Here is a 243,793-nt window from a genome sequence, read left to right as displayed (position 1 = left end):
CTGATCTTCAATTAGTTACTGTCAGTTAGTAAGGGGTGGGAATAATCACATCAATAAATCAAAATAACTATTTGCATAGAACCACCAATATATGAAAATTTTAAAAATTAAGACACTCTGATATTGATAATGCTTATTGTCATACTAACCTACTTACGCAATGACCTTTTGACTTGCTTTGGTCAATTGGGTTCTTGTAAACAAAAACTCCAGTAATATGAAATTAATGCATGGAAAATGATAATAAATGTAATAGATAATTAGTTTATAATAGTGCAAGAATAGTTTCAACTTTGCAGACGGGTCTTTTTGTGGTGCTGGTCTAGTTTATAAATAAGGGGGAGTTTCAAGAGCTTGATAACTGCTGGAACAAAATTGTTCTTGAACCTAGAGGTACTGGATGCAAGGCTTTTGTACTTTCTCAATGAGAGCAGCAAGAGGTTGAGGCCAGGGTGAAGGGTCTTTGACCTGAAATGTTACTACTTGAGAAGTAGAGATACATTAAGGAATCAAGCCATTTGATTCACTGATTCAATATTGACCATCAACCACCCATTGTTACACTTTTGCCATCCTAACACATTTCATTCACCTATTCTCATCAATTGCCTCTGGATTCTATCAGTCACCTACAAACCTGGGTGCTTCAGTTTCCTCCCACCCTCAAACGTACACACATATCTTTGGGGTGTTGGAGGAAACCATAGCACCCAAAGGGAAACTTGTGTTCACAGGGAGTCCAAGCAAACTCCACATAATCCACACTCCAAGTCACCATCAAATTTGCTCAGTGAAGCAAAATAAAATAAGCAGTTTTAGTTGCTAAGTTCATGTGCTACTCTTGTTCATCATTTCTCTCTGCAAATGTTGCCTGACCTATTCAACCTTTACAGCACTTCTGTTTTTATTTCTATAATCATTGCTGAGAAAATGGCAATTGTGGAAATTTAATAAGGCTCACACTATATGAACTCTATACACTGAGAAGGAAACCTCAGAGATGCAAAAAAGACTGATAGCCTGGAAAAAAAAAACTCATTTATCAGTAAAGCAAATTGAACATCTTGATGAAATAATTTTTACTCAATGTTAAGACATTTTTCCATAAGTGATAAATGAGGCAAGAACTTTTAACATTAACCCAGTAAAAAAAAACTTGCTCTAAATTGTTCTTTAATTGGAGCAAAATAGCAAGGCAATTGAAAGTTTTAAATAAGCAGTTAATATTTAATAGTGATTCAAAATGTATTTCGAACATTCTGTTGATATAAGTAAACATGAACAATATATGAATGCGCAAAACCCAGTGTTTAGAATAAAATACCAAACATACCATAATTCATTATGTACTTTCTCATCTTTACAATGTTAATCTATATATAATAAAATGATACTGTCTAATTACTATTAATAACAACATATCAGGAATAAAAACAATTGGTCTGAATGATATTGCTGTTCACATGGAGTCACCAGCAATCAAGGAATGTGATTTACCTGAAATTCAACATAAAGTGGTCTTATAGTGGTGAGAATAATCAAGTTAACTTGTAAACAACAATGTATGAAAAGCCAGTAAGCAGTAAAAGTAAAAATTGGGCACTTTGGACTTACCCAATATATTCATTTGTCTCAATAATATGCAAGATATGACTTGCTTTACCATATTTATTAATGAAAAATTCCATTACAGCTGGTGTTAATACTCAAAACAATTTATTTCAGAATATGGACCAGGATTATATAAAATGAAGTAACATACCTATGATGTTAATCAGTCTACAAAACAAATATAATAAAACTTAACAATCACATTTATCTCAACCCAATTTGGGTTTGCAATTTCAAATATTACATTTGCCATCATATTGACATGCCATCATTAAATGTGATGTATGCAAATATCCTTAAATCAAACTGTTTAAAATACGTCTTCATTTTTCTTGGCGTCTAGCTGAAACCCAGAAAGTGATCTTTTTCTCCACTTGAGACAACAGTTGACGAGGTAACCATGGAAGATGGTTCTGTAAAACTGTAGAATTTTTAGCAATGCAGTCTAAGCACAGCCTATCAAGGGAAATAAAACACAGATCAGCATAATGCATGTACTCGTGTAAAAATTATGCAACTATATTTCAGAATAACTCTTCCTTTATGGGTTTGCACCACCCTTGTTCAAAGTAAGTACTTTCAAATTGTAAATCAAAATAAAAATCCACACGTTAGGAAACATTAAATGCTGGGAATACTCAGCCCGTCAGGTGACATATGGTACTTTTACTTTAGAAGAGTGAATGCTGTTGCAGCATAGAAATTGTGATAGTCAGTGTCCAAACTTAGAACATTTTTGGAAAGAGATTTCCCAAACTTTTATCAATGACTCTTAAGACCAAATTAGAACCATGTCCTTTGATTGCTTTATTTGGTTTATATATCTCTGTCCTAAATCCAGAAGAGAATCTTTGCTTTTGTTTCATTGATAGCAAAACTAGCAATTTTGCTAAAGTGGAAGACAATGTTTCACCCACTCATATTCAATGGTTACACGATATGTCTTCTTTAAGTTTGGAAAAAAAGATATATTAAAGATTCACCGTCTGAATTTGATAAGATGTGGGGCCCATTCATGGATTATTATCATAATCTGAGGATTTAAATGGTGTGGATGCTTCAGGGATTTCCTGTATGGTGTCTGGGAGCTGTTATTCGATTCATATTTCCAATATATACAGATAACCTTGTTTGAGGGAGAGGGTAGATTAATAGGGAAAATTTGTTTTTTTTTTCCATTTTATCATTTAGGAAAGGGGTGGTGGTTTTAACTACAGATTACGGAACATATTACAGAAAAACATGATTACATCAGAGAAGGGAATTTTACGTGCATTATTTGTATAATTTTTGTATTCAATATTTTTTCGACATAATGAGTTATGATTTAATGGTTTAAATATTATAATTGTAGAATTTGATGCCCTGACAAAATAATGTAATAATTATGGTCATGCTTCTAATTTTCAATTGATATGTGACATATTTACGATTTGATTTGTTATCATTAATATATAATATATCTCATGTAAAGGGTTTTTGTTAAAATCAATAAAAATATTTTAAAGAAATAGTGATAGTCAAGGTGTGTGCACAAGATTTCCATAATAAGCAAAAATATAATGACCAATTAATTTATTTTGTGACCTAAATGTTGAATAGAAAATAAATACAACTAGATTTGATAAGATCTGTTTGTATTTGATCTTGTGTCCATTTGAGAAAACAGTCAGAATTTAATGTCTTGTCCAAAAGAGTGCACTGAACCCCAAACTTATAATTCAAGAAAGAGCATTAATAAGCCTTGGTTAACATTATATTAATCACAAACGTGACAGACAATTTTACTCTAAAATGTCTGATCTTTGTTTGATGGCCATCAGCTCTGGTTTCCAGCTGCTGGAGAAAAAAAGTCAGGTTAACCTCCTGATTTTTAATCAAGTGACTCTCATGCAAGACTCAACTATGAAAGCAACAAGAGTAAATTAACTAGGTTTACATATATTATGTTCACAGCAAGGAGTGGGCTGAAAAATCTTCCCTATTTATCACTGTGAGAACCTTCCTTCAGATTAAAATATCTATTCTTGTTAGATATTCAGAAGTCCCTTCCAACAGTCCCCTTTCTGGGCATTTTATTAGTGCAAGGTCTTTTGTTTTCGAGGTCTGAGTGTGGTGGTATCTGTGCTGCTCTTTACTTGAATGAGCTGGAAAGTATTTTGAGAAATGCACGACTGCACTTTATAACCACTTTATGGTCATTTTTATCAGTCTCGTCTGCAGAAAGTGTTCCTATTACATCATTATAACTTAACTGTGTGCAGTGAACTGGAATTCACTGTCTATGGGTAGACTTGACGACCGGCCCATTCTCTTGGCTCCGCCCCCATCGGTCCCAATATAAACAGTTTTCCCGCCTTACCTCCAATTTACCTGGAACATTGTAGATACCGGCTATTAACTGCAAGCTAATAAAAGCATGTTTGTGCTCCACACAAGTCTCCGAGTACCATTAATCATGTAACAATTTTATTAGCTTACTTTTGGAAACGAGATGGAAGCCCTTTTGAAGCCAGGCATGCTCTAGGTCGATCCCCTGTCCCCAGAAGAATTCACCTACTGGTTGAAGGGCTTTCAGTCTTATCTAACGGCCACCCTAGAAGTCTTCCACTCCGACAGCCTCCAGAGATTGGCCCTCATCTCCTGAGTTGAGGGCCAATACGCAGTTATCAGGGACTGCATGATGTATGAGATGGCCATCGAAAGCCTGAAGACACACTACAGGCCTCAGAATGACGTGCTGGTGAGAGACTCCCATTCTCTCAACGTTGGCAACAACCAGGTGAATCACTAGACGACTATGTTCTGGAACTATGGACACTGATGAGAAAGTGCCACTACGAAGTGGTCTCAGACCGGGTGAGAAAAGATGAGCAAGTCCAGGATACACTCGTGGCAGGAGTGAGATTGAGTTACGTGAGGCAGCGACTGTTAAGAGTTGGGGAAGAAGATCCTTACCTCGATCTGGCAAAATCTCTTGAACTGGCCCAACTGGGAGTGGACGACATCTCTAATGAAAGCAACGCCTTCTCGGAGTGCAGCCATCCCTGGTACTGACTACTGCGGGCGCACGCAACCAGGGATGCTATTTCTGTGAACAGGCCAAACACTCCTGCGCCAGATGCCCCGTGAAAGATTCTGTATGTTCAGGATACGGTAAGAAGGGACACTGGACGAAAGTCTGTCGAACCAAGGAGAACCCCAGGAAGGCGACTGCGTGCACGACCCCCGAACCGTCATATGCCCCATGCTAAGGCCCAGAAGTGCAGGACCCTGGCTCTCCATGCTGCTCATCATCGCCATCTTGCTGTGCCTCGTGGCAGGAACCGCTATCGGAATTGAAGCATTGGGAAATCCCGAAGTGAAGCAATGGCAGCCATCTCACCATTTCTCATGGTCGACGCCATCTTCCCAGCCCTCGGATCAAAACGACGTAGACAGGGAAAGCAATGCAGCCTTTGAAGCGCTGGCATCAGTTATCCTCGACCAGGCAAAACTCCACCAGCTGAACCACTTGACGATGGAGGTGAGGGTAAACAGGCATCTGACAGATTGCTTAATAGACAATGTCTCAACTGAAAGTTTTATAAACTCTGCGACTGCTCGGCAGTACAACTTAAAGGTTTACACAATGGACTACCTGTAGTGAACAGGTGTGATGTTCTAAGGACTGGCTCCTCCCCTGACTCCGCCCCCACATTATCTCGATGTAAACCTTGGATCCTCGCCAAAACCCCATTTCAGTCTAAAGACCAAGTGTGGTATTCTTACTGATTAAAAGCATGTTGTACTCTCTCTGGTCTTGAGTGCTCTCAGTTGCGCTACAACTTTATTCAGTAAAATAAAGGATGGAAGTCCTGTTGAAGTCAGCAGTGCTCCTAATTGACCCTCTGTTCCCAGAGCAATTCGAATACTGGCTGGAGTGCTTCCAAATGTACTTGTCGGGCACACAAACGGTCTACTCAACGGATGAGCTCAAGAGGTTGGCACTCCTCTCCTTCCTTGGGCCTAAAGGATTCCTGATCACCAGGGACTGTAAAACTTGCACGGCAGCAGTCGAAAAGCTGAAGGCTCATTACATGAGGCCCCAGAATGTGGTCATAGTGAAGCATCAGCTCTCGCAACGGAAGCAGCGGCTTGGTGAGTCCATTGAAGGTTTTGACTCATCCTACAAGGACTCGTGAGGAACTATGAGTATGAGGACGGCATAGCCCGAGAGTACATAAGGCTGCAGTTGCTAAAGCAAGGCAGTGTGGTACTGTCTGACAATGTAATGCTGGCCCAGTCACTGGAGATGGCCCAATTGGGAGCTGCTAACTTGGAAGGCGGCAGCAACCTCCAGGAGGATCTGGTCCCTGGAATGGCTCCACACACTACATCAGCCCTGATGGTGGCGGACTCCAGCACTAAGGGATGCTTCTTCTGTGGTCGGCAGCAGCACCCATGAACTCAATATCCTGCTAAAGACTCTATCTGCTCTGGTTGAGGTAAGAAGGGGCAGGGGGTGAAGGTCTGCAGGGCGAGGGGGAGCACTGAGAGGTCCAATGCGTGTGCAACCCCAACAGGCTGACTGAGGTGTGCCCAAAACCCAAACCCACGGCCTCTCAGTGTCAGTGTTTTATGCCATGGCCTTCCTGTGAGGCCACGCAGCGGAGGAGTGATATGAGAAACCCCAGCGGCCATCCTGCCGCATTTCAAAACTGCCACCATCTTCATCAGAGGAGGAGGGAGGGCAGCCATCTTGCTGCACCATGTGGCCTCCGCCATCCAGCCAATTTTCAAAAGTGGTGCCATCTACGACGGAGGGAGGAGGAGGATGAGGGCAGCCATCTTGCTGCGCCTTATGGTCCCCGCCATCTTACCTGCACGAGGATCCAAAAGAGGGGGAGGAGCGACTACAGCGAGGGGAATAAAATGGTGTCTTTGGAGTCCTGGCTGTGATGATGTTGGACCAGGAGATACCATAACAACTGAACAATTCCATGATGAAGGTGTGGGTTAATGGGCATCAACTGAAGTATTTAATTGACTCTGGCTCGACTGAGAGGTTTATAGACGCAGAGACAGTCCAAAAACTCAATATTTAATTGTATCCCTCTAATTATCATATTTGTTTAGCATCCCACACGAAGTCTGTAAATATTCAAAAACATTGAATTGAGGTGGCACACATCCTCATGGCAAACTGGCCCCGCATGTATCGTAACGTGGTGGGACAGCCATGGGGAAATGGTGTCGCCAGAGGTTTCCTCTCTGACTCCAGCATCCCTTCCAGCACGTGCCCTGGGCAACGACTATGATGTCATAATGCACCAGGTGACTGAGCTCCTGGTGCCCTTAAAGGGGTGTGCTGAATTGGAATAAAAACAGTCGGTAACGACCCTCAACGTGGTGACTGTATTTCTTCCACTACTCACACCGCCACAGTGGTGACCCTGACGAGCCCAGATATTTTTCTGGACTCAAAACACCATGGATTCAGCAGAGGTTAATGCTGTCTCCATCAAGCTTCCCCCCTTTTGGACCCACCGACCAAGAACTTCAATCCGCAACATCTCCTCAGACGCCACGATGTTCTATCATGTTGTGAGCACTCTGGACCAAGATACAGCAGCAAGGGTGGACGACATCATCCACCACCCCCCGGTTACGGGCAAGTACACCACCCTCAAAGATCTGCTGCTCTGAACTTTTGGGCTAACTCCCCAGCAACGGGTTTCCAGGCTCCTTCATCTAGATGGGCTTGGGGACCGTAGTCCGTCAGCGCTGATGGACAGAATGCTGGCCCTGGCGGAAGACCACAAGCCTTGTTTTCTCTTCCGCCAGATATTCCTGGAACAGATGCCGGAGGACATCCAGCTGCTCCTCACAGATGAAGACTTCTCGAACCCAAGGAGAGCAGTAGCCCATGCAGATGCCCTCTGGCACACGAAGAGTGAGAACGAGGCAGCCCTCAACCAGGTGACACGACCAGGAGCCAGCCGACTGCAAGCCGCTGCCAAGACCAAGGAGAAGGGCCAGTCGACCTGGTGTTTCTACCACCAGCGCTGGGGAGCACAAGCCCGTAAGTGCCACCAGCCCTGCAGGTTTTAAAGAAATGACCAAGCCAGCCGCCGTTGATGGCTGGAACGGCTGGCCACACAAACAGCCTCCTTCATGTGACAGACAGATCCACCGGCCGCCGATTCCTGGTGGACACGGTCTGAGTTCAGCGTCCTTCCCCCCACAGCATTAGAGACTAACATCCGATCTCGAGGTCCAACCCTGCGGGTGACTAACGGCTCCACCATCAGGACCTACGGCACCCGTAGGGCACAGATCCAGATTAGGAAGGTGAAGTTCCACTGGAGGTTCGTCCTAGACTACGTGGGCACTGCGCTGTTAGGGGCCGACTTCTTCAGAGCTCACGGCGTATGATATGAAGGGCAAAAGGCTGGTCCACGCCCGAACATTCCACTCCATCCGATTCGACACAGCAGAAGCCCGCAGGTCTGAAATCGCCACCGTAACCGCCGCCAGGGATGAGTTCGACGAGATCCTCCACGAATTCCCTGCCATCTTAGAGCCACGGTTCAACGCCCCCCGTCCCAGCATGGGGTCTTCCACCACATCACCACACGGCCTCCCACTCCATATGGTCCCGAAATCGTCCGGGGGCTGGAGACCGTTTGGGGACTACCGTCAGTTGAACGACGCAACCAACCCCGACAGATACCCGGTGCCCCACATACAGGACTTCTCCACCAACCTCCACAGCGCACGGGTCTTCTCCAAAGTAGACCTCGTGCGGGGATACCATCAGATCCTGGTGCATCCAGATGACGTGGGTAAGACGGCTATTATCACCCCTTTCGGCCTCTTCGAGTTCCCACGTATGCCCTTCAATCTAAAGAACGCGGCCCAAACATACCGCCTCATGGACGCGGTTGGAAAAGAGCTGGACGATATTCTCATTGCCAGTCGCAACTGTGACGAACACAAAGTCCACCTCCGCACACTCTTTGCTCAGCTGGCGGACTTTGGCCTCATGGTCAACACGGACAAATGCCAGTTCGGCAAGGAGTCGCTCCAGTTCCCGGGACACACCATTTTGGAGGCTGGCGCTACGACAGCGCCGGAGAAGGTAGCGGCTGTTCAACAATTCACCAAACCCTCCACCCTGAAAGGTCTTCAAGAGTTCATGGGAATGGTGAACTTTTACCATCGTTTCATCCCCGGAGCTGCGTGCACCATGCACTTATTGTTCGCGCTCATGGCCACCAAAGAAAAGACTTTACCGTGGTCAGAGGAGGCGGACAGGGGTTTCATCGTGACAAAGGAGGCTCTAGCCAGCGCTACACTGCTGGTGCACCTGCGGCCACACACACAGTGCTCTCCGTGGATGACCCAGCTACGGTAGTGGTGGTGGTGGGATTCTGGAACAGTGGCTCGATGGACAATGGCCCCCCTCTGGCCTTTTTCAGCAAGCAGCTGCGCCCGCCAGAGCTCAAATACAGTGCCTTCGACTGGGAACTCCTGGCGCTGTATTTGGCCAACCGCCATTTCCGCTACTTCCTCGAGGGCAGGCCGTTCACAGCCCTCACGGATCACAAACCCCTCACTCAAGCACTGGCAATGGCCAAGGATCCGTGGTCCGCCAGACAGCAGCACCACCTCTTGTATGTGTCTGAGTTCATGTCCGACATCTGACACAGGGCCGGCAAGGACAATGTAGTGGCGGATGCGCTCTCCCGTAAAGTCATCAACCCTCTCGCACCCGGCCTGGATTACGAGCAACTGGCTCAGGAACAGAGGAACGATGAGGAGACACAGGCCTTGCAGACCACCATCTTGGGCCTCAAACTCAAGGATGTCTGGGTGCACAGCAGCCTGGACACATTGCTCTGCGACGTCTCAACAGGTACGTCGCGCCCGGTGGCCCCGCCGGTCTGGTGGGTGAAAGCCTTCAGTCTGATCCACGACCTCGCTCACCTAGCAGCAAAGACAACCGTGTGGATGGTCGTGGAGCGTTTTGTGTAGCACAGGCTGAAGGAGGTGGTGGCAGAACTGGCCAGGAACTATACCAGGTGCCAGACCTCCAAGATCCAGCGACACACGCAAGCCCCTATCCAGAACTTCAACCCGGCGGTTTGCAGATTCTGACACATCCACGTTGATGTCGTTGGGCCTCTGCCGGTGTCCAAGGAGGCTTGTTACCTCCTCACGGTGGTGGATCAGACCACAAGGTGGCCAGAGGCCGTCCTGATTAAGGAGGCCTCTGCGGAGATATGCGCCAGGATCAGGTCAGCCAAAGGATTGCCCGTTTCGGAGTCCCGGCACTCATCACTAGCGACAAAGGGGCGCAGTTCACATCTGCCCTATGGACTCAGATGGCGAAGCTCCTGGGGGTCAAGCTCCACCACACCATAGCATACCACCCACAGTCCAACGGGTTGGTGGAGAGGTTCCACAGGCACCTGCAGCCATTACTTATGGCCAGGCTCTCCGGACCAAACTGGGCAGACAAAGTACCCTGGGTCCTCCTCGGGATTAGGATGGCACCCAAGGAGGACCTGCAGGCTTCAGCAGCAGAGATGGTCTGTGGTGCACCGCTTTCCCTGCCGGGTGAGTTTTTCGGCCCAGACCCTTGACACCACGGCCACCGACAAAAACCTGCTGGCGGACCTATGCAGGCAAATGGCCCCCGAAGCTCCCCACCCCTGGCACCAGGCCGTTTCATCTCCCCAAAGAGCTCGACTTGGCCCAGTTCATTTTCATGTGGAGGGGACCACAAGGTGCACTACTACAGCAGCCATATGAGGGGCCATACAAAGTCTTGCACCGGTCCAGCAGAACCTTCACCCTGGACGCTGGGGGGGTGGGGGGGAGAGAGGAACATTTTACGGTGGACTGCCTGAAGGCGGCCCATCTGAACTTATCACAGCCGGTGCAGACAGCTGCGCCCAAGCGCCCGGGACAGCCGTCAAAGCAACATGACGTAGCCGGTTCTGGGGGGGGGGTTGTGTGGTGGCACACGTCCTCATGGCGAACCCGCCCCGCTTGTATCACCACGTGGCAGGGCAGCCATGGGGAAATGGCATCGTCAGAGGTTTCTCTCTGACTCCAGCATTTCTTCCAGCGTGCACCCTGGGCAGTGATTATGATATCACAATGCACCAAGTGACTGAGCTCATGCTGCCCTTAAAGGGGCGTGCTGAATTTGAATAAAAAGTCAGTAACAACCCTCAACGTGGTGGCTGTGTTTCTTCCACTACTCACACCGCCACAGTATAGTCCATTTATCTTTGCCAGAGGGGAAATTCTGTAAGTTCAGAGTGTATGTACTTGAGAATTTGTGTGTGCTGGTTTTGTTGGGTCTTGACTTCTTGTGTCACTTTAAAAACGTGACCCTGTAGTATTCTGGTCCTCTTCCTCCCATTAACGTTTGGAATGGAAGGTCCCAAAACTCTGATGCCATTTGCTGTCTCTCCACACTGAATATAGATCCTCCTCTCTGTTCCTGGATCTGAGCAACAATTGCAGACTAATTGCTACAAAAGGCAGGTGCTATAGTGCAGAGGACCAGGCATTCATCAAGGCTAAGACACAGTGACTGCTCAATGAGAACATTATCAAGCACAGTACTAGCCCATGGAGTGCAGGTGGTTGTGGAAAAAGGGGGTAGTCCAGGCTAGTAATTGACTATAGCCAAACTATTAATCGTTTTACTCTCCTAGACGCATACCCCCTCCCTCGTATTTCAGACATGGTGAACGAAATTGCACTCTATAAAGTTTATTCGATCATTGACCTTAAAGCTGCTTACCACCAGTTGCCAATCCATTTAGAGGACTGTCCCTACACAGCTTTTGAGGCTAACAGGAGACTATCAGTTCTGGAGGGTTCCCCTTCGGTATCACAAATGGGGACTCAATTTTACAGAGACAAATGGACCAAATGGTGGACAAATTTAAGTTGAAGGTCACCTTCCCCTACCTCACCAATGTTATCATTTGTGATCACTCTCTGGAGGACCATGATACCAATCTCCAGAATTTCCTCCACACAGCTAAGGCCTGGAATTTCACTTACAACACAAGTGTGTGATCAGGGCTAAACACTTAGCCATCTTGGGCTACGTGGTGGAGAATAGCATCATCGACCCAGACTCCGATAGGATGCGCCTCCTGTTAGAATTCCCAATGTTGAGGACCATGAAAGCTTTGAGGAGGTGCCTGGGTTTCTTCTCATATTACGCCTTGAGGGTCCCTCAATATACAGACAAGGTTCGTCCCCTCTTAAAAACCACTTCCTTCCCACAGATAGCTGAAGCTCAAACTGCTTTCAACTACGTTTGAAGCCACATTGTGAAGGCCACAATGCATGTGGTGGACGAGAATATACCTTTCCAGGTGGAAAGTGACAGCTCAGACATAGTCCTGGCTGTGACTCTTATCAGGTGGATTGGCCGATTGCATTTTTTTCCAGGATCCTACAAGGCCACGAGTTTCAGAATCCATCAGTGGAGAAAGAGGCCTAAGCCACTATGGAGGCCATCAGGCACTGGAGGCACTACCCTGTGGGCAGGAAATTCACACATCCCACAGACCAGCAATCAGTGGCATTTATATTCAACGATACAAAACATGGTTAAATTTAAAAATGATAAAATCGCTGTGGAAGATCGGACTCTCCATCTACAACTACAATATAGTCTACCGACCTGGTTCCCTCCATGAGCCTCCAGATGCCCTGTCCAAAGAAAACTTGCCTCTGCACACAACGGCCAGTTGTGGTCACTGCACAATGAGCTCTGCAACCCAGGCATCACTCGAATGGTTCATTTTGTCAAGCCATGCAATTTACCCTACTCAATTGAGGATGTCAGGGAAATGACCAGGTCCTGCCAGATCTGCACTTCTACCGCCCAGCAAGACACACCTAATAAAGGCATCCCGGCCTTCTGAACGGCTCAGTGTTGATTTCAAAGGACCCCTCCCCTCCACAAACAGGAACGTGCATCTTTTCACAGTCATTGACGAGTACTCTCGTTTCCCATTTGCAATTCCCTGCCCAGATATGTCCACGCTGTCCGTCCTTAAGGCCCTACACTCCATTTTCACCCTGTTCGGGTATCCTGGCTATAACCATAGTGACCAGGGCTCATCATTTATGAATGAGGAGCTATGTCAGTTCCTACTGGTAAAGGGCATTGTATCCAGCAGGATTACCAGCTAGAAATCCAAGGGAATGAACAGGTTGATAAAGAAAACACTATGGTTTGAAAGGCTGTAAAATTGGCTCTCCGGTCCAAAGGATTTCCAGACTCACGTTGGCAGGATGTCCTAACCATGGTGCTCCACTCCATTAGGTTGCTACTCTGCACTGTGACCAATGCGACTCCACATGAAATGTTTTCATTTGAGAGAAAGTCAATGTCAGGGACCACCCTTCCGGCTTGGCTTACAGCACCAGGACCAGTGCTGCTTTGAAAGCACATGAGGAGCAAAACTGACCCCCTGGTTGAGAAGGTGCACCTACTCCATGCCAATCCCACTTACACCTAGATGGCATACCCAGATGGCAGGGAGGACGCTGTCTGGATCAGAGACCTGGCACCCACCAGAACTGAGGGTCCACCACCCCAAGGGAGTCAGGACCTACTCAAGGTTCCCTGGGGAATACCAAAGGCCTCAGGTGAGATGTCTCACCAAGTGGCTCCAGCTACCCATCAACCAGAGCCAGATCACCCATGGCCCAAGGTCTCGGAACTACAGGAGGATCGGGAAGTCCAGTACCCACCTACACTACGGCGATCTGCCCGCATCTCCAGACCTCCTGACAAGTTGAATTTGTAAATATTGTAATATTTTTTGACTATTCTATGTTTCACCTGCAGGCCTCATTCTGAAGGAAAGGGTGAATGTAGTGAACTGGGAATTCACTGCTTTTGTGATTTTCTAAGGACTGGCTCCTCCCTTGACTCTGGCCCCATATAATCCTGATATAAACCCTGGATCCCCACCAGAACCCCAGTTCAGTCCAAAGACCATGTATGTTATTCTTACTGAATAAAAGCGTGTTGTACTCACTTTGGTCTTGAGTGCTCTCAGTCACGCTACACTACTGCATTTATCTAGCTTCGCAATTGTATTTGGCAGCTATTCAGAGGTATTGTACAGTACACTTAACTGTAAAGGTGGGGGGGGGGGGGTGGAATTTTGTAAGTTCCGATTGTATGTATTGAAGGATTTGTGTGCTTCTGTGTTGCTGGGCTAAGACTTCCTGTGTCACCTTAAAAGCATGACCATGGAGTATTCAGGCCCACTCCCCCCCAACCACGGTGCAAAACGGAAGGTCCCAAAAGCCAGACAGTACTTGTGGTCTCTCCCTTGTTTCAGAACATAACCCCCGAACGTAAGCCAATAGCCACAAAGAGCAGGCGATACAGTGCAGGGGACCGAGAATTTATTAGAGCTGAAACACAGCATATGCTTATAGAAAAAAAAATCATTGAATCTAACAACAGCACGTGGAGAGCCCTGGTGGTAGTTATGAGAGGGTTGTGGGTGGGGTTGGGGAGAGAAAAGCCCATGCTAGTGATGGACTATAGCCAAACTATTAATCGCTTGACACTCCTGGACACATACCCCCTCCCCTGAATCTCTGACATGGTGAATGAAATTGCGCAGTACCGGGCCTATTCGACTGTTGACTTGAAAACTGCACAGCCACCGATCCAATCCGAGAACCATCCCTACATAGCATTCAAGGCAGATGGATGGCTTTATCAGTTTCTGAGGGTCCATTTTGGTATTACGAACGGGGTCTTGGTCTTCCAGAGACAGATGGATGAAATGGCAAATAAATATGAGTTAAGTGCTATCTTCCCCTATTTCGACAACATCACCATTTACGGACAGAACCTGGAGGACCACGACACCAATCTTCAGAAGTTTCTCCACATAGCCAAATACCTGAATCTCACATACAATGTCAGTGTGTGTTCTGGACTAATTGTCCAGCTATCTGGGGTTACGTGGTGGAGAGTGGCAGCAATGACCCAGAGCCCGAGTAAATGCGCCCCCTCTTAGACCTCCCAATCCCAAGGACCATGAAAGCTTTAAGGAGGTGCCTAGGATTCTTCTCATACTACGCCCAGTAGGTACTTCATTACACTGACAAGGTCCACCCGCTTTTAAAATCCACCTCCTTCCCATTATCGGCCGAAGCCCAGGTGGCTTTTAGCTATGTCAAGAGCTATATTGCAATGGCCACCATGAATGCAATGGACAAAGACGCGCCATTCCAGGTGGAGAGAAATGCCTCCGACATAGTTCTGGCTGCACCCCTTAACCAGATGGGCAGGCCAGTAGCTTTCTTTTCTTGCACCCTACAAGACCACGAGCTCCAAAAGCCTTCAGTGAAGAAAAAGGCTCAAGCCTTGTGGAGGCCATCATGGAGGCCATCAGACACTGGAGGCACTACCTGGCCAGCAGGAAATTTACACTGATCAGCGATCTGTAGTATTCATGTTCAATAACACAAAAAGGGGTAAAATAAAGAATGACAAGATCGGGAGGTGGAGGATCGAACTCTCCACCTATAACTATGAGATAGTGTACAGGCCAGGTCCATTCAATGAGCCTCCTGATGCTCTATCCCGAGGAAGCTGTGCTGCTGCACACATCAGCACGTTGCAGTCAATCCACAACAAGCTCTGCCACCAGGGCATCACCCGCATGGCCCACTTCGTCAAGGCACACAACCTGCCCTTCTCTATCGAAGGTATCAGGGAAATGACCAGGTCATGCCAGGTCTGCGCTGAGTGCAAACCGCACTTCTACCGCCCTGACAAAGCGCCCCTGATAAAAGCTTCCTGCCCCTTCGAATGACTCAGCATCGATTTCAAGGGGCCCCTTCCTTCCACCAATGGAAACATATACTTTCTTAATGTTATTGATGAGTACTCGCGTTTTCCATTTCTCATCCCCTGCCCAGACACAACCACCATTACTACAGTCATCAGAGCTCTGCACTCCATTTTCACCATGTTCTGGTATCATAGCGACTGGGGCTCATCATTTATGAGTGAAGAGCTACACCAATACCTGCTCATAAGAGGCATTGATTCAAGCAGGACGATTAGCTACAAACCCCAAGGGAACGGACAAGTTGAAAAAGAGAATACAATGGTTTGGAAAGCTGTGAAATTAGCTCTCCGGTCTAAAGGCCTTCCAGTCTCACGCTGACAAGAGGTTCTGCCCACCACGCTCCACTCCATTAAGATCGCTTCTCTGCACTGTGACCAATGCAACTCGTCACAAACTAATGTTTGCATTTCCGAGGAAATCTACGTTGGGGTTCACATCAGAATTCCCAGATATACTAAACAGCGTGACGAATTTGAAAAAATGTTTCATGTATGCCCATCTCCAGCCTCAATTCAAAATCCTGCTCTTGTATTTTGAACTCCTTGGAAAAAGTTTGACCCATTATGTTCCCATTCCCAGGCTTATCCTTTCCATCTCATTATTGCCACAAAAGCAAAAATGTATATTTAGCAGTGGAAATCATGACCACATTCATTTCAAAGGTCCTTGCAAGTGGATACATTTGTCGATTTTGGTGGATAGAAATATAAACCATGCCGTTACGCTCCGCAGCAGCAATTGAAAAGCACATAAACGAATTGGTTTCACACAAAATTTATCAACAAACTAACAATAATAGAATCAACCCGATAAACTTAACATCCGAACACCAGCCTTAATGGCAACTCTATACGAACAACAGATTATTTTATGGTGTATGTGGAAAGAACCCCCAGATTATTACAGTCCAAGCTGAAATGCCCCGAAAATCATCAAAATTCCCAAAACAAAATCCCCCACGTCAGTCACATCAAGTCAGTCAAGAAGGAGCAGCTCACGGATCTGGTCTCCAGGCTTGGAATTATTTGTTTCCTTGCCCACTGGTCTTTTAGTTTGAGGCTGTGTCCAGATGACTGTGGTCCATGTGGACTTTCAACTTTGTCAGGAACACAAGACTGGCTTGAGTTTCGAAAGTGACAACAACCACCTTTACTTTCTTCACCTGGGAATTTCACAGTAACCTCCTGGTCACCATATGAGGTTCACTCTTTAGAGTTAACAAGTGACCTTCTGAAATGCGAGTCTTTCTGAAACCCTCTTTAGGGTTAACAAGTGACCTTCTGTCACACAAGTCCTCTCCTTTTGACACCCTGGCTTGTGTGGTCCTGTGACTTCTGTCACATCAAATCCTCCTCTTGAAAGGGGACAAGAAAGACACTGGTCAGTCCCACCCACACACTGGGTAGAGTTTCCCAAACTGCTGTCCAGTCAACAATGCTGACACCTGTGGACAAAGTAGCTCAGTCTTCCTTTTCCCAATGAAACTACTGGGTGAGCACACTGACATAAAGCTCCAGATGGCAGTGCTAGCACCCATGAACAAAGCAACTCAGCGTGTGGCTTGCTGAAGCTGTCAGGTGAGCAAGCACAGTCTGACTGCTTGCAGTCCAATTCACTGACTATCCTCTTCAAAACCAGTGGGCTGGGCTTTTTAAACTGCCTGGTTCATGCCCCCAGCTCTCCCCATTGGTGGAGAGGGGTTAACAGCTGCAGACTTACTCTCCTGCGAGCCCACGGACTTCCAGCGCATGTTGTCAAAGTTCCCTAGTACTAGCCCAGCACTACCACAGCACCTAGTAGCTGTCAAATCCCCCACAGTAGGTTTAGTCCTGTTCTCAGTCAAAAATAAAATTGCCCAAGGTCCTTAACAACGCAAATATTCACGGGAGAAACAGGAAAGTGTTCTTCTTGAAACAGATAATGTTAAAAAGAAAATGCTCGTACCAATTCAACATTCTGGTGACCCCGAGGGGAAGCAAGACAAAGTTTCATTTCATATTCCAAACTTTTTAAAAATCACCATCAGGTCAGAGAAAATCCCAAGCAATGGAGAAAATTAGATGGCAGGAAAAGAAAAGGAATTTATGCTTGCTGCAGCAGCCTTCCACCAGTATTCAGACACTTTCATGCAGAACTGCAATGGCTTAGGAGGATATACTCCAACATAAGGAGGTTCACAAAACTCCACAAGATTATTCACTATGATGGAATATTTGGGAATGTTTTTGGGAGATAAATTGGTAAAATTAGAGAAGGTTACATACATACACACTTTAAAACAGATCTTATTTGAAATACTGGAGATTTCTTATTCACAGTGACTTTACAGAAGTTATGAAGAATGCTGTGGAGATTTCACAAGTAGCTGTTAATTACTTGTGAATGAATGGACTTTTGTCTTTAAAGCAACAACAAGAGACAGGCTGTCTCCTAATACCTCTTCACAGAAAGGTCACTGAGAGGTTATTGTTTAAGAACTATTGTTTGCTGGAGAAGGTCATGGGTTTGCGAGTGAGAAAGGACAAGTTGCCTGGCAGTTTGAAGTCTCAGAGAGAGAGAGAGAGAGAGAGAGAGAGAGAAAAGGGAGTCTTGGACTGTGTGACACAGAAAGCTGTAACAAGCCAGGAGAAGCTTGTTGGAACTGAAACAGATGCTCCAGAGTGGCGGATGGCTGGAAGTGCTATCTGTCTGATGTTTCTCTTGGAATAAGTGGAACAGAAAGAAACTCTGTAGTAGCCTGAAAGAAAGAGGTTATCATCTGGAGAACCCTGATGGGGCAAGTTTCATCACTAAGACATTGAGGAGACTAATGGTAGCTCAGATGTGGAAATCCTGGAACAACACATCTCTCTCTGCAAACCTACAAGAACCTTCCTGAGCGGTAACCATTTACCTTTCGAGCACCAAAGCCTGGTGAACTTTATACATGTTAAATTCTGTGCACAGTATAAGAATTGCCTGCAACCAGTGAACTTGGAAGAATGAGAAGTGAGATTGAACTATGAACCAAATAACTTTTCTTAAATTTATACACACATTACATACACATGCACTTAGAATTTGAAGGGGGTTAAGTTAGGTTAGTAAAGTTAAAGTTTGATTCTGTTTAAGATAATTAAAAACATCTTTTGTTTAAGTAACCATTTGTCTTGGTGAATCTTTTGCTGCTGGATTGTGGGGTCCTTTGGGCTCATAACATTACTGCCAAATGTAGTGATAAAGTGCTGGCACTAGGAGGAGTCGGAGTGTGTGACATCCAGGGAATGCTGTCTGAGGCAGATTCAAGATAGATGCCTCCACATGAGGTCTTGTCTGTGTGTGCTCTGTTCTTGGTGCTGTTGGCTTAGTTAATAAATCTAGCTGTTTAAAAAGAACCCAAGTTTCTTTATTGTAATAAAAGAAACATCACATGATACCAGGAGTGGAAGAAACAGCCAGGAGTGAAATAAACACCACAGTGTACATAGTGAGTGACAGTCAAAATCAGCAGAGAAAAAACGGTGAGTTTAAAAATTCCTGATGTTGTAAAATGGACTGGAAGTGTCAACCTTGAGTGCAGGATGTTTAAACAAAGATTTATGTGGTACCTGCAAGCGATTGAAATCGATAGCAAGCCTGATGCATGGAAGATTGCCATGCAACTTACTGTGAGGTTTTCAACACATTTCTTTTTGTCGAGGCATAAGACCAGAGCAAATTTGACAAGGTTAACGAGATGTTTGATGAGCATTGTTCCCCAAAGAAAAATGAAATCTTTGAGAGGTACGTGTTTCCTTGTGCACACAGGTTTGATACTTTTTTTAACAACTTAAAATTAAAAAGCAAGAACATGCAATTTTGGATCACTGCAAGATTCAATGATCTGTAATCAATGAGAATTAATAATAAGAAAGTGAAAGAGAGGTTGCTGCGAGAGACATAGCTTACCTTAGCTGGAACTGTGAAGAATTAGCACTGCAGCATGCAAAAAAGTTCAATGATAGTGTAAAAACCAGTGAAAATAAAGGCATAGTAGTAGTCAAAGTGACTAGACATACAAACAAAATGAGATACAGGAAACAACAAAAAGATGGAGAGACATTCAACTGTAAACGATGTGACACTAAACATGCAACAAGCAATGTCCATCTTATAGGAAAGTCTGTAATAAGAGTATAGTCACTATGTAGAGCAATGTTTTTCCAATGGGAAACAAGACAGAAATATAAGTGTACATACTATAGAAGAAATTGCTCTCAGTGATACACTTTTTGTGGGCTTGATGGTGCCCGAAGTGAACAGTGTCAAACAGGCTAAGTGGACTGTGTCAATGCATACAAATGGTATTAATATTCCTTTCAAGGGGGACACAGGGGTAAAGGTTGATTTGATCTGTGAGTGCAATGTCAGGGTAATGAAGATAAAGCCATAAATCTATGCAAATCCTGTACTGCTCAAAGCCTACAATGGACAGAGCATCGACACAAAAGGTACATGTAAATTGATGCACCATCAATTACCACAAAAGACTGAGGTTGTGAAACTGATAGGCTTTTATTGACTATATATAGACTGATCTTGGCAGAAAGGGTGGGGAGCATGCAAAGGAGTAATGGGTAGGATTGGTCTCAGGAGGCATGTCCAGCCGGCAGTAGCCAATAACAGTATAAATGGTTTACCCCTCCTTTTTAAGAAGAGTCCTGCAGGGTGAAGAAAAAAAATGAAGCAAATATATACACAAATACATATTTTATAGGTCAAGTCCATTAGGGGTTCTCCTCTGCTGCAGCAAACGACATGGTAATGGTTGGGGCACCACCGTGGTGGTGGCTGGTCTATTATCACTGGTTAGTTTACCAGGGGGAAGGGACAGGGGAAGGGAAGGTGGTATGTGGTGCTAGTGCATCATGGGTGACAACAGTTGCTGGGAGTGGAGTGTGGAGAGCAGCAGGTTCAGGTACCCCAAGATGGCAGTGGGGGCTGGGTGGGGGGAGGGGAAGAAAGAGTGTCTGTTGGTGGTCGATCGTGGTCGGGGGACACCCAATGGTGCCAAATCCCAGATGGAGACCGTGTCCTCACACCCATCGGGGAAGGCTACGTAGGCTACTGGGGATTTGCATGGAGGAGGTGGACCATCTTGACCAGTGGGTCAGTCTTAGATTGCCTGGTGTGCTTCCAAAGCAGGACTGTTCCCATGGAGGTCAGCCAGGCAGACAGTGTAGTCCCTGATGTAGATTTCCTAGGGAAGGCAAACATACATTCATGAGGTGTATTGTTAGTGGCCGTACACGAGCGATCATACGGAGTGGAGTGCGTCTGGGAGGCCCACTTACCAGTGGGTGACAGGGAAGCCCCATGACCTCTGATCTGAGAGGATGGTTTTTCAGATCGTGGCATTCTCCCTTTCCACCTACCCATTCCCACTGGGATTGTAACTAGTGGCCCCTGGCCAGCAGGAACTGCCACAGCTCGTCGCTCATGAATAAGGTCCCCTGGTTGTTGTGAATGAAGCAGGGGTACCCAAAGAGCATGAAGATATTGCAAAGGGCCTTGATGACTGCAGCCGTGGTCATGTCTGGGCAGGAACTGGCGAAAGGGAAGCAAGAATACTCATTGACTATGGTGAGGAAGAATATATTTTGAAATGAGGAAGGGAGAGGCCCCTTGAAGTCAATGCTCAGGTACTCGAAGGGCTAAGTAGTTTTGAATAAGTGCGCCTTGTCCAGAAAGTAGAAGTGCAGTTTGCATTTGGCTCATACCTGGCAGTTTTTGGTAATTGTTCTGACTTCCTCAATGAAATACGGTAGGTTAATGAAGAGGGAGAACCTGGTCACTCCAGGGTGGCAGAGGTTGTTGTGGAGGGTTTGAAATCTCTCCATTTGGATACTGGCACAAGTCCTATAGGAGAGGGCTTCTGGGGGCTCGTTAAGTTTGCAGGATTTCATTGTTATAGGTGGACAGTTCAACTCTCCACCTCAGGATTTTATCATTCTTGATTTTGCCCCTTTGCCTGCTGTTGAACATGAAGGTGACTGCCTGCTGGTCCGTGAGGAGGGTGAAGCGTTTGCCAGTGAGTTAGTGCCTCTAGTGTCATACCGTCTCCATGATGGCCTGGGCATACTTTTCGATTGAGGGGTGGCAGATTTCAGGGCCTTGGAGGGTGTGTGAGAAAAAGGTGATGGTCTTCCCAGTTGGTTGACTGTGGCAGCCAGAGCAAAGTCAGATGCATCACTATCCACCTGGAAAGGTGTGGACTCATCTATTGCAAGCATTGCCATCTTGGCGATGTCGTCCTTGATACAGCTGAAGGCTACGTGGTCCTCTGCCCACAGGGGAAAAGGTGGGTTTAACCAATGGGCGAGCCTTGTCCACTTAGTTTGGGACCCATTGAGCGTAGTATGAGTTGAAACCCAAGCTCTGAGGGTGTGGGGAAGGGGTAGCTCCAGTAGAGGGTTCATGCAGTCAGGGTTGGGACCAATGATGTTGTTTTCAACCAGCAGCTGAGAATACCTTTCAGGTTGTCTGGAACACACTTTTTTTTCTTGTTATAAGTAAAGTTCAGGAGCTTCATGGACCGGAGGAATTTTTGAAGGTTTGCATCATGGTCCTGCAGGTCGTGACCACAGATGGTCACATTGTCAAGATATGGAAAAGTGGCCTGCAGCTTATAGTGGCCCACCATGCAGTCCATCTCCCACTGGATAATGGAGACCCCATTGGTGATGCTGAAGGGGATCCGGAGGAAGTGGTAAAGACGGCCATCTGCCTTGAATGCAGTATACTGGCGGTCCTCTGGGCTGATTGGGAACTGGTGATAGGCCAACTTGAGGTTGATCATGGAGAATACCCGATTTTGTGAAATCTGGTTAACCATATCAGATATGTGGGGTGGGGGTACACATTGAGCTGCATTGTCTGGCTGTAGTCTATGACCATCCTGTTCTTCACCCTTTTCTTTTCTACGTCCACCTGGGTTCTCCAGGAACTAGTGCTAGCCCCAATGATGCTTTTGCCCAATAAACGCTGCACATCTGATGTGATGAATGCTCTGTCTGAGGCACAGTATTGCCTACTCCTGGTGGCCACTAGCTTGGAGTCGGGATGAGGTTCGCGAACAGCAGTGAAGAGATGACTTGAGGGTTGACAGCCCACAGGTCATGCGCAGAGAGCCCTCTAGGAACTGTTCTTTACAAGTGAAGGGGGGGGAATGAGGCCCATCGAACTCCAATGTAATGCTCTTAAGTTGGCACTGGAAGTCCAGCCCCAGTTGCAAGGGAGTGCAGAGCTGCGACATGACGAGGAGCCTGAAGTGTTTGTAAACTGTGCCTCCAACTGTCAAAGTCACTGTACAGGACCTATGGACATCTGCAGTATGGGATTTGGACGCGAGTGATATCTTATGGTTAACTGGCCGCACTTCGAGGGATAGGCACTTGCTGTATCAGGGTGAATAAATCTTTCTGTCTCCTGCTAGCCATCAAACAGTTCATTATGTGCACATTTACCTGAACGTCCATCATGGACCTGGCGAGTTCGTGTGGTCCCTCTTGGTTCAGGGTGATGAGGTCAATATGAACTCACTGTCTGAGTCCGATGAGGGCCCAAGTTCCCAAGATGGCTGCCTTCGCTGTTCCCTCGTGGCCCAGAGAAGATGACGTGACCACACAGTCCAAAATGGTGGCCCCATGACTTGTACGTGGCGTCACTGGTCCACAGAGGGGATGGTGTTGATCGCACTGTCTGGGGTGGCGGCTGTCCACACATGGCACTGCTAGGTTTTGCAGGCGGGTTAGACTGGCAGACTTTTGTGTAATGTCCCCTTTCTTGCATCTAATGCATACCACCTTCTTGGCAAGGCAGCGTTTCCTCAAGGGCTGCACCTGCTGAGGTCAGATCACTAGAGGAGTGCGATGATACCTGAAACCATTCGCTCATGGTGCAAGACGGTCACCTGTCCCAAGATCGCAGCACCCGCAGCAGCCAAGAGATGGCCAAGTAGTCATCCAAATTTTGGTGGGCCACCTTCAGTGTCGCTGTTAATTCAATTGCCCTTTACAGGTCAAGTATCTTCTGCTCTATGAGTTGCTGTCTTACATATCCGGACCGGATGCCAGGCACATAGGCATCCCGGATGAGGTCCTCTGCGTTCTGAGAAGCTATCATGGCTTTGCAGTTGCACACCCTTCAAAGAGCCCGGAGGGCCCATGAGAACTTGACGCTCAAATCACTGGATCACTGGATCTTCAGTGTATCCATGGCCTCTGCATATGATTTGGCATTATTGATCAAAGGTCCGACTCTTGAGGAGTTTCAGTCTGTCCTTGTCCATGCTAACAATGTTTGCAGTTGCCGTCAGGAAGTCCTCAAAGCAACATAGCCAGAGTTCGAACGTGATCACGGCATTAGAAGATCGAGGGTCTATGTTGAGTCTCTCTGGTTTCAGGTACTGCAATTTTCTTTGAAAAAATATAGTCAATAAAATTGATGCACCATTAATTACCACAAAAGACTAAGGTTGTGAAACTGATAGCTTTTATTGACTATAGGCAGGAGCACCAACTTCATTGACTGATTATAGCAGGAAGAGTGGGGAACATGCAAAGGGATAATGGGAAGGATTGGTCTCGGGAGGCGTGTCCAGCCAGTAGTAGCCAATCACAGTGTAACAGTGGTTTACCGCATAAACTCAAGGTGAAAGATCACCACTTCAGGTTCACAATAGTTCCAGATAGACATTATTTACTGCTTGGTGACAAGGCATGTGAAAACTTAGGCCTAGTCAAGAGGGTGTACCACATTAACAGTGACCATGCACAGAACAGTGTAGAGGAAATACTGGATCAATTTCCAGGCATCTTGAGGAGTTTGGAGTTCTACCATTCACCTACAAGATACAGCTAAAAGAGCCAGTAGTACACACCCTAAGGCTAGTTCCAGTGCCACTAAAAGAAAAGCTCAAGCGGCAACTTGACCGAATGAACGGCACTAGGTGTCATAAAGAAAGTGGAGGAGCCCACAGAATGGTGAATTCGATGGTGTGTGTCAAAAAGAAGAATGGTGACCAACATGTGTGCATGGACGCAAAAGACTTGAATGTCAGTACAAAGAGGGAACATTATCAGATTCTGACCATGGATGAAATTACAAGTGAGATGGCTGGTCCAGTTTTTTTTTACTAAATTGGATGCATCCCAGGGCTTCTAACAAATAAAACTGCATGATGATGGCACAAAATACTGCACATTTAACACACTGTTTGGCCGATATTCCTGTCTGAGGATAGAAACAAAGAAATATAGGTGCAGGATTAGGCCATTTTGCCCTTCAAACCTATACTGCCATTCAATATGATCATGGCTGATCAGTACCCGGTTCCTGCCTTCTCCCTATACCCCTTGATCCCCTTAGCCACAAGAGCCAAATCTAACCTACACTTAGATATTGACGAAGAACCGGCCTCAACTACTTCCTTTGGCAAACAATTCCACAGATCCACCACCCTTTGAGAGAAGAAATTTTTCCTCATCTCAGTCCTAAAAAATTTCCCCCTTATCCTTAAACTGTGACCCCTGGTTCTGGTTTTTCCCAGCATTGGAAACAACCTACCTGCATCTAGTCTGTCTAAACCCTTAAGAATTTTATATGTTTCAATAAGATCTCCCCCCCCCTCCCCCCCCAATCTTCTAAATTCCAGAGAATACAAGCCTAGTCTATCCAAAATTTCTTCATATGCTAGTCCTTCCATCCCTGGCATCAGTCTAGTGAATCTTCCCTGCACCCCCTCCATGGTGAGGATGTTCCTCCTCCGATAAGGAGACAAAAACTGCTCACAGTACTCCAGATGTGGTCTCACCAAGGCCCTGTACAGCCGTAGGAGGATCTCTGTACTCAAATCCTCTTGCTATGAATGCCAACAGAGCATTCGCCTTCCTCACCACCTGCTGCACCTGCATGCCCACTTTTGGAATTTGCTCAGCTCCAGAACTGTTCCACAGGGCAATTGGGTACGTGTGTACATGGATGACATGCTCTTATGGGGATCCACACAAAAGCAACACAACAAGAGGCTCATCAAAATGCTACAACGCACACCAGGAGAGGATGGACTCCCAATAGAATTCTACAAAACATTTAAAGACCTAATAATACCGCCCCTCCTGGATGTAATCAACCAGATTGATGAGACACAAAACTTACCAGATTCATGTAAAACAGCAATAATTACAGTGATACTAAAACAAGGGAAAGATCCACTCTCACCAGCGTCATATAGACCAATATCTCTGCTAAACACAGATTATAAGATAATAGCTAAACTATTAGCGAACAGATTAGCAGAACAGGTACCGAAAATGGTAAATTTAGACCAAACTGGATTTATCAAAAAAAGATGCACAACAGACAATATTTGTAAATTTATTAACTTAATTCATGCAGTAGAAGGAAATAAAGCACCGGCAGTAGCAGTTGCTTTAGACGCAGAGAAGGCCTTCGACAGAGTAGAATGGAATTACTTGTTCAAAGTATTGCAAAAATTCAGTTTACCGGAGAAGTATATTAATTGGATTAAAGCATTATATAAGGGACCGTTAGCGAAAGTGACAGTAAATGGACATGTATCAAAGCAATTTAACTTAAGCAGGTCAACGCGGCAGGGATGCCCACTATCACCATTATTGTTTGCGCTAGCTATAGAACCACTAGCAGAATCGATAAGAAGAGATAATAATATAAAAGGAATAAAAATAAAAGACAGGGAATATAAAATCAGTCTGTTTGCGGATGATGTGATAGTGTACTTAACAGAACCAGAACTATCAATAAAAGAACTATATAAGAAATTGAAGGAATATGGAGAAGTGTCGGGATACAAGATAAACGTAAATAAAAGTGAAGCAATGCCTATGAATAACGCGGATTTCTCAAAATTTAAGGAGGAATCCCCATTCAGATGGCAAACGCAGGCAATAAGATACCTAGGTGTGCAAATAAACAAAAATCTAGGCCAATTATATAAACTCAATTACAATCCACTAATGAAAAAATTACAGGACGATTTAGAGCATTGGAAAGAGCTACCACTAACACTGATAGGAAGGATAAACTGTATTAAAATGAACATTTTTCCAAGGATACTATACTTATTTCAGGCATTGCCAATACAACTGACAGAAAAATTCTTCAAAGAGTTAAAGAAAATAATAAGGAGATTTTTATGGAGAGGGGGGAAACCGAGGATAGCACTAGACAAATTAACAGAATGGTATAAACAAGGAGGCTTACAATTGCCAAACTTCAAAAATTATTATAGAGCCGCACAATTAAGGTACCTATCAGATTTTTATCAAACAAGGGAAAAACCAGACTGGACGAGACTAGAATTAGATAAAATAGGGGAAAAGATACCTGAACACATATTATATAAATGGGACGAAAAATTGGTACAACATAGAACTTCTCCAGTATTACACCATCTCCTCAATATATGGAAGAAGATTCATGTAGAAAGAAATAAAATAAATTACCAAATACCAAAACTAATATTGACGCAAAATAAGCTACTCCCTTTTACAATAGACAACCTTGCCTTTAGAAAATGGGAAAAAAAAGGGATTAAAAGAATAGAAAATTGTTTTTCAGGAGGTAGATTCTTATCCTTTGAACAAATGAGAGATAAGTACAATATAACGGGAGATACAGCGCTGGCATATTACCAACTGAGATCCTACTTGAAAGATAAATTAGGAAGCAACTTGAGTTTACCAGAGGGAAGTAACCTTGAATATGTGATTACAGATACAATGTTAATCAAAAGATTTATAAAAAATATGTATATTAAACTGCAAGAAAAGGAAAATGAGGAAACAAATGGTAAAACTAAACAAAAATGGGAACAAGATTTAAATATAAAGATAAAAAAGGAAACATGGGAGAAGTTATGCTCTGGAACGATGAGAAATACAATAAATACGAGGCTGCGTATGATACAATATAATTGGTTACACAGACTATACATTACACTGCAAAAGTTAAATAAATGGGACCCAACAGTATCTGATAGATGTTTTCGATGTAAAAAAGAAAGGGGAACAACAATTCATGCAATCTGGACATGTGAGAGAGTAGAAAAATTTTGGGATGATCTCAATCAGATATTAAATAAAATAACAGAAAACAATATACCAAAGAATCCAGAGATCTTTCTCCTAAGTAACATAAAAAATAAAGAATTTGGAATTGACTTGGAGGATGCACAAAAAAGATTTGTTAAGATAGCCCTAGCTGTAGCAAAAAAATGTATTATGTCAACCTGGAAATTGGAAGATAATTTGAAAATACAACAATGAATAAAAGAAATGAATAAATGTATTCCATTAGAAAAAATAACATATAGTTTAAGAAATAATATTGAAATATTCGAACAAGTATGGGAGCCTTACATTAAATACAATAGCGAAAACCTACCGGGAACAAACATTACCTAAGTTGATGGAAGGAGAAGAAAAGAAAAGAATGGACTCAGTAGAATTTCTGGTGTATTTTTGTTGAATGACAACATTGTCTAACTGAATTAATGCAACCTAGATTGTATAACTAAAATGGATGAGAGGGGGGGGGATGGGGGGGTGGCTTGGGAGGAGGGAGGGGGGAGGGAGAAAAAGTCACTGTAAATGTGTGGAAAAGAAAAAGTGTATATCATGGCTATTGTGATTTATGGTGTGAAAAATAAAAAATTAAAAAAAAAAAAAAAAATGCTACAACGCATCCAAAAGTATGGATTAAGGTTAAACAAAGAAAAATGCCAGTTTGGTGTGAAGAAAATCACCTTTCTGGGAGATAAACTGTCAGAAGCAGGTGTGGAACCAGACAGAGCAAGGTGAAAGCAATTTTAGAGGTGCCCAGGCCCACTAACATAAAAAGGATATTGAAAGTGCTGGAAATGATCAATTTCATTGGTAAGTTCATACCAAACCTGTTTTCCAAAACAAATGTCACAGGACAAATGTGAATACAAGTGGACAGACAGCCAGAGGAAGAATGGGGACAACTGAAGATCATTCTAACTACAGAACCAGTACTTTTGATGTTCTTTGACACATCCAAAAGAACAAAGATATCTACGGATGCTTCAAAAGATGGAATAGGTGCCGTATTACTTCAGGCTGTGGGAGAAGATTGGAGGCCAGTAGCATACGCATCAAGGACAATGATAACATCTGAATGCAATATGCACAGATCGAGTGTCTGGTCTACAGAGTCGATAAATTTCAGTAATGTGTATGGTCTACCAACATTCGTGACAGACAGACCACAAGCCACTAATAGCAATAATCAAGAAAAATCTCAGTGAAATGTTGCCAAGAATCTCAACACTGATGAAGCTACAACGTTATGACTTTGAATTGGTTTACACATAAGGGAAACTTATTGTGTTAGCTGATGCGTTATCCAGGGCAATGACACAAGAAGGAAGCAATCAAGGAGAGTTCCAGAGACAAATGTGAATCTCCATGTGAATCTGATCACTGAATCTCTTCCCATATCTTACATGAAATCCAAGCAGATCGCAGTTGAAACAGAAAAGGACAAAGTTCTACAGAAGGTCATCAAGAATCTGAATGAAGGATGGCCTAGAGGTGAATGTCAACCATAATACACCAGAGCTGAGCTGAATGTTGTCAATGGGCTTCTACTCAGACAAAGCAGAATTGTCATTCCTCAATCACTGCAACAAGAGATGCTGAAAAGGGTGCATGAGGGGCACCTTGGAATGGAAAAGTGCAAAAGGAGGGACAAAACTGCTGTTTATTGGCCAGGGATAAACACTGACATTGGCAGGATGGTTTCTAGCTGTAAGACCTGTTTGAAGAACTGCAAACTTAAAAGTATGTGTTGCTGATGTTTGCATTATGTTTGTGTTGAACTTTAAATTGAATGAATACTGTATTAGTGTGTCATGTTAAATTAAACATCTCAAAGAAAGGGATACAGTGATAAAATGCTACCACCAGGAAGAGTTGGAGACGGAGTGTGTGGCATCTGGGGAATGTTGCATCTTGGGCAGATTCAATGGATGCCTCCACATGAGGTCTTGTCTGTGTGTGTTCTGTTTTTAGTGCTGTTAGCTTAATTAATAAACCTAGTTGTTTAAAAAGAACCCAATGTGATAGTACAGACCTATCACCAATGTATATAGTTACAGTATCTAGAGGGTAATGACTGTGCCTACAGCGATTGGCTGAGAGCTTAGCCACGCCTACTGTCTGGGCCTTAAAGGGTTGTGTCCCTAGCCAGGTCAGATCATTCTGGACTGGTCGGCCACCTGTGAAGAGCTCCTGTCTTTTGCTAATAAAAGCCTTGGTTTGGATCAACAAGTCTTTGGTTCTTTCGACGAGCTCTACACCCATGTTTATTTATTGTAATAAAAGAAACATCACACCAACTACACAACTTTCAACAATGATGTAAAATTCTAGAGTGCAGTTCATAAAGGAGGTTGAAAACCCACAAGCCACTTCTATTTATTGTCATTACCTGATGAAGTAGCCAGCATTCTACGATTATCACCACTCCTTCGTACAAGCATGTTAACATTAACAATTAAACAATGAGAGGTTAATGTATGTTTCAGTTAATCCTAGTAGAGCTGTGACCTCACATATCAGCAACCAAGGTTCAATCCTGATCTTGGCTGCTATGTAATGAACTTACAGGTTCTTTCTGTGACTACATGGGTTTCCTCTGGGTGCTCCAAATTTTCTCCCACATCTCAAAGGTTATTAAATTAACTGGCTCCTGTAAAATGCCCCCATCATATGGCAAAGTGATAGAATCTGGGAAGGCGTGAGGGGATTATGAGAGAATAAGATGAGATAAATGTAGAATTAGTGTTAATGGGCACTCAATGGTCTACATGGACTCTGTGGATCGAATGGCCTGTTCCTGTGCTGTAGGCCTTGATGAATTTAGTTTTAATTTTTATTTGTACTAAGTCAAAATGTCCCATGCTTATTTCATTTTCCTGAAAAATACTGTATTCGAGCAGTGCATAGAAATCATCAGATAGGATCCTACTACCACCAAAGCATAAAATAAAGTGAATTTGTGAATGGGTCCAATGAAATCAAATTTATGTAAAATTTGTCTCATGAATGGCTTCCAGAATCATATCTTTTGCAATTCTGCGACCTTCTCATAAATATTTTTGCTTTGAGCTGTCTTCGAAGACAATCAACTGTGAATTAGTATATTAAAATTAGAGATGTCACAGTAGGAACTCAAGGTAGATCTCAAATTAATCACAGATACAAATTATTGCATTCACAAAAGATCCACAATTTCCATGCATCATGAACTCCAGTGTGCTGAATGGTCACAATGATGACTCTGAACAAAACTCGATGGATGATGAATGAACATATTTTAGACTGATGGCAAAGCACCTTTTGCACAAATTCAAATATTTTAGGGAGAGGAGGATTTATATTATAGCTAATCTGGAATGTTAGTCAAAATCCAAGGTCCCAGAAATATAAAATCATATTTCTACAAACAACTGATCCACAGAGAGCAAGATTCTTTTTTAAAAATGGCCCATCTCCAGCAGGATCTCAGATCCTTATTCACTTTTAAGTCAGTACTAGGCTCCATTATAGATATAATTCTATGATCACAAAACTTCATTGTCGTACTTCTTGAACCTGATATTAGGTAACCCCAACACAAAATAAGAAAAAGTTAAGGGAAGTGAAATTCTCCAAAATGTCAGAATTTTAAGTTCAATGTTTACAACAAAGAAAATTGTGAGTGAAAGTTATCCTGTTTTTTCACAGGTACTTTGAAAAATAAATAAAAAAACATTTTATTTATAATTTAAACTGTTATGACCAGTTCTAAATCAAAAGAAAAATTTAAAACAGTTACCTGAATAATGAATATGGCTGCGTTTGAAAGATCAACACATCATTACAGTGACCCTAATTTAAAAAAGCAGGAGACAAAATGTGTTAATATTTGAAAATGAGATCCCTCTCCACTGCTAGGCAATAATCAATTCTCCAAGTGTAGTTTAATTTGGTGAGCTGCCTCTGATCAGAATTTATTGTGGTTCCTTAAGAGATAAATAAATGAAGCTTCAGTTTTATTGAGACAATGCAATTCTGTATGAACATCTAAAAATATTTGTTAAGTAAGAAAAGCAGCACAAAATAAAAATCACAGGGTGATAAATTCAAAGGCAGAAGCTCAGTGTTGTCATTTCATTAATATTTATTCACGATTTCTAGATGTCAACACCAACTATTGCATTTCTTTATTTAACCTTGGCAAAATACTCCATGGCGACTTCAACCAACATAAAATTTGGTTATTTTCCAGTTTCAGAATGTTTTTCAAAAAATATTTACAAGAAACATTGGTACATTTGGCCTTCAATTATCTTCACAGGTTTTTGTTTTCTTTCTTTCTGCTTTTTTCTGTCCTACCAAAGGTCTTGAATCCAACTATTTTGATCCTTTCTGATTCTGAGACCCACTTAGCATCTGATTTAAGGTTTGCCTCAAGATCAGGCTTTTATTAAGGCAGCTGTGAAATATTTTGGCATTTGTCCCATTTATTCAAAATATATATATTGTCCCTCTGTCTTATCAGTAGCTCCATCAATAAAGTCAGCCTCACGTCTTAACACGCTGATGATCTTAATAAATTGAAGCCCGATGTAATGGGTCTACACTCGACAATGAGATCATTTACTTGTCTTTTCTCCATATGAAATAGACTGTTCTACACTCATTCAGCTTTCACGTTCAATTTCCATGCTTGGTAACATTTTAAAAAAATGTAGGTTCACTTTTGTTTTACAATGGTTAAATATCCCATTCCCAAATTCTTTACAGAAGGGAGAAATTATGGAAATCAAAAGATGAAAAAAAATTTGCTTTCCTCTTTATTCATCCTTAAAAAAAAGCAATAAAATGAACAGCTAGGTTTGAAAGTTGCAAAGTACTCAAATGTTATGAGATTTTTAGAGAATCAAACCTCTATGAATGATAGATTTTTAGGGTCATCAATAATTAAAGTTGTAGTACCTTAGAATACAAATGTACAATTATATTAATGCAAGTTTTCTTTAAGTACTTAGGTGGTTAAGAAGTTGTAAAAGCTCATCATATCTGGAACAAATTTTGATGAAGGATGCATACAACCACCTTTAGCTCACTTTAACTGGTGTATGCATTTCTAATCAATTACATGTTCCCTTAAAACCTTTGACATATATTTTTTTCATTTCATCTTTAAATTCTATTTCATTTTTTCACCTTAAGGTGGAAATAATTAGTTATTATCAATCAAAAATATCTAGTGTACAAGTACCAGTTTAAAGCATCTCTGCAGCAAAACTAACTAATGTAAAAAAAAACTAATGCACTTGTTCTTCCATCTTGATTAGCATCAAGAAGAGACACACCAGTCAATCATTTCAATATACTTACAGAATCAAAGGAAAGTAGATCATCTTTGCTCCCACCAAACACCATCACTTCATATTCCTTTCCCAAACAGGCTGTATGCCACAACCTGCAGATGTTTCCAATTTTTGATAGGTTACTGTTTTAATACGCATGTTGAAGTTTTTTTTCCCATTAATGCTAATTCAGTATATCAAAGTAAAATATACACATTTGATTAATTTTCTTAAATTGTGTCATTGTAGGTACTTCAATGTTGAGAACTGGCAGTAATTTTTCCAGATTGACTGAAATGATAATAAATGCCAAATTTTTTTGTAACTACTTTCTCAGAAAGTATTATATGCCCTCTTCTTTATTTTTTCCTAATCATTATTTTGATTCAACAATATGGACCTCACATGTATCCTACTGAAATGTTAAAATTTGCATTCAAGGTATCTTAATTGTTTTTTCACCTTTATTATTCAACATTAAATTTCATAGTATTTTTCTTGTGAATATTTTGATGTTTTGTGAGAAGAAACTCGCTTTTGAAGAAATATTGCTTATTCATCTTCAAGGGTCATGTAAAAGCTATTCACCACACACCACAGCTTTACATCAAATCTAATAATCAGAGATGTCTAGACTTTGAAAGATTTTTAATTCAATCATTTGTTACTAATCCCTCCCAAATCCTATGCCAAAACCCTCTTGGGTGGCAGGCAGTACCTTCAACTAAACAAGATGGAAACTGGCACAAATCAAGTATGAGTATGAAGAAGGAAAACCACAAAAATGGAATGGAGTGGGGCCATATGTCTATCGCAGATATGCATCCTACAAGAGATGATTACTGAGTGATCACCAAAAGGTGAACAACCAGTCAGGAGAATCTGGAATTTCTGTTGCTTCCTTTGGCCAGTTTCACTCATGTTTTCTTACACAAGAAATCTTATTGAAAAAAAAATAAAGGAAATGGTGGTAAGGAGATGTCCCTTCTGTGTGGAGTTTGAATATTCATTCCATGATTGAATAGTTTCTGCTGTAAGCGCCAGTTCCCTCTTGCATCGCAAAGACACGTTGAGATGTTAATTGGCTACTGAAAATTACCCCCATTCTAGGTAAGCGGAAAACAAATCAAATGTGAACATTATGGGGCAGAAGAGAAATAAGGCAGCACAAATGGGATTAGTCTGTTGGGAGCTAGCAAACCCAGAAGGCTGAATGGCCTTTTCTGCTCCTGGTGGAAAATCAAAAAAGTATCTGGTCTCCATGAGCATATTCAAGTGCTCTCCAGCACAAACTTTAAGATATAATCCACACATGATTTTGTAAAATAAGTTTTCATCCTCTAATGTCAAGAAAGAAATGCAATTCAATGTTCTGACAGACACTTAGAGTTCAGATTTCTTGTCACAGTACATATGTGACATCACATACAACCTTGAGATTCTTTTTCCCACGAGCAGGGCAGAATTACCACTTATTGGCATTGCAAAATAAAGCTGTATGCAACATACACATGTAAACAAATAAAGAAGTGTAAACATAACGAATGTAAATAAGCTAAATGTGCAATACAGAGAGAATTTAAAAAACCCAAATTAAACAGTAACGTTAAGGATGTGGGCCCTTGTTCCTATTATTTGTTGCAGATTTCACAAGGTCTAGCTTAAGACTATTTGAAGCAAATAGCATCCTATGCTTATGGCCTTAATCAGAATAGAAATTAGAAGAAATGTCCTCATTCTCTTTCCAAGAGGGCAATAGCGGCTTTTGTTTACATCAAGGATATTAAAGACTCAATGGATATGGAATTAGTGCAGGAAAATGATGCAGAGTTATGAGATCAACCACAAGCCGATTGAAAGGCAAAGCAAGCACAAGAGATCCAACAGCATAGTCCTGCTTTTATTTCTTGAAAGACAAGTCAATTATCAGCTCAGATGAGAGCATTTCTGAGCAACCATTTGCTGAGTCAGGTAAATCCCATTCAAGATATTCGAGCTGGCAAATATAGCTAGACACTCCAAGTCGAGAATGCCACAGATCAGAAAGGGGAGGGGCATGAGGGGGTTTGGAGAGAAAGATGGGCAGAAAGAGGGGAGTGGGGGAAGAAGCCATTTTTCCCCCAAGGGTGTCCCACCGCTTCTCTCATCAGCCTATTTTATCTGCTTCCATATCATCATTTTATCACAATTGAGCAAGTGCACCTCTTCTCACCCTCCAGTCGCTTAACTTCGACCGCCCCTCATCTGGCTCCTTCTGCCCTTTTTTCCCTTCATTGTCTGTTTGCACCAATCACCTTCATCCACTTCCAACCCCACCTTCCCCAATCTGGCTCCATCTCCCAATCATCCAGCTAGGTGCACCTGGCTCACTTCTATGACTCAAAATATTCACATGGAACACTGATGTAAAATTTCAGTTTGGTTCTATCATTAACCTAATGTTGCTTTTTCTGAGCATTTTCCTTGAAGACAAATGTGAAAAAACACTCCTTGAATGTATTTAGTTCACTTAAGCCCACTGCCTTGATGGCAATTTGTCAAAATATGAAATCACAAAAATCTGATTCAAGGCATTGTTTGTTCCATTACAATCCAAAGGGAGACAAGTGTTTCTGTATGCCTAATTGACCACAGCCTCTGAACCCCATTGTCATTCTCAGCACTTAAGATGTAACAGAACAATCCAGTGCAGATTGCAGGGTCAAACGTCAGCTGGAAAACCCCATTTGTGCAATATTCTAAAGCTAAGTTGCTTAAGAAAATTTTAGGCAGATATAGATTTGGTCAGAAAGCAGTCCTACAGCACAAATTAGATACATGTGGTGCAATGGATCTGATATGATGCAATCACGCTAAGACAAGTAAACTGGGAAAAGGATGTGCATTCTTTTCTTCTTCTAATCTGTATTTGATTCTGAATAGTATTGGATTACATCCTATTAATTAAAATAGATAGGATTTCAGAAAGGTCTTGTTCATTACAATTAGAACTTTATTTAAAATTACAGCTGATTTTTAAAAAAGTGATAAAAAGACAAATTGGGTGATGATTTAAAAAACCTCTGATGAATTCTAAGTTTTAACCATGGATCTGCAAGATATAGTAGTGCAGGAAGAAACTCGAAGATACATGACTAAACCAGCAGTAAAAATTAATGCATTGCAATGTTTCTCTCAGTGGTAAGTAACAGTAATACTATATTACCATCATACCATCACTAACCGAGAATGTGGCTATTTCAAGATATCATAAATATGAGATGGAAAAGATTCTGTTGCTATGGTTTAAAAATTCTTTAAAATGATGCATATTATTGCTAAACACATCCGTAATTTGTTCAGTATAAACAAATTATGGAGTTGACTCTTGAATCTTTAAATATTCTGAAGCACAAGTCTACATATAAATAGGTTAAACAGTTAAATTTGCACATTTTACTGCCACCCAAGAGGAATAAATCTCAGTTTTAGATTTACATGTATTTTTAAATGAAAGGGAGGTCAGGCAGAAAATGTTTGGTTCATGCCTTTTTTCTTACAAACTATTTCTAGTTTATGAAGCTTTCCCTCTATATTCAGAGCTGAATCTAAAGTATCCCTGTGGAATTTATTTCTAATATTCTGGCAATGAAAAGTAATATAAAAACAATATATCTAATTTGTAAAATCTGAAACACACATACACTCTTAACTGATCTGCTATAATAATCACCCTACTTTAACTAGACAATATTACAATAATAATTTTCCCACCTTGTATTGAACTAAGAAGCAGTCTACATTTCCTTGCTCTGCTCTTTGCATCTGCCTTTGCTTTCCTCACCTCATCAAAACCTTTGTCTCATGACTTGTTGTTGGTAAACTCCTGCCTGGTCTGCTTCACCGTGGAACATGGATTTCCTGACTCGAACATGTTGAAATCCTAGCTTGCAACCTGACGCTTTTTTTGTACAGACTGTAACAGTGCTCTATTACGCTTGGTTGCTGCTAATCTAAAACGGTGCAAAATGTCACTGCCGTAACGAGTATAAATTCTATTACAGGATGTTTCAATTATTTACTCATATATACACACATAATGAAAATGGGAGTTATTTTTAAAGATAGGAAGAAAAATAACAATTTAAAAATACTTTAATTACAATGTGAAAAGTACTAGATTTAATTTACAACAGTAATTATTAAAACTAGAAAAGTAAACAATTTCCCCTTATCTATATTAAAGAGCAATATAGAAACTATTCAAACTGCAGAAATAGGTACCATTTATCATTCTTATATAAAATTTAAAAGTCTAATTGACAAATATTTGGTTGGCGCAAATGTTTTTTGGAGAACACAAGTTTGAAGTGTAATACTTACTTATTAAACTACAATATGCATTTGTACCAGTGCTAAGCATTTGGATTTTTGCATGATCGAATCTTCAATAACATTAAATAGATATAAAAAAAACTTAAATGAAAGTTTAAATAGGACCATTAGGACTCATTTAAGTAATAACAAATCCACAATTCATTAAAATTAAGTTGTATGATTTTAGTAATGGGTCCCAAATAGGGAAAATAAATTTCCCATTAGTACCAAAATAGAATCAATTTTTAAAAAGATTATGGAATTATGCATAAATTTAGTTCTAAGCTTATGCAACACCCATCATTTAATGAAGCTTATAAGTATTTAAATATAATTAATTTTGGTTAATAATTTTGACAGTAACTTTGTTCCCCTCCAATGTTTTTGGAATATTTTCTGAACCATTTTGTGCTCCCCTTAAATATAAAGAAGATAGATCTATAACCACAAAGTAAACCTTGTGAGAAATAGCTTCTATTTTCACAAAGCACTGAAAAATCTTCATGATATAAATTTCTTCTGTATCAATTTTCTATAGTTCATGCAGAAAATTTTAACACAATGTTTTGCTAATGGCTTGATTAGCTACAAAACTACATCTTCAGTATTAAAGTAGTTCATGTTACCAATCTAAATCTTCACTTTTGAAATGTAGTCAACAGATGAGATTGAAATTGCAGTTTGAGGAAGCCTTACTAGCAAACTCTTACGTTCATGAAATAAACACATAGAAAAAGTTAAAATGTCTAAACTGTTGCAAATATTTTATACTTGAGCATGTGACATGTGCATGTGACACTACACCACTTCTTCACAATGCCATTTTTCACATATACTGAGCCAATGTCCATTGACTATTTTAGGGATAATGACAGTTTACATAAAATAAAATTTATTTAGAGAAGTTGTTTCAATTAATCTGTGTTTAATTAATGTTTTGAAACTGGAATATAGAAAGAACCAACTAGTCAAAACAAAATTACATTTTTGAAAATATTTCTCAATTTGCTCACTTAAACTTGAATCGTGCATAGCTTGGAGCTATGGGTACAACCTAGCAATCGGTACCAGGCTTTAAAATTTCTATTATGTACGTGATGGATTTGGTCACATTATAGCTTCAATTTTGGTTTTTCAATGTGGAAGAAACTGTTCATTAGTTTATCATAGCAGGGTAGTAAGTTTTAAAAAAAACATGGCAAGTAGCTCGAGATTCTAATGCATGTAACAACTAAGAAAATTAATTTATCTGAATAAGGCTTTTAATCTAAACATAAGTGTCATGACTAGAAAGTTTGTGGTTCACACCAATAAAGGAGGAGTTGTGGACAATGAAAAGCATCGTCTAAGATTATAAAAGGACCTGGGTCAACTGGAAAAGTGATTTAAGAAATGGCAGATGGAATTTAACTCAGACAAGCGTGAAATTAACAAGAGCAAGGCATATACAGTAATCACAGGGATCTGGGGAGAGCTGTAGCACATATAGAGGTACAAGTACATAGTTCCCTGAAAACAGGGACACAATTAATTGGAGGGTACATGGCCTTTATCAGTTTGGATATTGAATACAAAAGTCAGGATTGTCATTTTACAGTTGTATAATGCGTTAGTGAGACAACAATTGGAGTATTAAGTGCAATTTTAAACACCATACGAAAGAATAAATGTGATTCGGTTAGAGAGGGTGCAGAAAAGAATGACAAGTTTGTTGCCATGTCTGACAGGCTTGAGTTATAAAGAAGATACTGGAAGGTTGGGACTGTTTTTAAATTATATTTTTAAAATTTAGACATATAGCACAGTAACAGGCCAATTCTAGCTCAATTACACCCAATTAACCTATAACCCCTGGCACATTTTGAACCATGGGAGGAAACTGGAGCCCCCGGGGAAAACCCACGCAGACAGAAGAAGTACAAACTTCTTACAGACAGCACGGGATTTTAACCCCAATTCCAATAGCTGGCACTGTAATAGTTAAAGTGTACTGTAAGCTAGTAAAATCATACAGCATTTAAACAGCCTTTTCAGCCAACTAGTGGATACCTTTTTGTATGAACTCTATTACCCAGCAGTTGGTTCATCGCCCTCCAGAAGGTCTAAGTACTCATCTATACTCTTCTTAAAGGCTGTCGAAGACCCAACTTCAGTCTCTCAGGCATTGCATTCCATGTACTTAGCATCTGTTCTGCGACTTGGCTGAAATGCAGTATGAAATCTTGGATCCCAACTACCACGTTCTAACGAGGTTTTACTATATTCCCTATAACTGATGTTAGTTACCAGACTTTAACCAGTTTTGTTAATACACATTATTTTATTGAAACATTTTTATTTTTTAAAAATGGATAGTTTTAAATTTAGAAAGCATGGTAATTATTTAATTAATAAGGAATATTTATTCTAAACTAATTGTTTAGAACTGGACAATGCAACTTTGGTGTTTGAAATTTTGCATATGCTCAATGATTAAAACAGTGCAATTTTTTACAACAGACACATTCACTTAAAGATTACCTTCATCATCTTCTTTTACCTAAAAACTGAAATATGGCTAAATCTAAAATTCCTATTAAATAATAAAAATTACTAATCTTTCATCACTATAAAAATTGCATTCTTCAGCAGCTTTGCCTTATATATACCTGGGTCTGTTCTTAGGACAATGTTCCAGTTGCCTCCATTCACTAATTCCAACACTGTATATCCATGCATCACCTGGAAGAAATGAAAAAAAAACACTACTGACAAATTTAAGCCTCCAATTAACCAAAGCCACTATTATAATTAACAATGCTCAAAAGTTGAAGAGAGACATTTTTACACCTGGTTGTAACAGGTTATCATTTAGATTTAGTTAGACTTAATATATTATTTTCAAGACAGGAAAACCAGTACTTGGAGTCAGAGATTAACAGCAGGAAAACAGGCCATTTAGTCCAACTTGCCAATGCCAACCAAATTATCTACCAAAGTTAGTTCCATTTACCTTAATCAGCCATATCTCTTAAAACCTTTCCTATCCATGTACTAGTCTAAATGTATTTTAAATATTACAACTGTACCTGCCCCATAACATTTCCTCTTGCAATTCTGGTCATTTAAAAATATCTCCTCTCTCACCTTAAGTCTAATACCATTTAGTTCCACAACCTGAGGCACGACAAAACTATGACCATTTACCTTATCTATTCCTTTCATGATTTTATAAGCCTAAGATCCCCCTTCATTCTCCTATCATAAAGGTAAAGGTTCTATTATGATCACATATGCTTGAAGCCATCATTAAAGATGAAATAGTGAAACGTTTGCAACGTAAGGGTTCAATCAGGCAGACGCAGCATGGTTTTAGAAAGGGAAGATCAAGTTTGACAAATTTGTTAGCATTCTTTGAGGATATAATGGGTGCGGTGGATAGAGGGGAACAGGTTGATGTTGTATATTTGGATTTCCAGAAAGCGTTTGATAAGGTGCCACACAAGAGACTTATCAGTAAGTTACAGGAAAGTGGAGTCCGGGGAAATATATTGGCCTGGATTGAAAACTGGTTGTCTGACAGGAGGCAGAGAGTCGGGATAAGTGGGAGTTTTTCAGGTTGGCAGAGAGTGGTAAGTGGGGTGCCGCAGGGGTCAGTGTTAGGCCCACGACTGTTCATCATTTACATTGATGACTTGGAGGAGGGGACAAAATGTGGTGTAGCCAAGTTTGCGGATGACACCAAATTGAGTGGAAGAGCAAATTGTAATGAGGATGTGGAGAGTCTGCAGAGGGATATAGTTAAACTGGATGAGTGGGCAAAGGTCTGTCAGATGGAGTACAATGTTATTAAATGTGAGGTTATCCATTTTGGCAAGAAAAATAAAAGAGCTGAATATTATTTAAAGGGTGAAAAACTACAGCATGCTGTTGTGCAGAGGGACTTGGGAGTGCTTGTGCATGAATCGCAAAAAGTTAGGTTGCAGGTGCAGCAGGTTATTAAGAAGGCAAATGGAACGTTTGCCTTCATCGCTAGAGGAATTGAATTCAGGAGTAGGGAGGTAATGTTGCAACTGTATAAGGTACTGGTGAGACCGCACCTGGAGTACTGTGTCCAGTTCTGGTCTCCATATTTGAGGAAGGATATACTAGCTTTGGAGACGGTCCAGAGGAGGTTTACTAGGTTGATCCCTGGGATGAAGGGGTTGACTTATGATGAAAGATTAAATCGTCTAGGATTGTATTCGCTCGAGTTCAGAAGAATGAGAGGAGATCTTATAGAAACATATAGGATTATGAAGGGTATGGATAGGATAGATGTAGGAAGGTTTTTTGAGCTGGCTGGGGAAACTAAAACGAGAGGACACAGTCTCAAGATTCGGGGGAGTAGATTTAGGACAGAGATGAGGAAAAATAGTTTTTCCCAGAGAGTACTGAATGTTTGGAATTCTCTAACCAGGGAAGTGGTTGAGGCTGCCTCATTAAACATATTTAAAATTCAGTTAGATAAATTTTTACATGATAGAGGAATTAGGGGATATGGGGAGAAGGCAGGTAGGTGGAGTTAGGTCATAAATTAGATCAGCCATGATCGTATTGAATGGCGGAGCAGGCTCAATGGGCCATTTTTGGCCTACTCCTGTTCCTACTTCCTATGTTCCTATGTTCCATAGTACTGCATTTAGAATGTAACATACATGAAATCTTTAACTTCTGTCGACTGTAAGAAAGACAGAGAGTCGCCACTTTGTCCAGCGCCCCTCAAGAAACCTTCAGCACTTGGTGTTTCTAGACAGTCTCCCCTCCAAGTATTGACCAGTCCTGTGCCTGCTTAACTTCTGAGATCAGACAATCCCAGGTGTATTTAGACTATTAGATACTGTGAAGGAGAGAAGTCTCAGCCAATCCAGCAGCTCTTTATAATTCAAGCCTACTGGCCAGGATAAAATTCTCATGAATATTTTCTGCATCCTTTTCAGCTTAATGATAGCTTTCCTATAGCTGGATGACAAGACAATGGTGAGATCACATTTGGAAACATTATTTTCAGTTCTGGTCATTGAGGTTTAATTGGAAAATATGCACTAAATTCAGAAGAATCTTACTTGGATTGGCAGGTTTGAATTAGTGGTAAAGATTGGTTAGGATGTAAATTTTCTCTAGGGAGTAAAGGAGGTTAAGGGGAAACTTTACAGAGGTTTATAAAATCATGAGGGACATAGATATAATAGTCATATCCTTTTTCCAGGATAGGGGAATCTAAATCTAAAGGGCAAAGATTTAAGGCAAGAGGGAAAAGATTTAATAGGGTTCCAAGGAGCACCTTTTTCCATAGAGGATGGTGGCATATGAAATGAACTACCACAGGAAGAGGTAGAGGGAGATACAATTATAACATTTAAATGACATTTAGAGAGGTATAAGGATAAGAAAAGAGTTGGGTATAAGCTGAATGCAGATAAATGAAACTAGCTTGAGTAGACAGCTTTGTAGTATGGACAAATTGGCTAAAGATCCTGTTTCCATGTTGTATAACTTTATTCAGATTTCAAATAACTTTCTGACATAAAAAAAACTGTGAGAATGATGTATGGTTTTGTTTCTCCTCGAGAAATGTGAGAGCAGGACTTTGAATGAGGAGTGTTTAATTAGCTGTAGCCAAAAAAAGGGAAGAGGAGCTGAAATAGATTCACCAATGTGGGAGTTTGAAGTTTGGCTTTAGAACAGAGGCAAGGACAGGACAACACAACCCTGTTGAGGAATAAAAGAATTTAGCAAGGTAAGGACAGGTTTTTGTCATTTTTTTTCCTCTCTATTAACAATGGGAATGACAACCAGAACAGGGACATGCCTCTCTTGCAGAATGTGGATAGTCAGGGAAGCCAACAGTATCCCTGATGACTTCATCTGTGAGAAGTGCGTCCAAATGCAACTATTTACAAACTGTGTTAGGGAATTGGAGCTGGTGTTACAGGGATGCAATCACACCTAGGAGGCAGGAGGTAGCTGAGTGACAGTCAGGAGAGGGAAAGGGAACAGACAGACAATGCAGGGTACTCCTGTGGCTGTTCCCCTCAAATACATGAATATCATTGAGGAAAATATCCTACTGGGGAAAGTCATGGCAGTTAGGTCTCTGTCACAAAGTCAATAGTGAGGGGAAAAGATTGAGAATCCTGGATAGCACGTTGCCTCCCAGATGCCAGGTTTTGGGATAATTCGGATTGGGTTCATGGCATTTTCAAGGGGGAGAGTGAGCAGCTGGATGTTGTGGTTCATGTAGAAATAATGCAGCTTAATAGCTGGCTAAAGAGAAGGTGCAGGAGGGAAAGCTTCACATTTCTGGATCATTGGGTTCTCTTCCAGGAAAGGTGGGACCTGTACCAGCAGGTTACTTTGCATCTGAAATTAAAGGGGACTAATATCCTTGCAGAAAGGTTTGCATGTGTTGCTCTGGGGGATTGAAACTAGATTTGCAGGGGGATGTGAACCAGAATGCCAGAGCAGATAGCGTCAGAAAAAATGTTAAGACTGCATACAAAGACAGAAATGAAAGGGCTGTGCATAGTGGTGCATCTATTTCAATGCAAGGGCAGACAAGCTTGGGTTGTGGATTGCTATGTATGATTAGGACTATGGCCATTAGTGAAACTTGGTTGGGTTGTAGGACTGGCAGCTTAATGTTCTGGGGATCCATCAGTCGTGATGGAGTGAGAGGGATGAAAGGGGGAGAAGTAGCATTGCTCATCAGATAAACTTGTAGCTGTGCTCAGATAGGACAGACCAGAGGGCTCGCCCACTGAGGCTATATGGGTGAAGCTGACGAAAGGGAAAGGTATGACCACATTAATAGAGTTGTATTAAAGACTGCCCAATAGTTAGTGAGAATTTGAAGAGCAGAGCGATAACAGACAGCTGTAGGAAATAAAGTTCTGACAATTGATCATTTTAAAATTCCACAAATTGACTGGGACCCCCCATACTGTAAAAGGGCTAGATGGCTTGGAGTTTGTCAAATATGTTCAGGACAGGTGACAGAAGTATGTGTAGGGGAGTATTTTGGGCCCAGTGATCATAATGCTATTTGGTATGGTCCTTGGATTAAGATTCTAAATTGTAAAAAAGCCAATTTTAAGGATCTAGAATGTATGGATTGGGCGAGGTTGTTTTCTGTTAAGGATGTACTCAGTAAGTGAAAGGCTTGCAAAGCTAACATTTTGAGAGTACAGAGATTGTCTGTTCTTGTCAGTATTAAAGGCAAACCAAGGAATAAAGAACCTTGGTTTTTGGGGATATTGGGGGATCTGGTTAAGAAGAGAATGGTATATACCAGGTATGGGCAAGAAGGAGTAAAATGAGGTTCTTTAGGAGTATACAGAATGCAAGAAAGTACAAGAGGGAAATCAGGAGGACTAAAAAAAGACATGAGGTTGTTTTGGTAGACAAGGAAAAGGAAAATTATAGACTTCTACAGATATATTAAAAGCAAAAGTTAGTAAGGAACAAAATTTGTTTTCTTGAAGATCAAGGGTGATTGGCTATGTATGGAGCCAGAAGAGATGAGGAGATCTGCATCTGCATTTACTCAGGAAAATGGCAGAGCCTAGGGAAGAGAGTTTTGCATGTGATGTACTGGGCTCTGACTGTCATATTTTGCAGGGATTTTCACTCAGAGATATTTGTGAAGCAGTGGTCAGCACACTTTCCAAGGTTTTCAATGTCATACCAAACCTCCACAAACTCCTGAGAGAGGTGCTAACATGCTTTTTTCATGATGACCTTCATGCATTGGGTCCAGGAAAGGTGCTCTGAAATAGTGACTCCAGAAATTTAAATTTGCTGACTCTCTCCACCTGATCCCCTAATGATCACTGGATCGCACTTCTCATTTCCCCTTTGTTTAGGTGACATTGAATGAGAGGTGATAGTACACCATTCAGCCAGGTTTTCAAACTCCTTCCTATATGCTGACTCATTTCCCCTTTCTATACAACCCAGTGTTTCCATTTTATCATCCACAAACTTCTTTATGGTGTTGTACCAATCCACACAGTCATGGGTGTAAAGTAAGTGGAGCAGGGGTCCAAGAACATAGCCCATTAATGCTCCGGTAATAATGGAGATTGTGGAGATGTTCTTGCCCATCCTCACTGATTGTGCACTTGAGGTGAGGAAATCCAGGATCCAATTACACAATGGGATATTAAGGCCTAGGTTTTGGAGTATGCTGATTAGTTTTGAGAGGATGATGGCATTGAATGCTGAACTGCAGTTGATAAAGAGGATCCTGATGTATGTATCTTCGCTGTCCAGTTGTTCCAGGGCTTTGGGTAGAGCCACTGAGATGGCATCTGCTGTAGACCTGTGACTGCAGTAGGCAAACTAGAATGGATCCATGTTGGCAGGAGCTGATACGCTTCAAAACCTCTGTGCCTCTGTTCAGTAGTCATTTACGCAGGCTACCACACTCTTCTTAAGCACAGATCCATTCATGTTATAAGCCCAGAATACCCCAAAATCCAACAGCAAGATATTCACCAAAACAAATGGTTATTTAAACAAAATTTGCTTTTAATTATCTTTAAACATGAAAACAGGATCACACTATTAACTTAACTAACCTAACTTAACCCCCCTCATAATTCTAAGCGCACATGTATGTAACATGTATTTAAGTTCAGAAAAGTTATTTGATTCACTGTCCAATCTTACTTCTTATTCCTCCAAGCTTACTGGTTGCATGTAATTCTTATACTGTGCACAGAATTTAACATTTATGAAGTTCACCATGCTTTGGTGCTTGAAGGTTCTTGTCGGTTTTCAGAGAGATATTTGTTGTTCACTGGACACAAACTGATCCCTTGGAATCAGCCACATCAGTGTCTTGCTGAAGAAACTTGCGCCATCAGGGTTTTCCAGATGATAACCTCTTTCTTTAAGGTCACCACAGAGTTCCTTTCTGTTTCTCTTATTTCAAGTGAAACATTAGGCAGCCAGTCCTCTCCTCTTGTATGAGCCACAAGGACTTTGACCAGGCTGAACTAAGCATTCACATCCCATCTTCAAAATGGGGTTTTTCCACAAGCTTGCCAGGTTGTCCTGTTCCAGTCCCAGCTGTTGTTGCTGACTGTAAAACTGCTCTCTTTCTCTCTCTCTCTCTCTCTCTGAGAAAAAAACCTATTTGATTCTCTCTGCTTGCAAAACCACATGACCCTCTTACAACAGCAAGCTGCACTCCAGGCAGCCTGTGGCTCTGAACTACTCCTCCTCCAATCTCTTTCATCTGTTGCTTTTCAAAACAACAATCCATTAGTGAAGTCTCTTGGGCACTCCCCAAAGATTTTGCAAAGGTCCCCAGGAGCCGCCCTAGTCTGGCCTGAACAGAGCGCCAATATTTTAAATGAGATCTGTTTTTAAGTGTTTGTAAGTGACTTACACTAAAAAACCTGCCTCAATTTATCTCCCAAAAAACATATCTATATACAATACAAACACAACATAATCTGACACACCTGTGTGAAACTCAGCCAAGTACTCCATTCAGACTGGATAATTTCCTCGGATTAACTCTCCTGAAGGTAGCCCGATCGTCGTCCTCTGATAGAAATCCGGGTTTTCTACTTTAACATTTAAGAAATATTTGGACAGATATATGGATGAGAGGTGTGGGGAGGCTTATGGTATGGGTGTAGGCCAGTGGGACAAGGTAGAATAATAGTTCAACACAGATGAGAGGGCTGAAAGGCCTGTTTTCTGTGCTGCAATGTTCTATGATTCTAACATAAGAAATAGGGCTTCTGGTCTGTCAAGCCTGCTTTGCCATTCAATGAAATCACTGCTGATCTAGCCACACTTGGCAACCTTTTCCTCATAACCCTTAAATCCCTTACTGTGCAAAAATTTGTGTCTTAAATATATTTAATGAGAGAGCATTCACAGCTTCTTTGGACACAGAATTTCACAGATTCACTACTTTTTGGGAGAAGGAGTTCCTCCTCATTTCTTTTCCAAATCTACTCTCCCAAATCCTGAAGCCATGTGCTCCAAATCTAGTCTTACCTACCAGTGTAAACAACTTTCTTGCCTCTTAGCTGTTCCTTTCATGATTTTGTATGTTTCTATAAGATTCCCAACTCTAAAGGTTGTCATAGTTGAAGAGTGGTAGTGGGGACAAGCTCCCACCGCTACACAAATGCTCTTCATGGCACGTGTCTCAAACAACCTCTGAAAATCAAGTCCAACTCCTGGCCTCCTATGCCCGACAGAGCTGTTCTCACTGACAGGAAAAGGGGCAAAGGCAAGCCACTGGTGCCTTTAAAACAGTTGCTCTGGGCAGATGAGGCTCATTAACCACAGATGGTGACTCATCTAGAAGATGGAAAACTGATTTCGCTGCCTTGTTGATATATACACTCAAGGGAAAGTCTTTGGGGGTAAACCCCAAGGAAATATCTAGAGTCGGAGTCCCGAAGGCAGCTGAGTTCTGTATCCAGCACTGGCAAAGCAACTCCTGCGATGCTGCTGGCACCAAACTGTATCAACTTTAGTCATTCACGGACCTGTCATAAGCATGGAGAGGGGGTAGATCACACTGCATGGGCAACAGACGAATCTCCATATCAACTCTGCCCTGGCTTGTGCCTGGGAGAGGCCACTCCAGCTTTGATCACGACTGATGGAGATCACAAATAAGATTACCTCTCATTCTCAACTCCATGAATCTAGTCCCATGATCTCTCCTCATAGGCTAATCCTGTTATCTCTGGAATCAACTTGGTGAACCTCCACTGCATTGCCTGCAAAGCCAGAATATCTTTTCAAGTAAAGAGATGAGAACTGAACAACAGGTACATCATCACCAGTACCCTGTACAGTTGCCACAGAGCACCCCACTTTTAAATTAAATCTCTCACAATAAATGGCAACATTTCATTCATTTTATTGATTACCTGTTGCACCTGCAAACCAACCTTTGCGATTCATGCACAAGCGCTCCCACAAGTCTCTCTGCATGACAGCATGCTGCAATTTATCACAAGTTAAATATAACACCATTAACCTTTTTCTTCCAAAATGGATCTATTGATTAATCTTTTCCCACTCACTTAATCTATCTATATGTCTTTGCAGACAGTCTGCACAATTTGCTTTTCCACTCAATTTAGCCTCATCAACAAACTTGTAGGCACCATATTGGTCCTCTTCTCCAAATCATTTGTGTATATTGTGAACAGTTGCAGGCTTGGCACTGTTCCCTGTAGCACCCCACTCACCACTCACTGTTACCCAGAGAAACACACATTTACCAAACTCTGCCTTCTATCCGTTATGCCAAATTCCATGCATCCTTACCTCATCCAGAAGTCTTTTATGCAGAAGCACTTTATCAAACACCTTCTGGAAATCCAAGTATTATATATAACATCCACCTATTCTCCCTTATCCACTGTGCTCATGTATCCTCAAAAAAAAAACCTCTAGTACATTTGTTAAACATGATCTGACCTTCCAGAATCTGTTACATCTGCCTGATAGAAGAATTTCTACCCAGATATCTCACTATTTCTCCTTAATGATAGCTTCAAGCATTTTCCTGACCAAACATTGTGAGCTGGCCCATAATTAGCTGCCTTTTTCCTACTTCCTCTCTTTACAGTGGCAAGGCATTTGCTGTCTTATACTCCACTGGGATGTCCAAATTCTAGAAAATTGGCAGTAAATCATACCCCTTTGCACTGATTTGTGCCATAACCATATTGACCTTTATTCCAGTGCTACAACATTCAGATAAAGTGGCTTTACTCTCAGTCCTTTTATAATCTAGTAATCTTTTGCATTTTTTTTGTCTGCCACTTTTACTTTTCTCTTTTTGTAATTTTGCTCTGGTATCTGCAATGATACAGATGTACTCTCTTGAAGAATGCCTGACAACCCCCCTCCCCGCACCAGCCGACCCTGTCCCAACGCCCTATGCCTGGGGGGAAGGGGCAGTGAGGAGGGGGGCTGTCAGTCAGCGGGGAGCTGGGTTGCTGGCTGATTGTCATCATCCCACCCCTTAGCAGCTGCTTAAAGGTGGCTGCATTCAGGTGCCTAAGGGAGACTTCAGTGCTCCAGCAATTATCCCTCCCAGAGGAGGGTTAGAAAGTGCGCCTCAGAGGCACCTCCTGCTCTTTCAGGTGGGTACCACGAGAGCCACATAGAGGTAGAATATGCAGCTTTACATTGTGGTATTCTGGCCACCTGAAAGAGTCTATAGAATAAGCTGCCAGAAATGGGTTACAATTGCTAATTTAAAATGCATTTAGACAGGTACGTGGGTAGAACAAGTTGAGGATGTGTGCCAAATGCAGGCATATGGGACCTGCCCAGTAAGGCAACTTGATCAGTGTGTTGTATAATGAACGAATGATGACAGAAATTGTAAAAAAAATTTCTCCCCCCACAAAGTATCTGATAATTGAAGCATGAGCTTTTGAATGTTACAACAAATTCTGTAACATTCACAATCTAGTAAAATGCACCTGCTAAGATGGTCAAGCCTCCTGAGTTTCCTATGGTGTCCCGAATAGTGCATGAATCAGAGGTTGTTAAGGAAATTTTGTTTTCTTGAGCTCCAGTGCTAGTTCAGGGAGGGTGGGGAAGGGAGCAGATGACATCTGGAGAGAGGTGATATAGATAATGAACAATCTCAGACATCACTAGATGAGATTAGAGAAGATGAAGACTAGGGAAAATGAGTGTTTGAGAGAGATTTTGATTTTGACAGGGGTATCACTGTTCATTAAGTGTGCAAGGGGTAATTACCCAATTACAAACTGAATCTGCCAGCATAAACTGCAACAGAATTGTGCATACACTTACTAAGTGGTTGGCTTTCTGCACTTAGTCCTCCAAAAAGGAAAAGCTGATCGTCTGTCACAGAGGTCAGTGTGTGCCATGATCGTCCTTGTGGACGTATTCCTTTAACAGTAATTCTAAGGGAGTAAAAAAAAATAAAAAATATAATCCTAGTGCAGCTGTGTACCAATAAAAACATACCTATTAATTAAATGAACCACTCAAGTTTATGCTCAATGTGAATGGTTTATATTGGTGTGCTACACACGATTATAACTTAGTACAGTACTTGTGGTGCTACATTTAAACCAGCAACCTGGGTCTGAATCTGGCACGGTCTGTAAGGAATTTGCATGTTCTCCCCATGTCTGCATGGGATTCCTCTGGTTGAATCTCAGTTTCCTCCCTCAGTCCAAAGACCTGTGGGGTTAGTAGGTTAATTGGTCACATGGATTTAAAAAGGTGGCACAGGCTTGTGTACCGAAGGGCCTATTACCATGCTTCATCTCTAAATTTAAAAAAAATTAATAGATTAGCAACCAGTTCTGAACCCAAGAAGGAAATTAAACTGTCGATGCCGGAAATGTGAAATAAAAAGAGAAAATGCTGGAAATACTCAAATAACATTTATGAAGGAGAAATAGAAATTAACAGTTCAGATTAATGAATTCTACAGGTGTACTATGGAAAGTATACAGACAGGTAAGATCAATGCCTGGTTTGGGAATTTGATTGCTCAAGAATGCAGAAGCCTCCAGAAGATAACAAACATAGCCTGGTCCATACTCAAATGCATCTAATGTGAAGTGTTGCCTTAAGAATGCAGTCAACATAATAAAGGACCCTCATCACGCTGCCTCTTTGCATCCTCCTTCAATGGCAAGGTCTGAGCATTAACTGGGTTCCAGACAATGTGGTTTGGAAGATCCACCCCTGAAAACCTTTCATAGCTAAAATAAGGAGTGGGGCTTTTTTAATTGTAAAAGGTGTGAGATATTTGAATAGCTTAAATGCCCCAACATCAAGGACATTTAAAGATATTCAAGTAAACTATTCAAGCTGAAAAGAAAAACTACAACTCAATAATTGCACACATTAAGTTAAAGGGAACTTATTAAAACATATTTTGCCTTTCCTTTTGCTTCCCAAACAAATCGAAGTCAATTAAGTCTGATTCTGTGTTGGCCGCTCTGCTGTGCAATCTGAGTGGCAATTCCTCAGTGGGACTGTGTGTCCCAATGCTGGAATCTATCACTCACCAAAGCATTGGGTGCAATTTACAATGTCCAATTAACACACAAACTTGTGAGGTGGAAGAAACTGGAACACTCAGAAGAAACCCCAATTGCCATTAGGAGACACCACTTGAAATCTGAATTAAACCAGGATCTCTGGTGCTGTGAGACAGTAGCTCTACTAGTTGTTCAAGAAGCCAAGAGTGGGAGCAAAGGGTACATCATATCAGAAGTTGCTGTGGTGCTATTCATAATTTTCATTAGTGATCTGGAAACTAAAAAAAACCTATTATTAAATTTGTAGTTGATACTTTTTGGTTTAGGCGGAGAGGGAAGATCTTTGTAATCTCTTTTATCAAACAATACTTTTTTAAAAAAATCCATAATTAACATCAATCTTCAATGGAGCTAATAACACACTTTCTCCTGTATTGGGTAACTGCCTTGATTCAAAAAACACTTGGTGATAATATTTTCCAAAATGATACAGGACAAAAATTTCTATATCAGAACTAAGTACACAGTGTACAACTTGACATAGTATCACAAAGATAAAATGTGACGTTACAGAGAACTGTACGCTTAGGCAAGAGATGAAGTCTGACAAAGTTCATCTCATGAACACCAGTTTTAACAATGCAGATTAGTATGCACTTCAAAAGAAAGCCCAACTTAATTCAGATAGTAGGAACTAATTTCATATTTGGATAGTAGGAACTAATTTCCTATTTGGATATTCAAGTTACTTACCTTCAATATAATTTCTGCAAGCATGTCACTACTTAACATGTAGTGCGATGCCAAGCAATTAATTAAAAGTGCAACCCATCCTCAGCAACTGTACAGCGGCATTTCAGTTCAAAGCACAGATATGCCAGAATTGGAGACTGAATCAAGAAAATTAAGTAAATAGGTGTACCTCAGAAAAATTCTCATTTCAAGTTTCGATTTCACAAATTCCTAAAAATTGTACTAAAAGTTAAGGACATTCTAGATTTATTGTTTTAGCATTATTTAGGACTATGAAAAGGTCTTGAAGTTTGTGACTTTTTGTGAACAGCTAAGTGGTCTGTTTGTTAAACAAATTAGTACATATTTGGAAAAACCTGGCTAATTCCAAGAAAATTCTCTTTTTGCTTGATTATGTGTGGCAAAAAAGGCAATTTTTGAAGAATTGAATCAGAAGCCTAAAGAATATTAAATCTGTGACACTTAGATACTTCTTGCAAAAAACTGAAACCTGGACTAAAAAAGTGTCTAATTTCAATTAAAAGCAGGTGCCACAGAAAAGGCACATCAAACAATTTTTGCCCAAAGATGTGTGAACACAAGAACATAATTTAAGAAATAGGCATAGGAGCATTTTATAGAACTACTTACTCTCCAGACCAAGTCCACGTGTCTAAGTCAAGGCAATGCAAATCATTGATTCTTGTTTCCTGAAAGTCAAAAATTAAGATACATTTTATACATCACCTCAAATGCAGGAGAGATATAAACTTCACCTCAAATTGTCTATCACAGCAATAAGATAAAGATGGAGTACAACCATGTAAATTCATTCTGGAGAGTGAACCTGCAGAAAGTGATAGCCCAAATAGAGCCCCAGGACATGTCCTAAGAATCTGCTCAGATTAAATGGTGAGTATAGCTACAGATATCCTTATTCGCTCCCTACAGTAGGCCATTTTTCACTCCTTTCCAAATGGCAACCACCATACCAAAGTACAATAATATACCTAAATAGCTACCGACTGGCAGCTCTGCCATCCTCTATCACAAAGTTGCTCATGGTTCACATCAATGCTAGCCCCAGCCTAGCAGGGGAGAGGGAAAGGATTTTTGAATGTAATCTACTCAACATCAATATTGGCAAGTCTGATTTCTCATCTGCTTGGACCATATTGCCTTTGGGTAACTGACAGTAGTAAAGCACAGCATCAACTGACAGACTTTGTAAGAATATAGGTTTTGGTTTATGGGTTATTCAAGTTTGGTTACATAACTTTTATATATAATTATGAGCACAAACTCAAAATAGTGGTAAATGTTGATGCTACCACTCCATACTGGTCACATTTATAGTTTATTTAAAGAATACTACCAATTGTATAATTTGTGGTAGTCAGAGTAGGAACTTGGTTAAAATGGGCCAAGCAACACTAAGGGTTCTTTCAAAAGGCAGAAACCAGAAGAAGCTTAATCAACTAATAGATGAACTTGGATGCTAATCACAATGTGGTTGTATGCAAATTTACATTGTTAATGAGCATTTTCTTTTGTGAATATCAATATTGTAACACACCACCAAAAGAAGATTTGTCTATTCTGATGTGATTTTGGTGCATTTTAGGCTTTAACATTATAGACATATAATTAATTTTAATTATGATTTGCTTTAATTTGCACACAGGAGTTTCACAAAATGGCTTCACGAAGATATCAAGATTTAAGATACCTCAGAAATTTGAAAACCCACAAGCCACTCACCAGTATCCTTCCTCCAAATAAATAACCCTTATTCCCTAGGGTGGCACATGCATGAGCTGCTCGAGGTCGTGGAGATATGCCCTATTAAACAACAAAGTGTTCAGGATATACCATATTCATTAAGATCAAATCCACAAAGCCATTCTTCCTTGTGATTAAATTGCATCAGCTTGCTTTCACTTGGGTTAGTTAACATGAATTTAGAGAAATGGGAAAATGAGGAAATAAACTGTATTGAACAAAATTATTTATGCACAAATTTTTTTTTGGAAAATGTTATTTAAGATTTTTACAAAATATTACCAAAAAAAAAGAAAATACCAGATACAAATACAGATATATAAAAAGGAAAAGCATAAAAAATAATCTTCTTCTTTCTTTGGCTTGGCTTGGCGGACGAAGATTTATGGAGGGGGTAAATGTCCACGTCAGCTGCAGGCTCGTTTGTGGCTGACAAGTCCGATGTGGGACAGGCAGACACGGTTGCAGCGGAAAATTGGTTGGTTGGAGTTGGGTGTTGGGTTTTTCCTCCTTTGTCTTTTGTCAGTGAGGTGGGCTCTGCGGTCTTCTTCAAAGGTGGTTGCTGCCCGCCGAACTGTGAGGCGCCAAGATGCACGGTTTGAGGCGGTATCAACCCACTGGCGGTGGTCAATGTGGCAGGCACCAAGAGATTTCTTTAGGCAGTCCTTGTTCCTCTTCTTTGGTGCACCTCTGTCACGGTGGCCAGTGGAGAGCTCGCCATATAACACAATCTTGGGAAGGCGATGGTCCTCCATTCTGGAGACGTGACCCACCCAGTGCAGCTGGATCTTCAGCAGTGTGGACTCGATGCTGTCGGCCTCTGCCATCTCGAGTACTTCGACGTTAGGGATGAAGGCGCTCCAATGAATGTTGAGGATGGAGCGGAGACAACGCTGGTGGAAGCGTTCTAGGAGCCGTAGGTGATGCCGGTAGAGGACCCATGATTCGGAGCCGAACAGGAGTGTGGGTATGACAACCGCTCTGTATACGCTTATCTTTGTGAGGTTTTTCAGTTGGTTGTTTTTCCAGACTCTTTTGTGTAGTCTTCCAAAGGCGCCATTTGCCTTGGCGAGTCTGTTGTCTATCTCGCTGTCGATCCTTGCATCTGATGAAATGGTGCAGCCGAGATAGGTAAACTGGTTGACCGTTTTGAGTTTTGTGTGCCCAAAATGTTTGGCCTGGAAGTCAGCCTGAAGAAAACTGAGGTCCTCCATCAGCCAGCTCCCCACCATAAAAAATAATACTGATAATGATAATAACCCCCCATCCCCCTCTAACTACTACATCTTAACTCCCTCCCTCACCCCTCGACACCTTAAAAAAATATACATTTAAAATTAATTAATCAACGTGCCAACTCTTTACTTAACTCCTACTTAAGATCAATACTCATACAATCCAAATACAAACTCCACATTTTAAGAAAGAATAATTATTTTGCAAATTATATGATATTTTTTCCATTAAACATGATTGTAATTCATTATGCCATCTTTGTATATTCAATTCCACATCATTTTTCCAAGTTATCGCTATGCATTTTCTTGCAACCGCTAACTCTAACTGCAGAAATGCCAAATGTGGCTTATCAACCAATCCCAAAGTAATAGCATTTATATATCCCAGTAAACACATCATTGAATCCATTTGCAAATCAATTGTAAATAAATCTCTCAGAAATTTAATAACTTTTTCCCAAAAAATTTAACTTTCTTACATGTCCATACACAATGTACAAAAGTACCTGTCTTCTCTCTGTATCTAAAACACAAGTCTGTTGGTCTAAATCCATATTTCTTCAGTTTCTCAGGAGTCAAATATAACTGATGAATAAAATTATAATTAACCATACTATATCTCACATTAATTAATTTTGTAACATTGTCTGTACACATATTTGACCATTCCTCCCAAGATCATTTAATATCTAAATCTTTCTCCCATTTCTCTTTTATTCGATCTATCCCAACTTTATCCATCTTTTCTTTCAACAATCTATACATATCTGATATAAATCCTTTTCTGTCCTTGCCAACCATTATAATCTCAAACTTAAATTGACTTGGTAAAATTAATTCCTTACCAAATTGTATTCGCAAAAAATCTCGAACTTGATGATAGGCTAAAATAGAATTTGAAGAAATACCAAATTTCTCTTGTAATCTATTAAATGTAGAAAATTTACCTACCTCAAAATAATCCTGTATAATACTAATTCCTTTCAATTTCCAATTTTTCAAATAAGGATTATTTAAAGAAAATGGAATTAATTTATTCTGGTACAACGGTGATTTAATCGAAATTTTCCCTTTAGAACCTATAAGCTGATCCTGGTTATACCAAATATCCAATATATGTCTTAATACTGGTAAATTATATTTTTGTAACAACAAAGGATTCCATTTGTAAATAAATTGACTCATTTCTTTTTCAAAAATTTGATCCAACTCAACTTTAGCCCAAACCGGTGATTGTTGAACATCAAACAACCTACTAATAAATTTCAACTGAGCCACCTCATAATAATTTTGAAAATTTGGTAACTGAAGTCCTCCCCATTCATACCGCCACGTTAATTTATGCATAGAGTCATAGATAATTTACCTTTCCATAAAAATAATCAAATTGCTTTATTTAATTCTTTTAAAAATTTCTTCGGAATCCCACATGGAATAGATTCAAAAAGATATTGTATACGAGGATAAATATTCATTTTTATGCAATTTACTCTCCCAATTAAAGTTAATGGCAAATCTTTCCATTTCTGTAAATCAATTTTAATCTTATTCAACAAAGGCATATAATTCAAAATATATAAGTCGTGGTAATCTTTATTAACTATAACTCCTAAATATTTAATCTTATCAGACCATTTAACTTTAGTAATCTGTCTCTTCTTCTTTCTTTCTTTGGCTTGGCTTCGCGGACGAAGATTTATGGAGGGGGTAAAAAGTCCACGTCAGCTGCAGGCTCGTTTGTGGCTGACAAGTCCGATGCGGGACAGGCAGACACGGTTGCAGCGGTTGCAGGGGAAAATTGGTTGGTTGGGGTTGGGTGTTGGGTTTGTAATCTGTCTACAATCTAAATAATCCTCATTTAATATCGGCAATATTTCGCTCTTCTCCGAGTTAACGTTACAACCTGACAATATACCGTATTGATGTAATAAATTTTTCAGCATCCTCAAGGATTCTTTCGGTTATGTTAAATATATTAAAACATCATTGGTAAACAAATTAATCTTATATTATTGTTCATCTACTTTAATACCTTTAATATCCAAATTTTGCTTAACAGGAGCTAAAGGTTCTATTACCAATGCAAACAATGCTGGTGAAAGAGGACACCCTTGTTGATAGATATAGTATAAAAGCTGATGAAATCAGACCATTCGTCATTATTTGTGCTGTAGGATTAATATATAAAGCTTTAACCCAAGTAGTGAAAATCGGTCCAAATTGAAATTTTTCTAAAACCTTAAATAAAAATTCCCACTCAACCCTATCAAAAGCCTTTTCCACATTTAACGTCACTATCATTGGTTGATTAGCTTGTTTTCTAGCAGCATTAATTATAGAAATCAATTTAGTGACATTATCAACTGAGTATCGACCCTTTATAAATCCAGCTTGATCAACATGTATTAATTTTGTCAAATAATTAGTCAGTCTGTTAGCTAATACTTATACAACAATTTTATAATCTACATTTAATAATGAAATTGGTCGGTAAGAAGACACTTTTAATGGATCTCTATCTTCCTTTGGATTAACAGTAATCAACACCCTTGAAAACGATTCTGGAAATGAACCCACCTCAGTTGCCTTCTTCAAAACTTCCATATAAACCGGAAACAACAAATCATTAAATTCTTTATAAAATTCCACTGTGAACCCATCTTCACCAGGGGACTTTCCTCCTGACATTAATTGCAATGCTTCCTTTAATTCCAATTCCATAAAAGGACAATCTAAATCATTAATATCCTTCCGAGTCAATAATGGCAAATTTAAATTAGCAAATCAATTTGCTCAGTATTTTGTCTACTTTCAGATGTATACAGTTTGTTATAAAATCTAAAAAAATTCCTCATTAATTTTCTGAGATTTATAAGCAAGCACCAAATCTTTCCTAATAGCATTAATTGTTCCTTATGCTTGTTTCATTTTTAATTGCCAAGCTAAAACCTTATGTGCTCTTTCGCCTAGCTCATAATAATGCTGTTTTGATCTTTGAATCATTTTTTCATATTTATATGATTGCAATATATAATCGTAATTTTAATTTAGATAAATGGATCTTGTTATCTTAAGTAGAATTCTTCTGAAATTCTCTTGTTAATTTTTCTATTTCTTTTTCCAAATTTTGACTTTCAATCAAATATTGTCTTTTAACTCTAGCTGTATAACTAATGATCTGACCTCTCAAATATGCTTTTAAAGCATCCCATAAAACAAATTTACTTTGTACTGAATCCTGATTCATTTGTAAATAAAAAGTAATTTGTTCCCTAATATATTTAATAAACTCAGGTCTTTTTAATAACATCTCATTAAATCTCCAACGGTAAGTATTTACTACCTTCTCAGTACCTAAACAAGAGGCCAACAACAACGAGTGGTCAGTCAAAATTCTACTTTTATACTCTGCTTGCATAAATCTACCCTGCAATTGAGCTGAAACTAAAAATAAATCAATTGTAGAAAAAGAATTGTGCTGTGCCGAGTGAAAAGAGTAGGGTTCAATTTTCTCCATATGTCCACTAAATTTAAATCCTTCATTACCTCGATAATTCTTTTTGCCATTTTAGTTCTCTTCACAGTCTTTGGAGATTTATTCAATAAAGGATCTAGAGAACAATTAAAGTCCCCTCCCACTAAAATATTTCCAGTCGATTGGTTCAAATTAAAAAAAGTATCTGTAATAAATGCTTCATCATCCTCATTTGGTGCATAGACATTCATCAAAGTCCAGGCTTCAGAAAATTTTTTACAATTCACCACCAAAATCCTACCCTCATTAACAAAAAAAAATCCAAAATAAACAGTACTTTCTTATTTACCAAAATGGCTACTCCTCTGGCCTTAGAATTAAAAGATGAAGCAATCACATGTCCTACCCAATCTCTTTTCAATTTCAAATATTCCTTCTCAGTTAAATGAGTTTCTTGCAAAAATGCTATATCCACCTTCAGTTTTTTAATATAATCCAGAACACGTTTCCGTTTTATCGGATGATTTAACCCCCGAACATTAAACGTCGCAAAAGTCAAATTATTCATTATCACCTATAGAGTAAACAAAATTTACTCTTACAATTAAACCGGCTCCCCCTCTAAACTAATAAAAATCCCCGATAAAGAAAAAAAAGCAGAAGCTCCCCCCTACTTACTAACTTAACAATCAAATGCAATCACAAAAATTCCGCTCCTCCCTCCCAAACTGCAAAGCAGTACCCCCCTTGTCGACCGGGTGTGGTCGATACCACTAGTAGTAGATGACTTTGAATTCATCGGGTCATCTGCCTCTCCCAGCAGGACTTCTAAAAAAATTTAAAAATCATAAACTTATTGTCCAGTCTGCTTTATAATATCTTCCGCCACATCGATCAACTATAACATCTCCATCTTCTGCAATTCACTCTAATTTCCATTCTTGTCTTTAGGAATGTTGATTGCTGGCTTCTTGGAAAGATCAAAACTTAGCTTGTTATCTGGTAAAGAATTAGCAAAGGTTAAAGCATCTTGAGCTTTCTCAAAAAATTGAATTGAGATGGCCCATAAAACACTTTCAAAACCGCAGGATATCTAAATGTCGACCTGTAACCCTTCTTCCACAACACTGACTTAGCTTGATTAAACTCCTTTCGTCGCTGTATAACCTCCTGACTTAAATTCATGTAAAAGAAAACTCTACTACCTTGAACCATTATTGGATTCTGATCAACTTGGGCTTTTTGCACCGCAAGATGCAAAATAGTCTCTCAGTCTTGATATCTTAAACACATCAGGTCCAGGTGAAGGATTAGAAGTAGGTGAAATAACAGATTTAAAAGGAGAAGCCATTTTTGTAGTTCTTGGCCTACCTTCCATTGCTTCAGCTGCCATCAATAATAACTCTTGATCTTCTTCCTCATCTTCAGGAACCAGAATATCCTCTCCGGTTGCCATACTGCGCGTCTGAACCCTATCCAACGTCGGGCCGACTTCTTCAGCTCGACTTGGAGCGGGTCCCCCTGCAGTCCGAAATCAATCCAGGACTTAACGGAAGCGCGACATCGGGCGCATGCCCATTGGGCCTGTTGCCTAGTAACGGGTGCTCGCAGCGCTACCCTGCTCAACTCGCCCCTCTCCCAGACTACGCTGACGGCGCTGCTTCCATGGGCATCCTGGCTGACATCGGTGCCATCTTTGGTCGATCGAATCCCCAGAGACAGCGATCTTTTTTCAGGTTGATCCAAGGACATCCTCTGCAGCTTAGGTTCCATACCTAATTGATCCTGGTGCTTCTCCTGGCCAGTAGGCCCAGATTTTTCACTTTTACCATCAACTTTAATAACCAATTTCTTCTGCTTCTGACCTTTCCCTTTTTTCATTTCTTGCAGCCCCAATACTTAATAAGTTTAATGAACTTTTTAACTTTTAACAATTTATATAACTCGGGTATTAATCAATCCTTCCAGGGAGAGACAGAACCCACGTCTTGGTTCTACGCCATCTTGCTACGCCCCCCTTTATGCACAAATATATAGCTAAAATTTGAGTTGGTAGATATTTTTTATAAGCAGATGAAATTTATAACAAGTTGCACTTAAGAAGTACAAAAATTAAAACTAAAACAGGAATATTTCAGCACACATTTTAACTTTTAAAAAAATCTAAGATTAGTCATTCATTATGCAGCATAAAACTTGAGAATCTTAATGGTGTGATTTCAGTTTCAATGTACTGTACCTTGATTATTGGCTGGTACCAGATATTCATATTTGGATCAAAGACATGGATGTCATAATTCCAACCCCAGAACATTTCTTCTTCCTGAAAAGAAAACTAAAAGCTTAAAGATTTTTTTCCCCTAAACATTATCTAGATACAAAGGATCCTTCTAGTTATTTCATTAGATTTAACATCACTGAGATCAAGTATATGCTAATATACTTGTATAATGGTCAAATATTTTGGACCGCATTTTCGGACTTAAAAGGTGGGGGGTGGACAGGTCAAACTTTTAATCCCCCATGAAGTACTTGTACCTGGATTACTCAAGGAGTTGGAAACTCAGATAGCCGGGGCAAAGTATTAAGTGACCCCTGGTTCTTGATACTTAGCAGGTCCAGTAGCATCAGGTTGAAGGAAGCTGATGACTTTCTCCATCCAAGAATGCTGGTTGACCAGCTGAACATTTTCAACAATTTCAGGTTTCCATCATATGCAACATAGCTGACAGCAATTTGATTAGTTGTTCCACTGATCAACTTTCAATTCATGAGATGGGAGTAGCAGGAGGAAATAAGAGGGGTAATATATTCAAGTTTGGTGATGATATTAAGATGCACAGCAATGTGATCTGTGTGGAGAATGCAGGAAAGCTTCATGGGACATAGAATTGCAAAATGATTGTGAGGAGATGGGAAATAACATACAAATGTGGATACATATGACATTCCATTTTGGTGGAAAGTAATCCCTACCTTGGAACAGATATTCTTGTAATAAATGGTGTACAACAGACTTTCACCATATACACATTGTGTTTGTTGAGGGCAATGAGGAAAAGAGTTAATTGTCCCATAAAATGGCATTAAGCAAACAAGCATTCATAAATGTTTATGTTTATAAGAATAAGACAAAGAAATATCCACATTTTTTGTGGGTCTGCTCAGTAGAGTTTTTTCCATCCATAATTGCTACAGCAAGCAACATTCAGATAGAAATCAAGGATGGATCTGCTGCTCATCTCATTTAATAAAGTCAAACTCCACCTTGAAACTGCTGGTTAAAAATTAGGACATTCAATGTCAGATAGATTCAAACTGCTACACCAAACTTTGATGAAATTGAAAGGCTGCAAAGCTTTGCAATGGCAGATAATGTATTTGAAATATTTTCTATTTTGATTCCAAAGCAACTTTCATAATAAATTAACTAAAAAGTGTTGCTGTGACGACATCTATGATAACAGTAATTCCTACTGAATAACAACAGTTCACAAAAAATCTCCAGAAATGATAATTTAAGAAGATCATACCCAGGATGCTTCATTCACATCAAATGAATCATTTAGTTCATTTATTTTCTTGCATCCATAGCCTCCAAAGTAAATCAACCTATCACAATAAAAAAAAGCAGGAAAAATGCACTCATATTAATTTGCAATAATATATCGTTGATACATTTTACTAAGTTCCATTCAACTCATTAATGATAAACCACATAAAAAAATGTATTACATAATCCCTGATGGGTTTTTTTAAGTTCAAAATATTCTTCAAAGGAAACTAAACTAGTTTTTAAACAAATGTATAGTTTATTTTAACTAGAACAAAAGTTATAAAGCTTATTTATCACTTTAAAAAGGTTAATTTGATCACAAATCAAGATAGCCTACAGATTGATCCATTGTTCAGCACACATGCCTTTAAGCCACTTCATCAGAGGTTAGTGAATTGATATCCCACCAAAGACAATTACAAGCGAATGGGTGGAGTTGGAGTTAGTGTGTTCCGAGAAAATGGTCTATAATCGCAATTCTCCATAACATGCTGCTGCTTTATCTGCATGTGCATTACAAAATGATATTGAAAGAAATTTAATTTTGTGTTATTTACTTTTTCACAAATTCTGCGAGAATTAATTTTATTTTGTATCTTGAATAGCGCAAAATTTAGCATAACACTCTATTACAGTGCCAGTGGCCGGGATTTGAATCCTGCGCTGTCTGCAAGGAGTTTGTACGTTCTCCCCATGTCTACATGTGTTTCCTCTGAGTGCTCCAGTTTTCTCCCACCATTCAAAAATGTACTGGGATCGTTGATCAATTGGGTGTTATTGGGCAGCACAGGCATGTGGGCTACAACAACCTGTTACCGTGCTGTATGTGTACATTTACTGATATGTCAATTCTGTACGGGCTAACTTCAAACACAGGGGCCATCTGTACATAATTTGAACCGAAACTTCAATGCAGTAATGAGATAATTGTACCAGTAACTTCCCATTGCTTTCTGGATAATATTTTAATAAAAGATCCAGTCTTTTATCTCAATTTGATATATGGGATCCATTGCATAAAACTTATATATTTTGAGAAAGTAACTACAGAGAAAGCATCAATTATGACAATACACCTGCTTTAGTGACTTACTTGTCTTTATGTACCCAACAAGAAAGTTTATCTCTTGGTGTAGGAGGACTTCCTTCATAATTACAGATCTTCTTCCAAGTAAACACATCATTCTTTACTTGCAAGTTAACAGAATACAGCTGTATCAAACATAAAAATATGCATCAGATCAAATAGAAAATCATGGCAATTTACTAATACAATTCTTTTCATTTTCCCTGCTACTTTAATGTCAATTGTTTCCCATGTTCTCCCTCCCCCTTTTTGAAATGGCATGGCCACAAGTTATACCCTAAAAACCACCAGAATTTTAGAAGATAACTGGAATATGCACCTTCTCCAAAGATACCTGCTTCAAAACTGTCATCAGATCTTTGAGATTTATCAGCTTTCAAGCTCGTCAGCTAATTTTTTTAACTAATAGACAGTTTCTCATTCCTGTTGGGAGGTTTAGAGTTGTGTGCAATTAACTCGTATGCAAAATTATCAGTAAACTCCCTGCCATTTCTTTATTTTCTGTTGTGAATATCCCCATCTGTTTGTAGGATTGCCTTTGCTAGTCAATGTACATATAATAGCTTTTATAGTCAGTTTTTATGTTTCTTACCAGCCAATTTTCGTATTGTTTTACTTTCCTTTAAAAATCTCTTAGGTATTTACAAGTTAGGCATTTTGCTAATCTTTAGTGGTACTAACTGCAGAGCAAAGAAACACAGCTACCAGAGAAGAATCAACTACCAACTGTTTTTTATTTTAAACAATTGCGTGCTTCACAAAGGGGAGTGATGTCAGCGCGCCTCACAAAGGGAAGCGAGGTAGCACACTGCAGTCAATGACTTTCTAGCAACATGTCCAGCAGGAAAGCAATGCGTTCCATCAACCCATGCGGTTCTGTAAACGCGAGCTTCTCCTGGGCAAAGATGGGAGCCCACACCATTCTGTGCCACCCACTCAGTGCAGCGATTCTGCCTGTCCAGCTGTGTGGCCACTTGGTCTGCCACATTAACCCCCCTCCCCAGAATCACTGTACAGCTGCAATGTCCCAACTTTGGGTATTTTAGCACTTCGGAGGTGGGACATGCACAGGTTCAGCAACGTCCATGTGTGCAGGTTTCAGTCTGTCTTGTGTTATAAAGTTCTGGTTGACCACCCATGTCCAATAGCACCGTAGATCCATCGTACTGCAGCACTTTATAAGGCCCCTCGTAAGATTGCTGCAGGAATGTAGTGAGGGATGGATGTTGAACAAAGATGAGAGCAGCAGGAACATGTGTAGGTGGTGATCCATGACGAGTTGCTGGAACCGGAGCCAGGGAACCTATCTTGTTTCTTGTAATTCCTCTGTAACTGAGGATCTATCTTTGGCTGGAGAAGGAGTGATGTCATCCGGTACGAGGAGTGGAGCACGATAGACTAATTCTGCTGAAGAAGTCTCCAGGTCATCCTTAGGTGCCGTTCTAATACCCAACAGCACCCACGGTAACTCATCTTCCCACTGAGGCCTGTTAAATCTCACCTACAAGGCTGGTTTCAGATGCCAGTGGAAACGTTCCACTAGCCCATTAGTCTGCGGGTGGTAGTATGGTGTAAGCTGTAGTATGGTGCAATTTCATACCGCAAATTCTCACCAGGTTTTCCCAAAAGGTTGAAGTAAACTGAGTTCCCCTGTCAGAGGTTAGATGGACTGGTACTCAGAATTGAGCAACCCAGGTCGAGAGAAAAGTCTAAGTACATTTCAGCCGTAATGTCCATTATTGGTATAGCTTCCGGCCAGTGGGTAAAACTGTCAATCACTGACCGCTGGGCATGGGCAGCAGGCCCACAATATTTATGTGTACATGCTGAAACCTTTGATTTGTAGGTGGATTTTGTTGAAGCAGTGCTCGGGTGTGCCATTGGGCCTTAGCTGCCTGGCAGGAGAGGCATATTCGTGCCCAGTGAGTGACCTGCTTCCTTAAGCCATGCCAGATATACGATTGACGGTTGTGTGGACAGGTGGATGGGACAGGCCATGAATGTGGTCGAAAAGTTTCCTCTGCCAAGACAGTGGGATGATTGATCTTGGGTTGAAGTATCACAAAGTATGTTCACCTGGTCGGGGCCCAATGGAACGTCGGCTAAGAGCAGGTCCATAATAGCTGTACGGAAAACTTGGTCCTCATGTTGGACTATTGCGAGAGCCTGGAGATCCAGCCCTCCTATAATCGCATTGACCCTCTATCCTGGACAAAGCATCAGCTATAACATTGTCTCTACCGGACAAATACCACACATCAGAGGTAAATTCAGAAATATAGGCTAGATGCCTCTGTTGACGCACCGACCAGGGATTCATAATCTTGGCAAGGGCAAACGTTAGAGGCTTTTGGTCAGTAATCACAGTAAAATGCCTGCCATCAAGAAAATATTTGAAATGTTTGATGGCCAGATAAAGCGCCAACAACTCCCGGTCAAAAACATTGTACTTTAATTCAGGAAGGCATAGGTAGCGGCTGAAAAATGCCACGGGTTGCCAGTAACCACTGATTTTCTGTTCTAGGACCACCCCCACGGTGATGTCCGATGCGTCTGACATGAGCACAAGCAGGGTGTGCATATGGGGATGGGCCAACATGGTTACCTTTGGAAGCATCTCTTTTGCTTTGTGAAATGCTTCTGTGGCCTTTGTAGACCAGAGCAGTTTTTTAGGTTTGCCAGTGAGGATGTGGAACAAGGGCTTCATGATCCTGGCAGCTACTGGGATGAACCGGTTATAAAAGTTAACCATTCCCAGGAATTCTTGTAGCCCTTTAACTGTAGTGGTCTTAGGGAAGGCCCGAATGGCTGATACTTTGTCTGTAAGCAGGGTTGTGCCTGTGTTCAAAATTCTGTGTCCCAAAAAGTCAATTGTGTTTGCCAAATGCACACTTCGCAAGGTTGATAGAAAGGCTGAAATCCCAAAGCCTCTGGAACAATTGTTGCAAGTATTGTCTGTGCTCTTGTGTTGACTTGCTGGCCACTAAGATGTCATAGAGGTAGACGAAAAGGAAAGGCAAATCTCTTGTGACAGCGTCTGTTAAATGATGGAACGTCTGAGCCCCGTTCTTAAGTCCGAAAGGCATCCTCAGAAACTCAAATAGACCAAATGGAGTAATAATTGCCATTTTAGGGATGTCCTCCAGGTGGACAGGGATTTGGTGATAACCTTTTACTAGCTTCGAGAAGATATGTTTGCCATGGAGGTTGGTGGCGAATCTTGAATGTGTGATATTGGATACCTATCCAGCATAGTTGTGCTGTTGAGGCGTCGGTAATCTCCACAAAGTCTTAGGCCACTGGATGCTTTGGGCACCACCATATGGAGTGGCAATCCCCAAGGATTATCCGACCTTCAGATAATGCCTAGTTCCTCCATAGTTTTGAACTCTTTTTTGGCCTGTAGTAGCTGGTCAGGAGGAAGTCTGTGTGCCTTGGAATGTAGGAGAGGGCCAGTGGTGCTTATGTAGTGCTGAACTAGATGGAAATCTGGTGTAAGTAGTTCAGAAAACTCTGCTAATAAGTTTGCAAAATCATCAGTGGCGAGTGTTGCCAGCTGAATACCTGAATAAAATGGGCATGTGTGGAATCCCGTACACTGATCAGTGGCATATAATATGTCAGTCTGGTCGCCAACCACTGAGGCCATCAATGGTGGTTGATATTGCCATTTCCCTGGGAGGCAACCACGTAACTGCACAGTGGCACACATTCCTGCCCCAATTTCTGTGGTAGACTCATTCACTGTTCTCCAATGGCTTTTCCTTCCTTGGTAGCTTGTGGAGTGCTGTAGAACCGGCAGCTCATTGACTTGACTGTCCAAGGTGACCTGTTGAAACTTTGCCATGGGAGGTTGCGGTACCCTGTGAAGTCGGTCTGCTTCCCTCACCACATCCCTTGGTTTGGAGAAGTCAGCAGAAGAGAGCAGCAGGGCGACGTCACAAGGGAGCCATTCCAAGAAGGCTGCCTTGAACATTAAGCAGTTGAAATGGCCGCCTGCTAACGCAAGCATTTCATTCATCAGTTCTGATGGCCTTCTGTCCCCTAAATCATCAAGGTGGAGTAAGCGTGTGCCCCTTTCTAGGTTGGACATGCCAAAAGTTGTGAGGAGGTGTGCCTTAAAAGCACTGTATTGATTCTCCTCAGGCTGGTTGTTGATAAAATCATCTACCTTGGCAGCAGAATCTTCATCTAATGAATTTGGTGGCTTCATTTGTTATGGTCCTAATGTGGAACTGAGACTCAGCCTGCTGGATCCATGGATGTGGTCTGTGAGGCCAGAAGGTGGGCAGTTTCACAGCCACCGCGTGCAGTGCAGTAGTGGCATCCATTCTGCAGGCTTTCTCACTATGTTTCACGGTTAGGGGCTCAAAATACGTTGAGCACGTCGAGGTCACCAATTTACTAGTGCTAACTGCAGAGCTCAAGAAACACAGCTACCAGTGAAGAGTCAACTATCAACTGGTTTTTATTTTAAACAATCGCGCACCTCACAAAGGAGAGTGATGTCAGCGCGCTTCATAAAGGGGAGTGATGTCAGCGCACCTCACAAAGGGGAGTGATGTCAGCGCGCTTCATAAAGGGGAGTGATGTCAGCGCGCTTCATAAAGGGGAGCGATGTCAGCGCGCTTCATAAAGGGGAGTGATGTCAGCGCGCTTCATAAAGGGGAGTGATGTCAGCATGCTGCAGTCATTGTCTCTCTGGCAACGTACCTGCAGGGAAGCAATGCGCTTTGTCAACCCACGTGGGTCTGCAAACATGGGCTTCTCTTGGGCAAAGAAGGGGAGCTTGAACCATTCTGTGCCAGCTACTCAATTCGGTGATTCTGCTTATCCAGCTGTGAGGCCGTTCAGTCCATCACAAGTCTAAGCTTCCTGATTTTCTTCGAATCTCAGGAATGATATTCTTGATTTACTTTTTGATAGCAGGTCTCCCAGCGTAGATTAATACCAATTATAGTACAACTTCGATTATCCAAAATCAGATTCTCCAAAATCCTGAGTTATCCAAAATTTAAAAAAAAAAATTCAGGTAAATTAGGATATCCAAAATAAATCAGAAATCTTCATTTATCCAAAACTTTTTCAAGCCAAACTGACCAGGGACATCTGGCTCCCGGTGGTGGCAGTAAGACTTCAGGCTCCTGGTGCCGACAGCAATGGATCTCAAGCTACTGGACAGGAGCAGGACCCTCAGGCTCCCGGCACAAGTGGGGCCTTGGTGGGGAAGTGTCAGTGGTCAGCGGTGGCCAGCATTTTTTTTTTGGTGAGAATTAAATATTATTTTAATGCTTAAAAAGCCTTACAAGTGATTTGCTGTTGCTACTGGGCTGTTTATAAAAAAAAATGACCAGTTCCCCCCCCCCCTCTGAAAGAGGCCCAGTCCCAACCATTTTGGATAATCAGAGTTGTACTGTTTTATAATAACTCATTAGATTTAAGAGCAGCCTCAATGAGTGAGATTAAGAGTTATTTGGAACATGATATGAACATATCTCATTTTCAGACCAAGATTGGATTTTCACTCTTAATTTGATTAATGAATCCTCATTTTGTGCATGACTTTGTTATAATTTAAGGTGGTGCAATAGCACAGGGTGCAGCAGGATGCTGACGGTGAGTAGCATGAAGAGACTGAGGCTGGCACTTCGGGACTTGGGCACAGGTCAAATGCTGATTTAGGGGTTGCATATGCTGTTGCCCTCTTTGGGTTCCCCTTAGCCCTGCAGACCTTCACACAATACCCTTGCTTACTGCATCCTGAGCACACAAAGTCCTTCGTGGGGCATCGGACACGGGGACACTGTGCCTGTCCACAGAAGTAGCATCCCCAGTTGCGCATGGACGCAGCATTCGGCACTGGGGCTGCAGGGGTCACCGGAGCCCCAATGACCTGGTTCTCTGAAAAGGTGTCGCTTTCACCCATGAGGTCGTTAACTCCTAGTTGGGCTTGTTTGAGTGCTTTTGTCAGCTCCAGGATGCTGGCTATGTAGCCTTCTATGGCAGACTCGTAAATTGCATAGTCCTTGATAACAGCGAATCCCTTGGTGCCAACACAAGAGAGAAGTGCAGATCTCTGGAGATTATCTCACCCTGTGGTGAGATCCACAGCTGGAAGTAAAGCATTGTGGGAAGCAATGGCAGCCATCTTGCCACCTAATCCTCCTTCAGATCAAGGTCGAAGGCAGCCATCTTGCCATGCCTCATGGTCAACGGCATCTTATCTGCCCATTCCAGCCAGTAGGTGAATTCCTCTGGGGACAGAGGGTCAACCTGGAGCATGCTTGGCTTCAACAGGGCTTACATCCTGCTTCAAAGTTAAGCTATTAAAATTGTAATGCAACTGATTACACTCAGAGACTAGTGAGGAGTACAAAGAGGAGAGAGTCTACATCAGCATGGTGAGCAATGGCATTGGTTGTCCTGGATCAGGCAATACCTCACCAACTGAATAATTCGACAATGGAGGTGAGGGTAAATGGACACTTGACTGATTGCTTGGTAGACACTGGCTCCACTGAAAGCTTTATAAACTCTGCAACTGCTCTGCGGTACAACTTAAAAGTGTTCCCGATTGTCTATCGTATTTTCCTAGCATCGCACTCTGTGACGATCCAGGGATATTGTACAGTACATCTAACTGTAAAATGGGGGAATTTTGTAATTGCATGTACTAAAGGATTTGTGTGCTTCTGTGTTGCTGGGCCTGAACTTCCTTTGTCACCTTAAAAACCTTACCATGGAGTACCCTTGTCCCACTTCCTCCAATCATGGTGCTGAACTAAGGGTCCAAAAAGCCAGATGACACATGCGGTCTCTCCACTCACTGTTTCAAAACCTGACTCCTGATTGCAAACCAATAGCCACAAAGAGCAGGCAATACAGTGTGGGGGGATTGGGAATTTATTAGAACTGGGGAAATAAAAGTCCAGGCTAGTGACTGTCTATAGTCAAACAATTAATCGTTTTACACTCCTGAATGCATAACCCCCCACCCTTGAATTTCAGACAAAATTGCACAGTATTAGGTTTATTCGACCATTGGCCTATCATTTACCAATCCATTCCAAGGACTGCCCCTAAACAGAATTTGAGGTAGACAGTTTTATCAGTTCCAGAGGATCCCTTTTGGTATCACTAATAGGGTCTCTGTCTTCCAGAGACAGATGGACAAAATGGTCAACAAGTACAGAATGAAGGCCACCTTCCCTTATTTCGACAACGTTGCCATTTGTGGACACTCTGTGGAAGACCATGATGCCAACCTCCAGAAATTTCTCCACAAGGCCAAGGCCCTGAATCTCACATACAACTCCAATAAGTGCATGTTCTGGACTGAACATCTGGTGATTTCTGGGCTATGTGGTGGAGAATGGAATCATTGGTCCCGGACCCGATCGAATATGCCCCCTGTTAGACATTCTAATCACGAAGACCATGAAGGCCTGAAGGAGGTTCCTGGACTTCTTTTCTTACTAAGCCCAGTGGGCTTAGTACACTACACAGATAAAGTTCACCCCCTCTTAAAGTCAACCTCCTTCCCATTATCAGCTGAAGCCCAGGTGGCTACAATGCAAAGGGCACCATGCATAGGGTGGATGAGAATGTACCTTTCCAGGTGAAAAGCGATGCCTGTGACGTAGGCCTGGCCACTATCCTTAAGCAGGTGGGCACGCCAGTTGCTTTTTTTTTCTAGCACCCTACAAAGCCACGAGCTTTAAAACCCATCAGTGGAGAAAGGGCCCATGCTATTGTAGAGGCCATCAGGCACTGGAGGCATTACCTGGCTGGCAGAATTACCTGGCTGGCAGAAAATTTATTGTGCTTACAGACCAGCAATCGGTAGTATTCATGTTTAATAATGCAAAAAGGGGTAAAATAAAGAATGACAAGATCGCGAGGTGGAGGATCAAACTCTCCACGTATAATTATGATATAGCATACAAGCTAGGTACTCTCAATGAACCTTCAGATCCCCTGTCACCAGGAAGCTGTGTCTCTGCCCACACCAGCCAGTTGCAGTCACTGCACGATGAGCTTTGCCACCCGGGCATCACCTGCATGGTTCATTTTGTCAAGGCACACAACTTGCCCTACACCATTGAGGATATAGGGAAATGACCAGGTCCTGCCAAGTCTGCACGGAGTCCAAACTGCACTGACAAAGCGCACCTGATAAAGGCACCCCGCCCCTTCAAACGACTCAGTGTCGATTTCGAGGCTCCCCTCCCTTCCACCAACAGAAACGTGTACTTTCTTAATGTCATCGACGAGTATTCACATTTTCCGTTTGCCATCCCCTGCCCAGACATGACCACCATCATGGTCATCAGGGCCTTGCACTCTATTTTCACCCTTTTCGGGTATCCCAGCTAGATCCATAGCAACTGGGGTTCAACATTTATGAGCGAAGAGCTACGCCAGTATCTGCTCATTAAGAAGCATTAACTCAAGCAGGATGACTAGCTACAATCCACGGGGGAACGGACAAGTTGAAAAAGAGAACGCGATGGTATTGAAGGCCATGAAATTGGCTCTCCGGACCAAAGGCCTTCCAGTCTCACACTGGCAAGAAGTCCTACCCACAGCACTCCACTCCATAAAGTCGCCCCTCTGCAATATAACCAATTCAACTCCTCACTAGCTCATGTTCACTTTCCAGAGGAAATCCACGTCTGGGACCACTCTCCTGGCTTGGCTAATGGCACCGGGGCCAGTCCTGCTGAGAAAACACATGAGGAGGAACAAGACAGACTCCCTGATCGAGAAAGTGCACCTGCTGCATTCCAACCCAACGTATGCCTACATGGCATACCCTGATGGCAGAGAAGACACCATCTCGATCACAGACCTGGCACCTGCCGGACTGAGGATCCAATGCCTCAAACGAGTCAGGAACCCACCCAGAGTTCCGAAAGACTCAGTTCAAAAAGTGGTCCAATCCATTCTGCAACCAGAGCCGGAGCTCTCGAGACCCAGTATTCCTGTACCACAGGGGATCCAGGAAGCCCAAAGTCCTCCAATACTGAGGTGCTCAACCAGAATAACTACACCCCCTGACAGACTTGTAAATATTTGTAAACTTTTTGTTTTTTTTAAATATATGGTCTCTGTTTTCACCCACAGGTTCTATTCTGAAGGAAGGGGTGAATGCAATGAACTGGAATTCACTGTGTATTGTTCTGATGGCTGGCTCTTCCCTTGGCTCCATCCTCACCTACCCCAATATAAACCCTGGTTTTCCCACCTTACCTCAGATTCACCGGAGGACTATTGTATCTACCGGCCATTGATTGTTAGCTATTAAAAGCCTGTTTGTACTCCTCACTTGTCTCTGAGTGCAATCAGTTGCGTTACACTGGTGTCTGAATGTTGCTATTTGATCCATATCTTTACAATTTTACAAGTTAACCTTGCTTAGAGGGAGGGGTTAGATTAGACAGAGGATTTTTGTAGGAATAAATGGGTTCTTTTCAGAATGGCAGCCAGTGACTAGTGGGGTACCACAGGGCTCAGTGCTGGGGCCACAGTTGTTTACGATATATATCAACGACTTAGATGTGGGAATAGATAGCAGTATTTCGAAATTTGCAGATGATACGAAGTTGGGTGGCAGGGTTAGTTGTGTGGAGGATGCCAGGAGAGTGTAGGATGATTTGGACAAGTTAGGCGAGTGGGCCAGGACGTGGCAGATGCAGTTTAATGTGGATAAATGCTAAGTTATCCACTTTGGAGGCAAGAACAGGAAAGAGGATTATTATTTAAATGGTATCTGTTTAGGAAAAAGGGAGATGCAGCGAGACTTAGGTGTTGCTGTGCATCAGTTGTTGAAAGTGGGTGTGCAGGTGCAGCAGGTGGTGAGGAGGGCGAATGGTATGTTGGCGTTCAGAGCAAAAGGATTTGAGCCCAGGAGTAGGGAGATCCTGCTGCAGCTGTAGAGGGCCTTGGTGAGACCACACCTGGAGTACTGCGTGCAGTTTTGGTTGCCTTATCTGAGGAAGGATATCCTTGCCTTGGAGGGGGTGCAGAGAAGGTTCACTAGACTGATACTGGGGATGGAGGGACACACATATGAAGAAAGATTGGATAGACTAGGCTTATGGTCTCTGGAATTTAGAAGATTGAGGGGGGATCTTATAGAAACTTATAAAATTCTTAATGGTTTAGACAGACTAGACACAGGAAGGTTGTTTCCAATGCTGGGAAAAACCAGAACCAGGAGCCATAGTTTAAGGATAAGGGGGAATTTTTTTTAAAAACTGAGATGAGGAAAAATTTCTTCTCTCAGAGAGTGGTAAATGTGTGGAATTCTTTGCCACAGAAAGTCATTGAGGAAGGTTCCCTGTCAATATTTAAGTGTAAGTTAGATTTGGCCCTTGTGGCCAAGGGGATTAGGGGGTATGGGGAGAAGGCGGGAACTGGGTACTGATCAGCCATGATCATAATGAATGGCGGTGTAGGCTTGAAGGGCCAAATGGCCTACTCCTACACCTATTTTCTGTTTCCATGTTTAAAAACTGTTTTTAAGATGAATTAAACATGGGTAAAAATATGGTTTTTCATGGATCATATCATTAAGATAGAATTTATCCTTGTTTATATAAAGGGATTGTTTAATTTTATCTTATCTATTTTCTATCCAGAACTACACACTGGGATATATTATGAGAATGGCATAAACTGTTAAAAACTATACTTATAGAATTGATGTCTTAAAGAAACAAGTCAAAAACAATTATGGATAGGATTTTGATTTACATGTTTAATTTGAGATATGTATATATGACCTGTTTTTTTTTTAATTAATACATGTCTGTAGGTAGAATTTATATATTAAACTCTATACAAATATTTTAAAAAGAAAAATCTCAACTCTCCTTTCCCAAGTTCTAAACTTCTCCTAATCCTCTTGCCTATGACTATTCTCAGCAATTTTGAGTAATTTCCTGGATTTAACACTGATTTTAATTTCTCTAAACCACAGATTAATCTGTTTTTCTGTTGGATATTTTTGCCTTAATTATTTTGCAACTTCTACATTATTTCTTCAAATAACCATAACAATTCATGTTCATTTTTAAGTGTATTCTTCCAATCCACAGAACCCATCTCTAATGCACTCAACAAAACCTACCAACTCCACAATTATCTCGTCCACACCATTTCACACCCTGTTCCCTGTAAGGCTTCTATTCCTTTCTCCCAATTCCTCAGCCTCAATCACTTCTGCTTCCAGGATGAAGTCTTCCATTCCAGATCAACCAATATGTCCTCCTTCTTCAAAAAAAAATGTGGCATCCCCTCTACTTCCATCAACTCAGCTCTATTTCCTGTACATCTGCCCTACACCCCTCCCCCCAACCCCACTTCTCAAAAGCAATAAGGAGAGGACTCCTCTTTTTCTCACCTACCACCCTACCAGCTTCCACATCCAACATAATATCTTTTGCAATTTCTGCCACCTACGTGATCCCTCCAGTAGACGCATCTTACCCTTTCCTCTCTCTGCCTTCAGCAGGAACTGCTCCCTCCATGACTACCTTGTCCATGCTTTCCCTCCCATCAATTGCCCCCTTGGAACCTACCCTTGTGATCCCATGAAATGCAAGACTAATGCACACACCACCTTCCTCACCACTATTTGGGACCCCAAACATTGCTTCCAAGTGAAGCAACACTTCACTTGTTAACCTGCAGAGGTCTTTTACAACATTTGATGCTTCCATTGGGGGTCTCCTCTACATCAGAGAGACTGGATGCAGACTTGAAGATTGTTTTGTTGAGCACCTTCGCTCTGTCCACTGCAATAGCGGGGACTTCCCAGTGGCCAACCATTTCAATTCTGCGCCCTATTCTCACACAGATATATCTGTCCATGGCTTCATGCAATGCCGAATCAAGGCCATCATCTCATGTTCCATCTGGACAATTTCCTTTTTTTTTGAATATTTATTTAAAAATTTTAAACCACAAAACATTGATATACATTCGAATACAGTGATTCATATAAAGAAATACATGTGGAATATATAACAACCCCCTACCTTCCCTACCCTCTCACCCTCCTTGTAAACCCAAACCTCAAAGATAGAAAAAGAAAACTGAGAAAAGGAGATCCAAACCATTAATCACGTAACTAAATGCCATGGACTAGAGTAACATCATCACAATGCTCCATATAAAGTTCAAAATTTTAAACCCACATAATCCAAATAAGGGCTCCAAACTTTCCAGAAAAAAATTATCACGCAAATTATATGTTTTCTTTTCCACTGGAATACACTATCTCAACTCCATATGCCATCGAAGCAAATTTAAAATCAATCTCATTTTTCCAAGTAATCGCTATCGCTAAAGCTAATCTTAAAAATGCAATTTGATATCTAGCTAATCTCAATTTCGAGATCAACATTTTAGCATTACTTAATAAAAATAATGTTGGTCCCCACAGCAATTTATTCTTAAGTACCTTCTCTAAAAACTCTAAGTCATGTCCAAAAATGTTTAACCATATCACCTAACCAAGTAGAATGTAGGAAAGAACCTACTTCCTTATGACACCTAAAACACAACTATGAAGAAATTAAATTATATCTCTTTAATTTTTCATGGGTTAAATATAGCTGATTTATGAAGTTATAATGACCTAACCTATATCTTTACATATATTTCTCCAATCTTCCTGATCAATTCTTATCCCTACATCGTTTTTCCCACTTTAATCTAGACTTAAGTAAATCTAATTTAGGCATTTTATTCTGTAATAACAAATATATATCAGATACACATTTTTTCTTCCCACCTTTCATAAGCAAAATTTCAAATTTTGACTGCCATGGCAACCTTAGAGTATATCCAAAATTATCCAATAATAAAGCTCTAATTTGATAATAACAAAAAAAAGTACATTGTGGAATTTCATATTTTTCCTTCATTCTTCAAAAAGACATTAAATAACCAGCTTCATAACAATCTTGTTCAATTTTAATTCCTTCTGATCCCATATTTTCAAAGGTTGATTATTAAACGTGAAAGGTAAAAGTTTATTTTGGTATGGATGTATCTTAGATGAAATTTTCCCCTGTGTACCTATTTCCTAATTTATCATATTCCATAATTCAATTAAATGTCTCAAAATAGGTTAATTATATGTAAATAATAACTTAAAATTCCATTTATAAATAAATTGCTCCTTTTTCTTCTCACCAATTTTGACCAACTCAATATAAGCTCAAATCAAACATTCTATTTCAATTGTGCTGCTCTATAATAATTTTGAAAATTCGGAAATTGTAAACCTCTCAGTTCATACCTCCAAGTTAATATTTGTAAAGATATCCTAACCATTTTATTTTTCCAAAGAAAATTCCTAACTATATAATTCAAATCCCTAAAAAACTTGAGGAACTTTACAAGGTATAGATTGAAAAAGATAATTATTATAGGTAAATCTTTCCATCTATTTAAATCACTCTTAAAATTTTGAAATAAAGGCAAATAATTTAACTCATACAAATGATCTAAATTCTTATCCGATCTAATATCTAAATATTTATTTTGATCTGACCATTTAAATTGAACAATCTTTTTACAATGGGTATAATCAGCATCCAATCAATGGCAGAATCTCACTTTTTTCCCCAGTTAACTTTAAAGCTAGATATTTCACCAAATTGTTTCAATCTTTCACTTTACAATTTTAAAGAATTTTGAGGTTCTGTTAAATAAATCAAAACATCATCAGCGAATAAATTATTATACTCCTGTGACAGAGTATTTTGAGGTTGCTTGGGAGGAATTGCGAGACCAGCTTGCACACACACATTTCCAAACACAGAATTTTTGCAGGACTTTTGCAGAAAGAGCAACAAAGTTGCAGAATACAGCTGGCCTGGGAGAGCATGTGATCTTTGCAGGCAGACTCAGAAGAGTTTTACTCTCAGAGAGGGAGGGAGTGAAACAGAGAGAGAAGGAGTCACAGAAATCAGTTCCAGAAGGACAAAGCTGGCAAACTTATGGAAGGCTGTCTGGTCAAAGGAGTGACCTGAAAGAAAGGGGATCATCTGGAGAACCCTGAAGGTGGCAAGTTTCGTCAGCAAGACTGATTGGAAAGGAATCAGGTGCAGATGTCCTGGAACAAAAGGAATCTCTCTCTGAAAACCAGCAAGAACCCTCCTGAGTGGTAACCATTTGCCTGTTAAGCACCAAAGCCTGGTGAACTTTGTTAATGCTAACTTCTGTGCACAGTACAAGAATTGCCTGCAACCAATGAGATTAGACTGTGATCCAAAGAACTTTTCTAATCTTAAATGGACATAACATACACCTGCGCTTAGTGTTGGGGGGGGGGGGGGGGAATTAAGTAGGTTAGGTAGATTAAGTAACAAGTTAAAGTTTAATTCTGTTCCCTTGTTCAACTATAATTCTAAACTACTTTTGTTGAAGTGACCCTGTGTTGTGGTGCATATCTATTGCTGCTGGTTAATGGGGTCCTCTGGATGCCGTAACACCTCAGATTTCACTTTAATACCTTCAATATTATCTTGTCTTATCAATTGAGCCAATAGTTCAACAGCTTATGCAAACAGTGCCAGAGACACTGACTTGGTGGGTCTGCACAAGTAGCAAGCTCAAGTTTACCCTCAATATACTGAGCAGTTTTAGTTAAGGGCTTACCCTGATAAATCAGTTTCCTCCTCTTCAGTCATTGGAAGAATTCTAATTATGTCTTTCTCCTCCTCCGTCAACAAGGACGGCAATTCCGCCTGCCTGCGAGGTCTAGGCCTCTCCCTCAGCAGTCCGGGGCTGCGAGGAATCCCCCCCACACCCCGCAGGAAGTATCAGAGCCTGTGTAACTGCTCCTGAGGCTCAGGAGGAAGATGTCTCTGAGCTCCAGCGCCATCTGCCTTGGGTCTTCGGGGAGATGGCGCTGGGGTTACCTGGACTCTTGGCGGCTGCTGTCTCATCGATCCAGGAGGAAGAGAAAATGACTCCACAGGCTCCATTTCCGAAATAGGCCCAAGTTTTTAATTACTTGAGAGTCTGTTGCTTTGTTTTTCTCATAGTTGGTATTAATACTGTTGGTGATGATGCCAAAAAAAATTGTACTGTGTTTTATTAAAAAATTTTTTTTATGGTCGGGTTCTCAATAGTTCTGCCGGGAGAGGTGTCTTCTCGCATCTCCCACCTACACCATCACACCACGCCCTCTCATCTGGGCACTTTCCAACCAAATTCCATTAACATTGACGTCCAGTTTCCATTAGGACCCTCCCCTTTCTCTGTCTTCTCTATCGTGCTGTCTCCTTTCCTCCAGCTCCTCACCCCTTCCCTCTCCATTCAGAGCTACCCCCTCCCCTGGTCCCCCCAGCATTTTTTTTCCTGCCCTCCTATCCATATCCTCCTAGGATCTTTTGCTTGTTGGCATGTAATCCTCCCCCCTGTCCCCTTTTCCCTTCTGCCCCACCTTTTTATTCAGGAGTCTGTCTACTTTTTGTCCACATCTTAATGAAGGGCTCAGGCCTGAAATAATGGTTATATATCTTAGCTTCCTATGGATGCTACATGAACTGCCAAGATTTTCCTGCACTTCTATGTATTGAACTACGATCACGATTCCTTTGTTTAGATTTAAGACCCTTAAATTAAGATGTGTATTTTTCTCTCCTTTAATCAATATTAAAGGTTTTTAGGTATGTATTACCCAAATGTTCTCAAATAAATTATTAATAATCTAAATATATTTCATTGCTCATCAGGCACAGTTAGAGAGTGAAAAATGCTTCTGGCAGCATTAATTGGCAGGCCATGTGATCAATCTGGGGATAGGCCTCGGTTTCCTTTACCATATCATTTTAAGTTTCAAAAGGTAAATATAACATCAGGCCTGGGGAAGTGAAATGCTAAAACATTGCCAGGTGTACGATTCAAGACAGTTATTTCAGCAACCAGTCGAGCTTGAAAAACAATTCAGCGACGGAGAACATGCTGGTCATTGAAGGTAGGAGGCAACAATCAGGGGAAGGATAGGAGAAATTAAAATTAATAAGAGTTTAGCACTACGACATTGGATAAAATAAATAACTCTGCGATTACAACTTTATAATTAAAATTCGTTTTGTTATAGGTAGAATTATAAACCATTTAGTGTTTAATCACTTAGACCTTTGAGCCTATGACTATTGAACATTATTGTAATATGGTCACTTTCAAAAAAAACCTGTTCTCTACCTTTATAATTTAAATGCAGCAGAAATCTTGTCAAACAAGGTAAAAGCACAAGACCTACCTCATTACTATATCCCAGGTCATCATATCCTCCAAAAATGTACATTACTCCATTTAGACAAGCAGCACAGCTCCCTGACATTGGACGAGGAAGATCTCCCTTCATTGGTTGTCGCTGCCTATATTGTAAGAATAAAGGTAAAAGGTCACATGGTAATATTACTTTTGTGGTAATTTTGTTGCGGTCACATACTTACATGGGTCATGAGTAAAGCCCGTCGCTGCTGGTGACGTATCTGGAGCGACGTGTGTATTGGAGGATTTAAACCATGCTTTTTGCTTCAGCTTTAAACCATGTTTTTTACTTTTGCAACCTTTGCTTCTGCAAGGCTGAGAACCTGCTTGTTTTTAAGAATCAGCAGACACAAGCTAAATTCCACCGAGGGGCCAGAGATGCAGTTATCTGACGAAAGGACATCTGTGTACCAAGAACACTTCCTGTTTTGGTCACAGACTGTCAGAGGCCTAGCCTTGATGCAAAATAAACCATTTATTCAAAGTGATAAGTTATGAGTAAGCAATTTTTGGGTCCCGCTGCTGAAGTTTGAGACTCTCCGAGAGGTGGCAACATCTCTCAGCAAGAAGAATAACTTCTAGAGTTCAGCTAACGTCCCGGTCGGGGGAGGTGGGGAAGCTGCTACCGGCGCCCCGACAACCTACTACAAGTGTGCAGTCGTTGCCTCCCTTTGGCAGTTGGGACCAGTCCAGGCGTTGATAAGTATAATTGGAAAGGGCTTGCATATTGTAGTTTGATATCAGCTTTAGAATTTGTAATAAAGATTTGTATAAACTGAAGTGCTCTCGGCGTGTCTGTCTATTTTGTTTCGGTAGCTCAAACCCTGTGACCAATCTAAAACGAACAAAGTGAGAGGCACAAGTTTACCCAGGACAACGTATGAGAGAAGTAACGCACATCTGTGGGAGAGTGTGAATAGCATGGTGGACCACATGCATGCATGGGGGTCACAAAGGGAGAAGATTAGGAGTGTTGTGGTCAACTGCGGCAGGGGGCTTTGGTGAGAGGCGTTTCATAGGAAATGTGTGGTTGTGGTGAAGAATAAAGGTGGCTGATGCCATTTTTGTGCTGAATAAAGTGTGTGTTCTTTTAATGTGTATATATACTTTAACTTAAAGACATTACAAGTGATAACCCTGTTGGTTCACAGCACCTTCTAAGTAAAAATGGAAAGTTATGAAGATAAAACCGTTACAGAGGCAGTTGGGGAGGTCAAGCTTAAGGTCCTCCCTTTTTTAAAAACCATCAATGCGCAGGCTTGGTTCTCAAATCTTGAGGCACATTTCTCCTCACTAAATGTGACGAGTCAGAATACAAAATTCGATTTGCTTCTGGCACAACTCCTAGAGCAGATTGCATATGAAGTGGAGGACGTTCTAGTCAAGCTAATCCAGCTGACAACTTCCCATATGACATCCTGAAGACTGCTACTTTGGAGCAAACTCAGCCGTCCCAGAAACCTTGCATTGTTGAACTGCTAGGCAAGAGAAGGCCATGACAGGTGCTGAGAAGATGGCACAGGCTGGCTGGAGAAGAGCCTATTGAACGGGAAGCATGGAACCTGAGATTCCTCCACTGTTTGTCTCCTCACATTCAAGGACACCCATTTGTGTCTTTGGGATGATCACCCTTGAAGAATTAGCTAGACACGACCTCTGCAATACAGCTAGAGGCATTATCAACTCCCCCAGTCAGCAGGAGAAAACTGAGCTGAACAACAGGCTATACCACCCAGTCAAAAGAAAACGGAGCTGGAGTAGCAAATGGCAGCACTCAGTGCACAAGACCAGGCTTTAACCACCCAACGGAATTACCCCCATTTCTGGCCTAGTTGGAATCATGCGGGGTCGGGGGCACAGCAGAAGCAACAGACAGTGTCATTGTTGTAAACAACAGAGATTTGGCACTGTAGCCTGGTTGTGCTGTAGCCACCTTCCGACATCTACAAATTGCAAGGTCTGGCAATGGAGGCAACTGCTGCTTATGGGTGATTCAGCCAATGTCTTTTCCTCAAGGACCGTTTCTTGGCAGTCAATTTCTTGTGGATTCCGGTGCAGAAATTTCTGTGGTTTCTCCAACTGCTCAAGAGCACACAGATACCCTAATATGTCATGTGTTGTCTGCCACAAAAAATTCTGACATTCAGAGATCACTCACACTGGATTTTGGTCTCAGTGAGCCATTTTGATATGTAGTGAATTACATCCTGGGAGTGGATTTTCTATCTCATTTTTCCCTGATGGAGGACTTGAAGAATCTCTATGTTGTGGCCAAGCACTTGTATGCCAATGAGCTGCATTTGTAGTTCCTTGAGGGTTGTCACATACCGGACAAGTTTCCAACCTAGCTCCTGCCTGTTCAGAGGATTGCTGAAGCATTTCCTTGCCTTGGTAACACCGTCATATCGACATGGGGACATCAAAGGTGCAGTAACCCACCGCATTGAGACCTGGGGTCCTCTGGTTGCAGTGAGTGCTCATAGATTGCCCCTGGATCATCTTAAGTGCACAAAAGCTGAGTTTGAGGACATGCAGGAACTGGGAATAACTCATAGATCTGGCAGCTGATGGACACTGCTGCTGCAGATGCTCTCAAAGAAGTCGCCAAGGGATTGGCACCCAGCTGTTGATTATTACCATGCACTAAACAATTCCATCCCTGACTGACACAACATTCCAAATTCACAGAATTTCTCAGCAAACCTGAGAAATGGTTATTTGCAAAAATAGACATGGTGCACACCAACCATCTGATTATGGAAGAACTTTTTGATATTGCTGTGGTGATACAACCACTGGACTGTCTGTGACTGCCTGCACCTGTCTGCATTTCTACCTGCCTACTGCAGGGAGGTAACCTGGGAGGCTGGCTCCACCTACTCCATGCCAATCACCGGCCCCAATATAAAGGCTCATGCCAGCCCTTGTGTAAGTAGTAGAGTACATGGAGCCAGAAAGGATACTGAACTTTGTGTATGTTTTAAGCTAATTAAAGCCTGTAGTTTGTTCACACTGCAACATATCACAATTGCCAAAACAGCTGTAATTATTCCTTTTGGAACATTCGCATTTCTTCGATTTTCCACCCCATTTGTAGAACACAGCGCAAACATTCCACATTCTCCAGCCTCGATTTTGTGTATACATACATTGATTATATTCTTGTGGCAAGCATCGATGAAAAGGAACACAAGGAACATCTTATGACTCTGTTCCAGAGAATCGATGAGTTTGGCATTGTAATCAATCCAACTAAATGTCTTTTTGGTGCTGCCGTGCTTACATTTTTAGAGCATAAAGTTACAAAGGATGGTAACTTGCCAGAGGAATCAAAGATATGAGAAATTTGCCACTTTCTTTCTCACATTTTGTTGTTTTTTTTGGGATGATGAATTTCTACTGACATTTCATGCAGAATACAGTCACTTACTGACCAATTTAAAGGGTCAAATAAATTATCTTCTAAAGACCACCGTGTTTGCCTCCGTCAGTGTTGTGGGAACTGTGTTAGAACAAAGAGGTGGGAAGTTGGAGCCTGTGACATTCTTTTCAACCAAGCTGTCACCGACTCAGGCAAGATCCAGTAAACTCAGATGAGAACTCCTAGCCATCCACCTTGCAGTTAGGCACTTCAATTTTTGGTGGAAGGTCACCCTTTACCATTTATACAGACCACCAACCTCTTACGCATACTGTGCAAACAAGTGTGTACCACTACTCACCATATGAGTTTTGGCATTTGGATTTCATCTTACGACTTTCCTTGGATATATGGCACATCCAAGGGAAGGCGAATGCGGTGGTCGAAGCCCTATCCAGGTGGGACATGGAGGCCTTAAATTCGACCACTACCATAGATTTCATTGTTATAGCTCGCACACAACACATTGATCCTGATCTCATCTGGTACCACCAAAACAACACTGGTCAACACTTAAAAAAACATAAGCCTGGATGATTCAGGTGAAACACTTGCTCAAGAATTTTCCACAGAGAGAGACCCAGGCCTTCTGTACCCACAAGAATACAGTGGGAGATTTTTAGTAACCCCCATAATCTGTCTCATCTAGGCAGGAGAGTGTCGGCCAAGCTAGTTATGGAACAATTTACCTGGCCTCACGTTAAACAGGATGTTGGATTATGGGCAAGGACCTGCTTCCAGTGTCAGCGTTCTAAATTCTCCAGACACACAAACTCCAAACTTGGAGATTTTCCTGTTTCATGCTCTCGCTTCCATCACATGCACCTAGACATGGTTGGTCTGCTTCCACCATAAAGGGGATACACTTATCTACTCACGTGTGAGGATCGAGCTACAAGATGGCAGGAGGCCATTCCTGTCACCAACATCTCTGTGGAGCCTGTGGGTCGGGCCTTCGTTGATGGTTGGATTCCAGCTTTCGATGTTCCAGGCACCATTCCAGCAGACCAGTGGGCTCATTTTGAATTGGTGCTGTTCTGAACTTTCACTGATCTTTTGGACACCACTCACATTCGGACTATGGCTTATCATCCAAAGGCCAATGGTTTCATTGAGTATTTCCATCACCAAGTGAATCCAGCACTGAGAATAAATGTCTCCATGGAGTGAACATTTGCCCTTGGCATGCACACTGCCTTAAAAGCAGACCTTGGTTGTTCAGCTGCAGAACTGGTATATGGCACCACAATGACTTTGCTTGGTGAATTTATTGATCTATGTACAGTGACTGCACTGTATGAATCGTCCAATTATGTAAAACACCTACAGGAAAGCTCAGACCAACACCTATGCGACATGTGTTAACTGCAGTGTATATGTGATGATTTACAACACTGCACATGTATTCATTCGACATGACTCTGTTCGCCGACCACGACAGTCCTTACGAGGTCATTGGTAAAATGGTTTGTGATCCGGAGGAATGGAAAGGCTGACCATCTCCATTGAGGGTATGCAGCCGGCATATATCGACAATCCGTTTTCTTTGTCACTACCAACACCGAAGAAACAGCTGGAACCCTGCCAGTCAGATCATTGTCAATGATGTTTTGGGCTATGACCCTTTATTGCTCTTAGAAGGATCTAGATGTATTCCTCCTTTAAATAGATTGCTGGCAAGCAGATACAGTAAGCAATAAGGAAGACTAAAAAACATTGTTGTTGATTACAAGAGAGACGGAGTAAAAAAAATAAGGGAATTTTACTACAACTTTTCTCCATTTTGGCAAGACATTATGGACTTGCATTTTGGTCTCCTTGTTTAAGAGATATACTTGCACTAAAGTCATGTTGGAGAAGATTCATCAAGATGATAATGGGCAACAAAAATTATTTATTTTGATGAATGACAGAAAATGATTCTGAGTAAAACACAAAAATCTGTAGACACCGTGGCTGAAGTAAAAACACACAATGCTGGAGAAACTCAGCAGGTTTTGATGAAGGGCTCAAACCTGAAACATTTTTTTTAATCTTTGCTATATAAAAGACACTGTTTGACCTGCTGAGTTTCTCCCAGCATTATGTGTTTTTATGATTGTTGAGGGCACTTAATCATAATTGTATCTAGAAACTACCTATTTAAATATGAGATGTAATTTCTTTTGACTTGCAAATCTTTGGAATTTTTTTGCCCGATAATTACAGAGGCTGAATCATTCAATAATTTTTTTTTAAATTATGGTAATAAAATTGTCAATATACCCCAAAATTCTAACTTGCTGCAGACAAAGAGGACTTCAGTAAAATTTAAAAAATACAACTCAAATAATATACATAAAATTACTCCTGTCTGGAAAGAGATAATATGAAAGATAGATAATATATAGTCACAGTTTGTCCAAGAAAAGTCATTTTTCGAAAGTGCAGCAGGTCTTTTTGTGGTGCCGAAGTGGTTTATGATTAGGGTAACAAGGGAAGGCTCAAGAGATCAAGCAAAAAGTGTTGAGACCAAGAACAGATAATCTATTGAATGTCAGGGTAGATTTAAGTGGTCACAAGGCCAACTTCTATTCCAATTTTTCCCATGGTGAAGATTATTGCACTGGCCACTCCAGCAAGAGATTTTCACCGAGAAGACTGCTGTGCCACTGCACAAAGTCTTTATAGTTAGCAGTTTATAGGAAGCTGGAATTGAGAGATTAGCACAAGGAAAGATCTTTTCTCGAAAGATCAGGAATGGCCAGCTATAAACTACAAAATCCAATTTGGAGTCAACTTTAGAGGAAATATTCAGCATTTACAAAACAAATAAAATGTCAGACCTGATTTTGCGTAAATTTCACAACTTTTCAATAAGTTATTGCATGCATAGTTTGAAATGCAACTAAATTGTCCAATAATTTTAAAAAATTAAGGAAAAAATGTTCATTTAAATTTTTTTTTACTATATTGCATTTAGGTGTTTTCGATTTACCAAGTTTTTTTTTAAAACAAAACTGAATAATAACTGATTAATGTTAGAGAATAAAGAGACAGATTATACCAACATTAATAATAAACTACAATTGAAATCCTAGGTGAGCTGTGTCAACCAAAATTATTAGCCAATAGAAAACCAAAATTAAGGAGTTATTTACACAGACTCTTGGTGTATGTAACTATTGTAACAAACTATTACTTATTGGCATAAACTGTGGTTATTATTAAAAGACCTCAGTTGATTGCATCAGAATAGTGCCTCTAGATATTATAATGGAAAGAATTTAAATTTTGGGCAGGTGGTTAGAATATCATTACCATTTAATTTTTTTTTGTTAAGTGGGTTATTACGCAGCAAAAAAGTTGATAAATGAATCAAAAACACCCAAGTCATAGACTGAAAAGAATACGAAGGTGATGAATCTTCTAAAAGTGCTGAAGATGTCAAGGACAGCCATGACTGGTTTGAATGTTTCAAGACACCAGCAAACATGCATATATTGATGGGGAAGAACTATCGATCGCATGACAGCAAAAACTTTTCCAAAGGAGAAGCCTAAATAAATCATCAAGGGAGATGGCTACTGTCTTAAAAACGTGTTTAAAATCAAAGATGCCTTTATGCAAGTTCATTTTAAGGAATGAGAAAACTTGGATTCAGAGTAGCCAAAAATCATTTCTGTTTGGAAGTCATGTGGAGGGTGATGCAATCTTAAACCTCTCTCAATCTTATCTATCTGAATATCCCTTTTAAGTTTTCCCCAAGGCCAATCTAACAGTTATTTGAAAATTTCACAAAGATCTTGAATGACTGCACTGCTCATCCACGATAAGACCATTTTATTCTTCTGCCTTCTGCTCCACCAGTTATCAAACAATATTGTGCAAATAAAGTTCAACAGAACAAGCCTTACTCATCATCAACGATACCCTTGAATCTCCAGTTACCACAGTAGTGTGGATGACAACATTCAATTAAGCTTTTCACCTTTAACTCCACTTTATTCTTTCAGCCTATTATTGAGAACACGATGACTATATTCAAGGTTTACTGTAGCACCTGCAGTGGCCCCAATAAACCCAAAACTTACCATACATAATATTTAACAAAATGTTTTCCAAGAATCTAATTCTTTCATAAATCAAAGAACATTTAATGTTAATTTTCATGACCAAAGGGGTTATTTGTCAACCATTAAAATGCTACTAAAATGGCACTGGAAAAATAATATTTTTTTTTAGTGGTGAGGTTTTAAAAAAGTCACCAAACATGCACATTGTTCAATATGTTTGAATTTGGAGTGGCAATAAAATAGGTCATATTTGTAATATTTATAAATGAGTGACACCAATCAAGACAACTTCTGCATCTGTGTAACTTTCCAATATATGCATTAATGGCGATTAATACCTATCACTATCGATTCTGTAACAAATTCTCGCTGATTGCACTTTCAATGCCTGGTGTTACTAGCTGGAGGCAACATTTTTACTTCAGTCATGAGACATTCAGCTACAGTGAATTTTTGGCATTACACAATAGATAATCTGGTGTCATGAGAAACATTAGGAATAGTACTCGAACAAAGTAATGAAATATAAAATCTGGAGGATATTGCTTACCATATACCACTTTCAATTTCGTAAACCCAGATTTCATCATTGGGTAAGTAAACTTCATTATTTTCATATGTCTGCAATTAAAAAAAAGTTACTCCTTCCTATAATCGTGGTGATAACATAACCTTTCATTATTAGATTGGTATTTTAAGAAATATTTAATTTTTCACAAAAGTTATTGAATTATACATTTGCAACATTAAAGACTACCACACAAAAATAAAGTGAAAAGCACTAAGGCATAGGGGGGGAAAAAAAAATCAGCTTATTATTGGGCAACTTTGCTAAGCCAAAGTAGTGAATTGCAGATTACAACCCTGATTCTTTTTTTCTCTCTAACTGGTAATAAACTGTACACAGCGTAAACATGTAAATAAAAGAACTGTAAACAGATAACAATGTAAACAAACTGTGCAATACAGAGAGAACAGAAAAAAAATCAAGAAACTGCACAAGAGTAGTTAAATGAGACCCTGACTGAGTTTGTTGTTGAGGAGTCTGATGGTGGAGGGGGAGCAGCTGTTCCTGAACCAGGTGGTGCGAGTCTTGTGGCACCTCGACCTCTTTCCTGATGGCAGCAGCGATAAAAACGCATGTGCTGGGTGGAGTGAGTCTTTGACCATTGCTGTTGCCCTCCGATGCCAGCGTTCCCTGTAGATGTACTCAATAGTAGGAGGATTTTGCCTGTGATGTCCTAGGCTGTATCTACTACATTTTGGAGGGCTTTACGCTCAGGGTATTGGTGTTCACATACCAGACCATGACGCAGCCGGTCAGAACACTTTCCACCACACATTTGTAGAAATTTTCCAGGGCTTCTGGCGTCATATCAAACCTCTGCAAACTCCTGAGGAAGTAGAGGGGCTGATGTGCTTTCTTCATAAGATCCTCCAAGATACTGACTAAATTTGAACCTAAATTTGCTCACCCTTTCCACCTATAATCCCCCAATGATTACTGCATTGTAAACCTCAGACTCTCCTTTACAGAAGTCAACAATTAGCTCCTTAGTTTTGGTGACATTCAGTGCAAGGTCGTTATTGGTGCACCATTCAACCAAGTTTTCAATCTCCATCCTGTGTGCTGATTTATCCTCTTTCTTTACACAACTCACTACCAAGGTATCATCGACAAATTTGTACTTATCTACAAAGCACTGGGATGAAGAGTAGTTCTCTTAATAAAAAAGATTAAAAATTAAATATTTGGTTCTTATTGTTGGTTCTATGCTCCACCAAATACAGGACAGCAATTTCAGAGTATATATTTAAATTACAGGCAGTGCCCAAATTACACAAGGGTTCTGCCCGTAAACCAATTTCTCCCCAAGTTAGAAATGTGGCCACCCAAGTTATATTGCTCACAATGCACTTGCCATAATTCTTTCATTTTGTTGAATAATCACCCACAACTATTCAATAATTACCAACAAGTAAACTACTGTAATGATATATGAAATCATTAATGAATATTGTGAAACATTTAGGGACAGCAATGGTTGGCGTAGCAGTTAGAGCAATGCCTTTACAGTGCTAGCGATTGGGATCAGGGTTCGAATCCTGAACTGTAAGGAGTTTTTATGTTCTCCCATGTTTGCATGGATTTTCCTTGGAGGCTCTGGTTTCATCCCACTGTTCAAAATGTACTGGGGTTTGTAGGTTGATTGGGTGTACTGCTACCCTTTACATGCTTTAAAATATATGGGAAAATCATTATTTGTTCAGATGGATGAATTGGTCTGATAAATACAGTAAGTACATTTATCAGACTTCCAGAGCATCATATTAAGGACAATTAAAAAGACTCTACTCTGATACTGTATACCGAGCTTCCATTTTATGACATTGCACACAACTACCTGTTCGGCTTCTGGTTTTCTGTTAAAAATATGGTGTAAGTGCAATATGTACAAATTCATTCCTTAGTAACACAGTGAAGAAATAGATTTCAAAGTACATTTTACAAAGCTGGGATTTAAATTACTATAGAGTTTTCCCTCGATAAACCACAAAGATAGGTTATATGCTACTTAAAATTATTGTACAAAAGTATCTACGAAGTAACTTGTATACAGTAGATGGGTAACCTCATCATTAACATTATCAACATTTGCTTTTTCAACCCTGTCAGAGCTGACCAAAGAGAATTCTCATTCGAGTTAAAAGAAGAAACTGTGGCGGTGTGAGCAGTGGAAGAAACACAGCCACCACATTGAGGGTCGTTAATGACTGTTTTTATTCAAATTCAGCATTCCCCTTTAAGGGCAGCATAAGCTCAGTCACCTGGTGCATTGTGACATTATAATCGCTGCCCAGGGTGTCTGCTGGAAGGGATGCTGGAGTCAGAGAGAAACCTCTGGATGCTGGAGTCAGAGAGAAACCTCTGATGACGCCATTTTCCCATGGCTGCCCTGCCATGTGGCAATACAAGCGGGTCTGGTTCGCCATGAGGATGTGCGCCACCACACAAACCACCCCCCCACCCCCAAACCAGCTACGCGACCTGTCGCTTTGGCGGCCAGCCCCGTTAAGTCCAGATGTGCTGCCTTCAGGCGGTCCACCGTAAAAAGTTCCTCTCTCCCAGCAACGTCCAAGGTGAAGGTTCCGCCGGACAGCTGCAAGACTTTGTATGGCCCCTCGTACAGTTGCTGTAGTGGTGCACCTTGTGGTCCCCTCCACATGAAAACGAAGTGGGCAGAGTTGAGCTCTTTAGGGAGATGAAACGGCCAGGTGCTGTGGCGTGCTGGGGGTGGGGGAGCTAGGGAGGCTAGTCGCCTGCATAGGTCAGCCAGCAGGTTTTTGATGGTGACGTGGTGTCAGGGTCTGGGCCGAAAAACTCACCCGGCAGGGAAAGCAGTACGCCATCGACCATCACTGCTGCTGAAGCCTACAGGTCCTCGGGTGCCTTTCTAATCCCGAGGAGAACCCAGGGTAGTTCGTCCACCCAGTCTAGTCCAGAGAGCCTGGCCACAAGCGATGCCCAGGCATTGTCCGAGCGCTGGACGATTCCCAGTTCTTGGAGCCTGGAGAACTCCTCCTTTCCCTACTGGAGCATCTTGGGCGGCAGCTGTCTGGATCTAGCGTGCAGCAGAGGGCCCTGTGTGGCGATGTGGTGGAAGATCCCATGCTGGGGCAGGGCAGCGTTGAACCATGGCTCTAAGATGGCGGGGAATTAGTGTGGGATCTCATCAAATTCGTCCCTGGCGGTGGATACGGTGGCGATTTCGGGCCTGTGGACTGGAATGTTTGGGCATTGACCAGCCTTTTGCCCTTCACGTCAACCAGTAGGCCGTGAGCACTGAGGAAGTCGGCCCCTAAGAGCGCAGTGCCCACGGAGGCTAGGAGAACCTCCAGTGGAACTTCTCCTTCCCAATCTGGATCTGTGCCCCGTGGGTGCTGTAGGTACTGATGGTGGAGCCGTTGGCCGCCCACAGGGTTGGACCTCGAGATCGGGTGCGAGTCTCTAATGCTGTGGGGGGGGGGGGGGGGGGGGGCGGGGGGTGGGAAGGCCGCTGAGCTCAGCCCGTGTCCACCAGGAAACGGCAGCTGATGGATCTGTCCATCACATGAAGGAGGCCATTTGGCCAGCTGTCGCAGCCATCAACGGTGGCTGGCCTGGTCATTTTCCTGAAACCCGCAGGGCTAGCGGTACTTACTGGCTTGTGCTCCCCAGGGCTGGTGGTAGAAACACTGGGTCGACTGGCCCTTATCTGTCTTGGCCTTGGGAGCAGCTTGCAGTAGGCTGGCTCCTGGTCGTGCCACCTGGTTGAGGGCTGCCTCATTCTCCCTCTTCATGCACCAGAGGGTATCCGCACGGGCTGCTGCTCTCCTCGGGTTCGAGGTCTTCATCTGTGAGGAGCAGCTGGATGTCCTCCGGCATCTGTTCCAGGAATATCTGGTGGAAGAGAAAACAAGGCTTGTGGTCTTCTGCCAGGGCCAGCATTTCATCCATCAGTGCCAACGGACTACGGTCCCCAAGCCCATCTAGGTGAAGGAGCCTGGAAGCCCGTTGCAAGAGAGTTAGCCCGAAAGTTCTGAGCAGCAGGTTTTTGAGGGCAGTGTACTTGCCCGTAGCCGGGGGGTGGTGGATGATGTCGTCCACCCTCGCTGCTGATTCTTGGTCCAGAGTGCTCACGACATGATAGAACATCGTGGCGTTTGAGGAGATGTTGCGGATTGAAATTGTGCTTCCGCCTGCCCAAACCAGGTTTTCGATCGGTGGGTCCAAAAGGCGGGAGGCTTGATGGAGACAGCGTTAACCTCTGCTGCATCCATGGTGTTTCGTCCAGAAAAAATGTCTGGGCTCGTCAGGGTCACCATTGTGGCGGTGTGAGCAGTGAAAGAAACGCAGCCACCACATTGAGGGTCGTTACCGACTGTTTTTATTCCAATTCAGCACGCCCCTCTAAGGGCAGCAGGAGCTCAGTCACCTGGTGCATTGTGACATCATAATCGCTGCCCAGGGTGGGCGCTGGAAGGGATGCTGGAGTCGGAGTGAAACCTCTGATGACGCCATTTCCCCATGGCTGCCCCGCCACGTGGCAACACAAGCAGGACCAGTTCACCATGAGGATATGCGCTGCCACAATACATAATCTTGAGAGACAGTTCTGTTTATTAGAGTTTGGAATTAGTGAAACAAATGTAGCTGTTTTAACTTACAAACATAATTTTGCCATTAAAGAATTCTGATGTTTTTACATTACTTATATTATTTGTAAGGACAGCTCTGTGCAGGTTTTGCTAACACTTGTAAGGTGAACATGTTAAGGATTAAAAAAAGATTATGGGCAAATGTTGTTCAAGAGATTGAGGAAAAAATGGTAGCACTACCGGATCTGTGGTAAAGACAGCGCTGCTGCAGATGTGAGAGAGCGGAGTGCAGAAATTTTGCGTTGCTCTGCAATATTCTACCACCTGGTCTTAATACCAATAGTTCCATGCAGGATATAAACATCCTGTTAAAGGAGCAAATGGTGTTTTATTTTAAAATCCTGCAACCACAAAGATCTGTGCCCAAGATGGTGGCATCTATGCCGGGAAGTGTATCATGCATGAGAGGTTGAAGACTCCAGGGAAGCAGTGCATGGCATCAGATACAGGGAGAACACCCACCTCCTCCACCCCTTGTTAGAAGGGGAAGCATGGGAGATGATCCTACAGGATGGTGACCATGGCAGCAGACCAGTGAGAGGCTCAGCAGCTGAAGGACTTGCACAGGCTGCTGGAAACAACCTCATAGGAGCCAAGTATTGTTTTGGAACCGGGGTTCAAGAGGGTGCTGAGGGCAAGGGTCCCAGAAGGGAATCAGATTTTCGTGCTTTGGATTTGGAGCTCAGGTTGCCAATGGTTTGAAAAGGAGTCTTGTGAGGTTGCAAGTGCCTCTGAAGGGACACTCTTTTGCCTCTTGTTGTTAGGTGAGCCAGGCAATGCTCATAGTGACTTTTTGCCTCAAGGCAGACAACAATTGAAGTATATCACTTGTATTATATTTTTATGTATTTTTATGTGTTAAAAGCTTCAAGAGCAATGAAAGGTTCAGGAATTTAAATTTATAGTTAGAGATCAATTCCATTAACTTTCAAAATCAGGTAGAAATAGTAGCAAGTTTGAAAATTCACTTGGTTTTCAAAACATGACTAGAGAAATACATACCAACCTAATAAACTCTTGTAAGTAGATGCACTGTGCGGGAGTGGGGGAAAGAGTGTGTTTTGCTCTTGTCATCTGGCACGGAGCAAGGCACATTCCCATCCTCATCTTGGATCCATCAGTCTTTTTTATACTTAACATCTCCTTTTCCACCTACAACTCATTTGCCTGTCTCTCAAACTAACTCCTCACCCTTTCAGTTCCATCTGCTCAGTCATCCTTCACACCTTAGTCCAACAAAAACCATCTGGCTAACTTCCCTCTCCACTTTCAGTCCCAATGTGCTTTTTGAAGTGAAACGTCAACAATTCCTTTTACCACCCACTCCCACCTCCAGATGTTTGTCAACCAGGAGAATTCCTAAGACTCTTGCAAATTTCAACAGATGTCCCATGGAGAACATTCTGACTGGCTGAATCACTGTTTGGTGTGGAGATTCCAATGCACGGGAAAGGAAAAGACTACAGAGTTGTGAACTTGGCCAATCTCATCATGGGCATCAGTCTTCACTCCATCAAGGATATCTAAAGAGTTAGTGTCTTAAGAAAGCAATTTCCAGCCTCAAGGATCTTCATCACCCAGGCCATGTCCTCTTCAGACTGATACCATCTGGAAAGAGGTACAGGAGCATGAAAATGAACACCCAACAGTAGGTACAAAAATAACTTTTCCCCCTCTGCCATCAGATTTCTAAATGAACAAGGATCACAGGCACTACCTCGCTTTCTCTTCTTTTGCACTTATGTATTTTTTAAATGTAGCTAAATACACCGGTGATGCTGCCACAAAACAAGAAATTTTTTTCACGACATTCAATGCAATAAATTCTGATTTTCTGTCAGCAGTTTTTAAAAAAAAAATCACCAATGGAAAACAGTTTGAGAAACAATTCTCCATACAAGTTTTGTATTACATTTTCATCATATATTAAGGCAGGGGTGGCCAAACATTTTTTAGTTGGGGGCCACATACAGAAAAATTCAAGGAGTCACGGGCCAAACATTAAGCCTGGCTATATTACAAAAAAGACTGTTTTTAGTCCAGAAATCCCCAGTGCTGTGGCAAGGTTGAGTCACGCTGAGACTGCCTCACTGGAGATGTCAAAGGGCTGCCAGACTACTGCGAAGTTGCCTATCTCTGCAATTGGGCAGGGTGTCTCATATGACATCATGTGGCAAAGTTGCTCTGTCCTGCCTAGTATCTACCTTCATTATAGCCAGAAAGCCATTTGGTCATGTAGTCTTGGCATCTTGCTGTGCAGTCAGCCGCAGGAGGCAGGAGGGACTGTAATGCAGAGTGACCTGCACTGGTTGGGAGATGATGGGACCCTCACAAGAGATGCTGCAGAAATTCAGGTGCCTTCTCGATTAGCAGCCATCAGTATGTTGAGTACAAAGATGGAGGCTTCGCAAGATGAGCCCAATATGACACCCCCAAAACTCAGATGGAACAGTGTTCAAACTATGAATGGAGCAGAGAGTGCACCCTGGGATGGCCCATCACCCTCCACCACCCAAGTTAAAATTAAATTTAAAATTTTTACATTTAGACATACAGCACAGTAACAGGGCCTTTCAGCCCACAAGCCTGTGCCGTCCAAGTGAACTACAACCCCAATATGTTTTGAAGTGTGGAAGGAAACTGGAGCACTTGGTGGAAACCCACACAAACACAGGGAGAATGTACAAACTCCTTAAAGTACCAGATTCAACCCCAGTCACTGGTACTACAACAGCCTTGCACTAACCACTATGCTAACCATGCCAGTCTAACTGTGCCATTCTGGTAATGGCCCGAATGCACATAGCAAGGTCCCCCAGGCCCAACACCTTTTGGCCTCATGGCACCCTACAGCTGTGTGTGGCGTCACACACCTTTACTCTTCCCCACGCCTGAAAGATACAGATTACAGGGCACCCTGGGGGATTCCTCTCACACATTTGCTGTCTCAAGCGCACATACAAATGATCCAGCTAGAGCCTCCCAGCTCATCATGTCCACGTCTGGCATTGCACAACTGCAATGTCATAATCTCTGGTTTCACCACACTGATCTCTTGGAAGGGCAAGCTTGCAACAGGAGCAGATCGGTTGACTGCAGGAATGGGAGTTGGACCAGTGCAGCAGAGGATAACCCTCCCATCTCACCCTTCTTGTCCCCACCCCTTTCACATCCAGCACCCAACACAAAGCAGTTCCTCTCTGTGTGAGAGCCCAGGCTCTCAGTGAGCTGTTCATTTGGGTAAGACATCGCAATTGCCTTTGATCTGGCTCCCATCCAGCATCAGGTCAGCACACAGCAAGTTAAGCCCTGTCCTCTCCCGAGCTGGGTAACCCCACCAGAGCTCAAGGGGAACTGAAGAGCTGTGGCGAGCTCAAGATTCAGCCCATTTAAAAAGAGCAGAACAGAAGATTTCCACCCCCAATCCTCTTGCACAGAAAGAGGAAATAGGAAAGAGTGTAGACTCAAAATGGCTTGGGCAATTAGTGTTGAAAAGAGCAATGTACATATAGTGCAATTTAATATTAGAGACCATGTTCTAACGAGCCATTTAAAAATGGGCAACAGGCCACAATTCAGCCACCCTGCATCAAGGTATTCAAAAGCACTTAATTGCTTGTGAAGAATTTTTGGAAATCCTAATATCCTAAAAGGCATTAATTATTTTTGTTTTGGCCCCTATTGCAAACACCTTTGACATAAAAATAAGCATCCTTCAACTTGACCCTTTTGATTCTCAATAATTTACATTTATGCTAAAACAATGGTATTTGTAAAATTTCTTTGGTGTTACAGAGTAAGAATGAAATAATTTTAGGCTGAGAGGCTGTAACGAGCCATATGCCACAATGATCTGTGCCAGGGCGCCAGCTGTTCAGTTTAAAGATCTGGATGAGGGGAGCAAGTGGAAGACACCCGTTTCCTGATTACCATCAGGATGGGTTGCAGTGTGGGTTGTATACAAATTACCAAACAGCCTCTGACAACCAAGTCCAACTCCTGGCCTTCACATGTGTCCGACAGCGCTGTTCTCACTGACAGGAGAAGGGGCAAAGGCGGGCTACTGGCGTCTTGAAACTAGCTTCTCCAGGCAGATAGGACTTGTTAGCCACGGAAAAGGAAAATCTAGGAGAGGAAAAACTCCAATTTCAAACCTTCGCTGCCTTGTGGCTATACTCACTCACAGGAAAGGCTTTGGGAGTAAACCCCCGAGGAAAAATCTGGAGTCAGAGTCCAAAGGTGGCCGACACCTGTACTCAACTCCAGATCAGCAACTCCTGCGATGCTGCTGGTGCCAAACTATAATCACTCTTTTTCGTTCCTTTAGACCTTTCATTAGCTTGGAGAGGGGAGTCCTATTGCATGGGCAACAGACAGATCTCCATATCAACTCTGCCCTGGCTTGCATCCTGGAGAGACCACTCCACAGTGACTACCAGAGGCACAGTACCCATGGTTGACCACAACCGAAGGAGGCCAAAGAAGAACATCAATCCACATTTTTAATTCTTCCCATATTCTCCCAGACACTACCACTCATCTACACATCAGAAGCAATTTAGACACCAATTCACTTATCAACCCTGAATATCTTCGGGATGTAGGAGGAAACTGAAGCAACTAAGACACCCAGAGTTAGAAGCAAAACATGCAAACTCAGCAAGACTGGACCAGAGACCAGGTTTGAACCTTGGACCCAGGTTACACTCCAGGTCGACTAGTTGCATCACAATTAGTGCTGCTTGAATTCTCACTATGATTATACAGGGCCATATAAACATAACAATGTTGAGAACTGGTTGCCCAAGATGCATTCTTGCAATTTAAAGTGCAGCAAAGATGCACAAGATTGATTTTGGGCTGGAGAGAATTTCCTGAGAAAGAGAAGTCAAGCTAATTGGGCTTGGGCTAGAGTTCTGAAGAACACAAAGTGATTATAAACAAATGCACAGAATTCTTAAAGGACTTGTTGGAATAGATGGCAGAATCTTTCCCCTCACTGTTGTTTCTAGAACCAGTTTCTGATTCAGTTTCAGAATATGAGCTCTGTCTTTCAGGTCCAGGTCAAGAATAAATTCTTCATGCAAAGGGATAGAGATTAATTCAGAAAAAATGAGCTATTATCTAATAGGCTTGTTGCCTATGTTATTATTAAGTGAATTGCAACATCTAACTGCACAATCCAAGTTGCTATTTCCCATCATTGTTTTAACTATATAATTTTGTTTAAATTTGTTTTAAATTAACTTTTTCTTTTGCATGACTTTTCGTCTGAGTTTTACCCAAATTAATTGCTAGATTTTCAGGAAAATCCTGAAGGATTAGCACATTTAAGTTGACGTGATTGCTAAAAAAATTGACAAGGAAGCCCAAATTGTGATCCTTTATTTAGACATAACAGTGGCAGCAAGACCACAAGATAAACAAGCAGAAGTAGGCCCATCAAGTCTGATCTGCCATTCCATCATAAAATGATCCATTCTCCCACTCCCTTGCTTTCTTCCCATAACCTTTGATACCCTGACTATTCAAATACCCATCAATCTCTGCCTTAAATACACCCAATAACCTGGTATCCACAGCCACCCATAGTAACAGGTTCACCGCTCATTGGCTGAAGAAATTCCTCTGCATCTCTGTTTTAAATGGGCTCCCTTCAATCATGAAGTTGAGCCCTCTTGTCCTGGACTCCCCTACCATGGGAAACAACTTTGCCACATTTACTCTGTCCAGGCCTTTAAACATTCAAAATGCTTCTATGAAGTCCCCCCTCATTCTTCTGAGCTGCAAGGAGTACAACCCAAAGTTGCCAAATGTGACTTGTATACTCATCCTTTCATTCCAGGAATCATTCACGTGAATCTTCTCTGAGCCCTCTCCAATGCCAGCATATACTTTCTTAAATAAGGAGCACAAAGCAGTACTCCATACTCCAAGTTAGGCCAAACCAGTGCCTTCTAAAGCCAAAACATCACATCCCTGTTCTTGTATCCTATTCCTCTCGATACAAATGCCAACATTGCACTTGCCTTCTTCACCACTAACTCAACTTGGAGTTAAACCTTTATGGTATCCTCCACAAAAACTCTCAAGTCTCTTTGCACCTCCGAATTTTGAATTTACTGCCCAACCAAATAATAACTTCTACCAAAGTGCATTGTAAGAGTCAAAGGCTAGTTTCCATACCTGTTGTGGTCACGGGTGTCAGTAGTGCTCCAGGGTTGTAGGCCTCTTCCACGAGGGCCAACACTGTTTACTGAGCTGGCACAGTTGGCTCAGCCCTAGCAGTGGTGGCTTCAGCCGAGGCCGCCATACCACAGAGCATGGAGACATATGCGCACTTGGCTCGGGCCTGGCAGTGAGCAGTTGGAGCCAGGGTCTCCCTGTGGGGGTACACCACCGGCCTACTGCAAGGGGAAACCTCTGTAGCTGCAGGAGTGTAAGGGGACAGGACAACACCTGGCCAGTTGTCAATCAGTCGGCCTGAATGGATCAAGTCCCACCCGGTCGGGTGTCAATCACCCTCCAGGATATAAGCCTGCGCCGGCCTCCTGAGGCCTCACTCGGACTTGCTGCAGCCACAGCCAGCCTGGCTCTGTGGAAGTCTTTGTGGATTAAATTGTGGTGCACTGTTAGCCTGTTGTACAGTCTTTATCTTTGTGTGTGTCTGATTCTGGCTAAAAGTCCTTCAATAAGCATGCAGAGGGGTTTTGTGTGCATAGCAAGGAGGGTGAATTAGGCATCAATAATGTTATGGAATGGGTTAATAAAATCATGATAAAATATATCTTTAAAAAGTATAGATTGTGGGGGTTTAGTTTAGGAATTAGTTTAGGTACACTTCACAAGCCGACATCTCAGTAACATTTCACAAAAGACATTTGAAATGCAAGAGCTATGCCTAAGCAGTGACTCCATGACTACAATGACTTTGAAGAATGTCTTATGAAGATTTCACAAGTAGGTGTAAATTGAACTGATGTTGTGGAATAAAATGGACTATTAACTTTAAAGAGATGTCCAGGTTCAGAAACCGATTAATCTTTTGCTGGTATCAGCGATCCTACTCTGGTTGAAGTTTGCTGTTCTAAGAGGGGTCATGAGGTTTTGCAGAGAGAGAGAGAGAAAGAGAGAGAGAGAGAGAGAGAGAGAGAGACAGAGACAAAGAGAGACAGAGAGAGACAGAGAGAGAGAAAGATTACAGCAGGGTTGGTGTTAGAAACTGCAAGTTTTACAGAATTGATACAAGACCCCTAAAGTTCTGAGTTCAACTTAATCTAAACCCATGTAGTCAATTGCAAGAGGATGTGGCTGGTTCATGTGTTTCTCCAGAAATAGGGGAAAATAAGGTAACCGGGAAAAAGATGTTATCTTTTGGAAAACCCATGAGGGGGCAAGTTTCTTCAGCAGGACACTTAAATGGTTGATTGAAGGAGGTCAGTTTACATGTGTATCCAACAAATAACGAATATCTCTTTCTGAAACCAACAAAGACCTTCCTTTGCGGTAAAAATTTAAGTTAAAGCACCAGAGCCTGAAGATCATAAATGCTAAATTCTGTGCAGTGTGAAAATTGCCTGAGAACAGTAAATTTGGAGAAGTGAAAAGTGAATGATTGGACAGGGAAACAAAGAACTTTCCTGAACACATACACATAACATACATGTGCGCTTAGAATTAGAAGGGGGTTAAGTTAATAGAAATAAGTTAAATATTTATATTATTTGAAAAAGATTTTAGATATTTTTGTTTAATTAACCCATTCTCTTAGTGAATTTTTGTTACTGCTGGTTTTTGGAATCATCTGGGCTCGTAACAATAATTTCTGTTGACCATTACATTAGGATAGACATTACACATTACATTACATGGAACATTATAAGAACATTTACACAAAAGTTTTATGATTAACAATAAATATCAGTGTAGAGTGCGTGCTACATGAGCGTGGAGAAGAATGACATGCACACCAAAGCCTTGGAAAACAAGATTGCTTTATTGCTCTGGCTTTCGCCCTTATATGGGCCCCTGGCACTGATGTCATGTTCAGCGCTCCTGCGAGAGTTCTCCATCTTTCCGTCTTGCGAAGGTCACTTGGGACGACGGCCAGTGTCACCCCCAGGTCCAGGCGGTCACCGCACTCGTTGGCCATTTTGTGGGTCAGCCTGTCTCTGCACACAGGACGCTACATGATTTTACCACCCCCCCCCCCCACCACAGAACCGGGTGACAGGGCCATTGTCTGTAGCCTTACGTGGGGGCGAAGTGGAAACTGGCTTGTTACACTACTGATACGCCAGTTTCAGGTGATCGACGGTAAAAATCTCTCCTTACATCTGGTGTAGAGGACGAAGGTGGAACCACTGTCTCCAATGACCTTGTAGGGCCCCTCATAGGGTCACTGTCAGGGTGGTCTGTGTGCACCTCTCCTCACGAACTCACATGGACATGTCTTTAGGTCCTTCGGGATGCTATGCTTGGGTTGGCCATGCAGTAGGGTCCTGTTGCCACGGGACCAAGGACTTCAGTTTTCGCCGCAAGTTCTCAAGGGTTGCCATGAGGTCATCCGGGTATTTATCAAGGGTCAGGAATTCCCCAGGGATAACTAAAGGCACACCAGAGAACATCTCTGCTGTTGAGACATTGAAGTCCTCCTTTGGCATGGTGTGAATTCTCAACAGGACCCAAGGCAATTCGTCCACCCAGTTAGGACCCTTGAGCCACGCCATCAAGGCTGCCTTAAGGTGCCTGTGGAAGCACTCCACCAACCCGTTAGCCTGCTGGTGATACGTGGTGGAGCTGCATCATCAAAATGTTAGCCAGCGCCGCCCAGAGCCCATAAGTGAATTGTGCCCCCTGTCTGAAGTGAGGTGCTCCAGGACCCTCATATGTCAATGAGTGCCCTGGCGCAGGTCTCTGTGATGATATCAACCAGTGAGTCTGCCTCCATTTAACTCTGCAGTGGTCAACCATGGTCAAGAGATATCTCGCTCCTACTATGTCAATGTGTAACTGATTGAACCTGTGCTACGCTGCTCAAAAGTCTGTGTAGACACTCTCATGTGAACCTGCACTATGGAGAACTGACAGTTCGTGCAGGTCTTGGCCCACTGGCTGACCTGTTTACAGAGGCCATGCCATACAAACCTTCTAGCCATCATTTTGACTGTGGCGTGGATGGCGGGGTGCTCCAGGTTGTGGATGGCCTCAAAAACCTGGCACCTCTATGCAGCCGGAATGAAGGAGTGGGGCTGCCAGTAGAAACGTCGCACAGCAGTGTCAGGTTACTTGGGCCAATGGGGACGTTCTCCACCCTGAGACCAGAGATGGCTGTCCTATAAGCAGGGATCTCAAGATCCTGTTGCTGTGCTTTGGCAAGAGCCATGTAATCGACCCCTTTGGACAGGGCGTGTATCAATCCGATCGCATGACGTGATAGAGCATCGGCTACCACGTTGTTTCTCCCCCACAATATGTTCAATATCTGTGGTAATCTCGGACATGTAGGACAAGTGTTTCTGTTGTCAGGCTGATTACGGGTCCAATACCTTATTGAAGGTGAAAGTAAACAGCTTATGATCAGTGAACATCCTGAAATGCCAGACTTCCAAAAAGTATCAGAAATGTCTTACCTCCAGGTACAGCATTAATAGCTCTTGGTCGAAAGTGCTGTATTTGAGTTCGGGGGGTGGGGGGGCGGAGATGTCTGCTGAAAAAAAAAGGCCCTCAATGAGTTGTTCTAGCACACCCCCTACCGCTGTGCTGGAGGTGTCGACAGTTAGAGCAGTAGGCGCCTCAGGTCTGGGATGGACCAGGAGGGTGGCATTGGCCAGCACTTCTTTGGCATTCTGGAATGCTATAGAAAACTCCTCATTCCAAGCAATGTCTTTTGCCTTGCTTACCATCAATGCAAAGATGGCGTGCATGTGCCACTGCCGGTATGAACCTGTGGTAAATGTTTATCAAACCAGTGGATTCCTGAAGCCCTTTTACTGTGCGTGGCTTAGCGAAATGCTGGACCACCTCAACCTTCTCGGGGAGGGGTTTAGCCCCATGTCTGTTAATCCTATGCCCCAGGAAATCGATGGTGTCCAGACCAAACTGGCATTTTGCAGGGTTGATCGATAGCCTGAACTCACTCAAGCAGGTGCACAGTTGTCTCAGGTGAGCAGCGTGGTCCTTGCAGCTGCAGCTGTTGATGAGGATACCGTCTAAATAGATGAACGCAAATGGGAGGTCCCAGCCCACTGCATCCATCAGGTGCTGAAATGTTTGTGCCTTGTTCTTTAGGCCGAAGGGCATGCAGAGAAATTCATAAGCCAAAGGGGGTTATGATTGCAGTCTTGGGGATGTCCTGGGGTCAACTGGGATTTGGTGGTACTCCCCTGAATGAGGTCCACGTTGGACAATATCCATGCATGTGCGGGTTGGCAGCAAATTCTTGGATGTGAGGCATGGGATATCTGTTGAGTGTGGTGTCACCCTCAGGTCTGTGCGGTTGCCACATTCATTAGCCATTTTGCTGTCTCTCTGCACCTGGGCCGCTACAATAGAATGATATTTATTGACATTTCAGAAAACGTTAAAGATTGTTCCAGGTTTTGTATTAAAATAAAGGATTTCAATACAATGGAACTTGTATTGGAAATAACTGAAAATGCTTCACAAATGCTTAGTCTCCAAGCAACTATTTATTGATCGAAGTGACTACGTGCATGATCCAACAATGTATTTAATTTGCCACTTCTTTGCCCATTCTCCTAACCTATCCAAGTCTCTCGGTTTCCTCCTCGCTTCTAACCTAGTGGTTCTCAAACTTTCTCTTTCCACTCATACCACTTTAAGTATTCCCTATGTCATAAGTGCTGTGAATTAGCAAGAGATTGCTTAAGATGGTATGTGGGTGAAAAGAAAATGTTTGAAAACCATTGTTTTAATCATACCTAATTGACTCGTTATGTGCACAGTTTCATAACTCCAAAGGAAATGAGCCAATGACAATTTTTCTCAAGCAAGATTTTTCAGTAACAATTGGGCCTAGAGCAGTGATTCTCAACCTTCCCTTTCCACTCACATACACCTGAAGCAATCCCTTACTAATCACAGAGCACCGATGGCATAGGTATTACTTAAAGATCGTGTTATATGGCGAGCTCTCCACTGGCCATCGTGTCAGAGGTGCACCAAAGAAAAGGTACAAGGACTGCCTAAAGAAATCTCTTGGTGCCTACCACATTGACCACCGCCAGTGGGCTGATATCGCCTCAAACCGTGCATCTTGGCGCCTCACAGTTCGGCGGGCAGCAACCTCCTTTGAAGAAGACCGCAGAGCCCACCTCACTGACAAAAGACAAAGGAGGAAAAACCCAACACCCAACCCCAACCAACAAATTTTACCCTGCAACTGCTACAACCATGTCTGCCTGTCCCACATTGGACTTGTCAGCCACAAACGAGCCTGCAGCTGACGTGGACATTTGACCCCCTTCATAAATCTTCGTCCGCGAAGCCAAGCCAAAGAAAAAAATGTGAGTGGAAAGAAAAAGGTTGAGAATCACTATCCTAACTTATCCAAGTCTCTCAGTTTCCTCCTCACTACCTGCTCCTCCACCTGTCTTTGTATCAGTTGCAAACTTAGCCACAAAGCCATTTATTCCACAATCCAAATTATTAACATACAAGATATAAAGAAGTGGCTCCAACATTGACTCCTGCAGAACACTATTGGTAACCTGTTGCCAAACAGAATAGGATCCATTTATTCCCACTGTTTCCTGCCGATCAGCTCTACCTATGCTAGTATCTTTCCTGTAATTTCATGGGCTTTCATCTTGTGCAGCCCTATGTGTGGCACCTTGTTGAAGGCCTTTTGAATGTTCAACATACTCTGCATGTCCTTTGTTTAGCTTGCTTTTGATTTCCTCAAAATACTGGTTTGTCAGGCAAGATTTTCCCTTAAGGAAGCCATGCTGACTGGCCTATCTTGAAATGCACCTCCAGTAACCTCATCCTTGACAATAGATTCCAACACTTCTCAACCACTGATGTTTGGCTAACATATTTATAATTTCCATTCTGCTGCCTCCCTCTCTTTTTAATAGCAGAGTGACCTTTGCAATTTTCCAGCCCTCCAGAATCTATTGGTTCTTGGAAGATTATTATTAATGTCTCCACAATCTCCATAGCTACTTCTTGCAGAACTCGAGGATATATTCCATCCAGTCCAAGAAACCTACCTATCCTTAGACCTTTCAGCTTCCCAAACATCTTTTCTCTAGTAATCGTGACTGTACTCATCTCTCTTCCCTGATACCCTTGAAAGTCCAATATACTGCTAATGTCTTCCACAGTGAAGACTGATGCAAAATATTCAATCAGTTCCTCTGCCATCTCCTGGCCTCCCATTACAATTTCTCCAGCATCATTTTCTTTCAAACCTATCTACTCTTGCTCCCCCCCCTCCTTTTTAAACTCTTCATATACTTAAAAAAAACCTTTAGTATCCTTTTTGATATTATTTGCTAGCCTCCTTTCAAAGTTCATCTTATCCTTAATGGCCTTCTTAGTTGCCTTCTGTATGCTTTTAAAAGCTTCCCAAACCTCTATCTTCCCACTACAGAATCTTTTGCTTTTACTTCTCTTGTCAGCCACAATTGTGTCATTCTTCCATTCAAATATTCCTTATTTTTTTGGAATATACCCATCCTGCATCGTCCTATTTCTCACAGTAACTCCAGCCATTGCTGCTCTCCCTGCTAGTGTACATTTCCAATTAATTTTGGCCATTTCATCCTCTCATACTCTGTAATTCTTGTTATACCACTAGTATATGTACACCTCAGACTTTAGTTTCTCTCTCTCAAACTGTATGGTGAATTCTATCATATTATGATCACTAAGGGTTCCCATTTCCCTGGTCATCTCAGCTACAAGCTGTTCTAAGAAGAAATCCTGAAGGCATTCAATAAGTTTCTTCTCTTGGGATTCTGCACCAACCTAGTTTTCCCAATCAACCTTCATATTGAAATACCCCATGGCTATTGTAACATTGCCATGTTAGCATGCCTTCTCTATCTCCCTCTGACTACTGTTTGGAGACCTGTGTAAAACTCCCATCACGGTCTTTTTACCCTCACAGTTTCTTAATTCTACTGACAGGGATTCTATATCATCTGATCCAATGTCTCCTCCCCCCCCAATGATTGAATTTAAATTTCTTCCAATACACTGTGTCTCTATGGATATTTAGCTCCCAGTTGTGGTCATCATGACTTGGTGGTGGTCACAATGTCATACATGCCAACTTCCAGTTGTGCTCCTAGATCATCAACTTTACTTCTTATACTGCAGGAATTTAAATACAAGACCTACAATACCGTATTCATCGCCCTTTTCAATTTTGTTTCCAAAGTTAAATCCTTAATCTTATACTTTTTCTCTATTGACTGCCTATTTTTCTCACAATCTTGCTACACAGTGTATCGACTTGAGCATCTTCTGGCCTATTCACTGCCCAATCATTTAGGTCCGTCCCCCTACATCAAATTAGTTAAAACCCTTCCCAACAGCTGTAGCAAATCTGCCCACTCGGATATTAGCCTGTTCAGGTTCAACCCTCAAATTGATGTGCAAATAATTATTTGCTGATCCTCTAAAATACGGATATGATGCAGTTGTTATAAGGTACTCTCATCAGGGGGGCCATCAGGAACTTAACTGGTCGTGGATGTGAAAGTCAAGCCTTTTAATAACCACTTTACACAAGGAATTGCAACGTCCAGATGAAAAGACTTCCCTGCAAACTTTACGTTAGTTAAGAAGGTCGCTGTAACAAGTGCCCTTTCATGACATCATAGAGATTCAACTGCTTTCATTGGACATGATTAAATACATTTTCCAGTTCAATGTCCAATAGAAAATAAATCCTGTTATCGTTCATGATTTATTACTGATTCAGTTATATAACAACTGAACTTATGATTCCTCGTTCAAATTGCAACTCGCTTTCTTTTCACTTTAAATGGGGTTCTTTCATTTTTCTCATCCATCAACGAATAAACTTGCTTGGTATGATTTTGCAATGGAACTTTACCCCCAAAGTTATATAACAACTGAACTTATGATTCCTCCTCGTTCAACATTGCAACTCGCTTTCTTTTCACTTTAAATGGGGTTCTTTCATTTTTCTCATCCATCAACGAATAAACTTGCTTGGTATGATTTTGCAATGGAACTTTACCCCCAAAGATATATAACAACTGAACTTATGATTCCTCCTCGTTCAACATTGCAACTCGCTTTCTTTTCACTTTAAATGGCGTTCTTTCATTTTTCTCATCCATCAACGAATAAACTTGCTTGGTATGATTTTGCAATGGAACTTTACCCCCAAAGGGTGCAAACCACACAAGCCAGCAGATAATTCGTGAATCGATGTCCATCTTTCAAGCAAAGCCTGCACAGTTCAAATGGTTTAATTTTCACCGAGACAAATCAACGCCCATGCTGATCGAGTTTCACACAATTTCGAGGACTTCATTGGTGTCACCAGGTAATTAACTCTCTTTACCTGTGCATTTCGATTGTTCAGTGTCAAAAGTGAGTGTGCAAATTTGTTTTTACAGGGTCTCAAATACCAGGGAACACACACAGCAGCAGCATTCACCGGGGCAGCAATGGCATGGTTGCAAACTGGATGGTGACATCTTTTAATAAGCGGTCCCACGCGGAGCCACTGGTATCGTTATGTGGTCATGTCATACTTACCACATAGCCTCCCCACACAAAAAGAAATCCATCGTTAAATACCGCGTGGTGATGATTTTCCTGTATCCTCCGTGACCAATATTGAGTTTCAGCCATGTTAACGTGGCCTAGTTGTTCGGTAACCTCCGCGTCGTCGTTTACTTGCGCTGCCCGAATGTCGGCCGACCTGCTCCACCAGTTCCTCCCACCTCAGCCGCCGCGCACCTCGCCCAGCCCGCGCTCAAGGTGCCGCGCAACCAATCAACGGTGTCCTTTCAGCGCCTCGCCCAATCAGCCGTCAGGAGTGTGGAGCCACGCGAGCCAACATGCAGGGAAACAGGCGACGCATGAGCCGTCGGCGACCGTTGAAATTTTGTGCGCCTGGTGAGCGTGCATCGGGTTTTGGGTTTAATGTTGCCCGAGAACTGTGGCAGCAAAAGGGACAATGGTCCTGGATGGTTCTGAGTTGGGTGTGGAAGAAACCAGGCCTCCCAATGTACATGATATGAAGAGGTTGGATCTGTATTTAATGTTGGGACAGGACAGAGCAAGGGGATGAAGATGGAACGGGACGATCAAGCAATTGATGATGGATTTGCACTTTCTACTGAGAAAGACTGGTGTTAGTAACTAACAGCTTTATACAAGACAGAGTGAGAGAGAGAAATCTCCTGCTTCCAGAGTTGCTCTTGATGCTGAGATTCCTGATTAGGAATGAATGCCTGGAAGGGGTGATATTGCACAATTTTTTTGTAATTCACTTGCTTCACCTGTCTGAACCTGAGGTGACAATTGGCAGAGCAACAAACTATAGTTAAGGGGAGGGAGGTTGGATAAAAGGGAAATGCTTCAGTTGTGGCGGCCCTCAATTGTGGAGATCGGGCCGGCACATCGCACGGCAGCAGACGCGGACGGAGATCGCCAAAGCAACTCCCAGGACAATGAACCGGCAAAGGTAGAAGCTGGGGCAGCATCAGACCAACAGCCCTAAAATGGCATTGGTCAAGCAACTCAGCAGCAACAGGCTGAGGAAGAAGGGTATTCATATGCATGGATGTTCCCGCCCGCTACTGTTGTTCATATGGCTTACTCAGTCAATCAGCAAAAATGGCGGGAACTTGAACAGTATAAAAGTAGCCTTTCCAGACCTAATAAAGTGAGCTTAATCTGCCACACTGTGTGTTTCTTTGTAGCAGTGGGCTCTACAGTCTTAATACATTGACATTAATAAAATGTAATATTACAAAGATGTAATATTACAAAGACTTAATTGTTCTTCCTCCAATCAGCTTCCAGCTGCTGCCTCACACCTTTTAAATTCTAACTGTAACTATAATTAAGTTGAGTAACGCTTGAAAAGGAGCCTTCGTTTTTCATTCTCACAACAATTTACTCAACTGTCAAGGATGGAGACGGTATGGAGGCCCAAGTACTTAGACATCGATCCCAGCTCACCAACAGCTGCCAAGGAGTGGCAACACTAGCGTAAGATTTTCATGAACTACATTGACGACTATGAGGTCAAGATATCGAGCAAGTACAGAACACTATTAGGCTGTGTGAGTTGCAACATTTTTGAATAATATAGAAGGATGTGAAAATTTTGGCTCTGCTATCTCCAAGTTAGACAGTTTATATGTGCAGGCTCTCAATGAGGTTTCTGCCAGACTGGCTACCAGGCAGAAGCCAGAAGAATTACTTCAATGGGCAGCGAATTCCACAGGTTCACCACCCTCAAGGAAAAGCAGTTCTTCCTCATCTCCATCCTAAATCTACCACCCTGAATCTTGAGACTTTGTCCCCTAGTTCTGGTCTCCCCATCAATGGAAACAACTTACCTACTTCTATCCTTTTCACATAATTTTAAATGTTTCTATACGATCCCCTCTCATTCTTCTAAATTTAAGTGATTGCAGCCCCAAATGACTCAAGCTCTCCTCATAGGCTAACCCACTCATCACTGGAATCAATTTTGTGAACTTTCTCTGCACCGCCTCCAAAGCCAGTACATCCTTCCTCAAGCATGGAGTCCAGAATTGCATGCAGTACTCCAGATGCAGCTTCACCAGTACTTTGTACAGTTGTCACATAACCTCTGGCCCTAAATTCAATCCCTCTATGCCAGAGGCGGGCAATGCGTGGGCTGGATGGTGTGTCAGTGGTTGAACAAAGGGCTGCACTAAAGAAAATAAATACTAAAACTTGTAGTGAATTGCAATACAAAAAAAACACATGATGAATAAATAAAATGTATAAATAAAAATAAAGTTTAAAACTCATTCCAGCATTGAGTGTAAATGAGAGGATGCGACTAGAGTTTCACTCGGACGATGTCTCTTAAAATGGAATATAAAACCAATACAGTACAACTCCAATTATCTGAAATGGTCGGGACCAGGCCTATGTCGGATAAACTTTTTTTTGGAGAACTGGTCATTTTAAAAAAACAGCCCAGTAGCAACAGCAAATCCCTTGTATCAATATTTAAACAACAAGGAAGACATTTTTAAAATCATTAAAATAATGTTTAATTCTCACCCAAAAAATGATGACCGCCGCCAACCCTAACATGGACCAACCGCTGCCACCGATCCCCAGGGAGACTTCACAGGTTGGTGGAACACTCACAAGTCAGCTGGCTCCTGCCTCTCCAGTCACCAGAGCTCCTGACTCTAGAGTCCAAATCCTCCCTTAAACCTACTACACATGCACACCAGGGAGTCCAACATACATGTATGGTAGTAGGCCGAAGGGAGGGTTCGGCTTCAGGAGCTCTGTTGTGCCAAGGATGGAGGGAGGGAAGGGAAGAGAGGGAAGGAAAGGGAGAGGGAGGGAGGGAGGGAGGTAACGCTGCTGAGCACCTGCCCGGGAGGCCGCTCTCCTTGATGACGTTGCTGGGAGACAGTGGCATGCAGTTTGAGAGGAAGGGTTGGAGAGAAAAATCAATAGGGGAATGTAAAAAAGAAATGCAAAGAGAGAGGAGAGGGAGTTGCCTGAAACAAGGACAATCGTTCTAATTTCATGTCAGGTGAATTTTTTTTCAACCTGTGAAGTCAATTCGGATCTGAAAAAATTTGGATAAATTAGGATTTCAGAGAATCCGATTTCGGGATAATCAGAGTTGTACAATAAAATCAAATACATAATTAACTGAATTTAAAAAAACTGATATAAACTGAGTAAACAGAAATTTAAAAACTGAAAACTAACTCACCTTGGCTCGATTTCCAGTACAACAAAAAACAAAGAGAAAACGAGTTCTGATGAAGAATAAGTACTATGCAACAATTCAGGTCCTGAAATTAACTGCTGGGCACAGCCATGATTCTGTGATTGCCTCAGGGTGACACCTATTAACTTTTTGGGTATTTGATATTTATTCATTTTTAAAAAAATATTAAGGTAGCGATATCGTTGGTGCTTTTCAGTTCCACATCTATTTTTCGACATTTAATTAAATGTTTCTATTTTGCAATTTTTTCAGGTTTTATTTTGCACTACTTGTATCTGCGGACCAGATGCATGTGGTATTTTTGCAGTGGGTTGCAGGCCGGTTAAATTTCAATCATGGGCAGTATGTTGCCCCACCTGCTCTATCCAATAAATTCTGACAACCATGCAAAAAGAACGTTTTAAACCCCTTATATAGGTAATGTGACAGATTATGTTGTGCTTGTATTGTATATAGATAGGTTTTTGGGGCTCATCCTTTTGGATTGAAAATTGTAGTTTTTGTGATTTATTAATTAACTGGGTTTTTTTCTAGCTAATTTAAAGCTTGTGTGTGGAAAAACAGCAGCAATGGGTGTTGATGCATTTTTGTCACAACCATCACCTGCAGCGCTGCAGAGCAAGAGAAAAGAGGAACTGATGGTTATTTCTAAGGCATTAAGCTGACTGAAGTCAAGCATTGGATGAGGAAAATACAAATACAGAGGATTATAGTGAAATATTATATAGGTGAGGGAAAATTTGTTGAGAAAGACTTAGATAATTTTCCAGAGGATAGATCTTTTGAATTGCAATTAGAGTTGGAGAAACTGAGGGTGGAAGAGGAAAGAGAGAAACTGAATTTTGAGTTGCAGAGACAACAATATGAGGCAGACCAAATTGAAAAACAAAGAGAAGAGGCTGAAAAACAGAGGATACACGAGGCAGAGGAAACTGAGAAACGGAGGAGAATCTTAAGAGAAAAGATGAAGGTGGGAAAAGACAGAACTTCTGGATTTGTATGTCATTTTTGTAATAAACCTGTTATTGCGAATTGTCTAGTATTGAAAAAGAGAAAAGGAGGTTTTACCAGAAGCATGTATTCCAAGAAATGAATTTAAGGAGAGCATATGTTCCAAACCTGGTAAGGGTGTCATGGATGTTTTCAAACCTTGTGTCAGAAGGCTTAGTTTCAGTAAAGGAGGGAGAATCACAGGTTCCAGTTAAAATTCTTAGAGATACTGGGGCTGCTTAGTCACTGTTGTTGGAAAATGTTTTATCTCTTGATCAGAAGACTGACACAGGAGAGACAATTTTGGTTAAAGGTGTTGGAGGTGAGGTAGAGACCATATCACTTCACAACATAGTGCTGAATTCAGAATTAAAGGACTTGTTGTAGTAGGAGTAATTTCAAAGTTACCCAAGCAGGGTGTCTCGATAGGTGTAGTAAGGTTGAAGAGAATTGTGAGATATATCCTGCATGTGCTGTTACAAGGTATTTGTCTAAGAAAATGATGAGAGCTGAGGAAGGTCTAGTTGATAGAGACTTGTCCAGTGTTTCTGAAATAGTTTTGAAAGAGCAGAGTAATTGTGAGAGTAAGGATTTCTCTTTGTCAAGGAAAGAGTTAATTCAGCAACAGATCAACAGATACAGATCTTACTGACCTGTGGATATTTCTTAAAGGGTGAATTGTTGATGAGGAAATGGAGACCTCTTGCTATTCCTGCTAATGAAGAGTGGAGGGTGATTCATCAGGTGGTCATTCCTAGAAATTACCGAAATGAAATTTTAAATCTAGCCCACAAGTACACCTTTGGGTCGTCATCTTGGTGTAAAGAAAATCATGAATAAGATTTTGAGACAATTCTTCTAGCCTGGTTTGAGGAAGGATGTTGTAAATTGGTGGCGGAGATGTCACTTTTGTCAGGTTGTGGGGAAACCTAACCAGTAGCTCCATTGAAATGGGGAACCTTTCACTCGGATTATTGTGGATTTCCCCTGCCTAAAACTGTCTGGGAATCAGTACATATTAACAATTATGTGTACAGCATCGAGATTTCCAGAGGCTATATCATTAAGGAATATTAAAGCCCAAGCGGTGGTAAAGGTTCTGGAAAGATTTTTCACAGTTTTTGGATTACCTAAAGAGATCCAGAGTGATCAAGGATCTAACTTTATGTCTGGGTTGTTTCAGCAGTTGATTTATGAGTTGGGAATAAAGCAGATCACTTCATCTGCATACCATCCTGAAATTCAGGGAGCTTTGGAAAGATTTAATTCTACTCTTAAAAATATGATGAAGATTTATTGTCTGGAGAATGGAAAAGATTGGGACGAAGGTATTCATTTACTGTTATTTGCGGCAAGGGAGGCTGTGCAGGATTCATTAGGTATCATCAGCCCTTTTGAAATTGTGGTTGAACATCAGGTTAGATGACTTTTAATGTTAATAAAAGAACAGTGGGTCAATGAGGATGTGCAGTTGGACTTGCTGATTTATGTTTCTAAATTTAAAGATGGGTAACAAAAAGTGTGGACTTTGGCTCAAGAAAATACAGAAATGGCTCAGGGTAAAATGAAGCTTTTATTTGACAGGAAAGCTCAAGTGAGAAATTTTAAGAAAGGAAGTTTTGATTTTGTTTCCAACTCATGACAATCCTTTTAAAGCTACATTTTCTGGACCATACGTAGTTAAAATTGAATGATGTTAACTAATTTGTTAACACTCCAGATCGAAGGAATAAAACTCAGGTTTGTCACATAAACATGTTGAAACTTTAGAGGATAAAGGTAGTGGAGAACAATCTGTATCAGAGGTGTTAGTTGTTGACATGGATGAGGAATTTATGGATCATAAGATTATGGAAACAGAATCTTGAGAGGGTAACTTTAAAGAAACCATGGTTCCTGTGCACATGTCTAACTCAGCAATTTTGGAAGATTTGGAGGAAAAGTTAGTCCATCTTAAGCCACAAGAACAGATGCAGTTGAAATAATTAATTTTGAAATATACAAATTTGTTTCCTGATGTACCAAAAAGGACATCAGTGATTTATTATGATGTGGATGTAGGAGAAGCAAGTCCCATAAAACACACATCTAGAATAAACATTTAGAGAAGTAAAATCATGGATCAGGAGGTGGAATATATGTTGAGGAATGATATTATTAGACCTTCAAACTCAGATTGGAGTTATCCTTGTATTCTAGTACCAAAACTAGATGGAACTGTTAGGTTCTGTACAGATTACAGGAAGGTTAATTCAGTAACTAAAACAGATACTTAACCTATTCCAAGAATAGATGACTGTATTGATAAGATTGGGAAAGCTAAATTTCTTATTAAGTTGGACTTGTTGAAGGGTTACTGGTGTGTGCCTCTAACTGAGAGAGGAAAGAATATTTCAGCTTTTGTAACTCCATCCGGTTTATAGGAGTATAATGTGTTACCTTTTGGCATGAAAAATGCCCCTGCAACATTCCAAAGGATGATTAATTTGGTAATCCAAGGTTTAACACATACAGATGCTTATATTGATGACTTGGTTATAAAAATTGACACATGGAGAGAACATCTAAGGGAATTGGACAAATTGTTTGCAAGATTATCCAAAGCTAACTTAACTGTTAATTTAGCAAAAAGTCTATTTGCAAATGCCACTGTAACATACTTGGGTCATGTAGTTGGTCATGGCAAAGTTGCACCTATTCAAGCTAAGATGAAGGCAATTTCTGAGTTTCCTATTCCCAAAGGCAATAAAGCAGAGAGAAGGTTTTTAGGAATGGCAGGATATTATAGGAAACGTTGCTGAGGTTGCACTTCCTTTAACCAATCTTTTGAAGAAAGGGAAGAAATTTGTGTGGACTAAAATTTGTCAGTCAGCTTTGGAAAATTTAAAGGAGATTACTCTGTGTTAAAATCTCCGGATTTTGAAAGACCATTTTCTTTAGCAGTGGATGCCAGTGAGAGAGCAGTTCTGCAGTTTTACAGTCAGCAGCAGCAGCTGGGACTGGAACAGGACAAGCTGGCAAGCTTGTGTAAAACCCCATTTGGAAGATGGGTTGTGAGTTCTTAGTTCAGCCTGGTCAAAGCCCTTGTGGTTCATACATGAGGAGAGGACTGGCTGTCTAATGTTTCACTTGAATTAAGAGAAACAAAAATAAACTCTGTGGTGACCTGAAAAAAAGAGGTTATCATCTGGAGAACCCTGAGGGGGCAGGTTTCTTTGGCAAGACACTGAAGTGGCTGATTAAAAAAGAAATCAGTTGTGGGTGTCTAGCGAACAACAAATCTCTTTCTGAAAACCAACAAGAACCTCCTGAGTGGCAACCATTTACCTTTCAAGCAGCAAAGTCTGGTGAACTTTATAAATGTTAAATTCTATGCACAGTCTAAGAATTGCCTGCAACCAGTGAACTTGAAGGAATGAGAAGTGAGATGGGACTGTAAAAGAACCTTTCTTAACTTACACACACACACATGCACTACATATACACGCACTCCCGCGCACGCGCTCCCGTGCCCCCACCCACCCCCGGCCCCCCCACACATGCCCCCACCCACCCCCGGCCCCCCCACACACGCACTTAGAATTAGAAGAGAGTTAAATTAAGTTAGTTAAGTCAATAGCGATAAGTTAAAGTGTGATTCTGTTTTCATGTTTAAAGATAATTAAAAACAACTTTTGTTTAAGTAACCATTTGTCTTGGAGAATATCTATTGCTGCTGGGTTTTGGGGTCCTCTGGGCTCGTAACATTTTTGGGGGCTCATCCAAGATATCTATATACATATATACAATACAAACACAACATAATCTGTCACAGTATCATCTAAATACTAGTTCTGTCAGGTTACATGAGATGCATAAGGTTGCAGGGTCTATAAGTAACATGGAAACTAAATAACAATCCCCAATCTCTCATGATAATTCTCCATATTCACTACAAATAATGAGGTAGCATTGTAAACCCCACTAAATCTAGTTTACAGTGCCAACTTAGTATGCCACGCAAGACTAGTAAAGAAAATTAAAGTGCTTATAACTATCCAATTGTTCAAAGTTGTTTAATAATAATGTTTATATTGAATCTTTAACACAATGGATCCCCACAAATTATACATTATAAAAGTGTTGTCAGATTTATTTTGCTATAAACTAGAGATAGAAAAATTAGCTCCGTGACCAGAGGCTTAATCAAATGTGACCATTTTAATTGTGCATTTTAAAAGGTGGAGATTTGGGAAGGGAATCGTACAGAGAGATTCTGGCATTAAAATCTGATGCAATTGATTAAAGTCCAATATACAGAAGAGGACCGAATTGGAGCATAGATTTGGAAATTATACTCATGGAGAAAGTTATAGAGACAGGGTGAGGCAGGACATTGTTATTTCGAAATAAGGATGATCTTTTTTTTTTAAAATTGTGCCTTTCAGCATGGCGAGTAATAGAACAATTAAGAATATGCTGTAAGATATCAATAATGACTTCAGGAGTTGAGCTAAAATATAGGCTCATTCCAAGCTTTCAACATTTCAAATTCTTCCAGATCCAAATTTTATTGATGAACTTTTTGAATTATAATTTGCTCATAAAGGTATAATATCTGCCCTATATTATAAATTATTGAATTTGAAAACAATTTTGATCATTGGAATTAAAACTGAATGGGAGAATGATCTTAATATCCCTTTTTCTGACAAAGATTGGACGACAATTTTGGGATTGATTTATGACTCATCATTGTGTGCTAGGGACATTCTGATTCAGTTCAAAGTGGTACAATGAATACATTTGCCAAAGTTAAACTTGCTTGAATTTATCCAGATATCAACAAACACAGTGATAAATATAAAATTTACAATGCTTCTTTAATACACATGTTTTGGTCATGTCCTAAATAGCGCCTTTGGAAGACTACACAAAAGAGTCTGGAAAAACAACCAACTGAAAAACCTCACAAAGATAAGCGTATACAGAGCCATTGTCATACCCACACTCCTGTTCGGCTCCGAATCATGGGTCCTCTACCGGCATCACCTACGGCTCCTAGAACGCTTCCACCAGCGTTGTCTCCGCTCCATCCTCAACATCCATTGGAGCGCTTTCATCCCTAACGTCGAAGTACTCAAGATGGCAGAGGTCGACAGCATCGAGTCCACGCTGCTGAAGATCCAGCTGCGCTGGGTGGGTCACGTCTCCAGAATGGAGGACCATCGCCTTCCCAAGATTGTGTTATATGGCGAGCTCTCCACTGGCCACCGTGACAGAGGTGCACCAAAGAAAAGGTACAAGGACTGCCTAAAGAAATCTCTTGATGCCTGCCACATTGACCACCGCCAGTGGGCTGATATCGCCTCAAACCGTGCATCTTGGCGCCTCACAGTTCAGCGGGCAGCAACCTCCTTTGAAGAAGACCGCAGAGCCCACCTCACTGACAAAAGGCAAAGGAGGAAAAACCCAACACCCAACCCCAACCAACCAATTTTCCCCTGCAGCCACTGCAACCGTGTCTGCCTGTCCCGCATCGGACTTGTCAGCCACAAACGAGCCTGCAGCTGACGTGGACTTTTACCCCCTCCATAAATCTTCGTCCGCGAAGCCAAGCCAAAGAAATTGCAAAAATATTGGTCTGATATTTTAAATAACTTTTTTGACCATTTTTGGGATTAATTTGAATCCATGTCCAGTAATTGCAATGTTTGGCTTTTCCAGAGTCATAAACATAAAACTATCCTCTAATCAAAGACAGATTTTAGCCTTCTTTACATTACTAACAAGAAGAGCAATATTGTTAAAATGGAAAGAGGAGTTCCTACCCATTCACAGACAATGGGTATTAGACATTATGTTCTTTTTAAATTTGGAGAAAATTAGGCTTAATCAGATCCAGGACATTGTTGATGAAGTTCCTCAGGGCAGAGTCTAATCTAATCATCTTTAGTTGTTTCGCAAGTGATTTTCCTCCATCTCAAGGTAAGAAATTGGAATCCATAACATAATTACACTGTGTTCATGACTGGATTCTGTTGGCAACCTCTTCAGTTCATATCATATTTTCTGCCTATATCCAAGAAAACCTCCATCATTCATGTTTAAACATAGTCTAATGAGGAAACCTATAGTCACACCAAACATTTCAAGGTATCTTCATCTCCAACCAAGTGAATAGATAACCACATCACATTTGTATTTAGTTCCAATTATCACGTGGAGGATCAATGACCGGAAATTTGACCGGATTACCTATACTAGCCATTCTCAAACTTTTTAAATCAAAGTTTATGGACCCCCTTCTCTGCAAAGTAGTCAAATTTTAGTCTCTTCTGTACTTCTCTCCTACGGACTATATAAAAAATGTCAAAAATATTTATATTACGCGAGGTGAGAAAAACAAAACTTTTACAAAAATGTGCTGTGTCCGCCAGGGGGTTGTATGGCCCCCATTGAGAATGGCTGATCTATACAAATACTCTTAACAACAGAACCACACCAGAGGCTCATAGCCATGGTGAAATAGACATTGGAAGTGTAGAAACACTACTGCCTCTCAAATGTGGGAATGAACCTAGTGGTCTGGTGCAAGATGTTCTCCCTGTTGCTGTATGGCCTTTACTCTGCTCTGGAGCAGTAACACTCACCTGAATCATTTTCCATTTAATCTAGTGAACTAAAATGGATCATGGAGGTGATGTTCAAATCTCCAGATAAAGAGAAACAAATATAACCAAAATGGCCTTGTATGTAGCTGCATAAAGTTACACAAAAGTCTGAAGACACTGTAATTGTAGTAAAAGCATACAGAAATGCTGGAGGAATTTTGCCCGTCTCACAACATCCAAAGCTCAAGCCTGAAAAGTCGGTCATATATCTTTACCACCTATAGGCGCTGTGAAACCAACCAAATTCTTTCAGCATTTCCATGTGTATTTGCACCAAGTTATATGAATAATCCAGGATACACAAACACCATTGAACGACAGGTTTCTATGTATCCTAGATGCTGATAAGGACATGAAGGTGTACAATCACAGACACAGGAAAATAGTGCCCACATGAATTTGACTACTGATCTATAAAAGTATAGTGCAAGATAAACAATGTACTTTAACCTCATCTATGCAAACAGGAAAATCAAGGAGGTCCCTGGAGGAATGTGGTCACTGGATTTAAAGAGCCTGCCCCTCTAATCATCACTATTGTAACCAAGGTCTGCTTCGAAACAGCAGATTCCAAACAGAGGCACAGCAAAGCGCACAAGATCATTCAGAAGTCACTGGTCATCTGAAATTGGTCAAGCAGTGGTAACAAAATTTCTGTGCATTGCCGAAGCTGTACAGTAGAACAATGCTATGCTTTGTTGAATCAGGGAAGGAGCCATGTTAAGTGTATGGGCCATTCTCTCCCACCTCCAGGGGAAAGATGATTGAATAAACAAGTTTTTGTTTGTGATCAAAGTGAAGTTGAAGGGATTCAGCAGGTCAGGAAGCATCCATGGAAGAAAAGAAAACTGTTCAGTCAACATTTTGAGTCCAGACACGATTAAAATGCCTTCCTACTTTAGTATATGGAATCAAGTATGGGGGGGGGGGGGCGGGGTGAAGAAGAAGGGCTGAGAGGTAATAGGTTAATGGACAAAGTGTTTATGTGTAGAGGGCATAGCCTATAGAATAGCGAAAGAAATTTTAAAGGAGATGCACAAGGCATTTTTAAAAAATTTACACAGAATGGTGGGTACCTTGAACGCTCTACCAGGGAAGATGGTCAAAGCAGAGACGATAGTGACATTTGAGATACACAAACTGGCACATTAACATGCAGGAAAAGGAGGAAAACAGAGTTTGTGGCTGCAGCTAGGATTAGGTTAACTTAGGCTTTTTGGGCCAAATGGCCTGTTCCTACCCTGCACTGTTCAATATTACTGGCCCTTGTAGAGGGAAGAAAGTTTAATATGGCTATAATGAACTGGTAAAGAAATTAAACAAATATTTTGTTCATCTTCAAGGAGGGGAAAAACTTCCAAAAATACAAAGTCTAACAAGAATGAAGAACTGAAGGAAATTAGTCATGGTTAAAAAAATGTATTGGAGCAGTTAATCATACTAAAAATAGATAAATCTCAAGTTATACAAATAGTAAATGTATTGATTATCTTTCATAAAATGCTATGAATTCTGAAATAGTTACAAAAAAAATCACTATTATTTCAGAAAGGATGGAACAGAAGAAGAAAGAAGGAACCAAATAACCAAATATCAGTAATCGGGGAATGCCAGAATCTATAATTAAGATTTTAAACAGCAGAACACCTAAAAAAAAACAGGATTGAACATTAATATGAATAAAAAAGTTAATAATTCACTGTTTAGGTGTGACATGGGACAGACAATATGTGGTGTGATTTTAGAAGGCTTTTCATAATGCCCAGAATAACCAGATTAAGTAAACAAGATCAAAGCATATGGAAGTTCAGCTAAGAAATTTGATTTTTTTCTTAGGTTAGGTTAGTAGGTTGAGAACATTGCAGATTCAGAGGAACTGACGCTTACCCACCAGTTATTCAATCTACACAAATGACCAAATGTCAAATTTCTACTATTTAAGAAAAAACCATACAGGATGGTAACTGGCCCTTTCAGCCCACAAGCTCATGCTGCCTAAATTCACCCAATAAACCTACAAACCCCAGTACGTTTTGAAGGGTGGGAGGAAACCAGAGCACCCAGTGGAAACCCACACAGACATGGGGAGAACGTACAAACTCCTTATAGTTTGTTGGCAATAAAGTGGGTCTGCAAGTCAGGAGAAGGATGTAAAAAGGCTTCAAGTGGATATGGGCAAGTTAAGTGAGCGTGTTGAGAACACAGATCTGTGGTTCTCAACCTCTTTCTTTCCACTCACATACCACTTTAAGTAATCCATATGCCATCGGTGTTCTGTGATTGGTAAGGGATTGGTTAAGGTGGTATATTCTGCTTGAGAAAAATTCTCATTGGCCCATTTCCTTTGGAGTTATGAAACTGTCCACATAACTAGTCAATTAGGTACGATTAAAACAGTGGTTTTCAAATTTTTTCTTTCCATCTACATACCACCGTAAGCAATCCCTTACTAATCACAGAGCACCGATGGCATAGGAAATACTTAAAATGAGTGGGGAAAAATAAAAGCTTGAGAACCACTGCTCTACACAAAGCCCTGGAGCACCTGGACAACAAAGATGCAAACATCAGGATACTCTTTATCAATTGCAGTTTGGCATTCAAAACCATTATCTCCTCAAATTTGATCACCAAACTCCAAGATCTGGTCCTCAATACCCCACTGTGTAATTAGATCCTTCATTTCCTCACCTTCAGACTACAATCAATGAGGATTGGTAAAAACATCGCCTCCACAGTCCCCATTGCACCACAGGGGTCTACTCACTTTACACCTATGACTCAGTATGACAATAACAGCATCTACAAATTTGCTGACGATGCAATACCACAGTAGTGAGTTGTATAAGAGGGGCAATGAGTCAGCATACTGAAAAGTTGGCAGGATGATGTACTAACAACAACCTTACACTCAATGTCACCAAGGCAAGGATCAGAAGGAGAAGACCAGAGGTGTAAGATCTTGTGATCACTGGAGGATCAGAGGTGGAGAGGGTAAGCATATTTAAATTCCAGGGGAACAGTATGGTTACAAGAGGATTTGAACACAGGGATATAATGAATTACTGCAACTGATTCAGCAGAACCAAATAATTCAGAAAAACCAAGGCACAGTGAAGTTTTGACCTCCTGACCAAATAAAAGGATCAACTTGCCATGCAGGTGGATATGTTGGGCCAAAGGGCCCATTTCATCAGAGCATTACTATGATAGGCAGTGCAAGGAAGATTTGTCAAACTTGTTCCTGAGGTGGTGAGTTTGGCATAGAAGAGATTAAGGAAACAAAGCCTGTATTTTCTTGAATTTAGAAAAATGAAAGGCAATTTCAATGATGCCCAATCTCAGAGAGCTGAAAGTACAATGAAGGATGTTTCCCAAGCTGAGGAGTCCAGAGCAGAGGATAGAGTGTCAAAATCAAGGATAGGCCATTTAGGACTGGAATGGGTATAAATTTCTTGACTCAGAGGCTGGTAAACATTTGTAATTCACTACAGGAGAGGGCTGTGAGGTTCAGTCATAAACCTTATTCAAATCAGATAAAGAGACTTCTGGATATTTTGGGAATCAACAATGGAGTGGGAGAGAAAGTTAGCCAAGATGTGGATCAACTATGGAAGAGATTCAAAAAGGATCAGATAGTCTAATCCTGCTTCCATTTCTTAATTAATATTTTAACCAGTATTAAAAGTTAATCATTTCAAAGTGCCATTAGTTATATTCCTCCTAATTTCTCAAATACATAATACAAAGAATGCTAAATTAAGCAAAACTATCAAGTTAGCGAAAATCAAATTTTAAACCTGAAAGTGCTCGACTTTCTTTTTATTGATTTCTCAACTAATTTCGCGCCGTTCTTTCGGCTTCTAAATCACTTACTTCGAACGTCCTTATTTTTCTTCTCTACACACCATTACATTCCAAATGATCCACTGCCCTCCAGGCATGTCACCGTGGGCCTCGAAATAATTATCCAGCAGCACTAATTAGATCCTATTTATCCAGCAGCACTAATTTAGGATGTCACTGGCCTCGACTGTCCAACCTGATGGAATAGTTCGGCTTCCCGCCCTGTCAAGCACTGCCTTGCTGTCAAAACTTAAGGTGGGTGAGGGTGAGGGGCCAAAGCAGGCAGGACGCGCTGGGCAAGGCTTCGGCTGGCCTCCGCCTCTCGGCTGGCCCACTTACCACGTAACCACCCCAAACATACAGAGAGCATCCGTCCAGAACGGCACAGTGGCCACTCCTCTCCTCTGCCACCCAGTTCATTTCGGCCTCTGCCATTCCCTCTCGGCCACGCGATGTGCTCCAACCTTGGGTCGGCGAATGCCAGGGATTCACTTGACCTTCTTGGCCACGCACGACAAGCAGCGACAGTGGAAGGCACCGCTACGGCAAGAGGGACGACTCAAAAGGCACCGGCGAGCGCTGCTGGGGCGAGGGGCCTGCCATTGTCGTTATTGCCCAATCAGGAATCACTCACCAAGAAATTAGTTCCCATTTATCTATCTTATTCCAGGCATAGACTTAAAATATCCAACCGGTTTGGATTTGTTCCTGTTAACACGATGCTGGAGAAACTCAGCAGGTCAAACAGTCGCAAAGATAAAAGATACAAAGCCCTGGTTTCGGGTTCATTGGGAGATCGACCCGACTTTTCTTTTTATCCTTTCGTGTCGCATCGCCTTTTGTCACACCTTCTTTTAACTTGTAAACTCTTTAAGGATCAGGAGATTCTGGATTAGTGCCGAAAATACTATCCTCAATCTGCCATACCTCAAATAATTCATTCTTCGTCAACAATTTATTCTTGAAATCATGTCAGCTGTGTGCATCTATAAGGAACAGGAATGTTAGCCCATGAGAATAGTCCAAATCCAATCAGAAGCTCAACTTCACTTTACTGCATCTCCTGGACTCCCTGAAATTTTCCAGAGTGGGTCAGAGGTGTAAATATTTTTAAAAATTTCAACCATGGCTTTCCCTCTAATTTCAAACTTTATTGACTATGTACCTATAGAGTTGACACTTTCCAAGTTCTAGTATTTCCCAATTTCAAAACGTGTCGTCTTCAAGGAAACATAAGTGATGAAATTCCATATCTTATCAATCCAATAAACCAAACTTTGTAGTTGTATCTTTAATTCATTGATAAAATAGACCAGCATTCTGCATAACTACACATTGAGGTTTTCATAATGATGAATAAACAAAACATACTGTATAATGATATATTCAATTTCAAAAAGATATAAGAAATAAGACGAATTAAGTTAAATTCAAAAAGTATCTTGAGTTTTCATCCCGTTCATAATTCTTCGAGAATGAGATGCAACCTCTCGATCTGCTCGGATATTATGACATACACATAACCATATAACCATTTACGGAGCGGAAACAGGCCTTTTGAGTCCACTCCGGTTCACTGATTTTGTGCGCCCTCTTCAGGCATTGGTCCCGGTAGATCTTCATTCAATAACGATGGACGAATTCCTTCTTCAGCTCCCTGAGCAGCGCTCTCTCCTGCTCCAGAGTCACCTCTGCACGCTGGCGGTCCCTCTCTCCTTCCTCCCACTCAAGTGTGGACATCATGCTATGCAGCTCCTTGGATATTCATTCAAATTTGGCACTAATGAAAATACACATTTAAAAAATTCTGGATTGTCAATGTTAGGAGCATAAATATTCACCAGCACAACCTTGTTACATAAGGAACAATTGACCATTAAAATCTGCAACAGTATCAAAATGTATAAATGGAGTGAAAGAATTGATAAAGATCAAAACTCCTTTAATTTTGGTTTAGGATGAAAAATAAAGTTGTTGGCCCTTCCAAAATTAAAAAAAAGTTGACTATCCTCCCTTAGAAATGACATCATAGTAACTACAGTAACACCTCAAATAATACATTTTCTTAAATGGATAGGCACAAAATTAACTACAAATCAAAAACAAAGTTTTAACCTTTAAATTTCAGTCCTTAATTTTTATAATAGACATTAATGACTAATATATAATTAATATTACACATACAAAAGTAAAATTAGAAATCAAAACTTTCTGCTTCTCATAAAAGACAGCTTTTAGTAATAAGTCAATTTAAGTAATCAGTCCATGATTTTCCCCAGCAACCAAAAATTTCTTGGTGCAGAATCGTACATGATAATTATAATGTCTCCGCATACAAAATTGCACTTCGCTTTAGACAATTTTTGTCTTTCTTGTAATAATGAAAAATATTCTTTAATCCATCTTTTCTAAATTAAATCCACGATAAACTGCACTTGTCTCCATCTGCGTCTTGCATAAATATCTTCTTTCTGAAATTGATCTGGAGACATTATAGATTTAGATTTAAAAAGTAAGAGATGATTTGGTGTAAGTGCCTCGATGTCATTTGAATTGACAAAAATTTTCATTATTGGACGACGATTTAAAATAGCTTCGATTTCACACAATACTGTCTGAAGATTGTCATTGTTCAATATTTGACTATTCAAAATGGAATTAAGAATTTTCTTGATTGATCTAATCATTCTTTCCTACACACCTCCACAATATGATCCTGTGGGTGGGTTAAATACCCAATTAATTTCCTTTTGAAGTAACACATCATGAATTTGATGTTGATTCCAATTTTGAATTGCTTTTTGTAACTTAAGTCGAGCTCCTGTAAAGTTAGATCCATTATCAGAACGTAATTCTTTTACTTGACCATGTCTGGCAAATTCTTGTAGCGTGTGATTACAACCACCATGACCTGTTTTCTCATGTATATGTCAAACAATCAAATCAGAAATATGAAATTCCTTAGCTAATATAATTGGATATTTCACTTCTTCTGGCATAATTGCTTTTTACAATCTTCCTCTTACTCTCAATACATCATTTACAAGAATAGGATTTAGCTTTAAAACATGACTTGCTTTTGTAACATTCAGATTCTTCTTCAATTTTGATATCTCATTATCAAACACCTTTGTCTGACAAAAAAGAATTATCTCCAATTCAGCATTCGCTAATTCATCAACTGTTAAGTAACAGCTATTTTGAGACTTTAGATTCTCTTTTTAGATACAATGTAAAAAGTTTTTAATCCAAGAATCGATGCTACTGCCCTTTTTAAATGAAACCATGAAGAATAATAGCAAATTAATTGAATAACTGGATCATTCTCATTAGATATTTGAATAGTATTCACATTAGTGTTTTGGATTTCTGGATCTTCCATTGAAAATTCTTTTAACTCTTCTGGATTTTGAGGCCATTCTTCTTGAGATTGTGAAAGAAATTGAGGACCGAACACCCAAGTTTTGGCTTTTTTCAGGAATGATAGAACTCTTGATCCTTGTGAACCCACGTCAGCTGGATTATCCCGTTTTAACATATCTCCATTGACCACCGCCAGTGGGCTGATATCGCCTCAAACCATGCATCTTGGCGCCTCACAGTTCGGCGGGCAGCAACCTCCTTTGAAGAAGACCGCAGAGCCCACCTCACTGACAAAAGACAAAGGAGGAAAAACCCAACCCCAACCAACCAATTTTCCCTTGCAACCGCTGCAACCGTGTCTGCCTGTCCCGCATCGGACTTGTCAGCCACAAACGAGCCTGCAGCTGACGTGGACATTACCCCTCTATAAATCTTCGTCCGCGAAGCCAAGCCAAAGAACATATCTCCATTGATTAGCAAGCAAAACCTTCTCAAACTCATTAATTCTGTTAGTCACAAAGGTATGAAACCTCATGGTTTTGTTATTAGTGTATTTAAGCACTGATGTACTATCATACCAAAATATAGAATCTGCTAACTCCATCTGTAATTCTCTTCTTAAACGGTGTCCATTTTGTTCGCCATAGTAGCAGCAGTCAATTCCATTCGAGGTATGGTGACTGGCTTTAATGGAGCCACTCTGGCTTTTCATTACAAATCCACAATGTACTTGCTTTTGGTAATTTCGCAGTATTAAATAACTGACAGTATCAAAACCACCTTCGCTTACATCAGCAAAATGGTAACTGAGCAAATGTGGCAATTCCAAACTCTGTTGGTTTAAAATATCTGTTGACTTCAAAACTTACCAACATTTCAAGACTCTCAATTCAATTCATCCAATCTTGTGTGATGGAATCTGGTATAGTTTCAAATTTTCTTCTGCACAATTCTTGCAAAATTGTTTTGGCTATTAATACTACTGGTGCCAATATTCCCAAAGGATCATATTTTGAGTTTATGCTCGAAAGAAAACCTCTTCTTGTCAAAGGTTGCTCTTTCAAAACAATTTTGAATTGGAAAACATCATTCAACACATCATTGCACTCCTAGAATTCTTTCGACAGGTAAAACATCACTATCCAAGTCAAGATGTTTTACCTACTTTGTGCTTTCTTCCTCAGGAATAGCAGCTAACACATCTCGACTGTGCTAATCCATTTCGTAAGGAAACGTCCTTTATTACATATCTCTTTTAAATCATGGTAAAGATCTATTGCTTCTTTTTCTAAAGCCACTGAAGTAAAACAATCATCAACATAAAAATTATTTCTGATGATGCTTATAGCTTGAGAATGAAATTGCTCTTCATTATCTTCAGCACATTTCCTTTTTTAGAATATTTTATTTAAAGTTTAACAACCTTGATCATACAGAATAATTAAGACAAAATACATCATCAAAAGAAACATGGTTTTTATATATATCTATAAAACAAAAAAACCCACCCCTGTACACCTTCCTAATCTCTTATAATAATCATCCCCCCCTCTCCCAACATCCCAACCCTTAAACTTCTAATAACCTTACTAACCCCTGAAAGAAAAGTAGGAGAGAAAAAAAAGGAAAGAAGAAAAAAGAGAAGTTGAGGAGAAGTAACCAGAAATAACACAATAACTAATCATCATGTGATGGGGATATCCTGGCACATCCTGGTCCAGGTCTTTAAAGTTTAAATCCATATGATCCAGAAACCTTCATTAAAAACAAAATATTTATCTCTCATATATTATGTCATTTTTCAAAAGCAATACAAGATCTCAATTCGGAATGCCATCTTTGGAAATTAAGTTCTATTGATCTTTTAACGTAATAGCAATAAACCTTCTTGCTACTTCTAATGCTAATCTAAAAAAAAGCTATTTGAAATTTGTCCAGACCTAATTTCAAACAAATTGTTTTTGTATCACTAATGTTAAAAATTTGTGGGTCCAAGAAATTCTCTTAACCTAGACCAAAAAAGTTTAATTCAGCACATTTCCTGAGAGCAAAATTTGCATAACTCACTGATGAAGTTGCTCCAAATAAATGAATTGTGATTCTGTATTCAATCATATCTTTACTGTAATTGCCATTAGGCCACCACAACAATCATAGAAAATCACGATCTTCTGATGGTACTTTCACTTGATGAAACATTGGTTCAATATCTGCAGCAATTACAATAAGCTCCTTACAAAATCTTATCAGAACACCTATTAAAGTACTGGTTAAGTCTGGACCTTGTATAAATTGAGAATTCAATGAAAATCCTTGAAATGATGCTCCACAATCAAATACTACATGTAGTTTCTCCTTGAGGTAAATACCATTTTCTACCATCTTTACATTCCAAGATATCATCCTAAATAATGGACTGTAGAATCTTGCCTACCATTGGTAATTAGCCTACAGTTTCCAGACTTTTGCCTCTATCCCACACATGTCAAACTCTGGCCCGTGGGCCAAATTTGGCCCGCGATATAATTATATTTGGCCCGCAAGATCATATTAAATATATATTAGAGTTGGCCCGCGGCCGCCGCGCAAGTATAGCCCATGCACAGCAGCAAGCACTACCATTGTAGTTTTTAGCACTTCCACAGCAGGCACTGCAGTACACCGATATAGTTAACGGGAAAGTTAATTAGATATTCACAGCGGTGCCGCCTAGCTGCAACGGACCCGCCGCCTAGCTGCAACGGACCCGCCGCCTAGCTGCAACGGACCCGCCGCCTAGCTGCAACGGACCCGCCGCCTAGCTGCAACGGACCCGCCGCCTAGCTGCAACGGACCCGCCGCCTAGCTGCAACGGACCCGCCGCCTAGCTGCAACGGACCCGCCGCCTAGCTGCAACGGACCCGCCGCCTAGCTGCAACGGACCCGCCGCCTAGCTGCAACGGACCCGCCGCCTAGCTGCAACGGACCCGCCGCCTAGCTGCAACGGACCCGCCGCCTAGCTGCAACGGACCCGCCGCCTAGCTGCAACGGACCCGCCGCCTAGCTGCAACGGACCCGCCGCCTAGCTGCAACGGACCCGCCGCCTAGCTGCAACGGACCCGCCGCCTAGCTGCAAACGGACCCGTCGCCTAGCTCCATGTGGCTGGACGTGGTGGGTCACCTCCGCGTCTCCTTGAGCTTCATCTGTGGGCGGGTGCTGCTGGGCATCGGACTTTCCGCTGGGGTGGAGGTCACGGACGAGTTCCACCACTCTCACGGTATTCCCGGTGAGATGGCAAGACCAGCGGGGACTCCTTGGGTTGTTGGCAGCGGTTGCGGCAGGCGGAGGCGGGGGCGGAGTAGGGAGAGGGGGCGGTGGGGGGAATGCCGCTTGGGTTTGCTGGCTGGGCTGGGGAAGGCTCCCTGCAGACCTCCGCTCCCTGGCATGCTTCTCGGCAACGTGCGATCCTTGGCTTAAAGGCTAGAGAGAAATATTATTTATTGAATATTTTATTTCTTATTTGTTAATGCTTCTTATGGAAAGAGTTTAACCAAAACTATTATTAAACATTTATTTTAATAAGAAAAAGTTTAACATTACATATGTTGAGAGAAAACATGCAGATGTTGTTGAAAATTTTCAATAAATATTTAGTTCGGCCCTCGACTTAGTCCAAGTTTTTAATTTTGGCCCTCGGTGAATTTGAGTTTGACACCCCTGCTCTATCCCTTCCTAAAGAATGCCAGTGACATTTGTAATTTTCCAGTTACTTGGAGCCATTCCGATTTGAGTGCTTCTTGAAAGATCACTACTAATATGTTCACAACCTCTTCATCTACCTCTTTCAAAACTCTGTGTTCTACCTCTTCTTTCTCACCATCCAAGAATTGAAATAACCCATTCAGCTGAAGCAGTGATTCACTTGCATTTATTTCACATTAACGTACAATATTTGGTATTCACAACATAGGCTTCTTAATACTGGTGAAACCAAACACAGATTAAATAGCCACTTTGTGGTGCATCTTTGTTCATTCCATATAACCATTTACAGCATTTACAGCACGGAAACAGGCCATGTCGGCCCTTCAAGTCCGTACTGGTTCACTTGAACAACTCCACTAGCTCCTCCGCAAACTCCTGAAGAAGTAGCAATTTATAGTTACGAGTTTACTGTCAAAATTCTTAATTGCTGCAGTCAAACATGTACTTCATTAAAAAAAAATCAGTATACATTACATAAATTAAAATTATGGCAGCACATTTAGCATAGTGGTTAACGCGACGCTATTATGATGCCAGCGACTCAGGTTAGAATCAGTGCTGTCTGTAAGGAGTATGCACATTCTCCCTGTAACCTGCATGGGTTTTTCTCAGGTGCTCCAGTTTCCTCTTATCCTGTAGGTTAATAGAGTGTAATTGGGCAGCATGGGCTTCAATGGCTAGAATTAGCTTCCATTGTAGTGCAAATAAAATTTAAAAGTTAAACTAGATAATAAAAAAGATATATAGATAATAAATATTCACAGTTACCATCATGCAAAAAATGGTGACATTACAATAGTGCAGACAGATCTTTTGTGGTATCAGATCAGCCCATCATTCATGTAGCAAGGGGAGGTTCAAAACCCTGACAGTCATGTGAAAGACACTGTTCTCAAACCTAGAGGTCCTGGTCTTCTTCCCAAAAGTAGCAGCAAGAAAAGGTTGTTACTAGGGTGATAGGGATCATTCATGATGTTGAGTATCTTCGTTTCTTCTTGAAGCAGGGCCTCACACAAGCTCCTTTCACACTTGCAAGTGATGGGATTGAAATGACCCAAGTGTTTGCGTGAGTGCAGGAAGAAAAAAATTAAAATGAAAGTATAAACTTTGCCATAGAAAAGTTGCAGTGGGTGGGGGGGGGGGGGGGGGGAGGTGGGAAACTAGAGAGAGAATAAATAAATAGCAATAAATAGTAATAGCGAACAATTTTTAAACAGAGCGGGAAAATTGGTAGCGCTATAGTGCATTATTTATAAAGACTGTGGGGAAAATAAAAGCAAGCAGACCTGACTTCCCAGTATGTCATGTGGCAGAGAAACCTCACTAAGACTGCTCCATGCATGAAGCCAGGCATACAGTCCTTTCTCTGCCGCATGGAATTCTGGGAGGGCAAGTCCACCATTGCTTTTCCCCCATATTTATAAATTCTATGCGATTGTGCTATCAACTTACCCACACTATATAAATTGTGCACTTTAGTGCTACCAACTTTCCCACCCAATTTAAAAATTGTCTGCTATTGCTTTTTATTGCTAGCACTTTCCCACCATCCCTTATAAAGGTTTAAATAGGTTGGCACAACAACTGGGGTTGAAGGGCTCATACTGTGCAGTACATAAAGCTGAATTATGTTATAATTAGGCATGATTCATTTTGTTTAATTATAAGAGAAAATACGTTGATCAGGATTTAGGGCAGGTCCACCATCACTTGATGCGTCATGACATCACCAGTAGAAGGTAGAGCAGTCCTAACCTCAGGGATAGCTCCTTGCAAGTGTGAAAGCGTTCAGTATCCCAGTTAGGAGTGGTCAAGTGTGAACAGCCAAACCCCCATTCCTATCCTGGGACACTGACCAGCCCATTTAATGGGATGCATGTGTGAAGGGGGCTACAGATGGATGAGAGGAGGTCAGGACACATAATGGACTTAGCTGTTTGCTACTTCTGCAGCCTTCGCATTGCAGGGCACTCGAATTACCAAACCAGGCTGTGATGCAACCAAACAGTATACTTTCCACAGCACACCTGTAGAAGATTGATAGAATATGGGACAACATGCTAATCTCCTCACATATCTTACAAAGTTGAGGCACCTTATCCACCTTCACAGTTATTTCGAGCTTGTTGAATGGCTGGTATTCTGTGAATAGTTGTTCTTGAAATAAAAAGTTTAAAAAAAATGCTGGGGACATTCACCATCTCTGGAAAGGGAAACAGATTTTACCTTTTAGGTTGAAAGCCCTCCGTCAAAAATTCCCCAATTCTTTCATCGACCTGAAAGATGAAAATCAGTTGCCAGCATTTCCATTTTATTTCAGATTTTCAGCATGTATAGTTTATTTTTTTTTTTAAAAACAGCTGTTCAACCAGGTTGATAGCATCTGGAGTTATTGGTAGTATTCATGAGTTGACTTCAATGCAGTACTGTAGAATGCACTACATTTCTTGCATACCCGGGATCTCTCATCTCAGTCATAGATCTTAAACAAGCCTATACAAATCCCCAAAATGTACGGTTACCTGCAGTCATCAAACGTCAAGGTGGGAGAGAACAGATGACGTCACAAGTCCTCCTCACAGCCTCTCTGGGTGAAGACCGGAAGCCACGGCCAAGCTGGCAATTTTATGAATGAGCAGGTTGGCGCTGTTTCCCGGCGTGCTCTCTGTTTTATGACGCAGTCTACGACTTGGCGCCAAGGCTACAAATGGCGTCTAAAGTGAGGACGAAAGTTTTAGCTGCTTTTAAAATGCATGGATTAATTCTGAGATCGTAAGTATAAACATTTTGAATCGGAAAATATTCTTCTATGTATTGGCACGTTTTTTTTTTCCAGTTTGCGTTGGGGCTCGCTGATCCTTCCAAATAGCTATTATTATTTTCCATTTCTGACAACATTCTAGTAAATTACTTCTGCAGCATTTTTTTTCCCCTCTAATGTTTTCGGTGCCAGTCATCAGTTACAAACCAGACGACATGGGTTCAGGGTGAAAGGGGAAAAGTTTAGGGGGAATCTCTTCACACAGAGTGTGGAACGAGCTGCCAGCTAAAGTGATGAACGCGGGCTCAATTTTAACGTTTAAGAAAAATTTGGACAGGTACATGGATGGGAAAAGTTTGGAGGACAATGGTCTGGGTGCAGGGTAGTGGACAAGGCAGAATAATAGCTTGGCACAGATTAAAATTGAATATTATTTGTATAGCACATTTCAAACACAACGGAATATTGCTCCAAAGTGGTTTACATCAGTTCATCAAAAAAAAAATACTCAAAGCACAAAATGAACAAAAACAAAAGACTACACACTGGACAAGAGATGTCATCTCGCAGAATAGTAATGGGTTGGAGAAACACATGGGCCCCGACATGTTGCCTAAGTGTACTGGCGTGGCCAACTCAACCCCAAACTATCTGGGCAAGCGTTGCAGCTCCCTCGATAACCATGACAAAAGTGAGGCCAAGACTTATCTGACGTCAAAGGAATCAATACAAATTTAAAGCTTATCATTTCTTAAAGCTGTGGCAATTATAATGAGCAGCAGTTTAAAAAAAAATCAGTTAACACTCTTTGAGAATGGACTAAACACAATTTAGAGAATTTAGACTCAACATTACATAAAATTACATAAATCACAAGCTAAACTAAATTTATTATACAGAAAACACTCAGTGACAATTATAAAAATCCAATTAGCACCAGAAGGTTTGAAAGACCACAGCAGACCTCGGTAGCTTAAGTAAGAAGTCTTTCTGATCATGTTCTCTGGTGACTGGGGTAATAATATAGGCTCCTCCATGCCCCACAGGCACCCACATTACCACCAGTCCCCTCAGGAGCGCCCCACCAGCTTGGAGAAACCTTAGTCCCACAAACAGTCCACAGTTCAGCTCCATAACCTCGGTGAGGCATCCCCTCCAGCACATCTGCCAACTTCACCCAGCGACAAACCCTATGCTCCACCTTGGTCATCCCAATTCCAGACTGGGTCACCCCGGCCAACACACTGGTTGCTTAGGCCACACCACTATCCTCCAAGCCTGCATGCCAACATTCCAGGCGACTGTCTCAGCCTTCAGGACTTCTGCAATGGATGCTCCTCAGACAGAGCTAGAGTCGCCGCCAGTGAATTTTTCAGGCCGCAGTAGATGCCTCAAACTTGTCTGGTGTTCGTCTGCCAGTTCCAATGCCTCAGACATTGTGCACAGCTACATACTTAAAGAATTGTGCACGGAGAAGGGCCAAAGGGCCAGTTTTCTGTGCTGTAATGTTCTGCTGTTGTTCTAAATAAATGCCTTGCACCTCCCCAAATGCAGTACCTCATAATTGTACAGACTGAATTCCACGTGCTTATTTTCTGTCCATACAACAGAATAACCTTCAGCTCCATCCACAGCTCATCTAACCTTTGTATCATCCACAAACTTACTGACCCATCCTTCCATCCAGGTCATTTATAAAAATTATAAAGAGCAGGGGTTCCAGAACAGATCCTTGCGGTAGTCCATTAGCCACTGACCTCCAGTCAGAATACTTCCACTACCTCTCTGCTTTATACATGCAATCCAGTTTTTTAATCCATGTAGCCAAGGTTCAATGGTCCAATGCCTCATTACTTTCTGAACGAGTCTCATGTGAGACCTTGTCAAATGTCTTGCTAAAATCCATATAGACCACAATTATCACCCTAACCTCATCAATTGTTACCTCCTCAAAAAACTCAATTAGGCTCATGAGGCACGACCTTCCCTTCTAAAGCCATGCTGACTATCCTTGTGTAGACTATACTTCTCCAAAAGCTCATAGATCCTATCCTTAAGAATTTCCAATAGTTTTTACACCACTGAAGTAAGACTCATTGGTCGATAATTCACAGGATTTTCCCTATTTCCTTTTTTAAATAAGGGGACCACATTTCCCATTTGCCATTCTCCAATTTTCCGGCACCTCCCCTGTGGCCAGACTCAAAGATCATAGCTACTGTTCCAGCTATCTCTTCCTTCACTTCCCACAGCAACCTGGTGTGTATTGCATCTGGCCCTGGGATCTTGTCAATCTTGATATTTTTAAGAAGATCCAACACTTCTTTCTCCTTAATCTCCACATTGTCCACATGCAAGCCTGTTCTATTCTGACTTTACCCAGATCAAGGTCTTTTATTTCCTTGTGAATACTGAAGCAAATTATTAATTTAGGACCTCCCCAGCCTCCAGGCACAAGTTGCCTCCTTTATCCTTTAGCGGCCCCACCTTCATTCCCATCATCCTTCTGTTCTTCACATATGCACAGAACATCTTGGGGTTCCCCTTAATCCTGTACATTGACTTTTATGCCTTTCTGTAATTTGAAGTCTGCACAGTTAATCACTCCCAAGTTTTGGTATTTTTGTAAATTTCCTTCTTAATCCTACACTTAAGTCTAAATCATTAATATTTGCTATCCAAGAAAAGATGTGGGTTCTGAGGACTGAAATCTCAGTGGTACCAGCCATTCAACAATATGCTTTACTTTCTGCCAATGAGTCCATTTTGATCCAGTTTCTTAACTTGCATTTGTAACAGAGAAGGAAGCATTGGGTTCATGAATGAACCTGGAGAGCAACTTTGTTAGACCTATTCCTTTTCGTATTCCTCGAAACCCAGCAACTTGTTCTATGTTGCACATTTCCATAAATTATCTTAATTCTTTTTGTGGTTAACCTACACTAAACAGTAATTTACATAGTCTGTACATCAACCAGAACATATTTTGGGATGTGGAAGGAAACTGCAGCACCCAGTGGAAATCCATGTGGTCATGGAAAGAATGTGTCAAGCCAGAACAGTTGGCACCAAGATGATCACAAACATTGGACTCGGGAACACCAGTAGCTGGACCACCATGTGACCTAATTTGCCACCATCCCAAGGAAATCCAAGGGGTTTAACTTTATGACAAGCCTGCTAACTTAAACATTATGATTCCTGGTTTTAAAGAAAAATTATTTGAGCTGGATGGGTCACGTCTCCAGAATGGAGGACCATCGCCTTCCCAAGATCGTATTATATGGCGAGCTCTCCACTGGCCACCGTGACAGAGGTGCACCAAAGAAAAGGTACAAGGACTGCCTAAAGAAATCTCTTGGTGCCTGCCACATTGACCACCGCCAGTGGGCTGATAACGCCTCAAACCGTGCATCTTGGCGCCTCACAGTTTGGCGGGCAGCAGCCTCCTTTGAAGAAGACCGCAGAGCCCACCTCACTGACAAAAGGCAAAGGAGGAAAAACCCAACACCCAACCCCAACCAACCAATTTTCCCTTGCAACCGCTGCAATCGTGTCTGCCTGTCCCGCATCGGACTGGTCAGCCACAAACGAGCCTGCAGCTGACGTGGACTTTTTACCCCCTCCATAAATCTTCGTCCGCGAAGCCAAGCCAAAGAAAAAAGAAATGCATTGCTCTCATCAACTTTACTTGTTCTCAAAAAATTCATTCAATTTGATTGTGTAAGGCGACATTTTTGGCATACTGGTTAGTGCAATGCCTTTACAGTAGCAGGTATCGGGACTGGGATTCGAATCCCATACAGTCTGAAAGGAATTTGTAATATTCGCCCTGTGTCTGCGTGGGTTTTCCCGGGCTCAGATTTCTTCTCACCATTCAAAATATACCAGAGATGAAGGTTAATTAGATGTAAATTGGGTAGCCTGGATTCGTGGGCTGAAATGACCTGGAACTATGCTGTATGTCAAAATTTAAATTTAAACCTTCCTTTAAAATCACACTAAATGGACCCTGTGGCCTTCTAAATGTTTATTGTGTTCTAAAGAATTGATTCCAACACTTCGCCTTTCACTGATTAAAAACAAATTACCATATATTACGGCATATAAGTCAACCAGCAGATAGGTCAAACCACCCCCCCCCCCCTTTCTTATCCTCATTTTAATGGTTTTATGTTATATCTGGTGTACGTCGACCCCAATTTTTCAGACTGTCTAGACCTTTTCCCCACCCCCCAACATTTTTAAAAACTCCCCAATTACAAGTAACAAAGCTGTAAATTAAGAAAGTTTAAAAAAAAACTTGGCCTTCAGACAGGACCGGTCGGTGATAGCAATCTCAGGATCCAGGTAGGAGCGATTATGGCAACGCCCAGTGATGGGGGTGTTGGGGAGTGGCGGTGCCAGCGGTGGGGAGGTGCTTCCAGCATCAACTTGTATGCCAAATCCAGTTCAATCTGTTTTTTTTTTGAGAATGAAAGGTCTCAAAAATATATGGCGGACAAGTCAACCCCCCTTAGAGAAACTTATTTTTAGGGTTTCATGACTTATTCGCTGAAATATACAGTACTTGGTTCTTCCCTTTTAAGACAACAATATAATGTAACTGGTCCTCCAGTCCATTGGCACCACTCCAGTATCTTGAGAAGATTGGTCAATTTATAAAATTGCCTCCTTTTGCATCTTTTTATCATCTGCTGTTTTATCTATTTTCAAATGTACTAAAGCTTGCTGTCTTATTAGGTTTATCCCATCAAGTAATTCACATTTTCTCCTCAACTATAATGTTGACTTCATGTCCCACTTTTTTATGAACTTTTCCCCTAAACCTTGACCTGCATGACTAGACCATATTTTGGACACTATTCACCCTACTCTTTTCTAATTCGTATTCCTCCAATAATAAACCATGATGATTAATAATTGGTAAAAACCCTCAGAAATTTCTGCTTTTATTTCTCTATAGTGGAGCTACCAAATTTCTTGTGGATGTCCTGGAGTCGGTCGACGAGTCGGAGCTTGAAGATGGAATTGAACGAATTATCGATGCAGTTGAGAAGCAGCCATGTAAGAAAATGTTGAAAGTTCTAAGTTAAGGCCTGAATTGTTCATGAACTTGATGCGGAGTGTAACAAGGTTCAGCTCGTTCGTAATCTTTTATAGTGGGAGGTAGTTGAAGTTGCAAGGTTTAGATTCTAGGGTTCAATACATTTGATCTAAAGTTACTTTTGGATGTGTGAATCAACATTGGAATTTGTGTGTTTGTGTGTGTGGTAGATTTTAATGCAGCTCGAGATTCCAAAATTCAGACTCTGCTAAACAGTATGATGGCTTTCTTTATCCTGGCTAAATGCGATGTTGCTGACAGGGAGTAAACAATACCAAATAACATGAATTTGCCAACAAGCATCATTAAAACAACATTTTACATGTCAATATCAACAAATGTTAGGGTCATGATGAAATGTTTGGCCAAAGAAGCATCATGAAGGAGAGAGCAGAGAGCTGTCGGTAGAGCTATGATTCTTGAATTGTCATATGGTGAATGAAAACATTTTGCTGTTTAAAATATTGGATGTTGAGGGACCTGAATGGGTTGAATGTCAAAAAACTCAGGGACTGCAAAAGGTTGTAGAGGGTGATGAGATTTGAAAATTTTGACCCTTGCCTTCAAGGAATTCAAATAAGTCAGATATCAGCCTATGCTGTAAAATAAATATTTTTTTTTTCAGACTGCAGCTAAGGAAAGAAAAGAGAACTCTTTAACTTGTACCTTCTATTTTTCAGTGAGCTGCAATATGATAGAGCAATCAATGGTGGAGTCGGCAGTCCAGGAGTGCAGTCAAACATGTAATGAAACAATGTATGTCAGTTAGAAGATTCATATATTATCCAACAAGAAATTGTATAAAGCAATTACACTGGTTTCCTATCAAAATTATTATGCCGAGGGAAGCAATGTTACATTTCTACTTCCATTTAAGATGTCATCTTTGTAAAAGTCTGGGGAGCAGCCATTTCTTAAAATAATTGAAGAAACATAGAAAACATAGAAACATAGAAGATAGGAGCAGGAGTAGGTCATTCGACCCTTCGAGCCTGTTCTGCCATTCAACGAGATCATGGCTGATCTTAAAGTTCAGTACCCCGTCCCCGCCTTCTCTCCGTAACCTTTAATACCCTTATACTCAAGAAATAGATCTAATTCCCTCTTAAATATATTTAATGAACCTGCCTCTACTGCCCTCTGTGGCAATGAATTCCACAGATTCACCACCCTCTGGGTCAAGAAATTCCTCCTCATCTCGGTCCTAAATGGTTTGCCTATTATCCTCAAACCATGGCCCCGGGTTCTGGATTTTCCCATCATTGGAAACATCCCATCTGCATCCATTCTGTCCAGTCCCGCCAGAATTTTATATGTCTCTATGAGATCCCCTCTCAATCTTCTAAACTCCAGCGAGTACAATCCCAATTTGCGCAATCTTTCCTCCTAAGTCATTTCTGCCATTCCAGGTATCAGCCTGGTGAATCGCCTCTGCACTCCCTCCATTGCAAGAACATTCTTCCTTAGATAAGGTGACCAAAACTGCACACAATACTCCAGGTGGGGTCTCACCAAGGCCCTGTACAGCTGCAGTAAGGTATCCTTGTACCTATACTCAAACCCTCTTGATATGAAGGCCAACATACCATTTGCCTTTTTAACCGCCTGCTGTACCTGCATGCTCGCCTTCAGAGACTGGTGTACAAGTACCCCCTAGGTCTCTCTGCACTTCCCCATCTCTTAATCTATTGCCATTCAAGGTTTTGGAATCTTTAAAATTGAGTCATGGGCTCAGTGCATCGTGTAAGAAAGAAAGGTGAATGGTGGCGGTGGAAAACAAACACTCTGTTGTTTTGTATCTTCAACAATAGTGAAGTTCCATGACAGATTAATTTGTATAGTACATGGTTTGTTCAATCTGTTCAACGTTGGAGCATCATATACCTAGTTCAGAGACTTTAAAATTGGGTGGACAAATTGCAATGGAAGGGAATAAGATAACTTTTTATCGCATTGAATATTAGTACTGATAATATTTTAATCTCACCTGACTATAATATGAATGCTTTTAAGAAAATTTAAAATTATGATTGCAGAGAACATGTTTTCAATATAATTGGTGCGTTTGATGTCCCTCGTTATATCTACAATTTGGAAAAGAAGAAGTTTTTACCGTGAGTTTTAACAATTTTATAGACAACCTGGGTTCAAAACAATTTTCTGTGAAGAGCATGATTTGCAAGGCTATAAACTAAGCTCTTAATAACAAATGAGATTTAGTGTTATCTTTTAGATTAGAAAATAGAAACACAATTCAGATCAACAAACAAAATTGGTGTATGTACTCCACTCGAGCCTCCTCTTATCTTCATTGAAATCTATCAGCAAAATCTTATTTATTTCCTCATGCTTGTCAAAGCATCTCTTAAATACATCTATACCATTTGATATAAGTACTTCCTAAATTTGTGTTCCATGTCCTCATTGTGTTGGATAAAGATGTTTCTTCTGAATTCCCAATTTGATTGCTTGACCACCATTAATGGTGGACTGCAGTTATACTCTACCAATACCACGAGAAGGAGGAGGAACAGATATGTGAGATTATGGAAATCTACAAAAGCAACAGGATTGTTGTGGTGGAAGTCTTAAATTTCCCCAATATTGACTGGGATGTTGTTAATGTCAGAGTCTTAGATAGGACAGAATTTGCTCAGTACCTGAAGCAGCATGTAGATAGCACAGCCGGAAGGGAGTGGGGGTGGGTGGGGGCGGGGGGCATACTGGACCTTGTATTGGCAAAGGAGCCCATAGGGATGATCAGAGTTTCAGTGGGGGAACATGTTGAGAATAATGATCACTCTTCTGTAACTTTCAATAAATCTATGGACAAAGATAAACTTGGGGTTTGTAGAAAAGTTGCAGATTTGGAATGGCAATTTATGACATGATTAAACAGGAATTAGTGAGCAGCTATTATCAGGCAAGCTCTCAATTAATATGTTGCAGTTGTTTAAGGTCTAACTAATTGGTCCAGGACCAGCTTATTCCAGTGTGAAGGAAGGACAATGATGGCAAGGTGAGAGAACCTTGGATAATGAGAGATGAATGGAGTCAAAAATAAAATGAGGCAAATTAAGGTTCTGGAAGCTACGATCAGACAGGGTCCTGGAGGAATGTAAAGATTCCAGGATTGAGATCAAGCAGAGCATTAGGAAATGAAAAATGACATGAAATTTCCTTTGTGAGCAAGATTAAAGAAAATCCCATGGCATTTTATACTTCCATTTGATAGAACCACGCAAGTACAAATGAGGGAATTTATCTTTGAGTTAGGGGAAATCGACAAGGTACTAAATGAGTACTTTACATCAGTGTTTAAGAAGGAGAAGTATATGGACAGCAATAGGGAACATAATGTGGAAAATGCTCATGTATTAGGGCATTTTAAGATCACGAAAGAGGTGGTGTTGGGTCCTTTTTGAGGGCCATTATGTTCCCTAGGCCTGATAGGATATATCCTCAGTTATTGAAAGGGCCAAAGTGAAGAGATTGCAGGCATCCTCACTCATAACAGGAGAGATCCCAGAGGACTGCAAAGTGGTGAATGCTGTATCTTTGTTCAAGAGGGGAAAAAGGATAATCCAGGAAATTGTAGATCAGTGAGATTCCCATCAATAGTAGGTCAACTACTGGAAAGGATACTTGGAGATAGGATTTATGCACATTTGGAAACACACTGGGGAGTCTGGTGTGCATGTGTGGTAGTAGGACGAGGGGAGGGTTCGGCTTCAGGAGCTCCAGTGTGTTGGGGTGGGGGGAGGCGGGGGAACACCACCGAGTCCAAGATCCAGCTCATGCTTGGGAGGCCACTTTCCTTGTTGATGCCAGGACAAGGGATTCTTCCGACTGCTTGTGACTGGGAGACTGTGACATGCAGTTTGAGAGGGAGAGTTGGATAGAAAAGTCAATAGGGGAAGGTAAAATGGAAAGGGAGAGGGCAGGGTCTAATTTTACGTTGAGTTATTCTTTTTCAACCTGTGAGGTCAGTTTGGCTCCGGGGAAAAAAAATCAGTTGTGAGGATTTCTGATTTGTTTTGATATTCTCATTTATCTTAAGTTTTATTTTGAATTTTCAGATAATGAGGATTTTGGAGGATCTGATTTTGGATAATCGGAGTTGTACTGTATTTGATGGAAGGAAAGAAATTAGGCTTTCACTGGTTGACTTAAGTGGTGCAGTCATTGTCAGTTTTACAAAATCTTAATATCTACTTTTAGATTTAAAATGTAAATAATATCCTTGCTTATTTGAGTTAGTTATTTTACATTGTCTAAGGCATCCCTTTGAATACCATTAGATACTGACAACTATAGAGATGTGGGGAGAACTCAGTAACAGGTCATTCAGAATGCTATTTGTGAGGTGAACAAACATTTCTAAAAGCTAAACAGATATTGAAATAACTTTAAAACCACTATTACAAAAATCTTTTGAAAGCAAGAGCAATTTAAATAATGTTTTATGGATCAGTATGGTTGTAAATGCACTAAAGTATAATAATTGTGAGTATTATTTTTATTCATGTACTGCAGCCTTTCAATGACAGATCATTGCAAACCTTGTCTGTTTGGAAGTCCCAGGAACAAAGCTGAACTTTTTTGTGAGCGCTACACTATAATGCAACAGGTAAGAGAGTCAGACGTGCACATGTTTAAATGAGCAAAATCTCACTCTACTTATTGTAAGCCAAGGGACTGAATATCATTTGGAAACAAACTCCTCCATATTGACCTTGCATTTGCAAAAGGTTGCAGTTTTGTTTGGGTAGAGGATGAGTAATAATGTATCCAATAAATGCTGCATTACTATTTTAAAATATAGCCTCACATGAGCTGGATTCAGATAGACAATCCAAATTCATCTCACAAATTACAATTAAAATAAAATCAAATTATATTTTTTGGACACAATTTCTATGTTAACAAATTAAGCATTATTGATCAAAGGAATGTACTTGGCATTAAAAATTACAGTAAATCCTACAAGAAAATAACAAATACTGAATTGAAATAAATTTGATAACGAAATGTTGAATTTTTGTAACATTTTAATTGAATTAGAATTAATGATGGATTGCCTACAACATTTGTATGAACATTTCTTAATTTTGCAGCGAACCCATCGGCATGAATTATTTACACCTCCTGTGACAGGATCACACCCTGATGAAAACACGAATAAATTTCAAGTAAGATATAAAATGTTCCTCAATTCTGACGTAAATGTTAATTGTCTTCACAAGTTGAGTCACATTTCTCCTGGATAGCTATCGAATGAGTTTAGTTTTTATTATTTCTCCGCTTTTACTCAATTGATCTTTTCTGCTGTCTTTCTTGCAGTTAAGGGGAAAAATCTGAAGGTCTTCAATTTGGCATAAATTAAATAATAGTAATCTGAATGAAATGGTGCATCACCTAACCCATCATTTGCAGTCCAACTTTGATTGCTGTCACCTTGGGCTGAAGTGGATAACCAGAAATCTTTTTTTTTCAGGCAAAATGGTGTTCCAAATATACAAATTAGTTTCCTGTCAGATAAAACAGTCAACAAAAGGATGCTCAGTATAATTTAATGTGTTTTGTCACAATTATCACGGGACAGTACAAAGAAAACTAATATTTTATTTAGTCATTCCTTTCCATTGCTCACAAATTATTTTGATAAACTAATCTGAAAGTACTTCATTATAATTTTATACATCAGTTATATTTAACTCCTGAAAAATTAAAGAGATACAATTTAATTTTTTCAGATTTATGTTTTAGGTATCATAAAGAAGTAGGTTCTTTTCTTTTTAAAACATTCTACTTGGTCATGTGATAGTATTAAACCTTTTTGGACCCGACATAAGGAGGTTTTAGAGAAAATTTTTAAGATTAAATTGTTGATGGAACCAACATTATTTTTATTAGGTTATGTTGAAATGTTGGATTTGAAATTGAGATTAATTAGGTATCAAATTGCGTTTTTGAGATTAGCCTTGGCTGTAGCGAGAAAATGTATAGCGATTACGTGGAAAAATGAGATTGATTTAAGTTTGCAATGATGGCATATGGAATTGAGATCATTATTTGGCAATGATTTTACCGAATGCATTATAGAGTTAGCGTTCTACAGCATCTATTCTCAAGGTGGGGGGTGAGTCCACCTCATATTTAAGTAAAAACCTTGTTTTCATTTCTCCTCACGTAACATTAATATTTTTTATTTTTATTTGTAGTTGGTAGGAGATAAGTACAGAAGGAACCAAAACTTGACTGTTTCACAGGAAGGGGGCCCATAAACTTTGAGCAGAATCCCAAAGAGGCCATAGCCAAAAAAGGTTGAGAATAGCTCTTCTACAGCATGCAAACAGGCTCTTCGGCCCAATGTTCATACCAACCATGCTACTCTCATTTGTGTGCATTGCTCTAAATATTTCTTATCTCTCTAAACATCTTTTAAATGTTAAAATTGTCTGCATTTCTACTTCTTCCTCAGACAGCTTGATCCATATACCCTCCACCTGCTGTGAAGTAGGTCTCTTTAAATTTTTCCCCTCTCTTCTTAAATTTATGCCCTTTTGTTTTAGATTCCCTTACCCTGGGGTGGGGGGAGACATAAAACTATTTATCTGTAACATGACATCCCTGCTCCTGTACTCAATACCCTGACTAATAAAGACAAGCATACCAAACACTTCTTCATAGCTCTGTCTCCCAATGTTGCCACTTTCATGAAAGTATATGTCTAAACCCCAAGTCTCTGTTCAACAACACTCTCCTGGGCCCTACCATTTACCGTGCCAGTCTTGGCCTGGTTTAACCTACTAAAATGTTACAACTCTCACTGTGTGAGTTAAATTGTGAGTTAAATTCTATCTGCTATTCTTTGGATCACTTTCCAAGTTCATCTGGATTATGTCCTGATGGATTGTGTTTGTGCAAGAAGGATAGCAAAATGTAAAAGGCGCAATTTGCAGTAAACTAGTTTAAATTGGTGCTGGAAGTGGTTTTTGGATACCATCAGGTCAGTTTGTACAATCTAGGCAACTCAATGAAAACAATAAGGCAATTCAATTAAATCATAATTATGGAATAATGAGGTAAAGCAGCCCATTTGATTTTTGAAAGACCAGTCTAAGTAGTGTCATTCCTCCACTCCTCGTCTGGCTTGTAATTTTTCTTTGAGAGGGTATACATTTAATTCTCTTGAAAGTTGGTCACCTTGACCACTATAGTTTTTAGAGTTGAACTGGTGTTGCTGTGCCAGTTAGTTCACCCAGATCAGGATTGTTATACTTCTTGTTATACTTCCTTAGCCCACAAACAGGTCAGGTAGATGTCTCAGTAAAAGCACAAAAACGCTGGAGGAAGTCAGCAGGACTTGCAGCATACTTAGGAGGCTTGAAACATTGGTAATATACGTTTACCTCTTATGGACCCTGTGAGACCTACTGAGTTCCTCAAGCATTTTGTGTTTTTACTACAATCACAGCATCTGCAGACTTTCATGTTTCATCTTCTTACCAGCTCCTGTGAGCCCTTGAGCATTATGGTGGCTTGAAAATCTTTTAGGGTGGCTTGAAAATCCTTTGTTTAATTTCAGAAGGAAATAAATAATATTTGTGTTGAAAAATACATAGGTCAGCTAGTAATGCTATAGCTCGGATCAAAGAGAAATATTCACTATATTTATGTGTTGTATTAATTCAAACTATTTTGCTTATTTTAGTTAAAAACCATAGAGACACTCCTTGGCAGTTCCTCAAAGGTTGGAGAAGTCATTGTTCTGGGAATGATTACACAGCTTAAAGAGGTAAGACAAACTGAGCATTTACATTTTTTGCATTGAGACACAACTCAATGCCAGGTTTCTGAAATCATTTGAAAGGTTCTTTGGTGAATAGTTGGCAGGCAAATGTATAGTCATAAGTTCACTCCATTTTGAAATAGCTGGATATGAGTTTTAGTATATTTTCCCTATGCTATAGATTTTGGATATTGCTGATAAAACTGCTACTTTTAAATAAATTATTTTGGAAGTTGGTTAAAACAGCACAATGAGATATGATCCCTTGCACTATTTTAATGGTACTTTTCTCTATACTCTGCACTTTGTCCTTGTAACAATATATCTGCAACTACACCTGAAGTTCAGTTTTGTCAGTTGTATATCTATCTCTTATGGATGCTGAAAGACCTGCTGAGTTCCTGGAGCATTTGTGTTTTTAACCCACTACCTGCTGTACTCGAGTACATTAACTTGCTGGGTAGCCCACAAAACAAAAAAACTTTTTGCTGTATCTCGATGCATGTAACAACAAACAATTCAATTCAATCTGCCCTTGGAGGGTTCAAGTTTTGATACCTAGTCTATGCTGAGCTCACTGTTAGAACTTGGATGCTGGTAGAAACATTCCTATTGGCCTCAATGTTCCTGAAAGGATTGATGAAGGTTGATCCAGGTATTTGAATTCCAATAATTTCTGCCAGCATTTTGTTCCTTTTTTTTTTGGAATATTTTATTTTAAATTTTGAGACACATTATATTCAAATATGATCATTCGTTTACAAAAAAAACAATTGGTATATTCCAAATTCCCACTCCCTCCCATCCATCCCAATACCCCTCCTTCCAATCCTTCCCCCCTCCCTACTACCCCCAACCCTAAAGATAGAAGAAAAAAAGGAGAAACGCCCATCAATAACATAATTAAATGCCACGGAATAGGGTAACACCACCATAACATGCTGAAGAAAGTTCAAAACTTTAAACCCATTGCGGACGAGAGGGGCCGAGATGGCCTGTTTCCGTACTGTAATTGTTATATGGTTATATGGTTTATAATCCAAACAAGGGTTCCACATTTTCTAATTTTTCTAAAAAAAAAGATAATTATCACATAAATTATACATTATCTCTTCCAATGGAATACATGGTCTCAATTCCATATGCCATCATTGCAAACTTAAATCAATCTCATTTTTCCAGGTAATCGCTATACATTTTCTCGCTACAGCCAAGGCTAATCTCAAAAACGCAATTTGATACCTAATTAATCTCAATTTCAAATCCAACATTTTAACATTACCTAACAAAAATAATGTTGGTTTCATCAACAATTTAATCTTAAAAATTTTCTCTAAAACCTCCTTATGTCGGGTCCAAAAAGGTTTAATAGTATCACATGACCAAGTAAAATGTTTTTTAAAAAAAGAACCTACTTCTTTATGATACCTAAAACATAAAACTGAAAAAATTAAATTGTATCTCTTTAATTGTTCAGGTGTTAAATATAACTGATGTATAAAATTATATTGAAGTAATCTATATCTCGCATTGACAATCTTAGTCATACTACCTTTTCATAAATTTCTCCAATCTTCCTGATCATATTGGTGTTCCCAAATCTTTTTCCAACTTTAATCTAGATTTATGCAAATATAATTTATGCATTTTATTCTGTAATAATGAATACATTTCAGATATAATTTTTTTTCCCACCTTCCATAAGTAGAATTTCAAATTTTGACTGCTTTGGCAACTTTAAAGCATGCCTAAAATTATCCAATAATAAAGCTCTAATTTGGTAATAACAAAAATGGATACTTTGTGGTATTTCATATTTTTCTTTCATTCTTTGAAAAGAAATAAAATTACCAGCTTCATAGCAATCTTGTACAATCTTAATTCCTTTCTGATCCCATATTTTCAGAAGTTGATTATTAAGAGTAAAAGGAAAAAGTTTATTCTGATACAAAGGTGTTTTACTTGAAACTTTTCCCTGTGCACCTATTTCCTCATTTATCATACTCCATAATTCAATTAAATGTCTCAAAATAGGTGAATTATAAATAAATAGTAATTTAAAATTCCATTTATAAATAAATTGCTCCATCTTCTCACCAATTTTAGTTAACTCAATATTAGCCCATACTAATGAATTTTGCAAATCAAACATCCTATTAATAAATTTAACTTGTGCCACCTTATAATAATTTTTGAAAATTCGGTAATTGCAAACCTCCCAGATCATACCTCCAAGTTAATTTTTGTAAAGATACCCTAGCCATTTTATCTTTCCACTAAAACTTCCGAACAATAGAATTCAAATCTTTGAAAAAATTTTGAGGAATTTTACAAGGATTAGATTGAAAAAGATATTATAGTCTCGGAAAAATCTTCATTTTGATAGAATTAACTCTACCTATTAATGTTATTGGTAAATCTTTCCATCTATTTAGTCATTTTTAATTTTATGAAATAAAGATAAATAATTCAAATCATATAAATGATTGTAAGTTCTTATCGAACAACATGATATTGCACCGTATTGTTTCAATCTTTCATATAACGATTTTAAACAATTTTGGGGTTCTGTTAAATAAATCAAAACATCATCAGCAAATAAATTGATCTTATACTCCTCAGATTTCACTTAATACCTTTGATATTACTATTTTGTTTTATCAATTGAGATAAAGGTTCAATAGCGAATGCGAACAGTTCTTGAGACGAATCACAACCTTATCTAATAGATCTTTCTAATAAAAAAGATGATGATATTTGGCCATTCGTCACCTACTCTTTGCAGATGATGCCGCTTTAGTTGCCCATTCAGAGCCAGCTCTTCAGCGCTTGACGTCCTGCTTTGCGGAAACTGCCAAAATGTTTGGCCTGGAAGTCAGCCTGAAGAAAACTGAGGTCCTCAATCAGCCAGCTCCCCACCATGACTACCAGCCCCCCCACATCTCCATCGGGCACACAAAACTCAAAACGGTCAACCAGTTTACCTATCTCGGCTGCACCATTTCATCAGATGCAAGGATCGACAATGAGATAGACAACAGACTCGCCAAGGCAAATAGCGCCTTTGGAAGACTACACAAAAGAGTCTGGAAAAACAACCAACTGAAAAACCTCACAAAGATAAGCGTATACAGAGCCGTTGTCATACCCACACTCCTGTTCGGCTCCGAATCATGGGTCCTCTACCGGCACCACCTACGGCTCCTAGAACGCTTCCACCAGCGTTGTCTCCGCTCCATCCTCAACATCCATTGGAGCGCTTACACCCCTAACGTCGAGGTACTCGAGATGGCAGAGGTCGACAGCATCGAGTCCACGCTGCTGAAGATCCAGCTGCGCTGGGTGGGTCACGTCTCCAGAATGGAGGACCATCGCCTTCCCAAGATCGTATTATATGGCGAGCTCTCCACTGGCCACCGTGACAGAGGTGCACCAAAGAAAAGGTACAAGGACTGCCTAAAGAAATCTCTTGGTGCCTGCCACATTGACCACCGCCAGTGGGCTGATAACGCCTCAAACCGTGCATCTTGGCGCCTCACAGTTTGGCGGGCAGCAGCCTCCTTTGAAGAAGACCGCAGAGCCCACCTCACTGACAAAAGGCAAAGGAGGAAAAACCCAACACCCAACCCCAACCAACCAATTTTCCCTTGCAACCGCTGCAATCGTGTCTGCCTGTCCCGCATCGGACTTGTCAGCCACAAACGAGCCTGCAGCTGACGTGGACTTTTTACCGCCCTCCATAAAACTTGTCCGTGAACTACTCTTTGCAGACGATGCCGCTTTAGTTGCCCATTCAGAGCCAGCTCTTCAGCGCTTGACGTCCTGCTTTGCGGAAACTGCCAAAATGTTTGGCCTGGAAGTCAGCCTGAAGAAAACTGAGGTCCTCCATCAGCCAGCTCCCCACCATGATTACCAGCCCCCCCACATCTCCATCGGGCACACAAAACTCAAAACGGTCAACCAGTTTACCTATCTCGGCTGCACCATTTCATCAGATGCAAGGATCGACAATGAGATAGACAACAGACTCGCCAAGGCAAATAGCACCTTTGGAAGACTACACAAAAGAGTCTGGAAAAACAACCAACTGAAAAACCTCACAAAGATAAGCGTATACAGAGCCGTTGTCATACCCACACTCCTGTTCGGCTCCGAATCATGGGTCCTCTACCGGCACCACCTACGGCTCCTAGAACGCTTCCACCAGCGTTGTCTCCGCTCCATCCTCAACATCCATTGGAGCGCTTACATCCCTAACGTCGAAGTACTCAAGATGGCAGAGGTCGACAGCATCGAGTCCACGCTGCTGAAGATCCAGCTGCGCTGGGTGGGTCACGTCTCCAGAATGGAGGACCATCGCCTTCCCAAGATCGTGTTATATGGTGAGCTCTCCACTGGCCACCGTGACAGAGGTGCACCAAAGAAAAGGTACAAGGACTGCCTAAAGAAATCTCTTGGTGCCTGCCACATTGACCACCGCCAGTGGGCTGATATCGCCTCAAACCGTGCATCTTGGCGCCTCACAGTTTGGCGGGCAGCAACCTCCTTTGAAGAAGACCGCAGAGCCTACCTCACTGACAAAAGGCAAAGGAGGAAAAACCCAACACCCAACCCCAACCAACCAATTTTCCCCTGCAACCGCTGCAATCGTGTCTGCCTGTCCCGCATCGGACTTGTCAGCCACAAACGAGTCTGCAGCTGACGTGGACTTTTTACCCCCTCCATAAATCTTCGTCCGCGAAGCCAAGCCAAAGAAAAAGACCACCCTGGCAGTAGGATTTCTATATAAAGATTCAATTCAACTAAAAACATTGATGCAAACCTAAATTTTTTCAGTACTTTAAATTAAAAAAAAATTCACTCTATTCTATCAAATGCCTTTTTAGCATCTAATGATAAGACCATTGATAAATTGGATTCCTCCCGAGAAGTATGAATGAAACTAATTCATTTTACAATATTATCTGCAGAATAACGATTTTTAATAAATACAGTTTGATCTAAATGAATTAAACCTGGTAAGTAATTTGTAAGAAACGTTAGTACTATTGTATAATCAACATTTAATAAAGAGATAGGTTTATACGATCCAATATTTAAAGGATTCCTATCTTTCTTGAGAATAACAGTTATAATTGTCTGACAAAAAGGATCCGGTGAAGAATGAACCTCCATTGCTTGTTTCAATACATCCATTAACAGAGGTATTAATAAGTTTTGAAATTTAGCATTCTGTTGCTGAGAAATTTTTGGCCTTGAGGTCACTATTCTCAATTGTATTGAATAACTTTCTTTGTGTGCATGCAATCACAGTAAGCACACATCTCAATGGAGCAGGTCCAGAGAGGTTGGCAAGATGCAGATGTTCACAATATAGTAGGCAGTTGTAGAAAAAGATTACAAACACAAAAATTAAGTGAGCAAAAATGATTTTATGCTTGTAATAGATTTGTGCTATATTAATCTTTAAAGTTAAAATCTTTAATTATAAAATACATATTAGTAAAGTTATTTTTTGTGGATTTGGACGGGCACACATACACAATTCTTTGAGATGGCAAGCCATTTGTGAAGAAAAATCTTAATGTATTGTTCTGCTGGACACTTGTTAAATAAATCAAAACATCATCAGCAAATGAATTGATCTTGTACTCCTCAGTTGAAAGGACTGTGTAGCATTGTTGATCAACCACATTAGACAAAGAGTTGTGATTAATAGGCTGTAATCACCTTCAGACATCAACACATCTCACATGTTGCTGGCTCAATTCCAAGGAAGGTACTGAGGGAGGAGTTTGGGCGTAACAGCCTTTATGGGAATTTCCAGGGGAGGGGAGTCACAGGTGTAGGGGGTTGACCAGCTCGTACAGTACATACAGACAGTACTAATAGCACCACAGACTGCTAATTTAGAACTGAAAACAGTCAAAATTCTTGTGACTTTTCTCCATTGAGAATGCAAAACAATAGGTGCTTGCAAGAGAAACAACTGTGTACGCAAGAAAGCCATTTGCTGGTTGAGATGTGAAGGCAGATCAGAGTGATCCACAAACTTCTGGAAGAGATGCTTTTTAGCATATAGATGTAAATTAACTTTGAAGGACTTCAAAGTCAGATATAATGTCATATGTCATGTGATGAGACATTTCAGAGAAACGTATTACTGACCCAGAGGCATTTTAAAAGCAAAAGCTGCCTGGCCATCCTCTAGGTACTGCAGGATTGAATGGGCTTGACCATCCTGTAAGTAAGACAGAATTGAAATGCAGTTACAAAAGGCTGTTTGTGTTCTTGTAAAAAGGAGAAACACTGAAAAAGTGTTTTGAAGAATTTGACAATTCGCTATCTCTTTGGAAAAGAGGACAGATTCTACTGGGTCTATTTTCAGATGGCTACTTCATGTAGACCTTGTCTAGGTTTGTGAAAACATCCTGGCCACTTCACTGCCTCTTTAAAAAAGAGGACAGATTTATTTTGTGGAACACAGATTCCAAAATCTCCATGCAAGAGAGAGAAAATAGTTCGTATGAAGAAAACATTGCTCTGAAAACAACTCTACAAAAGAAATTGTGATTTTTAAAGATGTCTGATGACTTGATGTTTCAAAAATCTTCATTGTTGCTTTGAAGAAATCTGATGTCTCACACTTCATAATTACTTTTAAACAGCAGTAAAAACTGAGTTTCAACACAAAAGCTTTTTGAGGCTGAACTTTAAAATCAACTCTTCAGAATCAAGCTTAAACTGTAATGGTTTGGATGTTAACACACTCATTTGCACATAATGGGGTTAAGTAAGAAGTGTTATGTTATTAATAAAAAATATTGTCTTTAAAAAAAAATCATTTGTCTATGGTTATTACCATTGGTGCTGATTTAGTTTGTAACAATGTTAAAATGTAATAATACTGTTGCTGCCTTTATCTTTTATCAACAGTGAATATACTTTTATTAACATTGAAAGGCAATGATATGAATTATTCACCATTTCAGGGAAAATTCTTCCTTGAAGATCCAACTGGAACAGTGCAGCTTGACCTCAGCAAAGCCATATCCTTTTGTCAGTGCTAATTATGTTGAACTCATGTAAATGTATTATTTTCAGAATGAAAGATTATAAAAAAATTTTCCTAAAGAACCTAAAGTAGATGAGGTCCAAAAGAGATGATTAATCTTAAAAAAAAAACACACACACACAATGTAAAATACTAAAAAATGCAAGAAATAGAACGAAAACTAAAAATACCAAGCAGCTCAAGCAACAATGAAAGATCATTGAACTGAAATTATAATGATGTTTCCATAGATGCTGCCTGGCTAGTTGAACTTTACAAGCATTTTCACATGTATTTTCATGTGGGGTGATCAAGTAACGACAAAGAGTCTTGAATCATAATGTCTTGAAGTGGGTGATGCTATGTGGTTTAGTGTTAACTGAGTGAAATGTAAGTGTAGTTGAAGATTCACGGGAATGAAAATTAGTATTTTCACAGAAATATTTCTCGTGTTTTAAAAATAAATAGAAAGTTAGAGATAATAATAGGTAAACAGAATAATTGACTTGCATTTTACAAAATAACTGGTTATCTTTTGCTAAAGTATTAACTAAAGCATGTTTTAAGTAATGGACACTTAACAGCAGAGAACAACAAAATAGAATGTTCAAGTACCAAGAATGAATTGTGCAGACTTTTATAATGTTTGTTAGTAATTAGTTCTTGCCAACAATATCTCCATTAAAATAAAAGCATTTGTATCCACTCCTAATATCATTAGGAGTTTTAAACATATTTGTAGTAGAAAAGAATATGTGCATATTGGTTTAAAATAAATCTTCTATGTTAGGGTCAACTAATGCTCAGAGAGTTTCACCATCCTTTTGGTATCTCGATCAGAATTTGTCCCACACCTTTAAGAAGACTGATTATGAATTATGAGAAATGTTGTCTTATTCCTAATAGGAATGAGAATACAATGCTAAAATGTTAATAGATCAGAGCTGCACAACACATTTTGAAATGTCACAGAGTAAGTTTATCGTAGCTGTTCAAAATAATTATTTCCTCAAAATCAAGACACAACCCACTAAAAAAAATAAATAGATGTTTTTCCAAAATTATTTTAATAAATAAAATTCAACTTCAGAAATAAGTTAATTAGTAAAGTCACTAAATTCTGAAGTAGCAAGTCATAACAAATTGGATTTTGCTAAGACAGTGATTGAGATGCTGCAATTGACCTTAAATCCCTGAGCTAAGAAAGAAGCATTTTGTTGCTAACAGTTAGTCAATGACTCCCATTCGAAGGTGTTTGTGTGTGTGTGTGTGTATTTGGGTATCAGTTTGCAACGTGATTAAGGCAGAATATGAGGTGTAACCCTGTCAACATCTACAATCCTTGTTTCCATGTGAAGATGTCTGTAAGGAGTTTGTATGTTCTCCCTACATCTGTGTGGGTTTCCTCTCACCATTCTAAACATACCAGGGATGTAGGTTAATTAGATGTAATTGGGTGGCATGGGTTTGTGAGCCGAAATGGCCTGTTCCCATGCTGCATGTCTTAATCTTTTTTTAAAATTAAAAATGTGTTAATGAAGGATTTTCATCCTGTCAGGAATATTATTGCAGCAAAAGTTGTAGTCATTTTTGATTCCAAGTATTCTGTATTTTTGCAACATATGGGGATTTCTATATTTTTTTTGTTCTTCCTTCAAGTGATATGGAAAGCTTCATTTTATTTTGATGCATGCAAAATATTTGTAGAAACTGAAGTTAAATGAATGAAATTAGAGTCGTCGGAGAATTGTTTTTTAATGCTTCTTGTGGTGGCAGCCAATATACTAACAGAATGATTGTTAACTGAAGCAAATCTATATATTTGAGACATGAGACTACAGGTGCTGAAATCTGGAGCAGGAAAGAAATCAGCATGCCTATTCAGGCAAAGGTTTGGTTGATAATTCAGGTTGAGACCCTGTATCTAGACTGAGAGTATACATGAAAGGTGGCAAGTATGCAGGTGAGATGAGACAGAATCGCAAATTACAATGATAGACTGCCTGTTTCAAGGACAGACAGTAGCTCTGTTTCACTGCCACTCTATACTGCCTATTTTCCCTCTGCACTCAGTCTTGGTGCAAGGTCAACCATCCCTTTGTTTCCACAGATGCTGAGTTCTTTCTTTATATTTGCTTTCCCTGCTAAGAGAAAGTGCCTTTTTTTAAGCTCGTTCCTCAAGTTTCATGACTATCAAAAGTTATATTTTTGATTTGTAGTTATATTAAAGTTCCATTTTCCTTAGTAATTTCTTTAACATCAATGCACCAGTTTCATAGTGGTTTATATACAGAATCCTGCTTTGTTCTTGCAGAAGGTAAAGGAGAATAATACATTTATTTTGACAATTGATAAACAAAATTGAATTCTCAAATTTATTAATTTGGCATAGGAAATAGTAATTTGTGAAAACTTTCCTCGTGGTTAACATTGAAGTTAATCTAGCTATATTTTGACAATAACTATATTTTGACATACCACTACTAAAATAAAGAGGGAAATTGTAATTATGTAATTTGTTGCCTCCTGTTATCAAAACACATTGAACTAGTTCTGAAACAGACTTAGTGATGTCAGGAAACATGATTGCATCTTTGTTTATCACTAGTTTTTACCAAGTTAATGATTAAGTAGAGAACACGGGGGGGGGGGGGGGGAGGAGGCAAAAGTACTGGATAAAATATTGAGACATCCAACGAGTGTTACTCAGGATGAAGCTGATATCTATATTTGATATTCTTCCTGTGAATTTCCTGTTTAAATATTTCCATTCAGAATGTTTCCTCAAATTAGAGTGACATTTGATAGGTCCATTGTGTCTTAGTTTCATAATTCTTGATTTTTTTACCTAGTTGGGGTCTGACAGAATCCACCTCACCATCTTTTTCAATGCCTGTCCAGTACATTGGGTTGGTACACCTTACCCTGATAAAGGGCTCAAACCCGAATTTTCGGTTATATATTTTTACCTTTGCTTTATAAGACACTGTTTGACCCACTGAGTTTCTCTAGCATTGTGTTTTACGGCTGTCCGGTATTGTTGAGTTTGTATGCTCAATGCTGCAGATACTTTATCTCAATCATATCTAAAGTATCTGCAGCATTATCTTCCTAAATGCACTACTTTCAGAACCACTCAAGAACTATTTGTGGTCCAGTTCTCTCCTTACCTACATCTAGCTCTTTGGTAGAAATGCAGGTCTGTAATTAATTGTGGGTATGTGATTGATTACTGCAAATTCTCTGTAATTTTGGTCCAATGCCTCTTATCGAACATCCAATCAATATTGAGTTCCAGGTTGTATTGGGAAGATCACAGTTAATGTCTATTAATATTGTCTATCAGGCAGCTCCATCCTAAAGATGTTCACTTGTACACACTTCTTAATAACCACCCATTAGGTCATGCTTTTGGTCCGTGTTATAGTTTTATAGTTATATTATGCCATGAATAATGGTAGAATCACAAAAACGGAGTTGCCATTTTGCCCATTGTTCTTTCTGAAATTGAGCTATGAAACATGGCATGAATCACTTGCATAATGAGAATCATTTACAAGCAAGTTCCTTTTGATAATATTGAGATGTGATAAGGTGCATTTAGAACCATAGAACATTTCACCATGGAAACAGGCCATTCTAGTCTGTGCCAAACTATTATTCTGCCTGGTTGCATATCCATCCATAACCTTTCCACTGATGTATCTGTCTTAATTTTTTCTTAAATGTCAAAAATGTGCCTGCATTTACCAATTCAGCTGATAGCTTTTTCCTCACTCCCACTACTCTTCATGAAGTTCCCCCTAATCTTCCCTTTAAATTTTTCCTCTTTCCCCCTTAACCCATGTTCCCTTCTTTTTATCTCATCTTACTTCAGTGGAAGTAGCCTGCTTGGATTTACTCTAGCTATTTTCCCATCGGTGTTTAATGTACTTTTCAAGAAGATGACTCTTAAGATTTCATCTGTCTCATCAGCACATCTAACACATTTGGTTTTAGGACTGACTGCAAAAGCTGACGATCTTGCATTGCAATATTGAATGACAAGCAGCAACAATGGGAGCAATCATAAAGGCTTTGTGGCCTTCCATGATTAACCAGTTCTACAGTTATGCTGAGTGATTTTTGTGTGTGCAAAAGTACAGTGGTAAATGGGTTACCATTTACAACTTGTATACTGTATATATCTAATATACTTAACAAAATCTTACCTTTCCCTGAATAATAAGGTAACATTTTGTCAAATGTGATGTACAAAAAGACTAAATCAAATTAACATAATTAAGTGTTTAATTTTTAGAAGCTTCAAAATCAGCATTAACTCTGAAAATGATAATTATAAGAATTATTTTATAGGATGGTTTGAAGATGGAGTTTTTCATGTAAATGGTCTTGGATTTCCACCTCCTGAACCTTCCACTCTTACAAGGTAATTTTTGCCACACTCTTATTTCAGGGTATTTGTAATTTGAGGTTTTTTTTTAAGCAAATAAAGTTTACATTATTGTTGAGGCATTAGTTGATGACTTGCTCATACCATTAATGCAGTGCATCAACCTATATCCTATTGCTATTGTACCACACAAGTAATTTCCTTAATAACATAGCTTTCATTTTTTAATTTAATTATGCAATGCACAAATTATTATATAAGATGTCATTTTGGTAACTTATTTATGTAACAATTTTAATATAAATATGTTGAGTGCAAAGATATTAAATTGTCATTTTTGTGATGTAGCATAGCTCTTAATTTAGTAATTAGAGATGAAAAGGTTTAGTAAGTGAATTCCAGATGGTAGGGTCTAAATGGCTGAACATTTAATGAGCTTGTCCCATTTATCTATATTTGTCATATATATCCCTCTAAATCTTTCCCATTCATGTACATGTCCAAATGTCTTTTAAATTTTGTAATTGTACCTGCCTCCACTACTTGCTCTGACATTTTTTTTGTATAGAAATCTGGTATCTCAGGCACCCTTTATAGTATTTCCCCTTAAGCCGCTACCCTCTAATTTTAATATTCCCTACTTTGGGGGAAAGTACTATGACCATCTACCTAAACTATGCTTGTCATAATTTTATAAACCTTTATAAGGTCAGCCCTCAGCCACCTTCGCTCCTGAGAAAACAGTCCCATCCTTTCCTGTGCCTCCTGATAACTCTCGGTGCCAGTCCTGGCATCTGTCATGTTACTATGACTTTTGTGTTGCACTGCAGTTGATTTAAAACTTTTAAAAGTTGAGTTTGATGGCTAGTGATCAGCTTGGAAATGGTGAATGAAAATTTCACTCTCACTGCTTTCAAATTCATTATATTTGTTAACTTGAAGAAAACTGATTTATTAGAAATTGACATGACCAGCTTCCAGTTTGATTAACCAAGCTTTTATAGAATAATATTACTGAAAATATTTCATGATTTGAATTACAGAGCTTATTATGGCAACATAAACTTTTTTGGTGGTCCATCTGCTACATCGGTGAAATCTTCTGCAAAATTAAAGCAATTGGAGGAAGAAAATGAAGATGCCATGTTTGTTTTTGTTTCTGATGTGTGGCTGGATCAGATTGAAATTCTGGAGAAACTTCACATGATGTTTTCAGGTTTATTTTTAAAACTACATACATTTAACTGAGGCCAGATAATGCATAGCTTAACTGGACAAGGATGCTAAAGTAATATAATTTTATACTTTGAGTGGAGACATTACAGTTGAACTCAATCCTGTCCTTGACCAACATCCTTGTGGAAACCGAAATCAAGCTAAATAATTGATCAATGGTAGTATAATAATATATCTTTGCATTGATATTTGTTGCTTGGATGTTTAACAATGGAAAAATATGTTTTATTGAATTACCACAAAGACAGTAATAGGCCTAAAATCAGGACTGCTTGGGGATTGGGTTGGTACATATTTTTGGATTCTCAAGTAGTACTTTTAAAATTCATATTTAGGGATGAATAAAGAAGAAATGAACAGGTAAATTTTGATTGTTTATTCATTAGCCAATGCAGCATGTTTGATTTATCAGACAGTTTGAAGGAGAAAATAGTCAAAACTTGACAAAAATGTAAACATAAACATTTTTCACTACAAAAAAAGCATGTAATGCTTGAAATTGCTTAAAAATGAACATTGTAAAAAAAAAAGTATACAAATAAATTTCTCTGTGATAAGATTACCTGTATTAAACATAGTTGCTTGTTGAGACGCTTGCACATGAATACATGCTCACAAAAGCCTGTTAAATTTAAAAAGTTTGAGAGTTAGGATTCTTGGGTGGTCTGGAATTCTAGCATCTGGATTTTTGGACTTTTACTGTAGATAAATTAACATAAAAAAGGACTACACTGTAGATAGTTGCAAATAGCTATTCTTTGGGATGTGGTATAAATAATGCACAACTTCATTCTATGCTTTACAGGATATGCATCTATGCCACCCACTTGTTTCATCTTCTGTGGCAATTTTTCCTCTACTCCATATGGAAAAAGTCAGATCAAGGCTCTAACAGGTGAAGGCAAGTTAGCAAATATTAGTTGAATCTTAAGTTTAAACTTCATCTAAATTTTTGTTTTTCTTACATTTTCAGAATCATTGAAAATACTTGCAGGTATTATCTGTGAGTACCCTAATATCCATAAAAAGTAAGTGTTGCAGAATATCCCACCAGTCTTGGATCATTGAAAGTTATTGATACAGTTGACAGTAAAGAAACATAATTATTTAAGTAATCTTCAAGAGATGTTGACATTCACAGATTTTTTTTATTCCAATTTAAATCGCTTTTTTATATTTGTATCAATAATAAATTGGCTTGCTTAGTCAATAACAATAATTTCTGAATTATTGGAGGTCAATGAACTGAATGTTAAATAAAATGAATCAGGTGAGAATCAGTAATGTTCTTGATTATAGGTTTTTTGGGATGATGCTCTGAAAACATTAACGATACAGGAAGAGTGAGCATAAAGGCAATTGTAAGATTGGGTTAGAAGGAGAAACGGGTTTCAAAGTGAAAATCCACCTAATTTGTGCATCATTGAGTTTTAATTTAAATGAGTATTTGACTATAGGGCAGGTATTTGTTATAATGCAGAATATTTATTAAATAGAATAATTTGGATTTTAACTGCGCTATGAAAAGTAAGTTCAAGCTTGTTTAGATATTGGATGGGCAAATGTATGGCAGTTCCTCAATATCTCTGAAGTTACTTTTCAGGTGTGGTTCTGAAGAAAGGTCTTCATTGTGCAATATTAATCTGGGTTTCCCTTATGATAAATGTCTGTTGATTGTTTCCATCATTTTATGTTTTCATTATATAGAATTCTGGTACCATTTTGCAACTTAGAACGCCTTTCAAAATGTAGAACATCCTGTTACATATCAAATTTTTAAAGTATATATTTCAATTAACATTTTTGGTGATATGATGGTCGATAATAGAATTTACTTTTTTCCTTGAATTTGCAGCAGTCGCTTTGTTTTTGTCCCTGGTCCCGAAGATCCAGGTCCCGGTTCCATCTTACCCAGGTATTCACTAGGGTTACACATTTTTCAATCTTGCACCACAGTACTTGTTTTTCTCAGTGGCATTACTGCTCAGCAATGATAATGGGAATGAATGAATTTACAGCATAACCCACATTTCAGGACACCATAATACTAATGTTGATGCAGTCATCTACATACCTGCCTCTGACGAGAAGTTTTTAATCTTGCCTATTCAGGATTTACTTGATTTATTTTTCATGTAGAGTCATAAAAGCCATTTTACTTATTTTTTTGATTGTGAAAATACAAGTATATTTATATAAAATGTGACTTTCTATTTAGCATTTAAAGTGGTCTTGAAACAAATAAATGCATCCTGAAACATAATTATCTTTTAATATGAAACAGTAAATAAATAATTATTTTAATAATTTTTCATTTCTTCAAAGACCTCCACTAGCTGACTACATTACAGAAGAGTTTAGTAAGAGAGTTCCATATTCTGTATTCACTACAAATCCTTGCAGGTAAGCTTCTGCACATCTCAATTTCACAGTTCAGCTGTTTCTCCCCCCCCCCCCCCACAGATTCTCATACTAAATATATTTTCATCATTATTAGGATTCAGTACTGCACACAGGAGATTATAATTTTTCGTGAAGATCTTGTTAATAAGATGTGTAGAAATTGCATCCGATTTCCTAACAGTAATTTGGATATTCCAAACCATGTGAGTTACTGCTCTTCTAACATTTTTTGCTTCTCATATTTAGTCCAATTGGTTATTACTCTAATTGATCTTTGTAATCCCATGATCCAAAGTGTAATCTTGCTTGCTCCATATCTCACGAACAGCAGTGATTCTGAGCAATTGAACAAACCCTATATGCCATTATATTTTCTGAATTAGATTGTCATGCAAACTGACACTTTATTAACCCATCCACCCCCACATTTACAGACAAAGCCTTAATAATGTTCTTATTAAGCAGGGATAAGAAGACAGTTTAAGAATCACTCCAACAGCAAGCGACATCAACCAGCTCTTCATCCTGGGTGATGCCATTTTATTCAAACACAACTTTATTCAAATACCTGGTAGAGCAAAGCACAACCAAGGCACTCCATGGGCAAATATTTGCTCCCACCTTTACCAAAGGTTTATGTGTTCATCAGAGAACATTTACTTTTACAATTTTAAAACTTATTTAAATTCTTATTTATTTCTATTTTTTAAATTTATTTTCCTCAATTTTTCACCAGTTGCTTGAATTTCAGATAATGGGTTTTACTGTACAAGGCTAAGACCAGAACTGAGTATAGGTATTAGGAAGAGATGTGAAGAAAAATTCTTAATTTTTCAATATTACTTAGGATCAACTTAATTTCTAAATAATAGTCACAGTGAACATAACCCATGTTAAAACCAACTGTTTGCCAATTGTGTTAGTGACAGTGTCAGTCTTTTAAAATTTCTTCCAATCTGATACTTTGCAGCCACCATACCACACAATGATACTGCCGACCAGGACACTTTCTATAGTGCTCCTGTGGAACATAGCTGGGATGGTGGCCAGTTTAATTTCTGATTTTTACTTTTTATATTGACTTTTATAGTACTTAAAATTTTGGTCTATAGTTATATCAAAATGTAAATATTTTAAAAAATGTTTTCTGCAACAGTACAAGATTAACCTGTCTTTTTTTTGCTACATGTATAGTTTGTGAAGACCATCATTGCACAAGGTCATCTCACACCACTGCCACTGTATGTTAGTCCAGTTTACTGGGCATATGATTATGCTCTTGGTGTGTACCCAGTACCAGACCTGCTTGTATTTGCAGACAAATATGATCCATTCAACATTGTCCATACAGATTGCATCTGTGTCAATCCTGTAAGCACCATTATTTAAGATTCTTAGCATGTTTTGTAGCGTTAAATTTAGAAAAATAACTGATCAGAATTTTGTTCAGCATAATTGAAAGGTATAATGCTTTATGTAGAACACAAACATTTGAAAGAAAAATATTTTGTCAAACATGGTCAAACCAAAGTGTATACAAATAACCTTGAACAAAATCTGGAATTGTGTGTTTTTTTTTGTTTTTTTTAATTAAATCTGGAATTGTTTGATAACAAATTTAAGACTGTGGAGCACAGGGGCAAATAAAGGAAGTGCCTTTGTCTCAAACATTAATAAGGGCACTGTACTTCCTGATGTAAACAGGTTGTCCCAACCTTTTATTTCCCATTAGTGAAGAAACAACTAAATTCAACAAACCATACTGTTGTCATTGAAAGGAAGACCAAACAATTATTAAAAACAAAGGGGATGCAAAATTAAAGAAGGAAACATGCATTATAAATAGGGCCAAAATATTTTTCTTTCAAATATTTGTGTTCTACATAATTAAAGAGTAATACCTTTCAATTATACTGAACAAGATAGAGAAATTGGAACACTTCAAAAATCTGTCTTTATTGAAAATGGCAAAAGGCATAAGACAAAGGAAAAGGTCAGGAACGGGGAAATAAAACCCCAGTTAATTTTTGTTTAAACTTAAACCAATTCCTAGGTCTTTGCCATTTAGAGTTGTATTTTAACATAATACTTAAAGGACAGCTAATTTATTTATAATTATGTAACATTAATGGAAGTCTTCTTTGTTTTAAGGGCTCATTTCCACATAGTGGTTTCTGCTTCAAGGTGTACTATCCTTCAAGTAAAACTGTGGAGGACAGGTAATAGAGAACCTGTGTAATTAAAGAAATTGTTCTAGATTTCTAATTGATAGTATTGGACATAGTATAATTTGTGAAAAGGAAAACCAATAATTATTAGCTTCTTCAAGATGCTTTAGATTCAGTTCTGTGCAAGTGAAAACATACCGGTACTTCACCTCATCTCTTCCCTGTGCTTGTCCATCTCCACATCTGTTGCCTTGTAGGATATTGTTTGTCCCCAATCCAAATAATTCCCAAATTAGTGATATTTTCTTGTCGAATAGAAACATAGAAACATAGAAGATAGGAGCAGGAGTAGGTCATTTGACCCTTCGAGCCTGCTCCGCCATTCAACGAGATCATGGCTGATCTTAAAGTTCAGTACCCCGTCCCCGCCTTCTCTCCGTAACCTTTAATACCCTTATACTCAAGAAATATATCTAATTCCCTCTTAAATATATTTAATGAACCTGCCTCCACTGCCCTCTGTGGCAATGAATTCCACAGATTCACCACCCTCTGGGTATAGAAATTCCTCCTCATCTCGGTCCTAAATGGTTTGCCTATTATCCTCAAACCATGGCCCCGGGTTCTGGATTTTCCCATCCTTGGAAACATCCCATCTGCATCCATTCTGTCCAGTCCTGCCAGAATTTTATAGGTCTCTATGAGATCCCCTCTCAACCTTGGGAGTACAATCCCAATTTGCGCAATCTTTCCTCATAAGTCATTCCTGCCATTCCAGGTATCAGCCTGGTGAACCGCCTCTGCACTCCCTCCAAAATAGCAAAATAAAGCTTATAATAACACAAAGCAGGATAATACCAAATTGCTCCACAAACTTTCACCACCATTTTAAAATCATGTCTGATTTTTCAATTCAACTCTATTTCTTTACTCTGATCTCTTGTGGTTCCTGAATATCCAAAGAATGTGTGATTTTGTACTTACTCATTGAATATTCTCATTTCTGAGAGAGGAAATTGCCTTGTGCTGGTCTTGTATGGCTAATTGTTTCATGGGGTTAGGGTCACTGTTTGTGGACTTTACCTGCCAACTTCAAAAAAGAAACAATTAAAAGATGGTCTAAATTAGGCAGTCAGTTGTCATGCTCACATGCAGCATTGGTGCTCATATATGATGTCATCTGAGATATTAGCTTTACAGACAGGAAAAACTGCTGGCTACAAATTCTTGAAGTAACATCTCCTTTAATGAAGGGGAGGCTGCATTGCGAGCACTCTATACAGTAAATGACCCCTAATTCACTTGAAAGGGCACCCTACAGATTTACAAGTAATGTGTTGCTTTGCTTCAAAGTCCTCTACATCAGGCAGACTGAGTGCAGACTAGGAGATAGTTTTGTTGAGCACATTCACTCAGTGTATTGCCACACAGACATATCTGTCCATGGTCTCATGTACTGCCAAATCAAGACCATATGCAAATTAGAGGAACAATACCTTGTATACAGTCTTGGCCAACTCCAATCAGATGGCATCAATATCGACCTTCAATTTCGTTAATCCCTCCCGTCTCTCTTCCCTATCCCTGATTTTTCCTCCAGAGCTACCCTTCTTAACCCTTTGCTTCTCCCCATCACATCAACTTTTTCTTCTATCCTACTACCTGTGCCCACCTATTGCCTACCTGTTGGTCCATCCTCCCACTTCTTCCCTCCCTCCCCCCTTTTTTATTCAGGTGCACTACATATTTTTCCAGATTCTTGACGAAAGGCTGAACCTGTAATGTTGGATGCTTTTACTTCCTATGGATGCTGCATGACCTGCTGAGGTTCTCCAGCACTTTTGCTTAAGGCACTAAGCCCCAACAGCTGCAGATTGTTTAAATCCACCATCATGAATTCATTGTCTACTTTAGTGACCCAATACCTTCAGAAGGCTTCCAGGAATCTCTACCCCCCGTGACTGGACTGCCCCCCAAGTCTCTTTCCCACCTGATCTTCCCCTCAGGGATGCTCCCAAATCTCTAACCTTCCTTTCTATTGACCTGAAAAGAATCAGAATTAACAAAGTAAATACTTTCTGCAATTTTTGTCTACAATCTGGTAACAATATTTTTGAAGCTTGTTCAATTTTTACAGGGCCTTGGATCTAACAAAGAATCTTAACAGGATACTTTGTCTTCATTTATGGTTGTACAGGAAAACCTTGGTATCTGGCACCTACAGGAATTGGTAGATGCCAGATAAGTGAATTTTCTGATTGCTTGAGATTGTGTACTGTTTAGATTGGTGCACTAATGGCGAAGCATGCCAATTTTAAACTCGCTTATTTCTTACTTTTTTTCCCGCAATTTATTTGCCAGTTGTTTGAATTTCAGATAACAGGTTTTACTATATTAAAATTTTCTAATGTGGCTTCATCTAATTATGAGATTGTGACTGGATTTTTCTTTTTTTTTCCAGTAAACTTCAGAATCTTTGACTGAATTTTAAGAGGTTGGAAAAGTACAGATACTGAAGAATAGTGTTCATTTGTATATATTTATATGGATGTTTTTGAATAAATTAAACATAGAAACGGTGCCCAAATTTTGTATTGTATACGTTATTCAGAACTAATTTGTTGAAGATTGGTGCCAAACTAATATGTGCAATCATTTTTCTTTTAAAATAGATTTACTTTAATTGTGAAGGTTTCTCTCCTTGTATATAGATTGTATAAATCCTGGGCCTGTCACGTTTGTGGCACCTTTAAAAGAATGTCGATAATGCACAGATTAAACTACTTAAAAAGCTGCTGAATGATGAGAAAAGAACAATTAAACTTGCTAATGACATGAAACATTTCCAAACATTTTAATTGATGGTTATGTGCAGAATATTATTTTCACTTGATCAAGAGGAGAGGCCCAAAACATCAGTAATACATCTTTACTTGCTATGGACCCTGTAAGACTGTTTGAGTTCTTTCAGCATTTGTGTGATTATACTACAATCACACTGTCAGCAGACTGGTGTTTCACTCCTCACATCAGTGGAAGGGAGGTTGCAGCCTGCAATGAATCTGTCTGTTTGTTGCCTTCTGCAATCCTTGGCAAAATTTTTTATTTCCGCCCCACAGTATGTGCAATAATAATCTAAGAGGGGAGAAATTAAGATTTTAGATTGATTACCATCCAGAATCAGTGGTGATCTAGCCCCATATTATTATGGTGCATATCTAAGTGTAAATTTTAAATAATGAAATTAATATTAATCAAAGCTATACCATTATCTTAAACTTTTGGATATGGAAGTTTTCGAATGGAGGGAACAATTGTATACATTTGAAAATGTATTAAGAATACAATGTCAGGAATACTATGGCCTTTCATTGGCTGCTGAGAAAGCCTTTGACAGTAGAATGGGATTACTTATTTAATATATTAAATAAGGAAGTCCTTAGCTCAATGTCTTCTCTCTCAATGTCCTTAATTGGACACGTTAATGTCATTAAGTTGAATATCCTACCTATATATTTTTATACAAATTCCTAGGTTTTTCAAGCTGTTCCCAAAACATTTTTTGATTCAATTATCTCTTATTTGGAAAAATAAACTCTATCTTAATAAAACTTTTCTTCAAAACCCTAAAAAGGGGGGGGGGGGATTGCCCAATTTTAGATTTTATTACTGGACAGCTAATATTAGATATTACTTTTTGGATTCATCATAAAGGATAGACAAGATGCTGCAAGTTGGATTAATCTTGAAATTGAATCTACTAAGAAGTATTCTTTTATTTTGATAGTTGGACCACCATTACCTTTTTCTGCTTCTGATACATTGGGAATTTGGTTTCAATTTAGAAAACATTTTGGATACCATAGCTAATTTTTTTTTTAAACCTTTGGTACAAGATTTCGGTTTTCATGAAATGGTCTAAGTTAGGTGTCCAGTCTTTTCAAGATCTTTCTATTGACCAAAATTTGGCTTCTTTTGAACAATTATCTTCCAAGTTTAAACTATATATATATATCTAGAGCGCATCGGATGTCCCCCAAAGTTCCTCAACATGATTATCCAACTGCACGAAAACCAACAAGGTCGGGTCAGATACAACAATGTGCTCTCTGAACCCTTCTCCATTAACAATGGCGTGAAGCAAGGCTGTGTTCTCGCACTAACCCTCTTTTCAATCTTCTTCAGCATGATGCTGAACCAAGCCATGAAAGACCCCAACAATGAAGACGCTGTTTACATCCGGTACCGCACGGATGGCAGTCTCTTCAATCTGAGGCGCCTGCAAGCTCACACCAAGACACAAGAGAAACTTGTCCGTGAACTACTCTTTGCAGACGATGCCGCTTTAGTTGCCCATTCAGAGCCAGCTCTTCAGCGCTTGACGTCCTGCTTTGCGGAAACTGCCAAAATGTTTGGCCTGGAAGTCAGCCTGAAGAAAACTGAGGTCCTCCATCAGCCAGCTCCCCACCATGACTACCAGCCCCCCCACATCTCAATCGGGCATACAAAACTCAAAACGGTCAACCAGTTTACCTATCTCGGCTGCACCATTTCATCAGATGCAAGGATCGACAATGAGATAGACAACGGACTCGCCAAGGCAAATAGCGCCTTTGGAAGACTACACAAAAGAGTCTGGAAAAACAACCAACTGGAAAACCTCACAAAGATAAGCGTATACAGAGCCGTTGTCATACCCACACTCCTGTTCGGCTCCGAATCATGGGTCCTCTACCGGCATCACCTACGGCTCCTAGAACGCTTCCACCAGCGTTGTCTCCGCTCCATCCTCAACATCCATTGGAGCGCTTTCATCCCTAACGTCGAAGTACTCGAGATGGCAGAGGTCGACAGCATCGAGTCCACGCTGCTGAAGATCCAGCTGCGCTGGGTGGGTCACGTGTCCAGAATGGAGGAGCATCGCCTTCCCAAGATCGTGTTATATGGCGAGCTCTCCACTGGCCACCGTGACAGAGGTGCACCAAAGAAAAGGTACAAGGACTGCCTAAAGAAATCTCTTGATGCCTGCCACATTGACCACCGCCAGTGGGCTGATATCGCCTCAAACCGTGCATCTTGGTACCTCACAGTTTGGCGGGCAGCAACCTCCTTTGAAGAAGACCGCAGAGCCCACCACATTGACAAAAGGCAAAGGAGGAAAAGCCCAACACCCAACCCCAACCAACCAATTTTCCCCTGCAGCCGCTGCAACCGTGTCTGCCTGTCCCGCATCGGACTTGTCAGCCACAAACGAGCCTGCAGCTGAGGTGGACTTTTACCCCCTCCATAAATCTTCGTCCGCGAAGCCAAGCCAAAGAAGATATATATTTTTTTTTAAAAAAAGATATTTACAGATTAGCTTTTTGAATTTTTTGGTTTTGAGTCTCCCTCAAAATCGAATTAAATAGGATAACTTTTTATGATTTGTTTTAAAATTATAAATATCAGTTCTTTGAGTCATTATTGTTTAGTGGTAATTCTCTGGACATGACTAAGAAATTATGGGAGCAAGATTTTCAACAATTATTTTCTTTTGCTACATGGGACTATTTTGAAATTGGTAAATTCACCTCTGTGTGCTTGACACTCATTATTACAAGTTAAAGTAGTACATCAAGCTTACTTCTCCAATGTTTAATTGACTAAATGCAAGACTGAAGAAGGTACATCGTTTCATGATTTGGTCATGTCCTTCTGAGAAGTTATTTTTCATACCTTGTCTTTGGTTCTTAATATTAACTTGATTCCTAATCCTTTTCTTGGAAGGAGTAGGCCAACGGGCTTGAATTTGTCTGGGCTACGCTCCCATGTAGTTGCCTTTGCAGAAGGATGCTGTCCCTCCTGCTCATACTTGTGAGAGATGAGAAAAACTGACATTGTAATATGAACATGAAGAAATGAAGAAAATAAAATTGATACATAAGTAATTGAATGAAGCCAGTGCAAACAACATGAGACATGGATATTAGAAGGCAGGAAGCTGACACTGTCTGAGTAAGATAAGAATCTCCTACACCAGCAAGTTCACTGAATGAAGGAGAGAAGGACAGACAATTGAGAATAGAAGTAGAGTTAGTCTGAATGAGATAAGGGTCGCCAAGCCTCAGATAGAATTAGCAAGGCTTGCATAAATAATTAGAAGACCTTAGATAGTATTAGGAAGTTATACATATATAATTAGTAAGCCATACAACAGATTTTTCAAGTATGTATATTTAACTAGTAAACCCTAGACAAGATTAACGAACCCTGCAGATGAAGGGACTGTAGCCCTGAGAGTCGGGAAGGTGTGAATGGGGACAAGGGCTAGGATGTGAATAAGGACAATGGGAATAATGGCATAAGAAGACACCGACAGGATAACCCCTGGTCCTCCAAGTATACTGAAACTGCACGTAGGCAGGAAAGATTGCCTCTGCCAAACCCATCCAGGGGGCAGAAGAATGTAAGGGGGAGGGTATTCTGATGCTGAAATTTACTGTATAAAAGTTGGGTGAGCCCCAGTGTATGTGTGTATTCCCAGGGTAAGGGGAAGCACCCAACTTTGCATTGTTGCTGTAATAAATGTTCTTTGTTCTCAATTTTTGTCTCGAGCAATTTCTTTAAAGGTACTTCTATTTCTAACAAATGGGGGCTCGTCCGGGATCACACTCCCTCCACTGATAGAGTACCCCGACGACGAGAGTAGGTGCACCCCAGCTGATTCAGCTGGACTCACGGACGACGGGTGACTGGTCAGTGGATGAAGCGAGTGATATCCGAGAAGAGGCATTGAGAACAAACGACGGAAGAAACGTTAAGGAAGCGCGCTAGAACCTTGCTACTGGAACCTGGTAAGAGGAATTTTACTTGCCTTTCAGTATGGGAAATACAGGTAGCAAGGAAGAGAGTCCTGGTTCAGGATGTGAGGATCAGATAACTACACACAGCCCGCTTGGGTTGATGTTATCTGAGTGGGGCACGGGAAGGACCCGTGGAAAGGACAAACTGACCATAGTCAGGTATTGTTGTAGGGACTGGGTTAAATACCCGATAAAAGGGAGCTCCGTGTACTGGCCAAAACTCGGATCCGAGGATGACTGGATGTGTCAAGCATTGAACATCTGGCTCTATCAAAACCAGAGAGATAACCTAGAGAGCAGAGAATATGCAGCCTGCTGGCTTAGGGGATCGTTTGATCAATTGGTTTTGAAAGAAAAAGAGTACAGGGATAAGAGAGAGGAGGAACCTTTTGTCCCTGAACCACAAGGGTGGGATGTGTTACATTCCCTCCCTCCACCTTATGTTCCTCCTATGCCGGCTCCTATCTTTCCTCCCCCTCCTATAACCTACCCTTCTGCACCTTCCCCACCTCCCCCACCACTAGAGAAGAGAGAAGAGAGCAGGAGTGGTATGATGACTCGCTCACAAAGCACTCAATTACCACCCCCGTTTACAGGAGAGAGAGGAGACTTTAATTCAGAACATTGTGAGACTCTTCAGGAAGAAAGGGCAGAGCCCCCCAATCCATCTCCCAGGGAGCAGGAACCCAGACCAAATCAGCCAGAAACCAACTGGATGCGACCCCTGCGGGAGGTTCCCGTAGGAGAGGGTCTCGGTTTCGTTAATGTGCCCCTGACCAGTACTGAAGTGCGTAACTTTAAGAAAGAACTTACCTCCCTGATAGAAGATCCCCAGGGATGTGCTGAACAGTTAGACCAATTTCTGGGACCAAATCTATATACTTGGGAGGAGTTAACATCTATCTTTAGGACCCTGTTTACTTTGGATGAGCGTGGGATGATCCGCCAGGCAGGGATTAAAGTCTGGGATAGGGATCACCAAGGGGGACTAGACGTGGTACCAGGAGAAACTAAATTCCCCTTGGCAAGACCTAATTGGGATAAAAATACCAATGATGGTCGGGTACTGATGGAAGAATACAGGGTTAATTTGATAAGAGGAATCAAGGAATCTGTCCCAAAGGGACAGAATTTCAAGAAAGCCTTTGAGGTTCCCCAAGGTCCCGACGAGACCCCTTCCGCATTTCTGAACAGATTACGTACTGCAATACAGCAATATGGGGGTCTCGACATAGAATCCCCGGCAGGGCAACAATTGGTACTAACTGGTTTTGTTACCAACTCAGCCCCAGACATTAGAAGAAAGTTACAAAAGACAGAAAATTGGCATGAGCAGGGAATAACCCAGCTTCTACAGATCGCACAAAAAGCATTCGTCCAGAGGTCTGAAGATAAGCAAATAGGGAAGGCAAAGACATTAATCCAAGCAGTCTGAGAGGTAGTAGATGAGCGACCTAAAAAGGATAGGGACTGTGTGCCAGCTCCTGTATGCCGTGAGGGAAGCCACGGGTGGGGAAGTGCGGACCCCAGTGGATGGAGGAGTAGAGGAGGATTCCGGGGACGACGACCCTTCCCAGGGCACCTTAGAAACCCAGGTAGAGATTGGGAAACGGGAACATTTGTATGTTTCCATTGTAAAAAGGAAGGACACTTTAAAAAGGATTGCCCACTGCGAGCCAGGGACACACGATCCTATGCCCTGATGGAAGCAGACTATGAATAGGGGGGTCACGGTTCTCAGTCAATACACACTGTGGGGCTGCACGGAGAACCATTAGTTAATTTATGCATAGGACCCCACAGTGACAACATGATATTTTTAGTTGATTCTGGAGCAGCCCGATCTAGTATCTTACACCAACCAAAGGGGGTTACAATAGAAGGGACAATGATAGTTTCAGGGGTGGGAGGAAGAGAATTCACAGTCCCTGTATTAAGAGAGGTCAGAATCCAAATGGGAAATAAGGTAATAGTAGAGGATCTTCTACTACTTCCCCAGGCTGGGGTATGCTTATTAGGACGAGACTTACAGGACCAATTGGCTATCGGTACCAGACCACTAGAATCAGGCATCGGGGTTCAATTTTATATTTTAAGCGAGGAAGATCGAGAACTTATCAATCCAAAAGTATGGGCAGAAAAAGGCAATAGAGGAGTTTTAGACATTCCTCCCCTCCAAGTCACTTTAAAAGACTCGCGACAAACTATTAGAAGAAAACAGTACCCAATTCCTATGGCTGGCCGCAAAGGTCTGCAGCCCGTAATTGACCAGCTGCTTAAGGATGGTATACTCGAACCTTGTATGTCACCCTTTAATACCCAAATTTTACCTGTCCAGAAACCTGACGATACCTATCGATTAGTACAGGACTTAAGGGAGTTGAACAAAATCATTCTCACCCGCCACCCTGTTGTACCTAATCCCTATACGATCATGAGTAAAATAGATCCCCAGAGTAAATGGTTTAGTGTAATTGACCTCAAAGATGCTTTCTGGACCTGTCCCTTAGCAACAGAAAGCAGAGACATGTTTGCCTTTGAATGGGAAAACCCTTTTACTGGACGTAAAAATCAATACCGATGGACTGTCCTTCCTCAGGGCTTTACAGAATCTCCAAATTTATTCGGTCAAGTCCTGGAACAGATACTAGATGAGGCTCCACGGAGAGACAATTGTCAGCTAATACAATACGTAGATGACTTGTTAATTACAGGAAGAACATACGAATTGGCTAAAGAATTTACTGTTGCCCTTTTAAATTTTTTAGAAAAGAAAGGTCTTAGAGTGAGCGAATCCAAATTACAATTTGTTCAATCAGAAGTTAAATACTTAGGTCATCTAGTAAGTCAGGGAACTAGGAAAATAAGTCCAGAGAGGATACGTGGTATTCTGCAAATTCCCCCTCCCAAAAATGCCAAGGAACTTAGGAAATTCCTTGGCTTAGTGGGATTCTGTAGAATCTGGATGGAAAATTATTCTAGCCTTGTCAAATTTCTTTACGATAAACTCACGACTATAGAGACCATACCTCTAGTCTGGACAGACGATGAGATCAAAGATTTTGACTTCGTTAAACATAGCCTTACGCGTGCCCCAGTCTTGGCACTACCCGACTTAAATAAGACTTTTGATTTATATACTAATGCCAAGGGAGGTGTAGCCACCGGAGTACTAACCCAGGACAGGGCAGGCTATAGGAACCAGTTGCTTTTCTATCAAAGATTTTAGACCCCGTTTGTCGTGGCTGGCCAGAATGTGTACAAGCCATCGCAGCCACTGCTGTTTTAGTTGAGGAAGGACGGAAGATTACTTTCGGCGCCCCTATGATAGTTCACACCCCTCACACAGTCCGCACTATTCTGTTACAACGTGCTGGGAGATGGCTCACAGACCCTAGAATTTTAAAATATGAAACGATCCTAATGGATAGGGATGATTTGACCCTCCTCACGACTAAAACCCTTAACCCAGCAGCCTTCCTCGTTACACCTAATTTGGACAATTCCCCAAATGAATTGGAACATGAGTGCTTAGAAGTCATAGACCTACAAACTAAGATTAGGGAAGATCTAACTGATGTCCCTTTAAAAGAAGGTGAAAGGTGGTTTATTGACGGCTCTTCACGCTGCATTGCAGGAACTCGCTATAGTGGGTACAGTGTAGTGGATGGGAATCAAGGACTAGTGTTTGAAGCTGGTCGCCTCCCTGGTCATTGGTCAGCGCAATCCTGTGAATTATACGCCCTATGTAGAGCACTCCACGGCTTAGAGAACAAAATAGGCACTATCTACACTGACTCTAAATACGCTTTTGGTGTAGTCCACACCTTTGGGAAGATCTGGAGAGAACGGGGAATGATAACTGGTAAAGGACAAAAGTTAGCCCATGAAAACTTAATTGTCCAATCCCTAGATGCTCTGACGCTCCCGACTGAAATAGCAGTAGTACATATCCGAGGACATCAAAGTGGTGACAGTCCTGAAGCTAACGGCAACAGACAGGCTGATGCAGCTGCCAAACAGGCTGCACTTACGAAAAATATTCACATCCACCTATTGCTGCCCATACCACTAGAGATTTAAAAAAACCCCATCTTTTCACGGGAAGAGGAGATCTCATTGAAAGATCAGGGATTTCGCCAAACTGCCGACGGGTTGTGGTGGACAGTAGACGGACGTCAAGTCCTTAACAAAGCATTAACCCGCCAAGTGATAGATCAGCTACACCAACAGACATATTGGGGAACTCAGGCGCTTGTGGATGCCTTTCAACGATCTTTTTACTGCTCCGGTATTTACACAATTGCTAAACTTTCCACTCGCAGCTGTCCAATTTGTCAGAGAATTAATAAGAAATCTATGCGCCCTGCACTGCCTGGTGGTCGTGACATCGCAGTTCGCCCGTTTCAGCGCATACAAGTTGATTTTACAGAACTACCTAAAATTGGTATTTACAAATTTCTTCTAGTCATAGTAGATCATTTTACACGATGGGTTGAAGCTTTCCCCACCCCCAATGATCGAGCTCTCACTGTAATCAGAATACTTATTGAATCTGTGATTCCAAGATATGGTCTGATTCAAACCATTGATTCAGACAGAGGAACACATTTTACCTCCCAGGTTCTCCAGGGTGTCTGCAAGAGACTGGGAATAGACTGGCAACTACATACCCCATGGCACCCCCAAAGTTCAGGTCGAGTTGAAAGAATGAATCAAACCTTGAAAAATCAACTCACTCGGCTTCATGAGGAGACTGGCCTCACTTGGATTAAATCTTTACCATTAGCCCTGCTTAGAATTCGCACAGCCCCTCGTAAAGACCTTGCAGTCTCACCATATGAAATGATGTTTGGACTTCCATTTATGGGATTCCACACTGATACCCCTATCCCTGAGGCTAATGATCAATACATTTCCAAATTTCTACAGGGTCTTTCTACTTCTCTACACGACCTGAAACAGAAGGGATTATTAGCCCAAACGCCACCCCTAGAATTTCCTATCCATTCTATTAAACCTGGTGATTGGGTTTATGTCAAAGCATGGCAAGATAACCAACTGAAACCTGCCTGGGATGGTCCCTATTGTGTACTTTTGATTTCAGACGCTGCCGTGCGAACAAGAGAAAAAGGCTGGACCCACATCCAACGGATTAAACCAGCTACCGAACCACAGAACCACGACAGTCAAACTCAACCCTCCACCTGGCGTGCAGTGCCTCATCCTTCTGACCTGAAACTTACACTACGCCGTGAAAAAGTGCCGTAATGTTGTTTTTATTCTTTATTGTATTGTTTAATTGTTGCTTCTCCATTTCTGGGACATCACTTAATTACTCACAATGTATTAAGTCCTCCTGGAATAGGGGCAGCAGAGGTCACAATTTTTTTCCGTTAGAGTTTAGACAAGCTGTAGATTTAGTTTTTAGCCATAGTAAGATATGTTTTAATAAGGGATTCCAATACGGACCAGGGGATCAGAACAGCTCTACAGACCATCACTTAACTTCCCACATAGATTTTAAAGGTTTCAGTTCTAAATCTGTAGCACGAAGAGAGCGATATGACACACTCACACTGAATGCTAGTAACCAATGCACTGGTCACAGAGAGAAAGAAAAGACGTTTGCTAATGTTAACAGACAGGTTTCGACTTCTCATACTGTCACACACATCTCTGCCCGTAATACACAATCCTTCCCAGACTGGTCTTTTCTCAAACATCCTTTGGGTTCCGCCGGCATTCACAATCCTTTCTACTGCATCGTTAAGGGAAGTTCCACTTTTAAACGGCAACAGCAGCTACAGATCGCTAACGCTCCTTGCCATCTGAAACATCTAATCAGACTCCATGCAGCCTTGGGCATTATCATCCAACACAACACAATGGCCCTGAGGTTACGGGCTGAAGATAAACAACGTTTAACAGACACACTTCAACAAAACCGCCTGCCGCTCGATTACAGCTTCGCTGCTGAACGCAGCACTTGTGAAGGACTCTTTAAAGACACTACTCACAACAGGCAGGCGGTTATGAGCACTTCTTCAGGACGTCGAAAAACTTCCCATGCCCAGGGACAGACTTTGCAACCTCGGTCCTCTGCGGGATGGACTGGACTTTTCACGGGTTACTGGAGTCTGATCATCGCAACCCTTTTAACAGCTGGACTTATTGCTCTCACCATCTTACTGCTTCCCTACATACAGACTGTTACACATCGTTTAACTCATCTACCCTTTCGCCAGAACGCTTTCACCCAAAGGATGTACGATCCCCAACATCTTTCTGAGGACATGGAAACTGCTATCCGTTTATTGACCAGCTGGGAAAACCAACATGTTCCACTCTACCGCATCAGTGATACTGATCTAAAAGAAAACAGAGGATTGTGAGAGACCAGTAACACTGAGATCAGTAACACTGATCATTGCGTGAGATCAGTATTACTGATCTAAAAGAAAAGTGAGGAGTGTGAGAGATGAGAAAAACTGACATTGTAATATGAACATGAAGAAATGAAGAAAATAAAATTGATACATAAGTAATTGAATGAAGCCAGTGCAAACAACATGAGACATGGATATTAGAAGGCAGGAAGCTGACACTGTCTGAGTAAGATAAGAATCTCCTACACCAGCAAGTTCACTGAATGAAGGAGAGAAGGACAGACAATTGAGAATAGAAGTAGAGTTAGTCTGAATGAGATAAGGGTCGCCAAGCCTCAGATAGAATTAGCAAGGCTTGCATAAATAATTAGAAGACCTTAGATAGTATTAGGAAGTTATACATATATAATTAGTAAGCCATACAACAGATTTATCAAGTATGTATATTTAACTAGTAAACCCTAGACAAGATTAACGAACCCTGCAGATGAAGGGACTGTAGCCCTGAGAGTCGGGAAGGTGTGAATGGGGACAAGGGCTAGGATGTGAATAAGGACAATGGGAATAATGGCATAAGAAGACACCGACAGGATAACCCCTGGTCCTCCAAGTATACTGAAACTGCACGTAGGCAGGAAGGATTGCCTAATGCCAAACCCATCCAGGGGGCAGAAGAATGTAAGGGGGAGGGTATTCTGATGCTGAAATTTACTGTATAAAAGTTGGGTGAGCCCCAGTGTATGTGTGTATTCCCAGGGTAAGGGGAAGCACCCAACTTTGCATTGTTGCTGTAATAAATGTTCTTTGTTCTCAATTTTTGTCTCGAGCAATTTCTTTAAAGGTACTTCTATTTCTAACATACTCAATGGCTCTCAGATGTGATGGCGTGCCTGACTTAGGGGGGGAAAAATTAGACGTTCTATTATTGAAATGAATTTTAAACTTTGTTTATGGGGTAATTGTCTTAATTATTTTCATAATTTATAAGCTGATTTCGATCCCCATTTTGTGGTTCGGTTGTTTTCCCTCTTATAGCAGTGGCACACAATAGCTTCACAAGGAAGACTATTATCAGTCTTTTTCAATGCATCATAGGTTATTTATAGCTATATGTAATAATATATCGACTTTGATTGGATACTTAGAAAATATTGAAAAAAGCAACGACTTCCGCTGTTTGCTTTTGCTTCGCGTCCTCTCCATGGCAACATGACCGGATCACACGGTCGTCTTCCCGTCATCGACCGCACCAACAAATTAGACCTCGGGCGGAGAGCATTTTCTGCTTGAAATGCAAAGCTCTAAACTTTAAATATACATGTTTTTAAAATTGGAAAATAGCGCCTTCCTCTTTTGTCCATTCGGGGTCGGCCGAAAGGATGGAGAGGGAGGCTGGGCCCCTGACGTCATCAGCGCGCGCCGGGCCGGGCCGGCGGATGGACGCTGAGCCTTGGTGGAGTCATGGCGTCGGCGTCCAAGCTGGAAGAGTTGGAATTGACTCGTGAAGAAGTGGATCGTTTCTCGAAAGCGCTGAAAGAGGAGAAGTTTCGAAGGATGCTGTCCGAATACGCAGAAGAGATCTCCAACCCTGAAAACAAGAAGAAGTACGAAGAGGAAATTATTCAGCTGGAGAAGGAGAGAGGAGTGGACGTCAAGTTCGTGCATCCCATCCCGGGCCACGTCCTGAAAACCAGCATCCACGGTGATAAGAAATGTTTCATCAACGTCTGCAGCAACGAGCTGATAAACAAGCCCGCCTGCAAACCGGGAAGGGACGGTGACGGGGCGCTGGGGCAGCACTGGTCTCTGCCTTACGGCCTCGCCCCTGTGAGGGAGGATGTGGGGAAAGGCGGCCAAAAACATCTGATTTGCGATGTGGTGTTTCATCCGGACGCTCTGTATATGGCTGATAGGAATACGAAGTTTCGAAAAATGGTGGATGAAATTTCATTGGACACAATAGAGAAACAACTAAAGGCAAAGCTGGATTGGAGAAACGTTAAAACTTTGAAAGTAAAATACAAGGGATTGCCCCATGCGACTGTTATCCGCAAACCACTTCCTGGTGGCCACAAGGAAATTTCACACGAAGATAATCCTTTAAGGTTTCCTTATCCTTACGATCTTCCAAAATCAGAAAATAGCTCACAAAGTTACGACAAGGATGAAAGCACAACTGATAGATCCAACGCTGCTGGGAAAGACGCGGATAAGAAGAGTCAAACGAACGCATTTACCCAACCCAAATACTCCATAGTTTACCGATCAGTTTTTGACATGCAGGATTATCGATATGCCCGTGAAGCTGCTCCCACTACCAGGCCGAAAGAACTGGTGGTTACGATTGACCTCCCGCTGCTTAACTCTGCTGAGAATGCTTGTTTGGATGTGACCAAGAATTTCTTGAGTTTAGAGTCACAGAAACCAGCTTACAAGCTTGAATTGACACTTCCCTATCCAGTAGATGAAAACCAAGGATCAGCCAAATTTAACAGATCGAAGCGACAGCTGGTGGTTACATTGCCTGTTGTTCCTTCAAAGCAAGACTTTGAACTAGAAGAGAATCACACTAGTGAGTATGAGCCAGTGAGCAAGGATGTGGAGTTTGAAAAATCACCATTGAAACCGGAATTAAATCAGTTTGAAGGAGATTCCCATGAGATCAATGAAGATCATTCTGCTTATATAAATTATGAAGATTCCAATTGGCAGCAATCTCAAAGTTATGAACACCCTGAACTGAGTGACATTCCATCATCTGTTGCAAAAGATGATGGAGTAGCTACATCAATTTCATGTAATAATTTTCTAAAACCAAATGATTTGATTGTTTCTCCTCAAGCTATTTCAGAGGTGGATTCTGATGAACAGAAGAAACACCCTGAGGAAGGTCCTTCTAATGATAAAAGTTTTCATGGGTCTTTAGAAAACCAACCTAGTAGAACTGTGGATGGACAAATAAGTGAACATCCACAAATAAGTTCATCAGCAAATACTGAATGTTGCTCAGAAGACTCTTTAAAGGAAAATGAACTTGTGTGTCCAGATTTCCATTACCATCAGAACAAAAGCACTGTTACATTTGTACTACAAGTGAAAAATATCAATGAAAAGAGTTTGAAATCTGTGCTTTGTACCTCTGATTATCACATCATGTTTGGGACCACAGACTCTGATACCTTGTATTCCTTGATTATTCAATTTCCTTTTGAAAATAAGCTGAACACCAGAGAAAGCATACTTAACATATCAAAAGATAATGCAGCAGTGGTTTTAATAAAGTCATTTGAGAGTCAAGGCTTATGGCAAAGCTTCAGTTCTGGGCATAGACACAACTCATTACAGGTAACTTTCCCAATCCTAAATTCTACCTGTCATGTAAACATGACTGTTGAATGTTGTGCTTTCCCTCTTTAGTCTGTTCTGTGATCCTACCATTTTTATAAGACTACACACTGACAAAAGGCAAAGGAGGAAAAACCCAACACCCAACCCCAACCAACCAATTTCCCCTGCAGCCGCTGCAACCGTGTCTGCCTGTCCCGCATCGGACTTGTCAGCCACAAACGAGCCTGCAGCTGACGTGGACTTTTACCCCCTCCATAAATCTTTGTCCGCGAAGCCAAGCCAAAGAAGATACACAAAAAAAAATCAACTTGAGGTTTGAAGAGAAAAAAAACTTGTTAATTGTAAATTTCATACTCCCTGCTGCATGTACTATGTGGAACTCCAGCCAATATACCATCTCCCTAGACTGCTGAGTTGAAGTGAATTAATACCACCCTGTGTCACAAGTTCCTTGGATCACTTGATCTCTATTGCCTTATCAGTTTCCTGGTGATCTGAGCTTTTCAAATCCAACTGCCTGAGTCACCTGACTCCAATTGCCAGGTGCAGCCTTTTGGTAAAATCCCTGTTGAATATACATAGCTACTTGGTTTGTAGGAGATAAATTTGAAACAGAAGTTTATTATCACAGTATTGAGTTATTCAAGCTTTTGGCACAAGTTGAGAGAGGGAAATTTGCAAGTCAAGTTTTTATATGAAGAGTGGTTGGTGCTTTGAATGCGCTGCCAGGGGAGATAGAAGCTGACACAATAGTCATTTTTAAGCGGCTTTTAAACATTTGTGTAAATATAGAGGGATACAGACCTGATATCTGATACTTAAAGGAATCTATTCTTCTCCAGCAACCTTCTTCCTGATTTTTTTTCCTGTGTAAAATGGGCTTTGGTCCCTTACCCCAAGATATACAACCAACCACAAAACATATGAGCAGAAATAGACTAATCAGCCTATCGAATCTGCCCCACCATTTAATCATGAGCTGATCTATTTTCCCACTCAGCCCAAATGCCCAGCAATCTGATAAGATTAGTTAGATTAGCAATGCACACATGTACTGGAGAAGCTCAGCAGGCCACACAGCATCCATAGGAAGTAAAGGGTAACCAATATTTCAGGCCTGGGTCTTTTGTCAGGAAAAAGCTTCGATGCTGTGTGTCCTGCTGAATTTCTCCAGAACATTTGTGCATTGCACTTGACATCAGGTTCTGCAGATTTTCTTGTTTAACTTAGATTGGCATCATCGTCAGGGCAGACATGTTGGGTCAAAGAGCCTGTTTCTATTCTTTACTCTTCTATGTTTTGTGGCATTATTCATCAACTATTCTCATATGGAAACAATGGGAAGAAGGCTGGGCATTTGGGCTGAGTGGGAAAATAGATCAGCTCATGATTAAATGGTGGGGCAGATTCGATAGGCTGATTAGTCTATTTCTGCTCATATGTTTTGTGGTTGGTTGTATATCTTGGGGTAAGGGACCAAAGCCCATTTTACACAGGAAAAAAAATCAGGAAGAAGGTTGCTGGAGAAGAATAGATTCCTTTAAACTTGTGAGGTGGTCTATTTGTGGAGCCATGGGAGATGGACGAGTTCTGAAATGAATATTTGTTTTCTGTATTTACGTTGGAGAAAGCTGTAGAAGCTAAAGAGTTTGAAGAAGAGAACAGTGATGTTCTGAAACATATTGACGTTATAATAGAGGAGGTTTAGGTGTTCTTGAAGTGCATAAAGATGGATAAATCCCCAGGCCTGACAGTGTATATCCTAGGACATTGTGGGAAGCAAGGGAAAAAACTGATGGGGCCCTGGCAGAGATTTTTGTATATTTGTTAGCCATCAGTAAAGAACTAGAAGTCTGGAGGGATGCTAGCATTGTGTTTTCCTTTAAAAAGTCTTGTGAGGCCATTAAGGAACTGCAGGCTGGTGAGCCTAATGTTTATTATTGGAAAGTTATTGAAGGGGATTCTGAGAGACAGGATCTATCTGCCTTTGGAAAGGCCGAGATTGATTATGGATAGTCAGCATAGCTTTGTGCATGGAAATCATGCCTCACCAAAGTCACTGTATATGTGTGAAAAAGAAATAGTGTATATCATGGCTAATGTGATTTATGGTGTGAAAAATAAAAAATTTAAAAAAAAAAGAAATCATGCCTCACCAATTTGATTTAGTTTTCTTTTTAAAGAGATGACCAAGGCAAGGCAGTGCATGTTGTCCACATGGAATTTACTTATGCCTTTGACAAGCTTCTTCATGGTAGGCTGGACCAGATATTTACATTACACAGGATCCAAAATTTGCTTGTTGGAAGGAGTCAGAGGGTGGTAATGGAAAGATGTTTTTCAAGTTGGAGGCCTGTGATCAGTGATGCATTTGCCATTTATATCAAGGATTTGGATATGAGTACAGATGACATGATTAATATAAGTTTACAGGTGCCACCAACTGGTGGTATGAACTATGAAGAAGTTGACTGAGGTCACAACAGGATTTAGATCAGCTGAGAAAGTGGGTAAAGGAATGGCAGATGGAATTTAAAATGTTGCATTTTGGAAAGTTTGACCCAGGAAGGCTGTACACAGTGAATGGGAGGAACCTGGTGTGTTACAGAACAGCAAAATCAAGAGGTATAAGTAGATAGTTCCCTGAAAGTGAAACACAGTTAAGGTGGTGAGGAAGTTGCATCATTGGTACAAAAGTTGGGATGACATGTTTCCACTGGCATTGAATGAAGAAGATGAATGCAATGACATTCATTTCTAGAGGAATAGCATACAAGAGCAGTAATGTAATGTTGAGATTCTAAAACGCACTAGTGAAACCTCACTTGGAGTACTGTGTACAGTTTTGGATATCTTATTTGAGAAAAGATTTGGTGACACTGGAGAGACTTCACAATTATACCAGGAATGAAAGGGCTAGCATATGAGGAATGATTGTTGGCTCTTAGATTGTACTTGTTGGAGTACAGAAAGACGAGGGGCATTTTGAATGCTGCAAGGCCTAGACAGAGTTGATGTGGCAAGAATGCTTCCCATGGTAAGGGTTTCTCAGACAAGAGGGCATAACTTCAGGATAAAGGGGCATCAATTTAAAACAAGAGTTGCAGAAAAAATTCTTTATCAGATGGTCATGACACAATGGAATATTGCCACAGGTGGCTGTGGAAGCAAGGTCGTTGGGTGTATTTAAGGCAGAGATTGACAGGTATTTGATTAGTCAGAAGGCCGGGGAGTGGGGATGAGTGGGAGGATGAATCAGCTCATGATTAGAATGGTGGAGCAGACTTGATGGGCCAATGGGCCTACTTCTGCTCCTATATCTTGTGAGCTCTATCAGATTTTGGTGAGACCACACTTGGAGTATTTTGTGCAACTCCAGTTGTCATACTTTGGAAAATATATGATTAAATAAGGGTGCATAAAAGGTTTAGAACAATCTTGCCAGTATTAGAGGGATTAAGTTATAAGGGAGATTGGATAGGCTGGGACTGCTTTGCCTGAAGCAAAGGAGATTGAGGGGTGACCTTATACAGTTTAATAAAGTCATGAAAGGTCCAGATAAGGACTTTTTCCCAGGATAGAATAAAATAATATTTAGAGGATTTAGGTTTATGGTGAGAGGGGAGAGATTTCAAGGGGACCAAAGTGTCACATTTTTCACACAAAGGGGGTGGTCAATATAAGGAAGTGATAGAAGCAGGTACAATTACAAAGTTTAAACAACATTTTCACAGGTACATGGATAGGAAAAGTTATTGGTCCACATGCAGGTAAATCTGATTATCTCAGATAGGCACCTTGGTTGTCATGGGTCAAAGGGCCTGTGGCTTCATTCCATGATTCTACAACTCTAAAGTGAAGAATTTGTACATTTGTCAGATGCTCTCTATTCATCATGTGAACATTTTTTTTCTGTTTAGAACAAGTTGTTTGTAACTTCAGAAAATGCTGATCAATTCCTGAGAAGTTCCTTGAATGATTCAATCCCGGCCAATGAGGCTGAAAAATGTTCGGCAATTTTGACAGTGTCAGAAGTCAGTGAAAAGCGTCTTGTTATTTTCTCAAAGGTGAGTTCCATAAAACTCGAAAGATCCAACATTCACAATCTATGCTCCTGTCTTTTCAACCATTGTTAAAAATTTCATAGAAAGACTTTGAAAATTACTTCACAGAGCAGAAGTAAATTTCTCCAGAACAAATTCAAAGTTTTTTTTTGTTTTAACTGCAGTATTCTCCATCTTCAAAAGTGTTCTCATTCTCTTTTATTTCTTCCCAAAATTGAGCCCTGTTTTATATCTCATTTAACTGCACATTATTCTTGTGTATACTTATATGGTTATTTTTGATTACAGAGCACGTTAGAGCTGAACATAAATGCATTTTTGTCAACATCCCACCACAAAGGACTTGACTGGGTATATGCAGAGTTGAAGTTTCCCTTGGTGATATTAACCAGGTGTCACAGTCTGATAATGAAGGCTTGGCAATTTAAAACAGTTGAGAAATACTTACTTCACATTAAATGTGGTGAACTGTGGAATTCACAATCAAAGAAGTTTGTGGAGGCTTAGTCACTAAATATAGTATTCATGACTGAGGTTGATCGATTTTGAGATGTTAAGGGAATCAGAAAGTCATATGGGTAGCTGGGAAAATGATGCTGAGGTAAAAACTCTGCCATGATTTTATTTAATGGCAAAGTAGGTGTAAGGGCATTGAAAGACTTCTTAAAATGTGGGAATTTTGAAATCCAATTTGTAACATTTTAGTTTTTAAGCTGATAAGAGTTTTTATGCAGTTATTATAGCTCAATATACTACAAAACATTTGGTTACTCATGTAACAAAGCATAACATTATTTTGTCAGCAGAATGATTCTCATGTAGTTTTAGTCCTGGATAGTTCACAGATTTCTGAGGTTATGATAGAGAAGGCTCTAACAGAGCATCCTGGGAAGAACCAGGGAATCATTGAGAGGTTCTCTCCATGTCAAAGGGCATATGTATCTTCCAGAAATTGTATTATATTTGATTCATTGTGAAGGCTATCTTTCTCATAGTTTCACCTTATTCTCCTGAGCAGTGCTGGAAGACCTTTCAAAGTAGTCCCAGCTCCCCTGCTTTTTATTCACATTGCTATGTTTTTCCTTTTCAAGTCTATATCCAGTTATTTTGTGATAGTTACAACTGCTTCAGAAGAGCCATCAAGCAGGCTGTTTGGGCCACTTTGTCCATGCTGACTAACTTGTTTGTCAGAGCTAGACTCAGTTACTTACATTTGGTTCAGCACTCTCAAAATCTTTCCCATCCATGTCTAAGTGACTTTTAAATATTGTAATTGTGCTTTACTCTACAGCTTGTTACATATACCCACAAACCTACATGTGGAGAAAAAAAATTGCCCATCAGGTCCCTTTTAAATCTCTGGAAAAAGAGTGTCACCATTCACTTTATGCCCCTATAAGAACATCCTTTAGCCTACTACAAGAGCAGGGAAAACAGTCCCAAGCTGTATAATATTTCTTCATAATTCAAGCCCTCCAGACCCAGGAATATCTTTGTAAATCTTTTCTGCGTCTCTTCCAGCTTGATGACATCCTTCCTATTAAGGTTGGCAACTGCATACAATAATTCAACTCTGGTCTCACCAACGAGTTGTAGAGTTGTAACTTAACGCCCCGGTTCTTGTATTCTGAGCCCTGTCCGAAGAAGACAAGCACACCAAATGCAACCTTCACTGTCCTGTCTGTCTGTGTGGCAACTTTAGGGAACTGTATACCCTTACCTCTCTGTTTTAAATTCCATTTGTCTGCAAGTCCTTCCCTGGTTTGATAAAATGCAACACTTCACACTTGTCCATCTGCCATTTCTTGACTCACCCAGCTCTTTCTAGGAGTGCATTCCAGATTTGTATTTAACTTGTGTTCTTAGTAATGCATTTGTGAATAGAATTTCTAATTCCTGTTTTCATCATCAATGACAATTTCAACTGCATAATTTCTAAAATTGTCCTCAAAGCCAATAAGTAGAACTTTGTAATCTGAAAATTTGGAGTCCAAATTCAGTTAAATATTAATTCTGGTTTTGTAGTTTCAGCAAAAAGAGGATATCAATTCTCCTGTGTGTGATCTGAATCACAATACAGCTTGCAGTACTCCATCAAACATTCAGCAACACAGAGAAGAAATCTGCACTACTGAATCCACCCCAGAAAAGGAAACATCTTTGACAAATGATGGTGTGGAATTTGATTCTTGTCAAAGAGAGGAATTGGTTTCTCTATCAGGGAGTTGTGATAATGTGGTACAGTTACACAGTTCATCAGAAGGAACAGTATTAATTCCACACCTTGGGATGGACCAGCTGTCTCAAAAAATGTGCATGAATCCCGCTGAAGGGAGTAAATTTATTAGTGAGGTTGAAATTGAAAGTCAGTCAGTTATTCCACCCTCAGACCTTGATATGCCACAAGCAAAGAGTCCAATATCTCTGAATAATGAGTCCTCAGTCATTTCTGACTCTACAAAAAGGGAGAATGGTGATAATGAAGTTCTTGATGAAGATGACCTTCTAGCTGATCAAATGAATGACAATGGTTCAGAGTTTGTTAAACAAACAGCTCCATTCCAAATTCTGGAGGAAATTAATCCTGCTGATGGAAGTATTAAGGTTATTTCTGACCATTCAACACATTCTGCATTTACGTTTCAGAATACTGAACTTTATCAACTAGATTAAATAGTTTTGTTTATTAATGCATCTTAAATGTACAGTATTATTGTACAATATAATTTAAGTTTGTTTAGAATTTTATAAGTGCATTATTTTAAAACAAATCATTAATGCATGAATGACTGATTTCTTAAATTACATAAAATGTAACATATAAGGAGACTCTCTGACCCATTTGTCTGTGCTGGTCAAAAACATTTACCGACACCAATCTCACCTTCCAGTCCTTCATGATACATCCAAGAACGTTCTAAATGTGATTTCTGACTTGACCCTCCTTTAGGCAATGAGTTGAGGATCCTATCCATCTCTGAATGAAAAAGTCTTCTTCATCACCTCTCAGATCCTTCTACCAAATGACCCTCTAGTTTTTAGAATTGGACTGCCAGGAAACGAGCCCTTTGGCCCACTGAATCTGCACCAACAATCAAGCACCCATTTATGCTAATCCTACATTCTCAACAAATTCTCCCAGATTCTGTTTCTCACCTGTGTACCAGGACCAATTAACATACCTACCCACACATTTTGAACGTGAAAGAAAACTGAAGCACCTGGAGAATCCTAAGTGGTCACAGGGAGAACCAGAGATCAGTCTTGAACCCGAGTTACTGGAGCTGTACCTCATGCAACACTGTGCCTCTTGACCCTCTGTCAAGGAAAATAACTTTTTCCTATTGACTCTCATGATACTATACTTAAATTTCCCTTCAGTCTGGACCTGTTCCAATACAGGTCTATCCATTCTTGGCCATTATTGAAAATTTCCATTTTTGCTTCTCCAATTCTCCAATGTGGTGATCAGAACTTAATGGACATGTATTCCATTTTACACACCATGCTGTATCTTATCCCATTCTTTATATTCCCCTATCTTGTTGCACCTCTTTAAATGCATTACTTAAGCATTCTAGATTGAATTTCATTTGTTGTGCAACTAAAATCCATTGACCAAATAATCTGTTCTTCCTGAAGTGTAAAATTCTCACCTTCACCATGGCTAAATTTTGTAACAGTTAATACTTTTTTTTTAAACAATGGCCTATTTGTTTAAGTCTATGTTATTAATATATACAATAAGGACCAAGTACTAAGCACTGTGAAATCCCACTGGTAACATCTTCCAGTCACATAAACAACTCATCAATCATTAGTGGTTGCTTGCTGTCAAATTGCCTTTTGGACCCATTCACTATTCTCCCTTGGAATTTCATGGGTATTTACTTTTTTGACCAGTCTACCTTGTAGGTCTTTGTTAAAATCCATGCAGCCTGCATCAAATGTATTGCCTCATTGACTCTCTTTTTTAAAGCTCAATAAATTCCAATGTCCTCAGTTTTCCCTTAACAAATCCACAGTGTCTTTCTTTGATGAATCTGTGACTTTCTAAATAAAAGTTTATATTGTTGATCAGAAATTATTCAAATACCACTGGACAACTATTTTTTTAAATATTTGTTACCTGAAAAAAAATTGGGGATTATAATAGACAACTTCAACCTAAACCCAAAGATAATTTCTAATTTGTTGTATCACATAGGAAGTTGGAGAAACATTAAATTAACTTTTATTGAATTTAGCAATGTTTAATTGCATAATGATGCTGACACATTGTTAATTCAACTGACCTAAAATTGTTTTCCCAGAATTTGTCTTGGTCACCAATTTTAGAATCGAAGTAGAGCTCATAGGCTTTCTTAATAAGTGTAGTCATCCTGCGTCTTTGTGCCTTAAGTGTATTCTCGCCACAATTGTAAAAGGATTATCACAGCTGTTGTAATATTGACAAGACATTTCTGCTGTTTTGAATCTTTCTGAAGACAATAAATGCTATTGTTAAGGTTACTCACTAAATTATTGCCTGAAGAACATGTGTTCAATGTAATGCACAGCATCTCTATACGTAAACTGCTTTTATAGCCTGTCTGCATCGATCCTGACTAATATGACAGAAAATCACAAAAATAGGTATATCTAAAAAAAAAGGTACATGATAGGAACATTTTAATGTGATTTTTGAGATCAGCAGCCCAAAACCATAAAATACATCCAAAGCTATTCAGGAAGCAAAATTTTTGTTGTCACATGTAATTTTCCCACCACCAAAGTTAAACTAACCGGCCAGAAGTAACTATTCTTTCCAAGCTTCTGGCACCACCCCTGCACCTTGGGAAGAATGAATCCAGAATATTCTCTTGTTTAGTAGCCTGGGAATATGTTATACTGATGATTTATTCCCTTGCAAAAATGCCAACTTTTTCTAGGTTTCGCCCATACAATATTTCTCACTTTTTCCTTAACTACATTAACATTGTTTTCTCATGAAGACAAAGGAAAGAACCTCATCCATTTTCTCCATCTCTAAGTATAGATGTTTCAAAGCAGATAGGGAGGGAGGTAAATGGGGGTGGGGTGGCATTGCTAATTAGGGACAGAAAGGGAGGATGAGGATGCTATAGAACAGGGGTTCGCAAGCTTTTTGTTCCTCTGTACCCCTTGGGCATTTTTATAGGTTCCCGTGTACCCCTAAAAATTAAGGATTAAAAAAAAACAACATTGTGCAATCTGACTGCAGATTACAACATCATGTATTGTACAGTAGTGGTTATTCTCTCAGACCCAATGACCCCCTGAAAAGTGCAAATGTACCACTGGGGGTACATGTACCCCAGGTTGGGAACCCCTGCCATAGAGGGATCGTCTACTGTGTGGCTGGAAGTATAAAACAGGAAGGACCCCACCCAATGGCTACTAAGGACCAGATCAGATAACTAGCCAGAGTTTGGAAAAATGGAAAACCAACAGGGTTGTCATAGGGAACACCAGCTTCCTTAATATTGATTGCCACTACCTTAATGCAAAAGGGCTAGATGGAGCAGAATTTGTTAGTTGACCAAGAAGATTCCAAACAGTAAGTTGGCAGACCAACTGGAGGAGAAGCCATACTGGATGTAGTACTGGGCAATGAACCTGGTCAGGTGTCAAACCTCTTAGTGGACAAGCATTTTGGAGTTAGTGACCACAATTAGGACATTTAAATGTTCTTCCTAGCATCCATGATATCCAGGATCCCAGGGATTTATCTACCTTTATTCATTTTAAGACCTTCAGCATTTTCTTTTCTGTCATTTGGCCTCTTTCAAGACATTGCTATTTACTTCCCCAGTTTCCCTGTCTTTCTCCATGTTAAATATGGATTAGAACTACATGTTAAATGACTGACCCATCTCTGTGGTTCCATATGCGTATGACTTGTTGATCGTTAGGGAGCTGTATTCTTTTCCTAATTACACTTTACTCAGAATCCTTCGGCATTCTTCTTAACCTTAATTGCCATAGCCCCCTCTTGCCCTTTATTTTCCTCTTAAGTGAACTCCTATATTCTTTCTGCTGCAAAAGGAGTAAAATGAAAATATAATTCAGCAAGATCCTCTTAGTATCTTATTCATAGTTGAATAAAGAAGCACATTTTTGATCTTTGATTTCCTGACCATTAGACAAGGCACTGAATAGTCATATTTATATTGGAACTAATCTGCAATTTTTCCTGTTTCCCCTTTTTTCACTCACCATCCATTGAGTACTGTTTACTACATTACAATGATTACACATCAAAAGTTACTCAATCAACTGTGAAGCATTTTAGGATATCACACAATATGCATTGATTATATATTTATCTGCCTCTCCTTTTAGAATTTTATCCATTGATGTTCACCTTTTAATTTCAGGTTGCCATTTATTTCTAGATGTACAAAAATATCCTGTCTTAGCATTACTCCGAGGTCACAATTTGAAAGTTTTTGAAGAACCTAATACAGGTAGCATTTTTCTGGGTGATTGTGATACAAAATGCATTTCTCTTTCACAAAATCGCAATGTTTAACACAGGGATTAGATTGGAAAAATTGTAAATTATATAATTGGACTGCCTGAAATGATCTATTAATGAAATATTGTGTGGCATGATTCCCAAAAAGAAAAATCTCAAATTTATATTAGGTCTGAGTCAGTAGATGCAATCTTCAAACTGAACTTTTTTAAAAAGTGCTGAAATGCTATTATAAGTTGAAAAAAATTCACCACCCGACCTGTTTGGTAACAACAGAGCTCTATGGTACAAAATGAAATCTTTGCTTCTGGCGGGAAGATGGAGCTGGGTCTAAATCTTCAGCATCAGCTGCAGCCGGAGTAGGCAACGGCAACGGCAACTCCATTCTCAATATCATCCGCATCAAAGGAGTTGCTTTGGGCTCCCAGACAGGAGTGGGGATTTTGGGCTCCCTGGGCAGAAGATATCGTGGTCATGGACCGGCAGCAGCAGATAGATGGCGGGGATCAATGGTGGAAAGGTGTCGGGGACTGGCAGTGGCAGAAACATTTGAAAAAACCATCAAGAATTTTGTGTTTGGTGCTGTATTTATCTTTTTTAAGCAGTGATGATTTTTTTGATAAGTACTGAACATTATTTCATGTTATTTTTCCACTTGTGGCGTTATGTGGGCGCTCAAAAAGCCGGCTGCCGTTTGTTGTTGTTGATACAGGTGTTCGGCTGATATTAACGTGCTGCTTTGTTCCATTATTCCAAAAACCACAAAAAAACAAAGTCTGGATCCAAGCATTTCGGAGATGGGGTACTCCACCTGTAGTACCAGGAAAATCTGTTGCTTCCCATGCACTATTTAAAAGTATCTTCAGTGTCTTGCTTATCTGTTGTTTAATTTTTAGAATGTTTATTAAATTACAATACTTTTTTGGTATTTCAGATCTAGTAGCATTTGTCTAATGTTGCAGAAGTATTGGGTGTCCACTTTAAAAGTCTGGTGACCATTTTTGAAAGTTCAGCATGATGATCCAGTATGAGTAAGTCCTCAGAGCAGAACTAAGAAAAGATTGTTCAAAAAAACCCTCAGGCAAGAGACCATACTTACCAAGGATTTTCAGAGATCAATTCTTTTTCAAGTACTGTGGTAAGAGACAATGCAAAAAGATCCAATTTAACAATAAGAAAATTACAACAGAAATGCACCACATGCTGCAAACACAGAAGTGCACACCCATCATAAAACCAACTTTGATGTTTGTCTCTTTTCAAGAAACATTTAGAATATGGTACAACTTGGAGCAAACTATTGCCTCTTGGAATTCACCAATGCATTTTCTCTCTGGCCAGAATTGATCTCCTGTTGCTTGGCAGTGAACAGCAGACAGAAGCAACATGTAGATTTGCAAATACTCAAGCTTCCTGATAATACAAAACACTGTTAGTAATTCACAGCATTTGATAGTTCTGGATGTGATCTTTCTGCATTTGATACTTGTGTTGCCCATTCTTGAGCTTCAATTCCAAATGGAAGTGGCCAATTTCAACAGACTACCTTCACGAGTGATTGCAGAAGGGGTATGTCATCTTTGCTCTGCTGAACCACCACTTACCCATGCTTGTTTAGCCCATTACAGCAACTAAGGTAAAAAGAGGCAGGATAGTTGGTGAAGCAAGAGTTGAAGAGGAGACCCTTTCCTGGTTGATCAGAAGACAATTCATACCACACTTTCAGTGAAGACAAGTTATTTATTTATTTATTTTTTTACACAAGACTTCCCAGTGGGACTTTTATGACGGGAGATTTGAGTGAGGAAATGAAATGCGGGAAAGAAGATTAGGTCTGAATACATAGTCAACGGTCTCACGTTTGCTGTTGATCTTGGATGGTGCCCATAACACCGGAAAAAACAAATTTTTTCATAAGGTTTGTTTCCTGGAAAAAAAAAACTTGGGATGACTCCAAGCTGAACACGAAAGATAATTTTAGATTTGCTGTATCATGTAGGAAGTTGGAGAAACATTAATGAACTTTCATTGAATTTAGCATTTTAATCACATTATGCTGACAATTAGTTCATCTGAGCTATAAAAATATTTTGGTGTTGACTTCTGTTTGTACTCAGCATCTGAAACATCTCGTGTCTGTGTCCAACAATAGTCGGCCAGCATTGATGGATTCCAGTTACTCACTTTTCCATGGTCGCAATGTTCTGGTGAAACCTTTCACCACGTTCATCACCGTCTGCACAAAGATCAGCAGGGAAGACGTCCAAGCGTGAATGCAGAAAATTACATTTCAATGACATGTTGCACTTCATGGCTTTGTATGCTTGAAGCAGGTTAAAAATATGACAGGAAATCACAGAAAATAGGTTATATCTAAAAAAACAGCAGGTGATAGAAAAATTTTAAGGTGATTTTCTTGATCAGCTGCCTAAAATCCATGAAATACACCCAAAAGTGTTCAGGAAGGTTTATGTGGCGGTTAGCGCAACGCCTTTATAGCATCAGCAATCGGGACTGATTCAGGCTCTGTAAGGAGTTTGTATGTTCTTCCCGTGTCTGCATGGGTTTTTTCTGGGGGCTCCAGTTTCCTCCCACTGTTCAAAAATGTACCGGGGGTGTGGGTTAATGGGGTGTAAATTGGGCGGCATGGACTCATGGGCCAAAATGGCCTGTTTAAAAAAAAATTAAAATTTAAAAACAAACTAGCCACAATACATCTCCCCTTTAAGAAAGTCAAATCCATGGAAATTATCGCAACTGGAATCATAGTATGGGAGCTGTGCTGTCCAAGATCTAGAGAGGCTTGGGAATGACATGGTCGGCTTAGCAGTTAGCACAATGCAATTTCAGCACCAATGACCTGGATTGAATCCAGTCTTTCTGTGAAGAGCTTGTATGTTCTCTCCAGTGTCTGTGTTGGTTTTCTTCTGGTCTACTCCCTCCCTTCAAAAACATACAGGGGTTGTAGGTTAATTGGAGTATTTTAGCAGAACGGGCTCATGGCTGGAAGGACACCTGTTACTGTGCTGTATATCTAAATTTAAAAAGAGGAACAGAAAAGTTAGCTTGAATTATTGTGTCACTCAAACCTTGGCAACTTGGCTGGTAAGACAATCTGCAGCAAGCTGAGAGCTTGTCCAGAAGCTAAAATCATAATGAACCATGCATTAACTGCACAGAGACAAATACCTGTGGATCAATCACATATCACGCTGCAGGTTTTTCAGAGGAAAGCATCATTTTAAAAATGAAACTATATACAAAACCTACTGTCTTTTTGTTAATATGTCAACTTCCCCTTCTCTCGAGCTGCAAATTTTCAAATCTGTGAATGCAGCAGCCATTTGGTACTTTGTACATATTTCACTGTTAAGTAAACCAAAACAGAAGCATTGTCAAGTTACTCCAAGGTATCTTTGACAAGCCCAAGCCCCTCTGCACCTGCACTGCCACAAGAATCCCACAAGGTTCCTCACTGATTTTGATGGAAGATTATTTTGAAGAACAAGGCACCTTTGAGATAGAAAATAAGAAAACCATTCATAGATTTAGTTTCCATTGAATTATGCAGCAGGCCAAGTCTCATGAGAGACACCACACAAAAATGCCCCAGAAAGAAAAACAGCTGGAACTACAGAGAATTGGAGATGAGTTAGGATATTGGGTAGGTATTATGAATTGGTTTTTACCTTCAAGATAAAGTAGATTTTGAAATTTAGACAATGGAGTTTTTTTTTTAAAAGAACGTTTTATGATGAAAGCTTGCTTAGCTGATCGTTATAAAAAGGAAGTGCCCCTTCTGGGAAATCTAACAAGATTGGTATGCGACCACCTCATTAGAATGGATGAACAGCAAGTTGAACTGATACATACACATATAGGGAAATCAAATTCCTTGCTTGGAAAAAGTGATATAATTTGAAATTCAAGTACAATAAATTTTACAACAGCGTTGAGTATTTTATATCTCTTCAATTCTCAAAAGGAATTGTATTGTTCCTTTTATTTCAGGAGGCTGAACAATGAAATACAAAAAAAACAACTAAGGCATTTGCTGATAAAGATTGAATAGCCTCTGGGGAGCAGCAGTGTCTCAAACTGCCATGAAGCATCATCTGTCAAAACAGATGAACCCTATTTAACGCATCACAGGGAAAAGACATGCTGGTTATTTTGGACACCGTTAGCAACATATAAACAAAAACATTGCATTGTATTATCAGTTACAGATTTGTGCTTTACTTAAAGAACTGAACAGTACTGTCATTACGATTCAATGTAGTGTACTGATGAATGGCCAAAATGTTTACAGTCATTCATTGAGTGCTTTTTTTTCCTTTACTACAAATTCAGACGAGTTGAACTGTTCAAATTTTCATACGAATTCAATTTTGGAAAAAACATCCGGCAATTTAGCTGCAGATTTTGCTCTTGGATCTCTGTGTTTTTATGGTGTGAGCATTTTGAAACAAAGTATTTCCAGTTACAGTTCTTCCACTTGTGGCAGAAGTAACCTAGGTAATGAATTTAAGATAATCTCGCTGCTATACCACACATTAAGGCATAGTTTAATAAAAGTTCTTAATGCAAATACACTAGAAGAACAAAGTGACAATGCTGGGTTGAATAAGTATCACTGTAAACCAAGTAATGAAAAGTTAGTTTTAAACCCAGCAACATAAAATGAGCACCTTTGACTTCTTTGTCATCATATAATTGCATTTTCTTCTGTTCAAACTCCAGAACACACACAATAAAAGAATAGTAGCTCTTGCTAAAGAGTTGATGTTCTTTATAAATCAAATAAGTCATTCCCTTTCCTGCTACTCTTTTGCAAAGGCATTGGCATACTGGTGTACCAGCATTCCTCCAACACTTCATTTTTGGGATCCAATGGTAATGGCAAGAGCCAAAAAAGCTATATTGGCTTGGGGACCAGACTGTCCCAAACTTCACCCAACAGTTTTCTATTATAGTTACTGACAGCAATCAAAGGTGGAAACCATAGTTGATTTTTTTCCCCTCCCCAACTGAGAGGATTATAAAACCAATTGTAACATCCCCTACGGCAACCCTGGTTGAGACAAGTTAACCCAAAGGCTAAGTTTATCCTAGGGGCTCCTTCAACTATGTTCAATAGAAACCTTTTGATACATTTAAAAAGTGAGCCATTGGGGCAGCGGTTTTCTTAAGGTTGAAATTCAAAGATATCAGATTGTTCTCTGTTTTTACAACAGGAGAAAACTAAACTATTAAAAACATATGGCAAAAATGTATCACATCATTACTGCAGTCGGCGATAACTTGCACAAAGTTCATGGTCCCTAATATCTCCCCACCCTCCATTTTTCACATGTGGAGTGATTGCACCCATTGGAAATACTTTGCTTATTGTCATTGTTTCTGGAAATAAATGCTGTCTATTACTACTTATAATTCTGTCTATTTTAGAAATTTCAACAGTTGGTGTGCAAGTTTTCTTGTGATGCATCCCGCAATCACCAGCATGGAAAATCCGAGGAGCTTCACAAACCATAACTTTCCAATAGCGAGGCAAACAGGATACTGTTAAGTGCTGCAATGTCCAGTCCCAGTTATAGTCATCATATTTGCAGAAAGTATCTGTGCACTCTATTAGTTTCTGATAGGTCTCTCTCGTCATAGCCATGCCCATGTTATGCTCTGTTGATCGCCAGGTCTTCACTTCAACTTTATTTGTTTTATCTCCAAAATCACTTACACGTCCATAGGTACCAAGGGACAGTATGTCACAGTCAGGGCAATTTTCAGTCTTCAAACTCCACATATTTTTCAGAACATGATAAAAATCAGGAGACAAATAGTGGTCTTCTTCAATGAAAAGCACTAAACCCTTATGATCTTCCAAAACCTTGACTTTCTCCCAGACAAAATGCAACTTCCACCACCAGTGGTGTTTGGTCTGGCAGAATTTGGACTCCCTGTAATGGCCAAATGAATCTGGATATTCGGCATTAATACAGCCCAGTTTGAAAGCCTCGGCCTTGCTGACGTCCCGCGGACAGTCTTTAGGATCGTGCCCCGGGAATTCGTTGGGATACAACTGGAGACTGAACGGGAAAAAGACCTGTACGACTTGACAGAAGTCGACGCTGGCCACGATGTGGTTGAGCTGCGGAGACCAGAAGTCGTGGCTGAATATCAACAAGACGTTCTCTATCCCTTTGGCCTTTCTGAGCGAGTTCACGAGTGAGTGCAGGTAATCCGGCCGGTTGTGCACTTGGACGACCACCACCACGTCGTCTGGAGGACGGCTCCTTCTGCTCTCCGCGTTTCTGACGACCTGATCAAAATTGAGCTGGTAGACGACGCCTCGGTAGACCAACGTGAGGTTGTCGACCTCCGGCCTTTCCATCGTGCCGCCCACCACAGATTCGTTGGAAGCCCTCCTGCTCACCTTCCCGTCGCCAACTCGCACGAGCCGCGAGGCCTCGGCCTCCCTCGGAAACACCTCGGCTTTCCTCTGCCTGCCGCCCGTCCAGAAGCCGAAGGCGGCCACCAGCACGATAAGCGCCAGCAGCAAGACTTTCTTCTTGTAGATGCGGAGCCTCATGTTGGCTGGCAAGGGAAGCAGCGCCCTTTCAGCTTCTCCCCCACTGAAACAGACCAAAAACAACCAGGGTCAAAGAGACTCGGCGGCCGGGGCAGCCCGCGGCATTTCCAACCGGCCGGCCCGAGGGCAGGCGGCCGCCGGCACTCCCACCCGCTCCGATCCCGAGACGCCAACCACGCAGCCGAGCAACGCTCGGACCTCGCCTCGCAGCCACGCCACTGCGGCCGCTCCGCATCCCCACCTGACGCCTGCCGCCCTCCACTCACCCCGGACACCACCTCCCCCGCTGCCCGTTCCCCCTCTGCGCCGATTGGTGCGCAGCCGGACGCAAGGCCGAGCCTGATTGGACGGCTCGACTGTCGCTCGCCGGGGGTTCGCTCACCCGCAGGTCGTCGCACCTCGAAAGACGAGGTCGCGAACCGATGACGTCGTCGCTCCTCGGCGGCAACGTTGTCGATGCGGAACTGGCTCATCAGCGGTTGGAGAGAGGGCGAGCTGGTCATGAACCGAAAGCCCGGGTTCTCGCAGCTGACTGTCAGTGTTTGGTTGGATTCGGTAAACTGTTGATCGGTGTCCAGTCCACCCTTCTCCAGAAGTGCGTGAGTTTGGACGAGGTTCACTCGTCAATGAACATAGCGGCGGATGAACCACCACCCGGGCCCCGTGGCTGTGCTTCAGTGAGGCTCCCCGTCATCTTGCGCCTCCCCCCCCCCCCCCCCCTTCACTGAATACAATAACGTTAAATAACATATTAGGGGTTTCCCAAAGTCCTCAATGGGGTAGAAAAATCCCCGGGGTGGAAGAAAGAGATGCGATAAACACCAGTGAGTCGAAAGAATTGCCCCTGCTCCTCCCAGGCTTAATCCGGCACTGAATGAACACAGTTGGCAAACCTTTGCCCATGCACAATCATTCTCATTTTGCGTGTGTAACGTAAGAAATCTGTCTCAGTTCATACCATCAACAACCCATTTACATCAATTCAATAAAACATCTCCCCAATTCTCATCAGCTCCCAAGAAACACCTATAAGTACTTAGAATTAACTTACCAATCCACACATCTTTGGGATATGGGGGGGGGGGGGGGGGGGGAAGAGAGAGCAGTGAAAATACATGGGTGCTGTCTGAGCATTTTGAATTCAGACCAAACTGAGGTCTCTGCCACTGAAAGGCCAGGGGTCTACCAACTGTGCCACTGTGCACTTAGCTGGCACTGCACTAATGGACACCCATGCCCAACCCCTTAATATATTGCTATGTGAAGCATACCTCAATAAATTGGAAATCAAAACATTACAATTAATATACCAGTCCCACAAAAAATATCATCCAATATGAATTTGAAGGGTTAGGTTCTACAGGACTGAAAATGTAGCTCCAGATGTTGAATTAAATATCAAAACTAATGGAGACTACAGTTTCTGCAAAGCATCTCAAGCTATCTTGTTTATAGACCAGTTTAGTGAGCTTTGGCTAAGACCATGAACCACAAACATTTTGAAGGAGTATGCACCATGCCAATTTCCAAATGAAAAATATTTCACCAGTCATTCATCATCATAATGACAATGTTTCCTTTTAAAAAGAAACCCTAATTTTAAAAATCAGAAGCTAAAATAGTAAAAACAAATGCAGAGAAAATTGTGGGAAAAAAGTTGCAACTTTTGCATTACAATGAGGGAAGCTATTGGGAACAATATAGACTATAGAAATTTATGAAATCATAAGGGTGGACAATCATTTGATGAGATTTGAGGTGAAAGGATATAGTTTAAAGGAGATGTTTGGGGCAAATTCTTTATACAGTATATACATGTGTAAAAGTTGGTACTATGCAAGTCATCCCTCCATATTTGGTCCTGGGAGCCTGCCAATCTAAGCTCCAGACACCCCATCTGCCATCTCTTGCCCAGGCACAAACCCCACCCCCCTCAGAACTCACCTTGACTGCAGACTCTTGCCTAGGACCCGGCCTCCCGCCCACTGGACTCTTGACATTCTGAACACTGATTTACTGCCTTGACCTGGCTGTCTGAGCTCCTGATGCCTCAAACAATGCAGGTACTTACCACAGTCAAAAGTAGTATGTGTGTAATAGTCGACCCCCTAAATTTTTACTGGAGAGAAAAAGAGGAAAAAAAATTTGCTCCATAAAATTTAACACACATCTATAACGAGTTTCTGGGCACCTGAAGCAGGCTGCCAGGAACAGTGGTGGAAGCAGATACAATATGGTGTAGTAGCATTTCTTTGGCTTGGCTTCGCGGACGAAGATTTATGGAGGGGTAATGTCCACGCATTTAAGAGGCTTCTAAATAGACATCGATTATGAAGGAGATATCTATCATTCCAGTTTTATGGACATGGCAAGTTATTTAAAGATGTTCACAAGACCATTACAAAACAAAATGCAAAGTAAAATTATTAATACAAATTGTTGACTGAAGTGGATGTAAAAGGTTATCAAGGAGAGGGGCCTTAGAACATATTCTAAGGAGAAACTTGAGAGCTCAAGACCTTTGTCATCACTATTATGTCCTTGGTAGCAGAGTGATGAAACACCAAAATCAAAAGACCAAAAATGACATGGCGAGATTTAGAATGTTGTTGGGCTTGGGAAGGTATTTTATAAACAATTGGCATTCTCATCCAGAATGAATCAAAAATCTAAATTAAAAAGGCAAAAACAGGAATAATGAGTGAACAGGACTTAAAATAAGGAAGAATGAAAAAATTTCATGAGGATCTCACCAAAATGACAGGAGAAGTTATTTTCAATGTGAAAGTTTAATTGTATGTCAATGTTTTTATAGTGTGGGTCATAATTACATCAGTTTAAGGTTTAGACAAATAATTTTGAAAAGTGAACAACTTTTTTTCCATGTTTGACAGTTGCAAATATCAAAATTTGGTGTTGTAATCAGCAATATACAAAACAGTCATTCAGAATAATCTCCTACTTTCAAACTAAATCTTTTTTGTTAACTGGGTAACATATTGACATGGAGAAGTTTGCATGATAATTGCCTGGATTTAGAGAACCAATTTACATTTAAAAATAATTCCCCTTGGTCATTTTAGTAACATGCAAATATTTGCTAATTTTAGTAACACAAAAATAATTTTAAATCTCTTTTCAACATGAATTTCCTCAATCCACCTTACTGATAAATCTTTTTCATACATTTTTGGTTATCTGGTCTGATATGCTACTCACCAGCAGGTCTGTTTATTTGCCTTCACTATTACTACTTGTGAAAACAAAATCTATAGATTTCCATGCATTTGTAGCTGGCTTTCATAAATTGAAGGTCAAAGTTCTCTTGCCAATGTCTTAACATCTACCATGCTTCATCCATCCATCATCTCTATGCCTACTGACTTAAACTAGTTCCTCGTTGAGCAATAACAGATTTTAAAATTCTCTTTGCAAATCCCCAAATACCACTCCCCTTTTTCCAAGATACTCTTTAAAACTTACCTGTCCAAGTGTTTGATCATATATGTCTATGTGGTTCATTATCAATTATCTGATACAATTCTTCACTGGACTCAGAATTAGCCTATTTTTTTTAATATTACAAGTCTCGCCAAAATACAGATCAGATTAGCCCAGTTATTTTTGCTTACTACCAAAATTGTTCACTTAAATAATTGCAATTGGTCATAAATAATTTGACAAGAAGTGGCTCCTTGGTTACATTACCCAAGATTGAAAATTTCATATCCAGCATTGAGCAAGGTTTCCCCAGCATTGCAAAGAAAAAAGGATTCACACATCGGGATTCCAGTATTGGCAACCATATTTTTAAAAAGTGTAATTTAAACTCAAGAGTCAGAATATTTTAGGCCCTGAAATTAGACTTGCTAAAATAGTATATTTAAATGTATATATTTTGTTAATATTAATACAAGGATAAAATTATTACATAAAATTTCCAAGAATGCATAAAGTTACTGGTCTAGAATCATTTTAGTGAAGACAGTAACAAATTATTTTTTATTAAATACAAATGAAAATGCCACACACACTGGAACAAACTCCCCATAGGTTAAAGTCTTTTCAATTGAAAAAGAAATGCATATATTTGAGATTTAAGAGCAGCTATTAGGAAAACATAGCCAGTGATCTATATATACCAAATACTGCTGGGCTGATTTTTATAAACTTTATTTATCTATGACAATCTTAAGGTCCATTTAAATTGTTTTGTTAACTCATGTTTTCTTATCAATAATTGTCTAGAGTACAAAATATAGTAGTCAAACATCATTCTAACTTGACTTAAAATGTAAACCTTTTCAAGTTAAAGGTTTTGTCCAAAAATACTCTATGGATTGTTGATTTGTGGTCCAAAACCTTGCAGTGATGTTCTTAAGATCTATCTTTTGTTCAGCTTCACTCACAAAAGGAATATGCTTCCACACTCAGTATTTTGCAAAATGACCTCACATGTACATTGAGGTGTTTGTGCATTGTTTAAAATTAATACTGTACATTGGCAAAATATTCCACAGCCTACCATTTAGCTCGAGTAGCTCATAACAATCATCTGTTGCGTTGTTGATGCTTATCAAGGAACTCTGAATAACAAGTTAATGAACAAAAATAGCAGAGAATTGGGGCCTCAGTGCCACCCATGTTGTCAACCAGAACCACTGTATGGGAAAGCTGGTGTAAATTCAGAGATACAACAACTTGAATAAAAGAGTTCAGGCACGGCCTTCTGCAAAGGCATGTTTTCATCAAATTCAGATCTTGACACAGGTGAGCTGGGAGGATATGTGGTCCATAAGAAATTCTTTAACAAAAAGGGATCAAAACACATAATTAGTTAAAAAGAACGAGCCCAAGCACCATACAGAACGAACCCAAAAACTATCATAGACTGTTAGGGTGATGGAAGTAACTGATAATGTTTAGATGTTCATTTCTGCACAACATTGGATTTTACACAAGATGCAAGCCACTGACTGATTGGTGAACTAATGCAGCAAATCATTACATTTTAAAGACATTTGGTCAGAGATCCATCCAAGCTGTGGATTTGACCCTATGCTTCCTCCAACATTCAAGATCACCTTCTCTTATATCTCTTAGGTTGTTGCCACTCAGCATTCAGCCAAGGCGAAAAAAGAAAGCAAAATTAACCTATAATTTGGAAAAAGCTCACTAAATTCCTGAAGCTGGGAGCTCCAATATTTTAGTTAATGTTACTGACAAGGAAGGTTCCAGGTCCATATTGTATTATCTGATCAAGATCGCATGATACTGCAATTTGGCTATAAATTAGAACATAGAATAAAGCACACAGTATTCACTCTCAATGTTTGCCAACCTATATATTCTTTCCTAAAAATAAGTACTAAATCCTCCCTACCCCACAACTCCCCAAGGCCCCTCTGTTCATCCACAATCAAGTAATCGACCATTAACCTTGTATTCAGCCTTTCGGTTTGTCCTTCCAAAATGCATCACTGCACACTTATCTGGATTAAATCCATCTGCCACTTTTCTGCCCAACTCTGCATCCTGTCTATATCCTCTTGTAACCTCCACCAACCTTCAGCTCCATCCACAACTCCTCCAACCTTCGTGTCATATGCAAATATACTGACCCACTCTTCCACCTCTTTATCCAGGTCATTTTTATATATATATATATATATAAAATTTTTTTTTTTAAAAAACACAAAGAGCAGGGGTCCTAGAACAGATCCATCATCCACTAGTCACCAACCTCCAGGCAGAATACTTTCCTTCCATACTACTCTGCTTTCTTTCTACAAGCCAAGTTTTAAAAAAATGCACACAGCCAAGGTTATACTGATCCTATGCCTCATGACGTTCTGGATGAGTCTCTTATGGGGGACCTTGTAAAATGCCTTGCTGAAATCCATATAGACCATTTCTACCACCCTCATCAATTCATTTTGTTACCTCCTCAAAAAACTCAATTAGGCTCATGAGGCATGACCTTCCCTTTACCTTTCCCTTCCCATGTTGACTGTCCTCGAGAAGACTGTACTGCTCCAAATGCTCATAGATCCTATCCTTTAGGATCCTCTCCAGTAGTTTCCATACCACTGATGTAAGACTCACTGGTCTCTAATTCCCAGAATTCTCTTTATTACTTTTAAAAAAAAAACAAGGGGACTCTATTTACCATTCTCCAATCCTCCAGCACCTCCCTTGTGACCTTGCTTTGAATGTTTTCATACTAACACCATCAAGGAAACAAATATTGTCAGCTTGGTCTCAAAAGAGTTGATATCTCGCAAATCAGATCTGTTGAAATGTCTTGAAATATATGGTGTAGTTCTAACATACAACATTACCACACAAGCATAATTCATGAAGAGAGAGAGAGATGAAAGTAAAATAAAGGGTTATGATGTAGGGAAAGTTCAGTTTCTGTTTGTATCTATCTGTTTATCTAGGTCTTCCCTAAACTTTCCCTCTTCACTTTATACTTTTGTAGCCAGGTCATTACTTTTAGCAACGGTGTTATTTTGGGAAATAGTGAAATGAAAATAGCAGATTCTTCTTCCAGATTGGAACTTGTAGAAGTTGGTTTGAAGATCAATTAATCCATTTGGCTTTTGAAAAACAAGTAAATGCATATCTGGAATAACTATTGCAGACTGCAGAGAATTAACAGAATTCTATAAATTATTTTTCCACAACCCAATAATACAGAGCATCTCAGAACCAAAAATGACATACACATTTGTGGTTTTTCCTCTGCACTGCAATATTGATTCTGTGTATCCCTTCTGTTTTTGGCTATACCCAGGGAACCACATTTACACATGGCCACCTTTTAATCTGCTCTGCTAATGGGAGACCCATTATAAATAAATAGGTAATTATTATTAATTTAAAAACATATTCAAGTATTTTACCTGTAATTAATTGTTGCTCTTGCCGCAGCCTCTAATAGAGTCATTGGAATCTGCAAATGAATTGTCGGAATCAGAGGGTTGGGGTGGTCAAAGAGATTTCCAAATAGATCCACATTCTCCAAGTTCAGGAACTGGAAATCACTTGGAAGATAAGGCAACTTGTTGCGCGCTGCTGTGAAGAAGCGCAGTTTAGTTAGCTGTCCAATCCTGCAAGGAAGCTGGACTAACTCATTATCATCAAGCTTTAGATGAATGAGTTCTCGCAGTTGACAGAACTGAAGAGGGAGAGCACGTAATCGATTATGACTCAAGTCCAAAAACTGCAAAGATTTTTGCAATGTGGAATTACATAATCCAATGCTGAACATTTCCAAGTAGTTATTGTGCAAAACAAGCTCATTTAGGCAAGCAAGGTCACCGATGGCAGCTGGGAGTTTGCGTATGTGGTTATTACCAAGATCAAGCTTTCGTAGTTTTCGAAGACAGAGCATACGCATATCCACACGTGCCAGTTTGCAGAAGGACACCTGCAGAGATTCTAGAGAGTAAGGGAAATTTGTGGTGAGAGGATAATCCTTTCTTGATGTTATTATCATTTTGGCTTTTGGTTTTTCAACCTCAGAGGTTTTAACTGGAGCCAGGTTGGACAATGGTATCGTGTCTATTTCGCTGTCTCGGTGAGCCAGCCTTAAAGCAGAAAGGAAGTTCTTCAAATTATTGGCATCTGCCTGTTAAAAAATAGAAAACAGCTTATGAAATATTTGGTAATGGTCTACATTGCACTTATATTTTTGGAATATCATCTTTGATTTGTTGATAGACACTTCTGTTTTACCATTCCTCGCTGTGCTGCATTTAAGAGAATTTGACAAGTGTATAACATTTGAATTTTCCCAACTCAAGGCCAGAGCAGTTAATGCCTTTTTAAATATCATAAAGATAGGGTTTTGTTTACACTACATATTAGGCAACAGAAAATTATAAAATAGAGACATATATTTCTGAATTTCCAGTGCAACTTTACATGCAGAAATGCAATCGTGGTTAGTTTATTTTTGATTGACTGATTTTCCACTTGAAGAATGTCCATCTTCTGTATACTCTCCCCTGTATTCAATGCTCCGCCCTTCAGATTTACCCTGCCCTTTCCTTGAGCAAATTCTTATTGGAGGCAAAGCATCTGCTTGTAGCACATTTACATTATTTGAAACTACTTTAAAATACTGTCTTCACAAGTTTCCTTTCAATGAAATATCTAGGCAAAGAAAGTGTTGAATATGTGGAATCAAGTAACTGCATGCTGGAACACAAAACTATTCCATTTATTCAAAAAGATCAGCAAATTATTTATTTCAATTAGGTACGGCAACATAATGCAATTTTTAAGAAACTATGTATTCAAAAGACACTCCAAGTTAGTGTGTTACCTCCCCAAGTGCTTAGATCCAGTACGACTGAGCAGGTTCAGAATATTAAGGGGAAGGCTGAGAAGCCAGAGGTCGTGGTACACATTGGTACCATTAACATAAGGACACAGAATCAAATATAACAAATACAAGGCTAAAAGTTTTGTATTTAAATGCACACAGCACAAGAAATAAAGTGGATGACCTTGTACTACAGCTACACATTGGCAGCTATAATGTAATGGCCATCATGGAGACATGGCTAAAGGATGGACATCATTGGAAGCTAAATGTCCAAGAATGCACAATGTATTGAAAGGAAAAGGAAGGAAGCGTGGCTCTGTTGGTATGGAACATTAAATCATTAGAAAGAGGTGATATAGGATCAGAAGATATGGAATCATTGTGGGTTGAGTTAAGAAATAGCAAAGGTAAAAACACAACTGGCCATTTTAGAGACCTCCAAACAGTGGCCAGGATGTACAGAAAAAATTGGAACAGCAGATAGAAAAGGAGAGTCAGAAGGGCAATGCATAGTAGTCATGGGGGATTTTAACATGCAAGTAGATTGGAAAAACCAGGTTGGGACTGGATCTCAAAAGAGGTTGTAGAAACCCTACGAGATGGCTTTTTACAACCATTTGTTGATGAGCCCACAAGGGGATCGGATGTACTGGATTGGGTTTTGTGTAATGCACCCGAGGTGATGAGGGAGTTTAGAGTAAAGGAACCATTATGAGGCAGTGATCACAATATAATTGAATTCAATTTGCGATTTAACAAGGGTAAAATAAAGTCAGAGGTGTCAGTATTTCACTGGAGTAAAGGGAACTGGCTAAAATAGATTGGAAGGGGGCACTAGACTGGTAGGGAAGATAGGAGAGTAGCAATGGATGGAGTTTCTGCAAGAAATGGGGTTCAGGATAAATACAAACCTAAAAAGAGGAAATATTCGAATGGAAAATTGTCACAACTTTGGCTGAATGGGCAAGTCAAAGCCAATGTGAAGGCAAAAGAGAGGGCATATAAGGAAGCAAAAATTGTGAGAAGATAAATAATTGAAAAGTTTTCAAAAACTTACGGAAGGTAATGAAAAGCTCATAAAGAGGGAAAAGATGAAGTATGAAATAGGAGAGTGTAATGGAAGATTCTAACCTGTTTTTTTAAAAACTTGCAGCTTTGGGTTCTGCAAAGCTGAGAACCTGCTTGTGTTTTAGAATCAGCAGACATAAGCTAAATTCCACCGAGGGGCCAGAGATGCTGTTATCTGAAGAAAAGACATCTGTGTACCAAGAACATTTAATCTTCCTGCTTGTTTTGGTCACAGACCGTCAGAGGCCTAGCCTTGATGCAAAATAAACCATTGTATTCAAAGTGATAAGCTGAAAATTATGTTATTCGTTAATAGCCTAGTATGCTAGCTTGCTTGCTTTTCTTTCTTGCTGTGCTGGGAATAGGTGCTTGGGTAAGCAGTTTTTGGGTAAAAAGTCATGGTCCCGCTGCTGAAGTTTGAGACTCTCTGAGAGGTGGCAACATCTCTCAGTAAGAAGAACTTCTGGAGTCCAGCCAATGTCCCGGTCAGGGGAGGTGGAGAAGCTGCTACCGGCGCCCTGACAACCTACTACAAGTGTGCAGTCGTTGCCTCGCTTTGGCAGTTGGGACCAGTCCAAGCGTTGATAAGTATAGTTGGGAAGGGCTTGCATATTGTAGTGTGAAATCAGCCTTTGAATTTGTAATAAACATTTGTATAATCTGAACTGCTCTCGGTGTGTGTGTCTATTTTCTTTCGGTAGCTCAAACACTGTGACCAATCTAAAATGAACAAAATGAGAGGTATAAGTTTACCCAAGACAATGAGCAAATAATTTCAAAGTGTATACAAAAGGTTTCTGCAAGTATATAAAAGAATAAGATTTGAAATTAGATATAGGTTCGCTAGAAAATCACGCTGAAGAAATAATAATGGGAGATAGGATATGGCAGAGGAACTAATTTAGTATTTTGCATGTCTTCACGGTGGAAGACATTAGTAGCGTGCCACGTGTTGAAGAGCATCAGGGAAAGAAAGTGAGTGCAGTTACTATTGCAGGGAGAAGATGCTCAGAATCTGAATGGTCCAAGGGTGGACAAGTCTCCCAGACTAGATGGATTGCACCCTCAGATCCTGAAAAAGGTAGCTGTAGAGATTAGGAATCAAGGGATGCTGGGTTTGTCTCAGAGGACTGAGAAGAAAAAAAAAAATCACAAATGTCAAGGAGTGAGTCAGTAGAATGGAAATTATAGATCAGTTAGCTTAACATCAGTGGTTGGGAAGATGTTGGATCAATTGTAAAGTATGAAGTTACAGAGTACTTGGAGGTACATGTCAGGATAAAGCAAAACTAGCATGGTTTCCTTTATGGAAGATCTTGCTTGACAAACCCATTGGAATTCTTTGAGGAATAAGGGAGATGCAGTGGATGTTGTGCATTTGGATTTTCAGAAGGCATTTGACAAGATACCACACATGAGGTTACTGAACAACATGGTACAACAGGAAACATATTAGTGTGGCTAGAGCATTGGCTGATTGGCAGTAAATGGAGTTGGAATACAAGAATTATACAGGTGCTCCTCGACTTACTATTTTTTAAAGTTACAGTGGTACAGTGGCACTATATTTTATGATTAAAAAGTTTTTTTCAATGTGGAAATAAAGGTTATTCAACATTTATTAATAAAATAGGCTTTGTTTTAAATAAATTTGCCCAGCTGTAGGCTATGGTAAGTGGTCTGAGCAGATTTAAGGTAGGCTAGACTATGAAGTTCGGTAGATGCATTACTCTTTTTTGACATGATTTTCCCATTTATGATGGGTTTGTAAGAATGCAACCCCATCTTAAGTAGAGGAGCACCTGCATTCTAATTGGGTCCCAGTTGCTAGTGGTGTTCCACGGGGGTCAGTGTTGGGGCAGCTTCTTTTTATGTTGTATATTAATGATTTTAATTATGGAATGAATAACTTTGTGGTCAAGTTTGCAGATGATACGAAGGCAGGTGGAGGAGCAGGTAGTATAGATGAAACATGGAGGCTGCAGAAGGACAGATCAGGATAATAGGCAGAAGTGGCAAATTAAATACGATGTCAGAAAGTGTATGGTCATTCACTGTGGTAGAAAAAAAGGTAGACTTTAAAAAAAAGAGGAGAAAATTGAAAACACCCACTTATAAATGGATCTGGGAATCCTCATGGAGGATAGCCTGAAGGTAAACTTTCAGATTGAGGTAGTGGTGAAGAAGGCAAATGCAATGTTGATATTCATTTCAAGAGGAATAGAATACAAGGGCAGGGATGTGATGTTGAAACTTTATGAAGTAATGGCGAGACCTCATTTGGAGTATTGTGAGCAGTTTTGGGCTCCTCATTTAAGATCTGCTAATGCTGGAGAGGGTTCTAAGGAGGTTCACTAGGATGATTCTGGGAATGAAAGGGTCATCATACCAGGAGTATTTCACAGCTGTATTCACAGCATGTATTCACTGGAATTTAGGAGAACGTGTGGTGGTGTGGGGGGAGAAGGATGATCTCAGTGAAATACTTCAAATGTTGAAAGGAGTGGGAAAAATTGATGTAGAAGGGGTGTTTCCCATGGTGAGAGTCTAGGACAAGAGGGCACATCTTCAGGATTGAAAGGCGATTGCTTCGAACAGGAATTTCTTCAGCCAGAGGGTGGTAAATCTGTGGAATTTGTTACCATAGGCAGTTGTGGAGGCCAGGTCATTGGGTGTATTTAAAACAGATTAACGAGGTACAAGGACTGCCTAAAGAAATCTCTTGGTGCCTGCCACATTGACCACCGCCAGTGGGCTGATCTCGCCTCAAACCGTGCATCTTGGCACCTCACAGTTCGGCGGGCAGCAACCTCCTTTGAAGAAGACCGCAGAGCCCACCTCACTGACAAAAGACAAAGGAGGAAAAACCCAACATCCAACCCCAACCCACCAATTTTCCCCTGCAACCGTGTCTGCCTGTCCCGCATCGGACTTGTCAGCCACGAACGAGCCTGCAGCTGACGTGGACATTTTCCCCCATAAATCTTCGTCTGCGAAGCCAAGCCAAAGAAAGAAAAGACAAAAGAATAGGTTCTTGATTAGCCAGGGCATCGAAGTTTATGGAGAGAAGACCAGGCAGTGGGGCTAAGTGGGAAAATGGGTGAGTTCATGATTAATGATGGGGAAAACTCAATGGGCTGAATAGCCTATTTCCGGCAAAAGGCATAGAAGTAAACAACACTTCAGATGTTTTTACTGTTCATAACATTCATGTTATATGTTACTTTCATTACCTGACCCTGCTTGGTTGAATGATGTCAAACAGATAATGAAATTAAGTGATTTTCCTTGCTTATACTGTCCCAATTCAAAGCTAAAACTCATATTGTGCACTTTCCTGCATCTTTTCTTTTATTACTAAACAAAGTTGCTAAAAATTAAATTTTAAAACGATAATTGCTTAAATGACAATGGATGAAAGTAAGGAGCAGGAAAATGGCATTTTGTCCCTCAGGTCTACCCAATAAGATCACATCTGTTTTGATTGTTATCCAAATCTGACAATGATCACAGTAACCCTTTATTCTCCTTCTTGAATATTAATAATCTGTTTAACTCTTCTTCAAAGACCAGTCGAAGCAGAGTCTTTAATGTGGACTCATAACCCGAACAAAAAGAAATTCATGTCTGTGTTAATGGGGCAAACTCTAGTTCCAGGTACTCCCAGAAGAGGAAACATGATTATCAAAAACATTTTATGGAAAAATTCTCAGGATCTCGAATATTCCATTAAATCACTTCTCACTTAAACAATTTTCCATTATGAAAAAGTAATCTTGAAATGGCACAAATATTCCAACTTGGGGAACTCCACACCAGGCTGAACTGATCTGGGTTCCACAAACATTCTTTTCTTTGGCTTGGCTTCGCGGACGAAGATTTATGGAGGGGGTAAAAGTCCACGTCAGCTGCAGGCTCGTTTGTGGCTGACAAGTCCGATGCGGGACAGGCAGACACGGTTGCAGCGGTTGCAGGGGAAAATTGGTGGGTTGGGGTTGGGTGTTGGGATTTTCCTCCTTTGCCTTTTGTCAGTGAGGTGGGCTCTGCGATCTTCTTCAAAGGAGGTTGCTGACCGCTGAACTGTGAGGCGCCAAGATGCACGGTTTGAGGCGATACCAGCCCACTGACGGTGGTCAATGTGGCAGGCACCAAGAGATTTCTTTAGGCAGTCCTTGTACCTTTTCTTTGGTGCACCTCTGTCACAGTGGCCAGTGGAGAGCTCGCCATATAACACGATCTTGGGAAGGCGATGGTCCTCCATTCTGGAGACGTGACCCATCCAGCGCAGCTGGATCTTCAGCAGCGTGGACTCGATGCTGTCGACCTCTGCCATCTCGAGTACTTTGACATTAATCAAATAACAATCATACTGTTTTAGAGAATAATATTGATTAAAAATAACATCCTTTTTTCCTCTGGGTTATATGACAAAAATCAATATATACCCATCAGTGGATTCAATTTGATAGGACTTCTGAGCGTGCACAATTCCCTCACTGAACTGAAGTGTTAGCCTAGATTACATACTCCATCTCTGCAATGGTTCTTACAAATATGGTATTCTGACTTCAAAGAGAATGCTTCAATTGAACTGTGGCATTTGAACAGCATCTTATGTGCAACCAAAAGGCATGAGAGTGAGGATGAGAGACATTTTGGAATGATGCAAAGGCTGAAGTTGTATCAGAAGAGATTCATAAAACACAGAGAACATTGCTTGAGACTCCACCACTGTAGCAATGTAAGAAATAGACAGGATGAAAGAGTAAGTGTTTTGGGGCATGGGACCAATAAAGATTTGAGGATTGGAGTTTAAGAAATTACTGAAAGTATCGGTTTACTTTGAAATTAATTTAGTGTCCCATTTTGTATCTAAATTCTCCTGCCATCTTTTCACCTACCATGTGCAGTCCAATTTGTACCCAGGAGAAGGCCCTTCCTCAAAGAGCGAGGCAATAAACCTTGCCTGGGCTGCCCAATATTTGTTGAATTCCAGTAATTTAAACCCCCCCCCCCCCAAAATTGTAATCCCATGTCAACTTTTCCAGAGATTCTAGCCACCTTACCATTCCACAAGGATCTTCTGACACATTCGCCGAGTGTCCTAAAGAAGCCCTGGGGCAATGAAATGGGTAGAGACTGAAAAAGATACTAGAGTCTTGGCATCACCTTCATTCTGACAGAGTTAACTCTGCCCACCAGCATCATGGGCAGAGTCCTCAATCTATCAAGGTCCTCCTCAATCTTCCAGAACAAAGGGAGATAATTAAGTTTGTATAAATTACACAAGTCTTTATCCATTTTTAATCCCCAAATACTTAATTAACTTCCCTGATGATACTGTCTATAATCCCCATTCATCAGAGGCATAGTTTAATCTTTGTTTACATTTACCTTATACCCTGAGAACTTCCCATAATCCTCCAGTGTGGTCTTCAGCTTGGCCAATGACCCCTGGGGGGGGGGGGGGGTTCTGTGAAATACACTAAATGCCACATATTTTGTGCTCCACCTGGCCCACCCTGAATCCCCTTTATGTCTGGATCCTGCCAAGTGGCTTCCGCCAGCAGCTCAATTGCCAGTGTGAATAGGCTGCCTACTGGACTTACAATGGAGACATCTGCCCATTTGTAATCATTTTTGCTTGAGCATTTATGGTAAAGTGTCTTCACTCAGTTAATAAATGTTTAATCTAATCCAAACTTATTCAGTACCTTGAACAAAAAGTCTGTCAAAGGCCTTCTCTGGATCCACCCCCGACTGTGCCAGATGTACTATATTAAGCAATCTAGCTATATTGTTTGCCGATTGCTTCCCTTCTACAAATCCAGCTTGTTCTAGATTTGTTAATTTCGGTAAATATTCTGCCAATCTATTACCCAATGCTTTTGCAATGATTTTATAATGTATAACTCCCAATTAAATACCACACAATGGAATATGGAAATGAAGAATGTATTCTCTTGGAGAAAAATCACATAATCCAAGGAAAAAAATGACACATTTATTAAAGAGTGGCAACTCTATTTGAAATACATGGGCGTGCAGATTGACTAGATCCCCCCTCCCTTCAAAATACGGGCACTATAAAAATTTGTTTCAGCAGGGAAAGGAGTAGAGTTAAGGAAGTGGGACATGGCACAGGCGAGTGGCATTTTATTAGTTTTTTTTTTAGTTCTTTTTTTATTCCTTTGTTACTTAGTTAGCTCGGTTGTTTTCTCTTAGGTTTCGGTGGGGGCTGTTAACCCCACTAGTATTTGTATAATCTGTATGATTATATGTTTGGGAGCAAGGGGGGGGGGGGAAGGAAAGAGGGGTGAAATAAGTAGACTGTACATTACCTGAATGTTGAAAAAAGACTGTATTGGCTGTTTGAATGGCACTATAAAACCAAAACATTAAAAATCCTGGAAGTATTAGAAATATGGGTGAAAGCTTTGCTGCTCATACATTTTGAGACTAGATGGCTGAAAAAGACCCCCAAAAAATTACCCTTGTGGGATGTTGTGGTCTACAGTTATTTGAAACTAATTTCATTGTACCAAGGTTGCAAATCATAATTTAAGAAATTGGCCCCATTATGATTGAAACCATCATGAACATTGTGGTACATAAAGTGTTAGGGCTGAAAAGCAAAACTCCTGGTGGTTCATGTGATAGGAACATCAATGTTTGGCTTTGGTTGTTCAAGATGGATATGCATATTGGGTTCTGTGACCTAAATTGATGAAATGGTAGATTAAGTCAGTGACCAAGCCTTCTAATTACTGAAATAAAAACAAATGCTGGACATAATTAGAATGTTATGCAGCAATCAGAGGCCCCCCCCCACCCCCGGGAGAATTCTGGTACAATCTTTAATCATAGCCAAGACAGAAATTATACACTTTTCAAGTTACAGCAAAATGGAAGGATTGAGAAAACAAAAGGAATAACAGTTATAGGGTGGAAACCAAGAGTGATAGATGTAGCGCTGGTGCTCGCTGAGAGAGGGTAATGAAGACTGATAATGCAGCTGAAAGAGAAATAAATACAATTAAAGTGATTAGAGGAATAAAACAAACATGCTGGGATAGTGAGAGAAATTGCTGTTTGCTGCCAATCTAAGTAAATAGAATGTTTGAAGCATTCAACAATTTCAGTGGAGAGAAACTTTGTTAGATAACCTGACCTACAAACTTAAACAAATCCAAAGGGCTGTAATATGCCATCAAATAATGATATTGCTTCTTTTGCTTCCACTTGTCTTTAAAGGGTCACTGTAAGAGAAATTGGGAATGGGATAGAGCTAAAATGAAAGGCAACTGGAAGTTCAATCATCCTTGCAGACTGAAGAACATGTGAGCACCACATGCCAAAATCTACTGGAAGTTGGAACACAACTTAAAACTTTGTCGATTTCGCAACATGTTCAAACGCGTCTTGACCGTCATGTTGAATGGTCCTAACCGGCCATCAATATATATTTTTTTAGAATAACTGGGACATCGGGATCAACAGGATTGACTAACATCATAACTGAGAAAATTCCAGCGTGTACCTTATTTAGGCAAACATCCACTGCCGGCTCTTTGAGTCTGATGGTAGCTTTTCCTTCGTCCACGAATTTAGTGAAAACATTTTCTATATTTTCTTTCACCTGCGAAGAGATTTGTATTAAAATGTATTCCAAGCTCCTCAATTTGATAAGTTGTACAAAAACGGCCACTCACCTTGTATTTACAACCCGATTTGTCTTTCAAGGTACAAATTAAGAGGTGAATGGTTGTGGACTTGTTTTTGATGCCCCGATCGTAGTGCTTTCCTATCGAGAGGACGGCTCGGTTGCCTTTCCCCTTGTTCTTCATACCGAAGGTCGGGAGCATCCGATTGATGACTTCCACCTCACACTGGAGTTTCATGGTATCTGTGATAAAATGATCACCCACTGTAGACATAATTCTGAGCGATCAGAGAACACAGCATTCCCTTGGACGACCAGCACATAAACAAGTTACCAAAATGAATACACGGTGTACTTTTGCTTCCAATTGGCTAACTTCAAGATTCCAATCGCCGCTGATAGGAGTTTAAATCGTGTCAAACAAAGGAGGGAACGCCCCCTTCCCCTCCCCGACCAACCGCGGGAGTTCGGGTGTAGCAGTTAACGGGGAGGCGAAAGATGCATCCTGATGGGGGGAATGGACACCGAGTCCACACGTCGGAAGGAGTGACAATAGATGACAATGGATGGAAAACCAGGAGCGATTCAGGGATTCCCTCCACAGACGCAAAACTAGGGAGGACGGGGAAAATCCAGATTGAAGTCAAAACTATGATAATGGTATTTGTTAAAAGCTTTGTGCGAGGTGCCAAGTGGGAGAGAGGTCATGCTTCCTCTTGTCAAGCTCTTGACTTCAACGTGTCGTTCCAACTTTGCAGTACGAAGCATTCACTCCATTGTATGTCTATGATACTGGCGTTTTTAATTCAACGGGTCACAATCACTTCGGGTTTATCCAAATCTCCATATTTGGTTATAAAGCGGCAAAGTTGAAAATGAGTTGCCGAGTACGAATTAAGCTAGATTTTAATTCTGCCCCCAAAGTAGCTAGTGCGTACCGTTCAGAAACTATGCTGTCACCGCCATGAGTATTAGCCGCGGTGGCACGTACAGAACATTCACCACGGTACAATAAAAGCTCACATCGAAGATCCCAGCTTTGTAGCAGGGAACATTGTGAACGAAAGCCAGTCACGTCCGCCGGGTACTGCACAAAATTATGCAAATGAGGATTCACCATGAGTGGCTATCGACCTGCAATTAAAATGTTTAATTCAAACGTGAAAAATGAAATTTACCCTCGTCAACTCCATTATTATTACCACATTAATGTGCCATTTCTAATAATTGTTAGTGAGCAAAATACTGAAGTGCACAGAGGGTTTAATAATACGTCCATACAAAATCTAACTCATCAGAATCAGAATTTATTGCCTTGAACAAGTCACGAAATTCGATATTTTGCCAAGGAACATTTTTCTAGCACTCCAAACCTTTAATAGTAAGGATTTTACCCCAAATGTGCATTTTATCCTGAAGCATATCCTTACATTGTTAAAAGTATTTTGCATTTTATGCAGAAACTTTGTTTAAAAAATGAAATTGAAGTACGAGGGAAAACACAGGATTTTGTTGACACCGTGGTTAAGTGAAAAAAATCCACACAAATGCTGGAGAAACTCAGCAGGTCAAACAGTGCCTTTAGGTCAGAAACTCAGCAGGTCAAATGGTCAGCAACAAACAAAAATGTAATACTTCGAGCTCGGTGCAAAGACCCAGTCCATATAGAAAGCACCATACAAATAAAGTTCTTTCCTTATCACACTAGTTTCAGTGCTTTTGTACATCCATATATAGTCACAATCAAAAATGTGAATACACCCATCCAAATCCATTTTACATCTCAATCTTTTAAGAAGGTTCATTTTGATTTTTAACTGTTCTTCATTCTGAAGTGAAAGATAATTAACACAAATATAAACTGTTTATCCTTCTCCAGGGAAGCTAGCAGATCTTCTCAGCATTGTCAACATTTTATATTTTCATTCAACATTCATTGGAGTTAAAAATTCAGCATTGAAAAATGTCAGGCGCTGACTCAGTAAGCAGCCATGCTCAGTCTCGTTTAAATGGGTTGGACCAGACAAAACATTAGTTGCTGATTACACTATTTTTCAGAATAGTGAAACACCTGCTTCTTTGAAGATTCTCCAGTATAACTTGACGCTTATAGAAAACTAATAGAATCCATAATCATACAAGTCATAAGTTATAGAAAGCTACAAAACAAAATCTGGTGCAGTAGGAACAGCAAAGCTCCTCTCCAAGGTGAGCTCAATGCCTCTATGCCCGATTTGACCACCAGAACAAGGAAGAAGCACTATTCAGCCCCACGTCCCCGATGATCCTCTACTATCAGTAGACGAGGATGACGTGCAGGCTGCCTTCAAGAGACCGAATCCAAGGAGAGTATCCTGTCTGGACGGAGCACCCGGCCGAGTACTGAAAACCTCTGCTGACCAACTGGTTAATGTATCCACACACATCTTCAATATCTCTTTCCAAAAGGGCATGATACCCAAATTTCAAACAGGTTTCAACTGTACCAGTGCCCAAGAAGATTGTGGTAACCTGCCTAAATGACTATCGACTAGTGACACTCACATCCATAGCGATGAAATGTTTTGAGAGGCTGGTGTTGAAGCACATCATCTCCTGTCTGAGCAGTGACTTGGATCTATTCCAAATTACCTACTGCAGCAACAGGTCAATGGCAGATGCCACCTCACTGGCTCTACACAAAGCCGTGGAAGACCTAGACAGCAAACACACATACATCAGGATGTTTTGTTATTGACTACAGCTTGGCATTCAACACCTTCTTCCCCTCAAAACATATCAACAAACTCCAAGATCCAGGCCTCAATGCAATTGGATCTTAGACTTCAATCATCGCAGATTGGCAAGAACATTTGCTCTGGATCAGCACTGGATCACAGGGCTGCATGCTTAGCCCCCTGTTCTATTCACTTTATTATATCTGTGACTGTGTGGCTTGGTTGACAACAACTCAATATACAAATATGCTGACAATATCCTTGTAATAGGCAATAAGCCAGCATTCAGGAAGGAGATTGAAAACTTAGCTGAATGGTGTACTAACCATAACCTTGCACACAATGTCACCAAAACCAAGCAGATGATTGCAGACTTTAGGAAGGAAAAACCAGAGGTGTATGATCCAGTCAATCATTGGGGAATGTGAGGTGGAGATGGTGAGCAAATTTAAATTCCTGGTAGTCACCATCTTGGAGGACATTTCCTGGATCTAACATACTAATGCCATTGTCAGCACCTCTGCTTCCTCAGGAGTTTGGAGGTTCGGAATGACATTGACAGATGTGTTATGGAAAGTGTGCTGACCGGCTACATCGGAGCCTGATATCGGGGCACCAATACCTCGGAGGGTAAAGCCCTGTAAAGGAGGTGGACACAGCTTAATACATCTCAAACAAAACTCTCCGCATCTTTGAGATAATCAAACTTGAACACTGCTGTTGGAATGCAGCAACAATCATCAAGGATTCACACCATCCAGTACATGCTTTGTTCTTCCTGCTCATCTGGAAGGAAGTATAGGCGTCACAAGACTCATATCTCTGAGTTCAGGAATAGCTGCTACTTCTCATCCAGAGTTCTGAAGAACATTTCTTTCTTTGTGGGTCCAGTTTACAGTTAGAAATTCTACTTGGCCCACAGGAAAAATAATCTCAAGGTTTTATGTGATGTCATTTTTGTACTCTATATTACGGGTTTTATTAGTATGGTTATGGATAAATGTGTCTTTAAAAGAGACAGACTGAGGGGGGTTTAGCTTAGGTCACTTCACAAACAGAGCAACATGTCACAAGAGGCATCTCATTTAAAATGCAAGAGCTTTGCTGAAGCTAGACGTTGAGGCTCCGGTTGACTTTGCAGAAGCAATGAAGGATGCTGATCTATTGTGTATGGGCAATAAAGTCCATGCTCAGTTATCAGATCTTTCAAAGATTGGGTTTGGAGCCTTGGGAGAGGAATTTGGTTTTTACAGGCAGAAAGGAAAAAAACAAACAGGATTCTTCTCTCAGAAAGAGAGAGAGAGAGAAGTCAGTTCTACAGTAGCAGTTGAGACTGCAAAATGGCAAACTGGCAGGCTTGTTGAAAAACCCCATTTTGAAGACTGGTTGCAAGTTCTGAGTTCAGCCTGTTCAAAACCCTTGTAGTCCTTACAAGAGGAAATGGCTGGCTGGAGTGTTTCTCCTGAAATAAGGGAAACAAGAGGAACTCTGGAGATCTGGAAGAAGAGGCTATGATTTGGAAAACCCATGATGGAGCGCGTTTCTTCTGCAAGACAATGAAGTGGCTGATTGGAGGAAATCAGTTTGTGTGTGTCCAACGAGCAACAAATCGAAACCAACAAGAACCTTCCTGATTGGTAACCATTTAACTTTAAGCATCAAAGCCTGGTGAAGATTCATAAATGTTCATTCTGTGCACATTACAAGAATTGCCCAATACTGGTGAACTTGGAGAAGTGAAAATTGAATGATTGGACTGTGAAAGAAAGGACTTGCCTGAACATATAAACATTACATACACATGCACTTAGAATTAGAAGGGGGTTAAGTTAATAATAATCCTGTATTTATGTTAAAGATAATTAAAAGAAATTTTTGTTTAAGTAACTATTGTCTTGGTGAATTTCTATTGCTGCTGGGTTTTGGAATCCTCTGGGTTTAATGTCGGACAATAAATTTGAACTTTGATAAAGTGCTCTTAATGAAGAAATGTTTCAACTTCTCAAACTGGTTTAAACCATTTGCCTCTTTTGACATCATCCACAGAAAATTAGCAGCTTTGGCTTTTGTCAATGCCACCGAAATGTCAATAAATAAAAACTCTTATTATTTTGAACATGCATTTACCCAGTGCCTTTAAACAACAGGAGATATTTTCAGGAACAACCAGGGGACTGTGTGGGTAATTTATCAAAAGCTGGTTATCGAAATACGATTTGGAGAAAGTCTTGACAGTTAGAAAAGGCCAGAACGACAATTCCAGCTGCCTGGGTCCAGGATCCAAAAGGACAGCAATCAGTGGCAGTGATTAAAATCAGCAGTTTAAAAAAAAGAGTAACATCGACTGCAGAGGACTCAGGGCAAGATGGCTTGTGATTGTTAGCAAGAGCTTATTGCTGTATAAAGTGCAAAATGAATAAAATATTAAAAAAGACATTAAGAAAGAAAATAAAATATGAATAGGTAAAGTAAGAGTTTAAAGGGAATAGGGTTACAAAATATAATGCAAGGGAGTCAACAAACAGTGACACTGGGATGGTTCTGAAAGTTACAATGCAGATACTAAAACATTGGATATGCAAAAGTTTAGCATCTTTAAAAATGGAAAATTATTTAAGAAATAGGAGCAAGTTCCTCCATAGATTAGAGATTGATCTATAACCACATTCAATAATTCAACTCTCTAGATAGGGAATAAAAATATTACAAAAAACTACATTCCTCCATCCATCTTAAATGGATAGCCCATTAAACAATTCCCTCTTGTTCCAAATTATTCCACAAGGGAAAGCATCTTTGGAACACATCTCTTCTGGTCCCCTGCAAATCTTTAATACTTCAATTTTTCATTGTTCATTTGATCACCTTTCTTTTTAGTAAACTCCAGTAAGCATTTGTGCAGTCTTTCTGGACAAAGCAACCTGTGCATCTTATGCAACAAAAATCTTCAAAAGAATTCTGCAGGTCGAGAAGCAACAGTGGAAGAAAAGGAATGATCAAAAGTCTTGATGTTTGGGTTCAGATCCTAAATGGTGACTATTCTTTCTCTACTCGTGCAGGTCCAGCAATTTGTTTTTGGCTTCAGATTTCAGCATCTCCAGCCTATTGTTTATCCCAGGAATGGATTTGGTTCATCTTCTCCAAGCATATTTGTCCTCAAATAAGAAGGCCAAGGTTATGTGTAGTACTCCAGCTGTTTTATCACTGACACCTTGAACAGTTGTAGCATGATGTCCTTTCTTTTGTGCTCAGGATCTTTGAAATAAATAACATTCCCACTTCCTCAGAAAGACTGCTAATATACTTCAGGACACACCCTGGTAACATTCTTACACCCCACTTACATCAGTCAGAAGATACACAAGGTTGAAAACACAAACCTCCAGTTTCAGGGACAGTTACTTTCCTGCTGTTATCTGACTCTTGAATGAAGTTCTCACTTGTAAATGATGTCTGTTGGACTGTTTAACTGTACTTTTCTTCATATCTTGCACTTTACCCTAGCAGCACTATATTCTGCACATTTTGATTTACCACACTTTTGCTTTATTATTGCTCCACCTACTCAAGTATGGACTGACTTGCCTAAATAGCAAGCAATTATTTTCTTACTGTATCTTCTGTATGCATGACAATAAACAATTCAATAATCTATTTATCTGAATTCCTTGATATACTGCATGCTAACACCCTATTATAGGATAGGCAGACCATTCCATACAGCTGCATTCTAAAGTCTCTTAATTTAAACATTTAGTTTTATATTATTTTAAACCAAAACTTAAATTGAATTTGCCAAATTTTCATCCACTTACATTACCTACATCCACAATTAACATCTTCCTTAAGACCTGCTCTCACTGCCTACAAATCAAAGATGTAGTTATGGGCACTCACATGAGTCTCAGCTCCATTGGCCTTTTTGTGGCTTCATGGAACATACTGTCCTTGTTCCAATTCTCCACACCTCAACTATTAACATATATGACTTGTATTGATTCCTACACTCATGGGTCAATATTGTCAATTTTATCATCTTCACCACCATCTTCAACTCTGCTCTCAAATTCTGACACTTTCTCTCCCCCCCCCCCCCCCCCACCCCCACCCCCACTTTGTGGATCTTCATCTCCAGAAAACACTTTCAGGTGGCCAATTGCCCCGCATGTAAAGCCGCACATTTAGCCAATATGCGGCTGTTTTGAGGCCACCTGAATGTGCAGGAGGCTCTTGAGGCGAGCTACGTAACTCTCCTCGAGAGGGATAATCAGCTCAGCTCAATGGCTCCCCCAGCCTCCTGAATGCAGCTGGCTGAAAGCAGATGTTAAAGGCTCAGGCTGCTGATCACAGCTGACACTGGGCAGGAGCCGGAGTGTGCTGCCACCTGAATGGCAATTTAAAGGGCCGCTTCTGCTTCTTCAGGTGCATTCTTCGCGTAGAATGCTCCTGAAAAAGCCTAGAGACAAACTACCAGACATTTGCTGATGCCCACTGCTGCCTCAACCACTCCCTTTCTCACTCTCTTAAAGACACCATCCCTCTTTCTCAGTTCTAGTCTCCATCACATTTGCTGTCAAGAGGAGGCAGTCCACTCCAGAATATCTGAAATGTCCTTTCTCTTCTCTCCCCCACACAGCCCCCCCCCCCCTCCCCAGAAAAGTGACTTTCCTTCTCCTGTGGTCTATGGAGTACTCGTCCCCATTTCCTCAGTTTGCCAGACTACTGGCCTTACTCCTTCCCTCCAAACAGAACATAGGGAGTCCACATTGTCTTTACCTTTCATCCTACTAGCCTCCATCTCCAGCAGCCCTGACAAAACATCACAGTTCCTCCCCCAGAGGCTCCATCCTCATTTTTAAAAGACCAGTGTTGTTCCTTCTGTAAACCTAGCCTTTGAAACTAAATCAACTAAGTAGTTACGAGTTCAAAGCAAACCAAATGAGTAGTTATCTGAATAGTACTTAACCGAGTTGTTAAGACTTCAAATAGAGCAATGTTCTGGCCAGTAGGCCCTGAATTGGCCTGACACAGCAGCAGCCGTGGGGTGGGGGTGAGGGTGGGGGTATACCAGCCCTTCGCTAGTCAAGCCTGCCACCCTTTCACCCGGGTGTGCACGACTGATGTACACTTACAATACAAGGCCGTCCCGAATAGGAAGCACCGACTGAACCCGAACCGCCGCGCACCAACGTCCGGACTCTTTCAGGGAGCCCGCGCCTGAGCTGCCTCCCACCCAGACAGCCCATTGGTGCAAACCCCAACCAATAGCAATCGGGTGGCGCTGTATCTGGAGCCAGGAGGTGGCACCGCGGAGCCACTGAGTGGCTGGTTCAATGAGCGGGGTAGTCATTGAGAAAGGTGGGGGGTGGGGGGGATTACAAACTGGTACAAAATCCATGAGGAAAAGTTGGAAATGCTCAGGCAGTATCCGTGGAGAGGGAAACAGCTGAGTTGAAAGATTACTTTTGTGTTTACTTTAGCCCTGCAAACTTTACCCCCGCTCCCCCCAAAAGTTTCAGACTTCTCAGGCAAGCGAAAAATGTTCCAAGTTCAAGCATGATATTTTATTGCTACCTTTCATCCTTCGTGGATGCCCTTAATGAATTAATTCTGCCCAAATGGCATCTGTGAAAATATAAAAAAATGTCCACTTAATCACCAATTAAATAATATCGTCCCTGCAGTGCTAGAGATGGATAATCTTTTCAGGCAAAGTGTCCCAAAATGCCCACCGGTTGTCGGCCATGCCATTCAGATGCTATGAGAGGAAGAGACTTTAAGCAGGTTGGTCCTTAATAACCTGTCATTTACATTAACCAGGAAATAAATGTCCCTTTTAGAGGGGCACAAATATTTTCCAAGTCATTTCCAATAACATAAATAGATTATATTATAATCATTGACTTGAAAAATTAACCCTCTCCGTGGATGGTGCACAAGCTTGTCAATATTTCCAGCATTTTCTGCTTTTATTTTAGATTTTCAACATCCACAGTTTTGCTTTTGTGCCCAGAATTAAATTGCTCACTTAATGTAGTGAAACATTCTAAGTCAGTTCTTGTACATTAACCAAAATTTGATATCAGGATTATACATGGATGGATGACAATTTTAAGGATCACTAGAATAGTTTAAGAACTCGGACAGCTGAAGTTGTGAAGTCTAGGACTGTACTTGCTGGAATTGAGAAGAATGAGAGGGGATCTTATAGAAATGTATAAAATTATGAAAGGCACAGATAAGATAGAGGGAGGTAAGTTGTTTCCATTGGTGGGGGAAATCTAGAACTAGGGGACATAGCCTCAAGATTTAGGATGGAGATGAGGAGGAACTTCTTTTCCTAGAGGGTGGTGAATCTGGAATTCACCACTCATTGAAGCAGTGGAGGTGACCCTCAGTAAATATCTTTAAGACAAGATTGGATCAATGTTTTACAAGGAAAAGGCAGGTAAGTGGAGATGAGTTCATCATCAGATCAGCTGTGATCTCATTGAATTGCGGAGCTGGCTTTTTAAAATTTTTTTTTATTTTTCACACCATAAACCACATTGACCATGATACATACTTTTTCCTTTTCAAATATATACAGTGCCATTTTCTCCCCCCCTCCCTCCTCCCATCCCACCCTCCCTACCTCCCCCCCCCCCCCGCCCCGTCCATTTAAAGTACAAAATCTAGGATACATTAAACCAGTCAAACAATGTTGTCATTCAATAAAAATAAACAAGAAATTCCACTGAGTCAATTCTTTTCATTTCCTTCTCCTTTCGTTAATTTAGGTAGTGAATGTCCCCGGTAGGTTTTCTCTATTGTGTTTCATGTAAGGCTCCAATATTTGTTCAAATATTTCAATATTATTTCTTAAACTATATGTTATTTTTTCTAATGGAATACATTTATTCATTTCTATATACCATTGTTGTATTTTCAAATTATCTTCCAATTTCCAGGTTGACATAATACATTTTTTTGCTACGGCTAGAGCTATCTTAACAAATCTTTTTTGTGCACCATCCAAATCAATTCCAAATTCTTTGTTTTTTATGTTACTTAGGAGGAAGCGGAGCTGGCTTGATGGGCCAGACGGCGTCGTCCTACTCCTATTTCTTATGTGAGCAGTGATGGTGGAGTGTGAAAGCATCACATGGATTAAACCCCCCCCCAAATGTTGGAGAAACTCAGCAGGTCAAACAGTGAACTTTAGACATCAAAGATAAGGAGCAAAACCGACGTTCCTGGCTTGACCCCTTCATCAAGGATGGAGCAAAATGTGGCCAGGCACCTGTAGCTTTATCGTTGATCTCTACTTCAATCACGGTGTCTGCGGGCTTCCGTGTTTGACTCTTGGACGCTTCTGCGTATTACGTCACCCATAACCAACGTGATATGCTAATGAGGGCGACTCCGAGGATGCTGGGAAGAGGTTAAAGAGCGCGTGCGTCGGCGGCGCTCTTTCCTTTGGACCTTCCGCCGCGTTGGGAGATGGGTCACCAGCAGCTCTACTGGTCTCACCCGAGGAAATTCGGCCAGGGCTCCCGGTCATGGTGCGTATCCGGCCAGCCCGCCCGCGGGCCGAGGGGCTCCGGTTGATGGATGTTGGGGATTGGGTGGGGAAGGCCGGGAGAGGAGGTGGATGGAGGCTTCGGACGGGAGCTGAGGCCTACATCCCCGGGCCTGGTGCGGAGCCCGTCCCCGCTCGCCTGACGTCTAATCTTGTTTTGTTTCGCAGCCGGGTCTGCGCCAACCGTCACGGACTGATCCGGAAGTACGGCCTGAACATGTGCCGCCAGTGCTTTCGGCAGTACGCCAAGGATATCGGCTTCGTCAAGGTAAGGAGGAGTGGGCCCTCGTGGTCGGAGAGAGGGAATCGGCCGTCTGCCCTGCTTATTGAAGGTTGGAGGAGCTGCGATGTCTCGGTTCGGCCCCCCTTGTGGTGGTCAAGTTGGTTCCCGATTTATATCAGGGCACTAATTTCCTTTCAGTAAAAAACACGGTAAATGTTGGAGGAACTCTGCCAGTCTTGCAGCGTCCGTCGGGCATAAAGATAGATTAAGATTGAGCAAAGAACAACGTGTGGGAATAAAGACCCAAAACTGTCCCGGGTAGGAATCCAGACCAACCTAAAATGTTATTGTAATTGGATATGACAAGAGCAAAGTTGAAAATTGAAGAGAGAAAAAGAGCTGGGGAAAGAAGGGGGGGGGAGGGAGGGAGAAGAATAGGAAGGAGGGATAATGGAAGACAGAAGTCAATGTTGATGCCATCTGGTTGGAGAATGCCCAAATGGAAGATGAGGTGTTCCTCCAATTTGCCCGATATTTCTGTCAAGCAGTTACCTCTTATGAGACTGAATGAGTTTTCCCAACAGTTATGTGTTTTACTACAATCACAGCATCTGCAGAATTTTGTGTTTTACTCAGTAATTTCCTTTTACTGTGGGTAGGGTAAAACAGCCAGAGCAAGGTTGAGATATCAACTTTTTCAGAACTTGTATATCTGGCTGTAATATTTGGTTTTATAAACAAGTGAACTAATTTTGACAATCAGTGTGTTGTCATATCACCATAGTTGATTTGGTTTAGTCACAGAACACTGAATGTGCCTGTAACATGCTGTCAATTTTGGTTTTCGCAGTTGGACTAAATTGTGAATGGAGCAGAAATACAGCAAGAAAAGAAGTTCTGTTGCATACTCAGCTGTGATCATCTAACAAGCAAGATTTTGTAATGCTCCAGTTTTGTAAATAAAATTGACCTGCCATTTGATGCTCAAACCTGTTTTATATGACACTAATTACATTGGAGGTGTGACCATAATTTTATTAAGAAAGCAACATTTCCTCCAGACCTCTATTGGGATTCTCATGAAACTTGGAAGTGTGGTGGCACACTGGTGAAATCGAATCAACCAATGTTGATGAGGGGTAGTAAAAAAATAATTGATGGTGATGTTTTTAAACTTTGGAGTTAACTTTTATTGGACTTTAAATATGGACCTATATTTTAAAATGTACACTGTCACATACTTGCATCTTTGGTTAGGCCTAAACGTAGTTGAGGATGCAAGTAGAACAGGGCAGCACAATTGGTATAGTGGTTAGTGCAACTTCTTTTACAGTGCCACCGATTGGGGCTGAGCCGGTGTACATACCCCATGCTGTCTGTAAAGAGTTTGTACATTCTCCTCGTGTCTGGGTTTTCTCTGGGGGCTCCAGCTTCCTCCCACCCTTCAAAATATACCGGGGGTGTAGGTTAATGGGTGTAAATTGGGCAGCAAGGACTTGTGGGCCTAAATGGCCTGTTACCGTGCTGTGTGTTTAAATTAAAAAAAATAATTCTGGAATTTTTCCATTTTGTAGTCCAGAATGGAAAAAATGGAAATTGTCACAAATTCATTATCATGAATCTTGAGGCTATTTCTCATAGTTCTCATCCTACCATTGGAAGCAACCACTTTCTATCTTGTTCCCTTTCATACCTTCTAAACCCCAACAAGTCCTCTCCTTCTAAACCCCAAGTCTCCTTCGAAGCCCCAACAAGTCCCCTCCTTCAAAGCCCCAACAAGTCCCCTCCTTCAAAGCCCCAACAAGTCCCCTCCTTCGAAGCCCCAACAAGTCCCCTCCTTCGAAGCCCCAACAAGTCCCCTCCTTCGAAGCCCCAACAAGTCCCCTCCTTCGAAGCCCCAACAAGTCCCCTCCTTCGAAGCCCCAACAAGTCCCCTCCTTCGAAGCCCCAACAAGTCCCCTCCTTCGAAGCCCCAACAAGTCCCCTCCTTCGAAGCCCCAACAAGTCCCCTCCTTCGAAGCCCCAACAAGTCCCCTCCTTCGAAGCCCCAACAAGTCCCCTCCTTCGAAGCCCCAACAAGTCCCCTCCTTCGAAGCCGCTGTAGAAGCTCTGGAATCAACCTGGTTGGTTCATTCATCATAATCTTTAAAAAAATTTGTGTTGAAGCAACTGCCTTTTTACCAGTTTTCCTTCATCCTCACCAATTTTAATACAAGTCCTAATCTAATGGTCATTTACTTTCATGCAAGCATTCTGGCCTAGCATCTTGATCCCCAGGGACTACAAGAAAATCACAAACTTTATTCTTGGTGGGGTAATCTTGTGACCTTTTTGACAGAACTAGCAATCCATACGGCCTCATCCCAGAAGCAACAGGTTAGAACAATGAGGAAATCTCCAAATGTTTAAAAATTTTATTTAGAGATACAGCACAAACTCAGGAGTTTGCCCAAATACACCCATGTAGTAAATTAACTGACTAACTCCCTATGTCTTTGGAGCATGGAAGGAAACCAGAGCACCCAGAAGAAACTTGGGACATGGATACGGAAAGAATGTACAAACGCCTTACAGACAGCACTGGGTTTGAACCTTGTTGCTGGTGTTGTAATATTGCACTAACCACTATACTAACCATTCTGCTCTTACAATAATGTTAATTGATCTCCAATATCTCCTAGAACGCTTCCACCAGCGTTGTCTCCGCTCCATCCTCAGCATTCATTGGAGCGACTTCATCCCTAACATCGAAGTACTCGAGCTGGCAGAGGCCGACAGCATCGAATCCTCGCTGCTGAAGATCCAACTGCGCTGGGTAGGTCACGTCTCCAGAATGGAGGATCATCTTCCCAAGATCTTGTTTTATGGCCTGCTCTCCACTGGCCACTGTGACAGAGGTGCACCAAAGAAGAGGTACAAGGACTGCCTAAAGAAATCTCTTGGTGCCTGCCACATTGACCACCACCAGTGGGCTGATATCGCCTCAAACCGTGCATCTTGGCGCCTCACAGTTCGGCAGGCAGCAACCTCCTTTGAAGAAGACCGCAGAGCCCACCTCAGTGACAAAAGACAAAGGAGGAAAAACCCAACATCCAACCCCAACCAACCAACTTTCCCTTGCAACCGCTGCAACCGTGTCTGCCTGTCCCGCATCAGACTTGTCAGCCACAAACGAGCCTGCAGCTGACGTGGACATCACCCCTCCATAAATCTTCGTCCGCGAAGCCAAGCCAAAGAGATAGAACATTACAGCACAGAAATTGGCCCCTTTGACCCATCTAGTATGTGTCAAACCATTTTGTTTTGCCTTGTCCCACAGATCTGCATCCAGTCCAATGCCCATCCCTACCTCTCTCCATGTACCTGTCAAAATTCTTGAATATTAAAATTGATCCTGCAGTCACCATGAGCTGGAAGCTCGTTCCACATTCCCACTATTATATGAAGAAGTTTCCACTCATGTACCTCCTAAACCTTTCCCTTAACCCATGTTCTCTTATGAGTTACAATAGGGATAAGCTAATGGTCCTCAGTGATTTCCATCAGAAAGTTCACAAATTTGCATCATATGTTATCAGTAACATTCCTTGTGTACATATTTAATGTCATTTTGATGCATCTACGTTTTTCACTTTAATTGAAAGATGGGGTCAGGAAAATGCATGATCATTGGAATACCACTGTCTGCAGGCTCTTTTCCAAGTCAAACATAGGAAATTTATTCATTGTTACTGGATCTAAATTGTGGAAATCCTTGCCCATCAGAAACTAGCAATTCAGGAAGATGGCTTATCACCACTTTTTCCAATGGCAATTAGGAAAGCCAATGAATGTCAGAAGACCCAAATCCCAAAAGTGAACATGTTCATTGTGCTTTTATGCAGATGACTCAACAGGTTTTGAATGGCGATCTTTGGGTATGTTTCTTGGTATCTTTTAGGGGTTTCTACATAGAAAAGGCGCGTTAATGCCTGCTCACCTTATGCACAAAAGGCAAAAAAAAAGGTGGATTTACTGTTTAGGCTGAAAGCTGAAAAGGCAGATTATGTAGTCCTTTTACGTGGCTGAGATTCGCAAGATGGCTTCCCTTGGCAAAAGGAGTGGAGAGAGTAGTGGAGCTGCGCCGCCCTCCACTGTGAAGTGGAACATGCGCGCTGGAAGCTGAAAGCGTCCTATGCACAATAATGACAACTGAACAGTAGGTCTTTCTAGCCGTCTTAGAATTCAAACCTTTTGCACATTGTAATCTTTTTCTCAGATGGGTTCTTTAAAATTCACGTTCTTTGGTTGCTAGCTGATGTTATCGCGATGTTACACCCCCTCCCCATCCCCCTTCTGAGCTGCTGTCAGTGGTAAAGGTGGTAATCCTTTTACACCACTGCAAACATCTTTGTACTAAATTAAGAAAGGTGTGTCTGACATCGACACAAAATGTGTTCAATGAGTGAGATTACATCAATCTGAAAGTCCTAATATATAAATATGCTACTGTTGGAGTCTGTGTTGTGGACCAAGTTGAACACTTGCAGCACATGAAGGCTTGAATTTTCTAGATGGGTTGAATGAAATTATGAATTGAAGGTGGTGTTGAGTGAAACTAGCCACTGACTGGTGTTAAAATGCAACTGAGGTGACCTGAAATGTATCAATGAGTCGGCTTTGCTCCACCTCCACCTCTGATACTACCACCCATGGCGGAAGAAACCCAGATCATAATGGACCCGCCAATCTACCTTTTCTGCATTCGTAGGTAGGTGGCATGTATTAAAGCCAGAGGAAAGCTGTCTTGAAAGTTCTGTATAAAAGGGGGTTTTCACTATTTTCCCTCTGCAAAGGATCAAGGGTATTGTACAAAAGATAAAGCAACCCGTTGCCTTGTTAAATAATCCTCACTGAGCCATGAATAGACTTAATCATGGTATGAGTTAATTCATTGTGTAATAGTAAAGAAATAGAATGATTTTCATATGGGAAAGATGTTCATTTTCAAATAAAAAGTTAAATACTTCTGGAACAACAAGATTCCATGCTGATAAAAATTTCCATTAAAATTTATATTCTTAGAATTTTTTTCCTGAGATGCTCATGTCATCCTTCCAAAATACAGTCCCTTGAATTTTATTTAAATTAATTTACCATTTTGTAAGTGTTTTTGTGTGTTTTAGCTATTTTTTTATATGCTACTTTGAGTGTTTTTGCTTGACTTATAGCAATCCAAATTTTGCTCCTCATTTGCAGATGGATGAAAGGTTTCTCACCCTACTGATTGATGCATTTCAGATCACCCCAATTGCATTTTAACACCAGTCAGTGACTGGTTTCACCCACCACCTTCAATTCATAATGTCATTCAACCCATCTAGAAAATTCAAGCCTTCATGTGCTGCCAATGTTCAACTTGGTCCACAACACAGACTCCAACAGTAGCATTTTTATATATTGGAACTCCCAGATTAATGTAATCTCACTCATTGAACACATTTTGTGTCAATGTCAAGACACATCTTAATTTAGTACACACTAAGAAACATGTTTGCAGTGGTGTCACTAGGGTTGGTGTCACCCAGTGCGCCCCCTTCCCATGGACCTCCTGTATCAGACCATGCAGAATCGTAAATTGTAATTCCTGTATATCACTGAATGTAATCACAATAGTAGTGAGATAAACAACTAGCAAAATTAAAGTTACACCTTTAAATTACCTATAATCAGTAGCAGCAATGAAAACAACAGTGTGTGCTTGCAGTGTGTACAGCCAAAACCACATGGTTTGAAGTATTCTAATTGGGTAATAATTACAGCTCTGACTGGAGCACATTAGAAGGTTCAAAAAATAGGTATATTGATGAATGTAAACTAGGCTTATGAAAAATGTTATAATTAACTACATGGATATTTATATATATGTTAAAAAATAAATTTCTGCCAAAACACTGCACAAATTTTTTTATAGACAGTCATTTTTGGTGTCACCCCTTCTGATGGTGTCACCTGGTGCGGTCTGCAGCCCCCCTGAATGAGGCCAGTGTGTGTTTGGAAAGTATCAGGTTCAGATTCAGTGAGACGTGTCTGGATGCAAGTGCTACAATCAAAGATAACAGGGAAGACATCAAACAAGACTTAATTACTCGACTACAAAACAAATATATAGACATTCACATCAGACCCATGTTGGACTCTGATACCAGTAGCCACCTATCTTCTACACGCTTCACAGACAGGGACTTTTCTGCGCACTCCTGATTCCCTGTACCGAAAGGAGTGCGGACCTCTGCAAGCACAGATCCATTGCAGTTCTACGACTCAACTTAAAGTGCAGTGCACACCTTACCCACGACCCCTCCAGTAATGTACACAGTAGCAACCTGATGTGGAGTGATGTATGGGACTTGGACCAAGAGGCAGAGAGAAAGAAAGGAGATATGTATCAGTGTTCTGAGCTGGGCGTCTGGCCAATGACAATGCTGAGTCATTTAAATGAGCCAATGGTAAGGTGGGCACTAATGGGTGGCAGGAGTCCAATCTTGATTGGCAGGTAATATGACCTCCAACTAGGTTTCAGACAGGGAGGTCACATGACCACCTGCAATCCACATATAACATGGAAATCCAGTAAATTTAAGAGTGAGTAAATTCATGTCAGTAATTTAGCTGTCCCTAAGATATTTCTTTTTGACATGGAAGGAAGGCCCATGCCAGCGTCTAACCATGCCACCCATTTAAAAGGATATTGCAAGGATTTGAGGAGCTGGTTATTGAATAGATTAGGACTTTATTCTCTGGAACATTTTCAGATGATGGGAGATTTGATAGAGGTATACAAAATTATAAGGTGTCTAGATATGGTAAATGCAAGCATACTTTTTGAACTGAAGTTGGGTGAGACAAGAATGAGAGGACATGGATTAAGGGTGAAAGGTGACATGTTTAAGGGGAATATGAGGGGCAACTTCTTCACTCAGAGGGTGGTGTGAGCGTGGAACAGCTGTCAAGTGAGGTGGGGGTGCGTTTGATTTCAACATTGAAGAGAAATTTGGATGGGAAGGATATGGAGACCTATGGTCTGGGTGCAGGTTGAAGAGATGAGGTTGAAAAATAGTTCAGCATGGACTAGATGGTGGAAGGCCCTGTTTCTGTGCTGCATTGGCCTATGCTTCCATGTTCTTCATTTTAATTTTTATTTTAGACATAGAGGACAGTAACTGGCCCTTCCAGCCCATGAGCCCATACTGCCCAGTTAAACTCAATTGACCTACAACCCCAGTACATTTTGAAGGGTGAGAAGGAAACCAGAGCCCCGAAGAAACCCCATGTGGACATGGGGAGAATGTATAATCTCCTTACATATAGCGTGGATTCGAACCTGGATCGCTGGTGTCTTCTAATTTTTAGATGGTGTTGAATAGTGTTTATTCACCATGAATCAAGTACTTTCTTGATGTGGATTTTGGAATATTTTTCAAATTAAACCATTCTCTGCATTCCAGTTTATATCCTTTGTGTTTCATCTTGTATTCGAAAGCGGGAGTTCTTAGACAACGCATGGATGAAGGAAAAGTTTCTTTACTTTAAAGTTGACATAAACAGCACATGAGGCTGCAAGCCTCCATTACAGGTCTGCATATTGTGTGTCAGCCCCCTGCTGGCAGCCAAGTTTAATCAAATGGTAAGGGATTCCTAGTGGTCATGCAACCATGATCATTATCATTACACTCTGCACCAATTATATTCTACTTCAGTTTTAAAGATGTCAAGCCACCTGAAGCGCACTAACTACTGATTGACTCACCTACTTTAAAACAGTTCATTATATTCATTCTTTTCACATTGTAATTACCTTATCTTGCATCTTTATTTTGCCCGGATTTTTCCCCGTTTTATGTTAATTGAAAATTGAGGGAAATAAAAATCTTTTCAGTGATTTCTGGATTTTTTGAAATATGTCAACCTGCTAAATGTTTCACTGCTGCAATGCCAACTCTTACTACTGGGTGAGGATAGCTCTTCTTCAATGAGATCTTGTGGCCAAAAGAATCTGCAGTATTATTGAAATATCAACGCAGCTTCTGGGATGAATTGTCTGACAGTGCAATTATACAGAAGCATATAATTAGTGTTAGGGCTGAACTTGCAGACAGTTCATTTTGTGGCAAGGAAAATCTATTATAGAGTGTATTGAAAGAGAATCCCATTGAACAGCTGCAGTCAGAATTAAATGATACAGGGACGAGGGCTCCATAGAAGAAGAAATACGGAGCAGTGAGCAACTTGGCTGCTTGCATTATACAGAACTTCAATGTCATCATGGGTGATCTTTAATCTCAGTAACACTCTCCTAACTAATCCTACGGTGCCCTCCATAATGCTTGGATCAAATAGACTATTTTTTATTTGCCCCTGCACTCCACAGTTTTAAATTTGTAATCAAACAATTCACATGGGATTAAAGTCCATATTCAAGGTTATTTGTATATATTTTCGTTTGATCATGTAGAAATTACAGCACTCCTTCAGGACACCATAATATTTGGGACATAGCAAAGGTATATTAAAGTAGCCACGTTTAGAACTTTGTAGCATATCCTTTGCACGCAATGACTACTTGAATTCTGTGTTTCTGAGTATCTTCTCTGGTGATGCATTGCAGCTATCTTCAGCTCCTGCTTGTTTCGTTTTGCTCCTTCCGTCAGCAGTCACATCATCAATGAAGATAAGTGTGCCAGTACCTGGGGCAGCCATACATATCTTCTTGAATTTCTGTTAATCAGCTCCCCCGTTAATCTCTCTCTTTTCCTTTTCACCAGTCTCCTTTACCCCAGTTCTCCACTCCTTCCCTTCCTTCTCCTACCAGAGAGCTGCTTAGTGTTCTACCCTTTCCCCATCACTTTTCACCTTTACTTTCACTTTTACCCTCCCACCTATTTCCACTTATTACCTTTTTCTTACCTGTTAGCCTGTGCTTTTCCCCTTCCCCTTCCTTCTTCTCCTCCTCCTCCCCTCACCTATTTTATTCAGATGTCTACCTGCTTTTCCTGATTCTTGAAGTGCTCAGGGCCGAAACACTAATTACCCTTGACTTCCTATGGATGCTATGTGACCTACTGAGTTTCTTCGGCAGTTTTGTGCATGGCACTTGACCCCAGCATCTGGATTTTCTTGTTTAAACCCCTTTTGGAAAATTTATGCTCTTGGGACTAGATATTAAAGGTGAAACTATAGCTAAATGGATGCTGGAGATTATTACACACAGCAATTTTAATTGTTTTGGAGTACCCTTGCAGATTTTGTGGTTGCTTGAGGCTAAACAATGAGTCTGCAGATGCTGGGGTCTAGTGCCGTGCACAAAAGTGCTGGAGAAACTAGCAGGTCATGAAGCATCCATTGGAAAGCATTGGTTGTCATAATGTTTTTTACACAGCTACTGAATAATGGGAAATTTCCTGCAAAGCAGAGTGTGTGAAAAGTTTGGAACAGGAATGAGCGACTCATTCCCATTCCGAGATTTTTCCTGCAGCAGCCGTAGACATTTTTGTGGACTGTCTGCAGTCTAAACTGAACTGCAGGCCATCCGCAACAAAGGCTAATGAATACAACGTACATGATGACACGTTCAGCTCATTATCACTTTTCCCATGCCAACTTGGTTTCCATTATGATTATGTCTAAACTGTAAACGGATGACACAAGGCCATTTCATGTCTGGCCTCCGCCTTGAGACTGGCTATGGAGCTTATGGAAAAATGGGAACTTGCCGTTCAGACTGCACCCCTAAAAGGCAACCATTCAAAGGAGAGATGCCTCGTAGCACCCTCCGGAGCCCCATGAAGGTGGCCAACTGCTGCCGTTGCTCCACCCACCGACATGACATTATTGAAGTGCGCTGAAGAAGAAGGGCCCTATACTGGATCATGGCACCCCCGGAGCAGGCAAGGCAAAAGCTTATGATGTTCTCAGTCTGTCTTGGTGTTCAAAATGAGATCCAGCGCATCCTCGGTAAAGCCATTAAAACTCTGATAAAATTTGCGCTCCTTCATCTCAAGCTGACGATGTCATTGCGACGTCATGAGCCCACCCCCAAACAGCCGCTTAGTGCAGCTGCCCATTCAAATGAATTGGCAGAGGGCTGTGCTGTGGAAATGATCCCTCTCAAAGAGGGGTTGGAATGTACAGCTTGGAGATCGCCTCCACACATTCAGAAAGGCAAATGATTATGCATTTTGGCAGAGTTTCTCAGCCTTTACATCTCAACTTTTGGGCTATCTGAAATGACCTACAGTTTCAACAAAAGAAAGTTATTGTTTATTATTTTCCCTTCTGCATGCATTGTGTCCATTTCATTGAGTTATGCCCTGTATAGAGACTGTAATAGCTAAGATAATGCAACTAAAATGTCTTTGGATGTCTGTGGTTACTCCAGCTCTCCTAAAATTGTGAGGATCGTATTAAAAATAAAAGGTAACCATAATCAAATATATTGATCTCCATCTCGTTTATCTGAAATATTTTTACCTGGGTTGTTATGCTTGCATTTGTATCAGAGAGCCGTGTTTAAGCACTTGGGTACTCATCAGTTCTGATGTAGATTTACAACTAAATAATAACACTGCTCTTAGGTATATTGTACTGTAGTTACTTATAGGTTGAATTCATCTGCTTGTGCATGCAAAAGATGTGTAGACCAGTCATCATGCAAGAAGGTACTCTTGAACATTTCTGCAGAAAGCCTTCATAAATAAATTTAAAACGGTAAATGTCCTGGTGTAATTTTCTTTAACTCATATCCAGCGAGGCTTGAATAGTTTTCCACTACATTTTTTATTGTATGTTGGTGTGGCTGTGGTTGGTATATCCAACCATTGAGCCAGAGAACAGGCTAACTCACAGAAATGCCAGGGGAACTCAGCTGGTCTCGCAGCATCCATTTGAGGTAATGATAAATTATCGATATATCTTCGGAAGGGCTCAGCCCCATAATGTTGGTAATATATCTTTACCTCCTGTGGACGCTGCAAGACCTGCTAAGATACTCCAGCGTTTAATATATTACTAAACCACAAATGTTTTTAATGCCTGGCGTAATGGGTGGAGTCCCAGCCTAGTGTGGGGATCACCATCCTCCCCCTCCGCTCCTCACTTTCACCATCATTACCATGTCACTCTTCCTGGCTACCTGCTGTCCAACATTGATGCAATGACGCTGGATGTTGCACGCAGGGTCTATGTCCCAATCGACATCGACTGATGTCCAACCTTCGAAATCACCATGACTCAGGTATTTTAGTTAAAACACCTTTCTGTGTGAATGGCCACTACAGAGGGTAAGCGTGAAAGTTATTGACAGGATATTATCACGATGGCTGTGTGAAAACCATAAAGGGTGATATCATAAGCTACCACTAGATGGCACAACATCAGCATGGTTTGCATTCTTTCCCCCTCCTTGACAAGCATCTTTTAGCACAAGTATTTGATTACCTTTACAATAAATCTATAGAAAATATTAGCAACTGTATGGAAGCATTTCTTCTTTGTAACTACAGCATTTAGTCTACATTTTGTAGAGTTAACACAGTTTCAGGATCCATCACTGCATTAAGGCGACTGTCGTCAGCTGCTCTATTTCCCAGTCTTTTTTAACCCTACCTTGGGTCTAAGTTCCTGAAGCAGTTCAAATTATGGATTTGAAGTACCTGGTAATTACTGATGCAAATTTAGCTTCAATTAAAAACCAATTTGTTTAAATCTTTACATTTTGCATATGTATAAACAGGAACCACTTACAGGTAGATAAATAGGGCACGTAACTATCTTTCATTTTGCAAGCTATTGTGATTGTCTTAACTTAATTGCTTTTTTGAGGAGATTTCAACTTTTGTTGTTGCAATCATGTTCAAAGAAGGTGGGAAAATTGTGCATTCATGCAAGAGAAGAAACAATGTTATGATTCAATTTAATTATGGGAAACAATAACACCGCTTGCTTTAGGTTCCACAATGAATATTTGAGTGAAGAACATATAAAGTACTATAGGAACATATGAAAGGCTTATCACCAAAGAAATCCATTGTGATTTGAATCTTATGGGGAGTAAGACATTTGATCTACTCAAATCTCTGTTAACAACTGAGAATCTAGGAACGAAATTTTACACACAATTATACACAATATACACCAATAGGGGCAGATCTAAGTCCCAAACCATTGGTTATGGCTGAAAGACAGAGATTTTATGACAGAAAACAAAGAACAGATGAGACAGTAAGTGAATTATGTAAACTATCAAAACGCTGTGATTTTGAATAATTCTTAAGCCAAGCGTTACGAGACTGTTTAGTAATGCCAAACAAAATCACCTTGACATTTAGCAGTCTTGCAGTAAAGCACTTGAATGCCATGGGCAAGTCTTTGGCTGCGAACCTTTTTTGTGAGTAAATCATTTGCTTGGGACTCCAATCCCATTAAATCTTCCTTTCTCAGCTCTTGAGATTGGGATCCCAGCAAAATGACTTGCCACAGAAATCCTTCTGTTTTACCATTCTTAACTACCTTGGTTTTTAAAAAAACTGAAAGCCTTCTCCTGGAGGTAAATGAGAATATCTGAGGATGCTGGGGCCTAATACTTTAATTGGAGGAGTCAAAAAAAAGTTTCAGATATAAATCATTCATTGTCCACATTAAGTGGGTAAACATTCAATAATGTCCACGATTCTGCAAAAATTTTACAATTCACCATCAAAACATTGCCGGCTGTTTCAGAAAATGATTCCAATTCAAATGGCATCTTCTTATGAACCAAAATTGCCACTCTTCGTGCCTTAGGTGATTGACTCTTGTTCCGAGACCATCTAACTTAAATAAAAGACTGGTTGGGTTAAGGCATTATATAAAAATTCAGTTGCTAGGGTGGTGACAAATGTCAAACTTCATCATTTAAATTATCGAGCTCAACGCGTTAAGGATGTTCATTGTAACCAGCCTTATTTGCATTCGTCATAGAGCCATTAGCTCAAGCAATTAGACAAAATGATAATATTAAAGGAATAAAAATTGCGGAAGATGAATATAAGATTAATTTATTTGCAGATGATGTGTTGATATACTTAACAGATCTGGAACAATCTTTGAAATATTTACAAAAGTGTTTGGAGAAATATGGAGTAATATCTGGGTAAAAAGTAAATTGGGATAAAAGTGAAATATTACCAGTTTCAGATGATGATTATACTGAGTGTAAACAGATTACAAAGTTGCGATGGTCTAATAAAATTAAATATTTAGGGGTAATTGTTGACATAAATGATCAATCTTTATATAAATTAAATTATGTACCATTATTAAAAATAATTAAAGTGGACTTGAATAAGGGGAAAGATCTTCCTTTAACATTAATAGGTCGGGTGAATTGTATTAAGATTAATACCTTTCCACGTATTCAATATCATTTTCAATAAATTCCATGTCCACTTCCAAAGGCATTTTTTTCAGGAATTGAATACTGTGGTGAGGAGGTTTTTGTGGAAGGGTAAATTAGCCAGGGTAGCATTGCAGAAATTGACTTGGAAATATGGTTTAGGTGGACTTCAACTGCCTCATTTTCAGAACTATTATGAGGCTGAACAATTAAGATTTGTCAATAGGATGTTAGCCCTCCTGGTTGGGCTAAAGTTGTATTGGCTTATATCTAAGTCACAGGTTCATCAATTTATATTTAAGTGGAATTGTTGTTTGTTACAGGGATATAATATTGCTGGTTTTAAAACATCTGTTAGTGATTTGGACCAAAAGAAATACTGTTATAGGTTCTAGGGGTAAGATTATGGCCCAAACCCCATTATATCAAAATAAAGTTATTAATTTTTCGATGAATAATCCGTATTTAAAGATTTGGAATTCTAAAGGTATAAAGGTGATCAATGATTGTTTTGAAAACGGACAGTTTCTTTCTTTTACTAAACTTAGGAAGAAATTTGGGATACCATCTAATTCTTTATTTGTATATTATCAAGTGCGAACTTTGGTGATAGGTAATTTTGGAAGATAAATTATGCTACCTAAATTTACTAAGTTTGAGCTTTTGATTTTGGACTCATTAAAAAAGGGATTTATTTCAGATATGTGTGCCTTGCTATAAAATAAAATGAATCAGATTTAAGTAAATCCAGAATTAAATGGGAAGAAGATTTATCATTTGATATATCTCAGGAGGAATGGGAAGTTCTGTGTCAAGATAGTGTGACTAACTATAATTTTTTACATCAGTTATGCTTGACTCCCGAGAAGTTAAAATATATAGTTTTAGTAATTCAGATTTATGTTTTAGGTGTGGACTTCATACTGGTGCAGTTTTTGGGACAAGGTTCAACCATTCTGGGAAAAAGTTAAAATCTTTATGGAAAAATTATTTAAGATTAAATTACCATTGGATTCAATAATTTTTTTGTTGGGTTATACTGTATCTTTAGTTACTGGCTTAGGGTTGGACAAGTTTCAGATGGCATTTGTTCATTTAGCATTAGCGGTAGCGCGTAAAGGTATTGCGATTATATGGCAAGATAATGTGGAATTAAATATAGCCCACTGGCATAATGAGTTGAGGCCCTGTATTTATATGGAGAAAGTAACATATAATTTGCATAATAATTATTATTTTTTCATTCCGATGTGGTCACCTTATTTGAAACTTATGGGTTTTGAAATATCTTAATTTTTTTATTGTAAGTTTGACATATCACACAGCGTATGTAATTAAGTGATATATGGTTTTTATTTTGCTGCCCTTGAGGAGTCTGTGGGGGGTTGGGGGGAGGGTGGTTTTGTTTGTCCTGTTTGTTTTTTTATATATAAACATTTTCAAATTATAAATAAAATTTTCAAAAGAAAAGATTCATCTCCAACTCACATGCCACGTGTGAGTGAAGTTAGACATAGGAGGTCAATGTGTGTAACAGTGGCTAAAGAGAAGGTACAGGAGGGAGGCTACAGATTTCTGGATTACTGGGTTCTCTTCCAGGGAAGGTGGGACCTGTACTGGACTGCAGGAATGTTTGCTAGTGCTGCTCCGTGGTGCTTAAATTAGATTAGCAGAGGAATGGGAATCAGTGCCAGAGCAGATAGTGAAATAGAGGAGGAAAAAAGATGTTAAGACTGCATGATTGGCATGTGGAATTATGACATTGTGGCAATTAGTGAAACGGTTTCAGGAGGGGCAGAACTGGCAGCTCAATGTTCTGTGGTTCCATAGTTTCAGACGTGAAAGAGCAGGAGGGATGAAAGAGGGAGGAGTGGCATTGTTCATTAGGGAAAATAACAGCTGTGCTCAGAAGGACAGACTATAGAGGGCTTATTTACTGAGGCTGGATGGATGGAGCTGAGGAACGGGAAAGGTGTGACCACATAAATGGCATTGTATTGCAGTCATTGAGAATTAGAGGAGCAAATCAGCAGGGAGATAGCAGACTGCTGTAGGAAACAGAACTGTTATAGTAGGTGATTTTAACTGTCCTTATATTGACTGGGATCTTCTTACCATAAAAGGCTAGATGGCTTAGAATTTGTCAAAGGTATTCAGAAAAGTTTTCTTAATTAATATACTGAGGTATTAATTAGAGCGAGTGCAATAATGGATTTTCCATTAGGGAACAAGACAGGACAGGTGACAGAAGTACTTGTCAGGTGTTACACCTCACCAGCAGCAATTGAAAGATGCATGAACAGAAGGATTATGTTTAACTCAAAATTTATTAATAATTGTCAATAATATAATTATCTCAATAAACTCAACACCCAAACATAAGCCTTTATGGCAACTATATACTAACAATGCCCCAAAATAAACTCTCAAATCAAAACCCCAAGTCAGTCTCATCAAGTAAGTCAGTCAAAAGAACAATCCACAGAATCTGGTCTCTAGACTTTGTTTTCGTTCAGATGTGCACAGGTCTTTGGGTTGAACGTGGAGAGAGATGACTGTTGTCACTGAGCAGGTGAATACAGGAGACTTTCCTTAGTTTCTTGCATGGTAATGACCACCTTCAGTTTTCTCACAAGGGATCTTTTAACCTCGTAGTCACTAGCACAAAGTCTGTACTCTGAAGCCCTCTTTGGGGTTGCACGAAGTCTTCTCCACCGAAACCCTGCCTTGGGTTATACCAAGTGACTTTTGTCACACAAAGTCCTCTTCTTGAAAGCCGACTGGAGAAGCACAGGTCGGACACACACTCTGGGAATTAAAGTATAAAATCTGCTATCAGAACCACAGTGCTGGCATCCGTGAACAGAGCATCTCAGCTTCCTGCCTTTTAGGTGGAGCTGCTGGGTGAACACACTGACAGTTCGTTCCTCAATGCACTGGATGGTTTAACTGCTGCAGTGTGTGGCTTTGGCAATCCTGATTGGAAGTGAGGGGTGTATAGCAGTGGGCGTGCTCTCAGCGAGCCCACCAGCTTCAGCAGGTGGTTCTCGCACTCCACACAGCTGTTCTCTCTCCCAGCTCGCTGTTCCGGCCCTCCACATAGTGCACTCACCTTTCTCCCGCTCCACAGTCAGTCATTGTCCCTGGTCTATGGTCCATAACACAGGGAATGCTTTGGATCTAATGATCATAATGTAAGATAATCATGGATAGTGATAGGTCTGGTCCTTGGGAGGAGATTCTAAATTGGAGAAAGGCCAATTCTGAGGAAATGAGAAAGGATCTAGAAAGGTGGACTGGGCCAGGTTGTTTTCTGGTGAGGATGTGTTCAGTAAGTGGAAGGCCTTCAGCGGTGAAATTTTGAGAGTACAGAGTTTGTATGTTCTTGTAAAGATTAAAGGCAAAGTTAACAGGAATAAGGAGCCCTGGTTTTTGGAGGTTATTGGGGATCTGGTGAAGAAGAAAAGAAAGGTGTATAGCAGATATAGGAAACCAAGAGCAAATTAAGTACTTGAGTATAAAAAATGCAAGAAATAAATCAGGGAGGTTAAAAGAAGACATGAGGTTGCTTTGGCAGACAAGGTGAAGAAAAATCTAAGGGCATCTACAGGTATGTTAAGAGCAAAAGGACAGTAAGGGAAATTAGTCCTATTGAAAATCAGAGTGGGGGTCGGGTCTGTATGGAGCCAGAAGAGATGGGGAAGATCTTAAATGTTTTTTTTCCATCGGTTATACAAGTATTTGGAGAATTAGAAACTGATTAGGGATAGTCAACATGGTGTTGACCATGGTAGGTCATATTTAACAAATCTTATCAAGTTTTTTGTGGTTGTTTCTAGAGAAGTTGATAAAGGAAAAGGCTGTGGATGTTTTTCACATGGACTTTAATAAGGCCTTTGACAGGTCCCACATGGGAGGTTAATCAGGAAGCTTTTGTTGCTCGGTATTCAGGGCAAGGTAGTGAACTAGATTCAAAATTGACTTTATGGGAGAAGCCAGAGAGTGGTAGTGGATGATTGCCTCTCTGACTGGACGCCTGTGATGAGTGGTATGCCTCAAGGATCAGTGCTGGGTCCATTGTTGTTTGTCATTTATATCAATAATCTGGAAGATAATGTGGCAAATTGGATCAGCAGTTTGTTGATGTCACAAAGACTTGAGGAGTAGTGGACAGTGAGGAAGTTTCAAAGCTGTGGGGGGATCTAGGCCAGCTAGAAAAATGGGCTTCAAAATGGCAGATGGAATTTAATGGAGACAAATGTGAGATGTTGCATTTTGGAAAGGACAAACTAAGGTAGGATATATACTGTATGTTAAATGGTAGGGGACAGAGGAGTGCAGTAGAACAGAGGGATTTGGGAATACAGTCACCAAATTCCCTGAAAATGGCATCACAGGTCATAAAGAGTGCTTTTGGCACATTGGCCTTCATAAATTAAAGTATTGTACTGGCTGCTGCAACACAAAAACACCACTGAGCTCGGTGGGTTTCCAGTAGAACTGTTTATTTGAATTTCATGCACTCCCCTTTAAGGCCGATAGGAGTTCTGCCTCACGCAGCGGTGATGTCATCACGTGGTCCAGGGCGCGAGCTGCGGCCTAAGCCACAAGGCAATGAGCAAGCCCCTACGGCGCCATCTTCTGCAGCTGCTGTGCCAGCACCACGGTTCAAATAGGGCTGGTTCACTTATAGAGATGTGTGCCGCCACAGTATTGAGAATAGGAGGATTTGGGATATTATGATAAAGTTGTACAAGATATTGGTGAGACAAATTTGAAGCATTGTGTACAGTTATGGTTGCTTAACTGCAGAATTGATATCAATAAAATTGAAAGAGTGCAGAAAAGATTGATCAGGATGTTGGTGGGACTTGATGAACTGAATTACATTGAAAGGATAAAGAGGCTAGGACCTGGAGCATAGAAGAATAAGGGGAGATTTGAGAGAGGTGTACATAATTCTGATGGGTATAGAGTAATGCAAGTACGCTTTTTCCACTGAGGTTGGATGAGATACAAACAAGAGGACATGAATTAAGGGTGGAAGGGGACAAGTATATGGGGAGCATTAGGGGAAATTTCTTTACACACAGAGTAGTAGGAGTGTGGAATGAGATGCCAGCTGAAGTGTTGAATGTGGGCTCAATTTTAACATTTAAGAAAAATTTGGACAGGTACAAGGATGGGAGAGGTATGGAGGACTAGTACAAGTCAGTGGGACTAGGCAGAATAAAAGTACAGCACAGACTAGAAGGGCCAAAAGGCCTGTTTCTTGTGCAGTGATTTTAAATTTAGACATACAGCACAGTAACAGGCCCTTCTGGCCTACGAGTCTGTGCTGCCCAATTGACCAACAACCTCCAGTACGTACGTTGAAAGGTGGGCGGAAACCGGAGCCCCCGGGAAAAACTCACACAGACACGGGAGAACATACAAACTCCTTACAGACAGCAGAGGATTAAAACCCCAGTGCCAACCATAAAATGTAATGTTCTATGTTTCTGTGATTCTATTCTGTTCTCCGGTGGAGCATAACAGATTGCTAGTTCAGTTCACATCCAATGACTCAGATTATTTGCTGCCACACCTGCATTTTCTACTTCAGAAGCTTTGTAACATCCTGATTATAGGCATTGAGCTAATAAGGTGCAGAGGAGCAGAGTATTGAATGTTTCTGACAGTTCACTGAAGGACCTCACTCCCCACAAGACTCTTGTAAATAAGTCTCACCACAACTATTTTAAAATCTTAACTTCTCTCTCTAGTTATCTTTTATTTCCAAACTAGCAGTAGCTCCTCTGCTTGCCATTGACACTTTAGATGGATGTCATTGGAGATAATTTAGAATAGATCTATTGTTTCTTATCTCACTGCAACCAGATGGCCATTACCCAATTCATTAGGTCTCTGAGACTTTGGTCATGTGAGTAAACTTCCCAATTTATGTCTGCTGCTCACTGAAACTGAGGAAGGTTACATTGAGACACTATCCCTTATTTAAATTTGTATTGGTTCATCCTGTGATCAACTCATTATCTATTTTCATTCAGGTCGAAGACCGTTCATCAAAACTGGGAATGAGCTCACAGATGGGAAAATGGGTAAAATCTTGGAATTTGTTCAGAGGGTGTGATAGTACAGACCTATCACCAATGTATATAGTTACAGTATCTAGAGTGTAATGACTGTGCTTACAGCGATTGGCTGAGAGCTTAGCCATGCCTACTGTCTGGGCCTTAAAGGGTTGTATCCCTAGCCAGGTCAGATCATTCCGGACTGATTGGCCACCTGTGAAGAGCTCCTGTCTTTTGCTAATAAAAGCCTTGGTTTGGATCAACAAGTCTTTGGTGCTTTCGACGAGCTCTACAATTTTATTAGCAAAAATAATTTTTTTAAAAAAGGATGGAGCGTCTGACTCGGCCATAAAAACTTGACATCGACCCACAGTCAGCTACAGCCTTCAAAGCCTTTAAGTTCTGGCTGATGAACTTTGAAAACTTCCTAAGGCTCATTGAGGTGGAGGAGGATAACTAGCGCCTAACAGCATTGCTGCCTATGGTGTCCTTGAGAGTCTACGAGAACATCCAGGATGAGACCACTTACACCGCAGCCATAAAGGTACTGAAAGAACTGTACGATCAACCAATGAACAGAGTTCATGCCTAGCTCGTGCTTGCGTTGAGGAAGCAACAGCCCGGCGAGTCCAGCAGGGCATATTTACAAGTAGTAAAGGCGTTGGGCAAGGACTGTAACTGTGTGGACAAAACTGCTGCCGAGATCACAAACGATCTCGTCCGGGATGCCTATGTGGCCGGGCTCTGATCGAACGAAGTGAGGCTGCACTTGCTCGAACAAGGGGTAGAAAAACTAGAGGACATGGACCGGATTGCAATCACAATGGAGGATGCAGCCTTAAAGTCAAATGAGTTCTCTAGGGACTGGACCCCACGTTCTGATGTGAGTAGAGTGCCCTTCTACCCTACCACGCCCCGAGATACTGACGGCCTGTCGACTGCTGCTACACTGCGCCCTGCGAACCCAAGATGTTATTTCTGCGGAGGGACAAGCACAGCAGGTACCAGTGCCCAGCAAGAAAAGCCAGGTGCCAGAAGTGCCTTAAAAACGGCCACTTTGCTGCAGTCTGTAGGTCTAAAATGGCCGCCGGCAAACACAGTGCCTCGTGTGAAGCCCAACCGCCACTATCGCATTCAAACTCTTCTTCCCCAGAGCTCTCGTCCAATGAGAGCCAGGGCTCCCCTGATGTCATGGAGACACCGAACCCGGAAGGGGCAGCCCATCCTCGCAAACATGATGTTGGCCCGCCACTCGCCCCACGTGTGGAACACTCGACCCGGCCTCAGACCCGACT

At 40.6% G+C, this 243,793-nt stretch overlaps 6 protein-coding genes and 3 long non-coding RNA genes across 24 annotated transcripts; 5 read left to right on the top strand and 4 right to left on the bottom strand.

Annotated features, from left to right (window-relative positions):
• Positions 1-1,206: 1,206 nt before the first annotated feature.
• LOC138753421 (kelch domain-containing protein 1) lies at positions 1,207-122,483 on the bottom strand. 12 transcript variants are annotated; one of them, XM_069916387.1, is made up of 13 exons: positions 122,319-122,483; positions 87,570-87,640; positions 79,530-79,647; positions 63,248-63,366; positions 62,132-62,210; positions 60,838-60,921; positions 53,865-53,945; positions 52,755-52,813; positions 50,164-50,276; positions 39,972-40,044; positions 32,996-33,080; positions 31,428-31,480; positions 1,207-2,067 (listed from the first exon to the last, which is right to left on the bottom strand). In XM_069916387.1, the coding sequence occupies exons 1-13, from the start codon at positions 122,334-122,336 to the stop codon at positions 1,935-1,937; spliced, it is 1,086 nt and encodes a 361-aa protein (XP_069772488.1). In that variant the 5' UTR covers positions 122,337-122,483; the 3' UTR covers positions 1,207-1,934. The 12 variants fall into 12 exon arrangements, 11 of the variants coding, with proteins under 11 accessions (XP_069772488.1, XP_069772485.1, XP_069772493.1 ...); XM_069916384.1 differs by lacking the exon at positions 122,319-122,483 and adding an exon at positions 122,024-122,286; XM_069916392.1 differs by lacking the exon at positions 122,319-122,483 and adding an exon at positions 122,149-122,284.
• On the top strand, positions 67,950-72,566 carry LOC138752314 (uncharacterized). The gene is made up of 2 exons (XR_011350515.1): positions 67,950-68,061; positions 72,368-72,566. It is a non-coding gene; the product is annotated as an uncharacterized lncRNA (long non-coding RNA).
• On the top strand, positions 120,724-164,549 carry pole2 (polymerase (DNA directed), epsilon 2). Of its 2 annotated transcripts, none has more exons than XM_069916382.1 (19): positions 120,724-120,832; positions 136,520-136,620; positions 137,341-137,416; positions 138,697-138,774; positions 141,197-141,290; positions 141,778-141,852; positions 144,378-144,461; positions 151,448-151,504; positions 153,778-153,826; positions 155,866-155,938; positions 156,946-157,118; positions 157,944-158,033; positions 158,112-158,166; positions 158,994-159,053; positions 159,464-159,541; positions 159,636-159,744; positions 160,736-160,912; positions 161,693-161,760; positions 164,171-164,549. In XM_069916382.1, exons 3-19 carry the CDS (start codon positions 137,352-137,354, stop codon positions 164,187-164,189), a joined length of 1,404 nt encoding a protein of 467 aa, XP_069772483.1. In that variant the 5' UTR covers positions 120,724-120,832; positions 136,520-136,620; positions 137,341-137,351; the 3' UTR covers positions 164,190-164,549. The 2 variants fall into 2 exon arrangements, with proteins under 2 accessions (XP_069772483.1, XP_069772482.1); XM_069916381.1 differs by lacking the exon at positions 120,724-120,832 and adding an exon at positions 131,455-131,564.
• Positions 141,764-176,337, bottom strand: LOC138753423 (uncharacterized). Its single transcript, XR_011351158.1, has 5 exons — positions 176,082-176,337; positions 167,425-167,559; positions 162,694-162,799; positions 157,702-157,760; positions 141,764-142,191 (listed from the first exon to the last, which is right to left on the bottom strand). It is a non-coding gene; the product is annotated as an uncharacterized lncRNA (long non-coding RNA).
• On the top strand, positions 176,181-186,873 carry dnaaf2 (dynein axonemal assembly factor 2). The gene is made up of 3 exons (XM_069916380.1): positions 176,181-178,285; positions 182,209-182,355; positions 184,378-186,873. Exons 1-3 carry the CDS (start codon positions 176,402-176,404, stop codon positions 185,023-185,025), a joined length of 2,679 nt encoding a protein of 892 aa, XP_069772481.1. The 5' UTR covers positions 176,181-176,401; the 3' UTR covers positions 185,026-186,873.
• Positions 186,874-192,808: 5,935 nt separating this feature from the next.
• On the bottom strand, positions 192,809-195,725 carry mgat2 (alpha-1,6-mannosyl-glycoprotein 2-beta-N-acetylglucosaminyltransferase). Of its 3 annotated transcripts, none has more exons than XM_069916379.1 (2): positions 195,710-195,725; positions 192,809-195,486 (listed from the first exon to the last, which is right to left on the bottom strand). In XM_069916379.1, the coding sequence occupies exon 2, from the start codon at positions 195,441-195,443 to the stop codon at positions 194,136-194,138; it is 1,308 nt and encodes a 435-aa protein (XP_069772480.1). In that variant the 5' UTR covers positions 195,444-195,486; positions 195,710-195,725; the 3' UTR covers positions 192,809-194,135. The 3 variants fall into 3 exon arrangements, with proteins under 3 accessions (XP_069772480.1, XP_069772478.1, XP_069772479.1); XM_069916377.1 differs by having other exon boundaries at positions 195,685-195,719; XM_069916378.1 differs by lacking the exon at positions 195,710-195,725 and adding an exon at positions 195,642-195,691.
• Positions 195,726-195,841: 116 nt separating this feature from the next.
• On the top strand, positions 195,842-205,508 carry LOC138753416 (uncharacterized). Its single transcript, XR_011351154.1, has 3 exons — positions 195,842-196,038; positions 197,411-197,506; positions 204,935-205,508. It is a non-coding gene; the product is annotated as an uncharacterized lncRNA (long non-coding RNA).
• lrr1 (leucine rich repeat protein 1) lies at positions 199,417-220,432 on the bottom strand. 2 transcript variants are annotated; one of them, XM_069916376.1, is made up of 5 exons: positions 220,362-220,432; positions 212,562-212,755; positions 212,390-212,488; positions 202,352-203,079; positions 199,417-200,247 (listed from the first exon to the last, which is right to left on the bottom strand). In XM_069916376.1, exons 2-5 carry the CDS (start codon positions 212,748-212,750, stop codon positions 199,995-199,997), a joined length of 1,269 nt encoding a protein of 422 aa, XP_069772477.1. In that variant the 5' UTR covers positions 212,751-212,755; positions 220,362-220,432; the 3' UTR covers positions 199,417-199,994. The 2 variants fall into 2 exon arrangements, with proteins under 2 accessions (XP_069772477.1, XP_069772476.1); XM_069916375.1 differs by lacking the exon at positions 220,362-220,432 and having other exon boundaries at positions 212,562-212,866.
• A 2,230-nt stretch (positions 220,433-222,662) lies between these two features.
• Positions 222,663-224,002, top strand: rps29 (ribosomal protein S29). Its single transcript, XM_069916374.1, has 3 exons — positions 222,663-222,773; positions 222,959-223,058; positions 223,864-224,002. The coding sequence occupies exons 1-3, from the start codon at positions 222,712-222,714 to the stop codon at positions 223,870-223,872; spliced, it is 171 nt and encodes a 56-aa protein (XP_069772475.1). The 5' UTR covers positions 222,663-222,711; the 3' UTR covers positions 223,873-224,002.
• Positions 224,003-243,793: the final 19,791 nt, after the last annotated feature.

This window comes from Narcine bancroftii, chromosome 2, assembly GCF_036971445.1.
Source record: "Narcine bancroftii isolate sNarBan1 chromosome 2, sNarBan1.hap1, whole genome shotgun sequence".
NCBI lineage: Eukaryota > Metazoa > Chordata > Chondrichthyes > Torpediniformes > Narcinidae > Narcine > Narcine bancroftii.
The sequence above is the reverse complement of the archived record's forward strand: the minus strand, read 5'-3'. Positions and strand labels throughout refer to the sequence as shown.

Bases quoted from the DNA above. Each gene is read 5' to 3' on its own strand.
- LOC138753421 (XM_069916383.1), bottom strand. From the start codon at position 91,347: ATGAGGCAGCCCTCAACCAGGTGGCACGACCAGGAGCCAGCCTACTGC. The intron at 50,277-52,754 runs GTAAGTAGTTCT...TTACTCCCTTAG, and splicing joins ACGTGGACTTGGTCTGGAGA to AATTACTGTTAAAGGAATAC. The intron at 40,045-50,163 runs GTAAGTGTATGC...CATTTCTTCCAG, and splicing joins TGCAGAAAGCCAACCACTTA to GTGATGCATGGATATACAGT.
- lrr1 (XM_069916375.1), bottom strand. From the start codon at position 212,786: ATGTCTACAGTGGGTGATCATTTTATCACAGATACCATGAAACTCCAG. The intron at 212,489-212,561 runs GTGAGTGGCCGT...ATCTCTTCGCAG, and splicing joins AATCGGGTTGTAAATACAAG to GTGAAAGAAAATATAGAAAA. The intron at 200,248-202,351 runs GTAAAATACTTG...TTTTTGTTAAAG, and splicing joins AGAGCAACAATTAATTACAG to AATTTCTTATGGACCACATA.
- dnaaf2 (XM_069916380.1), top strand. From the start codon at position 176,402: ATGGCGTCGGCGTCCAAGCTGGAAGAGTTGGAATTGACTCGTGAAGAA. The intron at 178,286-182,208 runs GTAACTTTCCCA...TTTTCTGTTTAG, and splicing joins ATAGACACAACTCATTACAG to AACAAGTTGTTTGTAACTTC. The intron at 182,356-184,377 runs GTGAGTTCCATA...CTGGTTTTGTAG, and splicing joins GTCTTGTTATTTTCTCAAAG to TTTCAGCAAAAAGAGGATAT.
- mgat2 (XM_069916379.1), bottom strand. From the start codon at position 195,443: ATGAGGCTCCGCATCTACAAGAAGAAAGTCTTGCTGCTGGCGCTTATC.
- rps29 (XM_069916374.1), top strand. From the start codon at position 222,712: ATGGGTCACCAGCAGCTCTACTGGTCTCACCCGAGGAAATTCGGCCAG. The intron at 222,774-222,958 runs GTGCGTATCCGG...TTTGTTTCGCAG, and splicing joins GGCCAGGGCTCCCGGTCATG to CCGGGTCTGCGCCAACCGTC.
- pole2 (XM_069916381.1), top strand. From the start codon at position 131,500: ATGGCGTCTAAAGTGAGGACGAAAGTTTTAGCTGCTTTTAAAATGCAT. The intron at 136,621-137,340 runs GTAAGAAAATGT...TCTATTTTTCAG, and splicing joins TGCAGTTGAGAAGCAGCCAT to TGAGCTGCAATATGATAGAG. The intron at 159,745-160,735 runs GTGAGTTACTGC...CTACATGTATAG, and splicing joins ATTTGGATATTCCAAACCAT to TTTGTGAAGACCATCATTGC.